The sequence below is a fragment of the Saimiri boliviensis genome, chromosome 8 (genome assembly GCF_048565385.1).
Source record: "Saimiri boliviensis isolate mSaiBol1 chromosome 8, mSaiBol1.pri, whole genome shotgun sequence".
Classification (NCBI taxonomy): Eukaryota; Metazoa; Chordata; class Mammalia; order Primates; family Cebidae; genus Saimiri; species Saimiri boliviensis.
The window spans coordinates 39,048,432-39,293,087 of record NC_133456.1 but is presented as its reverse complement, the minus strand read 5'-3'; the positions used below and the strand labels follow the sequence as shown (position 1 = coordinate 39,293,087).

At 39.7% G+C, this 244,656-nt stretch overlaps 1 protein-coding gene across 11 annotated transcripts; it reads left to right on the top strand.

Moving 5' to 3' along the window:
• The first annotated feature begins 5,253 nt into the window (after positions 1-5,253).
• PHLDB2 (pleckstrin homology like domain family B member 2) lies at positions 5,254-242,977 on the top strand. 11 transcript variants are annotated; one of them, XM_074404392.1, is made up of 20 exons: positions 5,254-5,476; positions 117,655-117,769; positions 152,462-153,792; positions 178,255-178,638; positions 184,410-184,553; positions 185,620-185,757; positions 197,587-197,715; positions 204,815-204,970; positions 205,876-205,986; positions 209,664-209,753; positions 213,033-213,176; positions 213,996-214,187; positions 216,794-216,934; positions 218,125-218,224; positions 226,888-227,092; positions 232,825-232,915; positions 233,863-234,009; positions 236,176-236,395; positions 240,435-240,520; positions 241,121-242,977. In XM_074404392.1, exons 2-20 carry the CDS (start codon positions 117,703-117,705, stop codon positions 241,259-241,261), a joined length of 4,017 nt encoding a protein of 1,338 aa, XP_074260493.1. In that variant the 5' UTR covers positions 5,254-5,476; positions 117,655-117,702; the 3' UTR covers positions 241,262-242,977. The 11 variants fall into 11 exon arrangements, with proteins under 11 accessions (XP_074260493.1, XP_074260497.1, XP_010344310.1 ...); XM_074404396.1 differs by lacking the exon at positions 197,587-197,715; XM_010346008.3 differs by lacking the exon at positions 213,996-214,187 and having other exon boundaries at positions 5,255-5,476.
• Positions 242,978-244,656: the final 1,679 nt, after the last annotated feature.

Here is a 244,656-nt window from a genome sequence, read left to right as displayed (position 1 = left end):
AAATAATGGGTTGAGGTAAGGTTTTTTGGTATGAATTTAGCAGAGATCAAATTAATTCTAACCATTAATTTCTTGTAGTCAAAGGTTAAAACAGGTAATTAAGAATAATTATAAGTCTGTGGAAGTTACTGTAGCAATTTAACAACATAATCATATTCAGAATTTTTAACTGTAGTCATTCCTGTTCAGTTTTTAATAATAAATTGCATGATGTAGATAGAGCTGGGTCCAAATATGAGCAAAGCAGATATAACCTGTATGGTGTAACTGCAAAGACACTACTGGTCTGCCTCAATTTCTGAACATATCCTTGGGTTGAGACATTGCCTCTCTAACAATGGAGCGCTCACATTATGTATGAACTCGTTATACTCATCATAGTAATGTATCATATTACAACAAGCTTGTAAACTTCTATTTAGCACAAAAGTGTAGGCATTTCAGAAGTGCACAGACCTGAGTTCCTCCCCCAACTCCACATCCTGGCTGAGTAACCTTAGGCAAATCAACATCTCTACTTACAAAGAAGATATGGCTAAAAATATCTACCATGAAGGATATTGAGAAGACAAAATAATAAAATGCATAGAAAGCATTTTAGCATATAACATGACACATAGGAAATACTCAATAATAGCTATTAGTCTTAGTAATAAGTGCAGGGATGCACCCTACTTCAAATGGCACCCAACACAATCCCTTCAGCGTGATTGCTAACCTTTGTGTTGATTGGTAGATGATTCAGCAGGAACTAACTAATGAAAAGTCAGTCAATATAAATTTGGACAGTGAAAGAAAATGTGAAAGCTCTTTGCATGGCAAATTCTTGGGGCTTTGCAGTGGAAGTTCAAGGCAGCTGGATGGTGCTGAGTGATTAGACTTGGTCATTCATTTCTCTGCCTGTGTGTGTGTGTGTCTGTGTAGGTTAGAAGGCGACGGTTGTTGGGGCAAAGAGAAGAACGGTGTGAAGAAGGCACTACAGACAAAGTCCTGGGCTTTGGCTGTTGGTGGTGTACACCTCTGGAAGCGTCCTAATCAGGAGGTACTCACATTAATATAGATTTCTGGACCTGATCCCTGAAGATTATGATTCTTTATATCTTAGGGCATATCCCAGGAGAAATACTTAGAAATATGTATTTTGGTGTATAACCAGTTGGAGAATTATTAAATCAGAAATGCATTACTCAGAGAGTGGCATTTATGCCACAGGTGGTATGCAAGATGATGTGAGCTGGAAGATGGCCATATCCTTAAGTAGCATTAATATCATTAATCACTTAATCAGTTCTGAATAGTCAAGAGGGAAGTCTCAGTTTAGTAATGAAACCTCTCTGTCCTTTGCTATCTACAAAAACCAAAAAGGCAATAGTATCTAGCTAACATTTCATCTCATCTTGTTTGTATTGTGTTTACGTTGTGGTTACCCTCTCTTTGTAGCAGGTAGTCATAGGTTTTCAATAGTGATATAAAGTCCCCTTTCAAAGTAAATTTATCTAAATTTTTCAAAGACCCCACCATGAAGAGCTATGAGAATGACCTAAGTTTATGATCCTTTCCAGGTTGAAAAAGAAATACAGTGATTCTACCACTCATTTTTGCCTAGAATTGGGTTTGACTTGCTCTTTCTAAATATTACTTACTAACTAACTACATAAAGAAACTGCTATTTGAAACAGAAAATTATCTCTGCTTTTCATAAGGGAACTTCCTTCAGGTTTCCTGCGAAAGTCTATGCTCAGATAATCTCTTTCTATGTTGTCCAGTACAGAGTTTAAACCAGGGAAAGAAGGGTCATGGAGTCACTGAGTCCTACCTATGGCTGAGCCTGGCAAACAAGAAACGCAGAGCCAACTCCATTTCTTCAACTTTGAAACTGATTCCTTCTCTGTTAATCCTCGAGGCCAGGTTGCTGAATGTCCTGGATTTTTGTTGTGTTTTTTTTTTTTTTCCAAAGGAATTCTTCCTGTTCAGCAAGAAGTGATTGTGTTTACCCCTCTGCAAATCTGCTCAGGACGACCAAAGGAGTGTTATTATTTTTAAGACTTGAAACCTTTCATTCTCAGAGAGGGTGGGAGGTTGCAAGGGAGGGACAGTGTGGCCAAAGCCAATGTGCCTCAAACCTCACCCAGGATGGCCTGGACAAGTGCCAGCGAAACAAAGCACTAGTCAGACCAGGGTGTTTTCACAGCTGGCCAGTGTTTTTGGACAGCGTGGGTGGGGAGGAGGCCACAGCAGTGTGAGCCTCTGTCCAGTAGCGTCAGGTGATTGAGAGAAGCCTTCGGCAGGCAGAGGACTTTAATCTGAGGATATAAGCATCTAAAGAATAGGATTTATACTGTAGAGAAAGGATGTAAGAAGCAGAGTTCTTGTTAAAGGCAGCTACTGAATGCTGTTTTTTTGTTTAACCTGAGAATTGAGTGCTTTTTAGCCTGCAGACTTTCCTAACTTGATCCTCACTGGGCATTTGCACAATCCAGTTCCAGGATGTGTTTCTAGGACCTCCATGAAGTATAAGGAGATCTGGAAGAAAACATTTGGCTGCCTTTTGCAAAAGCGTTCCCTACCGACAGCTTGTGAGTCTAGAACTCACACACTACACATCAGGGGGACCAGTGGACTACTTCAGCGGGGCTAGAACTCCTGAAAATGAGACATACAATCTTAGATGTGTGTGCACTCTTTTTCTGGTAAAGGACCCATAACTTGCATCAAATTCTCAAAGAATTTATGATCTTAAAATGTTATAAACCACTGCCTTTCAAGCACCTAGGAGAATGCATTATCATTTAAATGTTCTTAAGCAAGCAAGGCTGATTTAGGCTAGCACTAGAAAGTCTTGGTCCTTCCTATTAAAAAAAAAAATCTAAATTAAGATTCTTGTAGAATTGTTCACTATAGGTGCTCTGTTTCAAGAGGTAAAGTCAAATCCAACAACATGAAAAGAACAGACTAAGCCAAGTTCAAAGGATCCTAAGGTATAGTCAGATGGGACATAGCAAGAGAGCGTGGTCAGGGGAGCCAGCAGAACCAGGCACACTGGCAGACCAGAAATGGCAGGGGCACTGTGCAGACTTGGGCGCCACATTTCAGAGGCAAATGGGTAAATTGGAGCCTTCTTAGAGAAGAGTAACTTGGAGAGGGTAGGATCGAGAAGTCATGTCAGATGGAAAACTAGGGTAGTTGGAACAGGAAACATTGGGAGCAAGGTAACAGGGATATCTTCAAGCAGTTTTAAATTGTTACATGAGTTGAGCTTAGAATCTTATGGCTTTAGCTCTAGAACATTTGTGCGAGGCATTAACTTTATAGAAGAGAAAACTGAAAGCCAGAGAGAAGTGACTGGCTAAGGCAGACCTGGGACTAGAATCCAGATTCTGATTCCCTTCCCAGGGCTGTTTGCCACCATTTCCAGCTGCCTCCCTGAGTACCAATGAATGACCATTTCAAGAAGGTCGAGCTTAGCTTGATAAAGAGTATTCCTTTGCAGAATAGGAAGCTAAGTGAGATAGTGAGCTCACCATCATAAAGAGTATTTCCGAGGGAAAGTGTACTTATTCCCTACAGTTCCTATAAAAAATTACCACAAACTTGGTAGCTTACAACAGTACAAATGCATTACCTTGCAGGTCTAGAGTAAGAAGACTAAAATGGTCAGTGGGGCCATGCTCCTTCTTGGAGGCCCTAGAGGAGAATCTACTTCCTTGCCTTTTCAGCTTCTAGAAGCAGCCTGCATTCCTTGGCTGGTGGCCCCTTCCTCCACCTTTAAAGCAAGCAGCATAGCAATCACTGACTCTGCTTCTGTCATCACACCTCTTTCTCTGATTCTGATCTTTCATAAGGACCCCTGTAATTACATTGGGCCCACCTGGATAAGCTGGAATAATCTCCCCTCTGAAGATCCTTAACTTGACCATGTCTGCAAACTACGTTATGTTACCATGTAACATAACATATTCATAGGTTCTGGAGATAAGGATGTGGACATTTTGTGGGGTCTATAATTCAGTCTACCACAGAACATACCATGGAAAGGTTTACTCATGCTCGTGCAGGTCTTAGAGCAGATCTGGATTCAGATCTTGGCTTCAGCACCTACTAGTTGCATGTCCATTATCCCTTTGAGCCTGAGGGAATGTGTTCTCTTCTGGGACCACAAAGGAGTGTAGTTTTAAGAACTTCCTAGCACCATGCCTCCCTCCCATCTCTCTCCATCTGGGAGATTTAACGATTTATGTTTAAATTTCGCAGGCGTGGGAAGAAACTAAGAGTCAATCACACCAGCGGAAGTCCTAAGGAACTCCTTTCATTGGCCTGGGATCTTAGAGAAGGTGGGGGTTCCTTCTTCCACACCCCTTCAGACTCCATGTTTGGGTCCCCTTCCATGAACACTCCCTTCATGGCAGCCATCTTTCTCTCTCCTGGATTTCCCCTCTGGAGTCCCCTTCCACACTCTCTCGTGGAAGCCTGTCTTCCCCTCCTAAACTCCATCTCTCTCTCTTCCCTTCCACTCAGGGTGGAAGCTGCTTTCCTCTCCTGGATTCCATCTTTCTGGATTCTCTCACTCAGTGTGAGAGTTGGCTGCTTCTTTCTCTCTCCTTCTCCTTTCTTTCTCTCTCTCAATAAATCACTTTCTACAAACACTTTTGAGTCCGGTATTTACTGTGCACTGCGCCGTGGTCCCCTCTCTCATTTTTGAGAGGGCAGGAGACCAAGAACCTGGAGAAACATCCTCTCAGGGGAGCTGAGGGCCCCCTGAACCCCAATATTACAAGCCTTTGTTCCCTCATCCATAAAATAGGAAGAAAATCTCAACATTACCATGAGGATTTGTGGTAATAGTCATGAAATGCATAACACATAACACTCTTTCAATGAAGGGTAGCCATATTTATTCAAAAACCTGCCAGATGATTCTCACCATACAAGAATCTAGTAGAAGAAAGTTCATTATTAAATGGGAGATTTGATAAAGTGACCTCCAGATTTCCCTCTGAGATTGCTATAATCTAAAGGAATAAAAATTTTGTTTTCTCTGTAAACTATTCTCAGAGCCTCTTGTCCACTTCCCAGATGCAGTGACAAGGGATTTTATTTGATTTTATTTGTGGCCATCTGATTTTTGCCACGCAGCTCTGGTTGGATTTAAGCAGGACTTGGAGCCTGTCCTGGTGTGTAATGATTGGCCAGACCAGACGGCCGGGGCCAGGGCGGACTCCCTCCTTCACATCTGTCAACATACCTGGCTGCAAGCAAGTTGCTGCCTGTGACCACTGTCTGCAGAGGCCAGGGAGCGCAGGAAAGGAAGGAGAAAGGAACACCTCACCTTCAGGCTCGGGGAAAAGGAGAAGCCTGTCTTCGTGCATCTTCTCAACATCCCACCCGCTTCAGCAAGGGCTGGAACAGTCGTGGGACATCCCTGCTGAGTCAGTAAAGAAGCTGAGGGAAGAGTCGGGGTTGAAAAGCGGCAGACAAGGTAGGTGATCTCTGGGGTCATGGCCCTTCTCTCATGATCACAAGCGAGCACTGCACACAGCCTTGTCACCAGAGTGCCTCTGAGGATGGTCTGCTGAAGGAAATGCGGTAGACCTGGGTGTGTGTGTCGGAACTCGGTCATCTGCCCATCAGCCTCTTCTGGAAAGCAGGCTGTATTTTCCTTCTGTCTTCTATCTCTTCCGAAAATTGTTGTTGCTCCTGTACACATTTCGGAAACTTGGAAGGTTTTTAAAAAATCTTTCATTATAACAAACTATATGTGTGATTTATTCAAATTATTTCATTCGTAGCTCCATAAGCATGGTTCTGTTCCAGAATTTTGCTTGCATAATTTTTTTCCTTTTTCAAGACATAGCAGAGAGGACAGCGTATGTATATACTAGTATATGGTACAGAATAATATAGTCTGAGAAATACACTGTTCATTCACAGAGCTGTCAACCTCATTTGATGGGATCTCCCAGGAAGTCAACTATATTTTTCTGCTTTGGAACCTAGAGAGTTAAAAGGACTGAAATTACTGGAGCAGAATCAAGCCTATTTACCTAAGCTTATCACATCGGCAGCTAGGTCAATCATTTACTGAGGCTAGGCTGTTTCTTAGCCTGAATGGAGGACCACCAAAGCCTTTGCTGGCCTGAGTCCCTCTGTAGAAAAGACATGGGCAGCAGAGAAGAAAGGCTGCTCTGAAGCTATATTCCAGGTTCCTGTTTGACCAGAGTAATTTTTTTCCTTCCCAGAATAGTAAATATCCTAAGGTTCCCCCAAAACATGAGCAAAACTAAAACGCAAGCCTGATACCGATGCCACTTTAGGAACAGAGCTTGTGGCTTTGCAGGGAAATTCCCTCATCACTGGAGGTCTATATGGGGAAGAAGGAGATGGTAACTGTGAAACAAGTTACTAAGTGATTCTTGAGGAAGAATAATATTATAATCACCAAAGAAAACATGAAAATGTTCCCCTTCAAGTCTGCATTCTAGAAATATGTTATTTTTATTGAATGTGATTCGCTCTTCTTTAGGCCTGAACATAAATCCTCTAATTGCAGAAATGTTGTCACATTGTCACCGCATACAACTTCCAGGCCTGTGCAGTGGTTCCTGGCTCCTGTGGTCATTAGTTAGAAGCCTCGTGATACAGAAGCCCTATCTTTCTGAACTCCCTTTAGGGAAGGAGTTGAGTCATGTAGGACAAGGTGAAGTTTGACATTGCTTTTGTCAATCATTTGTGGAACTGGAGTGACTCCCCTCAGGTAAGGTTTGTGGCTGAATATTTAGTGTCTGAGGCAGTCACCTAGATCCAAGAGTTGAGGCCATTGTAGACACAGACCTGTGTGTGATTTTGGGTAAGTCTGTGGCTACCTCCCAAGAATGTTGTGGAGAATCATGGAAAACTGATGCATTTCTATGAAGACACTAAGCCCTGCAAAATGTTAAGTGTGAATCGGGCTGTTGTCCAGAGCGTGTCTGTAGATAATGCAAGTGATGGAGGTGGTTTTGAAGAGGAAAAACGATCTTGGGGTGATCAAATGCATTGGCTAGGTCAGGCATGGTGACTCATGCCTATAATCCCAACACTTTGGAAGGCCAAGGCAGAGGATTGCTTCAAGCCAGGAGTTCAAGACCAGCCTGAGCAACAAAGTGAGACTGTCCCTGCAAAAAGTTTTTTTAATTTTTAAATGCATTGGCCATATTTCCCCACATTACTGAAGGCTGCCTTAGGGGCAGACACACAGGTCTGACCTGTCCTTTTTTTTTTGTAGCTTCTGGCTCAGGGCCTAAAACATGCTAGAAGCCCCTAAGGGTATATCCAGCTTTTTCTTTTCATGTCCCGAATACTGTATAGTAAGTAGAGGGAGACGATTCTTCAGACTGACTAGATTAGAATAGGCATTGTCATTTTTTTTAAATGTTAGCTAGTTAGAATATAGAAGTCAATTAATTTGCCCAAAATTGTTCAAGTAGTCTGAGCCAGGATCCTACTCAGTTCTGCCTTGTTCCCAACCCAGTGCTTTTCCCAGGTCATGGAGTTGACCATATGGATAAGCATAAATTGGGGAGGGGGGTCACTGAGGTAAGCAAGGCTGACTAATACAGTCAGAGGTTCTCCTCTGGCTCTTGATGTGCCATGCCTGAGCCACTATAACCAAAAGGCCAATATTAGACTTCTGAAAAGGATGAAACAGACAGGAGCAAAAGGAAGTATTTTTAGTCGTGGCAGTAACTGGAGTCTTCTCTGTCCTGTATATTTTCTAAATAACCCAGCTAATCCTCGGGCTAGGACTTTGCCCCTTTTTATACGGTAGACTCAAATCCATGAGCCCCAACTAAAGCACAACCTCTGAACTATTTCCAGAGAAGAAATGACCCTGTCCCAATCTTTCTCGAGGAACTCAAGGATTTACTTACTATCTCATCTCAGCTAATATCCACTCATTTAAATCTAAGAGACTTGGGCACGAAGAGGCTTAAAGCCAGAGAAACCATCAACAGTTCCACCTATCAAGGATCTCACCATCAGCAACCCAAAGAGACCCATGTCAGGTAGGAGTCTAAATGGCTTGCTGGTGTCATTTGAGCAGTGAATGAGTAATGTACGAAGCCTTCATCCACCCCCACCCCTAGTTTCACTTCTGTTCATGTATGTCCTAAAGATTCCATTAGCTGTCTGTCATAAATTCCAAAGAAGCCACAATTCCTGAGCATTTACGAGATCAAGATAGAGAAATGCCATCGCGAAACACAGACAACTAAACGTCTTTGAACAAAGGGTTTATACTGACTTGCCTCACACGTATCTCGAGTGTGTGATAGCAAAGGCATTACAAATAGGCATCACCATGTCCACTAGCACCCTTTACTAATCAACTGACCCTGCATGAACTGTACTCACATGCCATCATTTTCATTAACTAAAACACTAAGAGAAAGAAAGTTGAAGCTAAAACACAAAGACTCATCACGACATTTCACCCGTATCAAATACTTATTATGACCAAAACATGAGCTGCTGCCTTTTTATCTGCACTTTTTTTCATTTAATTTTCATAAAAAACCTATGCAACTTGCCCAAGTCACAGAGCTAGTAAGATGAGGTGAAATTTGAGTTGGGATCTAACTCCAAATCCGAAGTTCTTCAGCGTTCTGTTCTGGGAAACGCACCCAACAGTGTCTACACTGTTCACGTTCTAAGTGTAAAAGGGTGAAAAGTTCTTTCTAAATTATTTGATCAGATCCTCAGAGTATATATTTATTCCCCCTTCCCACTCACACCAGATGTTGTTGATGTTCTTAAGTTTAAGCATAAACCTCAATATGACAGTGGTTTTCCTCTCCTCTAGAAAACGAACCACAAAACCCATGTACACGCATGCACACACACAACAGCAATTGCCCAAGAGTCAGTGCTTTGATTCCTTAAGCTGAGAGGGAAAACTGTTCTTATCTCCTAGTTTATAAACATTGTTTTGTTTGTTTGATTGATTAATGTGATGTACAAGACAAATTTGTCATTTATTATACCAAGATTTTTTTTCAAGTTCACTTCTGCTGTAAAATTTCAGTCTTCAAAATCAGCTAAATTTTTCAAAACTGTCCAGTATGTCAATAGTTTTATTTAATCTTCACCACAGCCCTGTAAGATGAGTACTCTGTTCAGATGATATCCTTTCAGATAAGAAACCTGAGACTCAATACAGGTGAATAACCTTCTCAATCTCATTCAACTTAAGTTCCTGAGGTCTTGGGACTCCAAATTCTTTTTTCTTTTTTCTATCAAATACTCATGCAGTTCTCTGGATTCCTAAGTCTTACAAGTGGTAGGAATGGGGCCTAAAAGCTTTTTATTTAAATTTTCAGAAATTAAAAATTCCAAATGACTACACAGCCTGTTCTCAGGCTACAGAGACCCACTCAAATATTGATTGCTTTGCTTTGGGCTAGAATTCTATCAGGTCAGTGTGGTAATGCTGTTATCCGAATTAGATTTTCATAGAGTAATGAAAATTAAGACACTAATTGTTACTTAATAAAATCTGCCTTAACGGCAAAAAAATCTTTGACGCCCATGTGCCCATGAGCAAAATGAGATATCAAAGGGGTTCATGCTAGGAGAAGGATAAGCCACCACTGTCCTCTAATCTGTTGTGTGCCTAGAGAACAGTATACATGAGTAGGGGCTAGAGAACCCACGGTGTCTTGAGATGCACACGCCCTCTCTAAACCTGTAGTCAGATGATGTCTCATGAGTCAAACAGTTGCCAAATGGTATGGAACCTAAGGAAGTCCTTCTACAAATCGAGAATCCATTATTGTAGTTTCAACCCTACAGAAACCAGCTAGAGTTACAGAAAGAAACGTTATGCCCTAGGAATTCCATTTCAGTCTTAAGATGTTCTGAAAGGTCAGGGAGCCCTGCATCAGCTATGCATCTGGAGGGGATCAAGTGTTTTATTATCCCTAATGCTTCACTGGGAATTGCCCCTGGCTGGCTGCCTGAGTCCCATCCCATGCAATGGCCTCGCTCTCCACACCTTTGCTTTGGTGTTAATGTGTATCCTCATCACACATTTCTGTGACCTCTGAGGTTTTAAGGATCTCGGTGCAGGAGAACCCATAGATTTAGGCAATGAGCAAGCAGAGTGAATGAAACTTCTGCCCCTGACCCACCCAAAACTTATTCCCCTCCTCTCTGCAGTTCCAAGGTCAAATTTCCCATGACAGCAGTAAAGGAACTGAAGATCACAAAATGCTGGCAGTTCACCATGCCTTGGAGGGGTTCCCAGAAAGTGAAATGAAAATGAGATTGTTTTCACATAAGACCTCTGTATTTGGAGGACAGGATTCAAACAGTTTGGATGTGCGATTTCACTGTGCACTGAAGTAACCCCCACGAAGTCTTGTTTGTTGTTTTTCAAAAGCCAAAATAATATCAAAAATATTTCCTGCAGAGAACTCTTAACTAGACAGAATTCTTTTTTGTCATCACTGGGCTGATGTTTTCAAGGATTCATTTCTCAAGATAAGCCATATATAGTGCATTTGGCTGGAGCTCATGTGTATTTCTGTGGAATGATGGCTTTCATCCATGGGGCCTACATTGTGGTGATCTCATTAGATTTCACAAGGTAAACAGCTGAAAATGTGTGGTTAGTATGTAAGCAGGCAAGAGAAAAGAAGACCCAGGAGAGGTCAGCCAGAAGATGTTGGAGTGAATTGGGAGACGGCATGCTTCTATGACCCAAAGAAAGCCAGTACCCCTACAAATTCCAAGGATATGTACCTTCAATTTCAAACATATGTACCCCACAAAATTTAGCTCTGCTTCCTAGAAAGGAATCCTAATCATAGGAAGAGCTAATGGTTAGACTTCCCAGACCATCACTGTCCTCTACCCAAATTCATCTCATTTTGCTTTTCTTTGCAAAATGAAAATTCTCCATTTTCAATAAGAAGAGTATTAGTATAGAATGCGGTTGTGTTGATAAATTGTAGTCCAACAAATTAAACATAAAACAGTCCAACAGAGACATCCTAGGCCTGACATCACTGTTGTCTTTCTCTGTGGCTTTATGCCAATTTTTAGACATCTTGGTGGTGGCTCAGTTTCACATCTTTACTCATCTGTGTCCTAATGATGAATAACCACAAACATTTATTGATGGGTTATCCACTCAGTTCAGCAACAGTCATCTACTCTACCAGGACTGTGTTAGACACACTCCTGGCATAGGAGTTTTTTATATAGGATTAAAAAATCTTGCCACTCATCAGAGATGAGGTCTTAAATTTATCCAGTAGGCCAAACCACAGCTTCTTTAGAGTCCTCTATATTTGTGTCTGTGCATGTGTGTGTCTGCCTGTGCGTATATAGCTGTACTTCTAATCATTATTCAGTACCAAAAAAATAATGGGTTCTCAGTAAATATTTGTTGGTCATATTAACTTGGTAATTAACTAGGAATTTAATCAAGAAACTGATTTATACAAAGAAAACTGGAATTGCTAGGGAAAACTAGGGAAAGAATCCCAAGTGTTAAACATTGTCGTAGAGGGAATAGGACATGGAGGGTCTAGTTGCTCTTCTGCCAACCTCCAGCAGAATGGAACCACACGTAGGAGACCGTGGTTGTGTTTGATTCTGCTACTACACACACTGACAAGGCAACTCTGGGCAAGTCACTTCAGCTCTCTTGGCCTCAGTTTTCTCATGTTCAGAATGGAGGCAGGGGGTTGAGAGTATAACATCTCTAATGTCTTCTCTAGTTTTGATATTCTGTGTTCTATGAAAAACTTCTATAGAAAAGTTTACTTCAAAAGTTCTTCAAGGAAAACACAGGAATAATTTTTATTTCCCTAGGGAGATCATTCCTATATCTTTGGTAAATAGGGGGAATGAAAAGACTGCTCAAGAGATCCCAGCTATGCCACTGTGAAGATTTTATAAACTGGTGAGTCTGGGCATTGATCTTTACTGGAGAAGAAGCCCACTTGGCTAGTAGAGTACAGGGAACCACATCTGAGTTCTCTCGTCCAGCGCTCAGCTTTGCCATGCCTGTGTGCTGCTAATGCAAGCTCCAGCAAGCAGGCAGTCATGACTATCATTCTCTCTTTATAAATGCACAGAAGGCCTCAAAGGTGACAGACTTGCCCAAGGTTACAGAAACATGGCAGTGAGTCAGATGGAACTGTGTGTGTTTGGAGGAGGAGGAGCAGATGACATTATAAACACAAGGCAGAGAGTGAGGGACGGATCCACACCTCTTCTGAAGTTAAGAAAACACAATGGTCACAGGCTGCAGAAGAGCTTTAACTCTGCTGTGGATCCTGAGGTCACCCCTGTCTGCCTGTCTCTCCCTGTGCCACCCCAGGCGCCCTGCCCAGGGTTACTCACCCAGGATGTTGCTAACTGTGTGCCTGTGCTCATGTCCCTTCTTGTGAGCTTCATGAAAGGCTATTTGTAATGAAGAGAGGGTATATCAAGGAAGGGAGACTGCATCCTTGAGGCCTTGAACTGAAAAGGCAGTTTTTTTAAAGAGGAAGTCTGGTTTCCCTATTAAAATCTGCAGAAATGAATGGTCCTCAAGATGACTAGCAGAAGTGTGACATTCCATTTCAAGCATTTAAAAAAATTTTTTTATTGAGGTTATTTTACTTCTCTTTGCTCTTCTTCTCCACATAAAAAGGAAAGAATATGCTTGCTTACTATGACACTGTATGAGAGAAGGCAGCCCGGCAGTAGAACTCAAAGGAACCTACTAATTGCACCAAACAGCAAGGAATAGCTAGACATTTCTGTAAGTAAAGTGTGGTATTGTCATGCCTCACGCTAACCCAGGCCTAGGGAGCACTAAGACCCTGAAGAACCACAATCACAAGTGATGGCAAAGAACCTCTGGTCCAATCAGAAAAACGCTGAAAGAAATTGGGTATCAATGGTTTTATGTCTCAGTAGCATTTAGAGGCTGTATCACTTTGTTGCAAATTATTGTCCTTGTTAAATATGAGAGAGAGAGAAAGAGAGAAAGAGAGAGAGAGAGAGAGAGAGAGAGAGAGAGAGAGAGAGAGAGATCACATTAATTATCATCCCCAAGGGATATCTGGTAATTTTCCAGAGGTATATGAAGAGGGCAGACGATGCCATAAATTCAGTAAGAACAGACTGGTTTCTTGGCAGAGTCTTCAGGTGACTTTTTGTTGTACTCAACAAAAATCTTACTGAGTATACCCACTTCTCTGTTTCTACTCTATTCCTAGTATCTAACTAACTTCTTCTTAGGTAGTCTCTTGGGAAGAGGGATAGATAAAAAGTAACACAATATATAATGCTTAGTTGACTGTTACAACCGTATTAACTACGCTTACTATTTTAGAAGCCGCAAAACTAACAATCACCAAAAGTCGCCCTTGGCTTGCCCCCCATATACATTCAATTCAGGTAGGATAGGAAGAGGACAGGCTTATGATTAGTATAGTATCTCTTAAAGAAGTCAGAGAATTGGAACAGCCCATGATTCAACAACCATCATCAATGTCTAACTTAACTCAAATACAGGCCTCAATTTGTGCCCATCAAGTTAAAAAGAAAAAAAAAACAGTGGGAACAGGAGAGGGGGGGAAAAACCTAAAAACAAAAGCAAAGAAATAACAACAACGATGAAAAAAAAAAAAAAAAGAATTTAGACAAGGTGCTGGAACATGGAGACCATCTCACACAGTCCTAATGCCGACGACCAAATATCAGCTGGCACCTTTACCAGTTCTCCAGTCAGTGAGCTCCATTGCTTCTTGAATCGAAATGAATTCCTATTATCGGACTGGATTCTCCAGCACTGCCAGCTTTCTAGCAGGAGAAAACGTTTCAGAGCATGAGGTAAAATAGAACTCTGTTTTCCTACTTTCAAAAAGTCATCTCATGCACCTACCCATAGCCCTCCCTCAGCCCACTGATAGTCAAGGAAGCCAGAGTCCATGGGTCTCCTATCTGTGCTCGAGCACCTGCCCTACAGTGAAAAAGAGAAGAGGGAGCTTATCCAGTAGAGGCTTTCCAGAAGATGCAGGACTGTTTTCTGATAATCCCATGTTTCACTGCTCACTAGGCCGAAAGGGAGGGAGGGAGCATTTTGAACAGAGGAAATTTTCATGCCATAAATCTTCAGGCATTTGTGGGCACAAAATGTCTGGCTGTGATTGAGATGAAACTAAAATAATTTACAAGTCGTGTGTGTGTGTGTGTGTGTGTGTGTGTGTGTGTGTGTGTGTGTTACATGGAAAGAATTTTAATATGAGAAGGGCATTAAATCAATTTTGCGACAAGAAAAATTCTTTGTCTGGACTATTTCTGGGTGTTGGTTACACAAAACCTAAATAGTTGTTTAATTTCTGGAATTAATTAGTACAAAATATGTCTATGGATAGCGTGTTATTTTCTTTAAAAATGCTACAACACATTTTAATCATTTTTAGAAAAAACACACTACAAGATCCTTTGGCATGTAAAAAATTATTTTGTGATGTCTAAACAAATCTCAGGGTTGGTTAATTATACTGAACTTCAGATGTCTTCAAGTAACTCTTAGCATGCTGAATTTTATATTCCACTACCAATGCATCTTATTTTAGATGATGTTATGAGTAAACTCATCACCGGATAGAGCAGCCTGCACATCCTTTGGTTAGATTGTATGCTTAGACTACTCCCCAAATGTATTTATTTTCCTATTCTGCAGACACATACTCTACTCATGTCTGGTTTGGCTTAATATTTGGCTGGTCCCCTAAAGGGACTGGTTGAGGGTCACCATGTTTCTCTTTTAACCAGTATCTGATAAAACGCTAACTGAGATACTACTATTCTTCACATGCATTTATATCAAAAGCTATTTATTCACACTTCCCCCAGGCCAAAGTCATAATAGCACGTTAGAATCAAATATTTCCCATTTTTCTAATTATATCCAATAAGAAAATATTTACAGAGTGCCTAGCACATTTGACACCTTGCTAAGGGATATAGATTCAGAGAAGAGTAGTTCACAGTTCTGCCCAAAGCAAGACCAACATCTCGTAGAGAAAATGAACCAATAAAGGGGCCAACACAGGATCATATGCAGTAATAACTGAACACAAAGCAGAAAAGTTTCAGATGGATGCTCCCAAATATCAGAGGAGTTGGGGTCCAAGTGGATTTTAAAGAAAAAAAAAAATTTGGATTCACATTCTTCCTTTCTAAAAATCCAGGTTATGAAGAAAAGGTTACTTCCTTGTAGGAATTTGTCTGAATATCCTAAGGAGGTGAACTTACAAGAGTAGAAACAGTTGTGGTGGCCATGGCTATGGAAGTTTTGATCCCTGGAGAAAGAGGATAAAAGGAGAGTCTGGAGAGATTCTTCTAACTAAAAGGTAGGAGAAAGAAGAATTCACACTTTTGAACTTTGCTCTGAGTCACAGTCTCTGGCTAATTCATATCCTTTGGACTGGAGACTTAATTGAGAAACATTCTGTGCAGCCCAAGGTTCACATGCTCTCCCAAACCCTAGAGATTTTTGCCTGGTGGACAAGCTCATTATAAATCTGATTTCTACTCAGTTATGAATTGAACTTCATTTATCCTGGGAGCAACTTTAAATAGGAATAGTGAACAAAATAAATATCTGGAGAAGTAGCAGTGAGGTCTTCTGATGTCAGCAACTGGCACCAGGTAGGAAGCTCAAGGTTAAAGAATAAACATAGCTGACCCAGCCCCCATCCCAACAACCTACATTAGCATCCAGATCCAACTCTGACTTTGTTACTATACATTATAAGCAGAATATAAGTCAGAAGGGTAAGCTTAGTAGCTCTCGACCTAGCCTGGCTATAAATCCTTCTTAAGTTACTTTAGGTAAACATTTAGCATATAAGCGAAAACTTTCATCATTTTAAACAATTTGCCTGTTTCCTGAGGTAGGGCTAACAGATTGTTGAATTTTCTGATTCTTTTAGAAACTCAGATCATGAATTACACTCTTAATGGACCAATTTTTATGTTGGTTTCACTTTTTCATCCACTGAAAGAAAAAATAGCTATAAAGTAATTAGGACAGATTTGGCTACCTAAATATTTAAAACTTATTTTACAAATGCTTACACACAGGTAAAAATAGAAACAATGAACTGAGAAACTACATTTGAAACATAAATAACAGACAAAAGCTTACCATTCCTAAAGAGTACTTATAAATCCTTACAGAGGCAATAGCCCAGTAAAAAGTTTGGCAGAAAATGAACTGGCAACTCCCACAAGAAGAAAGGTTTATGATCTATAATGATATGAAGAGATGTTCAGCCACACTAACAATGAAATAAAGGCAAATTGAAACAGTAAGATAGCATTTCATTTTTATGAGATTGGTAACAATTGAGTAATATTAGATGTTAGTGAGCATGTGTAGAGCAGACCCTTCCACCCATTGTTGCTTCCACAAGCAACAACGTGTCAATCGCTACAACTTCTTTTTTAAGGACAGTTTGTCAAAACGTATTTTAAAATGTTTTCACACAGATAACTTTTGATTGATCAGATCCACTTCCAGGACTTATTTTTAGAAAATAATAATAGCACGGTGCATAAAAAGTTTCCAACAGTACTTAAATATTTATGTAAAGTTTGTTTATAACAGCAAATTTTAAAACAGCTTAAGTGTTCATCAGAGAGGGCTTAGATATAAACACAAATATACACCACTACAATGCAGCCATTTAAAATGATGAGATCCACGTGGCTGTAGTAGCTCAGAGCTACCATTAGTAGTTCAGTGGCCAATAGATCTGTGTTTAAATTTTAGCTCTACTTATTACTAGCTGTGTGAACTTAGGCAAGTCATCTGACCTCCGTAAGCCTCACTAATCTCATCTTAAATAAATGAGGATAACACAACTACCTATGTCTTAACATCGAAGTGAACTAGATGAGAGGATGAATGAAAAGCTCTTGACACCCAGTAAGGACAGAATAACTGTGAACTACTCTTAGTGACAGCCTGTGGATTGAATCCTACTAAATGAGGAAAATTAAGATAAAAATAGCACTGTCAGTTTCTATGCAAGATGGTAAACTAGTCCCATGGCTTTTGATCCTCCCAAGACCTTATTAAAATAAATTTAAAACCAAAAGAGTAAGTTTACAACAGAGAAGAAAGAGGGGGCTGTCAATAAATTGCTGGAAGACAGAAAACAAATGTTGCAGGAGAACAAGACGCGAAGCCAAAATAATTGCATCTGTAAAGCACTGAAGATACTATTTTAAAATCTAAATAAGAAAGTTCTTTTGGTGATTACAAGTATTAGTCATAAAAATTAATAGACTGGAAGATTAGGTTAAGCTTTTTGAAATTTAGAGCAAAATGATATAGGTAGAAATGTGAAAAAGAACAGATATTAAATAATAACGGTTAAAATTAAGATCACAAACCTACTCCAAAAGCACTAGAATATTTTCCAGACACTGAATTATATTCACGCATGTGTTATTTCAGTCAGTCTTACCAGCAACCCTATAAGATAGCTAATGATATTATTGTCCCTTAATAGTTGGAGAGGTTGAAGCATTAAAAAATTTAAAAGGCCAGCTGTGGTGGCTCACACGTGTAATCCCAGCACTTTGGAAGGCCCAAGGTGGGAGGATTACTTGAGGCCAGAAGTTTGAGATCAACTTGAGAAAACTGGCATGACACCATCTCTAGAAGTTTTTTAAAAATTAGCTGGGCATAATGACACACACCACTAGTCCCAGCTACTCAAGAAGATAAGGCTGGATAAGGCTGGAGAGTTGTTTGAGCCCAGGAGTTTGAGGCTGCAGTGAGCTATGTTCATACCACTGCCCTCCAGCCTGGGCAACAGAGCAAGACCTTGTCTCAAAAAAAAAGAAAGAAAGAAAGAAAAGAGCAAAAGAAAAAGAAAAAAGAAATTTGCCCCAGGTCACATGGCTAGTACTCAGGGTATGCACATGGCCAGTGTACCCCTGTGCTGAATTGTCTCTGTCACCTGGGCACCTCCAAACCCCTGCTAAGAGCATCTCTACATCATGAAGAAGCAGGAACTACATTTTTCAGAGTGCTTGCCCAACATGGTTTCAGATTACAGCCTCCAGCCAGGATCAGTGACTGGGAAGGTATCAGATAGAAAATAAGAGACTGTTACTCTCTAAAGGCAGTTTCAGACAGATACACGAGCAAAAGTTGGATGTGAGGTTCGAAGCAGTTTAACATTGAGCATCTGGAATCAGGTACTTTGGGGCTGTGGACTGAGCAAGTCAGTGACAGTTCAAGAAACCTTTACTCCTCCAGCCCTTCCAATGCTTATTCTTTATGTTAAGACACTTCCTACTGAGAACACAGAAATGCTTTTATTTTCCTGATCAACTCTGATATAGGTTCCAAATGCTGAGACCTAATCCTGGAAGTCCAATATCTAACTGACAGGTGTTTCAGAAATAGAACAGAAAACTGAAGGGAAGAAATTATCAAAAAGTAGAATCTTAGTGCTTGAAAGATACAAATCTTACATGAATAGGGTTCATTTCCAGCACAATGAATCAAAAAGTGAAATAGGCCAGCTAGGTACAGTGGCTCACACCTGTAATCCCAGTACTTGGGGAGGCCAAGTCCAGAGGATCGCTTGAGGCCAAGGGTTTAAGACCAACCTGGGCAACATAGCAAGACCCCACCTCTACAAAACATTTTTAAAAATTAGCTGGGTGTGGTGGTCTACATATGTCATCCTAGCTACTTGGGAGGCTGAGGAGGGAAGATCACTTGAGTTCTTTCAAGAGTTCAAGTTTACAGTGAACTATGATCTTGCCACTACACTCTAGCCTGGGTGACGGAGTGAGATCCTGTCTCTAAAAAACTTTTTTTTTAATTGTAAAAAAGGAAAACCAATATGTAGGCAACTTTCTGGTGTTTTAGAATTTTGAAGACTAAAAGAACATATATTTTAGAGAGTAGAAAAAAGTAATCTACAAAAAAATGCAAATTAACTTGTTCTCACGTCTCATCATCATCATATGACGCTAGAAGATACTCGAGAAATGCCTTCAAAGTTAGGGAACATTTCCACCTAGAATTCTATACCCAGCCAACCTATAAATCAAGACTTAGAGAAGAATATAGACTTATCTGGTAGTAAAGACCAAAATTTAAACTTCTGTGCAAAATATTTTAAACAAGGATAAAATTCTAGTTCACTTGATAAACTTTCAGCAGAATGCAAGATAATATACAATCATTTTAATACTATAGATTTATTCACATGAGTATTAAAAATATGTAGCATAGCAAGCTTCTATAGCTATGTATATTATTTAGAAGGAAATATTAGATGTATTTCGGTATTAAAAATACATAGTGGAATAGGGAGTAGTTGACTATGGCAACATTGTGAAGACAGCACAAGAATGACTGAAATTTGGGAAACACCTTGCTAAAGTTAATGCCTTAAGGTATTATTTCTTCCAAATATGTTTACAAAAATATTTGTAGAAGAACGGACTTTCGTGTAAAAGAAGGGACTTAAAGGGCACTACAGAGCCAAAAGCAGAAAGTCATTAACTGCAGCAATACCAGGACAAAGGAGTCCAAAGACTGGGATTTAGAGGCTCACCCATGAAGTCGGCCCAGCTTCCTTGACTTAGACTCATATTCATTGTTTTTTCCCCAACTCCCAATCTCCAGTAGCCTCTGACTGTTTCCCAAGAAGCCTCTCCCGCAGGGAAGGGAACATGAGGATACACTGAGCTGTGATTGCCTACAAGTTCCACTTCTCATTATACAGCAGTGTTTTGCAATCTGACTCCTGCATTAATACCTTCATTTTTACTTCCTCCCATTTTCTCTCTTATTCTTTTATCCTGCTGGGTTGTGTCTTTCTTTATAAGTAATCTCAAATCTTATTTGGAGTGAGACAGAGTTTAACTAAATAACACTAATGATCCTAACTTCACTCTCCTGTGAGATATGGTAACGAGCCTGATTCCCTGTGGGCACATGGATGCACTGGAGTTTCTGGTCCTACAGAGCTGGGATTAACCAAGCTCTTTTGATACAGTACTCAGGGGTTCTTGGTTCCACTAACAGACTAACTTCAGCTGTAAGCAGAAAACAAAATTTATTGAAAGGAGGTCAAATAGTTTATAAGAGGGCTAAGAAGGCTGGTGAAGGAGGCCTGGTGTATGGAAACAAAACACAGGAAGCAAAACGGACCCAAGATGGCATGTGAAGTCTGTTTAAGAGGCTGCCATTGGCATTATCACCACAAACTCTAGCTATGGTTTCACCAGCACACCTGACTCTATCCTTCATCAGAGGCACCAACCTTAATCTCTAAGGATTCACTGGAAATTTGCATTGCGCAGTGAAGACTAAAATCCTTTCCAGACATACCTAGTGGCCTGAGCTTCCAGGGAACTGGGGAAGGAAACATCTAACCCTTTAGGCCTGGGCTTCTTTATTGGTATTTCCTGAAATACAAGGGCAGGGCAGGCAAAACTGTCAAAAGTCCATCTCACTTGGTGACCCTGTGAGGCCCTACCACAGTAGCCAACTCATGTCCCTCTTTATTGTCACCACTTTTTTCTTTGAGACACTTGTTGCCCAGGCTGGGGTCAGTGGCAAGATCTCAGCTCACTGCAACCTTCATCTCCTGGGTTCAAGTGATTTTCCTGCTTCAGCCTCCCTAATAGCTGGGATTACAGGCACACACTACCAAACCTGGCTAATTTTTGCATTTTTAGTAGAGACAGGGCTTCACCATGTTGGTCAGGCTGGTCACAAACTCCTGAACTCAGGTGATCTACCTGCCTCCACCTCCCAAAGTGCCAGGATTACAGGTGTGAGCCACCATGTCAGGCCGTCATCTCTTTTTTCTTGTTAAATTCTGCAGTTTCCAAGTCAGGATACTTTTGCTACATTCATTATATTTGTATAATGTATATTTTCTGCTTATTTCCAAGTCATACTGTAAACATGAGTTTCTCATTTACATTTTTAAAGTCTTCTTATGTGTACTTCTGAATAAACATAGATGAGGCGGAGAAGTCTTTCCTGTTAAATTCTACTGGGACATAAGTTTCACATTACCTATGAGCCTTTTTCATTGAAAAACAAAAATCCTTCCAGAACAAGAGAAGGCTGAAAAATAAGAAGAATAAAAATAAAAAATAAAACAAAAATCCATTTTGAGGATAAGTTCAAAGAGACTGAATGATCCAATGTAAGTAACCACCAACAATGTAAGATGCTTATTTCATGAATTCTTGAAAGAGTTCTTAAACTATGATAGTGCAAAAATCACTGAATTGCTTAACTCAAGAGCTAAATAAATGTCTCTGGTAAATTGGTACCCCAAAAAAAAAAAATTCTGTGAGGAAACAAAGACATCCATTTTAGTAGCATATGAAAGACGATGTAAGTATAAGCAAAAAATAACAGCTGTTGGTTGATACTCTTTGCACTAAATTATATTCATAAGCAAGATTTCTATGTTTTGTTGGATCTGACTTTTCACTGCCCTGTTACAATAATGTTTCTCCTGTTTGTTTTAGTCTTCTTTACATTTACAGTGTCCTGGAGGGTGGTGGTGGTAAATTTAATTTGCCAACCTATGTTTAATTTTACAAGAATCCAGATCAAACTGCTATATAAACAAGAATTGCCTTGCAGGAACTTCTTGGTGATTAGGCTGGAGAAATCACAGCTGAACTAAAAAATAAGCTGCCAGCATTACTTTTTCATTTTCCCCCTTGTAATTTTAATGGCACAAATGAAAGAGCTTTTTTTCTTTAACAATAGTATCCTTGTTAAAAGTCCTTTAAGGAACTGTTGTACTACACTGAAACAGTCTAATTAAACCATTAATATAACAATGATGCCAACAGTTGCTAAATTCATAGAACGCACTTCCATCTCATGGGAGATGTGGAAGGTAATTTTTTTTCTGGTATGTAGCATGAGTCCCAGTTTGGGAACTCCTGTCCATTAGACGTTTCCTTGCAGAGAAATATCATTAATCTGTGATACTTACTACAATAGCATATTATTTTCCTCAACAGAGGTAGTCATTGAAACTGCGTATTATCAAGGCAGCTGTCCCATTAAGTTTTTACAAAGGATTAAGGGGTTATATGAGTACCCAACAGCTGCACCAGCTAGGATAAAACAAGGGTTCCCAAATCTTATGCCTATTAGTATATGGAATGAAACGATACATTCTTTATCAATGCAGTAGGATATTCATATTTAAAAAGAAAATTAAGAATAAAACCTCATTCATTCATTCAAATGCAAAGCATTGTGTGAACACAAATGAAGAAATTTATAAAGAAATATACAACATTGCCCTTTCTCTTGAGAAGTCTACCAGAGTCTCAGTAGGCATGATTTAAAAGTTCAAAACATTAAATAAAATTAAAGATTTCAATAAAAGCCTGAGTCACCGAAGAAATTCTACAAGTTAGTTCATGAATAACTGCTGAACAATACACACGGCTACAATGGAAGTTCAGGAAGTGAGAATATTTCAGGGCTGGAGGTTCAAAGAGAAAGTTGTTACTTTCTCAATCAAGACCTTAAAGATTGGTCTGAAGTGTGTGTATGAAAGTTGGAAGTAATCTGAGAGATCGTCTTCTACTCAATATTTCCTAAACTTACCTGTTGAAAAGACTCATATGAGAAATCTAAAAATAAAATTTCCCAGGGGCCGGGTGCGATGGCTTATGCCTGTAATCAAAACCCTTTGGGAGCCAAGGTGGGCAGATCTCTTGAGGCCAGGAGTTTGAGATCAGCCTGGGCAACATGGTAAAACCTCATCTCTACTAAAAATACAGAAATCAGCTGGACATGGTGGTGCACGCCTGTAATCCCAGCTATTCAGGAGGCTGAGGTACAAGAATCACTTGAACCTGTGAGGTGTAGGTTGCAGTGGGCCGGGATTGCACCACTGCACTCCAGCCTCGGTGACAGAGTGTGAGACTCTGTCTCCAAAAAAAAAAAAAAAAAAAAAAAAATTCTCTGGTTCTTTTCTCTGCCCTGTTGAACTATATATGCCATAGAAAGAGGCCCCAAACTGGTTTTGTTTTTTTTTTTTTTTTGAGATGGAGTCTTGCTCTGTCACCAGGCTGGAATGCGGTGGCACAATCTCAGCTCACTGCAACCTCTGCCTCCTGGGTTCAAGCAATTCTTCTGCCTCAGCCTCCCGAGTAGCTGGGACCACAGGCGTGTGCCACCACACTCGGCTATTTTTTTTGTATTTTTAGTAGAGATGGAGTTTCACCGTGTTGGCCAGGATGGTCTCAATCTCTTGACCTCGTGATCCGCCCACCTCAGCCTCCCAAAGTGCTAGGATTGCAGGCATGAGCCACCATGCCTGGCCCAGGCTGTATTTTTTAACTGCTGCAGGTATCATTTTCATCTGGAAGTTTGGGGAAAATTGTTCTAAGCCAATCTGTGATCTCAGCAATAAAACATTAAACAAATACCAAATGTAAAAAAGCAAAAAGCAGATATGAGACAATGGTGTGTGTGTGTCTGTCTGTGTGTGTGTGTGTGTCTGTGTATGTGTGTATAGACAGATAGTAACCAACAGGGAGTCCAGCAGAGAGGAAGAATATTTGCACAGGAGCCAGGGCCAACAAGCTATGGCCCAATGCCTTTCACACAGTGAATACTCAAGAAATATCTTGTACTGACTCCATAAAAGTGATGCAAAGAACAAAACCAGCCATAACTTTCAAGCATTCGATGACCTATTTATTACTATTACCACCTATATTCTACTCATTTTGTAAAACCTCTACTTGGAAATACAGCCCATTAATCTTGGTCAATTGTGGATTGTGTAGCAAGACTGAGTCAAACCCCTCCATGCCCAGGAAAAATTTAAATCTTAAGGAGGTAAAGAGATTTTGCTGCAGTGAACTAGAAAGTTGAAATTCAAGAAAAGGAGACTGAGCTGCATCTCAGAGAACCTATTCAGGTGTTTATTAGATTGTGGTAGATTTTGCTAAGGCATGTGATAGAATGAATAGCTCACAAAATAATTTTAAACTGGCTTCAAACACCCTGAAGAAAATTGCTCAAAACCAACTCAAGCCCTGAGCATACCACAGAAACATAAATTAGCATATGGGGGATAATCTCACCGTGGCAGGGTGGAGCAAATGACTTCATGCATTTTTTTCACCATCCCCCATCATCAGAGCTCTGGTTCTTAATGCTTCTCTTCACATTTTTCTAGTCAGTGGGAGTTTCTAAATGTGTGTGCGTGCGTGTGTGTGTGTGTGTGTGTGTGTGCATTTTAGGACAGAAATGCCTGTACTCATAGCCTACTAAATTCTAAAATTCTATCATTCTCTTTTCTCATAGGCTCTTTACTTTTTAATGGAATTTGCAAAGCACCTTAATAACAAGTTGATTTATAAAACTTAAATAGAAATAATGTTTTGACATTAATATTTTATTACTTGACATGTTTAGTACACATAGTTTATATATCAGAATCAGAGTTTACTAGAAACATCAAATTTTCATTCAATTATTTTCTAACAAAAATATTTCGAGTGTGTCTATTCTGCTCTTAGTATAGCTTGAAGAATCCATGGCTTGATGTTTTTCATAGGATTGAAGCCATGGGAGGGGAGGGTCAACAACCATGGTAAATCCATGAAGATGGTTTTATAATCTACTAGGTGCTGCACAGACAGAGGCAGCAAGCTATATTTTGCTAATAAGTCCATCAATGTGGGGTCCAGGCCACCTTTAGCCTATAAGCATTATCCTGGAAACCAGGAGTCAGTCAGTAGGGTTTACAGCAGTATTTTGAGGAAGAAAGAAGAAAAACGACTGCTCTTCAGAGCTGATTAGATATGTACATAGATATCCTAGTGACATATCTTTTTTCAATGATTGTCTTAGTCCACTCAGTCTGCTGTAACAGAATACCATAAACTAGGTAGCTTATAAACAACAGAAATTCAGTTCTCACCATTCCGAAGGCTGGGAAGGCCATAATTAAGACACCAGCAGATTTGGCATCTAGTGGGGATCCACTTTCTGGTTCATAGATGGAGTCTTCTCACTGTGTTCCCACATGTAGAATGGCAAATTAGCTCTCTGAGGTCTCTTTTTGTAAGGTGCCAATCCTATTCGTGAGAATTTCATCCTTACCCAAAGGCTTATTCTCCTAATGCCATCATATTGGTGATTAGATTTCAACTTATGAATTTTGGGGAGACACCAACATTTAGACCACAACATTGAGATTTTATATATATTTACATGAATACATATACGCACACATATGTGTGTGTATGTATATCCCATGTGTGAGTGTGCATGCATGCACAGTGGAGAATATATGTTTAGCATGTAAAGTTACTCTTTGTACCAAATGGTTCTAAGATAGCAAAACAATATAACACCTACTAAATGCCAGGTAATTGGACATTATCAAAATCAGTCACCATGCAACCCTATGAGGTGGAAATTTTTATCCCCAATTTATAAGTGAGCAAACAAATCTCAGATTAAGTAATTTGAGGGAGCACAGCTTATAACAGATAAAGTGAGATTTTGTATTTCAGTTTCTCTCTTTCCCAATTTTTTATTCTTAATCAATAGGCTTTAACTGAGTGATTATCAAGAGTTTGTTAGAAATATTGTTGGTTCGTAATAGCAACAATATACGACTTGTAAGACGAGGGGCTTTAAGGGTAGAGCTCTAAGTGTATCTTTCGAATAGAGAAAGCCATATAAAATCTCTGTGTCTTCATGCTTCTGTATTGGATTCAGGCTGTAGCCACAACACTTGTGCAAAAGCATTTCAGGGGAGACTTGCCAGGCAATCTCCACTTCTAGCAGCTCAGGTTTAATGCACGTAATACAGCTTGCCTTCATGTGCATGTTACTAACCCATGTGTGTGACTGACATTCTTTCAGTATATCTGAAGTGAATTAAAATAAGACCACAGAGCAACACAAAGCAGTGAGCAAAACTCTCTTGAAATTCACAAACATCATCCATCAGCAGAAACCATGTTTACATTTTAAAAATTCCTATTTTACTTTACGTGGAGCTGTAAGATGGAATCCAAAGACCCCTCAAACCAGAACTTAATGTCATTTTTGTTGAGATAAAAGAAATTGTTGTACTCCACAGATGCTAAATACAGGTCTCATCAATAACCACAGCTTCCATTTTCTGCCAAAGTTGAATAAATTTTTTTACTATTTTTCAATTAGGAAAAGCAGCACTTCAGACAACAAACAAGGCTTTTGTAACAAACTAGCAAAGTTGGAGTACATTTTATTGAAAGTTATGTTTACATGGTTATTAAAATGCAGATTTGCATTGGATGGTGAGACTCATCTCACACTGGCCTCTGGGGAATGAACCAGAAGGCAGAAAACGTTTTCTGTTTTCTTCCTTCTGTTATGTGCATACAGTTTTTGTTTTCCCTACAGCCACATGGGAGTGGTGAGGCTGAGAAGCAAAATTTGAGTCAGAGCTTAGATTTAAAAACTGAAGCAATAATTTACTCCATTTTCAGTTTCAGTTGTTTCATCCTTTGTGATAAATTGTAGGTGAGAAGTTGGGGAGAGAGGCTGCCATGGGCTCATACATAGCACTGCTTGGAACCTTTAGAACTAAGCACATTTGGATACAAATCCCAGCTTCGTGATTCTCCCATTCCACCTAGAACTACAGTATTATTCCATTGTTTTTTCTTCTGGCATGCAGGTAATTTGAAGCTAATCATCTACACTGGGAAATGAGCAAATGGTTCTAAAAGCAGAAGTGGGTATGGCTACACACGGGAGTATATAAAGCTCAAAGTCTCCTTATACAGGGCATTGATTCAGAAAGGAGCTGACACTGTTGATGAAATTTATCACACAAGATGGGACGTGAACAAATCCTTCATCCTAAAAAGGAGAGAAACTCAGAAGGGAATATGAATGACTAGGGAGAATGAGTCACTGGCAGCTGTTAAGAATCATAGTTAGATCTCTATTCCTGATTTAACTCTCTCCTTTACCCCCCAGAGGCCAGTGGTTCTTAAACTTTAGCAGCATTCGAATCACCTCCAGGGCTTGTTAAAACAGGATCGCTGATCTGCACACCCACAATTTCTGATTCAGTACATGTGGGTGGGGCAAGAGAATTTTTTATCTCTAACAAGTTCCCAGGTGATGCTGGTCATGGATACCACAGCATAAGTTATTGCTTTAGGCAATACCAGTTTCAGAATTGAGTCAGAGAGGCCAAGACCAGTTTATTTACCTGGAAAACCAGCCCAACATTTTTTTAATAGGAGAAAAACATACAAATTTATTTAATATGTATACATGAGAAGAAATTACAGAGTAATTACCCTCGGCCCGACATTTCCTTAAAATAGGTGCTTCTGTGTTAACCTGAAAGGGACACTGATAAAAGAGAGGATGAGGGGTCAGAGGAACACATTTTATCCAACAAGGGATGCCCCCTAATCCCATCCGCCACATTCAGCGAGAACCAGACCAGCGGCTTAGCTGTTGGTTCGTTGAGTGGGTTTTGGTGCCAGATTAGACTTAGATTTGAGATCCAAGTCTACTAACTAAGGTGATAAATTTAAGTCAGTCACTTTTCTAAACTGCAGTATTGGAAGAAGATACAATGGATCTCACAGGGCTGCTGTGAAGTTAAATAAGATAATGTTTAGGAAGCTTTAACGCGATAGCTCACGTATAAATAAATGTTAACTATACATTATTTAATGATATAACTAGCATTACCATGTAATTATTATATAGCCAATATGTATAATGTTCTTACACTCTTAATACATTTTGAGGCGATTATCCCATTTTCAGATATTGGAAACTGAGGCACAGAGGGGTTAAGTACCTTGCCCAAGGGCCTCCTAGGGAGCTCTCTGAAGTTATGCCTTGTGATGCCTTGTGAATTACCATCATTCTAATCTAATCCCAGGCCTCTAAGTATGATCTGATCCAGATCTTCCACCCAGCCCTTCCAAGAACCTGGCCACCCTCCTCAAGATTAAAGGAGGAGGTATTAATTCTCCAAGCCCTCCTGGAGTCTCTCTTGGCCTTTTTTGGCCCACATACTGCTGTATGTAGTTTGTGTCTGAAATGGAAAATTTCTGTAACACAATACTCAGCTCTGATCCCCACAGACTCTCAAATAAGTTTTCTTTCTTTTTTCTTTTGGTTTGGGTTAAAATATGACTTCATGTGCAAAAAAGAAGCCTCATTTCCCAGTACTCTCAGCAGATTCATAAACATTGCAGACTCAAAGCTCTCTGGTTCCTAAGAATTCCAAAGAATTAATACTCCTGTTTTGAAAAGGAGAGCAACGACTAAGAAGTGAGAAGTGGAAAGATTAAAACTAGCTGCCTGTTTGGTGTGGGATACATAGCTGTGAGCCCACTCTCTTCTCCTGCACCTGCAAGAGGCCTGGCATGTATTCCAGCACTTCCACAGGCGGCTCCAAGGAAAGGCAGGGGGCTGTAGCTGCACTGAGCTTTATGATCCTGCCTAAAAGTGAGTGTGCTAGGCAACTGGGCCATGCTAATCAAGGATTTTAGGTATTAGATCCATTGACTCCCTAGCACTCTTTTCTCCTAGAGAGTTAACTCTTCACTCACTGTTTATGCTGTCTGAGCAAGACCGTGCGTTTCTCCTGAGTGAGTTATTTCTATGACAAGTTACTCTAACATAGTAGTGAACTATAACTGCACAGGGCTTTGGAGCTCAATTGTTTGATTTCCAGCTCCATCACTTTCTAGCTGGGTGACCTAGGGCAAGTTACTCAACCTCTTTCCTGTTTTAGTTCACTCATCTGTAAGTGGGACTTGTCATCAACCGTGCGTTGTGAGATTTCCTTAGGAATAAATTATTAATAACTTATCAAGTGCTTAGGGTCATTCCTGATACATAGTAAGCGTCATATATCTTGCTATTATTATTTATTTTTATTTTTATTTCTACTACTACCACCTACTGCAAGGAAAGGAGCAGTGCTATATTTGAATGTTTGTATCCCCCAGAAATTCATGTTTTAAGATCCTAGGTGATGGTTATTAGGTCGTGGTATTAGGAGGTGATTCGGTCATGAGGACAAAGCCCTCGTGATTAGGATTAGTACCCTCGTGAAAGAGACCCCAGAGCAGGCCAGCCCCTTCTACCACATGATGACAGAGAAGACACCATTCATGAACCAGGAAACAGGCCCTCACCAGACACTGAATCTGCGGTGCCTTGATCTTAGACTCCCCAGTCCCTAGAACTGTGAGAAATAAATTCTGTTGTTTCTAAGCTAGCCAGTCTATGATAAATTATTAAAGCAGTCCAAACAGATGAAGACAAGCAGTTATGGCTATATTTGCTCAAGAAAATATAATGCCTAGAAAGGAAGCAGTTTGGCCTTCTGGTAACGGCACAACTCTGGATCCCGACAGACCTGCACATGACCTTTGGCACTGCTACTTAAGTTGTATGACCTTTGACAAGTTATGAAACCTTTTGAAATCCACTTTTCTGTTTATAAAATGGAGATATAATAACATTGACCTCATAGGGCTACAGGGAGGATCTAATGAAGTAATGTTTGGGAAGTTCTCAACAGTTGGTCAGCAGCCCAGGAATGGCAGTTACTGTGTGGCAAACTGGTCACATGAACAAAGAAACCCATTAAGTGGCTTTCTCCTGAAAGCACTTACAACCTCACTTACAACCTGATACAACTAAAATAATTACAGCATCTGAGATTCTTACCAAATATACACAGACAGAATACATAGCAAAATAGCATGGTCCTTTGCGTATTTTTCTGTCTCTTGTGTTAAATACGGATTGTTGTTAGATTTATAAATTGCCTATCACCCCTATTCCCAACTATCCTTCTTTATCAGTCACACTTTTGTCCCAGCATATACATGTTGATATGGTGAGGTTTTGCCAGATTTCATAAAGGAAACTATGATGAAAACATCTCACTGGTCTTCACGTTTCAATTTTTAGATTATATGAAATTTGTGTCATGAAATAAAGGTTCTTGAGGAATCACAGACAGGGCACCAGCATTACTCAATTTTAGGAGGCACTTTTTCCATCACTGTATTAAAGCTAAGCTCCAAGGGGGGCCTTTAATGGACAACACAACAGGATGGGTGCCTCCTGGAGTTGTGTAACAGAATAGCTCAGATCTTAAAGTGCAGGAAAGTGCAGGAAACATGGTCCACTGACTCAGACTTGGACTTGAACCTCTCTGCTTTTTGATGCGTCAGACTCTGTCTTCCAAAAGTTAATTTATACTTGCTGAGTGAGAACTTGCTAATACCCCAGTGACGTGACCATGTAAAGGAACTGTAGAATCACAGATCTGAGAGTTGAAAGACCAGCACAGGTCATCAGGCCCACCCTCTCCAGTGTCCTAGGGAAACACGCCAGTACAGTTCCAGTTTGCCTTTTGTCAACAGGGAAAAAAAGTCTGAGGCTTGGCTTCCAAGGAGTATTAGAGTTCAACAACTTTTCATTCTCAACTGGCAGGCGTGAAGCACCCTTAACCCTTGGCTTACTCCACCAGCACATGTGTTTAAAGATCCTTATTTCTGACTAATGTACTTTCTGAAGAAGTAGAAGGAGGTAGTGATATCAGCACTGAAGGGTGGTGAGAGAAAAAGTAGATGAACCCAAACACCAGTGGAAGAAGATCATGGAAAGTACTGACTCTAGGAACACTACCAAGTGGTTATGCTTTTTGCTTTTATACTTTCCCTTTATGCCACCCCACAGGTTTCTTACACAATAGTATCATACAGCACTTTAAAGTGAAAAGCCATCCACAAACTTGTCTTGTCCTGAGGCACTCAGTTTTCAGATGAGAAAATGAGTCTCAGATGTCAGGCAGTATCAAAGCATCCAGGAAAAATAATCGATCCAAAAACCACTTACGTTTTTAGCTGCCTTAAAGGAGAGAGAAATGTATTCGGGTCAGAGCAAGTGGCATTTTTAACTCCATTTTCTAAATACAGAAGCTAAGGCTCAAAATAAAATGGTGGTGTAAACTTGGTTCCTAAACTTGGTTCTCTGCTGGGTTAGACAATCTATGGTGACATCAGGGCTTGAAGTGAAGACCGGAACCAGGGTATATCCAGAAGCTCTCTGAGAAGGGAGGCTGAGAGGTGAGTGAAAAAATGTGATCCCATTCTTTGAAACTTAAAGTGGAAAAGAAGCCAACCTCTGATCAATAATGTAGCATTGACTTTAACATTTCATTATTGCCATTTCTTTTTTCATTTTTTGATATGCACACACACACACACACACACGCATGCATGCATACACACACACATGCATACACACATACTGCAAATAAGCAGCACAGAAATCTGGAGTCAAAACACCAGGATTTGTAATTTACTACCTGTGTCATCTTTCTCAGTTTCACATTGTCTCTTCCATAAATTAAGAATTATTATAGTGTCTTTCTCATAGCTTTGTTGTATAGATCAAACAAGATAATAAAGTGTAACTGCTTTGCGAATCATGAACAGTAATTTTCAAATAATTTTTTTTTCAAGAAACTTTAAGAATCTGATAAAAGGCTAGGTGCAATAGCTCATACCTGTGATCTCAGCAGTCTGGGAGGCCAAGGCAGGTGGATCACTTGAGGCCAGGAGTTCAAGACCAGCCTGGGTAACATGGTAAAACTCTGTCTCTATAAAAAATACAAAAAAAATATATATATATATATATTAGCTTGGCATGGTGGTACATGCATGTAATCCCACCTTCTCAGGAGGCTGAGGCATAAGAATTGTTTGAACCCAGAAGACAGAGGTTGCAGTGAGCCCACTGCACTCCATTCTGTGCAACAGAGTGACACACTTTCTCAAAAAAAAAAAAAAAAAAAGAAAGAAAAAGAAAAGAAAAAAAGAATCTGATGTAAGCTAAAGAACTCCACCAAAATTCAAAAAAGGTTTGCATGTAATTTCATAGGGTTTTCAGACCTTCTGAAGACACCAAGTAACACCTGCTTGAAAAGTGCTTACCAAATGTGGAATATTCCAGCCTGGACAACACAATATTTTTCTGACATGGGATAAATTAAGATGAGTCACTTATTTATTTGATAAACCTTTACTGGACCCTTACTAGGTAGTGTGGGCTGCAGGGGCACTGATATCCTTGTCTTCAAGAGTTAGCAATCCAGGCTAGGCGCGGTGGTTCACACTTGTAATCCCAGCATATTAGGAGGCCAAGGCAGGCAAATCACCTGAGGTCAGGAGTTTGAGACCAGCCTGGACAACATAGTGAAACCCCGTCTCTACTAAAAATACAAAATTAGCCAGATGTGGTGGCACGTGCCTATAATCCCAGCTACTTGGGAGGCTAAGGCAAAAGAATCGCTTGAACCTGAGAAGCAGTGGTTGCAGTGAGCCAAGACCACACCATGGCACTCCAGCCTGGGCAGCAGAGCAAGGCTTCATCTTTAAAAAAAAGAAAAAAAAGTTAGCAATCCAAAAAGAGAATTAAAGCAAAGGAGTCTCTTTACATGCATTATATCAACCGAGAATGTCACCTTGCTTTGGCATCTGGCCCCAGAGCTCCTGTGTCTGGCTTTTCTGTTCAGATAGAGGGTAGTCTGGCTGTCTCTAATTTAAGACAGATAAGCTGCATACAGAAAAGTCAAGGGACTTTTCCATAGAACTTGGTACACAGAAGGATTTGGGTGCAAATGAGCAGAGAGAAACTGTATTCAACTTTGGCTCCTCATAACCTCCTGTCTTGAGCCCTTCATGTCAGTGAGGAGACATCTGTAAACATCTGTCGTTCTTCCACATTCCACTAAGTATGCTTCTTGTAGATTGTTGGCACCAAACTAGTGAATCAAACATCTGATGACATAACTCAGAATTGGAAACAGGCATTTTCACTATAAACAGAAGTTTCTCAAAAAACTCCTGCTATCTAGGGTTCAAATCATTTCACCACTTCTTGACTTTGGGAAGCACACACATAAAAAAATGTATTTTTATTATCTGAAAATAAGGATGATAATCATGACTTCCACATTTAGTTATGAAATTAAATGAAATAATTCATCTGAAGTACTTAAAACTGTGATTGGCATATAGTGAAAGCTCAATAAATGATAATTATTATAACTATCATTGTTCTCATCTTCAACAGTTATCTCCTTACCCTTGTAGGAAGCCCATTGGTTTTACTTGCAATGGAAGATATATTTTGTTGTAGATGCTATTTCCTAAAGTATTACGATTTTTTTAAATGTGGCTACTAAATTTGTCTATAGAGATGTTGATTTTTGTTTTGGTTTAGGCTTGATTGTCAAGCTCCTGCTTGGGTTGTCTATGAATTAGGTCATCTAGAGGAAGCAGGTAGAAATTCTTAAAGAGCTGGTGGGATGAGACAAAAGGTTGAGATTTGGAAGTTAAATTTGGAAAAAGAAAAAAAAAAAAACAGAATCAGAGAGACAGATGATTGGTCCTAATTAGGACTGTCCAGAAGAAAATGAAGAAAAGGCAAGAGTTGATAGCAACAAGTAGGGGAGTTTCTCCTATTAGAAAGCATCCAGGAAAGCTGTTTTTTTTTTTTTTGTTTTTTTTTTTTTTTTTTTTTTTTTGCTACTGGCCACTGATATTCAGGAAAACTACCCAATTTAGTTTTAGGTGACTTTGATAGAAAGTGAATTGCAGGAACAAGATGAAATATCTTCATGAACCAGAACTAGAAAGTGGTGGTGTACTCAGAGGAGAACTGAGGAATTCAAACACAAAATCCTGTTGAGTCCACCCGGATTCAATGGTGGGGTTACCTAACTATAGTTTGTAACAAACGCTTTTCTCATCGAAGCGAGAATATTATTCTCTGCAAACAGCAGACTACTATTATGACGGGCATGTAGAGGAAAAGCATGTAAGAGGACAACTGATGAGAGGTGTAGTGCTGTAACTATCACCTACAGAGGGCCCTTTTCTATTTGCAGACCTAGCCCCAACCCATGAATGAAAACAATAGAAGTGATCTGCTATATGATTCCAGGGAGTTTAGGGAAGCTCTGGAGAGCTGTATGTCCACCCATCAGCCAGCCAGCCAGTCCCTCACTCACACCCTCGATCCTGCCACAAATATTTGAATCACTGCCATGGCAATGTTAATGGACCCATGCCAAACAAAGATCCATACGACTGCCTGGGATTTAAAAGTCTTCCTGTGCAATCTCATCACCCAAGTCCACCAACGTACTTGGAGTTTGCTCCCACTGCCAGCTTTTTTTGCATTGTCTAGCTGGGCCTACACACAGAAGTCCTCAGAGACAATGCTTGGATTCATGTCTGGAATGCTTCAGCATACCATTGAACCCACTCATTCACCATTGCCTGTGGAAGAGATTCACAAGTACCCAAGGAGCCCTCTGGTAGCCAATGAGCAATTTCTAGAGTCTTTAATTATGGGCCAAGGAAAACAGTGCCTTTAGTGAACTGCTGCCTACCTTTCACCTCTGACCCGTGGTCAGACATGTGGCCATGAACGTTGCCAGATGGAAATTGCTAGTGAAGAACCACATTTAACAGAACTTCTATTTATCAACTGAGAGCAGCACTCATCAGTTATCCTGTGGGCTTGAGCTGTGTTTAATATATGAGTAACCTCAATCTTGTATGTGAAACACTGTTTGGATGAGGATTGGTCTATGAAAGAAAAGTTTGTCCCCTGCAAGTTCCCTTACCAAGCACTAGGACCATGAGGAGTGTGGAAAAACCAATCCAAATTATTAGGTAATAATGTTCTGGGAGGCAGCCCAAAGCCCAAGTAAACATCCTCACTTGGGTCCAAACCCTTGCTTGGCAGCTGTCAGACACTGTCTTTTCCCCATATTCTACCATCCTAGAGAGTAAAAGACAGACTCTTACCTCACAAACCCCTGCCAACCAAATATTCGTTATCTGTCTTTCCCTAATCTGAACATTCTGTAGTTCAGATCAGGTGTTTTTTGGAGTCTGGTTAATCTATTCTAAAATAATACAGCATAGGACAAAAGTGCTGATAGCAAGTCAAAGAAGTTTCAACCTAAGGGAAGAGTGATGTTAGGGAATTGGAGTTCCTCATTTCCAAGGTTTCTCAGATACAAAAGTGCGCTTTGTAGAAAAAAAAAAAAAAAAAGTACATACATTCTTAGCTGTCTGGATCTGCAGTATCATCAACCTGCAGCCTTAGAAAGTTTTCCTTTCAATTTGTTGTGTTTCGTTCCATCTCTAAACTGTATGATCTTTAACTGCTCTGGTCAGTAAGTATTTGGGCAGATGGATGCAAATTGATTAAACACATATGGTTAAGACAGAGATTAAGAACCGTGCTGGGTTAAATAGATCTGTGTAGTGATTGCCACTAGTATCTTTGCTGTTTAGACAATACAGATAAATTAACCCACAGAATCCATTGTTGAATTTTAGTTTCTTTACTTTTTAGCAGCTCAGATAATTTTACAACATTTATGTCACTTTCTAGTATTTCTGTAAAATATTTTAGAGAAAAAGCAGAATCTTCAACTCATTACTGGAAAACTAATGTAATGAGAAAAACAGGCCAGAGCCACACAGCTGAGAGTCGTTCTGCATCTAGAAGCCTATGTTTCCCTTGCAGAAGGTGCTTCCTCGGGGAAGGGTGCTTATTACATCATCAGTGTATTTTTCCAGATACCAGGCTCTTTTTGGGGATATGGGAACTCAGCCTGGGGAAACATTTACTATCCCTAAGCAAGTACTTAGATCTTTGTGAGAAAGCTCATTACTTTTTCTCCTAATTTTCTGGTGTGTGTGTATTTACCTTTCCTTAGAGACTACCAATTAGTAAGACTACAAATTTAATCTGGCATTAATTTATTTGCTACTCTTTTGAATATAAATGTTAAGTGGCTATCCTCTGAGAATCGTGATTTTTATGTTATTATTCCCCAGACACAACAATTCTCTTGTCTAAGTTAGTGCAACACAAACACAAACACAAACTATTCCAGGTTATAAGACTACAGACACACACTTAGGAAAATGCTGTGTATAAGTTACCATACCTTGTGTTATTACTGGAATACTATGAGAGAATTTATATCACTGTACCCTTTTCATAAACAGAAAAACTTAGAGACACAAAATGACTTCTCCAATGTTACATGGTTCCCACCTCACAGAGGTAGAACTGGTCACTGAAAGTAGAAATCTTACTTCTCAATTCAAGATTTTGCAAGGATATGCTGTAAGACTCCTCGGCCAGGCTCGATGGCTCATGCCTGTAATCCTAGAACATTGGGAGGCTGAGGCAGGTGGATCACAAGGTCAAGAGATCAAGACCACCCTGGCTAACACCATGAAACCCCATCTGTACTAAAAATACAAAAAAATACAATAAAAAGTTAGCTAGGCATGGTGGCACACACCTGTAGTCCCAGCTAATCTGGAGGCTGAGGCAGGAGAATGGCTTGAATTCGGGAGGTGGAGGTTGCAATGAGCCGAGAACATGCCACTGCACTCTAGCCTAGGTGACAAAGCAAGGCTCCATCTCAAAAACAAGAACAACAACAAAAAAAAACCCTCCTCTTGGAAGATAAGCATCCATCTCAAAAAAAAAAAAAAAATTATCTTGGAAGATGAGCAAAGGGAGACAAGAATAAAAATCCTAGTCCCAGAGGGCTGGTCAAGGATCTGACCATCTGCAGAGAAGAATGACCCCAGAACTAAACAGTGACTGGTATGAAGCCAATGAGATGTAGAAAAGCAGCCAGGGTGAGGCAGCTGAGCAGGGTGAGGAGAGACGGGGAGCCCTCTAGCCTCATGGCACGCAGGGGCTTCTTGTTCTGTCACCCAGGCTGGAGTGCAATGGCACAATCTGAGTTCACTGCAATCTTTGCCTCCTGGGTACAAGTGATTCCCATGCCTCAGCCTCCTGATAATAGGCATGTGCCACCACGTCTGGCTACTTTTTTCTATTTTTAGTAGAGATGGGGTTTCACCATGTAGGCCAGGCTGGTCTCAAACTTCTGACCTCAAGTAATCCATCTATGTCAGCCTCCCAAAGTGCTGGGATTACAGGCAAGAGCCACTACATCCAGCCACTGCCTTCGTCTTTATATGGCATTCTTCGATATGCATGTATGTGCATGTGTCCAGATTTCTCCTTTATATAAGGACACCAGTTATACTGGATTTGAGCCCACCCTCGTGACTTTAACTTGATCAACTACAAAGACCCTGTTCCCAAAAAAGATAACATTTACAGGTACTGGGGGTTAGGACTTCAACATCTTTTGGGAGGGACACAGTTCACCCAATACAAAAAAAATTGTTTCTTCTTAAAAGGAATCTTTTAATTCAAAAATAGTCATTCTTCACATGTGTATTTTAAGTGTTACCTCTAAACATAAGGAATAACTCTTTTTTTTTATAAAGTTCCATTTTTTCTTGTTAGGTTTTTAAAGTTTCTAATATTTTGACAAATAACCCTTTGAATATAAAATACTTTCCACTCCTCAAAAAAAGATAAATGCTGCACTAAAATGGAAGGCTGCGATCATTAGAATTTATTACTCCCACTTATTTGAACTGTGAACTTTCATTTATTCACATCACTGAGAACAAGTCATGTACTTAAAATGGCTCAAAACCTATGATCTTTTTCTTTCTGTTATTATTTTTTCAGAGGAGACCCTGTTCTGAGAAAGTTTATTTTCCAATGTGCCCTTGGAAAAGTTCTACAAGTAGTATTTTCAAAAGGACTTAATTTAATATTTCTAATTTATTTTTTAAATAAATTATATTTATACCTTTTAGAGGAGGAGAAAGACTTTTGAAGTTGGAGAGAAAGGAAGGGTGAAAAGAAGGGAACGACGAGGAAGAAGGGTAAACCTGTGAATGGGAGAAGCCATATAAATGATTAAGGCTACAGGTTTCCATTTGGGTTAATCCCGAACCTGGAGGGCTTTTAAAAGCTCTGTCCACTTTCTGGTCCCTGAACTCAGAAATGCCTAGATTAGCCCTGCCTAGCTAGACAACGGGAATATCATTTTTCTTGTAGAGCAAATTGTACCAGGGACTTATCCAAGTCTAAATTATCTTTTCCGGTTTGTGTTAGCATTTTTCTTGATTCAAATTCACAAGCAAAGGTTCCCACAGAGAATATCCAGGGCTGCTTTCTTTATCGAAGGGCTTACCTGTACCTAGACAGCTTATCTGTTTGCCTTGACCGTCCATGAACCTCAGGGCAAGACATGATTTCATAAACACCTCATAGAGCCCATCCCTGCGCACTTTTTTTTAAATCAACTCTGAAGGAGGGTTGGCGTGGATGAGGAGTGCAATTTGGATTTTCTTCACAGAGATGTGAGAATTCTTAAGTTGAGGCCAATAACTCCTTATCTATCCATTCCCACTCACGTGAAAATCATAATTTTGATTCTCAGCACTTCTTTCTTGGGTTTGAGTATAGAAGCAAACAACTTCAGAAAATAGATAGGTAACAAGTTTTATGCTCTAAGGATTGAAATTGTAAAGGTCTAAGACCAGTCCTTAGTGAATCAGACAAGCAAGAATTTCAGCTCTCCATTAGCATCACACAAAGTGCAGTCTGAGAACCACTTTTAGCAGAATTATCAGAAAAGCTTATTCATTAAAATTAACAAGGTTTCCCAGGCTCTGCTCCAAACCTGGAGCAGAAGTTCTTGGAGTGGGAACTCATGAATCTCATTTTTAACATTTCCCAGGTGCCTTTAATTCACATTAAAGTATGAGCACTATTGCATGACTCAACTGTAAGAGAAGAGAGCCAAGGGTTGTGAATATAGATCCCAACGTACACTTGAGGGGCTCCCTTAAAGACTGATAAAGTCAGCGATTTGTCACACAAGCTTTAGAAACAGTTGAATTTTAGATAAGGTTTTTTCTGACTTTAATATCTGTAGCAAAATGTGTTTCTACAATCTGATGCTCTCTCAAGCACTTCACATTCATCCTTGACTTTGAGTTATCTAAATCTATTTACCTGAATTTCTCTTGAGACAGAGACAACAACTTCATATCTTTCTGACTTTATATATCCCTTTCCGCACTTAATAAACTTTTGTTGATTAAATAAATAAACATAGCTGCTGTACTCACCAGGAACTTAGCAAGAAAATAGTTTATGGTTATTCTCAGTAAACTATTAAGATGCATTATAATACAGGTTTAAAATGAGGCCAGGTCTGATTGGATCTTTATTTCTAATATCTCAAAACATTAGTTTCTTCTCAAATACTACCACATCACATCCTGAATTGAAAACTTGTTTATGCACTGTCTTCCCACCACTTATTAGAAAAGCTACACTAACAACAGGTACCGGAAAAAAGCCAAACTGGCCTAAGTAGAGAGAATTTTTCAAATGACATGTAGTTCATATATCTGTTCAGTACTAACATGTCTTTCTCACTTAGCTGAGCTCTGCAAACACCTGTCAGTGGTACTATGAGATACAGCCCTTTGGAATATTGCTGCTTCATTCACACAGGGAACTGTAGGGAAGAAAAAGGCAGTGCCAGGGAGAGCTGCTAGGTGGTTGAGACCTCACTTTCCCACCTCTGTTGAGTGCTGTTGGGAGCTCTAGGTAGTGGTCTCACTCAAGTAAGGTTGTGAGAGGTATCTGGGTGATAGATGTGCTGCAGGAACGCATTTCGCAGCAGGTGTTTCTCCAGACTTGCTGTTAGGCTGCAGTTTCCTCCTTCAGGATTGTTTAGTGTCTCAGGAAATTAATAAAGTCAGAAAGAAAAAAATTGATCGTAAGTCCTGGTGCTAATGTATGTTCTATCTCCTGGCAGTTGATGGAGATCAGACAGCAGAATTCTGGGGATGCAAGCCCTGAGTGGCTTGGCACATCTGCCTTTCAAAGCACTGGCTGAAGAAGCATCACTGATAGAAATGTAAGATATGCAGAGTCCTGGGAAAGGGCGCCACTGGGACTTTGGGTGGTTTTCATGGTTTTTTTCTGTTTTCATCTTTCAAAGATGCTGAAATAAAGCTGACTTGAAATAATTTCAGCCATGTGTGTATCCTGACTCTGGCACATTCTTTGTCATGTTAACTTCTTTTGATTTCAAAGAACACTGTCAATTTACTAGGCCCCAAATTCGTGGTGTTTTTAATTTAAACAGTGGGTTGCCAAACCTAGGCCTAAGAGAAATATTTTCATGATCCAGCTCTTTTATCAACTCCACAGCTCGGGTGTGGTTTCATTTCCCAGTCAGCATCCCTCTGTGCTGTTGAGAAATCCAGTACAATGTCCAGGAAACATGAACATACTCTCAATGGGTTGGATTCTGCCTGAGTCTCATGGGAAGGATGTGCCATAAGGAATGAGTTAGAGAAACAGGGGAACCGAATTAAGATTTATATTTAATAGCGTAATGTGTGATATAAAGAAAATACAGGGGTCTTATCATAAGAATTCCTAATAATGAGATAATAAGCATAGCTATCAATCATTGAACACAGACTCAATTGCAGGACACTTCTCTTGTGGCTCTACAGATATCCCATGTCATCCTCCAAACAACCTTGAGTAGATACCATCACCATCATCATTACCATCATTTATACATGGAACCAAAGAGTAGAGAGATCAAAGACAGATGACTTGGACTATCATTTTGCTAGATAGAGGGTTGGTCCACACCCTTAGAAAACAAACCTCGAGAACCCCAGTGGAATCTATTCAGTTGAGATTATTTCCCCCACCAATTAAACAGATGAGTAATCATGGAAAAAATCATGCAGAAGAACACGTAGATGACACTTTAGAAAAACTGGTTAGTCAAGAAGTAAGAGTGGAAGGATGGAGACGTGCGCGCTGCAGGTGTGATGCTGAATTTGATAAAGCCCAAAGCATTCTTCTAGCAGAAGGGGTGTTCAGAAAGGGGTTTGGAAGTAATGAGATGATAATTAATTCAGATTTTTGGTGGCCTTTCCTTGACCTTTTCCTAATTGTTTCATTTTTGCTCTATAGGCTAAATATAAAGGAAACTAGAGTAGAATACTCAAGAAATGTAATTATAAAACTAGAGATAAAATTTTGGCTTAAAGTTTGACCCAGAGAATAATTATTTTAGATATGCGTTTCCCTAGTAAATAAAGTAGCAGAATTTTCTACAATTGAACACCTGGGAACCCATTTATATCTTACTACTAAATTAGTGAGAGCTCAGAATTTGCACTGCATTTATGGAAATAGGCATTTATTTCTAAAATAAGTTTTTAAAGTATGCTTCATTACTTTGCTATAAAACTGGCCCTGAAGTATTCTGACAGCTGCTTTGGAGCATATTTAGCTCTTTTTCAGAGATACTGACCTCCTCACAGCAATTCCAAAGGCAAGAGATTCTTAAGCTTAGTGGGACAATACAGAGCAAGCACCTGGGCTGATGCTTATGAATAATTAGAATGAGAATCCCTCATAACTGCTATTTAGGAAGGCAGTGGTGTCAGAATAGGTCTTATTTAAATGTAGACCTTTAGGGGAATTGCCTATAGGATTAGAGTATAAGCGGATCAGGGAAATAATCCCCTTTATTACATAAACTCTCCTTGAGTCCCATTCCACATCTATTTGCCAATCAAGTGGCACTAGGGGAAGGAAAGGGGACAGAAAGAGAAGATAGAAAAGCAAAATCTCTTTCCTTAGAACTGTGTATAGGGTGACATTTTAATATGAGAAATTTCCTTTCTATTCTTGTAACCTGTTTTCAAAGTATTTTTAATTTATGGGATTTGATATCTATTTTATCTCAAATATTAATTTACTATCTGAGTGCACATTCCTACAATTGCACCTCTCACTCTAAACTGATCCAGTTGGAATCTCCCTATGGCATCATGGAAAGCTTAGCTTCCTGAGGGCAAATCTTTTCCTGCCATGATATTCAATCAACTACATCCTATTCCAGAAAACTGGAAAATGGGAAGGAAGGGATTTGCAATGACTCACATGCCTAGATGTAAACTCAAAGAATGTAGGCCTGCGTAAAAGTGCCAAGGAATCATAGTACCCCCTTGTTTTTGTATATAACCTTCACCTTCCCTTAGCCCTCAGGTAGTTGAAAAACATGCATTTCCTTTAGATTTGGCAATCAGTCCTAAAACAAGTGGTATTTATTATGCTTGTTTCGTTCCAATCTTTCTCAGGTAGAGAAGATAGAAATACATTCTATCCAAAGCTCTGTAAGCTAAAGACACTTAAGTCTATTTCCAAGGAAATAGAAGATAGATTCTTACATTTAAGGAGCTTAGAGTCAAGCCAAGAAAATTTGGAAAGTGTGTATGGTTAAGGGGCCAAAGGAATAAAGGCCACCAAGCAGCGTAAAAACGAGAAGCCAGAAAGCTGAGAGTCAGTCACAGCAATGACACAGGAGGCCCAGACAGAAGGGCTTTGATGAGGAGGCAGCATCATTTGCTGCAGCAACTTCTAAGAAAATGGGTCCTCTAAAACAAAAGTGATTCTTACCAGAAAAAAAAAAGAGTAGGAATCGAGGCATCTTCTCAAGGATCAAAACATAGAGTACTAGTTTTTAATTAACGAAACAGGTATCTATCTCCATTCTACGACAGTAATAGGAGTTAATTATTAACAATGAATCAGTATGATTTTCTAAATAAAGATTATGCTTCTTTCTCTTATTTTCTTTATTTTTTTTCTTATAATCCAAAATACCACATAATATAATTTGAAGTTAATACTCGGCTCTAAAATTTAGGCTCAGAATTTATGGTATTTCTTTTATCTTATTTTCTAACAAAGGGGCATTTAGTACAGTCTCTTAAATCAAACCAGTCCACTCTCAAATATGAATATTTAGAAGAACAAAGAGACTAAAGGCAGTTTGGTTCCACATAACGAAACAGCTCTTTCATTCTCTGTTCATCTTTGTATGATTTCTTTCAATTACGTGCCACATTTTTTTCTTCCAAAAGATACTCACTTGTGGTAACCCGTATGCATCATATTTGCAACATATTGTTTGATGCCATCTGTTTAATACCATAAAAAAGAATTAGCAGTCCTACCACATGAGCTGAATTTCATCTGATTCCTCTTCAAAGAAACATGAGGCACTATTCTAATGGGCAAAAAACATGGGTACTAAATCCTTCAACTAGTTTTAGATGTAAAACACATGTTTCAGCCCAGTATAGATTTTTCATGTTCTTCTACATCATTGCCCTCCCTTTTTTAATTTTTTTATTTTTAAGCTAAATGGACTGGCTTCTGGCAAATCTAGACCATTTAACAAACTTCAGCAGATGTATTACAAGCATGGGCGCTCCAGATTAACATCTCATCATACAATCAACCTACTGCCTCTGGGGCACTCATATAACCCCTATGAAGGTCTTCATTTTGAAAACGGGGATACTGTTATGGGTTATATCCCCCAAAATTCATATGTAAAGTCCTAATTACCAAGACCTCAGGACGTGTGACCTTACTTGGAGGTAGGTTTTTACAAAGATAATCAAGTGAACATGAGGTCATTGGGTAGATCTACTTTACTATGACTTGTGTCCTTATGATGGAGAAATGTGGACACAAGCACACGGAGAGAACACCATGTGAACATAAAGATGGCCATCTATGAGCCAAGGAGAGGAGCATGGCATGGATGCTCCTTCAGAAGAAACCAACTCTGCCAACACCTTAATTTAGATCTAGACTCCAACACTATGAGACAATAAATTCCTGTTGTTTAAGTCACCCAGTTTGTAGGACTTTGTTACAGGAGCCCTAGCAAACTAACAAGACACTATTATGAATCCCCCTCATTAGGCTGCATTAAGGATTGCAAAAAAAAAAAAATACATAAAGTGTCCAACCCAATGTCAGGGCTATAACTGCCCTTTCTAGAAAAATGTACCTGACCATAGTTTTAGTGAGCTTCAAAGGCAATTCATGCTCTCATATAAAACGTGCTTCAACTCTCATTACAGAGTCCATAGCCTTAGAGTACCTTGCTCAGAACATCTCTAGTTTCTATCCAGCATTCAAGTCAGGACAATGTGGTCCCAAGAAACCACCATCAAATGTGAATCTCTAAAGAAAACATTGCAATTGTTGTGTGGACTCACCTCAACAGAAACGGAAACTGAGAGTCTATCACACTTTCTCCCCAGTTCTCTTCTGTCATCTAATCCACTCTCTTCCACCTAAAATTTTCCTTTGCTCACACAGAGTTCCTTACTGCCTTACTTTAGCTTCTATGTGGTCCATTAGGCCACTCATGCAGCCTTTCTTTGGCTCCTTTTTCAATAGTGGCTCTCAAAATTTTTGCAGCATCAGAATCACCTGGAGGATAGGTGAAACTCAGGTTTCTGGGCCCTACCCTCAGAGTTTCTGACTCAGTAGGTCTGGGGAAAAGCCAACAAGTTCCCGGGTGATGCTGCTGCTGCTGGTCCAGAGACAACACTTTAAGAATCATTGTTCTATCATATGACATTTCTGCCCCAGTTTTCATTGATTACTTATTATAATCTTTCAGGTTCCTAAAAATCTATATATATGTATTTCCAACTTTTATTATAGGATCGGGGGTTCATGTGCAGGTTTGTTGCAAGGATATATTGTGTGATGCTGAGGTTTGGGGTAGGATTACACCTGTCACCCAGGTACTAAGCATAGTACCCAATAGGTAGTTTTTCAGCCCTTACCTACCTCCTCCCTCTAGTAATCCGCAGTATCTATTGCTCCCATCTTTATGTTTATGTGTACCCAATGTTGAGCTCTCACTTGTGAGAATATCACTGCATTTGGATTTCTGTTTCTGTATTCTGTTTCTCCTGTTCTCTTAAGATAATGGCCTCCAGTTACCTCCATGTTGCTGCAAAAGGCATTTCATTCTTTTTCATGGCTGCATAGTGTATTCCATGGTGTATATGTACTACATTTTCTTTTTCCAATCCACTGTGGGTTCCTGGGAACCCACAGTGGATTGGGCACTAGGCCCTTGATGGACACCTGCATTCATTCCATGTTTTTGCTATTGTGTATAGCATTAAGATGAACATACAGGCACATATGTTCTTTTGGTAGCATACAAAAATCTATACTCTTAAGAGGACTCTGACCTACATCCTCTGTTTGCTTGTACTACACAGGTCTCTGGCCACCCTTCATAAATGGCCATCCATTTATGAAGGACTATATATTGAAATACTTAGAGTAAGTAGCCAATCAGTCATGGCCAATGAAGGGTTGGATCATATGCCCCAACACTTGGCTATTTATCACTCCACACATTCAGATTTTTAGGGAGAGGAGAGTCGAGACTCTGACATGTGTCTATTCACAAAATGTGAGCCAAACATTCATTTCCAAGTCAGTTATTTGTCACAGTAAGTTCTCAGATGTCGGCTTGATTCTGTACATTATTAGAAAGACTAAAGTATCACTATTCTGGGGTTTGGAATGCTCTAACCAAAACTCATGCTGGAATTTAATTACCATTGCAACTGTGTTGAGAGGTGACCTTAAAGAGAAGATTCAGCATTAAGAGTGGAATTGTTATTGCAGGAGGAGATTAGCTATCACAGGAGCGAGCTCCTGATTAAAAACAAAAAAAATGAGTGTGGCCCAACTTTCTCTGTCTCACACGCTAGCATTATTTTCCACTATGAAATAACATAGCAATAAGATCCTCACTGATGCCAGTGACATGCTCTTAGACTTCTCAGCCTCTAGAACCATGACCCAAAATAAATCTGCTTTCTTTATAAATGATGGAGCCTGTGGTATTGTTACAGTGGCAGAAACCTGCTAAGACTAAGACAGCATCTCAGAATCATACGAGTTTTATGCTAATAGAAAAGCACATTTAGAATTCTAACTCATGTTGTCTGGAACTCTCATATCGGAGATTATTCGGGCAAAATAATGAAGGGCTATGGCAGACTTGCAGCTTTGATGGCCTGATGGATGGACCCAAATGCATCAATACCAGCAGAAGGAAACACAGGATCTTCTAACAGATGTTCATAGGTGTTTTCCTGTGTGAGTGCATTAATTGAATATTTGTGAAGGACTATCTGTGTGTCTTCACAAGTAGATTGCCTGTTCCTCTACAGCACACTGAATCTTGGTTTTCCCCCAAAATCAAGCATAGCACTACATATATAGTAGATGATTAATAAATATTTAATCATTGAGTGAATTATTATCATCCATTATGTTTGTATATTTACTTAAATATTTCTTTTGCATTATCTTCCTGAACATTAAAATGTATGGAATTTTCTCTAAAGTCATTTTTTAGCTTCTATGTTTCAAATTGGCATCACTATGGGGCAGTCATGGAGTGATGTCATCATCAGGAATAACTAAATGCTTTAAAATTTTAACAACATAACTTCTTCACTTATGTCTAATGAACTCTATTGACCATAGTAACTCTTTCAAACCTCCTATTTCTCTCCACCTGCTTTCCTTATGCTCTGGAGCTACTCCCAAGCCTATTTTTAAACTCTCATCCTTATTTATCCCTCTCCCTTTTCCCCAAATTTTGTATCACATTCTGTATCCAGAGTCCTCCTAAGTCAAGATTGCCAGGAAAGCTTGGATTACTCATGTAATGCTCCAATACCAATACCAAACTTAATTTGAGGGCTTTTTATCAGCCTCTTCCCAGTAACAATGGCTTTATCACAAGATCCTTATTCCTCCAGGATTCTTTGTTCTACCTTCTAAATATTTGTGTCAACATACAATTAATTTCTCTTTTGTGGATATCCACAACAAGAACAGGCTCACATAGATAACAAAAATGATCATTCGTCTTTCAAATACGATTCCATTTAAGAGCAAGAATTTTCTTCCGCCTTCTGCTATGCAGATACATTCCTTTCTCCCCACGCTCTCAACTCTCAAATTCTTAAGCATAGTAAGTACAGTTTGGGTAAAAGAATCTAGAAAAGAATCCAGAGAACTTAGCAAGATTTTCTCAAGTGGTTCTAACACTCCCTTTAGTGCAGATTAAATACAGTCCTTTAAATGATGAGATGGCAGCTGTAAACAGAGGCGGTATTGCTATGGCACAGAACTACCTCAGTCATAGGGCCAGAATGCAACCTGCCTATTTTGAATTCAATTAAGCACGGAAAGAATGCATTAGTTCTGTTTCCCTCAGGCAAAACTCTGTTTACTCATGTACTATCTCAGGAATGAGACAGGATCAAGATATGGAGACAGAATGTAATAAAGACTAAGTGCGAAGCTAAACTTCATTATTTGCGTCCAAATGATAAAAAATAATAGAATCTAGAGATGGATAATGACTGCTCTTAAAATCAGTAGCAAGTGTTCAGGTTTCTACTGGGAACAAACTAAGTTATACACAGAACTTCCTATTTTGAGTCCAATGGTCAGTCTTGAAAAGGACACTAGTTTCCTAGCAATTATGCCAAACCTTAAGCTAGTCTTATGAGAGCTCAGTGCTCTCAGTTGCAAAATATAAAGCGAGGAGAGTAAAAAAGGAGAAATGCTCTGTGCCTACCATAAGCGCCTCAAAATGACCGCTCTTTGAGCTCAAGAGCTCACACTTGAGCCATGTACACTCAGTCCATTTATTGAGTTTTTGTTCTTACTATTCCCTTGGTCCAGAATGTTCTCCACCTCTCCCCATCAGCTTGGCAAATTCTTTCTTATCTGTTTTGGTTTCAGTTTAAACATCACTTATGCCAGAGAGCGTTCCCTGGTCCTTCCTATTCTCCTTTAAACTAGATGAGACTCCTGCCAGAGCTTCTTTCTGTAGTACCAAGTACTGACTCTGCTGGGTACTTATGAGGCACAGTGTAGGAACTGTCTTTCTTCTCAACAATAAACTCCATGAAGGCAACAACCCTCTCTACTTTTCTCATTATTTTGAACAAGTTCTTAGCACATATAGTGTGATTAATAGATATTTATTTTTGTTCTCAGGCTATTCAAAGAGAAAAAAGTTTTGAAATATTTTTAGACATAGTATCTTCTTTTTTAGGATTATCTATATATACATTTTTATATTCTTGCATAGCTTGAATTAGTCTTACATAGGAACTTTATGTCACATATAATTTTGTCTTCCTATCTGTTTTCCTATCTGTTTTATCTTAGTTCTTATCTGTTTTCCCCTCCTTGGTCCGCAGTTGCTTTTCCAGGACAGCATCTTCTAATATTCTAAACCTCTCCGTGCTTCAGAATTTTGAGAATTCTTGCTCAACATGACTATTTATAGAAACTGTGCTTGCAGGAGTTCCGAAGTCCACGGCTTCAGCATCAAGGTCATGGGAAAATCTTCACTATTCAGAGAGAGATTTTTAGAGCCCTCCAATGAATATGTACACATCTTCTCTTGGGCAATAGCAGAAGCACCACCACGTAATTACCTTTGCTTATAATATTCTTTCTGAAGTGGGTAGCCTCAACTGGCAGTTTACATCTCAAATATCCACTTTGTTTTAGAATTAACTGCTATTTACCTTCATAGTGACAAGTTATTTAAAATGAAAGAATTAATTTGCAACGTTGAGGCTTGGAGAAAAAAAATAATTGAATAAGCATTATAGGAAGAAAGGGAAACATCAGCAAGGTAAGGAGATAAAAACAAGACAAAACAAAATACTCATCTCCTTTAAATGTATTCAAGTCTCCAGGTCCAGATTATTCTGAACAAACTTGCAGATCAATAAGGGAGCATGCACCCAAGGAGAGAAACGGGTTTAAGATAAACATTAATAACTATAAAGGTACTCGTATTCCAGAGACAGAAGAATTACTTTCTGATTTAGAGACTGATCAGCTTGCTGTTGATCACTAGCAAAATTCTAGAATAGATATTAAATAGCCAATTTGTGAACATATGGGCCAGAAAATCTTACCTCAATCCTAAAGGAGTTTTTTAAGATCAAGTGATGCCAAACTTCAAACACTACATCAGATGAATACCAAAGAGAACTTCAGTTACAGTAAGGGTCTTGACAAAGTTTGTTATCTTTAAAAACCAGATGGTAAACTGAGGGCTATATAAAAATACAGTTGGGTGAATTCAGAGTCAACTGAACAAGTGAACTAAGGGCAATTGTTTAGAGCATCCATGTCCTTTGAGAGAAATAGTCTCTCCGGAATGATCACCCTTCCTGGTGTCACGTTGATGATGATTTAGAGGATATTTTCAGAACTGCCAAATAACCAGACTGGGAGGAAAATACGTTCGTTAATAGGATCAAGATCAAGATTGAGAAATATTATAACACACAATAAATATCAGTGCCAGAATTCCACAAACCCATGATTAAGGACATATGTTTGAACATATCTCTTAATCAAGTATTACATATGTTGTATTAGAAAAATCAGAAAACACAAACAAATAGGAGAAAAAACTGTAAATGTGACAGTCATTAGGACGGTCTGCAAAAAGTGTTCTTCTGAGCTCATTGGAAGCTTGCATTTCTTTGTTCCTTTGAAGTGAAACATGAGATTTTCCTTAAATAACAAAATACCAGAAGTGTCATGCAGCATGTGCAAGTTGTCTCATCCTTTTTTCCTGCCTCAGTGGTAACGGAAGCTTCTGGAGCCATCTGTCTGTGTCTCTGAGTGGATGTAATCGGTAGGCTCCTCTCTCATAAACCATGCTGGTAAATAGCATAAGCAAGAACTAATTTTGTGTTGGGTTAAGTCACTAAGATTTGGGGATTATTTCTTACTGCAGTGTAATCCAACATATTCTGAGTGATGAAACTAGTATTCCTGGGCATAAAGATAAGAAAAAGTGTGTTTGTGGTGTGTTAATTCCAAGATTTTTAGCACACATATGTAATATACACATAAATTATAAAAATGTCAACTATTTTGTAACATACTGGTTTACTTCATTATGTTGCGAAGTAAGTATATTTCTACATCAATTTTTTAAACTAAATAATAATAATGCTCCATTACTTGAACATGTCACACATGACCCAAACAATTCCCTATTGTGAAAACTTGTTTTTTCTATTTTTATAAGTAATGCTATGATAAGACTCTTTGCACACATCTTTAGTATTTCACTTAGAATTAGGAAAAGTGGTATTTTGAGAACAAAATTAATTGTTTTCTTAAGCTTTCATCATATATTTCCACATTATACTAAATAAGTAATACAAATATATAGTTCCATCAGCTGTGTGTGAGAAAGCCTGTTTTTTCCAAATACTTGTCTCCACAGAATATTGGCTATTAATTTCATTGTTAGCAGTTTAATTTTGCCGGCACCTTTGGCGTCTAGCTTGTTTGAATTCTTTATCACATATTTGTGGGCCATTTTATTTCTTCATTTCTGACTCACTTGTTCATGTTCTTTACTCGTTGCTCTACTGATATGAGTCTATTTTAGTTGATTCTCAAGGGATCTTGAGATATTAAGTCTGTTAACCCCTACCATATATTTTGCTACCATATTTCTGTGTTCAGTTTACTTTGATATTTTTATTATTCTTCTACATTAAAGCTTTAAATTTTAGTTGGCAAAATATAGCAGTCTGTCTTATGTGACTTATGTTTTTGAAGGATACACTTAGAATTCTCAAATATCCAAGTAAAATGAACATTTTCAAATATAATATCTTCCTCTAGTTCTTTAACTATTTTATCTTTACAAATATATTTTTAATCCATCTAGGATTTGTTTCTGAATATTAAATATAACAGGATTTTTCCCCTCCCCTAAAAAAAACTGGTGTTTTTAACTGATCTTAAACTCAACAAGAAGCATTAGTGAGGCAAACAAACACATGAATGCAATTTTAAACTTCTTTAACAAAAGTCTAAGACACACAAAGAAGGAAGTCATAATTCTACTACATTCTCCATCTGTTAGACCACTTCTAAAATTCAATTACGACATTGATAAATAGGAGGATAGTCAGAGAAGGGCAACCAGAATGGTGGTGGTTCAGAAAACCGTATCTTTTGAAGAACAATTCAAGAAATGTTTTGCGGCCAGGCGTGGTGGCACATGCCTATAATCCCAGAACTTTGGGAAGCCAAGGTGGACAGATCACAAGGTCAGGAGTTTGAGACCAGCCTGACCAACATGGCAAAACCCTGTCTTCACTAAAAATACAAAAATTAGCCGGGTGTGGTAGAATGTGCCTGTAATCCCAGCTACTCAGGACACTGAAGCAGGAGAATGGCTTGAACCCAGGAGGCAGAGGATGCAGTGAGCCGAGATCAGACCACTGCACTCCGGCCTAAGCAACAGAGTGAGACTCTGTCTTAAAAAAAAAAAAAAAACAAGACATGGTTTGCTTAGAGAAGATATTTATCTTGACAATGAAAATTGCATTCAGAATTAGGAAGAAATGGCATTAAAAAGTGGTAGATTCATTCTGTGTAGTTCTAGATATTAGCATTTGGCACATTAAAATTTATAGCAAATCTTATTTAAATAAAAGGAAGAATTGTATGTCAATTAGAGCTGTTCAAAAATAAGGTGGAGTTATTCCTCAGTATCTATAGAGGGTTAGATCTAGGACCTCCCATGGATAACAAAATCCACAGATGCTCAAGTCTCTCATATAAAATGGCATAGTATTTGCACTGCACCTATAGACATTCTCCTTTAAATCATCTCTGGATTACTTCTAAACCTAATACAATGTAAATGCAATGTAAATAGTTATTATGTGTCCGGGCAGGTGACTCACACCTGTAATCCCAGCACTTTGGGAGGCCTAGGCAGGTGGATCATGAGGTCAAAAGATCGAGACCATCTGGCCAAGATAGTGAAACCCTGTCTCTACTAAAAATACAAAAATTAGCTGGGCGTGGTAGCACACGTCTGTAGTCCCACCTACTCATGAGGTTGAGGCAGGCAAATCACTAGAGCCCAGGAGGCGGAGGTTGCAGTGAGCCGGGATGGTGCCACTGCACTCCAGCCTGGTGACAGAGCAAGACTCCATCTCAAAAAAAAAAAAAAAAAAAAAAAAAAAAAATAGTAGTTGTTATGCTGTATTGTTTAAGGATAATGACAAGAAAAAAAGTCTATACATGTTTAGTACATAGGCAGTTTTGTTCCTCATTTGTGGTTGGTTGACTCTATTGATGCAGAACCCACAGATACAGAGGGCTGACTGTACTGACACCCTCGTACTGGCAGAATTCAAACAATTACCAATACCATTCTATCAGGAAGTTTGTACAGGAGATCTTTGCTTGGGTTCAGATGTTAACTGATGACCCCTAAGGCCTCTTCCAAAATCTAAGATTTTATGATTCTGGATTGTTTGACTTAGCAGAAGAAAATAATCTAGTAAATAACTATGGTTACTTTCAAAAATTCAGGTGTGAGTTCTGAAAAACGCTGAAAGTCGGAGGATGAGACAGAGCATCAGTATAGGGGAAGGAACATTAACTCAGGGGCTTGGAATACCAGCCCAGGGCCTCCCACCCAGCGAGAAGCAGTAGAACCTTAGGCAGATCACTTATCTCACCTGGGCTACAGTTTGTCATTCTAAAATGAGAGAGTTGAACTAAAATATCATTACTAGATGACCTAAGTGTCCCCTCAAAGCCTAAAATCCTGTAATTCTATGTTTCATAAACAGGTGTAAAAAGTGATATGATCAGGTTTTCAAATAGAAATTCTTATGCCTATTTTAATAAACTCTGGCTGTCTCAGTGCCTTATCCTACTGGGAGCCTCAGATGCAAAAAAAAAAAGAGGTTAAATCCAAGGTTCACACATTCATCATTCATCTAAAAAAAGTTTAAGAACTTATTCTGCATGAGGCACAATGCTAGGTATCACTGACAGATTCAAGGGCAATTAAAGTAAAGCCTGTACTCTCAAAGATCTCACAGGTTAGCAGTGATGACAGCCCAGTAGACCAACAATCATATTACTACATAACAATTGTGTTGGACGTCTTTAACTGCCATAGTGTCAGAGACTGACAGCCTACTTGGCCTTTAGATACCTCAAATACACCCCCAAGAGACTCTAGTTTATAATTTCTATCCTATGCTTTCAAGTTACTGAAGGTGAATGTGGTCCCTGTTTAAAAAGTTTAATAATTCACCATTCAGGAATATTTTCTGTATGCTCTACAGCATGCTATTTGATCAGAATTTCTTTAGAGAGCAGTTAACTTTAAATCAAATAGAACTTTGATTCTCACTTCTCTTTGGATTTTTTTGCACTTGAGTTTCAAATGCTGAAAATGAATGCGCTCTCCATCATGACATTCACAGACGCTTTTCCTGACTTTTTACGGTATATGACTGTGGTCTTGCTATAGAAGAGAACTCTTTCAAGACAGAATTGAAGGACTCAGTTTGCCTGTAGCCATTTTCAAAGACATGGCTGGTAGCTTGGGCTACTCTAGGTTTTCTCTTCTGTGTTCTCTGAGGCTCTGCTTCTGACCTGACTTTTTCCTCCTTTTCTTTCTGGTCCACCTCACCTCAAACAGGACACATGGGAGATAGGGCAGGCATTCCACAGCCACAGCCAAGAAGAAAGGACCACCTCAGGGTCAAGTCTATGGCAGCCTGCCCAGTCTATTCTGGGGTGAATCCAACCCGATTGCATGTTTCCCTAAAATAGAACACCAAGTTGAAGATACACCATTTTTTTTCCTACAGTTTTTAGATAAACATAGACTTTGTAGTCCCACAAAAGAAACCTTTAATAATAAAGCAGTGAGTTTTTCAGTAAATGTATTAGAAAGAGATGGTAAGAAATCCTCCAATCTGGCAAAGACTGGAATGGGAGCATGAATTGGAAAAAGCCAAGACTCCTGGCCATAAATAGTCTCCTCACTTTAACCAAGATGGTTGCCTCATACATTCTGACCCAATAGGGTCACTAGTTTCCAGGAGGAGAATTGGTGGGAATTTTCAGCCCTAAATGTGCTTAAAGGACAAAGGAAAGAAACTCAGTCACAGAAACTAGTGGACGGAAAAAAAAAAAAACATTACGCTATTTGCTTTTTAATGTCATTTCAAAGCAGTAGTGTGGATAGCCATCATGTTGTTTCCTATGAATGCCATGGGTGTATACCTGCATGATTACCTTCCTATGACCAAAAACTAAGAGTCACGTAGTGATAGATTCACCCAAGTCAGAAGTAGAGTCTGGAACTTGTGTGTGTCACTCTGCTATTTAACACCAAGGCCTTTGTCCTCTAAAGCTGGAAAGGTCCAAGAAGAGAAAGCATGCATCATTATTATTTTAAATGACATTAATCTGATATTTCCTAAATGAAAAGAAGACCCTTATAAAGACCTGTTGATTCTTCTGTTTGCTTCTTCTGTCTATCTACCTTTTTTCTTTCTCTCTGAAAAGAGCCTAAGATGATGTAAGATTGGAATAGCTAAATCTACCACACCAGGATGCTTTAAAGCAAGCTTGTCCAACCTGTAGCCTGCAGGCCACATGAGGCCCAGGACAGCTTTGATTGCAGCCCAACACAATTCATAAACTTTCTTAAAACATTATGAGATTTTTTTTTTTTTTGCAATTTTTTAGTTCATCAGCTTTCATTAGTATGTTTTATGTGTGCCCCAAGACAATTCTTCTTCTTCCAATATGGCCTAGGGAAGACAAAAGATTGCACATTCTGCTTTAAAGAGTAAAAGAATAACTTATGGGAAAGTATCCATCCAACACATAGTGGGTGCTCAGTAAAGGAATAGCTCCACCTTTAGTCCTTGTTGGCAGAGGGAAAGCATTGCAAGATCACGGGTAGAGAAGTGAAATAATAAGTGCTATGTTGTGTTCTTCTTGTTGGAATCATATTGGTGAGAAAGGAATGCCAGGTTCACACAGCAAATCCCTGAGTTTTACCTTTGCCAATCATCACTGCAGGTTTTGTTTGTTTTGTTTTGTTTTTTATCAAGGCAATAGAAAAAACAGTGCTCCCCACTCCTGGTCAAAGAGGTCTCTGCTAAACAACAAATTATGCCTCTAGCTCAAGGTTCTATCAGATTCCTGGCATCAGATTAGGGGTCCCTTTGAAGAAAAGACTACAGACTCCAATAGAACACCTTATAGTCTGATTTCTGAGAAGGTGTAATAATATGCTCTCTATGGGAACTAGGTAGTCATTTGTTCAACCAACAATTAAGGAAGCCCCACTCATAGTTAGTTATGTAATTGGCAGATATCTTCCAGTCAGTTTTATTTTAGAGGCCATAAGAACAAAATGGTTTTGCTATAAGTACATTCTCCAATAAAAAAAAGAAGAAGAAGAAAGATTTAAATGTTTGAACATATATATATGGGAAGCCATATATATATATATATATAGTGAATGAGAGTGTAGTCTTTGGATTCAAATGGTCCTCAGTTCAAATTTCTTTACTAAGTTTGTGGACCTAGGAAAGTTATTTGACTTTTCTACGATGCCGTTTTCTCACCTGTAAAATAGTAATGGTAATAGCTTACCTTGCAGGGTTGTGCAGAATTACATGAGATAACAATACATATGATGTGCTTAGTTCATAAGGTGTCTAACCCTATAAAGAATGACCAATAAATAGCAGTTACTGCCATGTCAAAATTGGACAAACTATCGTCACTGAGGCTATGTGGGGCCCTAAGTATTTTCATTTGGCCTTATCTTTAACTGAGTAATAAAAAACTGAGTTCCTGAAAAATCTTGGAAACAATGATTGTTTGGTTCTCACCACCACCATATTGGGAAGTGTCTCATCTTCACATGTCAGATTCTATCCAACCAAAGACCCCTCAGAATTTTGGAATGGAATTTTTATAGTGACTCCATGGACCTGGGGAGCCTGACTGGAAGCAGGGGGTTCAAACTGTCCATGGATCTTATCGGCACCTCAGAAACATTACAGCTAGTGTCAGCTACCAGGAAGTGGAAGTCTGGCCTCTTAAATTTGTTCCTGCTTGGAAACAGGCAACCTCTGAGTTTTTATAATTCTGAAAATCTCATAGCATAGCCCTGATAACTCAGCTTCCCTGATCAGAAATAAAGACCACTCTCCATTTAGAGACTGGCCAAGAAAGAGACTCCTGCTGTGGTACTAATATGGTTGCCCTTTGACCCCAGGAAGTTCCCTGTGCCTCTTTTCTGACCACAAAAGATTGACTCCAACTCCTCAGGTAAATGTCTCTCTTCTGATAAGGAACCAAGCTCCAAAGATCTGAAAAGGTTTAATATTCACCTTCCAGAAGTTTGTATCCACACAAGTAGCAGTCTCTTCCTACTCTCTTCACAGAACTTGAGGCATTAGGAGTTGCTCAGTAGGTTGCAGAGCTATTGCAACTCGGGAGCCAGACTATGACAGCGAACTGACTTGTGCTTGTGGCCACCTCAACACTGTGTTTCGATGAAGGAAAGGAACCTTTCACAGATGCAGCAGGGACTTGTGATTGATGAGGTGAGCACAGTGCGAGGGAAGCTGCCTGTTCAGGATCCTCTGGACATAAAATGACATATAATGAGGGCAATCATGACAGAACAGCCTCCAATCTAAAGAGTGTTCTGGTGCAATGGAATTTATTTTTCACTTAAAAAAATTTTTTTTAAATAACATGGTTATTGAAGAAAAATATCGTGATATAGAGAAGTGAATTTAAAAAATTAAACATTTCCCAGAAAACCATCACTATCTAGTATTAATGCTATAAAATGTATCCTCCTAGTCTCTTTTTAATTCACATACTCACTTTATAAAAATGATGCCATGGTAAGCATTCTGATATGTAATCTACTTTTTACCTAGTATACTGTGAACATTTTCCATAAATATTTCTCATAATATTATCTTTACTAACTTTTGGTAATGTTTTATTACTGTGTCACAATGATTTCACCAAGGATGAATTGTCAATATTTCGATAGTGTCCAGATTATCAGAATTATAAAAATAGTTTGAATTACACTGTAGGTAAATGTTTGTTCTTAACCAATATCCTTTTGTTATAAGAGACTCCTAGATATGATACCTGCCGGGTGAAAGGCCTACGTGCAGGACTGTCTTCACATGCGCTGCTATAAACGTTCCTATACAGGATTCCTGTGAGCAGATGCAATGGTTTGCCTCCTGTGAGCAGACTTTCTGGGTCTTAGGTAAATGACCAGACGATTCAGTTTTCCCATTTCAGTCCCAGTTTACTGGGACTTTCTTTTCTAAGGACTCACCCTGGATAAAATAGTGACCCCGTTTTATTATCAAAAGTATGTTGGTTGAGGCAGCACTGTATAGGCATCTCCTCCCAGGTAGATGAATGCTTACCTTTAAGAGATAAAGAAAAACTGTTTTCCAGAGTCATTGTACCAACTCGAATCTCCCCAACAGTGTATAAGCAATGCCATGGATCTGTTGTCAGACTTTATACTTTTAATGAAACAGTTATAAAATGCCATTTTATAACCATATGTTAAATATACTTCATCTTGTTTTACATTCTAAATTTCATCAAAGATACATTATAATTGTACATATTTATGGGGTACACGTGATATTTTGATACATGCATACCATGGTAATGATCAAATCATGGTAATTAGGATATCCATCACCTCAAAGATTTGTCATTTCTTTGTGTTGGGAACATTTCAAGTATTCTTTTCTAGCTACTTTGAAATATACAATAAGTTATTGTTCACTATAGTCACCCCACTATCTTCTCAAACACTACAATTTATTCTTTCTCTCTAACTATATTTTTGTACCCATTAACCAACCCTCTTCATCCCTTCCACCCCGTAACCAGCCTTCCCAGCCTCTGGTAACCATCATTCCCCTCTCTAATTCCATGAGATCAGCTGGTTTAGCTTTCCCATATGAGTAAACATAAAATGTTTGTCTATATGCTCTACTAATGATTTTTATACTTTTACATGTTTTCATGATGATTATTATTGTCTTTTTGCTTCTAGATGCAGGACTCCCTTCAGTATGTCCTGTAAGACCAGTCTAGCAGTGACAAATATCTTCAGTTTTTGCTTGTCTTATGAATACTTTACTTCTCCCTCATTTCTGAAAGAATCATTTCATAATTCTGATATAAATATATATATCCTTTCTTATATAAAAGGGAAAGCATGTGATAATGAATATGAGATTCACATTAGCTCAGATAGGAGGGAGGCAGAGGGACGCAATGGGGAGAACTTAGTTAGATATCAGTTATCAACAAGAGCTGAGCAGCAGGCATGATGGCTCATGTCTATAATCCCAGCACTTTGGGAGGCCAAGGTGGGAGGATCGCTTGAGCCCAGGAGTTCAAGACCAGCCTGGGCAATATAAGGGGACCTCCATCCCTACAAAAAAAAAATTTTTTTTTTATTAGCTTAGTGTGGTGGCACGCATTTGTGTGGTCCAACTAATCGGGAGGCTTAGGTGGAAGGATCGCTTGAGCCTAGGAATTTGAGATTTCAGTGAGCCATGATTGCGCCACTACACTCCATCCTGGGTGACCAAACAAGACCCTGTCTCAAATTAAAAAAAAAAACAAAAAGAAAAAAGAAAAATCCAAATAAACAAAAAGATCTGAGCATTCACTTTGGTTGGTATTTTCTAAGGATTTATCAAAAACAAGTAAGCAAACAAATGTATGCCACGGGTATGTAGTGAACCAAGATTATGATTAATTTATTTCTGTGTACCAGAAATCCAATGAAAAGAAGGAAGGATGTGAATATTTGAAGGTTATTTATGGCTGAAGGTAGGGTGACACAAGCACCCCTGTGGCCACCAACACTGGGACTGCACTGAGTCAGACCCAAAGCCAGGACAGCGCTGGGCCTCATCCAAGACCCATGGCGACCACTACCTAGTATATTCCCTCAAAGCCCAAGGGCTGTATAATCTGCGGGTGCGGAATCCAGCTGGGCTTGTGGCCTTGCCTTCAGGGGGAAAGCTTCCCCTGCCTGACCCAGGGCAGGTCCAGAAATGCTGTCTTTGAGCAAGGGCCCAAGATCAGGAACCTTAGGAATCTACCTGGTGCTCTATTCTGCCACAGCTAAGCTGGCCCCAAAGCCACAAGACAAAGTCCTTCCTACTCTTCCCTCCCCTTTCCTCAAGCTGAGGAGACTCTCCCTATGGCCACCACTGCCCCAGGCTGCCAGCAAATACTGCCTGGCTACTACTGATGTCCACTCAAGGCCCAAGAGCTCTTTAGTCAGCTTATGGTGAACACTGTTAGACCTTGGTCCCTCCCTTCAGAGCAGTGGGCTCCCCTCTGGTCCAGGGAGTCAAGGCCTGGAATTAGTGACCCTAAAAGCCCACTTGGTGCTCTACCCACTGTGGCTGAGCTGATAACCAAGTGCAAGCAAAGTTCCATGTACACTCTCCTCTCCTTTTCTCAAGCAGAAAGCGTCCCTCGCCATAGGCCCCCCAGCTGGGAACGTGCTGGGTCTCACCTGAAGTCGGCACAGCACTAGGACCCATCCAAGGCCTGCAGTAAATACTCCCTGGCTACCACTGGTGTTTATTCAAGGCCTAAAGGCTCTTTAGGCAGCAGGTGATTAATGCTTCCAGAGCTGGATCCTTCCCTCAAGGCACTGGGTTCCCTTCTGTCCCAGGGTATGTCTAGACATGCCATCTGGGAGCTAGAACCTGGGATGGAGGCGCTGGACTCTGCCTGCTACTCTTATCCTGCAGTGGCTGGGCTGGTATCCAAGTTTCAAGATAAAGTCCTCTTTAGTCTCCCCTCTCCTTCCTCAAGCAGAAGAAAGGAATCTCTCTCAGAGCTGTGAGCTGTGCTGCCTGGAATTGGGGGAGGGATGACTCAGGCACTCCCTTTTCATTCCAGCTGGTGTCTCACTAGGTGCACCCCAAGTCTACTGGCAAGTACAGCCCTGGGACTTGCCCAGGAATTGAAGTCCTTGTGGCCTAGACTGCCTTTCAAGTTTATTATTCAAGTATTACCACTCCAGACCACTTTAGCCTGGAGTGGCAATGCTTTCCAGAACTCAGGCTCCAGTCACTGGGATGCGTGGCTCCCCTCTGACTCGGGCTGATCTAAATGCTCCCTCCATGGACACTTGCCGATTTCTCCCCTGCTTTACGTTCTGCTGTTAAAGGCAGCACTGAGTTCCAATGCAAAGTACCACAGTCACTGCACTCTCCTTCCCGCAACACACAGATTCCTTCTCTGGACGATGTGGCTGCTGCCGTGGCATGGTGGAGGGGTGGTGGTGGCAATTCAAGACTGTCTTTCCTATCTGCTTCAGGGCCTCTTTCAGTTGTATGAAGCTAAAACCACGTACTGTGATCACTCACCTGATTTGGGGGTCTTATAGATGCCTTCTTATGTGGATAGTTGTCCAAATTTGGTGTTCCTACAGCGTGGACAATTGCTAGAGGGTTCTATCTGGCCATCTTGCTTCCCGAAGGTTATTTATAGATACCACTAGATCTGCCCTCAAGAAGTGTTAAACAAGTCATATTCTCACAAAAATCTGTAAGAGTGAAATTTCACTGTGTCCTAAATTGCTTGATAAGGCTAAAGTGATTAGATTGGATCCACCTGGGCCATGATACACACCTGAACTGTGGAACTTCGGTCCCTGATTCATGAGTCGTAAGGCATTTGATCGACCTTTCGCATTCTCATCTTTGCCCGAGGGCTGCTCACTTTGGTCTGGTATTGGAGCTAGCATGCAAAGCTGGGGTTACTGCGTTTGGCTGAGGGGGTGGAACCATCTGAAATGCCTCTGCCACTGTTGTCTTTAATGAGTTTCAGATGTGAAGAGGATCATATGCTCTCTGTTTCTGTGTTCACTCCAGTAGCATTGTCTCAAAATTTCCAAAATATTCTAAAACCAGGGGTAGAGTTCAGTGGTAGAGCATCTGACTGCAAAATATTCTAACATCTGCCAGTTCTCCACCACTATCATCATGAATGTAACAACTAATGTCTAGTTTTTGTTTAAGGTGCCATAATTAAAAGGCATGTAAATAAAAGAAGTTCCTCAATCCTCAGTTATAGTTATATCTCTTTAAGAAATCAGATAGGTATGCTTAGGTCTCTACTCTTCAGTCACAGAAAACTGCATTTCAGTAATGTTTAAGAGCTGCTTTTCCTCCCAAAAATGCTATGAGAGTGGAGATGGCCAATGAGAGGATGTACCCTAACCAGAAATTTCAGTCATCACCAAAGTGCATTTTGTCCAAGCCCCGCAGTCCAAATGAATGCAGTTACTTATGTTCCCTCTGTGGTAAGCCTGAGCTGAGGATCTTTCATTAAGAGTCTTCACACCATCCTCCACAATGCTGCCTCCAACAACAATCTTGTCATCTGCAATGAGTCACATGAGAGCAGAACCAGGTCCCTACACTATTTATTTGAAAGGAAGTAGAATATGCATTTGATTTTTAAAAATCTCACTTCCATATATCTTCAAGTCATGGGAAATCCCACTCTCTCACCCACACTGCCTCCTCCAACCCTTGGAGCTCATTCTCCTTTTGGATAATCATTCAGCATGCCTCAGTTTACCTAGTTTTCATAAGTAAAGACCTGGGTGGGTTTGCTTGTTTTTTGTTTTTGAGACAGAATCTTTCTCTGTCACCCAGGCTGGAGTACAATGGCATAATCTCAGCTCACTGCAACCTCCGCCTCCTGGGTTCAAGTGAGTCTCCTGCCTCAGCCTCCCCAGCAGCTGGGATTATAGGTATGCACCACCCCACCCAGCTAATTTTTGTATTTTTAGTAGAGATGGGGTTTCATTCACCATGTTGGCCAGGCTGGTCTCAAACTCCTGACCTCAGGTGATCCGCCTGACTCAGCTTCTCAAAGTGCTGGGATTACAGGCATGAGCTACCACCCTCAGCCAAGACCTGTTTTCTTTAGAGGGAAAGAAAAATGCCTTTTCATTTTTTCTAGACGTAGTGAAGACAAAGTACATAAAACCTAAAAAGAGACAAGCAAACAAAATTCCAGAAGTGTTAAGACACTGTCTTGTTGATTCTGCCCTCAAAATATGTCCAAAATCTATCCACTTCTCTCCAGCTCCTTTGCTATTACCTAGTTCAAGCCACTATCATCCTGATATTATCCCTTTCCTAATTCTGGTAATTCTCTATATCTTTTTAAACCAATCTCTGAATCCACATTTGTCACTTCTCATGAATTCTCCACAGAATAGCCAGTGGAGATTTTATTGTATTATTTTATTTCATTTTATTTTTTTATTGTTCTTGAGACAGAGTCTTGCTCTGTTGTCCACACTGAAATGCAGTGGTGTGATCTCGGCTCACTGCAACCTCTGCCTCTGGGGTTCAAGTGATTCTTGTACCTCAGCCACCTGGGTAGCTGGGATTACAGGCATGCATCTGGTTAAATTTTTTTGTATTTTTAGCAGAGATACGGTCTCGCCATGTTAGCAAGACTGGTCTCAAACTCCTGACCTCAAGTAATCCACCCGCATCAACCCCTCAAAGTGCTGGGATTACAGGCATGAAGCATTGTGCCTGGCCCAAGCAGGAGACTTTAAAAACACAAATCAGATTGTGTAATATCCTCAATAGTAAGATATACAATAATAAAATATAAAATCCTTATCAAGATCTACAAGGACCATAAGCCTTCTAGCATTATTCCGTATTGCTCTTCTCTAGGTTATTGGCGCAACCGTTTCTGTTGGTTTTTAAAGTTCCCCTAACTCTTTTCTACCTCAGGCTTAGTCTGCTCCTTTATCTAAAATCTTCTTTTCCTGACTACATTCTGGTCATGCCTTATGTCAGCTAAAAGTGATTTCCTCAAAGAAGACTTTCGCTGATTCTATAATCTAAATAAGTGACCCTGCTTTCGTTTCTCATTATATTTATTGTCATTCTTAGCATTGCCACAGTATGTCATTATCTATGTGTTGACGTGATTATATTTACTCAGTATGTTTCCCCCACTGACCACATATCACCAGTGCCTAATGAATAGTAGATACTAAAGAAATTAACAAATGAAAAAGGACGGTGTAGAACTTTGAATTGTTTAAGTTCAATTTAGCCAGACACACACATATACACACACACACACACACACACACACACACACACACACACACGGTATTATGGGTTATAGAACTTCTCAGTTTCCTAATTCTCACCTCAGACACTTAGTAACTAGAGGCCCAGCCATTGTCACAGAATTTTTGCTTCATATTATTTTTGACTGCCATACTTGAAAGCAATTCAATCCATGTGTAAGGATTCCCTAAGACAGTCTGTCATGAGACAAAGGCAAAAAAATGCCTTGATTCTATTTTTGCTACTATCTGTGATTTTTTTAATTCTTTCTATATGTGGCACTTTTTCATTGCTTTATTTGACTTCTGTAAATCTGCTAAATATGTTTACAAGCAATTTCCACAACCCTTCTCCACCATCACTCCCACTTTGATGTCGTATCATTTTAGAACTGTATAGATATTTAAGATTCTCTTAACTTTGCAGACAACAGAACAACCAAGCCTCAGAGAAATGAAATGATTTACCGAAAACTGCTCAGTTGTGATTACTCAATTGCATAGGCAGGGTGCAGTGGTTTGCGACTGTAATCACGGCCCTTTGGAAAGCCGGTGTGGAAGGATCGCTTGAGCTCAAGAGTTTGAGACCAGCCTTGGCAATGTAATGAGACACCCATCTCTACAAAAACATGAAAACATTAGCTAAGTGTAATGGTGCACACTAGTAGTCCCAGCTACCTGGGAAGCTGAGGTGGGAGGATCCCTTAAGCCCGGGAGGTTGAGGCTGCAGTGAGCCAAGATCATGCCACTGTACTCCATCCTGATGACACAATGAGACCCTGTCTCAAAAAATTAAAATTTGAAAAACAACTGTAGAGGAATAGAAAACAAACTGAACTTCTAAAACTTTGGCCCTAATGATTTACTCCCAAATTTTCTATCTTAAAAAAAAGGAAGAAGAATAATCAGGGAACATTCTAAATCTGAGAGTGTTCTAATTTTTCAAAGGATGTTTAAAAAGCCATTTTTTTACCATCATTATAAAGAAAGCAAGGAAATAAGACCTTAAAATATTTAAAAATCAAATCATTCTATACAGGAAAATTTTGGTACATTCTAGGCTTCCTTGTGTTTACTTTTCATACTGCTTTTTGTAATTAAGTAAGATTAAGTGAAAATTACCTGGGCCACAAAACTGCAATGAAATTATTGAAGAATTTATGTAAAATATTTTCAGTCAGGTGCAGTGGCTCATACCTGTAATCCCAACACTTTGGAAGATCAAGGCAGGAGGATCACTTGGAGCCCCGGAGGTCAAGGCTGCAGTGAGCTATGATCATGCCACTGTGCTTTGGCCTGGGCGATAGAGCCAGAGCCTGTCTCTAATAAAAACAAAATAAAATGTTGTTTTCTCTTTAATCTGAACAATTCTAGGATCTGGCATCTTTGATGCTTCCGACACAATCAATTTCAAAACATGTGCTAAATTTCTACTAAGCAAAGGAGTGTTGTTTGGGCCTATATGAGAGCCAGGAATGTGAGCTCACATGGAGACAGGCTATCTGAGTCCACTCTCAAGACTGGGTAATTCATAAAATAAAGAGGTTTAATTGACTCAAAGTTCAGTATGGCTGTGGAGGCCCCGGGAAACTCACAATCATGGCAGAAGAGGAAGTAAACACATCCTTCTTCACATGGTGGCAGCAAGGAGAAAAATGAGAGCCAAGTGAAGCAGAAAGCCCCTTATAAAACCACCAGACCTTGTGAGAACTCACTATCACAAGAATAGCATGGGGGAAACCACTCCCATGATTCCATCACTATGCCCCTCCCGTGACACGTGGGGATGATGGGAACTGCAATTCAAGATGAGATTTGGGTGGAGACACAGCCAGACTGTGTCACAGGCATTAAGAAGCTGGTACTCTGTTATAATGGGAGAAGCTCACACAGCCAAAAATATTACCCTAAAATCTATCATCATACAGTTTGAACACAGACTGCTGTAAATAAAAGAGTAATAGTAGTCTTTGAATTTAATACTAGAAAAAAGTATTAGGAAAGAAAATTAAATTCTACTTCAATTCTTCACATTGGTGAGGTAGACAGCTTTAATTGGTCTTTAAAAATATAGACTGATTTTCTATAAATTATTTTGTGAAAGCTAGAAATACTCTAGAATTAGTCATACCAATCGGAAAAAAAATTCTAAAAGAAGGTGAGGGACAAAAATAAACAAGTAAATGTAAAATTGTCTCAAAGACATCAGGTTGAGTACTGAATTAAGCTTTTCTTAAAATCAAATTAAAAAGACTTCCAACATTTCACTGCTGGGAATTTATACTGTGAATATATTCCTATGTGAAGATATCTATTGTGCTTTTCTGTAATTTAGAGAAATTGAAAAGTATTCATCAGAAAGGACTGGTTTAATTAACTGTGTTCAACACATATCATAGAGTACTATGCCCTCCTGAAAATGAATGAGGGGGATCTATAGGTTCCAATATGGGAGGAGGCCTAAGAAATATCACTAAGCAAAAGACAAAGAAAATTCAAACTATATAGAAATAGAAATCAAATCCTATAATCCTATTTGTGTGATAACAAGATTATACAAATATATTCCTCATAAAGCATTTCTAGAAGGATACTCAAGAAACTTTTTTTTTTTTTTTGAGATAAGGTCTTACTCTGCCACCCAGGCTGGAGTACAATGGCACAATCACAGCTCACTGCAGCCTCTACCTCCCCAGGCACAGGTGATCCTCCCACTTCAACTCCTTGAGTAGCTGGGACTAAAGGGATGTACCACCATGCCCACTTAGTTTTTGCAATTTTTTATAGAGATGGGGTTTTGCCATGCTTCCCAGGCTAGTGTCAAATTCCTGGGCTCAAGTTTCTGCCTGCCTCAGCTTCCCAAAGTGCTGGGGTTACAGATGTGAGCCACCATGCCTGGCCAAGAAACTCTTATTGAGTATATCTTTGGAAAATGAGACTGGGAAATTAGGTGAAAAGAAATTTTTATTTTATATCCTCTGTGCCTTTTGATTATTTTAAAATCAAGGAGAGGTATTATTTTTTGTTTATTAAATTCCTATATTATTATGCATATATCATTTTAAAATTATAGTTTTTTTTAAGTTAAAGTTATTTAGGATAATGCCCTAATTTATTTTCTCATTGTATGTCTTCAGTTTCTATTTTCCAGTGACTGTTGTGGGCTATGTGTTTGCCTTAGCTTTTCCCATCTCTAATAAGTCATGAACTGGCATTTTTGAATTTTCATTTTTACTGTTGAACTCTTTAATTCTGCTTGTTTTAAGAAGCATTTTGCAAGTTATAAGTTAATTAAGACACAGGACCTGATTTAAAGAGGGCATAAAAAACAGTGGGAGAGACAGAAACTATTTTTACTCCATAAAATCCAGTGTTATAAAAAGCTCTGATAATAACACTGAAAGGGTATGGGAACACAAAAGAAAGCTTACTAAATTTGGCTGGGGAAAGAAATCAAGATTCCCAGGAAGTTATGACAATTAAGATAAATCTTGAAAAGATTAATCCGCTGGTACAAGTATAAGACATGCCTTTATAGACCATTTTGCATGACTTAGAATTAGGGAAATTTTGACATAGAGGAGACCTTAAATAATATTAAATGTAACATTCTCATTTTAACAATAGAGAAACATGACTTGTTAAACAACATGAGCTGTGGAATCAAATTAAATGGTCAATACAGAGTAGACACTTAATAAATATTTGTTCCCTTCAGAACTGGCTTCGTAAATTACAGGACCCAGTGGAAAATGAAATACAAGGCCCCTTGTTCAAAAGTTATTAAGAATTTCGGAAGATGGCCGCCTAAGAACAGCTCAGGACTTCAGCTCCCAGCGAAAGTGCAGAGGGCGAGTGGACGCCGCATTTCCAGACGAACTCTTATTGTCCACAGACCAGGAGATACCCAGGCAGAGGGGTCGCCAGCGTCGCAGTCCCAGCCGGTGCGGCTGTTTTGGCCCCCACGGGGCTGATTCCGCCAGAGCGGCTGCTGTGACCACACCCTGTTGCTGCGGTTCTCCATACAAAAGCCACTGGTCTGGGAGCCCTCTTAGCTGGCGAGCAGAGCCCTGAGACAGCAGAGTTGCCCATTCATCTGAAATAGCGAGTCAGGCCAGGAGATTCCTAGGCAAAAAATCCGCCAGGAGCCGGCGCCACAGTTCGAGCCGACTCCGTGAGTCGCAGCACGGGAGATCCCGGCGCCTTTTCAACAAGCGACCGGAACGCGGGGTCGTTCAACTTAAAAGAAAAGACTCTGAGTCAGGGAGCCAGGTGATCAGGCTCGGTTGGTCCCACCCCTCCACCCCCAACAACAACGAAAACAAAAACAGTAATTGGAAACCCTCTGGGTTGAGCCCTTCAAACCAAGCACAGCTGAACCGGGACGGTCCGGCTCGGTGGGGGAGGGGCTTCCGCCATTACTGAGACTCTCCACCGCTAAGGAGGCAGGCTGCCGTTGCCGAGGCAACCCGCCGTTGCCGAGGCAACCTGCCACAACAGAGAGAGTCCGCCATAACAGAGGCGGGGCCACCGTTGCCGAGACAGTTCTAACTACGCCCATATAAACAGGACTGCAGGGAAGAGCTCAGGGCAGCTGGGCGGAGCCCACAGCAGCTCAGCAAAGCCCCTGCGGGCAGGCAGTGGCTAGGCGTGCTGCTAGCTGGGCGGGTCAGACCTGAAAGAAAAATCAAAAAAGGCAGTAGTGCAACAGAAACTCATAAAGCTCCAACTCCCCGGGACAAGAGCACCTGGGAACAAAAAGTGCTTTATGAGTTCAGCTGCAGCAGACCTAAACATACCTGCCCAGCAGCTCTGAACGAACAACGGAGCTCACAACTCAGGACTTAAGCCCCAATAAAAGATAGACTGTCTCCTCAAGTAGCTCCCTGACCCCCATAGATCCAAAGACGCACCTCATAAAGGAGAGAACGGACTGACAGTAGGCGAGCATCCTTCTGGGACAAAGATAGCGGAAGAGGAAACTGGCAGCAACCCTTACTGTTCTGCAGCTGCTGCAGGTGATCCACAGGCAAGCAGGGCCTGGAGAGGACTTCAGCAGTCCTACAGCAGAGGGGCCAGACTGTTAGAAGGAAAGCTTAAAAAAAAAAAAAAAGAAGAAGAAGAAGTAACTTCAGCATCCACAAACTAGAAGCTCACTCAGAGACCCAATCTGAAAGACAGTAATTACAAAGACAACAGGTGGATAAACCCACAAAAATGGGAAGAAACCAGCGCAAAAAGGATGAAAACTCCCAAAACCAGAACACCTCTCCTCCTAAAAGGGATTACAACTCCTCACCAGCAAGGGAACCAGACCACATGGAGAAGGAGGGTGATGAAATGACAGAATCAGACTTCAGAAGGTGGGTAGTAAGAAACTACAGTGAGCTAAAAGAACATGTTCTAACCCAACGCAAAGAAAATAGGAACCTTGAAAAAAGATTGGACGAACTGCTGACGAGAATGGACAGCATAGAGAGGAATATAAGTGAATTGATGGAGCTGAAAAACACAACACGAGAACTTCGTGAAGCATGCACAAGCTTCAACAGCCGAATTGACCAAGCAGAAGAAAGGATATCAGAGGTTGAAGATCAACTCAATGAAATAAAAAGAGAAGGCAAGAACAGAGAAAAAAAGCTCAAAAAGGAATGAACAAAATCTTCAAGAAATGTGGGACTATGTGAAAAGACCTAATCTACGTCTGATAGGTGTACCTGAATGTGATGAAGAGAATGAATCCAAGCTGGAAAATACTCTTCAGGATATTATCCAGGAAAACTTCCCCAACCTAGCAAGGCAGGCCAATATTCAAATACAGGAAATACAGAGACCATCACAAAGATATTCCTCAAGAAGAGCAACCCCAAGGCACATAATCATCAGATCCACCAGGGTTGAAATGAAAGAGAAAATGCTAAGGGCAGCCAGAGAGAAAGGCCGGGTTACCCACAAAGGGAAGCCCATTAGACTCACAGCAGATCTCTCAGCAGAAACCCTACAAGCCAGAAGAGATTGGGGGCCAATATTCAACATCCTTAAAGAAAAGAACTTTCAACCCAGAATCTCCTATCCAGCCAAACTAAGCTTCGTAAGTGAAGGAAAAATAAAATCCTTTGTGAACAAGCAAGCACTCAGAGATTTCATCACCACCAAACCTGTTCTACAAGAACTCCTGAAAGAAGCTCTACACATATAAAGGAACAACCAGTACCAGCCACTCCAAAAACACACCAAATGGTAAAAGAGCATCAACACAATCAAGAAGCTGCATCAACTAACCAACAAAACAGCCAGGTAACATCAAAATGACAGTATCAAATTCACACATAACAATACTATCTCTAAATGTCAATGGACTAAATGCCCCAATCAAAAGACACAGACTGGCAAATTGGATAAAAAGCCAAAACCCATCAGTGTGCTGTATCCAGGAAACCCATCTTACATGCAAGGATACAAAAAGGCTCAAAATAAAGAGATGGAGGAAGATCTACCAAGCAAATGGAGAGCAAAAAAAAGCAGGAGTTGCAGTTCTCATCTCTGATAAAATATACTTTAAAGCAACAAAGATAAAAAGAGACAAAGAAGGACATTACATAATGGTAAAAGGATCACTGCAACAAGAAGAGCTAACGATCCTAAATATATACGCACCCAATACAGGAGCACCCAGATACATAAGGCAAGTTCTTAATGACTTACAAAGAGACTTAGACTCCCACACAATAATAGTGGGAGACTTTAACACCCCATTGTCAATATTAGACAGATCAACCAGACAGAAAATCAACAAGGATATCCAGGACCTGAACTCAGACCTGGAACAAGCAAACCTAATAGACATTTACAGAACTCTCCACCCCAAATCCACAGAATATACATTCTTCTCAGCACCACATCACACCTACTCTAAAATTGACCACATAATTGGCAATAAATCACTCCTCAGCAAATGCAAAAGAACAGAAATCATAACAAACAGTCTCTCAGACCACAGTGCAATCGAGTTAGAACTCAGAATGCAGAAACTAACTCAGAACTGCACAGCTTCATGGAAACTGAACAACTTGCTCTTGAATGTTGACTGGATAAACAATGAAATGAAGGCAGAAATAAAGATGTTCTTCAAAACCAATGAGAATGAAGACACAACATACCAGAATCTCTGGGACACATTTAAAGCAGTCTCTAGAGGAAAATATATAGCAATGAGTGCCCACATGTGAAGAAAGGAGAGATCTAAAATTGACACCCTATCATCAAAATTGAAAGAGCTAGAGGAGCAAGATCAAAAAAACTCAAAACCTAGCAGAAAACAGGAAATAACTAAGATCAGAAGAGAACTGAAGGAAATAGAGACAAAAAAACCTCTTCAAAAAATCAATAAATCCAGGAGCTGGTTTTTTGAAAAGATCAACAAAATAGACAGACCACTAGCCAGATTAATAAAAAAGAAAGGAGAGAATAACCAAATTGATGCAATAAAAAACGATAAAGGGGATATCACCACAGATTCCACAGAAATCCAAACCATCATCAGAGAATATTACAAACAACTCTATGCACATAAACTAGTAAACCTGGAAGAAATAGATAAATTCCTGGACACCTGCATCCTCCCAAGCCTAAACCTGAAAGAAGCCGAAACCCTGAATAGACCAATAACATGGTCTGAAGTCGAGGCAGCAATAAAGAGCCTACCACCCAAAAAAACCCCAGGTCCAGATGGGTTCACAGCTGAATTCTACCAGACATACAAAGAGGAGCTGATACCATTGCTTCTGAAACTATTCCAGACAATCCAAAAAGAGGGAATCCTTCCCAAATCATTTTACGAGACAAACATCATCCTGAAACCAAAATCCGGCAGAGACTCAACAAGAAAAGAAAATTTCAGGCTAATATCCATGATGAACATAGATGCAAAAATTTTCAATAAAATACTGGCAAACCGATTGCAACAGCATATCAAAAAGCTCATCCACCATGATCAAGTCGGGGGATGCAAAGCTGGTTCAACATACACAAGTCCATAAACGTAATTCAGCACGTAAACAGAACCCAAGACAAAAACCACATGATTATCTCAATTGATGCAGAGAAGGCTTTCGACAAAATTCAACAACACTTTATGCTAAAAACCCTCAATAAACTAGGTATTGACGGAACGTATCTCAAAACAATAAAAGCTATTTACGACAAACCAACAGCCAATATCATACTGAATGGGCAAAAACTGGAAGCATTCCCTTTGAAATCTGGCACTAGACAAGGATGCCCTCTCTCACCACTCCTATTCAATATAGTACTGGAAGTTCTAGCCAGAGCAATCAGGCAAGAAAAAGAAATAAAGGGTATCCAAATTGGAAAGGAAGAAATCAAATTGTCTCTATTTGCAGATGACATGATTGTATATCTGGAAGACCCCATCATCTCAGCCGAAAATCTCCTGAAACTGATAAAGAACTTCAGCAAAGTCTCAGGATACAAAATCAACATGCAAAAATCACAAGCATTCCTATACACCAGTAATAGACTTCAAGAGAGCCAAATCAAGAATGAACTGCCATTCACAATTGCTACAAAGAGAATAAAATACCTAGGAATACAACTAACAAGGAACGTAAAGGACCTCTTCAAGGAGAACTACAAGTCATTGCTCAACGAAATAAGAGAGGATACAAACAGATGGAGAAATATTCCATGTTCATGGTTAGGAAGAATCAACATCGTGAAAATGGCCATACTGCCCAAAGTAATTTACAGATTCAACGCTATTCCCATCAAGCTACCAATGACCTTCTTCACAGAACTGGAAAAAAACACCTTAAACTTCATATGGAACCAAAAGAGAGCCCGCATAGTCAAGTCAATTCTAAGCAAAAAGAACAAAGCAGGAGGCATCACACTACCGGACTTCAAACTATACTGCAAGGCTACAGTAATCAAAACAGCATGGTACTGGTACCAAAACAGAGATATAGACCAATGGAACAGAACAGAGGCCTCAGAGGAAATACAACATACCCACAACCATCTGATCTTCGACAAACCTGACAAAAACAAGCAATGGGGAAAGGACTCCCTGTTTAATAAATGGTGTTGGGAAAACTGGCTAGTCATGTGCAGAAAGCAGAAACAGGACCCCTTCCTGACACCTTACACCAAAATTAACTCCAGATGGATTAAAGACTTAAACATCAGACCTAACACCATAAAAACCCTAGAAGAAAATCTAGGCAAAACCATTCAGGACATAGGTGTAGGCAAGGACTTCATGACCAAAACGCCAAAAGCAATGGCAACAAAAGCCAAAATAGACAAATGGGACCTAATCAAACTCCACAGCTTCTGCACAGCAAAAGAAACAGTCAGTAGAGTGAATCGGCAACCAACAGAATGGGAAAAAATTTTTGCAGTCTACCCATCTGATAAGGGGCTGATATCCAGAATTTACAAAGAACTAAAGCAGATCTACAAGAAAAAAATGAACAAGCCCATTCAAAAATGGGCAAAGGATATGAACAGATACTTTACAAAAGAAGACATACAGGAGGCCAAGAAACATATGAAAAAATGCTCATCATCACTGGTCATCAGAGAAATGCAAATCAAAACCACGTTGAGATACCATCTCACACCAGTTAGAATGGCGATCATTAAAAAATCTGGAAACAACAGATGCTGGAGAGGATGTGGAGAAATAGGAACACTTTTACACTGTTGGTGGGAATGTAAATTAATTCAACCATTGTGGAAGACAGTGTGGCAATTCCTCAAGGACCTAAAAATAGAAATCCCATTTGACCCAGCAATCCCATAACTGGGTATATATCCAAAGGATTATAAATCATTCTACTACAAGGACACGTGCACATGAATGTTCATTGCTGCACTGTTTACAATAGCAAAGACCTGGAACCAACCCAAATGCCCAACGATGATAGACTGGATAGGGAAAACGTGGTACATATACACCATGGAATATTACGCAGCCATCAAAAACGATGAGTTCACATCCTTTGTAGGGACATGGATGAACCTGGAAACCATCATTCTCAGCAAACTGACACAAGAGCAGAAAATCAAACACCGTATATTCTCACTCATAGGCGGGTGTTGAACAATGAGAACACATGGACACAGGGAGGGGAGCACTACACACTGGGGTCCATTGGGGGTAAATGGGGGAGGGACGGGGAGGAGGGGAGGTGGGAAGAGATAGCATGGGGAGAAATGACAGATACAGGTGAGAGGACGGAAGGCAGCAAACCACACTGCCATGTGTGTACCTATGCAACAATCTTGCATGTTCTTCACATGTACCCCAAAACCTAAAATGCAATAAAAAATAAATAAATAAATAAATAAAACAAAACAAACAAAAAAAAAGAATTTCAAGACAGTCACAACTGAGTGTTAAAACAAGCATAGGTCCTTCTGAGCACAGGGCAGCATGTAAATGACCCACAGTTCTGGGGTCCGTGAAGCAGGCCTCCCTCCCTCCACTAACCTAACTTCCAAGGGGTAAGTAGAGGCAGAACCTAAATGAGAACTCAGGTCTCCTTATGCCCTGTATATCCTATTCAGATGCCATGTATGAAGGTGAATGCCTCTAATTTTTTCCACACACTATCATGTAATTATGCTTCCTTAAGAAACATGCAAAATTGCATTGTACCAGTTGCTCAAATGCTCAAATAGCTACATTAGCCAGGCCTTTAAGTAACGGACTAGGTCATAAAGCCTGCCTCTCTCTTTTTCATTTGTGCATATTAATTTTTAAAAGATCAACTTATAATTTCTTTATTTTAAAAAATTAATACAATAAGTAAAAACTCTAAAGAAAAGCATGATTTTTCCTTTTTGTGAGACAGGGTCTCACTCTGTTATCCAGGGTGGAGTGCAGTGGCACAATCACGGCTTATTGCAGCCTTGATTTCTCTGGCTCAAGTGATCCTCCCGCCTCAACCTCCTGAGTAGCTGGGACTACAGGCACACATTGCCACATCCAGGTACCTTTTTTTTTCTGGTCTTGGCGAACTCCTAGGCTCAAACTACTCATCCGCCTCTGCCTCCCAAAGTACTGGGATGACAGGTGTGAGCCACTGCACCTGGTCAAAGCATGCTTTTAACAAGGCTACTATGTAATCAGCTTTTCTTTACTTATGTGGACACAAAGACCTCAAAATTTAAAAAGCTTATAAACAATTTGTTCACCTAATATTTTTAACTGAGGGGATATGACGATCTCTTATTTCTCTTTATATCTTAATTAATAAATTTGTGCCTTCATTCATGTCACAAATATGAATAAATGTGTCCTAAGAGCCTAGTACAAGGCTGATTCACAAAAGGTATTCAGTGAAGAGTAGGTGAATGAGTGACTAAACAATAAGCCACCACTGAGTACTATTGCCCATAAAAAGAAATAAAATTTTGATACATGTAACACCATGAATGAACCTTGAAAACATCATGCTAAGTGAAAGGAGACAGACACAAGAGATCGCATATCATATAATTACATTTATATGAAATGTGAGGAATAGTCAAGTCTATAGAGACAGAACACACATTAGTGGTTGCTGAGGACTGGGAGGAGGGAAGGGTAAGGAGTGACTGCTCATGGATGAGTATTTTGTTTTGTTTCGTTGTTCTGAAATGATGACAATGTTCTGGAATGAGATAGTGGTGATGGTTGCACAACTTTGTGAATGTACTAAATATCATCAAATTTCGTACTTTATAAAGGGTGGATATTACAGTATATGAATTATATCTCATTTTTTAGAATGTAAAACAATAAACCATGATAGAAAGATTTAAGTAACGTGCTAGGAATTGATTTGCTGTTACTTGTGATGATTATGCATCTAACATCAAAACTTTTGGCTCCTAGTTGGGGCTTTCTCCAGTCTATCAAGCTACTGCCCAGAAAATTGCAAAGTGCCACCAGCTCTCTCTATGGCTCCATGGAGCACGTGCTTACAAACAAGAAAGCTCTCTTGTACCAAAGTGTAAACACAGTGGTGGCTGAAGCCTGCCTCCAGAGAATCAGGCCTAAGGAGTGAAGAATAAAAGGGAGACAGAGCAAGGGGGAGCACTTTCCAAGAGGTTCCTCATTTTCGCTCTGCTGTCCCGGACACCACCACCCACTGGCCTTGCACCTCAGGTCCTGGTTGAGAAACCAGAATAACTAGCGACACTCCTGTGATGCCTCAGCAGTATTCCCTGATAACTTAGAATATTTATTTCCTGTTTTTCCAACTCTCATTTATTTCCCTGCTAGCACAGAGCAAGATGACATGTAACCTCTTCTAAAATGCTCGATGTTTTTCCCTTAGGAAAGACATCAGGACTATGAATTTTGCTAATAATAAAATAACAACACTCCTAGCTTGTTCTTGAAATACGTGAAAGTTTTCTAAACTGTGTTTTAGTTTTAACATACATTCATTTGTTACAGCAGAGTGAGGCAAGCATCGTGCACTGCACTCTCTTTTAAAGAAAAAGAAATGACCATAGCACTAAAACCTCAATTTTCTTACTTCTAGTTTATGACCCTCTCTTATTCAATTAAGGTGGGTGGTATGAATACATGTTGTTGTTTTTTGTCCTGTCAGGAAAAGTTAAAGGTTAAGGCCCTGCTCCCAAATGATAATCATCATCATTAAAGTGGCAACCTGTCACTGGAAAAGGAAAAGCAGAAATATAAAATAAAGTGGATATATGATATCAGGTAGCAACAAGGACGTCACGAATTTAATGAATATAGGGGACGTCGTACAAAAAGTTGTATGCTAATCTCCAGAAACAAAAGAAAAAGCAGAAATGATCTATATGTTCATAGTCTATATGGCCATCTCTCTAATTTTGAAATCAGCAATCATTCCTCGGCTGACATGTGCTACTTGGGAGCAGAGGATGGTAGAGCACAGAAAGCAGAAGTTTCATCTTTAAGCTATGAAGCAGAGAGAACAGGATGCTAGCCAAAACTTATGCGGTTCTTCAAACTTCTGATGGGGATCAGAGTGTCTCTCCCTCACTGACAAATATGGAATGGAATGTAACATTGCTACTCTAACAGGGTTTTCTGCAAGCCTGAGATTGGTTCTGTTCTAGCCAAAGCTCTTGAATTCCTGTAAGTTCCAGTCCAACTGAGACTTCCGGGGAGATTGTGCCCTCCCCGCCCCATGCAGAACTCCTGGACATCTTTGTGACAGCCCCACCCCCACCACTAGCCTTTCCAGAACTGGAGCTGTGAGAACACATCAATTCCTGACTCAGGCATTTGAGTCCATTTTCAGTGAACTCAGGATAATTGAACGAAACAGCATCTCACCCACCAGCAATCCCTGGCTAGCGTATGAGGGGGAGGAAATCGTGGGCTTTTAAATCAAACAAACTCGGGTTCTTACATTTCACTAATGACACTCAGAAACTGGGTTTTCTTTGTAGAATTTGAAAGTGTTAACCTCATTGAGCCTTAGTTCCTTCAGCTATAAAACAATGGATATAACAATATTTTTTTTTCTCAAGCGCTGCTTTAAAACAAAGTGAGATAAAGAATGAAAATTTCCTATTTACAAACATTTCTTAACAAAGTTTAGATTTCCTCCTGTCTATTCCAAGACTAATGACTTTAAACCAAACAGCGTCTTGAGAGCGGTGAGATTCTGAGGGATCAGTCTCAGACCAAATTCATGTAATCAGTTGAAAACGTCCTGTTTGATAGTCCCCTTAAATTCTTCATGTGGCCTTTTCTGTCGTCTATTTCACTTTCTCAACTTGCACTCAGTATCACATCCCTAAAGAAGCTTTTTAAAACATTTTTTCTGATCGTCCTCTCTTCCATAAAATTTAATGCCACAGAGACACTATTATTTTTGTCTATGAACTGTATACAAGTATACCTGTGCTTTACACATTAACATAGTGAGAAAATATTAAACCTCTCAAGAACCAATTTTCACCCTTTGGGGGGCAATATTGCTCCTATTGAGAATACATAGTCTAAAAACAAAAAGTTAGAAGAATTTGTGAAGAGATTTTTTTTTTTTTTTTTTTTTTGGACGGAGTTTCGCTCTTGTTACCCAGGCTGGAGTGCAATGGCGCGATCTCGACTCACCGCAACCTCCGCCTCCTGGGTTCAGGCAATTCTCCTGCCTCAGCCTCCTGAGTAGCTGGGATTACAGGCATGTGCCACCACGCCCAGCTAGTGTTTTGTATTTTTAGTAGAGACGGGGTTTCACCATGTTGACCAGGATGATCTCGATCTCTTGACCTCGTGATCCACCCACCTCGGCCTCCCAGAGTGCTGGGATTACAGGCGTGAGCCACCGCGCCTGGCCGTGAAGAGATGTTTTAAAGCTTGTGAAAGAAGACGCTATTGAATTCTTTTTCAGAACAGTCTTCCATTCATCATCTCATAACTATTAGAGGTAGGAAACTCTGGCCAAGTTTTAACAATTTCTTGACTTTCTATGCTTAGCCAGTGATGTTCAAGTCAACCTATTAGAAATAAAGAAAGAAGCCTCGGATGCAAAAAAGTAAATGATGACACTAGGCCTCAACCTACTGATGTGCTGTTTCCTGCTCAAAATACATGATATACTATCTGCAGCAAAAGTACAGTAATAACGGAGCTAAACTCCAAAAATTAGTTCCACATCACTTGACTAATAGGTTTCTACTTTACTGTCTGTGGGTGTCCAGATTTTACCCAATTAAATTCTCATTTCTTATTTAAAATTACAACTAGTACTTATAATTGAAAATTTGGAGGAAAACCTTTGCTAAACTGCAGTGTTTATTTGAATTTTTAAATAACTGTGATGATGAACTTAAGATTTAATTTGCACACAGGGCTTCTAAAAAATGGGCCACTTATTTTGAGAAAAACTTCAAAATGATATCATAAATTTCTCTGAGAAATGAAATATTGAAATAAATAACAATAGAACAGTATCAGGTTTTTGGTGAAATGAAAAGTTAATTCATGTGAAAAACAAAATAATCGAACAATACTAGGTGCTGGGGAGGATGTGAAGCAACCAGAAACTTTACACACTGCTGGCAAGAATGTAGAATGATACAGTCACTTTGGAGAACAGTTTGGCAATTTCTTAACACATTAAATATGCGCATGCCTTATAACCCAACAAGTCTACTCCTAGGTGTAGGAATTGACCCAAGAGAAATGAAACATAAGTCTACAAAAGACTGGTACATAAATGTTTAAAGCAGCTTTATTCATTATAGCCAAGAACAAATTATGATACATCCATACCATCTAATACTACTCAGCAATAGAAAAAAAAATACTGGATAAATGCAACAACACAGATGAGTCTCACAAATGGCAAGTTTAGTGAAGGAAGCCAGACACAAAAGAGTATATACTGTCTGTTTCCATTTTTATGGAATGCTAGTAAAGATAAATCTAATCTATAGTGACAGAAAGCAGGTAGTGGTGCCTGGGGCCCAGGGTGGTGGGTGGGAGTGTTGACTGGGAAGGACACAGGGAAATTCTGGGGTGATGGAAATGTCTATATCTTGATCGTGAAGATAGTTGCATAAATATATATACTTTTCAAGAGTTATCAACTGTATACTTAAAATGGGTACATAAAAAAGGTTCAATATGTTATTAAAGATATAACAATTTATCTACTGTGAAAATGCCATAAATAGTATTTCTAGAATTATTAGAGCAGTCATCTTCTAGTGCAAGTACTAATATCATTTTTACCAGTCCTATTGAGGAATAGTTTGCATATTATAAAATTCTCCCATCGTAAGGGTACAGTTATAGAACTTTTGGTGACTATGTATGATTATGCAACTAGCACCACAGTCTAGTTTAAAACATACCCATCACTCCGCAAAGTTTCCTCAAACCTGTGGCAGACAATCCCCTCTCCCACCCCAGCCAACCACAGAACGAATTCTCTGTCTCTATGGTTTTGTCTTTTCTAGAAATTTCATATGAATGGAATTTTATATAATACAAAATTTAATCTTCAGTGACTGATTTCTTTCTTGCCTTCTTGAATCTTTTTTCTTCTTGGTTTTTCCTTTTTTTTTTTTTTTTTTTTTTTTTTGAGACAGAGTCTCACTCTGTCACCCAGGCTGGAGTGCAGTGGCTTGATCTTGGCTCACTGCAACCTCTGCCTTCCCTGTTCAAGGGATTCTAACGCCTCAGCCTCCCAGATAGCTGAGACTACAGGCGTGAGCCACCATGCCGAGCTAATTTTTGTATTTTTATTAGAGATAGGGTTTCACCATGTTGGCCATGCTGGTCTCGAACTCCTGACCTCAGGGATCTGCCTACCTCAGCCTCCCAGAGTGGAGAGATTACAGGCGTGAGCCACTGCCCCCAGGCCGCTGCCGCCTCCGCCTCCGCCTCCGCCTCCTCCTCCGCCTCCGCCTCCTCATCTTGAACTCCTTCTTAGGCTCAAGTAATCCTCCCGCCTCAGCCTCCCAAAGTACTGGTATTACAAGCATAAGCTACTATGCCCAGCCCTTTCTTGTTTTCTTAAGACAAAGAAGTTCAAGTTATGGGACTTGTAAGGGACATTAGTAGCAGATCCAGGCAAGAGCACACATTTGCAGATTCTCAGCCCGGGACTTAGCTGTGACACCATGCTATTGTCAGGATACAGTATACAGGTATTGATCGACTTACGACCTATGCAACTTACGATCATTCGACTTTACGACCTCAATCGCTAGCCATGACTGCTTCGCATCTGGCAGCGCAAACGTTGCCCAGCTGGGCGTATGATAGTGTGGACCAGCTTCTGGCGGCACTACCATCTCCACGTGCACCATTTCAACTGTACATATGGCCTACTCAACCTACGACCAAATCGTGTTACGACCATTCCGCGGTCCTGACAGTGGTCGTAAGTCGAGCACTGCCTGTACTAGAATAGGGGAAAAAAAACTGGTTGAGGGGATCAGAATGGCTATTTCTGCCATCCAACTCAGCTTCTCTGAGATTCCATTTTCCTTTATACAAAATGAGGATAATAATGTCTAACGCATAGCTCTGTTGTGAGGAATAAACTAAGTGTACAAAGTACCTAACACAGACACAGGCAAACATTAGGAATTTAATATATGATCATTGTTAACTAGAAAATTGGTTAAAGTACAAATGTTCATCTTGAGATGAAGAACGTAAGGAGGGAAAGTGATAAATGTCAGAAATTGAAGATTAGGGTTTAAACATTGACTTTTTTTTATTGTACTTTAGATTCTGGGGTACATGTGCAGATCATGCAGGGTTGTTGCATAGGTATATACATGGCAATGTAGTTTGCTGCCTCCATCCCCCCATCATCTATATCTTTAAATCTCAAAAAAAGGATGAGTCCCTGCCAAGCATAATGGTGCATACCTGAAATCCCAGCATCTCTGGGAAGCTGAGTGGGAGGATTGCTTGGGGCCAGTTTGCCCAGGAGGCTTGGGCCACATAGGAAGACCCCATCTCTGCCAAAAAAAAAAAAAAAAAAAATAGCCAGGACTGTGATTTTTTAATTTACATGCCCGTAGTTCTGTAGTCCCACTTGTAGTCCTGACTACTCAGGTGGCTGAGGCTGAAAAACTGCTCAAGTCCAGGAATTCAAGGCTGCAGTTAGCTATGATGGAGCCACTGCACTCCAGCCTGGACAACAGAGTGAGACACTGTCTCAAAAAAGAAGAAGAAAGAAGGAAGAGGAAGAAGGAGGAAGAGGAGGAGGAGGAGGAAGAGGAGGAGGAAGAGGAGGAGGAGGAGAGGAGGGGAGGAGGAGGAGGAAGAGAATCTCACAGATTAAAGACAGTGCCAGCTAAATTGGGAATTGTTTGCTAAATGTAGTTAACTGAACATTGCTTTATTTCCTCGATAAGAAGCACGTTTTATAAATAATCTGGGTGTTGTGTTTTCTGTTTTGTTTTGTTTTATTTTTTTTGCCAGATTTTATGAGTAACTCAATAGGTCTCAGGCCTGGCTGCACATTAGAGTCACCTGGGGAGTGTTAAAAATTACCAATGCTTGGGTCGCAGCCCAGAAATTCTGATTTCATTGGTCTGGGAAGCGGCCTGGTGCATTGGTGATTTTAAAGTTTCTCCTGGCAATATTAATGTAAAACCATTGTAAAGAACTCACGGCGGCATTAACAATTTGATTCTCTGGGTTTCAGGGAACGTGTTCAAAATCGTAGACTGAACTACCTTTAGAGTATGCCACTTCTGACATCTTAGAAAGAGGCAAACTACAGAGACTGGCTGTACCCATCCAGATGTTCCAGCCACAGATGACCTTTTATTTTTCTACATGGCGTTGGATGTTTATGCAATCGAGCATAAGGGCTTTGCATGAATGACATTAGCTTCTTACATCGGCTCAGAAAAAGGAGGTTGTCCTTCACCCCCACATCCTGTGCTGCCACTTCTCTTTTGAATACTCAGTCAGAGCTGGGTGTTTAAACACATATCCTTTTTTTTTTTTTAATCTTTCATTTTTGATTCAGGGGATGCACATGGAAGTTTGTTACATGGGTAATACTGCGTGGTGCTTGGGTCTGGGATATGGATGAGCCTGTCACTCAGGTAGTTAAGAAACAGTAAATGTGCATTTTTAAGCAATGCATGCATATCCTGTGAGTCACAGCTTTAAGAGGACAAATACAATCTGCATGGACTAGTGCTCTCATTAAAAACGCTAAAGACTCAGGAGGCCTGGACAAGTCTCCTACCCTCCTTGGTCTTCAAATATTTAATTTGTAGAATTAATGGATTTCCTTTTATAAACCCTAAGGTATTTTCCAGTTACTGGGATTCACTAGTTGTAATTCTCAAGACTAATATAATAAAGAGCAAATTCTTTACATAGCATCAATTTAGAACTCTACTACTAGTACTAAACAATTCCTAAAATAAGGGTTTATATCTCTGTTAAAGTCATTAGTATATACACATACATAATATCTTGGTCTTCGACTAGTATATTTATTTATCAAGAAATACAATGGCTTAATATATACTTTCCAGAAGGAACTGACTGCTGTCATCAAGGAATAGTCACATAAGTAAATTATTGTTCTCCACACATAAGATACTCACAAAACCTTAGTTAACTGATTAGTTATTCAACTACAATATTGTGAAATTATAACATGACGTTAATCATTACCTGGTGAAATGATCATGGGCCTTTGTGTGATGCTGTGGCTCTCTGGGAAAGTCACTAATATGTTCACATAAACCAGATGTGCCAGAAGAAAGCTCTTGCTGTGGAATTGATGGAGAGTTTGTTTAAAGAAAGGAAAACAACTCTAAATAGCAAAATAAATATTTTCTTCTGCCTTTGGGTGACCTTATGCTCAACCCCATCCCTTAGGAGAATGCTGTCTCCAAGCTTGTGGTTTTGTGGCATGTCAGTCATCTGAAAAGCCTGTCCGAAGTCCAGTAATGGGCCACTGCCCAGCCTCACAAACCTGATTTCCTCTTCTTTTCTCCACAAACATCCACATACTTATTAGCTCCCTCATTTCTTAACATGGATTCTCTTTCTTTAATGCTAACGTACCACTATATATAGGTCTTTGACCCTGAAATACCTTTAATAATATTGCTTTTCTTCATTTCTGAGGCAAGGCCTGGCAGATCTACCCACCATCAAGAAGCTCTGATTCCTGCTGGTGCTAAGGTTAGAAGCAATATGAATCAATGAAATAACTTATCTGAAGTAAGACTCACTTTAAATTAAGTTTATCAGCCCAGTCACTTGTAAAGGTTTGAAGACAATCATCCTGGTGTAATAGAAGAGTATACAAACTCAAGAGTTTAGATACATCTCAAAAAAATAATATAGTAACAAATTCCAGTTACACAAGATGAAGACGTTCTAGAGTTCTGTTGTACCACCTATAGTTAGCAATCCTCCTGCCTTAGCCTCCCAAGTAGCTGGGACTACAGGCACACATCATGGCACCCAGATAATTGTTTAAACTTTTTTGTAGAGACGGGCTCTCATTATGCTATCCAGGCTGGTTAAAGAGGGTTGGTGCATCATGTTATGGTTAACAATCCCAAGGAAACACCAGTAGGACATCACTCTAACACCGCCATGGAGCTATCTGAAAGAAGCTGGAGGCTAAAAAGCCAAGTAAGGTTACTCAAACAGAGGCCACACACATGAACCAAAACCTCAGAGCATCTGAGATAGGAAATACGTGTTCCAGGAAGGGGCCTATCTGGGACCATACTACTGTGTTTTCACATGCACTTCTGAAACCAGGCCTACGCTTCATGACTATCTTAATCTGCTCAGGCTGCCATAACAAATTGTATAAATTGGGTGGCTTAAACAACAGAAGTTTATTTCTCACAGTTCTGGAAGCCGGAAAGTTCAAGCACAGGGTGCCAGCAAGCTCAGTTTCTGGTGGGGGCCCTCTTCCTGGCTTTCAGACAGCCCCAACTTTGTTGTGTGCTCACATGATTTTTCCTTGGTGCATGTATGTGAAGAGAGGGCTTTCTCTGTCTTCTTATTCTAAGACCACCAATCCTATTTGATTAGGGCCCCACTCTTATGACCTCATTTAACCTTAATTACCTCCTAAAAGCTCTCTTTAAATACAGTTGTATTGAGGGTTAGGGCTTCAACATATAAATTTAGCAAGGACACTATTCAGTCCATAGCAATGATGTAGCAACCCACAAAGACTATCCCTAAATGCAGAAATCAGTGTTACTCCTCAAAGCAATACATTTTTTTAACTATATCTTACAGCCAGACGTGGTGGCCCACACCTGTAATCCCAGCACTTTGGGAGTCTGAGGAGGGAGTCAGGGGGTCAGGAGTTTGAGACCAGCCTGACCAACATGGTGAAACCCTGTCTCTACTAAAAATACAAAAATTAGCCAGGTGTGGAAGTGCATATCTGTAATCCCAGCTACTCAGGAGGCTGAGGCAGGAGAATTGCTTGAACGCAGGAGGTTGAGGTTGCAGTGAGTGAAAATCGCCACTCCTACCTGGGTGACAGAGTGAGACTCCATCTAAAAAAAACAAAAAAAACTATATATATATATATATGTATATATATATATATATATATATATATATATACATATATGCCTTATTTTTGACAACAGAATCCTTTGTCCAAAATAAATTTTACAAAGACACTCAGTATGCAATATAATAAATAAATACACTGGACAGTAAGGTTGGGAAATGTGTTTGACCTATGTAGGGATGCACAGTTGTATCTGCCCCAAACTAGCTCTGCAAGAGGATACATAGGAGATTTCAAAGAGCTGTCATCTTAGGTAAATGACCCAGATACATGCTCCATGAAACCCCTAGGGGATACATCTTTGCTATCAAACAGGGTAATCTGTAAATGGAGCCAAACATGACTTTGGATGCAAGTAGAGACCAGGGGATGTCTCATCCTGAGTCATCAGGCTATTTCTCTGAGGATTTAAGTAACTGGTTAAAGCCTCTTGTAAAAATGTACTCCGTTTAGCATTTAACTGATAAAACTAAGTACCTACAAAACTAGAAGCTTTATCCCATTAAGGGACTTTTCAAGACTTGGTGTTTGCTGGAAACAGAAAGTAATCGTTGCTATAGGAGAGTACAAGTCTCTTCATGAAATCATTTTTTAAAATATATTCAACTGGGGTCAGGACAACTCTTGCATCATGCGTATTTTGCTACCAATTAGTCTTGGTGAAGAAATGGCCCAGTTTTCTCATTAGCAAATGAAAGGGTAGATTAGGCCAGTGAGTCTCAAGCTTTAATGTACGGAATAAATTGCTAGGCAGTTTATTTATTAATAATACGCAGGTTTTTTAACCTGTCGCTCCCACAAAAATTGGATTTACTTGTTCTGTGACAAGATCCAGGAACCTTCAATATTTACTGGCACTGTATTGATTGTGATACAGGTAATAGATTCCTCACTACACACACACACACACACACACACACACACACACACACACACACAAACATTGAAACAGATGATCCTTAAACTCCTACTTTTCAGATTTCATAATTCTATGTTTTTAAGGTTCCTACAAGCAAAGCAGGATATTTATTAGACCTACATTCTGATCTATCTGCAGCAGACTTATTAAAAACAAACATCTTTTGCTAACTCTAAGCACACTGGACGATGCCATTGTGATAAAGTCAAGGAGAGAGAGATGAAATCATGATGTCTAAGCTATATTCACTTTTGTGACCTTCATCCTATATAAGCTGCTTTTCACCTTAACTGCGTATGTTCAAAACAATCCCCCAAGGCAAGAGAAAATTGCTTGGAATGTTCCTTCATCACTTTCTGCTCTTTTTCTTCTAGCCCTGCTACCAATTCTGTCTCTGTGAAATTTCAGAACCTGAATTCCAGTATTCAGATTAAAGAAAAGGGGCTTCTCTACTTATCTGATTCATTTCCAAGGTCACTGATACATTTCAGACAGACAGAATTTTTTACACACTACTTCTTTTTCTAGGATGTTCCCAGTCACTTAGAACATCATCCATATGTCCAGGCCGTCTTTCTGTGACCACACAGAAAGTTGTTTTCAGTTGATATGAATGGAGCTTAAGACAGTTTCCTCGATGGCAGGAATGCTGTGCATGAAATGTGCCTCTATGAAAAGTTACAGTGAACGCGGAAGCTAACACTTTGTAAGAACAGTACTCGGCAAGGCGAAACGGAGAGGGCGGCATAAACATACGATGTCTGAATTGGCAAATGAAACATAAGTTTATGCGATGATACAATGGAAGGACCAGGTAACTGAATATTTTCATGGCGTTTCTCAACTTTGCAAGGAATCAGTGAAGGAGGAGGAATTAATGACCTCATTAGGACATTTTCAGTTGGCTTCTTCTACTCTGTGAGATCACCTCCAGGCTTAGGATGAGTTCACTTAATAATGATCAACTTAGGACAGTTCCCTCGTTGCCTTGTTTTTTCCCCACTGTTCAAATCAGCTTCATGAAGGTTTTTTTCCCTGAGAGAACAACTCAGATTGAAGCTTCATCAAACACCTCTAGCCTTTGACTTTCTATAGAGAAAGTCAATGAATATAACTTGGAGCCAGACAAATTAATTTTTTACCTTTTCTGTTTATTTTTGACTCTTGTTCCAAAAGCGTAGTGAGATTGGAGACAGAACAATCAGGCTTTCACAGTTGAAATCCAAGGTTAAGGTAAGGTGGACCCAGAAAGGAAGTGTGGAGAAAGCATTACAGACTCTGGCAGGATGCTTCTCCCATAGTCTTATCACATTGCTTTGTGTCTGGTATTTAATAGCTATCCTTTCTCAGACTAGGAGCTTCCCTAAAGAAGAGACCAAGGCTTCAATAATCTAAATCTAGCCGAATGCTTTAGCACATAATGGTAGTTTGTAGCATGTTTGACTTAAAAGACTCCTGCTGAATGGACACTTTCCATTCAAGTATAAAAAAGTGTAGGCAGAGTTGGGCAGATGTAAAAGGATACACAATTTCAGCTTGGAGAAACACGTTCAAGAGATCTGTTGTACAGTGTGATTACTACGGTTAATAACAATGTATTGTGTTCTTGTATAATACATATGCAATTTTTATTTGTCCATTAAAATAAATAAGTCAATCAATCCATGTACAATATATTTTGGCATGGTTTGGAGGCTTAGAAATTTTCAAAAAAGGGAAAGGAAAGGATATTTTTAGCACCTTAAATTTTGTGTCCCCCTCTTTTGGTCTTTAGTTAATCCTTAACATGTGAAATAATTGAGAGTTGAAAATTTCATGGCTTAAGGCTAAAGCAAACCTACTTTTTTGGGGGGCTTTTATGACAAATTTTCCCTTCTATCAGAATGTAAATGTTATGACTGAAAGTCTAAAACATAGCATGGCACACAAAATTCAAAATTATATAAATCTTTGGAAATCTTAGTGGAAACAATAACTAAAAGAAAAGGAAAATGGAATAGTGCCAAAAATTGCTAATAATAATAAACCAATTGGAAAAACTACAAAGTATATTTAAGGCCACAATCTGATTCAGACTGTCTCTTCTTTGCCACCTGTTCTTGAGCTGAGCGAAGAAGTAATGTATTCTGATGCATACGATTCACTGTGTGATATTTAAGCCACTTAATTAGAGCAAACACATCGTTTTATTTAAAAAAAAAAAAAAAAAAAAAAAACTGGAGATGGTTTTGTGAGTGAAAGGGACACTAAACCAGGCCTGTTTCAAACAATCCAAGATATGTGGTTGCTGTGCTCTTCATCCACTTAAGGGGCTTCTATGTTATTTGTTCAAAATGCTCATTATTTGCTCAAAGGTAGATCTTAATTCAAGTCTCACAGTGTGCCAGGCTGAGATAAATATAAGTGTTTCAAATAACCAATTGTAGCTGAGCTGCAAGGTCTTGGTCCAAAATGTGGAATACACCACTGTGATGGTTAATACTGAGTAGATTGAAGGATACAAAGTATTGATCCTGGGTGTGTCTGTGAGGGTGTTGCCAAAAGAGATTAACATTTGAGTCAGTGGGCTAGGAAGGCAGACCCACCCTTAATTTGGGTGGACACAATCTAATCAGCTGCCAGAGCAGCTAGAATATAAGCAGGCAGAAAAATGTGAAAAAAAGAGACTGACTTAGCCTCCCAGATTGCATTTTTCTCCCATGCTGTTTGCTTCCTGCCCTCAAACATCAGACTCAAAGTTCTTCAGTTTTGGGCCTCAGACTGGCTCTCCTTACTCCTGAGCTTGCAGACAGCCTATTGTGAGACCTTTTGATCATATAAGTTAATATTTAATAAACTCTCCTTTATATATGAGCAGTTCTTAAAATATGATTGGAAAACAGATTTTATTGTACCCCATGATGTTAAGTTTTGTACATAGATATCCGTGTGATTCATTTAATGTTATAACTAAATGAGTTATTTATAAAAATAAAAATAAAGTCGTGAGGGTTGCCTCATGATTCTGGTGGCTGGAAAGTTCAAGACTGGGCATTTGTAACTGGTGAGAGATTCAGGCTGCCCTCATGGCAGAAAGCAAAAGGGGCGGCTTACAAACACAAAGAGGGAGCAACCTGAGGAGCATCCTGGCTTTATAATAACCCACTATCCCAGAAACAAAACCATTTTTGAGAGAACTAGTCTAGTCTCACAAAAGCAATGATACTGTTTGGCTGTGTCCTCACTCAAATCTCATCTTGAATTGTAACTCCCACAATTCCCATGTGTTGTGGGAGGAACCTGATGGGAGGTGATTGAATTATGGAGGCAGATCTTTCCTGTGCTGTTCTTGTGATAGTGAATGAGTCTCATGAGAGCTGATGGTTTTAAAAATGAGTGTTTCCCTGCACATGCTCTCTCTGCCTGCTGCCATCCATGTAAAATGTGACTTGGTCCTCTTTGCCTTTCACCTTCCACCATGATTATGAGGCCTTTCCAGCCACGTGAAACTCTAAGTCCAATAAACCTCTTTCTTTTTAAAATTGCCCAGTCTCAGGTACGTCTTTATCAGCAGCATTAAAATGAACTAATACAGTATATTGGTACCAGTACAGTGGAGTGCTGCTGCTAAGATACCTGGAAATATGGAAGTGACTTTGAATTGGGCAACAAGTAGAAGTGGAACAGTTTGGAGGGCTCAGAAGAAGACAGGAAAATGTGGGAAAATCTGGAACTCCCTAGAGACTTGAATTGCTTTGACAAAATGCTGATGATGATATGGACAATGAAGTCCAGGCTGAGACTGTCTCAGAAGGAGGTGAGGAACTTGTAGGAAACTGGAGCAAAAGTGACTCTTGTTATGTTTTAGCAAAGAGACTGGTGGCATTTTGCCCCTTCCTAGAGATTTGTGTAACTTTCAACTTGAGAGAGATGATTTAGCGTATCTGATGGAAGAAATTTCTAAGCAGCAAAGCATTCAAGATGTGACTTGGGTGCTATTTAAGGCATTCAGTTTCATAAGAGAAGCAGAGCATAAAAGTTCAGAAAATTTGCAGCTTGACAACGCTATGGAAAAGAAAATCTCATTTTCTGAGAAGAAATTCAGGCCAGTTGAAGAAATGTGCATAGATAATGAGGAGTCCAATGTTAATCCCCAAGACAATGGGTACAATGTCTCCAGGGCATGTCGAAGGTCTTTACAACAGCCTCACAAAGACCTAGGAGAAAAAAGTGGTTTTGTGGGTTGAGCCCAGGGTCCTCATGCTGTGTGCAGCCTAGGAACTTGCTGCCCTGCAACTGAGCTGCTCCAGCTATGCCTGCAAGGGGCCAAAATAGAGCTCAGGCCATGACTTCAGAGGGTGTAAGCCCTAAGGCTTGGCACCTTCCACATGGTGTTGAGCCTACAAGTGCACAGAAGTCAAGAGTTAGGATTTGGGAACCGCTGCTTAGATTTCAGATGTATGGAAACACCTGGATGCCAGACAGAAGTTTGCTGCAAGGGTGGGGCTCTCATGGAGAACCTCCACTAGGGCAGTGCAGAAGGGAAAATTTGGGATCGGAGCCCCACCACCCCCAGGATCCCTACTAAGGCACAGCCTAGTGGATCTGTGAGGAGTGCCACCATCTTCCAGACCCCAGAATGGTAGATCCACTGGCAGCTTGAATCATTCACCTGGAAAAGCCACAGACACTCAACACAAGTCTGTGAAGGTAGCTGGGAGGGAGACTGTACCCTGCAGAGCCATAGGGGTGGAGCTTCCCAAGACTATGGGAACCCACTTCTGACATCAACATGATGTGAACGTGAGACACAAAGTCAAAGGAGATTATTTTGGAGCTTTAAGATTCAACTGCCCCACTGGATTTCAGACTTCCATGGACCCTATAACCCCTTGGTTTTGGCCAATTTTTCCCATTTGGAATGGTTGCATTTACCCAATGCCTTTACCCACATTATATCTAGGAATTAATTAACTTGCTTTCGGTTTCACAGCCTCATAGGCAGAAGGGCCTTGCCTTGTCTCAGATGAGATGTCAGACTGTGGACTTTAAGTTAATGCTGAAATGAGTTAAGACTGGAGGACTGTTGGGAATGCAGGATTCATTTTGAAATGTGAGGACATGAGATTTGGGAGGGGACAGGGGTGGAATGATATGATTTGGCTGTGTCCCCACCCAAATCTCATCTTGAATTGTAATTCCCAAAATTCCCATGTGTTGTGGGACGTGATTGAATTATGGGGGTGGGTCTTTCCTGTGCTGTTCTTGTGATAGTGAATGAGTCTCATGAGAGCTGATTGTTTTAAAAAGCAGTGTTTCACTGCACAAGCTCTCTCTTTGCCTGCTGCCATCCATGTAAGACCTGACGTGCTCCTCCTTGTCTTTCACCTTCCACCATGATTGTGAGGCTGAGGCATCCCCAGCCCTGTGGAATTGTAAGTCCAATAAACCTCTTTTTTTTTATAAATTGCCCAGTCAGGTATGTCTTTATCAGCAGCATGTGAACAGACTAATACAAGCAACTACCAGGAAAACAGCACCAAGCTATTCATGAGACATCCATTCAAACACCTCTCACTAGGCCTCACCTCCCAATACCACCACTCTGGGATCAAATTTCAACATGCACTTTGGTGAGAATAAACAGAGTATCTAAACCCATAGCAACAACATGTATTGCTTTGTGCACAAGCAAAGAAGTTTATCTAATATTTTATGGATGTAAGATGTGAATGAGGATCCATACCAGTTGACTTAAAAGTATAAAGGGGAAAGAATAGGATTAGCACAGTACTGGTCTTTATCATTTCTTGGTAATAGAAGAAAATCATTACAAAGGTCATTTTCTGAGGATGTCACATTTAAATCCTTTACACTGCCATCTTTTTATTCTTTACTCTTCAGATTAAGGCACAAGGACAACTTGTATCCCTTAACCAAAATTATTTTCCCATATTTTCTAGCATTTCTATTATACCTTTCCAGACTCTTATCTCATAGCCAATTGTACTTAGGACCATGGTTCCCCAGGAAGACATAGCCCAGTATATGAAAATAGGCTCAGAATATCTAGAGTGCTGGGGACCACAGCTCCTCTGATTCTGTAAACACACTAATAATACCACAGTTTAGCTGACTGTGTTATAAGCATTGATTCAGACTGAATAGAAATGAAAGTGAGTTTTGTTCACTTTACTGGCAATATGTCTCTTGTGGGAAAAGATAGGCTGGTAATATTAATACATTATTTAAGTTAATAAGTACAAGATATGCTAACATTTAGAGCTCATTTGGTCTTTATTTGTTCTTTGATGAGCTATGGTGCTTTATTTTGTTTATGCTTTTCTCATTTTTATACAGTAATGTTCATCTCTGAGACTGATCTATTTTGAAAAAAAGCCTTTTATATAAGGTTATGGTTTCTATTATATATAAGCTGACTCATAGGGATAGGTTTTGAGAAGGCAGTCTTGCTTAAAAATAAATTTTTAAAAAACTGTGTGTGTGTGTGTGTGTGTGTGTGTGTATGTGTGTGTGTGTGTGTTTGCATGTTTTTCATTTAGCAAATTATCAAAAAGAAATGTAGTAGCCTTGGAAATGGAGAGATGATGGCCCTTGTTTGAAGTGAAGGGGTTGGAATCCTCTTAGAAGCCATGTATTTATTAAATGGTACAACCTATTTAAACTCAGCACAAATATGTTCACAAAATTGGTCACATTTTTGTTACTTGCTTGACTTTCTCCCCCAGCAGGCTGTTAGTACCAAGTCCAGCTTCTGCCTTTGGTATAAAGTCTCAAATCTTTACTTAACTCTGTTGTTTAAGAAAGCTAGATACTGACTTTATCCCCAGTAGGCTAGTCCTGCTTCCACTCTCTAAGAATCTGACTGGACCACTAGTGCCATATTTTCACAATGCCATACATTGTCACTTTGCAAGATGGGTCTTGCAAAGTCTCACAGCTCTTTGCAGTCATGGTTTCACTAGCTAGAGCCTTGCTAGCACTAGAGTGAAAGTCAGTAACGGGGCTTTAAAATTTCAGCTCTTTTTTTTTTTTTTTTTTTTTTTTGAGGCGGAGTTTCACTCTTATTACCCAGGCTGGAGTGCAATGACACGATCTCGGCTCACCGCAACCTCCGCCTCCTGGGTTCAGGCAATTCTCCTGCCTCAGCCTCCTGAGTAGCTGGGATTACAGGCATGAGCCACCATGCCCAGCTAATTTTTGTATTTTTTTTTTTTTTAGTAGAGACGGGGTTTCACCATGTTGACCAGGATGGTCTCAATCTCTTGACCTCGTGATCCACCCGCCTCGGCCTCCCAAAGTGCTGGGATTACAGGCTCGAGCCACCGCACCCAGCAATTTCAGCTCTCTTATGCCATTTTCCACAAGGCTGACACCAATCCAGATGTACTGAATTCTAAAACACATTCAGCCACTGGCTCCATGTTGGGCCATAATAATCACTAAACCCCTTGAATCTTGTGTGTTTAGATGCCTCCTTTTCTTAAGGTTGGTTTCACTTCATGGATTTTGTTGCTTTTCCCTTCCAATGCACCTTCCAAAGTTCATGTCCATCTGTCCTAGTCAATTAGGCTGCCAAAACAAAATGTCATCAACTGGGTGGCTTCAACACCAGAAATGTATTTTCTCACAGTTTTGGAGCCTAGAAATCTGAGATTAGAATGTGCATGGTCAGGATCTCGTAAGGACTCTCTTACTGACTAGTGGACAGCTGCCTTCTCACTGTGTTCTCACATGCAGAGAGAGTGTGTGTGCGAGCTCTCAGGCGTCTATTCTTATGAAGGCATTCTTTTCATCATGAGGTCCACCCTCGTGGCTTCATTTAAACCTACTTATCTCCCAAAGACCCCATCTGTGACTAGGGGTTAGGGCTTCCACATATAAATGGGATGGGGGGGGGCGAGGCTGTGGTGCAAAATTCAGTCCATAGCACCATCCTAGTATATGATGACAAATCTCCAGACTTCAGACATGCAGAATTATAACAAATATTTTGGGAAGGGAATCCATAAAAACCCGAGGTAGATAACCCATCTGAATTCAATGCCATTTAGTCTTTTTCAAGTGTAACCACGAGAAACAGAAGACTTTTCCATATCTTTCATGCATGGCAGAGCCAGAGATATCTGACTACACTGATTGGTTCCCACATGGGGGACAATGAGTACAGGAGAGCTTCATTTCAAGTTCTAGGCATTTTTTTCTTTTTGAGAGAATTTGTACAACAGACAATTTTGAGATGCTGGATAAAATGTCCAAAAACCAAAGTGGGTGTCCTAGAAATATCATGAGTACATTCTCTATGGAAATACTATGCTTCCTCTCAGAAAAAAAACCCACTATTATCTCAACCCCAATGTTGTTTCTCCTTCAGAAGATACCTCACTTATTTGTCCTTTAGAATATGCAATAGCTTATTCTAATTTTCTTTTATCTGTTTACCCCAAAGACAAACAAATACCAATGGAATCTGAGAGTTTAATTGTCAAGATGCATCCACATTTATCAAATAAAATATTCAGTTGGAAACCAAGAAAAGTTGGCAAGTCCTCATTTAGTAACCACATCTGGCATGGTATGAAATGTCTTGCAGGCTTTCGTGGTCATGAAGCTTTGAAGAAAAGTAGTGTTCACATAGAAAGTCTAACCAAAAGGAAACTTGGACTAAGGTCAAACCATCCTTGCCCTAGTGGCTTGAGGTTGTTCCTCTTTGTTTTTCTTGAGCTCTCTAGAGAGGGTCTGACCATATTCTTCTGCCTCTAACTACCACATGTAGAATCACAGCATTGGCACGGGACTTGGTGGTCAGCTAATCTAAACCTTTATTCGAGTCAAAAATTCTTCCACTGTTGTAATGATTGACAGAAATGATCTAGAGTACAAATGAATGTCCACATACTCTGAGTCTAAAGAGTTCAAAGTAAAAAACAAAGTGGTTCAAGAAATATTTTTTCTTCCAACCTTGATTTTTAAAAATACCTTGATAACCTCTTGGAAAACAAAATTAAAGTTTATTTTTGTTTTTGTTTTTTTATTTTTTATTTTATTTTTTTAATTTTTTTTATTTTTAAAGTTTAGAATTCACAGAACCCTTGGCATTCTACTCTAATGGAACTATGTACTGTTGTGGAAACACTATACTGATGCAAGGAAAGCTAGTCCTGGCTCTGTCTGAGAGTCTTCTGTTTTCAATCCCTTTTGTGATCCATTTCACACTGTATTTATTTCATCTCACATGTCTCATATTTGTTGTGTCTCACACTAGCCCACACCTATAAGTTCAACCCACATTATTACAACCAGTAGCCCCGCGGTCACCTCTCAGATCTAAATATATGTACCTTTGGGAAAACAGATCTTCACAGGCCCTAAAGAGGGGAGTTGGCCATGGAATTTCCAGACCTGGATTCTCAAGTTTGTAGAGTCAAGGAGGAGAGGGAAGAAGAGGAGTAAAGCAAAGAAGATAGGGCCAGAGGGCCACGGCCAGAATGAGGCCTCTAAACTGTAAGACCTAGGGCAGAGGTCCCTTAGCCCAAGTATAAGGACAGTACTATAGTTTATCAACACCAGGAGTTGTCAGGATATTAACACACTTGAGAATAAAAATAGCAGCATATCACTAGAACAAATTTGCCTTCAGATTTCAACAACCAAAATGTGCTAGTTGGGAGAGTACAATTCCAGAATCAAGGTTTAGTTCCAAGAGCCCCTGAAGTTCTCCTCTCCTGAAGACTTCAGGAAGTCTCCTTTTAGGTCTTACATGGGTTCCATGTCAGGGTCCCCAGTGATTCTGAGTGCCCGGTGTGAGTCTGAGCTGAATCAGGCTTGCTTTCAGCAATTCTCCCAAGATGAAACCCAAAGAAATATATGTCTCACCACCATGACAGATTTTGAATGCCTTTTCTGGTCAGACTAGGCTCACTGTTCTTTTAAGACCCAAGACATTGTGCCAGGGAGTCTGAATCCATGCTGTGGAGAGTATGTGATGGGTCTGTATTAGTCAGGGTTCTCCAGAGAAACACAACCAATGGACGAGAGACAGAACTGGGAGAGACAGACAGAGAGAGATTTATTTTAAGAAACTGGCTCACATGATTACGGAAGCTAGCAAACAAAATCTGCAGGGTAGGCCAGCAGGGTGGATACCAGGAAAGATTTGATGCTGCAGCTTGAGACCAAAGGTAGTATGCTGATAAAAATTTTTTCTTCTTGAGGAGAAATTAGTCTTTTTTCTCTTAAGGCCCCCAACTGATTGGATGAGACCCAGCCACAATATGGAGGTAATATGCTTTATTTAAAGGCACTCATTTAAATGTTAATCTTATCTTCAAAAAAAAAAAAAATACCTTCACAGCCACATCTAGACTAGCATTTGACCAAATATCTGGGTACCATGGTGTAGCCAAGTTGACACACAAAATTAACCATCACCAGCTCCATGACAGTTCATCTGTTCTTGAACACAATAGCAGGTAATGCTACTAAAAATAAGACGTTGCTTGCCAAGTGCTGCTACATTTTGTAACGTTCTATTTAAACATGTTCCTCTTAACTACTCTACCTAGGAAAATATCAGTAACCTAGGGGAGGCCCAGCAGGCTGTCTAGTGGTCAGAAACTTCAGGTTTTATTTTCATTCCAGGCTGCTGGCAGGCAAGAATGTTTAGTATTGGAAAGATATAAAACCTCTGTGGGGTAGCAGCTTTACTAGGCATGACCACATTTTTATAGGAAGAGTTTGAATTTCAGTTTTCAGGAAATCCTATATTTGGCAAATTTGGGTGATATGTCAAGCCCCATAAATAAAAGCAGGCCAGGTTACATATAATTACACTGATTACCTTTCCAGTTCATTTGTTGATGCCAGAACCTTAGGTAGTATATTTAGGTATTAGTTTCTCACATGGTGCCCTCCTCTATTTCCTTCGTACTTTGCATCAGAAAAAAAAAGTTTCCTTCTCTCTCTATGTCTATCTATCTGTATGTATATATAAAAAATGGTATACTGAAAACTTTTTCTGCCAACATTCACAAAGCTGTTTTCCTTGTGAAAAATGAAAGGCAGATGTAGAAGAGATACCTCTTAGACGCCTCTCAATTCCAAAAACGTCAAGGAAACTCAGGAACTTTCAGTGAACATACAAAGTAACCTCAACTGTCAGAACTGAAAATCTCCTTGAGCAGTCTTTAGACCACCATAAATTTCTAGAATTTGCTTGCTCTATGTTAAAGGGTGGGAATTTTCTCTATTACAGTGAAAATTCAATGTCTAAAAACAAAGCCAGAGTACAGAGCCTTTCCTACAAGCTCCAGGAAACACGGGCAAGTTGCAGAAGACAAAGCCTGACTTCAAAGGAAATTAAGCTGACGATATGATCTCTTCTCTTATTCCTACCTTCCCTCCTTGGCCCAAATTCCCTCCTTGGGACCAATACCAAAAACCACCAGAACTTTCCTTTATTTACTGATCACATACTGTATAATTAATATGGCACTATAAATCCTGAAAATCTCTGCCTTGGAAGAGATTTAGCCCTGGGGGAAAACGAGCAAACAAACATGCACATAATTATAACATATCTGATTAAGTAACAGATTTATGCAGCAATAGCATGGGGACAAAGAAGGCATTGGAGGCACTAGGCAATGTGCTCTCCTGGAAGGGACTTCAGAGATGATGTCTGCATCACATGGTCAAAGGAGCAGCAGCAGTGCTATTAACAGCACATGGTACCACCAGGCGATGCTGGAGTACTCAACCAGGGCAGCTTTCCCGTAGCTGCAAGCCTGGAGGCCTAGGGGACCAGGAAGAAGTGGGAGTTGGGAAATACCTTGAACATGTCCTCCAGTTTGAACCAAAGTTCTTGACTTAATGGAGCTGTAATTTCACCAGTTCCCCCTAGTGAGAGCTGGGATAGGACTAGGTGTTAAACAATTTACATATACCCCAGACTAGCATGCCTGAGAAAATGCTTATTCTGTCATATTCGGAGACTTCCAGATAATATCCCATTTCAATGAACTCACCTTAGAAGTTTCAAACAAAGTTGCACCATACCATGGTGCTTGTAGAAAGGTACTTATCACTGAATGATGGATTCATATCTGTAGATGACAAGTGTTTAAGGAAAATAATGCCCCTAATCACTGATCTCAAGAGTCCTCTTAGAATGGCCAGTGGCTCTGTGGAGGAGAGACTGCATAAAGTTCCTCTCGCGAGTCTGTAGGTTTCTACACTGACCCAATAGTTTACCAGATTTTCACAAACCTCGCAAAGTCTTATCTATTCACATCTACATACAGGTAAATTCACAGCAAACTTAAATTACAGACAATTGTACAGTCACAATCAGTATGTGTTCACACTTTTTGATCATTCAAATAACTTGGTCATTACATAACGAAGAAATATATGCTAGGTTCACACACCACCGAGAGGTATGGAGAAAATGTGTCTTGCTTTCCCTGTGACTGGCCTGTTGCTCCTCACCAGCCTCCCTGCCTGCATAGCACTGCATATGTGTTCCTGTGTGGGGAGATGGTGGAGCGGGCGGCGATTTAGTTTCAGCAATTCTCCCAAGACGAAACCCAAAGAAATATATGTCCCACCACTATAATAGATTTTGTCCTATCTGTCTCATTAGGTAATTCAGTTCATCTTGGATTACTCACGAAAATGCTGTCTTTCAGAGCCTCATTTCCCCTAGTAACAGTGAGCAAGAAGGTCTGACACAAAGTATGCTTAAGAGCAGAGCAGTAAGTCATAGGATCATTGCTCTATTACTTCCCTGTCTGCAGATAACTTGAAACCATCCTCTCTCCTTGCCTTGAAAAGCACTAAACTTCTTAGCCATAGCCTCTGATCTTCCAACCCACTTGCTGGTCAGTTCTTTGTTCTCTGTCTTCTCCCTCTAAACAGGATTTTTATCTGCCTCATTTGGTAGCTTCGACTGCCAGATCTTACTCTGTATTAATGTTCACAGTGGCTTTTATCCTTACTGTATAGGCTTACTCCTCCCAGGAACTCTGGAGTGGCTGTTACTCATGGCCTAAAGCATCCATTGCCCTTTCTGCCTTTTCAGCAGGATGGAAGATTTCCACTCCTTTTTGGCCAGGTATCCACTTCTTTCTGACTCGGCCCATATCCTCAACAGCCTGTCTGGCCAAAGAGTTATGTCATAACCCTTCCCACTTTTGGTTCTGGAGTGGACATGTGACCCAAATCCAGTAGAGGTCTCCAGGGGAAAAGTTTTCTTACATTTGAGGGACCTTTCAGGAAGCAAGTTTTTCCTACACCAGGAGTGGGAGCAAAGGCATGTATCCCTGATCGCAGCTGGCAGCTGTGGAACACTGTCCTTAGAATAAATAAAGCCTGTGTTCAGCAGAGTCTGGAGAGGAAAAGCATCTGTGTCCATGAACCTGAAGCCCCGTGAATCTGTGATGTAGAGTTACACGAGCCAGTGGTTTTCGACATGGCTTAAGTTAATTTAACAGACCGTGGCTGAAAGTATTCTAACAGATGCAAACTTTGCTGGACATTTTAAAGTAGGTACTATGTGGAAAGGTAACTGATAATTACCTTTTTTAGTTATAGGCGTGAATGATTCACTCTGCCTGAGTGTTCTTGAAAATGTGGGAAAACTATTTCTTATATTTCCACTTGTAGACCCTTTACCTTTCTATACTATCTCTTAACTGCCTTATCTGCTCACATAAAGAACTTAAAATTTAATCTCTACATTTAAAGGATGACTATTTCATGGTTAGCTCCTAGGAAGAAGTTTTTATAGCTTTTAGCATTCTCACTATTGATAGGTAAGAAGACAGAAATACTGAGAAGAAAAAGACTTGCTCAAACCTACAAATTTCCATAATCTAGGTAACTGCCACAGTACAAATCACTGTAGGACAAATGAATAAACATACGAAAGGCTGTGACTTAGACAAGCTAGATCCAGACTCTTAAACTTTGCCAGTACAATTCTACTTTGGTGATCTATGAAGATTATTACACTATCAAAAAGAGGTCCTTGAGAAGACTGTAAGCTATTACAGTTTCAAAAGACTCTCATCTTCTTGAAGACAGATGTAGTAGCAAAATCATATTGACAATGCTTTCAGTAGAGTTAAAAAAGCCATTCTATATTGAAAGAACATACAAACCAGACTTCCTCTTTTTTTTGTGACACAATCTCCCTCTGTCACCCAGATTACAGTGCAGTGTGCCATCTTGGCTCATGGGAGCCTCTGCCTCCCAGGGTCATGTGATTTTCATGCCTCAGCCTCCTGAGTAGCTGGGATTACAGGCGTGCACCACCAGGCCTAGCTAATTTTTTTATTTTTAGTAGTGACAAGATTATGCCATGTTGGCCAGGCTGGTCTGGAACTCATGGTCTCAAGCGATCTGCCCACGTTGGCCTCCCAAAGTACTGAGATTGCAGGTGTGAGCCACCCCATAGTGACTGGCCCACACTTCCTCTTTTAAATAACCCGTTAAGTGCTGCATTTCTATGAAGGTTTTTTTCATTTGAATCTTCTTAATTTTTGGCTCACAGATCTTTATAAGAGAGTTAGAAAATAACAGATCGAAATAAAATCTATTGGTTGTTCTGTGGCTATTTTTAAAAGTTTAATTTAAGAAAAAGTTTTCTGTAATAAAATTTGTATTATTTTTATTTTTGTCATTTTTTTCTTAGATCATTAATAATCATATTATTAGTCTGGGCATGGTGGCTCACACCTGTAATGCCAGTACTTTGAGAGGCTGAGGTGGGAGGATCACCTGAGATGAGGAGTTCAAGACTCTCCTGGCCATCATGGTGAAACCTCATCTCTACTAAAAATAACAATAAAAATAAATTAGCTGGGCATGGTGGTGGCTGCTTGTAGTCCCAGCTACTAGGGAGGCTGAGGCAGGACAATTTCTTGAACCTGGGAGGTGGAGGTTGCAAAGAGCTAAGAAAGAGCATGCCACTGTACTCCAGCCTGGGCAACACAGCAAGACTTTGTCTCAAAAAAATTTTTTTTAATCAAATATAATTTTAAATAAAACCTCAAAAATACATAAGTCAAGTAAAATTCCTTCCATAGGGTACTTGCTGGGATTTCCAATAATTCAAAGGGATAAAGCTGGCACATTGGGGAGAAGACCACCTACACACTCTTTCCATCTAGAAAGTGTAGTTTTCTTTTTTTTTGAGATGGAGTTTCGCTCTTGTTACCCAGGCTGGAGTGCAATGGCACGATCTCGGCTCACCGCAACCTCCGCCTCCTGGGTTCAGGCAATTCTCCTGCCTCAGCCTCCCGAGTAACTGGGACTACAGGCACGCGCCACCATGCGCAGCTAATTTTTTGTGTTTTTAGTAGAGACGGGGTTTCACTATGTTGACGGGGATGGTCTCGATCTCTTGACCTCGTGATCCACCTGCCTTGGCCTCCCAAAGTGTTGGGATTACAGGCGTGAGCCACCGCGCCCGGCCAAAAGTGTAGTTTTCTAAGGTAAGTGGGCGATCCTAAAGACTCGTGCCAGATTTCCTTTCTTTGCCAAGGCACCGAAGAATCTTGGCAGCTAAACAAAGAATTGAACCCTATATTTTCTATCAGATAAGTAGAGTCCTGGCCAGAAGAAAGCATGATAACAGTAAAACAAAGAGGAAATTTTTAACACCCAAGAGTAATGCCACAGTTTTGCTCCATGGCAAGGGTAGGAATGCATCATCTTTGCCATCCCACGTTCCTTGGCAATTCTGCCAGGGGAGGTGTAGTCATGTGGTGGGGGTGTGGGAGTAGGGGCAGGGAGTGGTTTTATCAGCTGAGCCAGAGCCCTCTGAGAGAAGGTACTACTGCTCTCTTCATCTGGGAGCAGCCTGCCTCTGGGCTGCTTTTTTAGGATGAGCAGTAAGAAAGAAATTACCATTTCTGGTGATGATGATGATGGAAATAACATGATGATTTAGAAAAAGAAAATTATGATGGCTAATATTTATTGAGATCTTGCTACGAACTGCAGTTAAATGCTTCCGTGCATTAGCTCATTTCACAATGCCCAAGAGAAAAAAGGAAAAAAAAAAAAAAAAGAGTTGCTACTAAATCACATTCTTAAAATTTCTCACCTAGAACAATCTGCAAACTAGTCTATTTAGGCTTGTCCTGTTCAAATTGATCCTCCAAACTATCCAAGTGACTTATTTAAGACAGAAATCCGACCATATCCTTCCTCTAACCTTTTAACCAGCTGTTTGGGTTGCCTACCAGGCAAAATCCAGGGCCCTTTGTATGGCTTTTAAGGAGAGCCTTTCAGAACGGAGCCACTACTTCCTCTGCAGCCTAAGCTTTTATCACACTGGACTACCTTCTGGCCAATCCCCACTCTGTTATGACTCAGTTATGGCAAGACCAAAAACTGAGCAACTTGGTTCAGACTGTTTCTTCCTGAGAAGCTTGATGCCCACCCACTTGTTCAATTGCGTTGTAAATACTCTATACATGAGCTTCTGTGTGTAGTCTCAGGACTTACCAGAGTACTTAGCACAGTCTAAGAGCCCAATCCCTATTTCCAAATGAATAGCTAAATGAATGAATACTCTTATCTCACATAACTAGATGCAAAGTACATAGATACATAGAGCTGATGGAGCTGAGTACCTTTTATGAGGCTTGAGGACAGGGGCAAAAAATAGCATTCATTTCTCAACCAAGTTTGAAAACCATGAAAAGATAGACATGGAAGACTGGCAGAAGGAGATAAAAATGTCACATTTATAACTATAAAGCTGACAACGGAGGGCAGAGTTTAGGTGCAGTGCAACAGAGGACTTCCTAAAGCTGCATTCCAAAATTACGTAGACTTAACCACCATTCACAACACACCTCCCCATAGGGGCCTGCCTCTGCAAACCAGACCGCAGAGGAGCTCAGCCACTGTAGCTTCTGAGGTCAGCTAGCTCCCAACTACTCAGAACCAGTGTATTTCGCAAATGCTCCCAGTGGCCCCTTCTCTTTTGGAGGAGTAAAGCTAACTGGGAGTAAAAGGCCAAGAAAGTTACAGCAACTTGCCGGGCGCGGTGGCTCAAGCCTGTAATCCCAGCACTTTGGGAGGCTGAGGCGGGTGGATCACGAGGTCGAGAGATCGAGACCATCCTGGTCAACATGGTGAAACCCCGTCTCTACTAAAAATACAAAAAACTAGCTGGGCATGGTGGCGCGTGCCTGTAATCCCAGCTACTCAGGAGGCTGAGGCAGGAGAATTGCCTGAGCCCAGGAGGCGGAGGTTGTGATGAGCCGAGATCGTGCCATTGCACTCCAGCCTGGGTAACAAGAGCGAAACTCCGTCTCAAAAAAAAAAAAAAAAAAGAAAGTTACAGCAACTTAACTCCAACTGCTTTACAAACACAGAGGCAGCTGAAGCTGCCCTGCCCCAGTCCCAGTATCCTCCTGTGCACTGATTGATTTAGATGCTGGTGATGCTTCCCACCAGGGACAGGGAAACTGAATCACAGTTACTCCCAGTCTGTCTGTCAATGGATCATCTTTCGATTTCCCCTCTCTAATTTCCCCTGCTCAGGTAATCTATGGACACATATTGAATGACATACTTAATAAATATCTCATCAAGATTTTAAAATAGTTTTGGCTTCTAAAAGACTGTGGCTAGGCACAGTGGTTCACGCCTGTAACCCCAGCACTTTGGGAAGTTGAGGCTGGCGGATCGCTTGAGCCCAGGAGTTCGAGACCAGACCGGGCAACACAGGGAGAACCTGTCTCTACAATAGTTAGCTGGGTGTGGTGGCGTGTGCCAGTAGTTACAGTTGCTCAGGAAGCGAATGTGGAAGAAACACTTGAGCCCTGGAGGCAGAGGTTGCAGTGAGCCAAGATTGCGCCACAGCACTCCAGCCTGGGGGACAGAGTGAGATCTGTCCCAAAAACAAAACAAAACAAACAAACAAAGAAAAAGAAGCATTATACCTTCCACTTGACTCAATCAATATAATGAAACCTAGAAAATATCTACTGAGCCCCTGCCAAATGCCGCATACTTTATAGCATAAACATGAAGACCTTACAGTGGTTGACTGGTATTAGCCAACCAGCCAAACGAACTGGATCTTTTCTGTTAGATAAAAGGGAATATAGTCACTTGTGAGATCAAAAGGAACAAATACAAATGTTTACAATGTTTTTCCTAATTTCCAAATGTTTTTCTGAGTAGCTAAGTGACTGTTCACCCAGAGTTTTAAACATTTCCGTTCTATCAGCGGCATTCATTAGAGCCAACACACCAATTCTAAAAAATCATGGAAACCTCTGAAGGGCCATTTATCTTCCCACATCTCTCCCATATTGCCCCATCTCGCAAAGGCATGCAGGTAGTAAGAGAGGCACTGGGGGAAAGGGTTGAATGGACTGTTCAAATCCACCACTATGAATGCAAAACAACTCAAACTATCCTATGGATTCTTTCTCCTCCCTAAAGGAAGGTAGCGTGCTCATTCAATTCTCCCATCCTGGATTCCTGGTTCGTCCATTATTCTTTAAAAAAAAAAAAAAAAAAATCCTAACACCTGATATTTCTAAGAATTCTATTTTGTATGTTATTTAACTAGGTTCTAGAGGACTACCCACAGATTTTCACTCAATTTTAAACTCATTATACTTTTTTTTTGTTTTTTTAAATTTTATATCACCTTACATTTTCTTATCGCCAAACTGACAGAACTATTCAAACCTCCCCGCCGACACACACACACACACACACACACACACACACACACGAAGAAAAACTAGGAATTCGATATGTATCTAACTCCTAAAAGATTTAGATTCAGAGTCTACTCTCAACTTCAACTTCTTAGCCAAGCCACTAAAGAGAAATTTGTAATTTTGTTTCACCCATCCACTCACCAACCATATTAAATGATGCATATAAAGCTACTAAAATTTGGAGCAGGCCTCCACGTTCTCTGCATTGTTCCTCACTGCCAGAAAATCAGCTTCTCTTATTCCTCCTGCTTCCAGATCTCTATCGGATTAGCGGCAGGAGTATAAAGCAATTTCTAAAGGTACTTCCATTTTTACTTTTCAATTGCTTGGAAGCATATATTGCTTGATAAAAGAGACTGAAAAAATTAAAGCAGTCTAAAATTCTTTATCTTAAATGCAATATTTTTCTATTAAGTTATGAGATATCATATGGCTTGATAACAGTATTTTTTTTTTAAAAAAAAAAAGGATATATGTAACTTCATGGGTATGTATAAATCCTTTGTTCTGAAATATCATGTATAAGGAACATGGCAGAAACAGGCAACACATCCCAGAGTCTGAACATATCATTGTCAGCATGAGAGGCAGTGGGATCTTAGGCAACTCACTATATTTCCACACCTTATCTTCTAGGTTTGGAAAGAAAGAGAGAAAGAGAGAGAGAAGGAAGGGAGAAAGGAAGAAAGGGAAGGAGGGGGGCAGGAAAGAAAGAAAAGAAAGAAAAAGAAGTGAGGGAGGGAGAGAAAGAAAGAAAGAACAAAAGAAAAGAGAGAGAAAAAAAGAGAGAGAAAGAAAGCAAGAGAGAAAGGCATGACACTTTAAAAAAATCCCTACCTATATCTAATCAGAATCTACAGGAGATAGGATAAATAAAAGAAAATTGTAGGCAGTAAAATCATAAATATTTTAGGGACTTTTGCAAATCACTTTGCATATGCATGTTTTAAAATTTTCAAATATATTATTTATACTTATCTAATACAATGTGTATTAAATATTGAAGAGGATTTAAAAAGAGACTTTCATGTATTAAAAAAATTCATTATTGGGCTTTGGAGAGAATGTTTATTTCATAAAACATCCAAGTGTTTCTTTGCTGGAAGCATTTTAAAGCCATGAAGAGAAAGTGGGTCTTCCCATGAGCACATCTGTAGAGACAGTAAGCTAGAAGAAGGGAGTTTGCAAAAATGTCCTTAGAGTCATCAATTTAAACCCACCTGGAGAAGCAATCAGTAATTCTATAATAAAAGACTGGCTCTACAGCATACCACTATAATCCCCGATGTGGGATCCGTTTTTATAATGTGCTTACCTTATATTTAATATGTCTCAATACATAGTATTGTTCAAGACCAAATTTGAATAAATGCTAATTGTTTCGTATGAGAAGAGGTAAACAGGGATATCTATCTGTATCTATCCATCTAGACAGATAGATGATATAGATATTAGCTATAGATATGGATGTAGATATAGATACATACCAACTTAAAAATGTAAGTAAGTTTAATGTGGGGTAGGCAAATTAATGAAGATTTGTTTCATAACTAGGATGTTGTACTACCTTCTGACCCTCCTGTTATGTTGGATCCAGAGTTAATTATTGGTCAGTGAGATAGTTTTCCTCAGCTAGCCTTTAGGTGAACAAGGCTGTGTCACAGAGAGTTATTCCCTCCGATCCGAGGACCCAGCTGCAGTGAAAATGATCCATAGTGCTGCTTCCCCTGACACGAGACCATGAATTTTGCCTTTGACCCTCTAGTCTTAGCAGTAAGCTCTATTCAACTCGACCACATCTTGTCTGAACCCTACAAGAACCACAACTTGGAAAGCCTGCCCAGACACACCCTTGACTGCTGCCAACAACTACCACAGCTCTCACCACAATCCAGCCCTTTGGTACAGCACCCCTTCATACCCAATACAAGTTAATCTGCATCTTTTTTTTTCTTTTTACAAGTTAATCTATATCTACTCAGGTACTTTCTCCTGAATCCAACAATCTTTCAACTTTACTGCTTCTGGTAATGGCACTGTTTGCTTGTAATGGTAAGAAATTTGCAAATATAGTATGTTCTTATATTTTTATTTAAAAAAAAAAACACTGAAAGACAAAATTGTACCAATTAATCAAAGTAAATCTTGTAAGGCCACTCCACTCTCACATCCTTTAGTGCTGTTCTTTTCTGACACTTAGGCTTTTTCCCGCTGTTAACAAAAATCAGATGGCATTATATAGAGAGCCATCTGATTTCTGTGTGTGTGTGTGTGTGTGTGCGTGTGTGTGTGTGTGTGTGTATACACATATAGCTTTACAACTTGCTCTTTTTGCTTACAACTTGTTCAGGTCAGTTTATATAGATTTATCTCATTCTCATGTTATTTCATTGCATGAACATATAGTAGTCTACCTCAACATGACCTGACTGATATTACAGTTTTTCAACACTGTGTTATCACAAACAATGCTGCAGTAAATGTCTCTGATATATGATTTCAAGTAGTCTTGCCCTCATTTCTTTATAAGATAGACTTTTAGAAGTGAAATTGTTGAATCATAGGGCATCCTAGATGAACAATTTTTAATAAATGCCACCAAATTATTGAGACCAATTTTGGACTTTGCTTTTCTTATTTTAACTTTTTCCGAGGTAGACTCAAACCCAGTCAATCAAAATATATGGAAATTTCCCTTGTAATATTATCTTGCCATTTGCTGCTGACCTGATATCCCCCTGGCTGTATTTTTAAGTCTTTTTTAAACCCTTACATTCTTAGACACTGACTTTATCTTCAGCACTGGTTTTTATATATCCTTTCTACACATTATTGCCATAGTAATCTCAAACTCTGCCTTATACATATCACACCTCTGTAATTTTCCGTGAGTCCATAATGCCTAAAAAATGAACCTTAACTATGCATTCAAGATCCCTCATAATCAGGCTACAATCCTTCTCATTTTGTCCTAAAATTTAAGAGAGAATGAGGGAGACAGATTTAGCATGAGTCTCGCATTCTTAGGCACTTGCACATGCCTTAAACATTTAATTCTTACATCAATTTCAGAGTGTAATAGTTTTATTACCGTAAAAATATAGACACTGATGGATTGGGGAAGACATCTGCTTCCTATCACACAGCTGTACCATTTAGAGCTGTGGTTTGTATAGTATATCTGACTGCTAAGGTCACGTACTTAACTATCACGCCATATTTCAACTCAATTTAGCAAATATTTATTCAATAGATACTACACGCAAAGGACTTTATTAAGTGCTACAGAGGATTAAAAATGTGAAAAGGATGGCACACAATTGACATTTAATAACGGTGCCTGCTTCCCTAGCAGCAGCTCCTTCGAGGTAGCGATACTATATGACTCTGCCCCTGTGAATAGCTGGTGCAGAAGTAGGCACTGGTTCTCATCGTCGACTGCAGTGTAACAGACACCCCAAAGTTCAGTGGCTTAAAGCAATGACAGTATTTATGCTGCTCCGACTCTGCAATTTAGGTAAGGCTCAGAGAGAACATCTTGTCTCTACTGCACTCAGCATCAGCTGAGGACACGCAAAGGCTAGGACTGGGAATCGCCTGAAATCTTACTCGCTTCTCTGGAGGTTGGTGCTGGCTGTCAGCTGGGTCATCAGCAGGGGCTGTCACCAAGAACACCTTATATAGTGACTCCATATAGTCTTTCCTCTTCCTCATGACTCAGGGTCTAGGTTCCAGGGCAAGCTTCACTCAAGAGCAAGGAAGAAACTCTTTGCCTTTTAGAGCTTAGCCTTAAAAAGCGCATAGCACAGTATCACTTCCACTAGTATTGATAGGCCCATCCAGATCCAAGGGGAGAAATGTAGACCCCATCACATGCTGGAGGGCTGCCAGTGTCACAGGGTAGGAGGAGCATGTGAGTCAGTGGGGCCATTTTTTGGAATACAATCGGCCACTGCACCTACAGACATGCCAGTGACCTTTCAAAGAAGGACATTCCAACAACCACATTCTTTTTCAAGTGATATGACTTAAGAACAACTTAGAGAATAAAACAGCTGCCGGAGACTAACCTGGAAGGACAAAACGCAGAAAGAGAAGAAAGCGGCCATAACGAAGCATGTGTTCACTGAAGTTATGAGGCAAACAGAAGTCATTAACAAGAAGTCCTGTTCACCTTTAAGTTCCCAACAGAGCACAGTGCCAAATGCATAGTAAGTGCTCACAGTTGTCATATGAAGAAATGCGTGAATGCTGGAAAGAGAGAAAACAAAAGGAAGGGTAAGATTGGAAAGGGAAGATGAGATTCTACGGAGATATGTTAAGTTTGAGAATCCAGTTATACCTCCTCACTTATGTCTAACAAGCAGCTAGGGATGCTGGTCTTAGCTCAGAAGAAAGAGCAAGTGTTAGGAACAGGGCTTAGGAAGCCATGGACGAGGGAAGCTTTGGCTTTGACTGAGATTGCCAAAGAATCCTGTATTAGTCCATTTTCACACACTATAAAGAACAACTGGAGACTGAGCAATTTATAAAGGAGAAAGATTTAATTGACTCCCAGTTCCATATGGCTGAGGAGGTCTCGGGGACCTTACAATCATGGCAGAAAGTGAAGGAGAAGCAAGGCATGTCTTACATGGTGACAGGAGGTAAGGAGGACTGCCAAACACTTTCAAACCATCAGACCTTGTGAAAACTCACTCACTATCAGGAGAACAGCATGCGGGAAACCACTCCCATGATACAATCACCTTCCACCAGGTCCCTCCCTTGACATGCGGGGATGACAATTTAAGATGAGATTTAGGCGGGACACAGCCAAACCATATCAAATCTACATTATTCAAGCAGAGTAATGAAGTGGTTAAAATTATTGGCTTTGAACCTGAGAACCTGGATTTAATGTCTATACCTGCTTCACCGCTTACTGAGTTTTCTTAGGTCTAGTTGTCTAATATCCCTGTACCTCAGTATCCTGTTATAGTATTGTTATAGTAATGAAACTACCTCAGAGGGCTGTGTACTAAGTGATATAATGCCTGCAAAGTGCTTAGAAAACAGTCTATACAGAGTAGGAAATCATTACACATCAGTTACCACAATTGTTAAAAGTTTTTACAAAATATCTAAAGTTTAGGAATGAAGAGAGGAAGAGCTGGAGAATAATGCTAGGCACAAAGTTCTTATGCAACCTGTACAATATTCCTTATGAAAGTTTGAAGTCACATTCATTGCTGAGTTGACTAACATCAAACAGTTGCTGATCTGTTAATAAAGAAGGAGTGGCATGGAGAGGATTATGTTCTCTATCAATCTCTCTTAAAGTCATGCTCTTTGGGGTGCACAGTAATATGTGTTGAGTCAACAAAAGTGTGTGGTATACTCAAATCAATTTGAGAAATGCTGGATGAAACAAAATTAAGTAGATATTTCCTTAGAGCCTATACTAAATGCATATACTAACACGTCCCATGGCTTGCTAAGGAGGGGCTACAGAGTGCATCATTTCCAAAACGCCTCTTAGTTTCTTATGGGATCATTCTGTTAAACTGACATTCTATGGGACACAATTTCTCAAAGCTAGTCAAAGTATGTGTTAAGCTTACTGCAGAAGACTTTCCTGGGAATCTTCTTAAAAACACTTATTACTGAACCTGGCCAGGTGCAGTAGCCCATACCTGTAATTTCAGGACTTCAGAAGGCCAAGGCAGTCACAACACTTGAAGCCAGGAGTTCAAGACCAGCCTAGTCAACATGGCAAAATCTCATCTCTACTACAAATACAAAAGTTAGCCCGGCGTGATGATGTACTCCTGTAATCTCAGCTACTCAGGAAGCTGTGGCAAAAGAATCTCTTGAACCCAGGAGGTGGAGCTTGCAGTAAGCTGAGATCGTCCCACTGTACTCCTGATGACAAAGGGAGACTCTGTCTCAAAAATAACAGCAACAACAACAAAAAAAACACATATTACTGAACCTACCAATACAGATTCTGATTCAGAAAGTCTGGAGTGAGGTTAAGGTACCTGTATTTTTATTTTTATATATTTGTTTGTTTGCATGTTTGTTTTAGAGACAGGGTCTAACAGGTCTATGTTGCCCAGGCTGGTGTCAAATTCATGGGCACAAGTGATCTTCCCACCCTTACCTCCTGAGCAGCTGGGACTGCAGGCACATGCTACCACTCCTAGCCAGGAATCTGTATGTTTAAAAAGTTCCTCAGTATGCTCTTGCCTCTGGCAACCTAGAACAGGAATTTGACCCTACCCACAATTCCCTCTCTTTCTCTTTCCAGTCTGTTCTCAGAAAAGCAGCTCCACAAGAATGATAGCAAATCCAGTAATACATCTGTGTTGATTTTTTAGAAATTCATCAAATAAGCACAGTATGGAAGTTACCTATATACCTATTATACTTTCAGAAACCTTCAGACAGTCAATATGGATGAAAGCTAGTGATTTGATTACCATAAAAATATAACTAGGAAAAAATAGTTGTAGACTTTACATATAAAGAAATTTGAACTACAGCCCCAAATAATTCATGATAATCTGGACAGAATTTTGAGGCATAGTCAGATTAGAATATCTTTTAAAACTTGTTTAGAAGTAATACCTGACAAAATGAGAATAGTTACATTCTCAGTGAATCTGTTTAAAATTTAATCTAAGAATAGATTCTGAGATTTTCTTGAAGACCAGTTAGAGCTGAGCATATATGGATCTAAGACTAGATAGACTGCTAAATCTAATTTAGGAGACCATTTTGGAAGTAAGATAATTTTTTTTTTCTTGTGAACATTCTGTCTAGGAAGAATTCAGAATGAATATTCATCATTTAACATATTCCTATTTTGTAGTGTGCTTCAAAACTTTTTGAGTAAAAATGAGATAAAAGTAGAACATCACTTCCAGATTTCTCTACATACTCAAGCAATTATTCATTTTATATGTCTGGCAGGATGGATTTTGATTGTGGTCACTCTGTTTGTCTGTTCCATTACCCCTCGTTCTGAGGATAAATTAGCCTGTGAGAGGCCACCCACACTGAGCTCTTCCAGACTGAAAAAAAAAAAGAAGAAAACAGCTAAAGAGTCAGAAAAACTAGATATAACACACGTCCTTAGATTGGATCCTCTAAAGAATATTACTGGGATAATTAACTAGCTAGAATGGAGTTTGTGAATTTTATGGTAGAGTCAGCGACAATTTCCTGATTTTGATTCTTGTGTATTGGTTATCTGAAATATGCCCTTCTTTGAAGGGTTACACATTATTCAAGAGTGATGGCTCTTTGTTCACAATTTACTCTCAAGTAGTTCCAGAAAAAAAAAATGTTATTTGTGCTATTTTTACAGCTTTTCTGACATTTGAAGTTATTTTAAAATTAACATTATCTTTAGCATTTTTAAAAGATTAAGTTTATTTTGTGGTCTGTGAGCTTATCATTGATTTTCTCAGGTTCTCTGCATAAACTATATCATCTGTAAATAGTTTTATTTCTTCTTTTCCCTTCTCTATGAATTGATTTTTTTTCTTTTTTAATTGTGTTGGTTAAAAACAACATTCAATAGATGCAGAGAGCAAACATCCTTACCTTTTTCTAATCTTAGTGGAAATAACTCTAGCATTTTCTGACTAAGCATAACAGTGGTTTTAGGATCAAGGTATAGGAATATATGCATCATCATTTCTTGGCCCTATGGCTAAGATCAAGCATAGAAAATATACATCCATTTCTATTTTCTTCATGTTTTTATTGGGAATAGGAATTGAATTTTGTTAAAAGCTTCTTTTGGTGGGGGGGTGGGGAGGCCAAGTGTGGTGGCTCATGCCTGTAATCCCAGCACTTTGGGAGGCTGAGGCAGGAGAATCGCTTGAGACTAGGACTGTAAGACCAACCTGGGCAACATTTTTCTAAAAAATAAAAATATTAGCAAATAGAGTGATACACGCCTGTAGTCCTAGCTGCTTAGAAGGCTGAGGCAGAAGAATCACTTGAGCCCAGGAGGTTGAGGCTGTGATGTGGTGACGGCACCACTCCAGCCTGGGCGGCAGTGAGACCCTGTCTCCAAAAAAAATTTGTTTAATAAAATAAAATTTAAAGAATTTTAAAAAGCTTTTCCCCTAACTGGGGATAATATATGATTATTCTTCTTACATCTACTAATATGGTATTTATATCAATAGATTTCCTCATATTGAATCATCCTTGCATTGCAGAAACAAATCCTACTTGGTCATGGTATATTTTCTTAATGCGGTATTAGATTCTGTTTTCTAATATTTAGCATTTTTCCATTGATATTCTAATATTTACTCTAGCAATTTTCCATTGGATAATTGCTTATAATCTTATTTACACATTAGAATCATGTTCCACCATACCACTTTTAGGAGAACAGTTCCCCTGAAAGGGAGCTTGGTAATAACAGAAGGGATAAGGAGACAATCTAATGCAGAAATGGAGAGAGCTGACTTAGGGCCACACAGATTAAGAGGAGGTTGCTGACCCTCACTTACAGACTAGGTGACTTTAGAGAAGTTATTCCTCTTCTTCTGCCTTCAATTTTCTTGCCTATCAGTTAGAAGAACCTACCTCAAAAGATTGTGTGAGAACAAAATGGCGAGATGTCTGTACAGACTTTAGTACGATGTCTAACACAATGTAAGCTCACGTAAACATTGGAATACTGCACTTTATTAGAAAGCACTATTTTTCTTCTACTGCTTTTCACATTATAATAATGTGGCATTAAGACATATGTGGACAGGTGTCATAGTTTCATCAGAAGGCACTTAGTCTCCAATACTATTTTGTTGTAATTACCAGGCCGCAGAGGAGTTTAGGCAGCTGATCTGGCGAGCTAGGTTTGTCTTTTGTCTCTTCCTTTACAGTTACTCCGCTCCAGACTAGAGGTCTGAATTTATAATTTTATTTAATTGTTTTATTTATTTATTTTTGAGATGGAGTCGCACTCTTTCGTCCAGGCTGGAGTGCAATGGTGTGATCTTGGCTCATTGTAACCTCTGCCTCCCAGGTTAAAGTGATTCTCCTGCTTCAGCCTCCCGAGTAGCTAGGACTACAGGTGCCCACCACGATGCCCGGCTAATTTTCATATTTTCAGTAGAGATGGGGCTTTGCCAAGTTGGCCAGGCTGGTCTCAAACTCCTGACCTCAGGTGATCCACATGCCTCAGTCTTCCGAAGTGCTGGGATTACAGGTATGAGTCACTGCACCCAGCAGAGGTTTGAATTGCAACAGTGAGCTTTTCATGGTTATCAAGTAGGAGTAGGAGCGGGGAACTGCAAAGGAATGAAAAAGGAAGAAAAAACTTCTTGAAGCCCTCCTGCATGCCAGGAACTAATTTAGGTATATCTGCAGTTATTACATGAGGAAAGCTGGAAGGTTGCATCAGGATTGTAGAACTCAAGAACCACCTTGACAGTGAATGAGTATGGGCATTGTCTCTCTAACAGTTGAGATCAACGCTTGTTCTCTTCTTCTCATTCATAACCCCTTCAAATAGAATAGAGAGATACATTTTCTTTGGGTTGGGCTCTTAGTTCCTCTAGCTCTAAGCGCTCTGAACATCAGGAAATCACTCTGCACAGGGTGTCAGCTGGGCTTCTAGTACTCCAGCGTGTGGAGGAGTTAAGGAGAGTGATCATTTATCAATACATTTATTCCGCAACATTTTTGTTATGAATGTGTTTATTCTGCAACTCTTCATTAAGACTGTAGAGGTGGAAATGCTATCTACCACTCTAAGGCCGACAGACCTAGAACAGTGTAGGAATGCCCTGGAAAAAGAAGCTGGCCTAAAAATGTTGGCATTTCTGTGGAACCTAGAAAGCTGGAGTTAGAGAGCAAAGCTTGAGGGAGACAGCACAGTACATGTATTAAGGAGCAGACTCAGACAGACGTAGGTCTGCATTTTGTCTTCCTATCTTTCTCACTGCTGACTTTTGACAAGCTCTTTGTTTTTCTGAGCTTTAATTGTATTGTCTGTAAATTGAGGGAAAGGTATCGAATATAAATGGGGTTATGGTAAAGGTTAAAGGAGATAATGCAGGTAAAACACTTAGCACAGGGCCTGGCTTATAAGTCCTCAAATATAATGGCCATTATTATTATCTGGTCTTTAGCAGTGTTCCCTTCTTGCCTCCGTAAACAATCTTTTCCTTAGACATTAAGCTTCTGCGTTTTTTTAAGAGACTTTTTTTTTTTTTTTTTTTAGTTCACAGCAAAATTTTTTAGTTTAAGACTATATTTTTATTTAAAGACTACTTTTTGGTTCACAGTAAAATTGAGAGGAAGGTACAGAGATTTCTCATAGACTCCCATCCTCACACAAACATGGCCTCTCCCTTTATTAACATCCCCACTAGGGTGGTATGTGTGTTACAACTGGTGAACTGATGAACCTACATTGATGCGTTGCCATCACGCAAAGACCGTAATTTACATTAGGGTTCACTCTTGGTATTGTACGTTCTATGGGTTTAGACACATATATAATAATATGTATCCACTATTACAGTATCTTAGAGTATTTTCACTGCCCTAAAAATCTTCTGTGAAGCTTTAAAAAAAATAGCTTGTATTGAGATGTAATTCATATACTATATAATTCACCTATTTAAAGTTTACAATTCAATGGTTATTGATACATTCAAAGACTCATTGATAATCTAACTTTAGAATATTTTTCTCACTCTCAAAAGAAAATCCAGAGCCATTAGCGGTCACTCCCTATTCGTCTTTCATCTCTTCCCCACATTCACTTCTGAGTAACCACAAATCTATTTTCTGTCTCTGTAGATTTGCCTATTCTGGATAGTTTATATAAAAGTAATCATGTAATATGTGATTTTTTTGTGACTAGCTTCTTTCATGTAGCATGTTTTCAAAGTTCATTCATGTTGAAGCATTGTCTCAGTACTTCATTCCTTTGTGTTGCTGAATAATATTCCGTTGTATAGATACATCACACTTTATCCATATTCACCTTTTGAAAGATATCTGAGTTGTTTCCATTTTTCTGCTATTACAAATAATGACACCATGAACATTTACAAACAAGTTTTTGTGAGAATGTATGTTTTCAATTCTTTGGGGTATATATGTAGCAGTGGAATTTCTGGGTTATATGGCAGCCCTGTTAACCTTTAGAGGAACTGGCAAATTGTGATCCAAAGAGGCATTATATATTTCCACAAACACCCTATGAGTGTTCCAATTTCTCCATTCTCCTCAATACTTGTTACAATCTGTCATTTTTGTCATGCTAGTGGGTATGAAATGGTGTCATATTATGGTATTGATGTGCCTTTCCCAAATGGTTGAAGATGTTCAGTATTTATTAGCCACTTGTATATCTTCTTTGGAGCAGTATTTACTCAAGGCCTTTGAGTATTTTGATTTCTTTTTTATTAGACAGTGTCTTGCTCTGTTACCCAGGCTGGACTGTAGTAGCATGATGATGGCTCACTGAAGCTCCTAACTCCAGGGCTCAAGCCATCCTCCTGTCTCAGCCTCCAACTAGCTGGAAACACAGATACATGGCACCATGCCTGGCTGATTTTTTAAAATTTTTGGTGGAGTCAGGATCTCTCGCTGCTTCCCAGGCTGGTCTCAAAATTCTGGGCTCAAGAGATTCTCCTCCTTTGGCCTCCCAAAGTGCTGGGATTATAGGAGTGAGCTACTACGCTTTGCCAAGTATTTTGAATTTTAAGAGTTTCACACATACTCTAGCTGAGAGTCCCTTACTAGATATATAATTTGCAAACATTTTCCCCTGCTTTATAGGCTGCCATTTCACCTTTTTGATGTTATTGCTTATAGCACAAAAGTTTTTAAAGCTTCTTTTAAATATAACTTATAGAAGTTTATATTTCAGCAGTTATTTCCTACAATAATATTCACTCTGGTAGACTTTTAATGGAAGACTCTGCCTTGTTCTTCATGGGCAAAAATGAGGCCCTCAGTATGTAAAAATCCTCTAATTTTAACCTTCCCATCAATAGCTGTTGACCTATATTGACATCTACTCTTACCTGCTTTCACTACCCATTCTTTTGAGATAAAGAGAGGTTATTCCAGTCAAGACCAACACTCCAGCTGGGTTCTTGACCTCACCCTCTCTCTCTTCTCTCAGGACATTGCTCTGTCACTTAATCTGTTTCTTAGATCTTTAACATCTCTCTCAGCCTAGGAGATAACATCTCTCTCAGCCTAGGAGATAGTTCGCCTTGCTCCCTCCCATTTTGAGGAAAAACAAAACTTGCCATGATTTGCATCTTCTGAATATATATCTCTAGTCTTGCTCTCTACCCTGCACTTCACTTAGATGCCCTACAGATATATTTCACTTCAACATGTCCAGAATTAAATTCTTCTCCTCGCCCACATCTGCTCCACTTCCAGTATTGCCATTTGTAGATAATGGCACCCTATCATCCGTCACTTTCCCACATCAAATCCTCTCTCCCTTGTACACACCTTTCAGAATCAATAAATCATGTTGGCCTGATGAATTTTACCTCCCATATATATCATAGAGTCTGCATCTCACTGTCTTATACAAATGCCTTTAGTTTAGTTTCTTAGCATCTCTTCCCTGAATTATTGGATTGACTTCTAACTTGTCTTTCTGCCTCCAGTTCTGCCACCATTAAAGTTCATTCTCTTTAATACACCAAGAGCAATATAAACAAAACCTGGTATGTTTTAGCATTTAAATAGGAGATATTGATTGTTACTTTATTAGAAAATGTACATCACTGGTTATGTGACTTTTGATAACTCCCTTATTCTTCGTCACTCTCTGGCTCCTCATTTGTTAAATAAAAAATGACAGCACTTAGTCTCAGAGACGTAGTGAGAATCAAGCAGGACAATATTTGGCATACTAGGTTTGTAACAAATGGGAGCCCTCACTTACATGATAATGGAATGAGGTCATCTCCTGGGGCTCCCCTGTGTCTACAGAGAATATTAGATATGACAGCTGCAGAAAGCCAAACTTAAAGTCAGGAACTCTTTGGGAAGCTCTTGAGAACAAGGACACTAGTTTCTTTCCATATAACATGGGATTTCTAAAAATTAGAAGAAATAATAAAGACAAAATACCTAACAGGGTGGCTGGTAAATAATAAGCATGGGATGAAAAATAGAAAATAAGCAGCAACATGCCCAAGAAGAAATAACTATGCTAAGAAACTGGTTCCTCCTTTGGTCTAAGCACTGTCTATTACTTGTTTGCCAGAATCTGTTTATTCTAGATAAAAGTGTGCTTTTGTTATTAATGGTGCTGGTAGTGGTGAAGTTTTGTTGTTTTAAAGGGTAGATAGCAGTGGAATAACAGGGTGATCCAAGACATCCGGTTTTCTTTTTTTTGAAACAGTCTCTCGTTCTGTTGCTAGGCTGGAGTGCAGTGGTGCAATCTTGGCTCACTGCACCTCTGCCTCCCAGGTACAAGTGATTCTCCTGCCTCAGCCTCCTGCATAGCTGGGACTACAGGTGCATGCCACCACACTCAGCTAATTTTTGTATTTTTAGTAGAAACAGGGTTTCACTGTGTTGGCCAGGATGGTCTCAATCTCCTGACCTTGTGATCTGCACGCCTCAGTCTCCCAAAGTGCTGGGATTACAGGCGTGAGCCACCACGTGGGCTGGACGTCTGTTTTTCAACTTCCGAAGCAGTTTCCCCAGATGTTAAACATCTGTGTTCAACACAGAGGTTATGTTGACCTTGAGTTTTCAGAGGTCAGTTCAGATTTCCAATCATGATACCTCTCTTTTCTTGCTGTGTGCAGGCTGGCACTGATCCCAGTTTCTCCTTTGAGATTCAGCAGAAGATCTTGATGGAGCAGCATGATGCCCAGAGAGACGTGCCCAAGGAAGATGGAGCTGGTGATTTGCAACATTTTGGTGAGAACTTTATTGTCAGAGGTTTTCAGTACATATTTACAAGTTCTTACTCCATCATACTTATTGAGAATGAGGTGTCATTTTCAAGTATAAGCCCAGGAATCCAGCAATCACTGGGGAAGAGAGCCTGAGGCTGGCAGTCCTTGGCCAGAACTTTGGTCACCTGCTTGTTCACAGGTCACTGATTCTTACCTCACTGAAGACATATGCTGAGGTTTTATTTAGTCCAGATGTTGAATGATGGGAAGACCCAAGCAGCTGGTGTGGAGGTCTTTCTCAGTGACTCATCAGTCATTCAGAAATCAAAGCCTACACAAGAAAGGGTGGGATGGTATGCATAAAGACATCAAGCCGTTAGGCTCTAGCAGAGTAGCTGATATTGACGTCTCTGAGGAAGGAGGCGGCTCCACCATCACTACTCCCAATTCACAGGGTTTGTGGTGCTGGTTGAAATCTTTGCAAAGGGTTCCCCTGGCACTCAAACAGAATAAATAGGTTTATAAAGTGTACATATTCTTCATTACTTTTTATTATGTCTCAGGTGATCAAGTAACCAGAGGAATGAGGGATAAGCCTGGGTACCTAGTTTAAGCCAATCTCATAAGTATTTCCTTCTGAACAGCTCAACAGCTCTGGACTGCAGGGTCCCCTTGTATTAAGGGAGGGCAATTCCAAACCAGATTTAATTTTTCATTTACTCATTATTCTAAGTTCTAGACACAGAGTTAAAATAGAAAAACCTGTTAGGGCTCTCCAGAGAAACAGAACCAATAGAACACACACATACAAACGCACGCACGTGCACACACACGCACACACACACACACACACACACACACACAGAGAGATTTTAGGGAATTGTCTTACTCAGTTGCTCTAATGTGGGGGCTGGCTGGCAATTCTACCATCTGTAGGGAGTATATATCTTGAGCAGACATGGAAAATAAAACTGAAACATTGCAATATGATGATGTGAAATATTTTGACATCTAACTAAAACCAGTCATGGAGTTGGAGAACGTTTTCTGGAGAGGGTGATTTCTGAAGCGATTATTGCTAGGTGAACTGTGGTTATGAGGAAAGAGATAAATGAATGTGACACATGTGAATACCTGTAAGCAGTTTGCTGTGACTGGAATGCTCCCTCCTTGCAGGAAGAGGAAGAAGGAAATGGCAAACTGTTAGGTGGAAAAATAACCTGCAGAAACCAGATGACTCTTTTTTATTTGATTTTGTGCTAATCTGAGGATTCCAGATTTATTTTATCCTAAAGGCTTTAAGAAGTTACTTGAAGAATCCTAAGCACTGGAGTGATGAGATTAGAGTCTCAGCATTCAAGAGAGTTTGTGTCATTATTTAACAAATATTTAATAGTGTCCTGTCATATATGAAGTTCTGTGAGAGGCACTGGAGATATGACAATGAACAAGATAGAAAGATCTCGGTCCTCATACAGCTTAGAATTGTGTGCGGCAGTTTGGTGGAAAAAAGACTAATAAAAGAATTTAAATTTTAAGTACTGTTATTGAGGCTTGATTTAGGAGATTATTACAATTCCAATATCCCTCCTGTCCCATCTCACCTGGCCATTATGTCCTGCCGTAAGTGGGAGCTTTAAATACTGAGTATTACTCAGCGACTGCCCTGTACCCCATTCTCTTCTCATGGCCAAATGCAGTCTTGGATTTGATACTTCCAGACCCTCTTTCCAAAATGTGGATCCTAGCTTTTTCTTTAGGCTCTGCATCTTCGGTTTCCCTGGCAGAGCCTTACTTACTGCACACCCAGTGTCCCTTCAACCCTGGGCCTGATGAGGTTCCATCTCCCCTTGACTTGTTCCTGGCCCTCTCTGAAAGTGGGAAAATACCAGGTAATAAATGATTGCAAGGGGATGAAGAATTCTACTGACAGATGTTTTAGAGGTAGAAGTTATATGATTTGGCGATGGATTGGTAATGGGGGTTGAGGAAGAATTGAGGGACTGAAGAAGTTTTCTATATAGGGGAGCTGGATGACTGGATCTAGGAGGGTGTCCTTTACTTAATTGTAGACTACAATTAAGAAGGGGGGCTCAAGCCGGGCGCGGTGGCTCAAGCCTGTAATCCCAGCACTTTGGGAGGCCGAGGCGGGTGGATCACGAGGTCAAGAGATCGAGACCATCCTGGTCAACATGGTGAAACCCCGTCTCTACTAAAAATACAAAAATTAGCTGGGCATGGTGGCGTGTGCCTGTAATCCCAGCTACTCAGGAGGCTGAGGCAGGAGAATTGCCTGAACCCAGGAGGCGGAGGTTGCAGTGAGCCAAGATCGCACCATTGCACTCCAGCCTGGGTAACAAGAGTGAAACTCCTCCTCAAAAAAAAAAAATCAAAAAAAACAAGGGACTGATATTTATAGTAGGATCAAAGCATTCAACAAAGTAATTGAGAATCTATCATGAAATGCTAACAGCCCAAGAGAGATAAAAACTTTCTTTTGAGAACTAATTACCAGTGAATTATTCATCAAGGGTAATGTTGCCCCTTGCCACTAGGGATCCTTCAAATTGCCTGGGTAAGGCATTTTCCACCTGGATAGTCACTTTGATAACTTCTGCAGGACAAAAGTAGCTTTTCCAACAGGAAAACAATGAACCACATCACAGCTTGTCTTGATTACATTGCTCATCAATGCTCAGCAGACTAGAGGAGCAAAAAACTAAGTGCTTTGGTGCTCTTATCCCGCAACCAACACTCCAATTGTTGAGAGGTCTCAGACCTTATCTGGGATTTTTGTAGAAAAAAAAACAGAGGAAGAGCCCCAGAAAGCTCTGCCAACAGGCTTGGGATGTGGGGAGAAAAATATACCCCTTAGACATATTTATATTTGTTTAATGACTACTAAACTTATTTCAACACAGTCATGCACTACATAATGTTTCAATCAGTGATGGACCACATGTACAACAGTGGCCCTGTAAGATCATAACGGAGCTGAAAAATGTCTTATGATCTGGTGACATCAGTACAGCAGCACAACACCTTACCTTTTCTGTGTTGAGAAGTTTAGATACGCAAATATTTATCATTATGTTACAGATGCTTACAGTCCTCAGTACAGTAACATGCTATTTAGGCTTGTAGTCCAGGAATAGGCTATGCCATTCCTATGGCTATGCCATGTAGCCTGGGTGTAGAGTAGACTATGCCACCTAGGTTTGTGTAAGTGGACTCTATGATGTTTGCACAATGACAAAATTACGTAACAACGCGTTTCCCAGAACACAGCCCTAGCCTCAAGCAATACACGACTGTGTATAAAATTTTCCTCTTGTGAGCTGATGGGTTGCTAAGCCCTTTATAAAGCTAACTAATATTAACATTAAGATACAGTGAATCCATATGCCCATGTTAAAATTCTGGAGTTTTTTTTTTTTTTTTTTTTTTTTTTTTTTTAGATAGGGTCTCACTCTTTTGCCTAGGCTGGAATGCAGTGATGCAGTCATAGCTCACTGCAGCCTTGAATTCCTGGGCTCAAGTGATCCTCCTGCCTCAGTCTCCAGAGTAGGTAGGACTACAGGCCAATGACACCATACCTGGCTAACTGAAAAAATATTTTTTAGAGAAGGGGTTTTGCTATATTGCCTATTCTGGTCTCAAACTCCTGGGCTCAAATGATCCTTTCATCTTGACCTCCCCAAGTGCTGGGATTCCAGGCATGAGCCACTGTGCAAGGCCAAAGTTCTGAAAATTTTTCTTATGTCAATCTTTTAAACATAATACTAATACGTTAGGAATTAACCCCCGCTCTGGAAATCATCAAAAAGAGAATGGCCTTTTAAATAGAGCTTCTTTTGTTTTCCATTTGAACAGCAAAATGAATGAATTTTGATTATCTTCTTTAGAAATATTCGTAACTCAGAAATTCTTGGTTCTTATTATACAAAATAGACACACATGTATTATATTGCAGAGCAAGGCCGGGCTCGGTGGCTCAAGCCTGTAATCCCAGCACTTTGGGAGGCCGAGGCGGGTGGATCACGAGGTCGAGAGATCGAGAACATCCCGGTCAACATGGTGAAACCCCATCTCTACTAAAAATACAAAAAATTAGCTGGGCTTGGTGGCGCGTGACTGTAATCCCAGCTACTCAGGAGGCGGAGGCAGGAGAATTGCCTGAACCCAGGAGGCGGAGGTTGCTGTGAGCCGAGATCGTGCCATTGCACTCCAGCCTGGGTAACAAGAGTGAAACTCTGTCTCAAAAAAAAAAAAAAAAAAAAATTATATTGCAGAGCAATTCACAATTGCAAAGACTGGAAACCAACCTAAGTGCCTATCAACTAATGAGTGGATAAAGAAAATATGGTATATATACACCATGGAATACTATTCAGCCATTAAAAGGCATGAAATAATGTCTTTTGCAGCAACTTAGGGGGAGCTGGAGGCCACTATTCTAAGTGAAATAACCGGAGTGGAAAACCAAAAACCGTATGTTCTCACTTACAAGTGGGAGCTAAGCTATGGGTACACAGAGGCATACAGAGTGACATAATACACTTTAGAGACTGGAAGGGAGAAGGTGGGAGTGAGGCTAGAGATTTTAAAAAGTACACATTAGGTAAAATGTACACCGCTCAGATGATGGGTGCATATCAGAATTCATCACTATACAATTAATTCATGTAAAAAAAAACTACTTGTACCTAAAAAGTTATTAAAATTTTTAAAACTTTAAAAATAAATTCTTGGTTGAGGGTAGTCATAAATTCAAATGAGACTAAAATAACCTTACTAAGATGAAGCAGGAGGGTCACTTGAGCCCAAGAGCTTAAGACCAGCCTGGGCAATGTAGCCAAATCCCATTTCTACAAGAAATTGTAAACTCTGGGTGTGGTGGCATGGACTTGCCGTCCTAGTTACTTGGGAAGCTGAGGCATGAGGATGGCTTGAGGCCAGGTTTCAAATTACAATGATCTATGGTTACATCACCGTACTCCAGCCTGGACAACAGTACAGATCTCATCTTTAAATACATAAAGAAAGAAACTATACTAGTCATAACATCACCATCTGTATCTCAGAAATAAATGCTGCCAACAACCGTTTAGAATTCATTGAGCACTAACACTAACTAACTCTCCAGTCAGAGTTGAGTGCTGTATCATCATGTTTTTACTAGTGTTCTTTGCAATTCTCCTGAGAGAAACAATGAAATTGTCCCCATCAAGTGGAACATTAAAAATGGTCTGGTAACTAGCTCTGAGCCCCTGCAGACACAGCCAGTTAATCAGAATATTGTCACTGAATTTCTAGTCCATCAGTGATCCAACAGCCGAAAAGGGCCTGTTCATGTATATTTCTGTGAGCATTTTAGGATCTATGACTACAGATTTAGCGTAACTCTGAAAAAGAAAAAGCATAGTCAGGAGTGGAGGGAGAGATTTAATATCTTAACTGCGGCCCTAATAAGTACTCAGTTGAGCAGCCCTGACTTGGGACTGACACCTTTTTTAATACAGGAAGTAGAGGAGGGCTTTATTGGAGTTAAATGTCGTGGCTGGAGCTCATATTTCTTTTTTACCCTATCCCTATACAATCATGTTACTCCACTTCCTGCACAGCCGCTGGCTCTTCCTGTATTTGTCCGGCAACAAGGAGCCAGTGGAGTTTGGAGCAAGGAAATGACATAATTAAAATGGTATTCGATGTGAGGCCTGAAAGTCAAAGCCTCATCTTTCCCCTTTCTTCAGATCTGGCCCCAGCGCCCTGGGTCTTATCTCCTACTCCTCCCTCCGCAGCCCAGGCGGCTGTAATACTCGCTCCTTCCCAAACCTTCCTTGGCTTTACCGTCCTCCTGCATTGCTCATGCTCTTTCCTTTGCCTAGAAGGCTCCCCAGCCTATTTTTTTTCAATATGAAACTCACATGTACTGTCTTCCCCGGTGGACTCGTTGAGCACAGATACCCCTTCACCTGAACCCTTCTGTATCATTGTTTTTTTAAGTATATATTACATTATTACATTAGAGTTTTATACTAGGCAATATAGAACAGAGTAAATGCTTAGTAAATTTGCCTTTGTTTTAACATTCCTCATGTTCTGAAGCCTGGCCCCTGCTCTGAGTTGTCAGAATTCTCTCTTGTGCTGAAGTCTGTGTATATCTGACACATCAATTTGGACATCTATCCCTGCCCAAGATGGCATTCTCTCTCTCTCTCTCTCTCTCTCTCTCTCTCTCTCTCTCTCTGTCTCTCCATATATATATATAATGTTAAATGTAAAGATTATAATTATAATAATCTTTATATATAATTATCATTATACATAATATAATTATCTTTATGTATAATATTAAGGACAAATTTGAAATCAAGGTATGAGATAACTGGAGGGATGATGAAAGTCAGATCAAAGGATAAACAAAACCAATAGAAGAGAAGCTGAGTTCTCTTCAATATCCAGGAGTACTGCTGATAAGGTATTTTTTTTTCCATGATAAGCAGATAAGATACAGAGAAACTCATTGTTTTAAGCTCACTATGCAGGCAAAGTAGAACAATTCAGGGTCTTCAAGTGATAAGAAAAGTGAGCCAGATGAACACACAGTGGGGATAGGGTAATCTGAAAGAAAGACACACAAAGACACACATACGATGCATCCTTTTCCTGCCTGATTACAATACAAACTCACAGAAAAGTCTGCGGGGGGAGAAGCACAGAAAGAGAACATTTGATGCAGAAATTAATCAGATGTTCCAAACAGCTTTAGATTTTTCTCATAATTAGACAACCTACCTTGTCATTGTTTAAAGATAAAGCAGCACATAGGGATAATCATTAAACTTACTGAGGAGAGAAAAATGAGGCATTTGCCATGTTATGCCCCTAGGAGGTTAAAATGATTTCCACTTTAGTTTTGTTTAATTTTCTGGTGTTAACTTGAATAATGTATTATTCATACTTTATATATTTAAATATATATTAGAGAATGTATAGTAAAAACTAAATATTCAATAAGGTTATTGGAATAAAAATACATCAACAACATTTTAAAAGGGAGAGGAAAGCAAAGCCTTTAGTACCATTATACAAAAATTTAATGGTAAGCTTGATGCTGGCCGCGAGGATACAAAGAGAAACACCGGATTACATAGTTCTTCTCAACAACAGTTGCAAATCCAAAGTGAAAATAGTTGAAGATGGCCTTTCTAAGAAATGAAAGTACATTCTTTTTTTTTTTTTTTAGAGAAAAAATTTATTCAAGTACTAAATTCTAAAGAGTATGTAATGTGGTACTGAACTTATAAAGAACAATCAGTGTGCAATCCAATGGTCAACATCATCAATATTTGAAGGGCAAATGTGGTTGGAAACTACTCTGCTAAGCCTTTTCTTTGTGCTATCTATCCCGTACGAGGAATGGTACCTACATTAACACACTTGTTCATAAAATATGAGTTTTTTACTTTTCAGAATAGAAGTTTGTTTCTCAGTGAAGGTAAATAATGCACTCAAATTATTTGGCTAGTGTATTAGTCTGTTCTCACACTGCTATAAATAAATACCTGCGACTGGGTAATTTACAAAGGAAAAAAATTTAATTGACTCACAGTTCCACATTGCTGGGGAGGCCTCAGGAAACAAAATCGTGGCAAAAGGTAAAGGAGAGGCGGACACCTTTGCAAGGCAGCAGGACGGAAGGAAAGCAAGCAGGGGAAATGCTAGATGCTTATAAAACCATCAAATCTCGTGAGAACTTACTGTCCCGAGAACACCCAGAAGGAAACTGCCCCCAATATCCAATGACCTCCACCTGGTCCCACCCTGCTTGTAAAACCATCAGATCTCGTGAGAACTCACTACCCCGAGAACACCATGAAGGAAACTGCCCCCAAAATCCAATGACCTCCACCTGGTCCCACCCTTAACACTTGGGTATTATGAGAATTACAATCCCAGGTGAGATCTGGGTCAGGACACAGAGCCAAACTATATCAACTAATAAAGGGGCTCAGTCAGGGCTTAAAACCCAGTTCTGCCTGACTTCACAGTCAATGATTTTTCCACTGCATTCTGCAAGTAGAAACTTCATGATTCATTAAAGCATCATAATATTAAAGAGAACTTCAATACAAACAATTGTTCCACGAGTTAAACTGAAATGAGTTAATAGCTATAAAGATTTGTGAGGCTATCATGGCAGAGAAAGGAACAAACATCCAGATTCAGGACATAAAAAGTTAATCAAATCCAACCAATCTTTTCCAATAAAAGGGAACAATAGCAAAAATAATTCCAAATGGAATAACATAAATAATTCATGATATCACTGCATGTGTTTCAAGGTGAGCAGGTATGTACAAACCTACTCCCAAAGATCACAGAAGCCAAAAGGCCAAAGAAAGAGGCTCACAAATCTAGTTTCTCAGAAGGAAACATTCAATGGAGACTTATGAACAGAAGCCATGTCCCCGGTGGCTGCAAGAAAAGATTGTGCATCTCCATGCTGTCACCCTCAGAGTGAAGACACATAAACTGAAGGAAAAGAACGTGTAGGAGAATTGAAGTTGATCCCTCAGGTAGAGGCAAGAATGCTATGTGAATCTCCCTATGGGCAGGATTTATGCTCAAGGTTGTTTTGACCCAAGGGCAGGATTTAAGGTAACAGCAGATAAAAGTACAAATCTTTTTTTTTTTTTTTTTTGAGACGGAGTTTCGCTCTTGTTACCCAGGCTGGAGTGCAATGGCGCGATCTCGGCTCACCACAACCTCCGCCTCCTGGGTTCAGGCAATTCTCCTGCCTCAGCCTCCTGAGTAGCTGGGATTATAGGCACGCACCACCATGCCCAGCTAATTTTTTGTGTTTTTAGTAGAGATGGGGTTTCACCATGTTGACCAGGATGGTCTCGATCTCTCGACCTCGTGATCCACCCGCCTCGGCCTCCCAAAGTGCTGGGATTACAGGCTTGAGCCACCGCGCCCGGCCAAAAGCACAAATCTTAAAGTAATTCCCAGAATTCGGGTTAATCAGAAGTCAACATGTAATCGTCCATGAAATTAGAGTAAACAGAAAAAAGAAAAAACTCAGCATGGCAGATTAGCATCCAAGACAGAGTTGCTTTAGCCTCCATACCGAGCAACACTTTACAGTTCCCCACCTGAGAGGGTAACAGATATAGAAAAGTTATATCAGGGACTGTGACTGCTATAAATACCGGAGAGGCAAAAAAGAAAGGTCTGCTGTTTAGTTTACCACAATATCCCTAGTGATGAGGGAACGCAGAGAGGCAGGCAGGACTCCGGTCTGTGATTAAATAGAAAACTTTATTGTAAATAACCCAGGAAATAGAAAAAGTAGAAAGACTTATTTCTATTTTTTAAAAACATCACCATAACTAAACGAAAGTCTGGTAATAATAATAACGATAACAGTTGTACTTTTTTTTATTTTTCTTTTTATTCTATTTTTTAACAGTAGTACTGTTTTAACAGTAGTACTGTACTTTATTAAGTGCCTTAGATATATAAATATACATTTTTTTTTTTTGAAGCGCAGTTTCGCTCTAGTTGCCCAGGCTGGAGTGCAATGGTGCATTCTCGGCTCACCACATCCTCTGCTGCCTGGGTTCAAGCGATTCTCCTGTCTCAGCCTCCCAAATAGCTGGGACTACAGGTGTATGCCACCAAGCCCGGCTACTTCTGTATTTTTAGTAGACACGGGGTTACACCATGTTTGTCAGACTTGTCTTGAACTCCCCACCTCAGGTGATCCGCCCGCCTCTGCCTCCCAAAGTGCTGGGATTACAGGCATGAGCCACTACGCCCAGCCGGCCTTCTATATATTTTTAGATGTTGGGGTCTGCATTTATCCTTCTTTTCTTTTCTTTTCTTTTTTTTTTTTTTGAGACATGGTCTCTGACACCCAGACTGGAGTGCAGTGATCATGGCTCACTGCAGCCTCGAATTCTCAGGTGATTCTCCCACCTCAGCCTCTCGAGTAGCTGGGACTACAGACGGTGCACCACCACACCAGGCTAATATTTTTGCATTTTTAGTAGAGACAGGGTTTTGCCGTGTTTGCCAGGCTGGTTTGGAACTTCTGGTATCAAGCCATCCTGCCACCTTGGCCTCCCAAGGTGCTGGGATTACAAGTGTGAGCCACTGAGCCTGGACTGCATTGATCTAATTTAGCACTTGAACCTTCAGGGTGGTCTCGTCTAGCTTCAGGCTGCTATGGCATTACGAGAGCTATTGAAAACCACTCTAACTCATCAGGAATGGGAAGCTTTGCTGGGTTTAGTCACTTGAAAAATCACATTCAATGAATACTTTGAGTTCCTTCCATGTGTTAAGTCTTGGAGTATGATTCATACAAATATAAATAAAATGACCCCCTTTGTCTTCTAGGAGCTTGGCTATAGTAAGAGACAGAGATGCCAGCAGATAAAACCAGGCAGTGAAGGATTACTTTTTGTCTAGTAATTAGGAATTATTCATTATACAGAAATGTCGCTAGTAACATTCACACTTAGAAAAGAGGTAGAATGTAGCATTAAAGACAATGAACTCAAGAACAAGTGCTCAAATTCTGCCTCTACCAACTTATTACCTGACAATTGACATCTCTGTACTTCTTTCTTTTCACTTATAAAATGGGAGAGGTAACAGTATTTATCTCACAGGGCTGTTGCATCAACTAATACTGTCCTATATTTGGAAGAATGCCAGATATGTATATAATAGTAATTGTTGCTCTCAATAAAATGAGCTAATTTTTTCTCAGACATAAATATTAGCAATCTAATTATGGCCATTCTAAATGTGCTGTGTTAGTGCACATTCTCCTTAGACCTTCTAAAGGGAGAAAAGTTGTCTCTAAGATGTCAATATACTCAAGTGTATTTCTGGCATTGCTCTAGGCAAGGAAATGTTTGCAGCCACAGTGCTTTGGGCCAAAGCCATCGTTTATTCTTGAGTACCATCTACATGCCAGGCATCCTTCTAGGCACACTAGGGATACAGCACTGGAGAGAACAGGCAAAATTCTCTGCCTGCCTGCCTGGCACTTACATTCTAGTGAGGAGAGACAGACAATAAACAATTTTAAAAGTACATTTTTCAATATGATAGAATGTAGTGACTTTGTCAAAAAATAAATTTTAGTTGTATGGAAAACACATTTTATAAGTAGAGTGGTCAGAGCAGGCCTGAGCATCACGGTGGCATTGAGCAGTGTCTTGAAGGAAGTGAGTGAGTGAGCCATGCAGATACTTGGGAGGAGGGAATTCTAGGCAGAGAGGGCAATTAGGACAAAGGCCCTGAGATAGAACATATTTATCCAGGAATCTAGTCTAGGAATATCGAGGAGGCCACGGTGACAGGAGCTAAGTGAGTGATAAAAGGGAAGTAGGAGGTCAGGCACAGTGGCTCATACCTGTCACTCAGACACTTAGGGAGGCTGAGGTGGGCAGATGGCTTGAGCCCAGGAGTTCAAGAACAGTCTGGGCAATGTGGTGAAACCCTACCTCTGCAAAAAGAAAAAAAAAAAATCAAAATTAGCTGGGCATGGGTCTGCATCTATAGTCCCAGCTATTCAGAAGGCTGAAATGGGAGGATTGCTTGAGCCCAGGAGGTCAAGGCTGCAGTGAGCTGTGATTGTACCACTGCACCCCAGCCTGGGTGACAAAGCAAGAACCTGTCGCAAAAAAAAAAAAAAAAATTCCAAGGTGGAGGAAATACATGGGGATGATCCAAAAAAAAAAAAAAAAAAAAAAAAAGGAAGAAATGGATGTGGGTGAGAAAAGAAAATTGCTGGAGCACCTAACTGTTTAACTGTTGGACTAATCAGTGTAGACTTCTGTAGGGCAAACAGGACAGGGGAAAAAAATTCCTCTAAAAAACCAGGCATTCCTAACCTATGAAAAAAAGCTCATCATCACCGGTCATTTAGAGAAACGCAAGTCAAAACCATAATGAGATACCATCTCATGCCAGTTAGAATGGTGATCATCAAAAGTCAGGAAACAACAGATGCTGGAGAAATAGGAATGCTTTTACACTGTTGGTGGGAATGTAACCATTGTGGAAGACAGTGTGGCGATTCCTCAAGGATCTAGAACCAGAAACACCATTTGACCCAACAATCCCATTACTGGGAATATACCCAAAGGATTATAAATCATTCTACTATAAAGACACATGCACATGTATGTTTATTGCAGCACTATTTACAATAGCAAAGACTTGGAACCAACCCAAATGCCCATCAATGATGGACTGGGTAAAGAAAATGTGGCACATATACACCGTGGAATACTATGCAGCTGTAAAAAAGAATGAGTTCATGTCTTTTGCAGGGACATGGATGAAGCTGTAAACCATCATTCTCAGCAAACTAAACAGGAACAGAAAACCAAACACTGCATGTTCTCTCTCGTAAGTGGGAGCTGAACAATGAGAACACATGGACACAGGAAGGGGAACATCACACACAGGGGCCTGTCAGGGGACGGGGGACAAGGGGAGGGAATAGCATTAGGACAAATGCCTAATGCATGCGGGGCTTAAAACCTAGATGACAGGTTGATGGGCACAGCAAACCACCATGGCACATGTATACGTATGCAGCAAACCTGCATGTTCTGCACATGTATCCCAGAACTTAAAGTATAATTAAAAAACGGCATTCCATAGGCGAGACTCTCCCTCCCTAAAATTAGAAGTCAAACTTTTACTTGCACATATGAAAAGTGCATTAACTAAGCTATTTCTTCAGTGACTACTGAGTTCTGCTCATGATGCCAGGTACTTTGCATATATTATTCAGAAGCTCATTAGCTGCCATGAAGCATCAGTATCATTTATTGCTGCACTCTAGGTGAAGAAATTGTTGCTGGGAGCTACAACAACTTGCCCGAAGCCACAACGATTATAAGTAGTTTCCACTTCGTGGTGCTCTTCTTTGCTCGTGTGAGATCCTCAAGGGCCAATGTCCTTTAACTCTAGAGACTCACCCAGACCTTGGAAGAGGTTCACATTCCCGCGTGCCGAGATCGATTAATGAATGAGACCCTCGGTCTCATTCGTTGACTTTCAATAAAGCATTGGCTGATGGAGGTCTACATCAGCATTGTTTCCATTGGTTATAGCAACTCTGAAAAATATGTGGAAAAATATTAAAACTTTCAAGAGTATGATTGCAAGGAAATCAGAATAGACGAGTTTAAAACGCCTCTGATCCCAGTCCTTAGCTGAAGCCGTTCTCCAAGGGTTTTGTAAACCTGCTTTCTGACGCATCTGGTAAACTCGCCCGGGGCGAACTGTCAGAAGAAGGTGCGGTCACCTGGAGTTTCCCAGTAGATACTTTGCTGTCCGGGGAGGAAATCATCACCCGAGGACGTAAACCCTCCCGCCCTTCCTTCGGCTTATAAAAAAAGCCTGGCACTAAAGTCCCTACTGCGCTGCTGTGAACGCAGCTTTGAGAAGCAGGCGCCCAGCGATGGGGCAAACAGCCAGGCCCTTCCAGCAGCCGTGAAAGCTCCAACAGCAAACTGCCTGGGAGCGGGGTAGGTCACCAACTTCGTTGCTCTAACTCCCTGGGTGTCCGCCGCGGTGGTTACAAAGGGGTTCGGGGGTGCAGGACCCAGCCGCGCGGAGCCCACCACTGCAGCCCGAGGGGGGCCCGACGGTGTGGCGTGGCGCAAGAGGGCGCCTTCCTTCTCTCGCTGCCGACAGCGGGCCGCACCGATGGCCAGGTGAGGAGGCGGCGGCGGTCGCCCAGGAGGAGAGGGTGGCGCCCACTCCGTGTGCCAGGAGGGCGCCCCAAGGACGCTGCCTCCCCTGCGGCCGAGTTGGTTGCCGCCGGTTGCGCGGCGCAGGGTTGGGGGCGGAGAGGAGGCAGTAGCCTGCACGGGCCGAGGAGGGGCGCGCTGACTGCGCACCGCGAGCCTGGAGTGGCCCGCGGGCGCACGGAGGAGAAAGGGTGGGCGGGGGCAGGGCCAGGCGCTGGGGCGGCGGCGCCAGCGGAGCGCGGCGGCTTGGAGGAAAGATGAGACGGTGAGTGGGCTCCGGGGGCGCAGAGTTTCTTTGCTTCTTTACCCGCTGTAGGGACAAAAGCCCCGGCTGGGGTCGGCGGTGCCCAGGCTGCGGAGCTGTGTGGGGGCCTGAACCCCATTGTGCATGACTCTCGCGGGGCTGGTTGAGGGGATCCCGGGGAGGGAGTGTCTGGGTAGGGGAGATGCTTCCAGAGTGATTGTAGGAAACAGGCAGGATGTGGGGGAACTGGGGACAACTTTATCCAGCGACTCTGGAATGCACATGGAGAGAGGGATGGGGATCCTTGGGATAGCTCCCCAAGAAAGAGAAGGTCCGTTGCTGGATGGTGTGGGGTGCGGGATTCAGAGAAGACCCCTCCCTGCAAATCTCTGCCTAGCTGCGCGTCTAGTTCACTTTCTTTTAAGAGTGAACCTCACGAGCTTTAACCGCCTAGAGCCTGATTCCGATTCGGCCTTTGACCCGCCACCCCCCCCCCCCGAAAGTTTATAATGTGGCCGTCTCTGCACCCCTAGAGATAGCAGCTGGAAGGCTTGGGGAGTATTTTAACCCTCTGTTTCGCAAGCGCCCTGCGCGGCGGAGGCGCGGCTGAATTGTTTGCTGGTTCATTTAATAACTTAGCCCTAGCAGTCATCACTTATTAAAGTGCCGAGGACCTGGCTGACTCCCGCCACCACCAGGAAATTAAAAGGCTGACAGGCTGTCCCTCCCAGGGTTGGGGTTTCCTGTCTGAAAGAGCTTGGGAAGTCAAACTGCTTCGCAGTTCCTCGTGTACCTTTCTTATGTAAAAGAGGGAGCGACGCCCGCAGCTTTTTCTGATGGTAAACTATCCCTTGTCTGGAAATCCTCTGGGCGCCTGGCCCTGCCCTCTTCCCTAGAAATCTTTATCCTGGAGCTCTGAAGTAACTCTCAAGAGCTCTAGAATGCACAGCTGGGAGTGGAACTAGACGAGGCATAAAAATGTGGAGTCTTTAGTGTAAATATTTGTCAGCCACATTTTCCTTCATAATGTGAACGTGTAAGTTACAGATGTAGATTTTCAAGTATTGGCCGTGTAATTTTAAGCTTCCTTGTTTGATTTAATTTGGGCGTCCGAGATGTATCTCTGCGATTCTGACGTCTGCATTCGGCGGGGAGAGGTCTAAATGAAGTCCACGGTTTCAGAAGGTTAAACTTTTGCCCTGTGAACACGTGAATTCTTGGTTCCTGGTAGGATAGCAACAGGACAGTCGGATTTGGGATAAATAAACCTTTAGAGTTGCCCGCTATTTTAATAGAATGTCTATATCCCTCTTGCTGTGGCCTTCAATTGTGTAAATATTTGTTTGAATAAAGAGCTAAGGTTCTTTGAAAAGTAACAGTTGTGTCTATTCTTGGCCTTTCATATCCTCTGCTTAGTTATTTAAAAGGATTTTTTTTTTTGTTTGCCTATTACATTTGATGGGGAAATTTAAACATTACATATACTTAAGAAACTCTGTAAAGTCTCCGAACCAGTTATAACCGGCAAATCCTTTAATAGCAAGGAAGAGTTGAGTTTTTGCTCTTAGTTGGCTAATGTATTGGCTAATGTAGCCTTCTTTCACCTCTTGAGACCCAGAGGTTTGCACATCTCAGCCTCTCTCACAAATGGAAAAATGAGATGTCTGGTTAAGAGTAGTCATCATTTCAGTCAATTTGCAGGCCTCAATCTGTTTCATGCAGCTGGCAGCTGCTGCTGTTCTGGTGTTGAGATCGACTGTCACGGATGTCGCCCGGATCCCTGTTTGAAATGGGGAGGAAAAGACACTTAGGAAATTAGGCTAAGACCTTGCTCACTCCTGTCTTCAAGAACTGTGACCAAGCTGAAATTTGTTAGCTCCTTTTCCAGAAACATTTTATTTGCCATGTGTGTTTGTATGTGTGTGCCAGAGAGGGAAAAATAAGCCAATGTGATTAATCAACCTCTAGTTTTCACTGTTTTCTTCAAAGCTCCATTTTGAGGTGTATAAGGAAGGGTTGACCGTGGAGTGTATTGGAGAGGTACCTCAGCTCACTGCAACTTCTGCTTCCTGGGTTCAAGCCATTCTCCTGCCTCAGCCTCCCGAGTAGCTGGGATGACAGGCGCCTGCCACCACGCCTGGCTCGTTTTTGTATTTTTAGTAGTGGTGTGGTTTCGCCATGTTGGCCAGGCTGGTCTCAAACTCTTAACTGCAGGGGATACACCTGCCTTGGCCTCCCAAAGTGCTGGAATTAACAGGCATGAGCCACCACGCTAGGCCTCCTTTTAAATATTTTTAAAAGAGTAATTAAGATTATGGCTTTATAAGCTAAATTTTCAACCCGCAGCCTGGAGGCAGTGCTATGGGGCTGTGGATGGCGTAGAGTGACAGTGGCTCTGTACATCTTCTAGGTGGAGCACCTGGACCACATAAATCTGTTAAGTCTTGGTGTACTTAATTGTTAGTTGTGTAAATGTCACTCTTTTGAAACAAAAACACCTAAGGGATGTGTTTTATCTTAAAAGTCCTTACATACATTAGAGCTCTGGTTCTCAGTGGGAGTGGGGATTTTGGCCCCTGGGAGCTATTGGTAATGTGTTTTTTGTTGTAACAACCGGCAGGAGGAGATTGCTACTGGCACAGAGCGGGTAGAGGCCTGGGATGTGGTTAAGTATCCTGCCACACACAGGACACAAAGACAGGGACGCTGTAAGCCCTGCACTGGAGTATTGCCTGGGGGAGTATGTTAACAAGATCAGGGATCTTAATCTAATTTGGATCCTCAAGAAGCTTGTTTGACTGTGTTAAACAAGAGGCCTTTATCACAGAAGCAGTTTTGCATGCAGCAGATTCTTTTGCCCTTCCCATTAAGAGCCTTAATACACCAGAGAGGTCTAGGAACTTGTGTTCATTGACAACTTTGAGTTGGATTAAAGTCATGGGATTTTGGAGCATTAGAGCACAAGGGAGCCTCAGAGATCACTGATTTCTACCCCTTTATTTTGTAAATGTAAAAATGGAGACACTCAGAGCTTTATGACTCACAAGGTGTCAAGTGAGCTAAGGGTGGGCAGAGTTCTAGGTACAACCCAGAAGTTAAAATTGTTAAAATAGAGATTCAGGAGAATGGGAACCAAAAACAAAAAATGCTGGACCTGACCCTTTGTGAGGGTTTAAAAGCACCATTCCCTGTGAGGAAATAAATAAATGCTTCAATGGGGGAGAGACGGCATTAGCCATGGAGACTGCAGAGCCCACGCCTGGGTGCCCCACTCCCAGAAAGGGGTAATTCCATTGTATGACTGTGACACTCCGCTTGTGATGCCTACACCATCCTTTCCATGGCAAAGTGGGCAACAGATGGTTCTACAGACATAGCAGATGTTGCTTTTGAATCCAGGTACAAAACAGAATGTTTGAGATTTTCTGCCCCTCCCTGCCTTATCTGTTAAGAGTAGAGTACATGAATGGATATGGCTGGCCTGGACAGAAGGGAGAATGAGAGAGGCCTCCTGAGTATGGAAGAAAAAAAGACACCTGACATATGTGGAAATGAGCAAGTGTTGGGGAAATTGTGGGAGAAATTAATAAGCTGATGAGGGGATATCTAATATAAATTCAATTGCATAGAACAAGGATTAAGAATCAGAAGACAATTCAGATTTAACTATTCTTTGAGCAGGTAGGACAAAATAATTTTAGAAGTAAAAGGAACCTTAGAAATTGTCTTATATGAATCTTTTTTCCTCCAGCCAACTCACTGGGTTAGATAGTGGCAGAATCTGCAAACCACTTGTTCTGTTGCACTTCTGCACCCACAGTCTCCACCGTTCCATCTGTTTACCTAATAGGAAAGAAAATGATGGTAAAGAAAGTTGTTGTTGATTGCTTGGGAGAGTTTAAAAAGCATGGTATTTGTGAATGGATCTGTTTATAGAAAGGAGTATCTCAGTGAGTTTTTGATGATCAAAAAAGCTGTACACCATATCCTGCTTAATTACAAACATGTGTACTCTCTTGTTTACATTGATATGGTTAGCCATTACTCTCATCATTATGGATTCTGGTTCTGTGTGCCGAGTGGTCCTGGTAGTCATTTTATCTAATAGTCAAATCTGACAGGTTCTGGCTGTATAGGAAAGTTTTTAGTATGCCTTTGCTGGGAGACGTAAAACCTCTGAAAAGTGTTAAGATAGTTTCTTATCATTTTGACAGCTAGCCAGAAAAGTGCAGCTCAAAGCCAAGTACATAGTAATATATTTAGAAATGTCTCAGGAGTGATGGCCCTTTTAAGGGATCTGCCCTCCTGCAGGTACTATGTGAAAGGGTTGTAGCAGTCTTTTCCTTATCACCTCTCATCTGGCCATTCTTGTTACTGTTTTTCAGATGATGGGAGAGGAAACATGAATAACTTAAAAAAAAAAAAATTGTTGGCTAGAAATATTTATTGGGACTTGATTAATGTAACTTGTCTTTTGAAAATAAATAAAACCGAAATTGTAGCTCAGGTTTTAAAATAAGTAAACATTTAGTAAAGGCAGAACTTATCTCCATGTTCATCCAGGAATTTGAACCTTCCAGGAGTTAATTTGCATGCAGTTGTTTTTGTAATGTTTAAGGAGGTTTCTTAGACATTGCAGAAAAGAAGCTTTGTGCTATAGCTGCTTTAAAGGCAAGATTGTTGTCTGCAGCAGCTAGTGGTCAATAAGAGAAACCCAAGTGTAAAAATCATTTTATTGATGTGTGGGAAAGCTAGAGGTTACAGATACTTGCTATACAAAGAAACAGATTAATAAGATATAGAGTAACAGGAAAATAAAAAGGTTTTGAGAGGATTTTTACAGGAGATACTTTTTCAGTGTGTTAGGTTGATTTTATTAGATGAAGTACTTTTCCTTGCTTTACAAATTAAAAGGAATCAAAATATTGTGTATGCCAGTATTTATTGTTGGCTGTAAGCCTCAGCTTTTTCTGAGTCTTGCTGCTAATTCAGTGGGAATTGGTGTTGATCATCTTAGAATGTTTTGTTTGCACTTTGCATGTGACTGCCCTAGATGGCAGTATGCTCATGGAATTAGCCTGTGAAATAGCAAAAAAGTTAAAGATTACAAGAGTTTTCCAAGACTTCTTTCTTGACCACCCTACTGCTAAAAGAAAGAAAGATGAAAGCAGAGGAAACCCAGTTCCTACATTGTTTTGACCAGTGCAGACCCAGTGTGAATAGTGCTTCACAGCCAAGAGATATTCAGAGGGGACTGAGAAGTAGTGATGTCTGGCTGCCTCACTGCTTACGTCATTGCAGAAGTAGCTTTTCAAAAACAGTTTAAGATTTATTAAGGAAACTGCAAGCCATGGGAAAGCAGACAAAAACCTTTCTTACACATCATGCTGAATCAAATGCCCGTATTATATTGCATTAACATAACTCTGACCAGGCTTTTTCCCACTATGTTATGCTGAAACAATTTACCGTGCCTTTGCAATGTCATGGGCAACAGTGCCGGTGAAATCTTTTCCCAATTAGGTAGCTGCCACCTTATCACTAAATCTGTTTCTGTTCTGTGGCCATTTCCGTTTCCTGCCTCATATAATGAGCACTCCTGTGTTATTTAACCAGTATCTGTGGGAGTCAAGAAAGTTGGAACAGAAAGAACACGTAGTGCACCCTCACCGTTTTAAATATGGGCAAACATCTGCGAAAACAAAATGAAGATAGGCGACTTGATGTCCTCCAGATCTTAGTTCTGTTAGCAGAACTGGAACTAGGATGGATCTTCTGACTCACTTCCCTGGCAGTCTATCCAGTGTTCTTTCTACTAGATTGGCCATTATAATAAAAATAACATCCGAATGTAACCATTTCCTTTATTAGATCTTTTGACCAAAGGTATTAAAAAAACCAGCAGATTAAAATTAAATTAAACTTAGTTGATTGTTTATTTGTCTCTACTTCTTCAAGTTCGTTCCCTTCTTCTAAGCACTAAGTGGTCAAAAGGTAGATAGCATGGAAAGGAAAAATGGTGTCATGTAATACTCATTCTGTATAATCAACTGCTAAGTAATGATGATATGATATTATCATCATTATTATTTTTACTTTACAACATTTAAGAAATGCACCCACTCAATTTTTTTGGTGGGGGGAACAGAGTCTTGCTCTGTCACCCAGACTGGAGTGCAGTGGCACAATCCTGACTCACTGCAACCTCTGCCTTGCAGGTTCAAGTGATTCCCCTGCCTCAGCCTCCTGAGTAGCTGGGATTACAGGTGTGTGTCACCACACCCGGCTAATTTTTGTACTTTTAGTAGCAATGGAGGTCTGCCATATTGGCCAGGCTGGTCTCAAATTCCTGACCTTAGATGATCCGCCCACCTCAGCCTCCTAGAGTATTGGAATTATAGGCATGGACCACCGTGCCCAGCCATACCCACTCAATTTTTAATTTAAAGAGGAAAGTATTACAAACATGGAAGACATGATTGACCTGTGTTTGTTCCACCTCTTGTGAGCCTGCTTGTACTCTGACTATTCCCAGTTCATAAAACTTGGATTGGAGAATGGGAATTCCAGCAAGTATTTAGGTCTGGGGAATGCTACTTTGGAAAAATAAACTGTTACTCTCAAGGGAGTGTATTTTGATCAGTAGTGTGGGACACGGCAGGATGGTGGGAAGATTGGAGAGTTTCCCTCCCATGCACCCGATTCAAGTCCATGGAGGTGATTTCAGGGTCCATAGAGAGCATCTTTATCCACATGTGATCCCAGGTTGATAATTATCTTGCTTGAAATTAGCTTTGAGATCAAAAGATCAGAAGATGCTTTTTCCTGTAGCATTCCTATGCTTCAAGACAAGTATCTGAAGTACAGTACACACAGATATTCAGGGCCTCCAAGTTAGTGATCTTATGATTCTCCACTTCACTGGATGATCACATGATAAAGGAAGACCCTTTCAGCTTTATGGGCGACTTGGTCAGGATCCTTGGTTAGGATTTTCTGAAGAACTCTAAAATACGGGTTTATAACTTCGAACCTAAGGAGCTCCTTCACTTGCCAAGAAGCAGTAACAGAACTGTAAAATCTACAAAGTATGTCTGTCTCTTCCTTAGCATAAATTTCTAAGGGGTTTGGGTGTTTGTGTGTCCATGTGTATGTGTATGTGTGTATGTTAACTTTTTAATTAAGGCTGAAATTCTTGATGTGGAGAGTTTGACAGTTTTTGCGAATGCTTTTACATGTCCACTTTATAAAGAAATCATTATTTGGGCACACAGTGGTAAAACTTAGCTACCTCATCTAATGTTATCTTGCAAATATCCTAAATGTGATGGCTGCTTACTTGTTATCTTGAAAATATATTTGCTTTCAAACTTCTTCCAGGTACTTAAAAATATATATATATCAGCTTTTAGGAACTTAATTCAGTATGATAAAGGGTTAGTATTTTATACTTAAAAAAAAAAATCGCTAGGAGCCAGTGATATGACTCCAACCTTCTTTGTAAAATCAGCTACTATAATGTTTAAGGCAGTATATAGATTTTTGTTGATGTTGACTTGCAGAATGCATGTAGTTTTTAAAAAAGATATTATAAAAAAATATTAAACTGGCCGGGCGCGGTGGCTCAAGCCTGTAATCCCAGCACTTTGGGAGGCCGAGGCGGGTGGATCACGAGGTCGAGAGATCGAGACCATCCTGGTCAACGTGGTGAAACCCCGTCTCTACTAAAAATACAAAAAACTAGCTGGGCGTGGTGGCGCGTGCCTGTAATCCCAGCTACTCAGGAGGCTGAGGCAGGAGAATTGCCTGAACCCAGGAGTCGGAGGTTGCGGTGAGCCGGGTGAGCCGAGATTGTGCCATTGCACTCCAGCCTGGGTAACAAGAGTGAAACTCTGTCTCAAAAAAAAAAAAAAAAAAAAAAAAAAAAAAATTAAACTACACAAAAATTTAAACATACACTAAAATAATAATAAAATAATAAAGATTCATGTACCTATCACTCAGCTTCGACAATTATTTACATGTGCTAATCTTGTTTCATTTGTAAACATGAAACAAGACATGGATTGTTAAAAAGTAAATTCCAAACATCATCGTATTTCATTCATAAATAATTTACAGTATAACTCTAAGAGTATTTTTACGATATATCATTATCACACTTTTAAAAAACCACAGCATTATCATCTATTTTCCACTCTCAAATTCTCTGATTGTCTTATATGTCTTTTTTTAATTTAAATTTTTATTTTTTTGACACAGGGTTTCACTGTGTTACCCAGGCTAGAGTAGAGTGGCACAATCTTGGCTTACTGCAGCCTTGGCCTCCTGGGCTCAAGCAATCCTCCCACCTCAGCCTCCCCAGTAGCTGGGCTGCAGGGTTATGCCACCATGCCTGGCTAATTTTTATATATTTTGTAGAGATGGGGTCTTGCCATATCGCCCAATCTGGTCACGAAGTCCTGGGCTCAAGTGATCTGCCCACCTCGGCCTCCAAAAGTTCTGGAATTACAGGCTGGAGCTACTGCTCCGAGCTCATACTTTTTTTAAAAAAAATGACAGGGTCTTGGTGTGTCACCCAGGTGGGGTGCAGTGGCGTGATCATGGCTCACTGCAGCCTTGACCTCCTGGGCACAACTGATCCCTCTGCCCCTGCTTCTGTCTCCTGAGTAGCTGGGACTACAGGTGTGCACCACCATACCTGGCTAATTTTTAAAATTTCTGTAGAGATGGGGTCTCGCTTTGTTGGTGAGGCTGGTCTCAAACTCCTGTGTTCAAACAGTCCTCATGCCTTGGCCTCCTGAAGTGCTGGGATTACAAGCCTGAGTCAGCTGGCCTAGCTTCATACATTTTAAAAAATAGATGGATTGTTCAAAACAAGATCCAAAACCATGTTCATACATTACATGTTTTTTTTCCTGTTCCATTTGCTTATTGAAAACATGGGTCTTCCCTGCCTCCCCAGGGACTTTCCCATATTTGAGAATTAGGTAATTACATCTGTTTTTTTTTAAACATTATTTTCTGCCTTGTATTTTTTGTAATCAGAGATAGCATACTTTTAAGTTGTGTTGAGCTGAATTTATAAATGTGTGTGTGTGTGTGTGTGTATACACATATATTTCTTTTTTTTTTTTGAGACGGAGTTTCACTCTTGTTACCCAGGCTGGAGTGCAATGGCGCGATCTCGGCTCACCGCATCCTCCGCCTCCTGGGTTCAGGCAATTCTCCTGCCTCAGCCTCCTGAGTAGCTGGGATTACAGGCACGCGCCACCATGCCCAGCTAATTTTTTGTATTTTTAGTAGAGACGGGGTTTCACCATGTTGATCGGGCTGGTCTCGATCTCTTGACCTTGTGATCCACCCGCCTCGGCCTCCCAAAGTGCTGGGATTACAGGCTTGAGCCACCGCGCCCGGCCCTACACATACATTTCAATACATATTGACATTGTCTCTTTTTAAAATATTGCTAAAGCTGCTTTAACACAAATGTGAGTCTAATTGATACAAAGCACATCTTGATGATTTATGTAAAAGTAAGGAATTTTGCAAGTGCAAGGAAACTAATGATGCCAAAGTTGATTGAGGTTGCTTCTGCTTTCTGGCCTCCCCCAAACTGTCCTCCTCGCTGGCTGAAGAGAGTTATCACAGGGAACATGCAGCCAGATTACTTGCAGAGTCTAAAGAATATTTTAAAGTTCCTACAGATTAGTCTTACTCAGGGGACTAGCACAAAACTTTTCAAAAAATCCCTATGATTAGGCCGGGCGCGGTGGCTCAAGCCTGTAATCCCAGCACTTTGGGAGGCCAAGGCGGGTGGATCACGAGGTCAAGAGATCGAGACCAGCCCGATCAACATGGTGAAACCCCGTCTCTACTAAAAATACAAAAAATTAGCTGGGCATGGTGGCCGTGTTTGTAATCCCAGCTACTCGGGAGGCTGAGGCAGGAGAATTGCCTGAACCCAGGAGGCGGAGGTTGCGGTGAGCTGAGATCGCGCCATTGCACTCCAGCCTGGGTAACAAGAGCGAAAAACTCCGTCTCAAAAAAAAAAAAAAAAAAAAAGAAAAGAAAAGAAAATCCCTATGATTGATGGTTTACCCTCTTTACTAAGAGACCGGTAAGATTTCTAATTCCTAATATAAAACAATGTAGATGGATTTAAAAATAGCCTCTGCTCACAGGAGATAAAGATCCTCATTTGAAATATGGTTATTGCTGTTGATTGTGATTACTTTTAGGAACCTTTGAATACCATCTGGAATTGTTTTTGTTTTTTTTTTTTGGACAGAGCTCAGACTTCAGTACAGCTAGGGATAACAGAAGGGAATGGTAGCCTGGGGTTACACTGTTTTATGATGACAGGAAGAAGTTGGAACTTTTATTTTGTGCCCCCACTTCTTCCATCTGCACTTAATGTTCTCATTATTCCCCGTCACTCTCCACTTCCTTCTGGGCCCCCTTTCCCTCCTGTAGCATAATTTGAATCTTTTGTTCTTTCCTTAATGGTCTTCTTTACTTCTTTTAGATATCTTTAGAATATAAGGCAGTAAAAATTCAAGAGAAAAAAAAGAAAAGAAAACCAAGAAAGCATCTGTGTAGTTGGTGTCCTGAGACGTCACATCCACATTCTGGTCCAGTGGCTCTTGCAGGGCATGGGTGTAGACTCAAACTTTATTATAAAGTGGAAATTTTGACTCACACCCTAATTTTTTTTTTTTTGAAACACGTTTTCCTGAATTTGCTTCTGTAATCTAAATCCCTCTGCATTTCCCCAGCAGTATGAAATGACTTGCAGTGTTCTGTCACTTGCTCTTGCAGTCAGTCCTTCTTCGATTAATTCTTGCTGTATTGATTGGATGAGCCTAAGCAGGATCTGTGTATGCGAAATGATAAGTAATGTGTTGTGTAATTTGGGAATTCTCCATACTCACTTGGGATCAATTACCTGGATAATTGCAATTATATAGGCTGGATTTTAAGTTCCTCTTCTCCAACACAACACAGCACAATAAAACACAACACAACCTTTCTCTCCAGCCTTGCCACATATCACGGCGAACACCTGGTGAATTCTGAGGATGTGCCTTGTTGTCTGAATTCTGAGGAGTCCCCATTGGCAGTCACAAAAAGCCTTTGTGTGTTTTAGGCCACTGTAGGCATGTGGACAGCATGTGTGTCTGTCTCTGTGAGTGTGCGTGTGTGCATGTGCGTGTCTACACACATTAGGATTTACAGCTGCCTGCTGTAATAGGCTCAATCTAAAGAATAAACAAGCCTCCTTATTTTGCTATTAAAATACATGTCTTCCCATGGAACTGCTTTCTTGGATCTTTTTGAGAACTGTGAACATCCTCCTTGGAGATTATCCACCTACCTACATGTATCTAGTGGGTAATAATTATTTTGTTCAAACAGACAGGGCTTTGAGTGACAAAGAACATGGCGCAAAGGAAGAGGAGTAGGAATCCATTTGCTGCTGTGTTTATTTGCAAAATAGAACAATAAGGGGACTATGTCTGCTAACAAACAGGCTTTTCTCTCTCTCTGCCATGGGATATAAAATCCTGTGTGTGGAGGAAGAGTTTAAAGGAACAGAGGTTAGAAAGCCAGGATGAGTGAGTGGGAGAAGAGGAAGTTCTAAGGAGACAGATATTGAGACAATGGGAAGGTCCAGGGTTACAGATAGTTGCAGAAATGATAGGGAGGTAGGGAGAGGTATTGGAAGAAGAGAGATCTGGGGCTGTTTGCTTAGAGGGGGTGTTTGCAGTTGGGTTTGGGGATATGTCGACAGGTGAGGCTTGTTTGCAGAGATAAAGGAGGTTGAGGAGGATTTAAGAATGAAAGGAGGCCGGGCGTGGTGGCTCAAGCCTGTAGTTCCAGCACTTTGGGAGGCCGAGGCGGGTGGATCACGAGGTCGAGAGATCGAGACCATCCTGGTCAACATGGTGAAACCCCGTCTCTACTAAAAATACAAAAAACTGGCTGGGCGTGGTGGCGCGTGCCTGTAATCCCAGCTACTCAGGAGGCTGAGGCAGGAGAATTACCTGAGCCCAGGAGGCGGAGGTTGCGGTGAGCCGAGATCGCGCCATTGCACTTCAGCCTGGGTAACAAGAGCGAAACTCCGTCTCAAAAAAAAAAAAAAAAAAAAAAAGAATGAAAGGAGCCAGGTGCAGTGGCTCAAGCCTGAGATGGAGACCATCCTGGTCAACATGGTGAAACCCCGTCTCTACTAAAAATACAAAAATTAGCTGGGCATGGTGGCACGTGCCTGTCATCCCAGCTACTCAGGAGGCTGAGGCAGGAGAATTGCCTGAACCCAGGAGGCGGAGGCTGCGGTGAGCCGAGATCACACCAGTGCACTCCAGCCTGGGTAACAAGAGTGAAACTCTGTCTCAAAAAAAAAGGAATGAAAGGAAATATTTGTGAAGTAGGAAGGTCTATTTGCGGAGGGGGATTTGAGGGGACTAAGGGTTTAACTGAGGATGGTGTTTGGAGAACACAGGATAAGGAAAATAGGCAGCTTTTGGATTTTTAAAGTGAGAATATTGCTAGGAAGTGGTTATGCCTGAAGCTTCTAATAATTAGCTCCCTCTTCCTTGTGTTTTGATGTTGGGATTAGTGGAAAAAGAGAGAAGTTTTTGTGTCCATTGTTGTCCATTGTAAAGCTTGGAGTTTCAGGTTGAAATAGATTTGTTTTTCTTTTCAATCCTCTAAAGCTTCCCCTCAGGCCCCATCTGCTGCCATTGGTCACCACAGAAATACCCCCACAGAATTCATGTAAAGAATGGCACTGCTTCTGAAGGACTGCTCTAAGTTGATGCCTGAATTCAATTACATGTCCTCAGTGCATGCTTTATTCATAACATCATCTTATTGTAAACAACAGTGCTGAAAGAGACCAGCCTGTGGACCACCAGTGTGCGGGAAGAGCTTTGAACCCCAGGCATCAACCACTGTCTGCCACAGAATGTACACTCCGAGTCAGCATCTTGGCTCCATGGCTCTTGCAGGGCATGGCTACAGACTCAAACTTTATTATAAAGTGGAAATTTTGACCTACACCCTAATTTTTTTTGAAACAGGTTTTCCTGAATTTGCTTCTATAATCTAAATCCCTCTGCATTTCCCAGCAATATGGAATGATTTACAGTGTTGTATCACTTGTTCTTGCAGGCAGTTCCTCTTTGATTAATTCCTGCAATATTGATTGGATGATCCTAAGCAGTGTCTGTATATGACAGTGTGAAATGACAAATAACATGTTATGTAATGGGAATTCTCCATACTCACTTGGTATAAATTACCTGGATAATTGCATTTATATAGGCCAAATTTTAAGTACCTCTTCTCTAACACAACACAGCATAATACAACACAACCAACATTTAAATTGATTTCTTTGCTTTTAAAACTTTGTTCTTGGCTGGGTGCAATTGCTTACTCCTGTAATCCTAGCACTTTTGGGGAGCCAAGGCAGGTGGATTACGGAGTTTTAAGACCAACCTGGGCAACATGGTGAAAACCTGTTTCTACAAAAAGTACAAAAAAAAAAAAAAAAAAAAAATTAGCCAGGTGTGGTGGCTTATGCATGTATTCCCAGCTACTGGGGATGCTGAAGTGGGAGGACAGCTTGAATCTGGGAGGCAGATGTTGCAGTGAGGCAAGATTGTGTCACTGTACTCCAGCCTGGGAGACAGACCCTGTCTCAAAAACAAACAAAACCCTTTGTTCCTTTGGTGCGTTTTCATTATCTTTAAACTGAGATCCCTACAGTTCACAGTATCCTCAATTCACTGTTGATGATTCATAGTTTGGAGGGGATCGGCTTCATTATGGTGCTATCTGATATAAATGGAGCTGGAGAATTCGCTTTCTAATGAGGTGATATAGTAGGTTTCAAGTGATAAATAACAAGATCACTGGGGGGATTAAATTGATGGATTGGAAAGTAAACACAAACGTTTCAACACACATTAACTTCTTTCCTGTTTAGACTTCTGGGTGTTGCCTTTTCTCTCCGATGGGCACCAGATGCATTCGCTTCTCCCAGCCCATTCTGTGGATATGCATGTAATAAGGCATATAGCCATTAAGGCTTTGGGGATTGTTTTCCTTCCACAGTAACATAATGCAGGAATCGTATAGTTTCACTGAGACCTCTTTTTGTTTACGTAAAATATACAGGAAACCCAAAATAAACGCATCAGCATAGATCAAGAAGACAGGCTATAAACTTTGGCATCTTCTTTGCCTCCTCTCTTACACATGTTTATACAGACCTCCCTTCCCCACTTCCCTCCCTCCTCTTGTCACCTTGGCAATGCCTCTGGTGTGCTCTCCTGCACCTCCCACTATCCTAACTCTGACTTTGCTTTCTTCCTCTAAACTCAGCTGCGGTTTCTGATGTCTGCAGTCACCTCCCTCCCGTTCTCATTGCCTGGGGAATTAAACCCAAACTCTTTCACTGTGTTCTTCATCCTGCTGCCTCTACTCTCCTTGCTCACACTCTAATCCTCATTCAAAGTACACGACCGATGACTGGTTCACATTTCCTAGAAATGAAAAGGGCACTCTGGAAGTAGAGAAGGCAAGAGCTGTCAGTAGGCACTGGTGTCACTCATGGGGTCAGAAAAGTCAACCATCTGAATGATTCTGTAGCTTTTGAGTTGAATTGATTTGTAAGGTTAAGAGATACCAAGTTGAAACAAATATACATATGCCTTCAGCTGTGGCAGGTAAACTAAGTTTCAGGAAAATGAGTGGATTCCACATTTGTGCTTGATGGTAAATCTTTAAATGCACAACCCTTTACACTTCCTAAACAGGACCGATAAGCTTGAACTGAAAAAAAAAAAAAAATGGGGTATCAGGCACAAATAGCCCTTTTTCTCTGGAACGTCCTGCCATCCCAGTCATCTGTAACTTTCCTCTACAGATATGCGTGGCCAAGAAATGGTGTATGGCTGTTTCTCAGATGTGGTTTATTATTTGCAAAAATCCTGCTTGTTTTTTCCCTAGAGTTTGTAAAGCTGATCTTTCAGCCGACTCTACTTTGGAAAATTCTGCTGTTATATTTTGTTTGGCCAACCAATCTGCTTTGGTAATCATAGTTTTTGATTTTTAGAAAAAGTGTATGTTGGAGAGGGGGAAAAGTAGTGGCACTTTCTGGGGTAGCAGGGAATCTGTACTGTAGTTTAATACTCTTTATTTTCTTTAGCCCAAAGAAATAGGTGACACAGCTTGGTAATATTTTAGTCACGTGATTAAGTAGCTTTTCCAACTACAGACAGGTTGGAGTATATTGATATATTATATCATCTAAAAAATAACATCAGTATCTTATGCTGCAGATAAGATGTTTGTTGGATGTGTCAGTGGTCAAAAGCCAAACCTTTGAGTATTCATTTTGACATTAGGTATTAAATTCTTCAGTTCTTTACTGTTGGAGTAAATATTTAAACTGCAGTTTGGCTTTTTATTCCACTTAGTGACATCTGCTGTGGCTTGGTTTCTGGGTTGCTGTGTCTGCATACTACGGGAATACTCTTAGTTCTGTTTCCCATTTTGTATATATTACTTTCAAAGCAAAGTCCTCCTTACTAACTGGCACTAATTGTCTATTCTAACAGCTCAGAGATTTTTCTTTTTTGGTAGCCATTCCTAGAAGATCCTAAACACTTGAAGCACTACTGAGCAAGTTAAATCACTTTTAGGGAAGGCATGCTACTTGGACCCAGGAGGGCATATCTTACTTACATGGTGGTGGTAGAAATAGAAAAAGATTTAGGTAACTGTGAGGGAGAGATACATGATTATTAAATATAGTTCATCCCAGGAGACTTATAGTCCTAGATTTTAAAAAACAGTGTTATAGAAAATAATTTTTCTTACATGGATTTTGTTTTTAATTCTATTACAGACAGGATGTTTGTTGGAGGTACCAGTGGTCTGACCGAATACGGGCTTGGAAGTTTGTTTACATCCTTAAACTCACAGAATTTTAGGTGTGCAAATGGCGTTATGCTACTATGGGATGATACCTATCAGATTCCCTTCCCTTTGGTGGGCTTCTTCATCATTTCTTTATACTATAACCTCCTCAAAACTACCATTCTCACTGGATTCACCCCACTCCATGTTCTATTTCCTGCCAACCAATTGTTTCCATTAAGGCATGCATAGCGATTATTTGTTTATAAGCACCTTTTTCCCTTTACACTCTAAGCTACGGAAAGGCAGGAAACGGTATCTCTTACTGTATGTCTCCCAATGCCTAGCTCAGAGCCTGATTTACACTAGGCACTTAATGAAGATTAGCAAAGAAGTCCCAAATCTCGGTGGCCGCAGACAATCTTGGGTTGACAAGGAACTTGTTTCGACAAGGACCTTGTTCCATGTTGTCCTCATTCAGGAGTGTGGGCTAACAAAGCCTCCGCTAGCCTGGATGGAGGCTAGTTGTCTTAGCAAGGGAGTGGGAAATGCTGAATCATGCTCTGACTCATGATGCTTCAGCTTGGAACTGGCAAGTTACTTTCTCTCATACTTCATTGATCAAAGCAAGGTACCTAGCCACACCTAACCTCACAGAGATGAGGAAGAGCAACCTCACTATGTTCCTGAAAGGAGAACTGGAATATTAGTTAACACTAATGCCTGCTAAATAAATGTCTGATGAACAGTAGGCATGGATTTAATGAATGAAGTACCTAAACCCATTGAGATTTTTTATTTTTTTCCCTATTCAATAAGCAGAACTACTCAAATATGGAAGTAATATAGCTACATTCTAAAAAACACAAATATTAATATTATCTAAGCTATTATTCAGCAAACATCTAGAGACTTTTTTTTAAATAACAATTCTGTTGGCTTTCTTTGTATCAGGGAAGTGTTATGTTTGATTTTTTTTAGTGTTTCAGATACATAAAGGATGGAACAGATACATTCATGATTAATGTTTTTGCCAGTCATTTAGAAGAGTTGGAAAAAATGTTACAGTCTTCGATATTTATATATTAAATTAGTCTGATCAAGAAGTTCTTTAAAATAATCTTTTTTGGAAAAGTTAATATCTGGCTTGAAAATTGACAAGCAGTAAGGAAAAATTAACTTAAAATATCTAATTGTTCAGGCATAGCGGCTCAAACCTGTAATCCCAGCACTTTGGGAGGCCGCGGCAGGCAGATCACTTGAGGTCAGGAGTTATAGAGACCAGCCTGGCCAACATGGTGAAACACTGCCTCTACTAAAAATACAAAAATTAGCCAGGTATGGTGGTGCACGCCGGTAATCCTAACTACTTGGGAGGCTAAGGCAGGAGAATCGCTTGAACCCAGGAGGCGGAGGTTGCAGTGAGTTGAGATTGTGCCACTGCACTCCAGCCTGGGCAACACAGCAAGACTCGGTCTCAAAAAAAAAAAAAAAAGTCTAATCAACTTTAAAATGAAGTGTTGCTACATATTCTAGTATTTTATGCTAAGTGAGTTTTTTTTTCTGGTTGTCAAAACAGTCCAAACATATTACATAAAATGTAGAAAATATAAACTAGCACGAGAGACCTGTTAAAAGTCACTGGTAAAACTACCATCCAAATAAAACCACTACTGATTTTTTTTTGGTGTAATTTCTTCCAGTCCATTGTAATTGCTATTATTGTTATGGAAGAATAGGCATATTGGGGAGCCAAGAGAAGATTCTGTCTTATACTAGAGAGGCTGCCGTGGAAATGCTAAGAAGTGATCAAATTCAGAAGATGTTTTAAGGACAGTGTTGATAGAATTTAGAGATGGATAAAATGAGCAAGGGGGTGCTAGCGATAGAGGTGGCCAATGCTGATTCCCAGGATTTTGGCTTGATCCCTACCTGTGTGTATGGTTGTGTGTATGTACAACTGACTCTTGAGCAACTTGGCTAAATTGAAAATCTGCATATAACTTTTTACTCCCCCAGAACTTAACTACTGTTAGCCTACCATTGACCAGAGGCCTTACTAATAACAAAGCCAATTAACACGTTTTAATATAAAATAACACATATTTTATATGTATGATATACTGTACTATGATAATAAAGTAATTTAGAGAAAAGAGGTTATTAAGATGTTCATAAGGAAGAGAAAGTATGTTTATTAAGTGGAAGCGGATCATTTTGAAGGTCTTCATCCTCTTTGTCTTCATGTGGAGGAGGAAGAGGAGGAGCTGGTTTTGATGCCTCTGGGGTAGCAGAGGGGAAGCAGAAGAGGCAGGCACAATCAGTGTGACTTTATGCTTTTTTGTAAAGTATAATTTTACAAAAAGTAAACTTTTTACTTTCTTAATTTCTCTGAAAATAATATTTTATTTTTATTTTTTTTTAATTTTTAAAATTTATTTATTTGACTTTAGGTATATACTATATCTGGCATTTCTCCACATGTTATCCCTCCCCACTTCTCCTCCCTCCCCACCCCCGCTGTCTCTCCCCTACCCACCCTAAAAATGTTTTTTATGGTACCAATCCTCCTTCAACTATTTGCTATAGTTCAGTACCTATGTCATAGAAGGGTCCGTGTTGTAAAAGAAGTCAAAAGCGGTCTTGAATACTCAGAACCCTTCTGCCAGAGTGTGTAACGTCAGTGTGTTTTCTTGTACTGCTTCTTCTACGTCTTCTTCATCATCTGACAGTGGTTTAGAACAACTTTTCTCTATTAGTTGTCCCTAATGTCCTCAGGATCCATCTCTTTCCTTGTTTTTTCAATTCCAAAATGTTTAACTTGAGACGATTGTCCAAGGCTTGCTGGAATTTCAATCTGGCAAACCAACGAGAGGTGATGCTAGTTCAGAATAGAAGAGTCTCAGTTTCAGTCCTCTAAGCTGTTAAGATATGCCTCGTACCAGGCTGGTGTTGCCTTTAAAACCAGAACTGACAGCAGTAGACACATGCTGAGAGGAGCATTTGTCTTGGGGGCAGAAAGGACCCTCTTCCTCAGGAATGAAAGACTTACCGAGAGCGACATGGCAGGACTAGACCCCAGCTGGGAGCCAAATATAATGAAAAAATTTGATTTTTTTTTTTGGAGGTACATTTAAAAGGATAAATTGCGTTTGTAACTATCTGGACAGGGCTTTGGGTTAGAGGATAAGGAGCCCAAGGCAGCGTTTGTTGGGCAAGGCTGCACCTTTATGGGCAGTTGGGTTAGTGGCCCATCACCAGGATTTAGGCAGCCAGACTGTTTCTTGGCCTTGTGGATAAAGAAGCAGCTCTTTACGAGGCTGCCTGAATTTGCTCAGAAAGTATGTGAAGCTTAGCAACAGGGTGAAGTCCATTAATCCATGGTGGGAGGGAGTGAGGAAGGCTTTGATTAAAATGGAAAGCTTGAGTTCATTGAGTTTCTCATCTAGGGGGCAACAAAGCTAGAGGGGTGGCAGTAAGGTAAAAATACTAGACAGAACCTCTTCCTTAAACTTGTGGCTTAGTTACAGAGACAACCAGATTGTGAAACCGTATGGTATGTGATACTATCACAAACCATAACCGTAGGTGATACTGTTCCTATATGTATCAGAGATGTCATGATTAGCGTCTGATGTGCCCAGGGGCTGGAGGACAATTTTAGTGGTTCATGGGTTCCATGACAATGTTTAAATTGTATTTTCCCATTGCTGATAATCTAAGAAATTTCTTTTTTATCAGTTAGAATTATAAACCTTCCCATTTGCAGTAATAGTTTGTATCTCAAAGACGTTTTCATAGGCTAAAACTTTAGTTTCCTAAGTTAACATTGTTCAAACTAGGGTTCAAAACACATTTTCTTAAAAATTTTAATCATAGAAAATAGAATCCTGATCTGTCCCTGGAAGAGCAAGTGGGTCCTGATAGGTGTTTCTGCTGGAAGAGAGGATTTGCAAGGAAGAGCATAGTGCATTTGGGGTACTAGAAAATTTGAAGGCTGTAACAGTTTCAGGTTTTTAAATATACCATCCTGACCATGTGTCAGTAATTCGTGGAATACCTTTTTCTTTGTTATTACCTGCCTCTGATGACTAAAGGAGTTTTAACTCTTCTTGTTGAGAAGGTAACTCCCAGAGCCCTCATTTAAAGAACCATCTTCTAACCCTCATGTTATTGAACAGTGTCTAACAGAAACTTTTCTTTCTCCTCCCAAATGTGAATTTTGTTTCCTTGGGACTTTATTTCTGAACAGTTAATGTTTCTAGCAGAGACATCTATAGGAAGGTTCATTCCATTATGCCTTTGAGCATTAGCTAGTCACTAGGGAAGCAGGTGTTTTGCTACGAGCCAGAACATTAAGGAGAAATTGTCTGTTTTATGGACCAGCCTAATCCTGCACCTTTACTTGGTTAGGGATTTGTTTCCCTCAAATGTCACTGCTGTCCTTTTAAGTTGTTTTTCTTTTGTACATAGGATATCCCAGAAGGTATCTTCTGGATATCCCAACCTTCTGGAATATCTTATGTACAAAAGAAAAATAACTTAAAAGAACAGCAATAAAAAGATGTTCATTCTTCTTCAATTTGCTGTGCAGTTTTAACAGGTTTACAAGTAAAACAGAGTTTGTGCTTGTTAGTTGCATTAGGGCAGACTGAAAGATTATTTGTTGAGATGTAGGCCTAACAAGGAGCTGTTCTTTTAAAATCTTTTTTAAGGCAAAATGTTCTCTTTTATTTCTTTACAGATTCCAGCAAGATTATGGAAGAGCATAGCCAAAAGGAGCTAGATTTACAAAATGGGAGCTTAAAGGAAGACTCTGTGGTGCATTCGACTGAGAACATGATGGAGAGCCTTAGCCCAAAGAAATACTCTTCCAGTCTGAGATTTAAGGCCAATGGAGACTATTCTGGCTCCTATTTAACCCTCTCGCAACCTGTGCCTGCAAAGAGAAGCCCTTCTCCTTTGGGAACCAGTGTCAGAAGCAGCTCCTCCTTAGCCAAAATCCAGGGAAGCAAGCAGTTATCTTATGATGGAACTGACAAACATATTTCCATGAAACCTCCAACTCCTTTACTCAGCACGACATCCTCCCTCAGTGGATATCCACTTGGAAGAGCAGACTTTGATCACTATACTGGCCGGGACAGTGAAAGGACTTTGAGGCTCTCAGAGAAGCCCCCTTATTCCAAATACAGCTCAAAGAATAAATCGCATGACAATGTCTACTTTCTCGGAGGCCTGGAAGGTCGGAAGGCATCTGGCTCGCTCCTAGCCATGTGGAATGGAAGTTCCCTGAGTGATGCTGGTCCCCCTCCTATCAGCAGATCAGGCGCTGCAAGCATGCCTTCAAGCCCGAAGCAAGCCAGGAAAATGAGCATTCAGGACAGCCTGACGCTTCAACCCAAGTTAACTAGACACAAGGAGCTTGCATCTGAAAACATCAGTTTGAGAACTAGGAAGTACTCCAGCAGCAGCCTGAGTCACATGGGAGCCTGCAGCCGATCACTTCCCAGGCTGTACAAAGCCACAGAGAACCAACTGACACCCCTCAGCTTGCCTCCAAGAAACTCTCTGGGCAATTCCAAACGAACAAAACTTGGGGAAAAGGATCTACCTCATAGCATAATAGACAACGACAATTACCTTAATTTTTCTTCTTTGAGCTCAGGGGCTTTACCCTATAAAACCTCTCCTTCTGAAGGCAATCCTTATGTAAGTTCTACCCTCAGCGTCCCTGCCAGTCCTCGAGTGGCTCGGAAGATGCTTCTGGCCTCCACCTCCTCCTGCGTCTCTGATGACTTTGATCGGGCTTCATACGTGGGGACAAACTCGAGTCATTCGCTTTTTGCCGGAGAATCAGACAGAGTATTTGCAACCAGGCGGAACTTCTCTTGTGGATCTGTGGAGTCTGATGAGGCTGACTTGGAAAGCCTCAGACAGACCTTAGGAACCCCCCAGCCTGTCCTTCGGGAACGGAAAAGCAGCATCAGCTCTATTTCAGGACGTGAGGACCTGATGGATTATCACCGACGGCAGAGGGAGGAAAGACTCAGGGAGCAGGAGATGGAGCGACTGGTAATGTTCACCTCAACAGTGATTGACCTCACTGTTTCATTAACCAGTATCTACAGGGCAGCCTTGTAGACCGACTCCAGGAAATGTGGGAACATGGATTTTCATGTTCACTAGTCGTGAACATAGCTGCTATGTTTCTCTTCTCTCCTGCTATCCTTCTTTTTCCCGAATCACTATTCATAGGCATGACTGGCTATCTTTAAGGCCTACAGAAGTTAATTTAGTTGATCTGTGGACTTCTCAAAAGTATAAATTCTTGAAAAACGTAACAAAGGAGTTGAGAATTTTATGAAATTTCTGAATCTTACAAAGTTCTCTTTAAGACTGTGAGGAAATGCTGACTTTTATTATAGCATTAAATTTGCCTGTTTATGGTTATGAGAGAAGTGGTTAGTGAAATCATGACTCACCGAGAATTAGGTAGTAACTTTGTCTTTATAGCAAGTTGTCTAGAAAGTTGGAGTTGCCTCAGTGGTGCTCAGGTTTTTCCACACTGCTCGTACACCCCCTTACTGTCTTCAGCTCTGACTCTTAGCATGTACAGTGACTCCAAACTACGCATACTCACAAGATCTATTGAGTTGTCTTTTTCATTACTATAAGTAACGAATTTTTACTTATTGTCGAAATGCTGAAAATAAGAAGACAGGAGGAAACATCCCTTGAGAGTCTCCCTAATGAATGAGAACGAACAATTGCATTTTCCCATTCTCTTTTAAGCACAACTATTTCTCTTTTGGAATGACTCCCTGTCAGAGATTACTTTGATTCATTTTCGTTTCACGATTTCCTTTATGAGAGAAGCTGTATGGTAGTAAAGCTGACAACATCACTATAGGATTATCAGAAGTATTTTGGTTACTAAAATATACTAGAATATGATTTTTGAATCACATCCAAAACTAGTTAATACCCTGTAGGACAAGAAAATTGTAACCCAGGCTTGTCTAACTTGGGGCCTGTGGGCCATGTATGGCCTATGACAGCTTCGAATGCCACCCAATACAAACTTAAGCTTTCTTAAAACATTATGAAATATTTTTTTTGCCTTTGTTTTTGCTTATTAGCTATCTCAGTGTTTTTTATGTGTGGCCCAAGATTGGACACCCCTGTTGTAATCTTTGGATTACAGTGGACAGAAACCATTTGTATCCATCCAGAAGGAAGTATGTTTGACATTTTAGAGCAGGAATCTTTTGCATCGCTCATAGTTTTTGATAAGTTGATGTCTGTTCTTATACAGTTTTCAAATATCCTAACTGACAATAGCGAATGAAAATAAGTGTGCATACTCTTAGAGAATTTAGATGGTCCTTGGGTGGGTCAGTTATACAGTATTCAGTATGACATTTCTCTTTATTATCGTAAATAATCTCTATGTGTGGACTAAAATGGGATTGTGCTTGGGCTTGCTTCATTGACAGAAATTCAGAAGACTTAATTAGCATATAAAACCATGCCAAGCAACTATTATTTATAAAGCCAGATAATTAACTTCTATCTGATAACTTATCAAGGAATCTGGGAGAGCATTTTTAATGGCTTCCATGACTCCAGACATCTATTTCCTCTTATGTTCCAAGGATAGACAACCAAACTCAAGAAATTCTTCTCGGCTAGGTTTCATCTTCAACATCTGTTAAATATTGGAGAATTTCTCTTTCTTCCAGATTTTCCAAATCTGGTATGGATCTTGGCAATCCAGGAAGTGACCTTCTGTACTGCCTGTAAGGTTGGGCCTGTTAAGTCATAAAGAGTTTTCACTTCTTGAAAGAGCTTTGTGGATATCACTCTAAATATGAAGTTATGTATTTTTCTTTAATAGCGGTCTTGTCATATCTGTTGAAATGAGGCTTATTTTTAAATTTGGCACTCTAGACTTGATCTTGGTCGCATAGTCTATTTGTTTGACTACATTGCAGTAAAAGGGATGACGGATCCAGCCTGTGCAAATGATGATATTGCCGTTAAAAAGTAAAGTGGCTCAAAAAAGTTACCTCCTGAATTCTGAGAGATCCGTGAGAACAAGTTACCATGAAAATAATATTTCATTTCATTTGCAAAATCAGCGTTAGCTGAATGGAGGATTAGAGATAGAGTGGTATGAATGCCGAAGGATTTTCGCCCTGAAAAAATAGATCATTAAAAATAATACTGGTAATATTCCAAAACAGATATCTACATTTAGAAATTCAATTTTTATTATCAATTCAGTCAGTTCTATGTAATTAATTCTTATTCCTCTGCATCCTGGGCTGTTAATTTGGTATGATGAAGTCATCTATTTCTGTACTAAAAAGAGTCCTGAAAATCTGATTTAGCTGCCTAGTACTGTCTCATTTTTGTCTGTGCAGTTCTTTGAAATATCTGGAGTTAGGAATACCTAGGCCGGGCGCGGTGGCTCAAGCCTGTAATCCCAGCACTTTGGGAGGCTGAGGCGGGTGGATCACGAGGTCGAGAGATCGAGACCATCCTGGTCAACATGGTGAAACCCCGTCTCTACTAAAAATACAAAAAATTAGCTGGGCATGGTGGCGCGTGCCTGTAATCCCAGCTACTCAGGAGGCTGAGGCAGGAGAATTGCCTGAGCCCAGGAGGCGGAGGTTGCGGTGAGCCGAGATTGCGCCATTGCACTCCAGCCTGGGTAACAAGAGCGAAACTCCGTCTCAAAAAAAAAAAAAAAAAAGAATACCTAGTAACGTCTTATCCACAAGGTTCTAAAACTGTCTTTTTCTTCGTTAACAAGATACTGTATTTTGTAGGCAAGCTCACAGGGAAAGTAGAGAACACTTGGTGAATGTAAGAGTTAAGTGGCTATAGTTAGTTTATGGTTAATTTAACAAACAATATCAGCGTGAAGGAGAGTTAAAATCCTTTAAATCAGTTTTGTAAGAACATATGACAGAGAACAAGGGCACTGACATATAATCAAGGCCTTTCTGTAAAGTACCAATCTTTGAACCTTATGTATAATATTAAAAAAAAATATTTTACCTGTACAAAATTATCTTAAGGAAGGGTGACTTTCTCATTTGATTTGAGAAATTTTTAGGGGCACAGTGAACAAACCTAATTATTTCTAGCCTCTTGCTTTTTGTAAAATTAAGGAACAAATCTTGGTGATTGCCCACAGGTTCTCTGGGAAAACCTAAAAGTAGTTCAGGAATAGGTATCTTAGAAATTTTATTTTTTTTCTTTAGGGTCTGTCTGATTTGAAGGCAAAATCAGAGGAGATTTTGTCATTTGAGTAATACAGAATTGTGTATACCTGAGAGTAGTGAATGTTTGTGGTTTGGCTATTTAATAAAATGGCAATAGATTATTTTATGATGAGCACGTAGCCTTAAATCATTCAAAAATGAAGAAAACTCTTTGTTATTTTAAATGTGCAAGACTATATTCCAGTTAGTGCAAAGCTCAGAAAGTTACTCCTGTAAGATACTAATCTCTGCTTTTTTGGGCAGATTATGTAGAAGAATTACCTTTTACTGCCTTTTGCAAACATAGGCTGATTTCTCCAAGATGAGTCTGTCATTTCAATAGAGATAACTGCATTTTAGTTTTACATTAACAGGGTGCTTGTCATATATTACATTTTTTAATGCATTACATTAAACATACTTAATGAGTAATTGCATCAAAATCATGCAAACTTTGCCAAATTTTTGACATGCTATTATTTCTTTATAGCTGTTTTATTTGCAAGTATTATAAACCAAATTAAATCAAACTCCCTTTGCGCAAATCTTCAATTTTCTGTTTCCATCAACTTCTGTCCTTCATACATTCTGGAACAACGAGACACTAAGACAAAAATACTTAAAGGTGTTGGAGATTATGTTCACACTAACACATCACAGAACATAATTACTGATAATGTGAAAAGGTTTGCCACAGTTATAATTCAGTTTAGGTGAGTACAATGTTTATATCTTTTTTAATATTATGGAAATAATGTTAGCTTATGTTTTTAGCAAACTAATATAAGACAATTTAAAAGTTCAGGTAAACTAATCACTTTATCATAAAACAAATTCAAATATTTTTAAAAAATGAAATTATGGTTGTATTATACTATACACTGATAAAACAAGGAAAAGATATGTAGCTGTTTTGTTGTTGAATTTAAAATGTATTTGTTTTCTTAAAAATTATATTTACCCATGACACAGCCCCAGGAGATCCTGAGAACATGTGTCTCTAAAGCTGTTTTTATAACCAAATTATCAAATCAGGTCTTTCTTTTTTTTAAAGAGAGCAGAGTCAGGCTGGGTGAGGTGACTTACACTTATAATCCCCACACTTTGGGAGGCCAAGGTAGGAGGATCACTTGAGCCCAGGAATTTGAGACCATCCCGGGCAACATGGCAAAACTCTGTCTCTACCAAAAAATGTAAAAATTAGCCAGGTGTGGTGGTGCATGCCTGTACTACCAGCTACCTGGGAGGCTGAAGTGGGAGTATTGATTGAGCCCAAGAGACTGAGGCTGCAGTAAGCTGTGATCACACCACTGAACTTCAGGCCAGGTGGCAGAGTGAGACCCTGTCATTAAAAAAAAGGGCACATTTAAAGCATTAGAATTTCACAAAATTTATTTCAAGAAAATAAATTCTTGAAATTCTGGGAATGTTATATTTATCTATTTGTTAGTCTATAAACCAATCAGAATAGCAGGCCTCCTCTATTTATTTATTATTATCCTCAGGAGGTAGAAAAATATTTCACCTACACACAGTGTTTTCCCTACTCCTCCTTAGGTAGAGACACAGATGAAAGGTTTATGGCATAAGTCCTGCAGCTCCAATTACTGATCAAAAGTGAGCACTGGACCACAAAATCTCACTTTTCCAGATCTCAAAAGACTGGTTGCTTTTCCATCAGGCACAAAATATATTCCTGATCTGAGTACATAAATAGAAAAACAAACAAATTGTAAACAACAACAAGCAAATAGTCTGTCACCTCTCCCCTGACCGAGGCTGGATTCTAGTTCTATCTGTCAAATCACCACGTGGTCAGATTGTGAAACCAGATTCCTAGTCATGGCTGCCACCAAGGGAGGTAACTATCAGTTATATGCAAACCAAAACCCCAGTGAAACTTGGCCAAGGATTAGAAACAAAAACTACAGAGAATAGCTAGTCAGTGCAGGTAATATTCTGTTGCCATTTGGGATTTACCTCCAAAGCCAAGAAAAGATGTGCCTGGGCATCCAGCCCATGAGATACAGTTCATGGGCAGTACAATTTAATTGACTGTGTAAAGTGAGTCACTTGCACGTTTTATTAAGGACCTCCAAATCGTCGAAGCCTAGTTTTCAAAAAGTGAATGCAACTCTTTATGTAAATGAAGAACGAATAGATGCCAAAGATTTCTTTCCCTCATTAATGAAGAAACCAGGTGGGGCAAAGCTGGTTCACCAAGCATAGTATCTACGGTATTTTTAGCTCACCTGTGATTATACTAGTGTTCCACCTGGATTTCTTTTAATGTGTTGAATCTTTATTTGAAAACTCAAGGTAATTTTATTGAGTATTAAAGATTAAACTGTAATTATGCACCTCCAAGGACCTACTAATGAGGTAAACAATCCACTTTGAGTCTATATTAAACAACCTCCAGCTGCTGTGCTATTTGAGAGGTTTAGTTTGTTCAGTTTTCCTAAAAATAAATTTTCTTTCTTTTTGGTTTTTGCTCTCAGCTGCCAATTCATGCTTTGGTCATTTTGCCAGCCTTTTCATTTTTCATGATCTTCGAAACCAGTTATCAAGTCTTAATTTGAAATGTTCTGAACTAAGGGTTACTAAGGACAAGTGAGGTCTCGAGGGGGCCCTGAGCATATGAAATGTGTGCACTTCAGTTTATAGACCTGTGACATCTGTTTGGACTGGTTGGTGGTCATTTTAACTTCCTCACTCTGAGCTATGTTTCAAGTAGGGGATATTAATGAATAAGATGTTGCTAGAGGGCTGGGATGCTCATTCTTTGACAGATTAGATATTCTAGAGCAGGGGTCCCCAACCCCTGGGCCAGTAGCGGTTTCTGTCCTGTTACAGGACAGGAGGAGGTGAGCAGTGAGCCAGCAAAGGTTCATCTGTATTTCCAGCCACTCGCCATCACTCACATTACTGCCTGAGCTCCAACTCTTGTCAGATCAGTGGTGGCATTAGATTTTCAAAAGAGTGAACACTATAGTGAATTGCACATGTGAAGGCTCTAGGTTGCATGCTTCTTATGAGTCTATTGCCTGATGATCTCTCACTGTCTCCCATCACCCCCAGATAGGACTGTCTAGTAGCAGAAAAACAAGTTCAGGGCTCCCACTGGTTCTGCATTATGATGAGTTATATAATTATTTCATTATACATTACAGTGTAATCATAATAGAAATAAAGTGCACAATAACTGTAACGTGCTTGAATCATCCTGAAACCATCCCTCCTCCATGTCCATGGAAAAATTGTCTTCCATGAAACCAATCCCTGTTGCCAAAAAGTTTGGAGAGTGCTGTTCTAGAGGTTAGGAAAATCATTATAAAGTAGGATATTCTTGTAATTGTCCTATTTGACACCTGCCTTCCTCTAAGTAGTCCAGAGGTAGTAATGGCCTTCTAGAGCTTTTTTTTTTTTTTTTTTTTTTTTTTGAGACGGAGTTTCGCTCTTGTTACCCAGGCTGGAGTGCAATGGCGCCATCTCGGCTCACCGCAACCTCCGCCTCCTGGGTTCAGGCAATTCTCCTGCCTCAGCCTCCTGAGTAGCTGGGATTACAGGCATGAGCCACCATGCCCAGCTAATTTTTTGTATTTTTAGTAGAGACAGGGTTTCACCATGTTGACCAGGATGGTCTCGATCTCTCAACCTCGTGATCCACCCGCCTCGGCCTCCCAAAGTGCTGGGATTACAGGCTTGAGCCACCGCGCCCGGCCCCATCTAGAGCTTTTTATGATCCAAGACAGTGAAAGTCGTTTTAAGAAGAAAAGGGGAAAATAAATGAAAGCAAACCCTGCTGCTCTTGAGAGTATTCATTTGGTTACGTTGACAAAAGCATCTGTGTTCTTTTGTGGAGAACCAGTGGATTTACCTGAATTGCATTGTAGCCATCCAGTATTTTCTTTCTGGCTGATGATGGTCATCTAGCATTGTTGCCTTTTAGAACAATGCAGGGCCACACTGATACTTATTTCTCAAACTTGTTGTAATGTGATGCCAGGACTCATGAAGCATCACGGAATAAGGTTTTCTGGTTTTTTACATACATATGAATTTTTTACATTACATATGGATTCCTTGAAAATAAGATTGGCTTTCTTTTAAGGTACATATTAATATTTCTGTGATAGTTATGTGAATAGGTGAAATGTCTGGGTCAGCAGTTCTCTCCCACTGAAGGTGTTTTGTCCTTATAACTCCTTTGAAAGCACTTTCTAACTAAATAATTTTAATTTGCAAGAGGCTGGGACCATACCTACCTTGCTCACCACTATAGATGCACCTCCAAGCCAGATTCTTTGCATGTTTTGGAAAAGAGTTCTTGAATATTTTTGCTACCCATTCATGACATTCATTCTGGGTTTCCTTCATCTGTGACTGTAGGTTGCATCCCTGGTTCCCAGATGATATGCATTTAGTTCTAGGTAACATTGAAGCTCTCTACAAAAAAAAAAAAAATGAAGATATCTCAGTATAAATGCTTTTTTTTTTTTACTTCCAGAAAGGGGAAATTATTTTCCAACTTTCAATTAAAAACAAAAACATGAAAGAGTTATTTTTCCTTACTTTGAAAAATTTCTAGCATTCTTTATAAGAATTGTTACTCTCCAATGTCATACAAAAACCAGGGTTATAGATCCAAGAGTCTTGCTTGTGTACTTTTGAGGAGATCCTAGATCTGATGTTTCTAAAATTAAATAAAAAAGTAATCGAGCATATTTGTTTTAGGACTTTTGGTATTTTATAAAATAAATGTATGTATTCTCTACTCTCTGAAAGGTGGTCAGATGCAGACCCTATTTTAAAGACCAGAAAGTAAACAGGTTGGTATTATGTAATGTTGTAATTAGGAAAAATTATTGAGGAACCCAATACTAGTGAGCATCGTCTGATGAAAGTGACTGCTCGTAGATTTTTGCTTCTCTGTTTGCTTCTTGATGTCTCTATTTCCTGGTGATTCCTGATCCCCCAAAATAAGTTGGGCATTCAGACCCTTTTGGCTGTGTTGAGCCATATTATAAGTTTGGTAATATTTTTTGTTTGGATTGCAGAATGAACAGTGTTGAGAGAAAGCTTATTGTTGCTTAGTCATAGTATTAATCTTTTTTTTTTTTTTTTTAACAATGTCTTTGAAATGTGAAGGCAAGCTTAAGTATTTGAAAATGATTTTGTCCTCCAGTTCGACTTGAATCTCCTTCCTGATGTGGCCCTTCCGTTTGCTACATCCTGAGTATAATTTTAATTTATTTTAAAAAGTGGCTGCACTAGTTGGAAGAAGCCAGTTAAACTGCAAATAGGGTAAGAGGTTTATTTACTGACCCAGTAAACTTAGTGACTCAAGACTTCTGAAAGGATCTTGAGAAACAATGGCTCTCTTCCTATATTCTGCTAGAATGGCCATTTGGTGGGTACACAGGCTTAATCTTCAGATTCAGCCTAAGGCTTAAACTGAATTGTTGCTGTGGAGCCTTTTAATTTCTCTCATGTTTAAAATAGCCATCAATTCTCTGCCCCCGCCTTTTTTTTTTTTTTTTTTTTTACTTTCCTAACTTGTTTGGAGGATTTATGGGATTTAGCTCAGAAATAAAATGTGAGCCACAAATGTGAACCGTGAATGTCATTTAAAATTTTTTTATGTTAAGCCAAAAAAAAAAAAAAACCACCCAGGTGAAATTAGGCATAATATATTTGACAGCACAGGATTAGATTAACAATGCTAACCGCTCCCCAAATAAGCAATCCATTCTTTAAGTAAACAGCATTATTTCTAAATAAAGTAAGTACATTTTTAGTCACTGGGTCATATAAAGAATAATTAGCTGTCATCAGATCACCTTGAGTTATTAGAGAATAAAGTAAAGACTTTCTACAAATTGCTAGGGTGTATGTGTGTGTGCAAGTGTGTGTGTGCCTACCTGTGTGTATATGTTGATTAAATATTGAAAGAATTAATCATTAATCATTAGCAAATTTGGGCTGTCAATCATACTCCATTAACTGAGAGTTAAAAAAAAAACAGTTGTCATATCTTCTTTCTTTCTTCTTTACTTGGAGAAACAGATGGGTAGAAAAGGAGTGGAAAAGAAAAATTAGCATTTGGCACAAATCTAATGACTTCACATTGGATGTGAAGGTTTGCTCTCAAGAATAGACTGCTGCAACACAGAATTTCATGAAGATTTTAGCTTCATGAAATTCTATGTTGCAGCAGTCTATTCTTGAGAGCAGACCTTCTCTGTTCTTATAGTGGCAATACAAACTATTGCCTCTTGATGGTGCCATCCATTAAAAAATTATTCTTAGAATTTGAGAGATTTATGTTCTGACTCTTCACGTAGTTCAGCTTTCTCAGACTAAATGCTGAAATACAGAGATCAACTTGGACTAAAAAGAGACCCTATATGCCACTATGTCAGTTACGGAAGAAGTCTCATTCGTTTTTAAAATGACAAATATATGAACACTTGTTTGTAAATAAGAAATAAAGCTCATAAATAAAATTTGTAGAAAAATACAAACTAAACAAAAACCGAAAATATATTAAGACCAAAAAATATATAGGAGTGGAGGCCGGGTATGATGGCTCACACCTGTAATCCTGGCACTTTGGGAGGCTGAGGTGGGTGGATCACCTGAGGTCAGGAGTTTGAGACCAACCTGGCCAACATGGTGAAAGCTTGTCTTTACTAAAAAATTACAAAATTAGCCTGGCATGGTGGCGCATGCCTGTAATCCCAGCTACTTCAGAGACTGAGCAGGAGAATTGCTTGAATCCGGGAGGTGAAGGTTGCAGTGAGCTGAGATCAAGCCATTGCCCTCCAACATGAGCAAAAGAGTGAAACTCTTGTCAAAAAAAAAAAATATATATATATATATGTATATGTATGTATATGTATATATATGTGTGTATATATATGTATCTATATATTTATGAGTGGAGATATATGAAGTGAAGGAGGACTATTCTTTCTTTTTGAGCAGAGTCTTGGCACCGTGCCCGGCTAATTTTTGTAATTGTAGTAGACACAGGGTCTTGCCATGTTGGCCAGACTGTTCTTGAACTCTGGCTTCAAGTGATCTGTTCGCTTTGGCCTCTGAAAGTATTGGGATTACAGGCATGAGCCAACATGCCTGGCCTAGTATATCTAAATTTAAAAGCTGACTATTTATAGAGCTACAATTTTTAAAAATTTGTCATCAACTAATAGGTTTACTGACTGTACTGGTGAATTCTTTTTTTTTTTTTTTTTTTCCTGAGACCGAGTCCCTCTCTGTTGCTCAGGCTGGAGTGCAGTGACGCGATCTCAGTTCAATGCAACCTCTGCCTCCTGGGTTCAAGTGATTCTCCTGCCTCAGCTTCCTGAGTAGCTGGGATTACAGGCGCACGCCACCATGCCCATCTAATTTTTGTATTTTTAGCAGAGATGGGGTTTCGCCATGTTGACCAGGCTGGTCTGAACGTCCTGACCTCATGATCTGCCTGCCTTGTCCTCCCAAAGTGCTAGGATTACAAGCGTAAGTCACCATGCCTGGCCTGTGCTGGCTAATTCTTATAATGTGAATTTCTCTTCCCCAGCTTGAGAAAAGATTATGGGAATATTTGCTGTAGAGAATATTTTTAAAGTTGGAGATTGATTTAAAAAAAAAAAATCCGAAACAAATATTATAAGAGTAACACATCCAGCACTTTCTCTTTTGTTTCAGCCATCTCAATGTGCCAGTTAAGAAGGTGCGTGTTAGAAGTTACTTAAATTATCTCTTTGTGTTGAATAATTGGAGATTTACATGCAGTCATAGGACATAATTCAGAGGGATCCTGTGTATCCTTTACTTAGTTTCTTCCAATGGTAACATGTTGCCAAACTGTAGGACCAAATCAGAGCTACGATATTGACGTTGATACAGTGAAGATACAGAACTCTCCTAACACCACAAGGGTCTCTCATGTTGACCTTTTATAGCCACACCAGCTTGCCTTCTCCTTAACCCTGGATAACTACTGATTTCTTCTCCATTTCTATAATTTTGTCGTTTCAAAATATAACCATATAGCATGTAACCTGTGGGTTTGGTTTTTTCCCCTCAGATTGGAAGGTTGTTGCGGTCACTGCTCCATCAGGTCTAAGACTCAGGATACGTGAGGCAAAGGGAAATCGCAGAGACACTCACTTCTATGTGTTTCCTTGGGTCCCCATTAGGCCTTCCGTCCACCTTTCAGAATCTTCTTCTGTTTTTCCTCCGTATAATATACAGGGTTCTGAGTTATACTTGGTGGGAGAAATAGGGGAAAGTCTGTCTAATTCTTTCCCTGAAGCTGAAGTCAGTGAGATTAGTTTTCTAAAGTTGAAAATAGCCAGAAACTTGGCTCTGGTGAAGTCTAATGACTGCAGGTTGAAAAATTTTGGTTTGGATAAATTGATGTTTCTTATTCAAAATTGCTAAGACCATGTCCCAGCTCTGGGAATGTAATTTGGATTTTGAGAAAAGACAGAATTTTAAGAAAATGCTGAGCAGAATTAAAAGGAAGAAATTTCTCGTATGGTGATTATTCTTTCATTCTGATTATAGAATAACAAAGCTCTAGTTTTGAAAGGTCATCTTTTCCATCAGATCATGAAGACCAAGGCCTAAATCATCTCTTAGGCAGAGATTACAATTTACAAGTTGTCTTTGGAGAAAGGAAAATATTCAGGCATACTTCTGAGATGTTGTGGGTTTGGTTCCAGACCACCGCAATAAGGCAAACATCATAATAAAGCAAGTGACGCAAAGCTTTTGGTTTCCCAGTGCCTATTAAAGTTATGTTTACACTATACTGTAAGCTATTAAGTGCAACAGCATCACGTATAAAAATATACCTACCGTAATTTAAAAATACTTTATGGCTTAAAAAATGCAAACGATTATCTGAGCCTTCAGTGAGTTGTAATCTTTTTGCTGGTGGAGGGTTTTACCTTGATGTTGATGGCTGCTGACTGAACAAGCTGTTGGTTATTGAAGGTTGGGGTGGCTGTGGCAATTTCTTTCTTTCTTTCTTTCTTTCTTTTTTTTTTTTTTTTGTGTGTGTGTGTGTGTGTGAGTCTTGCTGGAGTACAGTGGCACAATCTTGGCTCACTGCTGCACCTCTGCCTCCAGCTTCAAGCAAATCTCCTGCCTAAGCCTCGTGAGTAGCTGGGATTACAGGTGCATGTCACCACACCCAGCTAATTTTTTATATTTTTGGTAGAGACAGAGTTTCACCATGTTGGCCAGGCTGGTCTCCAACTCCTGACCTTAAGTGATCTGCCCATCTCAGCCTCCCAAAGTTCTGGGGTGACAGGTGTGAGCCACTGCATCCAGCCAGCGATTTCTTAACAATGAAGTTTGCCACATCAATTCAACTCTTCCTTTCACAAAAGATATCTCTATAGCATGCAATGTTGTTTCATTGCGTTTTACACACAGTAGAACTTTTTTCAGAATTGGAGTCAGCCCTCTCAAACCTGCCACTGCTTTATCAATTAAGTTGATAAAATATTCTAAATGCTTTGTTGTCATTTCAAAAATGTTAACAGCACCTTTACCAGGAGTAGATTCCATCTCAAGAAACCACTTTCTTTGCTTATCCAGAAGAGGCAATTCCTCATCAGTTCAAGTTTTATCATGAGAGTTCAGCAATTCATTCACATCTTCAGGTTCTACTTTTAATTATAGTTCTCTTGCTGTTTCTATCACATCTGCAGTTACTTCTTCCACTGAAATCTTAAACCCCTCAAAGTCTCCATAAGGACTGGAATCAACTTCTTCCATACTCTTGTTCATGTTGATAAAAATATCAGTACCTCCTCCTCTGAACCAGATGTTCTTAATGGCATCTAAAATGGTGAATTCTTTCCAGATGGTTTTTTGATTGACTTTGCCCAAATCTATCAGAGGAATCCTTACCTATGACAACTATAGCGTTACAGAGTATATGTTTAAGATAAAGACTTGAAAGCCAAAATTACCCCATGGGATGTAGAATGGATATTGTGTTTTTAGGCATGAAAACATTTATTTCCCTGTACATCTTTATTAGGGCTCTTGGATGACTAGGTGTATTGTCAGGGAGCAGTAATATTTATTTATGTATTTTTAAATTTATTTTAAGTTCTGGGATACATGTGTATGATATGCAGGATTATTACATAAAGATATGCCATGGTGGTTTGCTGCACCTATCAACCCATCACCTAGGTATTAAGCCTGGCACACATTAGCTGTTTTTCCTGATGTCCTCCCCCACTTCTCCCGAGTAGTAACATTTTTAAAGGATTTTTGTTTTTTTTTCCTGAGCAGTGGATCTCAACAGTGGGCTTAAAATATTCAGTAACCGTGGTATAAGCCAGGCGTCCCCAAACTTTTTACACAGGGGGCCAGTTCACTGTCCCTCAGACCGTTGGAGGGCCGCCACATACTGTGCTCCTCTCACTGACCACCAATGAAAGAGGTGCCCCTTCCTGAAGTGCGGCGAGGGGGCCGGATAAATGGCCTCAGGGGGCCACATGTGGCCCCCGGGCCATAGTTTGGGGACGCCTGGTATAAACAGGCGTGATGTCCTCTAGGCTTTGTTGTTCCACTTACAGAGCACGGGCAAAGTAGATTTAGCATAATTCGTAAAAGCATTGGTATTTTTGAAATGGTCAGTGGGCACTGGTTTTAACTTGAAGTTGGCAGAGCTGCATTAGCCCCTAAAAACAGTTAACCTATCCTTTGAAGCTTTGAAGCCAGTATTGCCTTCTCCCTAGCTATGAAAGTCCTGGATGGCATCTTCTTCCAATATAAGGCTGTTTTGTCTACATTGTTTGTTTGTTGTTTGTTTGTTGATTGATTAATTGTGGGGCAGGCTGGTCTTGAGCTCCTGGCCTCAAATGATCCTTCTGCCTCAAAGTCCCAAAGTGCTAGGAATACAGGAGTGAGCTACTGGTCCAGCTGAAAACTTGTTGTTTCGTGTAGCCACCTTTATCAACTATCTTAGATCCTCTGAATTGATTTGCTGCACCTTCTACATCAGCATACTCTGTTTCTTTTACCTTGCACTTTTATGTCATGGACACAATGTCTTTCTTTAACCTCATGACCCAACCTCTGCTTGTTACAGACTTTTCTTCTGCAGCTTCTTCACTTCATTTAGCCTGCATAGAATTGAAGAGTTAGGGCCTTGCTCTGGATTATGTTGTGGCTTAAGGAAATGTTTGGTCGATTTTGACCATTAAAACTTTCTTGACATCAGTGATAAGGTTTTTTCACTTGTCATCTGTGTGTTCACTGAAAAATCACCTTTAATTTCCTTCAAGAACTTCTCCTTTGCATTTACAACTTGGCTAATTGGTGTAAGAGACATCTTTTGGCCTCTCTCATTTTTGCCATGCCTTTCTCTGAAAGCTTAATCATTTCTAGCTTTTGCTTTAAAGTGTGAGATGTGTAACTCTTTCAGTTGAACGCTTAGAGGCTATCATAAGGTTATTAATTGGCCTAATTTCAATATTGTGTCTTGGGAAATAGGAGGCCTGAAGAGAAGGAGAGACACAGGGAAATGGCTGTTGGTGGAGCAGTGAGAACATGTACAACATTTATTAATGAATTGTCGTCTTATATGGGCATGGTTTGTGGTGTCCAAAAAGTTAACAATAGTAACAACAAAAATCACTGATCAGGTCACCATAACAGATATGGTAATAATGAAAAAGTTTGAAATGTTGTAAGAATTACCAGAATGTTGGATGTGTTGTGGTGGCTCTCTCCTGTAATCCCAGCACTTTGGGAGCCTGAGGCGAGAGGATCACCTCAGGTCAGGAGTTCGGGACCAGCCTGGCCAACATGGTGAAAGCTCGCCTCTACTAAAAATACAAAAATTAGCCAGGCATGGTGGTATGTGCCTATAATCCCAGCTACCCAGGAGGCAGAGGCAGGAGAATCGCTTGAACCTGGGAGGCAGAGGCTGCAGTGAGCTGAGATCAGGCCACTGCACTCCAGCCTGGGCGACAGAGCAAGAATCCATCTCAAAAAAAAAAAAACAAGAATTACCAGAATGTGACACAGAGACATGAAGTGAGCACATATTGTTGGGAAAATGTGCTAATAGACTTGCTTGCTGCAGGATTTCCACAAATCAATTTGTAAAAAAGGCACTATCTGCAGAGTGCAATAAAGCAAAATGCAGTAAAATGAGATATGCCTGTAGTTACTTTCTTAACATTATTCTCAAATTTAGAAAGAAGACATGCCGTCATTTGTTTTGCATTTTTTTTTCTTTTTTATAGAGATGGGTTCTCACTATGTTGATGAGGCTGACTTCAAGCAATCCTGCCTCAGCCTCTCGATGTGTTAGGATCACAGGCGTGAGCCACTGTGCCCAGCCCTCTTTTGCATTTCTATGGATAAAACTTTGTGGCATGCTTTTAACATTTTAACACATAACATTTTTATGTGATATGTCTCAAAAATAGTTGTATTACAGTACTCTCAGTTGATATGTTACAGACTACCCTCCTTTTTTTACATGTAGACTTTCCTAGTTTTTTACCCCACTGGCTTCTTTATGCATTAAAAAAAAAAATCCTATTTTTTAAAGTATAGGATATGTTTTCAAACATGAAGATTTAAAGGTCTTTATACCTCTCATACACTTATTTTGATTGAACAACAGTTTAATGGATTGTGTTTTACAGACTGTAGTCTTTCAGAAGAAGCAAACAAGATCTTCTGGAACTTGATCAAGCTAAACTGAAAATGTAAACAGATGACAGTTAGATTAGATTTTGTTGTGTTGTCTTTAATGGTGTGGAGAAATAACATAATTTCCTTAACAGAATGGACTCAGACACTGTTCAGACTTCCTTCTGGAATACTGTCTATGTAAGAAAAAACATCTGGCCTGTTTTCATAGATGCTGTGTGGAAATTATGATAATACCGATCACATGAATTTCTTTTCCTTACAGCCAGTTTTTTTCAGTCAATAAGGAGAAATACATTTTTTTTCTCCTTTGAATGTTTTAGAGTCATTCATAATGGGCATTTTCTTTCAAATGATATATTTTTGTCTTTCTTTCTTTTTTTTTTTTTTTTAGACGGAGTTTCGCCCAGGCTGGAGTGCAATGGCACGATCTCGGCTCACCGCAACCTCCGCCTCCTGGGCTCAGGCAATTCTCCTGCCTCAGCCTCCTGAGTAGCTGGGATTACAGGCACGTGCCACCATGCCCAGCTAATTTTTTGCACTTTTTTAAATAGAGACGGGGTTTCACCATGTTGACCAGGATGGTCTCGATCTCTCGACCTCGTGATCCACCCGCCTCGGCCTCCCAAAGTGCTGGGATTACAGGCTTGAGCCACCGCGCCCGGCATATTTTTGTCTTTCAAGAAGAGTTAACCTTCAACCTTAATATTTTTTAAAGGTAAAATATTTCATAACCAACACATCTGCTGGTTGATTTTAAGTAGAAAAATGGTGCAAAAAATCACTGGGAAAAGGACTAAACTATAGAGGATCTTAGCTAAATGGTAATTGTGGTCAGAGATTGATTTGTATCTGCCTAACAAAATGTAGAGGTGGAAAAAGCAAGTCAAGAAAACATCATTGCACAAAAAGTTAACAGGATTACACTTGATCTTAGCCAAAAGGCCGAGAAGCGATAGGTTAACAGGATTAACTAAATCAAGTTATATTACTTCAGAACGTGTTTCATGTCAATGAAAATCAAAATAGGCTGGCTACGGTAGCTCATGTCTGTAAATGCCAGCACTTTGGGAGGCCAAGGTGGGAGGATCACTTGAGCCCGGGAGATTGAGGCTGCAGTGAGCCACGATCACATCATTGCATTCTAGCCTGGGTGGCACTGCAAGATCCTGTTTCAAAAAAGAAAAAAAAAATACTTTAACATATATTGATAATTAAATAGAGACTTACTTTAGATCTATTTTTAAAGTACAAATAAAATAGGTACATAGCCAGAAATAGCAGTAGAGGCAAGTGGGTTTGAGGGAAGTGTTGACACGGGTACGTAAGAGTAAATATTTATTCAAATTTTTTTCTTTTTCTTTTTTCTTTCTTTTTTTCTTTTTTTTTTTTTTTTTTTTTCCCTAAGGCAGGATCTCCCTCTGTCACCAAGGCTGGAGTGCAGTGGTGTGGTCACAGTTCAGTGCAAACTTTGCCTCCACAGCCTAAGTGGTCTTCCTGCCTCGGCCTCCTGAGTAGCAGGGACTACAGGCATGAGCCACCATGCCCAGCTAATTTTTTTTTCATTTTCTGTAGAGGTAGCATTTCACCACATTACCCGGGCTAGCCTCCAACTCCTGGCCTCCCAAAGTGCTGGGATTATAGGTGTGAGTCACCAGGCCTGGCCATTTATTCAATTTTTTTAAATTTAATTTTTAATTGGAAAGCTGCCAAACCACATTAGGTTTAGAAAGACTTCTAAGTAATCATAATTTTTATTTGTATTTATTTTTTGTGATAGTAATTTTTTAAAGTGCATGTGATGAATTGGTTTATAAGATTAGAAGAACTAAATTTCTTTTTCTAAGTATGAGTAAGGCAGGATATGAGAAGTTCCTCAGGTATTTGAATGATATGTGCCCTCAGTAAGGTAGGGACACTCATGTCTCTGAAGTTTAAGGTGGGGCCAGGGGCAATGTGAATAGAAGCCTGGGTTTTATGTCAATGGTGAAGTACTTGTACTGAATAAGACAATGGATTTTTTGGAGGGTAGTTCTTTCTGGAAGCTACTCCACTGGACTTAATGTGCTGGAGGGAATCTGTGTTGCTCTGTAGTGGTGAGTGTGGGAGGACCAAATGACAAGATGCCTTTCTGCCCAGGTTACGATGGCAACTGGGCAGTTCTCTGTTGCCAGGGGCAGAGGCAGGCGGATCACTGGGCAGGGTGTTGGTAGCCTTGAGGAAATTCTCTCTCCTTCTAGATAGCCAAAGAAACCCCACAGATTTTTCAGGGAGACATTTGGCTGCATAACAGCGTACTTTTTCTGCATTTCCTTTCCCTGAAAATAATTGGGTTTAGTTTTTAGGTGTGCTTGTTAATCAGTACTAGAGATGGTTCCTCAAGATCTGCAAGGTAATTACCGATTTCACTTCACACTTTGGACAGAAACCATCCTAACCGTGAATGACAAACACTGAGCACCTGCTATAAGACTGGCACTACCTTTAGACTTGATAGCATGTCGTACATAACATGTTCTCACACATAATTCTTTATTGAATTCTTCCAGGATCCCAGGGGAAGAGATACCCATTTTCTCATCTCTGTTTTACTGACCATGTAATTGAGGCTTGAAAGGTTGAACCTGATTTAAAATAATAATAATAATACTGTATTATAGGCCTCGGATAAGTACCGGAACTACAAATCCAACTTTATGTTTTTTCTACTTAAGCTGAAATACAGATTCTGCTCTTAAAGGCCAGCTGGACATAGTGGCCCACACCAGTAATCCCAGCACTTTGGGAGGCCAAGGCAGGCAGACCACTTGTGGTCAGGAGTTCAAGACCAGCCTGGACAACATGGCAAAGCACCATTTCTACTAAAAATACAAAAATTAGTCAGGTGTGGTGGTGAGCACCAGTAATCCCAGCTACTCAGGAGGCTGAGATGGGAGAATCGCTTGAACTCAGGAGGCAGAGAGGTTGCAGTGAGCCGAGATTGCAACACTGTACTACAGCCTGGGCAACAAGAGTGAAACTCCATCTCAAAAACAAAAAACAAACACGTAAGCACAGTTACGATTCATTATAGGGAGAGGATACAGATAAAGATTAGCCAAAGAAACACACAGGGCAGAGTCCAAAGAGTTTCAAAGGCAACACATCCATGTCCTTTTCCTCTAGGTCAGAATGTGTTACTCTACCAGCATTAGGCATTGGTAGCTGATAGTGTGCACATGACAGGGAGGCTTGCCCAAGCTGTAGTGCCTGCACATTTTTTGTTTGTTAGTTTTTTGAGACTGAGTCTTGCTCTGTTGCCCAAGCTGGAATGCAGTAGCATGATCTTGGCTCACTGTAACTGCCACCTTCCAGGTTCAAGCAGTTCTCCTATCTCAGCCTCCCAAGTAGCTGGGACTACAGGTGCCTGCCACCATGCCTAACTAATTTTTGTATTTTTAGTAGAGACAGGGTTTAACCATATTGGTCAGGCTAATCTCGAACCCCTGACCTCAGGTGATCCACCTGTCTCAACCTTCCAAAGTTCTGTGATTACAGGCATGAGCCACTGTGGTCAGGCATTTTTTTTCCCTGTTTTGTTTTGTTTTGTTTTGTTTTGTTGTGACAGGGTCTCCCTCTGTCTCTAAGGCTGGAGTACAGTGGTGCTATCTTGGCTCACTGCAACCTTCACCTCCTGGGCTCAAGTGACCTTCCTGCCTCAGCCTCTCAGGTAGCTGGAGAAAAAGAAAAATATCTCCAAGGCTTAAACACAGGTCTATTTCTTTCTTACGCTCAAGGACTAGCGTGGGTTAAAAGAGGCTTCTGCTCCACGTTCCTCACTTGGGGCCCAGCCTGATGGAGCCAACAGCATCTGGAGAGCCACTCTGCCATGCCAGCTCAAGGCATGTGATGAATCATGCCCTGGCTGTTCATGCAGAAGTGATACACGTTGCTTTCCACACTTCACTGGCTGGTACAAGTCTGAGGGCCATACCTAGTTTGAGGGTGAGGAAGAGAGGAGCCATCTTACCGTGTCCAGAAAGAGGTGAACTGATTGTCATAGCCTAGTTACTACCCTTCAAGGATTTATCTCTAAAACAAACGGACCCATATAACCGACTTTGAGACATTGCTTCTGTTCCCCACCTTTTTTTTCTGTCTTTACCTAATTGAGACATTAGGATTTGTACATGGAATCCTGGAAATTCTGCATACTTGCTGCAGCTCCATCTTTTCTCATTCTGCCACTCAGTTTTAGACCAGGGTTCCTGACTCTTGTTGGTGCACTTACGAACTTTTTCCAAAGTTTCTTTAGGGCTGTTGTAATCCATAAGAGGAAGAAATGTGGCCCATTTCCTCACAGGTACCTTATCCCTCTTCCCCCAAAAGACCCCATCTCTCTAGCCATGTACTACTTGCTGATCTCTGAGCATACCATGATATGCCACAGCTCTATGCCTTTGTTTCTGTGGTGCTTTTTTGAAAAATGCCTTGCCCACCCCACTGTCCCAATAGACCAGACAAAGTCATATTTATCCTTGAGGACCCAAATTTGTTTTTCTGTAATCTTTGTGTACTGTTTCCCCGTTTATGAACTCATAGGTTGTTTATAAACTTCTGTTATCACTGCTTTTATAACTGATCACCTGTTTGTGCCTCCTGTTAAAGATTTGAGGGTAGAAATGCTGTGTTTTGCTATGTGCAGTGTCTCACGCTAGAGGCCAAGGTGAGAGGACGATGCTTGAGTCCAGGAGCTTGAGACCAGCCTGTGCAACATAGCAAGACCCTGTCTTTCTTCCAAAAAATTAAAAAATTAGCTGGGCAAGGTTGTGTGCCTGTAGTCCCAGCTACTCTGGAGACCGAGGTGGGAGGATCCCTTGAGCCCAGGAGGTTGAGGCTTGCAGTGAGCTATGAGTACACTACTGTGTTCCAGCCTGGGTGACATTGACAGACTGTCTCAAAAAAAAAAAAAAAAAGAAAGAAAAGAAAAAAAAAATTTCATCTTGCCCTCTTTTCTCATTTATGGAAATTACTAGACAATGAGTTCACATTTATCAGTTATAATAGGTCCTCCTAAAAAAAAAATTCATTTCAACTAAATTATGTCTAGCAATTAAAGGTCAACCTTTTAAATAATAAGTGACCCAACATACTTAATTATAACCAAAGGATTTTAGCAAAGATTTCACCTGTGCCTAAGAGTCCACAGTTGGTTTCTGCATAATGTATGTATGTATTTATGCAGTATGTGTAGCATTCTGTGGCCTAGACTGGTTGGTGTTTGTTACAAAGCACCTGGATGGGTTTAGGAGATGGATGGTACCTTCTCCTGAGGGCTGTGAATCTGCAGTGGGAACAATGTCAGACACATTCCTCTGAGATGGAAAAAAGCTCAGAGATGGAAAAATATACCCCTAGCCCACAACCATTTCTTTGCCTTTAAACTCTAAGTGAAAAGTTACACATATTTTCCTTCAGCTATGCTTTCTAAGGTCTCGTGCCTCCTTCAACACTTCCTTCGATATATGTGGGAGACAGAGATGAAGAAAAGGAGAAATGGGACGGGCAAAAAATAAAAATGCATGTAAAGTAATTTGATTCCAGATGACCTAGTTTCTAAATTCTTAGCACTGATATTTTGGACCATTAAGGTATGTAACCTCTGTACATGTGACTTTTCAAGAGAATGAACAGTAGATTGCTGGTTTGGAAAGGTGGGTAGGACTTAGAAATCTCAGAGAGCAGCCAGCCTCTTGACTTACTAAATAGCAGGTTGTTAGGTGAAGCTTCAAAGAAAATTGAGTTTTAAGTAGGGGGGGCCAAACATCACAGTTTGCCAGGACCAATCCCAGTTTGCATTTGAGGTCCCAGCGTAATTATTAACAGTGCCCTTGTTGATTCTTGAAAGGTTCTGGTCTGAAATGGTCATTCTGGCTTTTGGTCATGCAGTTGGTTGGCATGATGAATGGGAAGGAAGAAGACTCCAGAGTGCAGAGAGCTGAAGAGAAAATTATCTTATGAGAGTAATTTCTGTTCAGAGTTTTCCTTAAAAGGCTTCTTGTAGTGCTTTCTGAAATGCCTTGCAGACTTTCTTCTGACGCACTTTCGACATCAGTTTATTTTTCTTTGGTGCAGCTTTTATATGGCCAATGTGTCTCAGCGCAGCCTGGATTTCTTTTAAACTCGTGGGCAGCAGTGCTGCGTGTGTCTGTGATTCAAACTTGGACAGATTGGCTGTGAATGGGGTGATAAGAATAGAGAGAAACACATACCAGTAGACCAAACTTCCTGTGCACAAGCTTTTGAATACTGCATTTCGCTGTCTGAAATAGCATTCATCTCAAGGCTGGGATCATTTATTCCCTTTGGAATTAAGCAATACCACTGGCAGCAAAAGAAACTATTTTGGGAAGGCCATGTGGGAGGAATTTTTCTGTGTATTCCAGGCTAGATGGAAGTATCTTTTATGCTTTTGCAGACTGCACCTTAAAGCCCAGGTAATTGGAAATTGACAACTTTCAGATAATCCCAAATATTTATGCCAAAGCTGATGTTTACGTGTTATACTACAAAGATTAGGAAAGACTGAGTTTAGATGCTTCAACTTAATGACCTAAGTAGCAGAAGAACTTTTCTTTAGAGATTAGCCTCTAATATAGATGCTGTTGAGAAGTAAAATGAAACATCTTATCCATCTCCTTACCATATGTTCTTGCAGGTTGTTTTTGCATATACCCAGATTGTTGGAGAAGTTTAAAATAAGGTAATGAAGGCTATGTCCCCCCTGCTTCCTCCTCATAAAGCTGAGGTGGGCAGGGCTTGGCAGCTGGTGGAAACTGCAGAGATAAATAAGGGCCAGGGCTCCTGGATGGACAGGATGCAGAAGAGCCCAAGATGAGGGTGTGTAGCTATGAGTGCCGGCCATGGGAAGAGGCCACGAGGATGGAGCTGCAGCTGGAGTCCAGAAGTTCAGGCAGTGAAAGGGAGGTGCGAGCTTGTAGGAACTAGTTTAGTAGTCCTTTTGATCACGCTATTGCTGTTTTATTTCTTTTTGTTGGGGGTTACTTTGGAGGGCAAATGTAAGTCAGGTATGCCTTAAATATCTGTCTTGTCATGTAAGTAATGTGTTTAATGGAACGTCATGAGTTATGTTGGTCTGTTCCTGTTTGACTTTCTACTTGTTAAGAGCGTCACCTGATAAAGAGCCAATTGTCTTCTAAAGTTTGTCTTTACAAATTAGTTGCAATTGAAATGAAAACAGCAGTCCAGTGATGCTTAATATTTTTCTGCTTTTTTGCTCATAAACAGTTTGGAAAATGTTTTTCTATGGAGAGCGTTTGAAGTCTGTTCTCTATGTGGTCAATGTGATCACAACAGATGGTTTTTGTGTTTAGTTCTTTTCTCACTTGGGCCCTCGAATTAATGTGAAAGGTAAAGATGTGGAGATTTCCTACAAATTGTTGAGATTGCCTTAAAGAATGCTGTCTAGGCTTGTGAGAAGCAGAGACGCATTTTGTAAATTATATCCTATTGCTCACAAACTATACAGTTAACTTACTTAAAGTTCAAAATCATAACTATCTACCTATTGCATGGGGAGTCTGGTAAGATTTCAGTACTGTTGTAAACATCATTGGCCTGTATATTGATTTTTTTAAAAACAAATTTTATTTTCTAGCTAAATTATTCAAATATTTAATGACCTACGAATTTGAGTTACACTGGTGTCTATCTGGACTTGATGTGAAATGTTCTCCCTTTTAGTGCAACAGTCTATCTTTTTTATAGTTTTAATTCTTTAGTAGGAAAAGACCTTTATATGGTGACCAGGCATGAAAAAGTTTTGAAAATTTTGAAGCCTTTCAAGCAAAAAAGAAAATTGAAGACATAGCTAGGTCTTTTAAATTAAGATTCTGTAAGTAGCTGTTTTTCTCTTTGTGTGTCTAACACACAGTCTAACAGTAGGATAATATTTAGGAAGTTACAGAATCAATTTTAAGCACAAGTCAGTAGTGATGAAAAAGCTGTATATTGTTAAAGGTATATAAGTAGAGGGTGGGAAGGAGGTGAGATAGGAAATGGAGGTTTAAGAAAAAATAACTGTTTGGTGCAATGGCATGGCCTATAATCTCAGTGACTTTTGGGAGGCTGAGGTAGGAGGATCACTTGAGCCCAGGAGTTCAAGTGAGCTATGATTGTACCACTGCACTCCGGCCTTTAAACAGAGCCAGACCTTGTCTCTCTCCCTAACCCAGCCCTTCAGGAACCTTGGAGCATTGATAAGTCATGAAAAGGCTTACTGAGTGCTGATAGGTGCTAGGGCCAGCCCTGTGATATAATAAAGGGGAGAGAGTAAAAGCCAGAACTGTTTGGGAGGAAGTTCGGTGTTGTTAAACCCCGTTTCACCTGGATCCTTAAATGTATCACTGAAAGATTATCAAAATCATCACCAGCCAAGTGTTTGTGGGTTTATGTGTGGAATGCAAGGACCAGTCATCCCAGCCTCTTCAGTCTTTTTATTTGGAGCTGTGTTCATTCTCACAAACCCACTGACCTTCCCCTCCTCTCTGTGTTGTAGGAGAGACAGCGTCTGGAGACCATCCTCAATCTCTGTGCTGAATACACAAAGCCTGACAGTTGCTTATCTACTGGGACCACCGTGGCAGATGTGCAGAAAATCAACAAGGAGCTTGAGAAGCTGCAGCTCTCTGATGAGGAGTCTGTGTTTGAAGAAGCCCTCATGAGCCCTGACCCAAGATACAGGTGCCACCGGCAAGATTCTCTCCACGATGCAGACTTGGCAAGCTGTGGGATTCTCAGTCAGAGCAGTGCCGACTTCCTTACCCCCAGGAGCACGAGGAATGATGAAGTACTCAGCCACCTCACCCGGACTCCCCCACCACCATCCTCCACCTTTCCGAAAGCTTCCAGCGAGTCCTCTTATCTAAGTATCCTACCAAAGGTAATGCTGGCCGAGCAAAGGTACTAGGATTTAGGGTCTCAGGCTGTGCATATGCTTTGGCCTGGAAACTAGTGACGTTATTATGCTACTTTTTATTAAAAGGTTATTAGCTGAGCAAGGTGCAGCAAATTCGAGTGTTTACTGTAAAGTAACAAAGTTGCACTGTAAAAAATGTAGCAGCACAGAAGGGTAGAAAGAAAGAACATTTCTCTTCTCCCTGCCCCCTTTCAGTTATATACCTGAGTGATAAGCAGGTGTAAAACTGGTGCTCAAATTGTCTTACCTGCCTTTCTAATATTTTTTGTGTATATATGGCTATCTGTTACAGGCATCGACAGGCAGATACACACCCCCAGTATTCTGGACTTTTTTCCCCTCACTAAATGCCTTGAACATCTTTACATATTAGTATACACAGCTCTACCTCATTCTTTTTAATGAACAATTGGTTTTCTTTTGTTTGCAACTACCATTTGTTTTCAGGTTTTCTCGGCTAATAAAATCCACAGGCAGCAAATATTGTAGCATATGTGTATTTGCACAATTCTGCAAATGCGCCTGTGGTATCACTTACTACAAGTGGAATTGCTGGGTCAAAGAGTTTGTGTATTTTTCATTTTACTCAATATTTCCAAATTGTACTTTCAAAAGACCATATTAAAAAAAAGTCTCTATTTCCAGGTGACACTTTCACTAAGTTTATGTGCACACCTTGTTCTCCATACACTTGCATATTGGAGGCTGAGGCAGGAGAATTGCCTGAACCCAGGAGGCGGAGGTTGCAGTGAGCCGAGATCGCACCATTGCACTCCAGCCTGGGTAACAAGAGCGAAACTCTGTCTCAAAAAAAAAAAAAAGATTTATTTGTATTCATAAGTACTATTTAGTCTTCTGGATATATGTTGGTTTAAAAATGTCTTCCTTTTGAGGATTTGTTAAATGGAGTTTAAGGAAAAATCTTTTTTTAAATTTTTTTTCTTTTTGTACAAGATGCAGAACCCCCAAATCTTTTGTTATTACATTTTTCACACAGGTTAATAATTTTTTTCTACCACAATTTAGTTTTTAAGTTTCTCTACTCTTCTTCTAAAAATGATTTGAAGGAGCTTACAAGAAAAGATAAAAATTGTATTGGACTAAAATTAGAACAAAAATAGTAAAAAGAGGAAAAAGCAGATACCATGTTCACAAGGTGGATTTACTTTTTTAGGAATAAGTAGGATTAATGTATTGATTTGCTTAGTTAATGCTTACTATTTAGTTCAACTGTGAGATTCTTTAATCTTTTGTTATAAGAGACGGACACATTGATTGTTTAAGAGAAAGATGTTGTAAGGTACTAAATTCCGGCAGTAATTTATCACATTATTCAGGGGAGTTTGTGCATTTGTTTAACTACAGCAAGACTTTTACACTGAATGTTTTCCAGTCAGAAATCCTTATCTACCTACTGAGACTTTTCCATCATATACATCACAACTTTAGACTGTTGAATACATGTCGGACATCAATCTCTTCTTTTTCTTTTCTTTCTTTCTTTCTTTTTTTTTTTTTTTTTTGACAGAGCCTTGCTCTGTCACCCAGGCTGGAGTGCAGGGTGCAATCTCAGCTCACTGCAACCTCTGCCTCCCGGGTTCAAGTGATTCTCTTGCCTCAGCCTCCTGAGTAGCTGGGACTACAGGTGCACGCCATCACACCCGGCTAACTTTTGTATTTTTAGTAGAGACAAGGTTTCACCATGTTAGCCAGGCCAGTCTGGAACTCCTGACCTCAAGTGATCTGCCTGCCTTTGCCTCCCATAGTGCTGAGATTACAAAAGTGAGCCACTGCGCCTGACTCATCCCTTCTTTTTGCTAGTGACCATGTTTACCTTACTAATTCTCAATGGAGAGTAATTCTGAACAGGACATCTGTTTCTGTGGGCAGAGAGTTGCAGTGATTAGAAACCAGGATAGGGGAAGAAAGTTGGGGCAGGGAGGAATCAAAAGTTGTTTGTGTTCAGGCACAGTAAATGATCCATCAGTTGAAAAGTTGAGCTCTTGTCGTCAGCCATTGGCTTCCTTTTGATTTTAAATCTTTTCACATTTCTTCCTTCATGGAGATCTGCCATTTTTTTGTTAAAAACATTAAGCTGTGTGCTCTCTCTAAAGACTATCTTTTGGAGACAGGTTTCCTCCTGGAGAGGGCTATGACAAGAATGTTGTTGGTATGTACATGAGCAGATCCTGGCTGATGTTTTTAATTGCTCAAGCGTGTAACTGTGGAATAGGAGGCCTCTGAAGCTTAGTGCATCATCTGTTATAGCAAGAGAGGTAAGACTGTGCACCCTGTAGAGGCAGGAAAGATCAGGGACACCCAGGGTACCACACAGCAGTGTGGAAAGAGTGCAAGTGAGGGAAGCTGATGGGTTTCAGGAAACACATTTTTTTTACTTGTTACTTTCTGAAGATAGAAATATATTACCTTGAGATAGGAGATAGAAAATTAAAAAAAAAAAAAAAAACTCATAACCATTTGTTTTGGATGTTCTTCCTCTTCAGTTAATTTGCACACTGGATTATTTGCCTAACGAAGTTTAGTGTTAATACTCGATTTAGGGATAAATGGAGAAGAGATGAACGTGAAAAACACTGCCAGTTGACTTAACTGTACAAAACAACGATCTTAATGATATTTAGGAAACCTGAGAGTTACCAGTCAATAACTTGCTTTTTATAATACTTACAGATGCAAATGACCTTGGAAATATGCTAATTTTAGTTGGCCTTCCTGAACCACCTCCTGAGGTAAAAGTCTGGAAAGGTGGCTCATCTTTCTCCTTTCAAGTCCCTTGCACCCCTGTCTCCTTTGGCTGCAGAAGGGTTTTAAGAAGAAATCTGTGAAAAAGGGTCAGGTAGAAAGTGTCTTTTCCTCTATCATCTCTTTCCTTTCCTGCATGGATCAAGTTTCCCCAAAGATAACATATTAGAGGGTGCACATACATGTGTGATGTGCTTATTAAAACATGTCACTGTTAATAGATTCTTGTCCATTACTGTAAAAAAACAATCCCAGAGAAATTAAAATGAAGGGCATATGTTTAGAATTACAATATCTCTATCACTATAAAACTTAAAGCTACTCAGTGGCTGCCACACCTTGGCTTTCTGTTGGTTTTCTTTATTTGGTTAATAAATGACATTACATTGACCTCACCCCATTCTATCATAAAGCGTTCAGTTTTAGAATGCTTCCTGGAGATACTGTTTGTTATAAATAACTTAGGAAAAAACCCATTAACATTTCCTAGATGGCATTTGTGGCTTTATTGCCACAAACAGTATCTTAAATTGTCTGTTATCAGACATATCTATTGTGATAAACTTTCTAAAAACTTTGAATTATGCAGATGATTCCCACTCTTAACCATCTTTAAAGTTTAGAGTTTTGCAGATTGTTCTGTTATTTTGTATTTTTCTTAATGCCTTGCATCCACCTGTGAGAGAGATATTTTTAAGCCATGTTGGAAGTAGAAACCTAATATGTAATCTTGACCCAACAGGATACTGGCCTTGGTGAGGCTTTCCTGCTAGGATTATTCACAGTGATTCTGGAATGCCATTTCACTGTTACAGGCATTCCTCATGGCTTAAAACAGGCACCTTAGTGTTAGGACAATGAGCTTTATTGTCTGTGATAAAAAGGTCAACAGTTGTTTTATTAGTTGGTAAGTTATTTGATGTAAGATGACAAAGAGCTAAATGTCAAAGCTTAGAAGAGCTGCTTACCTTCATCCTAACAAACCTGAGGTACTAAATTCTGAATAATTAAATCACTTTAAGAAGCTACAAGGTAGCCAGGCATGGTGACTCAGGCCTGTAATCCCAGCACTTTGGGAGGCTGAAGCCAGGAGGATCACCTGAAGTCTGGAGTTCGAGACCAGCCTTACCAACATGCTGAAAGCTTGCCTCTACTAAAAATACAAAAATTAGCTGGGCGTGATGGTGGGCGCCTGTAATCCCAGCTACTCAGGAGGGGAGGCTGAGGCAGGAAAATCACTAGAACCCAGGAGGCAGAGGTTACAGTGAGCCAAGATTGGACCATTTTACTGCAGCCTGGGGGACAGAGCAAGAGTCTGTCTCAAAATTTAAAAAAACAAAGAGCTACAAAGTAGAGTAAAGAATAAAGAATAGGTCCGGGTGCAGCGGCTCAGCCTGTAATCCCAGCACTTTGGGAGGCCGAGGCGGGTGGATCACGAGGTCGAGAGCTCGAGACCATCCTGGTCAACATGGTGAAACCCCGTCTCTACTAAAAATACAAAAAATTAGCTGGGCATGGTGGCGCGTGCCTGTAATCCCAGCTACTCAGGAGGCTGAGGCAGGAGAATTGCCTGAACCCAGGAGGCGGAGGTTGCGGTAAGCCGAGATCACACCATTGCACTCCAGCCTGGGCAACAAGAGCGAAACTCCATCTCAAAAAAAAAAGAGTAAAGAATATAAATATGAACAAAGAGTACAAAATATGATATGATGGATGGCTTCTTAAAGGTATTATCAAGATTGTCAAATTAAGTGAACCTAGTGAAGTATGCTAAAGGGATTTTTTCGGTGTTTAATTTCAAGCTGTTTTTTTTTTTAACAATTAGTGACAAATATTCAATAATTTACTCAACTGGGCTGCTGTTTTCAATTTTCATTTGTGAAACAGTATAATTATTGACTTCCTGATTCAAAAAATTACTTCTTTTTCAAAAAGGGATAATTTGAATAAATAATATATTTATTCTGACATTTATTATCTATAGAAAGATTGGTCTCTATCCGGTGATATCCAAGACAACTAACCTGAAATTCTAGAAGGAGGAGGCTATTTGTATTCACTCCATTCTCTTCTTGAACAATAAACAGTCACATTTTGACTGCGTGTGTGATCTACAATACTGCTTTCTTCCCTGGGCATCTGTCATTAGCTCCGTTCAGGAGTGGATCTCAGTACTCTGTCGCTTAATTTGTTTCTCGACTTTCCTATCTCTTGTCAATGAACCAGTTTTTCCATGAAGTAATTTTACAAATGGTGGCCAGTGTCCTGTTTTAGGGCTTGTCTTAGATGCTGTATAGCAAGAAGGTCTATAGGACAAAGACAGGAAATAGTATACTAACGCAAAAGTGAAGCTTCCATTAACTTAATACCGAGGGTGTAGTTTTAAGTCATTTTCTGCCTCCCCAAAGTGATGTGCCCTTGCTTTTCTAATGTATGTTGAGAAGGAAATGCATAAGCTCCTTCGCAGATAACTCTAGCAGTGACATCCAACAATATGCCTAAGAGATTCAAGAGGCTTTTATAGGAGATGTCCTCACCTTGAAGATGGCAGAGAATATTGTGCTTGTAATGACTGTAGCAGCATGCTCAAGAGATCCCTGAGGAAGATGTCACAAGTCTTCTGTCAATTCTCGTTCTCTGTTATGCTGAACTTTCTCTATAACCTTGGAGAAGTCAACCCAGTCTCTGTGTTCCACATCTTTCTTATCTGTATAATCTCTTAGTTCTTTTAGCTTCAAAAGGATATGAATTGGTGAACTGGAGTTGTTTTGTCTGAAGTCTCTTGAGAGCCTAATTGGTGAGGATTGCATAATGTGGAAAAAACACACCAGAGCTCTAAACGTGCAATTGCAGGGATGCTTTTAAAATCTACACAGGCATGGAGATGAGGAAATGCTAGACCTAGACAAGCCAAGGTGGGAAATTCTAGAACGGAAGTATGAATAATCCATGTCTATATTGATTAATCACAGACCCCAGAGGATATAAGTGAAGAACAGAGATCTCAGGAGTTGGCTGCAATGGAAGAAACCCGGATAGTCATTCTTAACAACCTTGAGGAACTTAAACAAAAAATCAAAGACATAAATGATCAGATGGATGAATCTTCCAGAGAGGTAAACTTTTTACCCTCTCCTCTCTTTTCTTGCTTTCCTTTAGCTTAAAAATATTGCCGCTCATTCAGGTACAGCCTTTGGAGGCCTGATACATAGAAGTCAACATAAGCAAACATTTATTCAGTGGGTTCTGTGTGTAGGGTAAAAATAGCCTTTTTCTACATTCTTTTTTTCTGTTTTTTTTTTTTTTTTTAACCAGATGACATAAATGTACTACACTCTCTGTAATGTACTTTATGAATCTTCAACCAACTTTGTCTTAACTAGTATGTGCTTTCTGACCTAACATAGGATCTATCAGCTGAGGTGCCCTGTATTTAGATTTCAAGGTTAGATCCAGCAAATGTTTTCTGAGCATGCTTTATTGTGAGTTGGATATCACATTGGCACCGTGATGAAATTCACACACGGCTCAGAAATAGATCCAGCCTTCTAGAGGTTTGCAAACTAGGGAGCAGACAGACACATATTGCATAACTATAATAGAAGACAGTGGCAATTTTTATGTTACCTCCATCGCATGAGAAGGGGCACTTAATTCTGTCTAGGGAAGATCTGTGTGTCTGTCCTTACAGATGATGCCAGTAGGCCCTAAAGTGGTTAGGGGACTGCTCACCTGTTGTCTTATATAGAGACGCTGGAAGCCCCTCCTGCTGGTATTGCTAGGAATGCAGAGTTCACATGCTGGGCTCGGGTAACTTTCTCTTCCCATGCTCTAGGGACAGAGAAAGAAAGACGTGGCTGCTCCCATGGTGGTCTGTGCTTGAGTTTGAACCTAAGCAAATAGGCAAAATATCCTCGAGAAGTGAGCAGAAGAGGGGTTATAGTAGAAAAGTTAGGTGATGAGATAACTAGTTTTTTTAGTGAATATATTCTAAGCTCTTTAGCTTTCTTATATGGGAATCCTGATTTCACACGGGCTCCCTGGAGTGTTCTCAGGCCCCCAATCTGGCTGATACAGTATGACTTTTGGAAGTCTGTAGCTGTTGCAAATGTATCTCTAGGGTGGGCAGTTGAGACTGTCCCTGAAGGTGAAACACGTCTGAGCTTTGATCTGTGTCCTTAGCTGGATATGGAATGTGCTCTCTTGGATGGAGAACAGCAATCTGAAACAACTGAACTTATGAAGGAGAAGGAGATTTTGGATCATCTAAACCGGAAAATCGCTGAACTGGAAAAGAACATTGTTGGTGAAAAGACCAAGGTAAAAGAAAATTATATTTCGATGCAATTTTTATGGACAAAGTGGTGGTCCCAACTGATCGAATTTAAATGTTGAATGGATTACTGTGGTTTTGCATTTGTGTGTCATGTTCCTGGAGACAGCGGCACTAGAGAAAAATCCTAAGATCATACATTGCCAGAAACTAAGAACTACCAGGTACCGGGCAGCTGAGTTGAGAAAGCAGATCTCATGTAATTTGTGAGCCGATATTCCTGTCGGCTTTATTCTACTTGACATGAGTGAGTTGTTTGTTTGCTTTTTTTCATTGGCCTTTTCTGCTTTTCTGATTCCATTGTGTTTTTTAAGTAATTTTTTTAGTATACTGAAGTTCTTTACCACTGCTGCCCTATAGGGATGGCTTAATCATATTCAAATAGAGTTGCCTCATTTCTTTTTATTTTTCTGTTTATTAAACAGATGAATGAGAACCATTCATCTCACCTGCTTCGCCTTGCTATTGTTTACAATGCAAGTGCACTGCTTTTTGACAAATGAATTGCAGTTTCTATATTTTCTTCTGGGGGGAGTCCTCCCACACTGCCAGAGGAAAGTTATCTGTGAAACACAGTTGATATTTATCTTGGAAAAGGTCCTGCATATACATTTTGGATCACAATCTGAATGTTGGCTGATATCTATTAGGGAAAGTATGAAAAATCACTTGCAGATTTTAGAATTCAGATTGGTAGTTGGGTTTTTGATTTGTCTGCGCATATGTTTTTTTCCTCTGGGAAATATACATTACTCTCCTCTCCCGTTCTGAATTAGTTAGAGCTAAACTAAAAACATTCCAATAAAACTGAAAATAAAATTTCAATTTGAGAAAGAAAAAAGCAAATCAGCTTTAACACATTCGTCCTTACTCACCATGTTCTCCACTAAGCTGAGAAAAAGAAAAATTTTTTAGTTTGAGTAAGTTCTAGTGGTAATGTGTGGAAGGAATTTCTGCTGAATGTGACTTCCTTTTTAGGCTCTTATTTGTTTAAGACCTATAAATAAGGACATTTGATCTTGATGCCAGAGAATAAGCTCAAAATGACAGTCAGAAATAAAAGTCAAATTAAATGCTGCACATCAATTTTTGGTGGCCAGCATGTCAGAATTAAACTGCAGAGACTTTTCATATTAAATTGTATGTGTATTCATTCTGCCCCCCAAACATTTAAGTAGTATTTGGGTAGTGGGTATATTTTTCTCAAAAGGCCAAAAGCAAGTCAAAGAATTGACTGTCTAAGTCTGCAGTCCAGAAGGATTCAGCTAATGGTTATGCTTCTCAAAGATTCTGCAAGAAGCCTTCACTAGGGGAATCAGATGTCTTGTGTTGATATTTATCAATATTTTACTATCAAGTAAATACTAATTAAGTAGTAGTAGAGTAGTTTTATTGCTATTTATGTCATACTGGAAAACTCATTCAACATAGGAATTGGGTATCATGTTCCCTGTGAACCCTCCCGCCATCCTAATCTGCGTAGTTATTTATTTTGTGTATCTCACATATAGCATGGCCTACAAACTCTATTTGTGTATGTCTCCTTAGCATCAGATTCTACACTAAAGTGAAGCAAATTGAGCCAATGTTAGATCTCACTTCCCAGGAAAAGTTATCTTATATTCTCAAGAGGTACAGGTAGAATTCTAGGAACATGGGCAGAAACAAGCAAGGAAACCACCTCCATCCTTCCTAATATTGTTTTGATGGCTTGACAGAGGCTATGCACCGGAGAGGGGACTCCAGGGACTTGACGCATAGGACCAGCTCAAACAGCTGTGAGGGGATTAGTTGGTCTTAGAAGGTAGGATTATTGTCTGTCATCACATCATGTGAAAAATGGCAGAAACTGGCTTTGGGTGAGGAACTCCAGAAGAGGATGAGGGAAGTGGAAACAAAGACTGGTCTAGATGATGTTACTATGTATTTTTGACAACTAAACTCAAACAGAGACTCAATATAGCTTGGCAAAAACATTATTATGTTTCTCAAATCAATGTATTCCACCATTTAATGCCACAGCTATTTCATACACTCTGTTCGTACCCCCGGCCCACTTTCATTCCTCTGGCTCAGAGATCATCTTACCACCTGCTCTGCAGAGAAATTAAAAGCATCCCATCTTCTCACAATGAAGTGGGGGATTCCCTCCTTCCATCCGAGACTAGTCCCATTCGATGTGCTCTGTGTGTCATCCCATCCCACCCTCTTTAGGTCTTTAGTCTTTCTGTACCCTCACCCCCTGGGATCAGTTTCTCCCTCTTTGCTGTCAGTATACCAACATTATTATTTTTAAAATAAATGACTACTTTATTCATTAACAATAAGCTACTACCTTATCTTTCTTATCTTCATTGTAGCTAAACTTATCAAACAATTTTCTGAGTCTACTGTGTCTTTTTCTTCATTTTCCAGTTAAACATTCTTCCCCCTCCAGTTGGCTTAGATCTCTACTCCTCCATCAGATTCTCTCCTGTTAAGACTACTAAAGAACTCAGTGCCGCCCAGCCTGCTGGGTGCTTTCCTGTCCCTCATGATCAGAGTCCAGAGCAGCATCCGGCACAGGGGACAGCTCTTTTTCTTGGTCTTTCTTCACTGTCTCCCTCTTCTTGCCTCTGTATACCACAGTCTTCTGGTTTTCTGACCATTTCTCTGACCTCTTTCTCACTCTTTATCTCTGATCTGAACTCCTTTCTCTTGTACCTTCACGTCCTTCTGTTGCTATGGCTTCAACTAACTTGTATATGCTGGTGACTATCATAGGGATTTCACTAGTCCATACCGTTTTTGGAACACTGACTCATATCCTGTAGCCTACCTGACATCTCCACTCAGATATTTCATGAGTATTTCCAACTGAACACACCCATAACTGAACTCTTGATCTTATCTCTTCCCTGGCCTTCCACCCTCCACCCTCAATCCTCCAGTTTTACCAACCAGGAAATTGTGTCTCTATTCACCTCTATGTTCAGCAGAAACCTGGAAGTTGATCTTGACACATCTTTCCTATTGCCTTACATCCAGTTGATTACCAAGTTATTTCTCAATTACTTCAACATCTCTGCCTCTCCACTAACAGCATTCTCTTCTCTATTATGAAAATCTCTTATTTAGTCTACTTCCACTTGCTTTCCTTCAATTCATTCCCTTCACAACAGCCAATGTGATTAAAAAGAAGAAACTAGTTTGTATTGCTGTGGTTTGTGTCACACTGTACTTGATTATACATCCAAATTCCTTAGTGTGATCGTCACCAGCCTGTCACCACCCTCCCATTCTTCACATCACTCTCGCAGTCACTTTCCTTTCTATCTTTCTATTTGTTAAAAGATTCATCCTCCCCCAACCCCAGTCCTTTGCAGATACTGTTTTCCCCTCCCTGGCATTCTCTTCCCCATATTGCATGCCTCATTGGTCCGTCTTTCAGGGCTCAAGATCAGTGTTAGTTTTTCCGAAAAGCCCTCCTTGACCTTTCCAGTTCAGATTAGATTTTCCATGTTGTTCTTTTTACAGATAAACATTTTCTAATTTATGTTTGTTTGGGGGTTAGTAGCCGTTTATTTCCCACTCTAGCCTGTGAAATAGAGGAGAGCACTAGGGCACTGTGATACACTGTTTATCCAGCCCATAGCGTGTGCCAAGTTACTGCCCAGTGTGCTTGGGAATACTGTTGTTGGATTTTCCTGCTAATGGCTAGTCCAAGCTGGGCCTTAGCAAAACACCGAGCCAAACACCAGCCAAAGAGCTACGTGCAGCCAAGTTTCAGGACAGCTGGGCTGGGCTACCCGCTTGCACATGCCAGGAGGCCTGTAGTCACACGGCCCATCATGCCAGAGCGTAAGACAGAAGGAGGAAGTGGCCTTTGCCCTTAGGGATCGCATTTCCTCTTCCAGACACCTGTTGCTGTGGTCAGATATAAGCCCTGGAATGAGAAAAGCAAAACCTGAAAAGATATCTCTGTTGGGCAAGCTCCGATTCAGATGTGGATAGTACATCCTGTAAGCCTGGCTCTAGCATTTTGGAGACAAGGCCGGAGCCATAGGAAAAATGTGTAATAATACCTCAGAATACCTCAACCTTCAAATCTTTTATTTTTCCTTTTTTTGGGGGATGGAATCTCTTTCTGATGCCCAGGCTGGAGTGCAGTGGCACAATCTTGGCTCATTGCAGCCTCCTCCTCCCAGGTTTAAGTGATTCTCTTGCCTCAGCCTCCTGAGTAGTTGGGATTTCAGGCACCCACCAGCAGGCCCAGCAAATTTTTATAGTTTTATTAGAGACAGGGATTTGTCATGTTGTCCAGGCTGGTCTCCAATGCATCATATCAGGGGTTATCTGCCTGTCTTGGCCTCCCAAAGTGCTGGGATTACAAGTGTGAGCCACCACGCCCACCCATCAGCATTCAAATTTTGTGGTGTTATTTTCTTGCCTCTGAAGATTGATCTGTAATAGTACTTTCAGCTGATTTAGAAATGCATTTTGGTTTTGCATATTTAGTATAATATGTATTATACATGATTGGTATTTATTTATATGTCACCATATAAAATATAAACTGTAGGCATCCTTATACAGAAAACATAAAATATAGACAGTTTATTCTAGGATGTATTTATTGAACATTTTTGCAGCAGTTTCCTGCACTGGCCTTTTATTACCCCTAGAGGTACCACTGTTAAGAGCATCAATAAGCCTGTTTCCATCTGACCTTGAGATACATGTCACCTGCCCATTGTGTTCTCAGATAGTAGCCACATCAGGGATGGAGCCACTGTGAACATTGATAAACCTTAAACCAGGGTCTAACTCGAACATAAACCCGGAGGGTATATTTATTTGGTGAAGCAGTAAGCAAAGAGACCATCACATTTTCTTAATGCAAGTGAAAGAAGAAGATTGGGTCCTCTGGTCTGGTAAACTGTTTTCGTTTAATGGGCCTGGTGACAGTAGGGAAATCACTAGCACCATGAAGCCCAGCTTGGGCAGAGACCTGAAACTGGCTTCCTTCCCTTTCACTCCTCATCCCCATTCCAAGACAAAGCCTGATCTTAGGCAATGGCTAAGAAAATATGGACGTGTGCATCTGTTCGTGTAGGTTTTCTGTCTTCGTCTATTTCTGGCAACATTAAAAACTTGAAACCAAAAATAGTTTTTCAGTTTCCTCTATTTCTGGATTATCTGTTTTTATCTGTGCTTCTTTTTAGCCTACAGAAATCAAGTCACTTGTACCAAAATTAAATAAAATGGTTAAAAACAGCCTCCGATTCAGTAGACTTGCTGAAGGGTCTTTCCGTGATCCAGATGGTAATCATAAATCTCAAACCATCCTTTTGTTTAAGGACAAATACCGTGTGTCTTCACACAGATGCATTGTTACATTTTGTAGTCATCCTAGCCTGCTGCACTTAAACACATCAAACACACCTGAAAGTTTGAAGCTCAAAGCACTCTGTGCCGTACAACCCGTTCCTGAGTGAAATCTTAAATTCTTTGACTTCCTAATGTTTCTACCGTAAGCATAAGCCATTGCATGTTAAATGGTTAAGTCTTTTTTCCCATGATTTTCTTGCCAAAGTACCTGTTACTTCCTCTCCATCCTTCCTTTGGAGCCAGGGAAAGACAGTGAGCCTAGCCCAGAATTCTTCAGCCAAGTGTTAATGCCTCTTGAGTGCAAAACAGGTGACAAGTCACAGTCAGTGTGCAGAAGGGGCCCAGCCCTTCCCGTGCCTCTTTCTTACATTTCAAAGTTAGCTCCCTGGTCAGAGGAAGTGGAGCTGTATAATGGGATTTGGGGATTAAGTCAATAGGATTCCAGATTGAGGCTATTTTTTTCTGGTAGTTGTTTGATTACCTAAGTGCTGAGTTTCTGATTTTCTCGTTTTTTTCTTTACTAAATATCCATCAGTTGTATAATCAAAATGTCAAAGCCAAAGGGAAGAAAATCTAAGAAAGAAAGAAATACAGGATGTGCCTCTTTAGAGGCAGAGAACAAGTACTCAACCATCATTATTCGTTGATACAGGACTAGAATCTTTCCTCTGCAATTCCAAAATCTGAAAAGTTTTATGGGGGGAAAAAAGTCATTTTGTAAGGTTGAATATTCATAAATGTAGCTACAGAAGTAACAACATGTTTGATTAGAGGGTACTGCTCCAAACCTTACTGGAAATGTCATATAATATATGCTATATAATCTGTGTTACCTCTGTCAAGTTTAGAATATTCCATTCCTGAAATACTTTCCGCCTTACATAGTATCATTGATGTATGTATATGTCCGCACTTATCAAAAGGAATACTTAAACACAGGCCATGTTTTTGCATGTGAATTCTACATCAATAAAGCTGTTAAAAGAAAGATGAATTTCACATAAATGATTATGGGCCTAAAATAGTTGCGTAATCTATGAACCTATAAGGATGCCTGCCTCCCAAACAAAACCACAGAGTTTCGGAACTGGAAGGAAAGGGATTTCAGGATATACAGATCAGACTTTGAATGGACCTCCCTTAAAAGTGGTGGCTGGCCAGGCATGGAGACTCACACCTGTAATCCCAACACTTTGGGAGGCTGAGGCAAGAGGGTCACTTGAGCTCAGGAGTTCAAGACCAGTGTAGGCAACACAGTGAGACCTCATCTCTGTCAAATAAACAAATAAATAAATACATGAAGGCTTAGAGACTTTAAATTTTAACATATCACTGCATCAATTCCAAACCTGACCCCATGTCTAACGAAATGTGGCCTGAGTGCCTAGAGTGTGCTGGGTTCTGTGCTAAACAGTTTGGAAATTACAAAAGCAGATTTTAATTTTTAGGAAAATCTTTATCATGCTAACGGGGTTGCCAGAATTAGCAAATAAAAATACAAGAACCTCAGGTACCTTTGAATTTCAGACAGTTATTTTGTAGTGTAATTATGTCCCATGCAGTAATTGGGACATACTTAACATTAAAGTCATTTGCTGTTTGCCTGAAATTCCAATTTAGGCGAATGTCTTCTGTTTTACCTGGCAGCCTTACAAATCAATACATTTGTAACCTTGAGCCATCTGTTTATCAAGTATTACACACTGGTTAAATGATTTTTTAATTGGTATATTCTGTGTAGTATTGAAACTCCAAAGGGTTAGCAAATTAAATTTATTTATTCCTACAATAATACAACTTAGAAGAGAGACAATTTATGTTATTGTCTTCTAACTTTGCGATATAGCAGAATAAGTAGTCTTTTGATGAGCCTTAAATTTTTTTTTTTTTTTTTTTTTTTTTTGAGACAGAGTTTTGCGCTTGTTGCCCAGGCTAGAGTGCAATGGCGTGATCTTGGCTCAATGCAACCTCCGCCTCTCGGGTTCAAGTGATTGTCTTGCATCAGCCTCCCTAGTAGCTGGAACTACAGGCCCGTGCCACCATGCCCAGCTAATTTTTGTATTTTTAGTAGAGATGGAATTTCACCATGTTGGCCAGGATGGTCTTGATCTCTTGACCTCTCGTGATCCACCCGCCTTGCCTCCCAAAGTGCTGGGATTACAAGTGTGAGAGCCTTGCATTTTTAAGATCATTCAAGATTATTGGTAACTCGTGTGTAAGTTCCAATTCTTTAGTGTAAACTTTGAAACACTCCTGATCATTTGTATGGTTAGATGATAAAGATTTTGCCTCCGAATTTGAAATGATCATCCCTGTCTATGTGTATATTACATATTGGGATCTGTCACAGTTTTTGTTTGGTTTACTTGAGGCATTTAATTTAAATGTAAAAAACTTAACAATTGGGATATTATTTGTAAGAGAGGCCTTTTTTACTATGAAGTAAAGGCACTAGGACCAAATATTTTAGTATTTAGTTTTGGTGGATCCTGTATTAGTGTTCTATGTATTCATTAGAAAAATCAAATTGTAGTTGATTGCTTTTGCCTCTCCGGTAACCCTGGGTGGCTAAGTCAGTGGGTCTCAACCTGGCTGCATATCAGAAAACCTGGAGAGATTTTAAAACGCTTGTTACTAAGCCTTATGTCCCTGGATTTGTAACTAAATTGGGTCCTAGGATATAGTATATTTAAAAGCTCCTCCACATTGTTCTAATGGACTAACTGGACTGTGCTACATGAGGACAGGATCTATTTCCCTCTTTCTTCTCCTCTGGTCCTCTTTCAATTGTTACTGGGCAAGTGAACAAACAACTCACTATGGAAGCAAATATAGGCCCAATTTTATAAACTGATTTCTACCTTAATTTACCCACGAATAATTTACGTTTGTCTATATATGAATGTGGAGCTCTAGGAACGTCAGTCTTGATATACAAAATAGGCCAAAACTGGCATGAATTTGTGACTCAGCTGGATTTTGCTGGTACATCGAGAGAGGACAAGTCAAAGTGAGAACAGTGCTGTCTCTTAGAAAGTCCTATTCTGTTTGTGGTTTTATAAATGCCCTCTTGTACCTCTGGATTTTCTTGGAGTGTTTTAATTCCTACTAATCTTTTTTTTTTATTTCCAATAAAGTGAAATTGTGTTAAATTTCTTAAAAATGCATTTTAGGCTGGGTGCAGTGGCTCATGCCTATAATCCCAGCACTTTAGGAGGTTGAGGTGGGAGAATCACTTGAGTCCAGGAGTTCAAGACCACCCTGGGAAACATAATGAGACCCCCATCTCTACAAATAAAGAATAAAAAATTAGTCTGGTATGGTTGTGCACACCTGTCGTCCCAGCTGCTTGGGAGGCTGAGAGGAGAGAATCACTGGAGCTCAGGAGTTAAAGGCTGCAGTGAGCTGTGATCACACCACTGCCCTCCCGCCTGCAGGACAGAGGGAGTCACTGTTTAAAAAAATTTTTTTAATTCACTTTCTTCCTGAAAGTACATTTATGAATCTTTTTTAAAAAAGTTACATTATCCCCCAATTTGGTGTTTGGAAAATATTATTGTACCCATTGTAGCTAGAATAGGTGAGTTTGCCAATTTAAATATGGAGGAAGGGAATAACTTCGGTTGTAATGTTTTACATTTAAAAAGCAAGATTCCCTAAGCCCTCAAATGCCATCTATTTTACATTCACTGTAGAAGGTGAAACTTTCAGCTCTAATTCACTGCTTGCCTAGAGCTAATTTTCCTTTAAAAACTTCCTGGGCAATAAATAGAGTAGAAGAATATTAATTTCTTCCTGGCTGAAAGTTGGTGTATTCTGGCTCTCACAGGAGGGATATCACCTCTGTGGTCCTCTGTGATTTACGGCCGGGCCCACCTGCCACTGGTCTTCTTTCATCCTTTCCCTTCACTTCCTTTGCCCTAGCTTTGGCCCCACTGAGCTTTTGCTCTGGGACCCGGGTAGTGGTCACAGCGTTAACTGACAGACAGAAGCTGCAAAAAGTTCTAATGGTGCCTGCTTCCATAATTCTTCTAAATGCCCTCTTGTATGAATTATGAAATATTTTCAGCACCTCAGAAGTAAGGCACTATGTAAACATAGGTTTTTAAAAAATTATTATTAGTTGTTGATTTGAGTTTACGACTATGCTTGAGGCCAGTGGCTTTCTGTGTTCTCAAAGATTGTATCAGTGTTTTCTATCAAAGATAACTTTAAATTTTAGGGCTTTGTACATGTGCTATTAAATTATAATAAGTAGTCTTCTTCTTTTTCGATTACTTTTTAGCTTTCCATTTGGAGGCACAGTTGCTGCAGAGTCTGGTGATGCAGGACCTAGAAATAGCACTCTTTTGGGATAAAATTATTTTGCTGTGTAAATAGGGCAATCTTTGATGCACACACAAAGGAAAGAACACATTTTCTTAGCCAAAGGACAACAGGTATCCTCTATTGCTGGTTTTATTAAAGCAAAAAAGAATTCTGAATCGAAAGACTAACCAGTAGTAGTGTATTCAGTCTTACTGTGGATTAGCACAGGTGAGGATCCTTTCTTCTGTTAGCAATGCCATTGCTTTCTCCAGCTCTGGCACAGTTGGTGTGTACAGTGAGTAAGCTGACTGCTGAAGATGGAAGAAACTTTCTTTGTAGTCTGTTAAAGTTTTAAGTTGTTACGGAACCATTTTAGATTGATAGATGAAGCAGAGGTCTCAGGTTTATGACTTCCAAACTTTTATGAAAATTACATTTCTAAAGCCAACTACACATTTCTAAATTTAAGTCAAAATTGGAAACTCAGGTGAACTGGTATTGAAGTCCTGTAGTTTTAGATGGGAACCATAACATCTTTTATACAATCTATGTGCTTACGTAGGATATCATGGCCATTTTGATTTTTTTTTAAAGTAGTAAGGATAATTTCATAGGACTATTTCAGAGAAAAATCCTTAAAAAGAGTCCTTCTGTGATATGTTTAGAGGCTAGTTTTTCTACCAGTTTATATAGAGGGCATATAAGGAGGCGAAGGTGGTGGTCATTTTGCTTACTGAAGGTCACATTGTCAAATCCATTCATAAAGTGCATTTGTTTAGGCTGAGCGTGTTAAACGAGGAGAAAACATGTCTAAAATTTGTTTCAAGAGTTCAGAGCATCATAAAAAGAAGAACACATGTTGGGAAGACTGGCACAAAACAAACTGAAGTTTTGTTTCTTAATTTTGTTTTTTGTGTTTTTGTTCTTGAGAAGGAGTCTCACTCTGTCGCCCAAGCTGGAGTGCACGATCTTGGCTGACTTCAACCTCTACCTCCCGGGTTTAAGTGATTTTTCTGTCTCAGCCTCCTGATTAGCTAGGACTACAGATGTGTGTCACCACACCTGGCGAATTTTTGTATTTTAGGTAGAGACGGGGTTTCACCACATTGGCCAGGCTGGTCTTGAACTCCTGACCTCGTGATCTGCCTACCTCGGGCCTCCCAAAGTGCTGGGATTACAGGCATGAGCCACCATGCCTGGCCTGTTTCTTAATTTAAGAGGTAGCATTGTAAGGCCATGTAATCACTATATTAGAGTGTTTGCCTATTACATGCTAGAGAACGTCCAGGGTCTCATTGGCACGTGTGACTTGGAAGGGATTTAGGATTATCTTCTTTCTCCTTTCTTCTCTGACTCTTTTTTTTTTTTTTTTTTTTTTTTTTTCACAATTTGTGTTTGTTTTTCATGTCAGTCATTGTGGGATAGTCTTTGTGGGAAAATTTCCGCAGTCCCTGTCACATTTTTGGTGTTTCTGAGCTGCCTGATACGCACCCCCGCTTGCTGCTTTGTCTCTGTTGCATTTTTCCTAGCTCTCTCAGTCCTTGAATAATCTTTCTGGATTAAGATTTTGCTAACTATGTAAGTTCTGAGGTTTTCCAAATAGCTAGAACTGTTTCAGGTGTTGGGGATGTCAATTAATACACCTAGAATTCCTCTAACCTGAGAACAAAACCAGTAAATTCCAAAACTTGCTGTGCAAATGCCTTGGGCGAGTTAGGCTATGTCAGTAATTGGGATAAATGCCGCCTTCCCTTTGTCTGGGTCTCTGACGGGTGACTCTTGGTAAGGCTTGCTTATGCACTTGATTGGAATTTCTTTGTTGTCAGCCAATGACCCACACTCAATGTGACCGTTGCTTTCCCTGCTTTTGTAACATGGTGACAGGAAGGAGGGAGGGAAGGCAGGAGTCATTGCCATGAAGTGGACTGTGTTTGGAGAATGCAGAAAGTCCCCAGTCCCCTTGTCTTAACTTCCACTTACATCCTTTTATCCTAGCCACTCACAAGATATGTTTCTATGTTCATAGAATGTCCAGGGTTTGTGTATGTTTGTTCGTGTTATCCTTGAGAAATGTTCGCTGGCACCTGCTTGGGGTGTGAAGGTAATTTCTATTCTATTTTCTGGTTTCTGAACTTCAGGAGAAGGTAAAGCTTGATGCTGAAAGGGAAAAACTAGAGAGGCTTCAGGAGCTTTACTCCGAGCAGAAGACCCAGCTGGACAATTGTCCTGAGTCCATGAGGGAACAGTTACAACAACAACTGAAGAGGGTCAGTAGCAAACAGGAATGCACAAGTTATGTTGCTTTTCGTTTTTGTTTTTCACTTAAGTGCCGCTTGCCTGTGACTTACTACTTCATATAGCATAAGTTTGCATAAGTTCTAGTTATTAGATACTTTTAAATGGAAAAATGCATGCTAACAGTATATATTATTCTATGCTAATCAGTTTTTTAAATTCCTTGTTAGAGTCCTTCACCTCATTGATAATGCAAAACCATTCTGGAGTCATTTTTTTGTGACAGAAGAAGCTATTTCTGATAGGTAATCAACATCAACATCATAGCATTTATATCAACTGACATCTTCCCCTGCGTTCTCTGCTGCATCATGAGTCCTATTTACCCTTGAACATTTTTTTTCTTTAGCTTGATTTTATACTCTTGTCCCAAAATTATTCTATTTTCTGATTTGCTCCCCACCAGCAAGTGTTTTGTTTTTCCTTTTCTTTCTGCTGCTTAGTGACATTTAACTAATTAGTCCAATCACAACAATTAAACACCAAGACCCAAGTTGCAAGGTATTACTAATACCCGCAACATCTCATGTGAACTTCATAATTTTAAAGAACTTAATGCAGCATAGACTTTCTAGTTAAGCTTTGTCAAGTTATTCCCTGATCCTTAATGTTGGCAGTGTTTAACACAAGCCCACTGGTTATCTTCTGAAAGCAAGACTTCCTAGGTGGATAGTTTCACAGACACTGGCACAGCCACTTAATATTTCATAGCCTCTTGCCAGCTGGGTCATATCCTTTAAACAGCAGCCCCAGTAAACTGCTTCCCTCTGGGGAAGCAGTCATGAACAGTCTTGGACATCTGAAAGAGTCACGTAATAGTAATTTGTCCTAAGTGAGAAACAATTTATGATTCTACCTGAATATAACAAGCTAGTTTCATCCATGTTATGATGTCTGTACCTCCTTGGGAATGGGCAGATTGAAAAACTTATTGACATAGCACATCCTTGAAAATTCTTAAGATGACCTTTAATACAAAAATATTTGCTACTTCTGAGAACATCACTAGGTGAAGAAAAATCACAGTTAAAACTTTTCAATATATTACAGAAATTGAGAGCATCTTAATAATGAGTATCCAATGCAGCCATTTAAACTGCAGCGTAACAGTTTTAGTATTTATTTCTTGCAGTGTTGGAGCAAAGAAAATTTTAAAGGTGTTTCTTCCCTTTACTCCTTTTATTGTGTAAAGCTGAATTTGTTCTAAGAAGATAAAACTTCCTGCTTCTCAGTCACAATTCTCTGAAAATTTTGTGATAAAAATGATTGGAAGAAAACTAGTATTTGTAAAGTAATTTTGGTTTATAATTTGTTTGTGTTTATGCTAGTTAACGAAAGAGATGGGAAAACTGATTTGTTTTTCATATTTGCTTACAGTTGTGTAACTCTCCGTTGTCACTAAGGATTTTACACAGTTGTAATTCTTTATTTGCAGTCAGCAGCATCGTCGGATATTTTGTCCTTCCCTTCCACTGGTTATCCATTGACTGTTTGTATTCTTTATAAACATTGCTTCACATAAAAATCGATAGATTATATTCAAAGTTTGGCTGATGATTAATATACTGTTTAGCTTAATCTAGATTTTTTAGGATAACTCATAAATTTGTATGTGTTCTAAAGATTTTGACTACAGAAGAAGAAAGGAAATGATGCAGACGGTGTCTTCCATTAATTTAAGGCAGAGACTTCTTCTCTTTCCTCTCCAAACAGAGTGTAACATTATCATAAAACCTCTTTCCTTAAGAGAGATAACTGGCTTGTGATGGCTACTGTTCACTTGATATTAAGAGGTCTACTAATTGTGTCTTTCAGGGCTGACGAACAGTATAACTCTTCACCAATGCCTCGGCTTAATCAGTAACAAGTTCACTTAGTTCATGAGAAGTCCATTCATTTTAGGAACTTTCTGTGTTATCACAACTTATCTCCCTTTAGACTTCAAACACTTCAGAATATGACTTCACTACAAAGCTTTCCCTTGGATGTTTCAACTAGATTTGATAAAGTTTATTTTATTGTAACTAGCTTCATTAGGTGGCAAGTCACACGAAGTAAAAAATAAATGAAAAAGAAGAAAGTCATTGTATTAAACTGCATATTGCCTTGAATACTTAAGCTGAAATTGACGATTTCGTGCATGCAGCATAATGACTTATGGCTGGTCTTCTTAGCTTTAAGTCATTGTGTTAGAGTCCAAGTATAATTTTCATCTGATATTGGTTTTCTGGCCTCTGGTTGGTATATTGTTAGCATGGCCTTACCAATCTAGAAATTGATATGGGCTCAGCAATCCCTGGGTTACTAATAGTGTGACAAAGAAAGCTGACATTAAATGAGAACTGGTCATTTAACTCATCTCATGTGGAAAAAGATAATAGAAATAATCTCATCCTACCTTCTCATTTCACATAGGAGGATATTCAGGCCCATAGAGTTTGAATGACCTGTCCAAGACTAATGGATAAAATGATTTTAGAGCCAGTGATAGAAAAAAGATCTACTAATTGTAGGTATCATGGATAATTTTTTTAAATCGAGATCAAAATCAAACATTTATTTGAGTAAAGATCAAAAGCGCAAGAAAACTGTCCCAACCAGGTAACTGTCTTCTTGTGCTTTTGATACTCAAATGAATGGTTGATTTTGCTATCCTGGTATTTTTAAAAAAATTTTATCCAATGGTCTACAGTTTGAAGACCTTTTACTATCACTGGCTATAAAATCAGTTTATCCATTAGTTTGGACAAGTCATTCAAGTTCTATGGGCCACAGTATCCTCGTATATGAAATGAGGAGGGTATTAGTCAGGGTTCTCTAGAGGGACAGAACTGATTAGATAGATAGATAGATATGTAAAGGGGAGTTTATTAAGTATTAACTCCCACAATCACAGGATCCCACGGCAGGTTGTCTGCAAGCTGAGGAACAAGGAGAGCCAGTCCAAGTCCCAAAACGGAAGAACTTGGAGTCTGATGTTTAAGGGTAGGAGGCATCCAGCACAGGGGAAGGATATAGGCTGGGAGACTAGGCCAGTCTACTCTTCCATGATTTTTTTTTTTTTTTTTTTTTGAGACGGAGTTTCGCTGTTGTTACCCAGGCTGGAGTGCAATGGCGCGATCTCGGCTCACCGCAACCTCCGCCTCCTGGGTTCAGGCAATTCTCCTGCCTCAGCCTCCCGAGTAGCTGGGACTACAGGCAAGCGCCACCATGCCCGGCTATTTTTTTGCTTTATATTCTAACTGCTCTGGCAGCTGATTAGATGGTGTCCACCCAGATTAAGGGTGGGCCTGCTTTTTCTAGCCCACGGATTCAAATGTGACTCTTTGGCAACATCCTCACAGACACGCCCAGGATCAGTACTTTGCATCCTTCAGTCCAGTCAGGTTGACACTATTAACTACCTCAAGGAGGTTGGACTAGATTATTTCCACTGTCTTTTTCCATATCCCAAAAGTATATAGAAAGTGTGAAAGTTAAGAAAACCCTGAGACCCATTTAAAGTTGCTTCCAGAGTTGGCCTTGAGCTCTTATTACTGCACTTTCTCCTGGTCATACCATATTCTCTTCTTCCTGTCCTTCCAGCAGGCAAAGAAAACATAAAGAACTACATGTAAACTTCTGCCATATGCATTATTTTTAAAGTTCCTGGAAAGAAAAAAGAAATTGCCCAGAATTTCCTTTAGTGCAACTGTTTTAGGTTCTTTCAGGCTGGCCTTTGAGCTTGCTAGCCAGTAGAGCAGGCGTCCCCAAACTTTTTACACAGGGGGCCAGTTCACTGTCCCTCAGACCGTTGGAGGGCCGCCACATACTGTGCTCCTCTCACTGACCACCTATGAAAGAGGTGCCCCTTCCTAAAGTGTGGCAGGGGGCCGGATAAATGGCCTCAGGGGGCCACATGCAGCCTGCGGGCCGTAGTTTCAGGACGCCTGCAGTAGAGATTTGTAATGCTCTTTTAGTGAGTGAAGTATAATTAGAATTTTCATTCAATCAGTTATATACATTCTTCACTTTGGACTTCCTATATATATTATTCTGTGCTCAGTTTAACTATTCCCACCGCCAAATTCCATTCCCTGACTTCTTGTTCAAACAGAAATCTTGTACAAGTTTTTATTCCCCTCCCAAATAGTTTTTCATTTAAGATGTACGTTTATATACACACGTTTTGATGGTTTAGATAACTTGATCAGATGATTACATCAGCAGAGTCTGAGTACTGAGCTTAGCTTAATTTTCAACTTTCTTATGTAGTGTGCCATTATTTTCATGCAGTGGTTTAAGTATTTACTACAAATGAATGATTCTTTGACTTTCATGCAGGATTAAAATAACACATATTGCATAATTAACCAGTTGTGGAGTAAGCAATTGACTAGCAAAGTGTATACGTTGTGAGACATGTGCCCACTTTGAAGATTATTTATAAGCCAGAAAAAGGGCTTGCTTATTCCTTTTTTTAAAATCTCAGTAATTTTTGGCCACAAATCAAGCTTAATTGGAAGACCTTATAAACTTGAGTGTATGTACCTGTATGTCAGCCAGAGTAGTATTTCAAAACTGTGAATATTGTTTTAAGATATAACACTTGAGTTATTTCTTAATTCATTAATTCTTTTAGAAGTTATAAATTTGAAATGTCTGATAAACTTGAAATGTTAACCACAAACTTGAAATTGAGCACATATTTTTCTTGGGCCAAGTAAAATGTAAAGAAGTGTTAAGAAATGTTGAATATGTTTTTCAAATTGTGTTTTTCCTGCTCTTATGCTTTGAGAATTCAGTCTGTGTTGACATGATAGTCTTGTTGCTACACTATTGGTTGTAATTACACAGTAGCTACTAGCTCTTCTATGGATCATCCTTAGAGTAAAAGTCACTGGACAAGTTAGAAATACATTTCATTTTATCAAAAGGTTTGCTTTATCATTAATATAATAACCAGAGTGGGGGTGAGGTTGAATATTGATATAGAGATAACTTAGCATATAATTAATTATTTATTCAACTCTCTGATGATTTGATTGAAAAACAACCAAAAAATGTTCTGGCTGTGTTAGCTATGTAGAGCTGTGAGCCACAGAACCCAGCTGCCTCTTCTTTTGGACATAGGTTATTTATAAATTTATATTGATAAAAAATCTGGCTGGGTGTGGTGGCTTATACCTGTAATCCCAGGTGAGTGTATCCCAGGTGAGTAGAGGCTGAGGTGAATGGATCACTTAAGTTTGAGACCAGGCTGAGCAATATGACCAAACCACCCCCTCTGCAAAAAAAAAAAAAAAAAAAAAAAAAAAAAAGAAAAATTAGCCAGACGTGGTGGTTTGCACCTGTAGTCCCAGCTACTTGGGAGATTGAGGCAGGAAGATTGAGGCGTGAGTTTAGGAGTTCAAGGCTGCAGTTGAGCTGTGTTATGCTACTGCATCCAGCCTGAGTGACAAAAAAAAAAAAAAGAAAAAAGAAAAAAGAAAAAGCAACCTCCTGAACATACCCCATTTATAAATAATATGAAAGGCTCCAAACATAAGAGGGTTTCAAAAAAAAAAAAACTAGAATGGAGAAGAATCTGTATAACATGCGTCAATCCTTGCATTAATGTAGATGCATAAATCTCTTCCTGTCTTTAAGTATTTCATAGGTTGGAGAATGCCTTTTCTAGACCGTCTGATTTTCATGATGTCTGATCTTCCTTAAATGTCTTCTAGTTTATTCTGAGAGTGGTAGTGTTTAACCTTTTGCGTCTCCTTTTGTGCCTCATAAAAGCTTTGTTTACACTTCCCAGTAAAAAGGTGTGTAGATCATTATAATGGGTTCTTAGATAGCTGGCTTTAAAACCTTAACTACTAATTTTAAAAAATATATACTTTATTTTATTACAGCCGTTTTAGATTTTTAGCAAAACCAAGTAGAAGTTACAGAGATTTCCCATATTCCTGCCCCACGCATGCATATCGTTATCAACGTGCTCCACCAGAGCAATACAATTGTTACATTCGCTAAATCTTCACCGACACATTATCCTCACCTAGAGCCCATGCCCAAAAGTTTTTGATTGCTTATCCCTTTAATAAAATTATAATCCATATTGTTATAAATATATATATATAGTGCATGCCTAAAGGATGTATGTATTTAAAATCATGTATTCATACTATGCTACTTGTGTTTACATTAGAAAACATTTGTTGAGAAACTGAAAAATAATTAAAAACAAGTTTGAAGGAGGTTTAATTTTTTTCTGCACAGTCCAGCAGATTGTGTGTGTGCCATCTGAAATACATGTATCCCCCTTCGGTTCCTCTGGTCTGTATGTGTGCCACTTTTGACCCTCAAATCTCCACATTAGTCTTATTTTCTATGAAAAATTGTGGAAAAGAAAAATTTTCTTTTTATTTTTTATTTTTATTTTTTTGAGACGGAATTTCGCTCTTGTTGCCCAGCCTGAAGTGCAGTGGCCCGATCTCAGCTCACTGCCACCTCTGCCTCCCAGGTTCAAGCGATTCTCCTGCCTCAGCCTCCTGAGTAGCTGAGATTACAGGTGCCCACCACCACACCTGGCTAATTTTTGTATTTTCAGTAGAGATGGGATTTCACCATGTTGGCCAGGCTGGTCTCAAACCCCAGACCTCGGGTGATCCACCTGCCTCAGCCTCCCAGAGTGCTCGGATTACATGTTTTGAGCCACTGCGCCTGGACAAGAAGAATTTTCTTAAGGCACTGTGTTCCACCTTTGGACTGCAGATTATGTTTAGGGTTATTTACTGAGTCATTTTTATACTTCTCTCTCCATTTTAAAACCACCCAGTGGGTTTAAAGCAAGAATTCTCTCCTCCACAGAGAAGTCTCAAACCGAGGGTGAAATAAATGCTGCCCACCCCACCACACCCCTTTCAGTTCCCTCTAACAGTCACACTCTGGGACTTAACTTCAAAAGAGTATTATGTTCTAACCCTGGTCAGTATTGTAATTGGAAAGATATCTCGTACCAACTGCTTTTAATAACTGTTTCTTCACATTAAGAAGGCGGTAGTTATCTCGGTGTGTCTTGTTTTCATCTCCTTTTCTCCAAAGGATGCTGACCTGTTGGATGTTGAAAGCAAACACTTTGAAGACCTGGAGTTCCAGCAGCTTGAACATGAGAGCCGTCTAGATGAAGAAAAGGAGAACTTGACTCAACAGCTCCTGCGTGAAGTTGCTGAATATCAACGGAACATCGTTTCTAGAAAGGTACTTCTGCCAGGTGTCATTCAATGTGAAAAATCAAAAAATACTTCTGTTTAACGTAGCTATGGCATAATGTCTGTCTGAATATCACATTTGGCAGATGACGGAGCCTGCCATATATGTGGCAAATGGTGTTCCAAAACAGACAAGTTAAGACACATTACAGTCATTGTTTCATAATGCTGTAGATGCATTTATGAATAATACCTAATTTTTTCATTCATGTGAAAACTAAGGCATAGAAAATCGGGAATTTAGGTATTTGTTTTCAATTATGTTCTTTTGCAATTATAATAACTGGGTTCAGAATAATTCTATGAACAAAGTCTATTTTGGAGTTTTCTCTGTTTTCATTGCTCAATAGTTCTCAAAACTGGCTGACAGCTTATTACCATTAGGAGAATGCCATGCAGATTACTGCTGACTCCACCCAACCCCCTAGCACTTAGATATCCTGCCCAGAATTCAACTCTGTTCCAGAATTTAGAATCACACCCAGGGCTCTGTACTAGACCAAAACATTGAGGAAAGGAAAGACAAGAGAAAGTATTTTCTTAAACTCTCAGCTTAAATGAGAAATTCCATTGTTTTTTTCTCAAAAGGCGTACCCAAGATGTAAAAAATTCATTGATAGTCTAAAACAAGATTTCCTGTTGACTTCTGGGTTCTTCAAGATAGGTTTTAAATCACTTGAACTATATTAGCCTTAAGTAAAGAAAGTATTGAGGCTGACAGGTCAAAGAAATGCCTCACAGTCTCTTGGTAATTAATAATCACTGCCCACCATCAAATAAAGGTAGTCACTGTTATTCCAGTTGTGAAAATATTTTTCTCCCTTTTCTAGGGTAGACTGGCAAACCGTTGAATGTTTAACGTTCGTCTTCCTATGATCATCTCTTTTTCTCCAGGAAAAAATTTCTGCATTGAAAAAGCAAGCCAATCACATTGTTCAGCAGGCTCAGAGAGAACAAGATCATTTTGTGAAAGAAAAGAATAATTTAATAATGATGTTGCAAAGAGTAAGTATTTCCTTTTCAGCACTGACCACAGTGAAACATAGCTTCCAACTTTAGGGAAGTTGCCTCCTTTAAAGTAAATACCTTTTAATAGTGAATGCTGTACAATTTAAGTAAGATTTTTATATACTTTTTTGTTTAATCCTCCACATTAATCATCTGATACCTGAACTATTAACTACCATTTAGAAATAAGCAAGGATGTTTTCTTCATGCTTTTTTCACATTGTAAAAATCTAAACTATGGAAAATCTGTATTTTTAAATAATTATTTTCCCCTTTTAAAAAAACTATTCATCAAACAGTTAAAATGCATTCTAACATCAATTTAATGTGGGCTTAAGGAAAAATGTCCTTTTTACTACTGTCAAATATTTTGGCACAGCTGATGCTGGTGTTTTGAAATCCAGTTATTTGTGTGTGGGTCTTTCCAGCAAATGTCACGTTGCACTTAGTTTGAATTAATTGGGTAGGTAGATACTCCATGTGGTATGATCAGAGGGATGGTAAGATTATCCTCACCAAAGAGACTATGTCATCTTCTGGCCCAGCACCTAAAGTGACTGCCTGTAAAGGGATTTCTTTGCCCAAAGACAGTGAAAAACAAGCTGTAGCCTAACTTTCTGACATGGTCTCTAGTTTCATTTCAGCAATAAGACACCAAACGTTAAAGTTGATGGGGCTAGTCTCAGGTCCGATCCCTGCATTCAAGCCACTACATTAGGAATATGACACTTGGGATCAGGAAAAGGTGCGATAGAATGGGATGCAGAGAAAGACCAAATCTGGAAGAAAGTATTAAAGGATGAAGCTGTACCATAGTCCCACCTAAAATAAATGACTATTCATTCCCTTTTTAGCTATTTTAGGTTAAGAAGGAGGAAGCCCTGACACTGTGACTCACGCCTGTAATCCCAGCATTTTGGGAGGTTGAGGCGGGCAGATCACTTGAGGCCAGGAGTTCAAGACCAGCCTGGCCAATGTGTTGAAACCCCATCTCTATTAAAAATACAAAAAATTAGTTGGGCCTGGTGGCACATACCTGTGATCCCATCTGCTCAGAAGGCTGAGGCAGGAGAATCGCTTGAACATGGGAGGCAGAGGTTGCAGTAAGCCAAGATCACACCACTGCACTCCAGCCTGGGCAACAGAGCAAGACCTTGTCCCCCACCAAAAGAGAAAGAGAGAGAGAGAGAGAGAGAAAGAGAGAGAGAGAGAGAGAGGACATAGGTCTTTTGCATAGAATTATGAGCCCACTTGAGGTGCCTCTGCACTCTGCACATATTTCTGACGGCTTCGATCTTCCTCCTTTTCCTACCTAGAAAGCTTTAAATGGAGTTTTATTTTCCCTCTCGATCCCCTGTTCCAGGGGTGAACTCTGTTTCCATTAGCGTCCTCACTGCTGTTTTACCTTTTGAACACCATATTCAAAGGCACAGCTTAAATTAGATAGTGTAATATGTCGTATTTAATATTTAAAATTTTAACCAAAAAAAGAGAAAAACAGTGATAGATTTTATAAAATGGGTAAGCACATCACAGATATATTTTCCTGTTAAAAATATATAAAATACAATTTGATTATAAAAATTGTGGTCTATAAGTATTAAGATATTTATTTTTCTAAACTGATCTATAGATACATTTTAATCCCAATCAAAATCCCAATCGACTTTTTTCTAGAAATTGACAAGTTGATGCTAAAATTTACAGTTGATCTTCATTATTCAGGGATTCTGTATTTGTGATTTTGTCTACTTGCTAAAATGTATTTGGAACCCCTAAATCAATATTTGTGGCCCTTTTGTAGACATTCACAGAAATACACAGAGTGGTTAAAGTTTTGAGTTGGCCAATATGCACATTCCCAGCTGAGGATGAACAAAGGCGGCATCCCGCCTTCTTGTTTTATCGCTCATACTGTAAACTGGTGTCATTTTTGTGGATTATTCAATGCCATGTTTTTACATTTTGGGTTTTTGTTGGTGATTTGCCATGTAAAGTGCCTCCTAAGCATGGTGATTACATGTGAATACATGCTCCTAAATGCAAGAAGGTTGTGATGTGCCTAATGGAGAAAATACGTGTGTTAGATGAATTTCATTCATGCTGTTATAGTGTTGCTGACTGTCAGTTCAATGTTAACGAATCAGCAATATCCCTCTTAATGTATAGTATAATATGTTACATAATGGTATGTAATATTGAGTAAGGTGTCTTCAAACAGAAGCACACATTAAAGAAAGTTTAATTTTGATTAGTTGATGAAAATATCGTGACTAGAAGCTTGCAGGAACCCAACCCTGTATTTTTTTTAGGAGCAGTGGTTCAGCATTCACTAATTCAGTGTTTGTGGCAACATTATAGAATGTAGCTACTACAAATAATAGGAATCAACTGCATATGAAAACGCAAAGGGCCTAGAATAGCCAAAACGACTTTGAACAAGGAAGAAGTAGGAAGATTTGTATTTTTATTTCAAGGTTTACTCTGGAGCCATTTAAGACAGGTTGGTGCTGCCATACTAATAGTAATAGGCATATATTAAATAGATCAATGAAACCGAACTGAGAGTCCAAAAAGGAGCCCATACATTTACACTGTCTTTTGATTTTCGACAGAGGCACCAAAACAAGTCTTTCAAAGAAATTGGGCTAGGTCAGCTTGGTCAACATGAAAAAAAAATAAGCCTCAATATCATCATATGATATATATAAATTCATTAAGATATATCAGAGACCTCAACATAGAAATTAAAATGATAAAGCTTCCAGAAGAAAAAATAAGAGTGAAAGTACACCTTTATGGCCTTGAGTAAGCAAACATTTCTTAAAAGAAATGACAAAAGACTTGTATCCAGAACATATTAAAAACTCCTACACATCAATAATAGGTATGCATCAATAAATTAAAAAAAAAAAGCAGGCAAAAGTCTTGAATAGACATTTTGTAAAAGAACATATATAAAGAACCAAAAAGTTATATGGGAAAATATTCATCATTAGTCATCAAGGAAATATGAATTAAAACAACAATGTAATTCTACCTAATAAACTAAAATGACTACACAAGGAAAATCTCAAATATTGACAAGAATATGAAGGAACTAGAACTTTCATACGTTGCTTACTTGAGTACAAAGTGTACGGTCCTTTTCGAGAACTTTGTAGAAGTTTTTTAACATACATTCATCTATGACCTAGCAACTTCATTTCTAGATATTTATACAATATAAATGAAAAGGTGTCTTTATAAAAAACTTGTTCAAGACTGTTTAACGTAGCTTTTTCCATAATAGCAATAAAACAAAACAAAACTAGAAGCAACCTCAAAAGAAAGGAAGAGAAAATAAGTGAAAGACAGTGGTGAGAGGGACTCTAAGGGCTCCTTCTTCCATCCTTGCCTCAAATAGAGCAGCCCACTCTTTTTTACAAAACAAGCTATGACCCAAATTTATTAGGTTACAGAGCTAATTATGTTTGAAAGCAACGCATGCATCATATCAGTGAGCAGACGATGACCTCCAGTGTACAGATTTGAAGTGCTGACTGAGTGTGAGGAGAGGAAACAGAAATGGGGCAACTATGTCAGCTTCTGATGTTGGTCTCTGGTGCAAAGTCACTGTGCTTCTCAGTTGTATCCAAGGTCGACTAAGTTTAACAGATTTTGTATTCCTTCAGGAAAAGGAGAATCTTTGTAATTTGGAAAAGAAATACTCCAGCCTCTCTGGGGGGAAAGGGTTTCCCGTTAACCCCAATACTTTAAAAGAGGTAAGCTATGATTTTACATGTCACTTTATGTTGCCTTAGAAATCAGGAGATGTATCTCAGCTTTATGTGATTAGCCGAATAATAAAAATACTAACTCATGGAACCTACGAAAGCACCCAATGCTTTTATAGTTTTCTTGTCTTTCATTATGTTGCTTTTAGGATTTCAGAGATTATCTTGTCTCTAATGCAGATGCACATTGTGTGTGTGTGTGTGTGTGTGTGTGTACTTTGCTGGGTGGCGACATCGTAGCTTAATTTGGCGTTTCAAAAAGTTTAAGATCCAGACCAAGATGAGTCTTAAATTCTCCTTTTTCCTTCCTGAGTCTCCTTTCTCCCTCCCCTCTCTTATTTTACTTCTCCTTCTCCCATATCTTATAGAACATGAAAATTCCTGTAAACACTTGAGAATGTGGTCAGGTTTCTTTCTTTTCTCTGTCTTCCCACCCCCGGCCCCACTGTTGTTTTTGCTATTTTCACCTCTAAACTGGAAAGTCCTATTTACAGTAAACTGGACACACTCTTTATGCCCAATATCTACCTTTCCCCAATTCCCATCACTACTTCCCCCATACCCAAGTCTCTTCAGCAGCTTCATTGCTACATTCGGAGAATATTTTAACTCTAATTTGGAAAATTATAACTGAGAAAAAATAGTTTATATTCTTTATATTTACTGTTTTCCTAAAAAGCTAAAGAAAATCTTGCTTCTGCATAAGTGTTTGCATAATCAAAAAACCCATTTAGACAGTGGAGTTAAGACTCTTAACATAGAAAATATTTTTGTGTGTATAAGTATATGAAGTAAAATGCTCCTCACAATAATAAGCGTGACTACATGTGTACCTCAGAAGCATTTTGTGAAGTATTTCTTCCAAAGCTTTATTAGATCGTTCCGTTTCATAGCTTCTTTTCGTTATTCAGAACGTGGACCTTTCAGGTTGAATGAACAAAGCTGTTTGTGAATGGAATGTTGTGGCTTAAGTTAATGTGAACACGGTGGGTAAGGGCAGGTCTCATGAGTCTTGTTAAAGAAATGTGATCTACTTCATGTGAGATGGGAGGCCTTTAAGTGATTTTAAGCAGGGAGGTGACATTTGCTATCCACTTGTTAAAGATCACTCTGGGCTGCTCTGTGACTACTCATTCATAAAGACTAAGAGAAGGAGATGCAGGGAAATTAGTGTGGAGATGATTGCCGTAGAGATACCGGGGGCTTGAACTGGAGGATGGCAGAGAGATGGAGGGATTAGCTGGACCAGGAGGTATTTTGGAGGTAGAGTTGACGGTTCTTGCTGATAGACTGGATGTTGGGATGAAATAAAGGAAATAAAGGAAAATGTCTGGAATCATGCCATTATTCCAGTTTGAATAATGAAGTAGATGGTAAGTACCTTTTACTGAGATAGGGAAGACTGGGGAAGGAATCATTTAAGAGGGAAGATTTGGAGTTGACTCTGGACTAAAGAGTCTGAAGAGCTTGTGGTATCCAGATGAATTAGATGGGCCCTGAAGTTTCTTCCTCTCTTAATAGAAGAACGAAGTCTTTCCTTTTCAGTTAATGAGCTGGTACTTTATTTCCTGCAGGCATCCTGATGTCAAAAGCACATTTGGTTTTTTTACTATTGCTGTATATCTGCAACTCTTCTGCTTGTTAAGTACAACAATGAGTTTCTATGAGAACACTTCTCGTGCTATATGTTCACTTTCATGTACCAAGCAGACTTGGCTCACAAGATGTTTTTCTTTTTTTTTTTCTTCTGTTCTCTCTTTCATTCTCTCTTCTCTTTCTTTTTTAAAGGGGTGATTAATTTATAACCTGTTTTAACGAGCTCCCAGGTTTTACTAACAGTTTACATTTTTGAAGAAATTAATTAAATTGTATGGTTTATGACTGTTATAAATAATTAAAACTTGGCTTCGAAATAGTCTACTATTAATGAATGAAAGAAAAACCCAAAATTGTTCATTTTCTTTCTGATTCAGTATTACATACTCAGTGAACTTGACCTAGTTAACTACTTCTTTTCTTCAGTTTAGCCTTGTAAAACTTTACGTGATATCTGTCCTACTTTTCTGAAGTGCAAATGTCTGATACACCCAATTTATAAACAATCAACTCTAGCATTCTCCACTGTTATCAATCCTTTCAAGGTTTTTACCAAAACCAAGCTTTTTTTTACTTAGAAAATGTTTACTAAAAAACACCTTGATTTCGGCCTGAAATTTGTAAAAGGATTGATGGACTTACAGAAGAATCTATGTGTCCAGTTTAACTCAGTTTCACCTTTAACAGAGATATGTTATTTTACATATTTTTTCACACTGTCTTTTTGGTGTGGTGAAAATCATGAATATATATGTATATTTACTTTCCATGAAAATTGTATAATTTTCTGTATAATTACTTTCCATGAAAATTGACAAGTGCCTTTTCCACAGATATATATTCAGGAGTTCTGCTTCTCAGATGTTTTGATCCGTGGGTATTTTCTCTAAGCTGAAGCCAGAACTGAATTATTGAGTTCAAAAATAACTGGAAATTCTCTGTCCTATGGATAAAGATGGGGGTTAGGAGGCTGCCTTATTTGAGACATACCATGGTTGCACCTTAGGACTCAGTGTGTGTCTGTGTGTGTCTCTGCATGCACACATTTGTTTTGCTAGGGAAGCCTCACTTGCATGAGAGGACAGTGTTCTTTTTATTCTCATTTGGTTGAGATGCCCAAAAGCTAGAACCCATAACAAATAAATTACTCTTTTATAAATGTTTTTTTCGTGTAAAACCCAGTAGCTCTCAGTCCAATTTTCCTCACACTCTAATTCATCAGGAAACAAAAAAGGTGTAAACCTAAGAATGAAGATTTGTGGAAAAGGCTCTTGAATTAGGGAGTAAGTGATTGCCTTGTCAATTTTACATCTTGGATTTTTTTGATGTGCTATTACTTTAAATATATATGTCGTGACAACCTTAATCCATCAACAGAATGAATGCTGATACTTCTGGATATTTTAAAATAGAAGGTGTTGAGTTATTTATAATACAGTTATCTGATTTCATCAGAAAAATTATGTTTAATATTTAGAATGCCAATTTTCAAGATCAAGCAATGTAAATCCATTTTAATTGCTGATTATTCTCTTAATGAAACATTTGATAATACCACAGATATCTGGCTGTGCCGCTCTAAGCTAACTTCATTGTACTGGGAACATTAATACTCTCGCATGCCTCAGCTTTTGCTTTCTTTGTGTTTAACTTCTGAATTCCTCCTTTTAGGGCTATATCAGTGTAAATGAGATTAATGAGCCATGTGGCAATTCCACGAATCTATCCCCTTCCACTCAGTTTCCTGCTGATGCTGATGCTGTTGCCACTGAGCCTGCCACAGCTGTGCTGGCGAGCCAGCCACAGAGTAAAGAGGTGTGTAGGCATGACGTTTCATTCGTTCACTGCTTTTCTTCATGTCAGAAATTAACCCACGGCCAACTGAAAATGAGGTCCATGAGAGTGTGCATGACACATGTTTCTGTTTGGCCAGGGGAGCAGGGTAAGGCTGAGTTTATAAAGCATACCAATGTGGGGGTACAGCTCTACCAATAAAAATCCTAGAAACCATGAAATTTATGCTACAGAGTGGAGTACTAGGAAAAGGAAGTTCAAAGAAATAAGTTCTGTGTCTTAGCACTCTAACTCAGTTTTCTTATAAATTAAAAAGCCTTTCTAAAATTGTTGATTTGAATTGACTTTTCAGTTTGACTTTGTTGTCTATTTTGTTTTGTAACATGGATGCTTTTAAATACAAGGCCTTTTAAAAACCTTCTTGAGGAGGGGCCAATAATAGTATATTAAAATACCTTCAGTGATCCAAATTGCTTACAGCAGGCATCCCCAAACTTTTTACACAGGGGGCCAGTTCACTGTCCCTCAGACCATTGGAGGGCCGCCACATACTGTGCTCCTCTCACTGACCACCAATGAAAGAGGTGCTCCTTCCTGAAGTGCGGCGGGGAGGCCGGATAAATGGCCTCAGGGGGCCGCATGCGGCCCGCGGGCCGTAGTTTGGGGACGCCTGGCGTACAGTGTGGGATTTGAATAAGAGACTAAGTTGAAAGATACTGCTCATCACGTGTAACTTCTTAAGTAAAATAAAACAAAGCAATCCAACTGTCAATTTCATTTCTATGTCTTACTCTTTCATTTCGTGTGGACACATATATACCTTTTCTTTCTCCTATAAAGCAAAGATCATCTGTCTATTCTGGATTTGTGTTTTCTTCCACCCTTTCTCCTCATCCTATCACTCAACATACATCAGCCCCATGGCCTGAATTCATGGCTACATCTGTCGATCCTTTACCTTTAAATGACACACCTCCTCCTCTACCAGCTAAGAAACACAGAAGGCAGCAGCCGCAGCAGCAGGAGCAACAGGTAATCAGGAACTGGTGTTTAGAATTTGGGAATGTTATCGTCACACCAGAGTTACTTATGTGGAATCTTTGCTTCTACTTTTCCAAAGGCATTTTTAAAAAGGCAAGTTGCATACTTCTCTGATTTTCTTTTCTCTTAAGAACATTTAGTGTGTTCTAAGGGTGTTAAAATTGTTGTAAAATTTTGATAGCTTGAGTATCCCCTACTGGCTTTGATATATATATCTGAACACTTTTTATACCCTCATGCTTCGGTTACCATTCAACCAAAATATTGCAGCTTCTCTCAGATATCTCTCAAAATGCTAATGAGCACTTCCATAAAATCTATATTATAAAGAGTTATGACATCAACAAAAAATAGTTTTATTATACGTAGTTGAAACCATATTAGGCATCATTCCTTGGTACTGTGTCAGAATTTGCTAAACATTTTACAAGTATCTCTTTATATTCTTCTAACAATCCTATGAAGTAAAAATTATCTCTATATTGAAGTTTTGGGAACTGAGGTTCAGTGAGGTTAAGTAGCTTGTCCAAGGTCACACCACAAGTACTGCATTTGGTCCAGAAATCCAGTTTTTATTCACCAGATTTTTAAATAAATGTGGTTTTTGTTTTTTTTTTTTTACTCTAAATGTTGCCTTCCTTTTAGAACACTCAGTATATATTAATGCTTGGGTATTCAAAAATAAAATCTGTTTTGAGACTTCCTTTCAACTATAATCAAATACCTACAGGAATTTGGTGCCAAAAGATCCTAAAGAGTCATTGCCCCCATGTAGGTGAGCTCTGATTGGTCATGCTTAGCCCTATGTTTCTTGAAGGTACCTTTACCATCGATTACCATTTGTTAAAGGACTCTATCTCTTGCTGCCTTAAGGTTCCTGCCATCTGGGCTGATAGGAAAGAAGGGTGAATTAAGTTATGTATGCAAGGAAGGAACAAGGAGAATGGAAGACCTAAAAGTCTTCCATTTTAATGTTAGCTTTATCTCCGTAACAGTTTCATTCAGGACATCTCTAGTAGCAAAAGAATCACAGTTTACAAACCTGTTTTCTGCCAAATTTCCGTTAGATTGTGTTTTCATTGGGGTTCTTTTCTATTTTATTAAGCTGCCATTTTGGAGTGTTGGAAAGTTAATGCATTTCAGAATTTGTAATATTTGGTCATAGTGGGAGCTAGATTGAAGTGTTCTGATGTCATTTTTCTATCTATAAGGAGCATTCATCAGCCAGACTGTTAAATATTATTATCATTTTAGTATGGACTACCTGGCCATGAATTCCAGCTCTGCCACTTTCCAGCTGCATCATCCTGGCTACCCCTGATTCCTCATCTGTATAGAGATAGCAATAGTTCCTGCCTCACTGGATTATTATAAAAATTTAATGAGATAATATATATAAAGCATCATGCCTGGCACATAGCTCTTAATAAATTTATTAGCTAGTATAAACAATTAATTACAAAGTTAAAATGCAGATTTTTTTATGATTGGCATATTTGAAGACTGTTTATAAATTTGGTAAATCAAATTTGCATTAATTTTTGTGAATTTCAAAAGCATGAGCTTTTAAAATGATATTAAAAGGATCAGACCTGAAGAACCTTTAATTTAGAAATCACTTTGATATATAAGTATGTATAGATGTTGTATTTCTTTAAAAAAAGTAAAGCTATGTTAAGATTTAATGAAGCTGAGTGGTGGGAATATGAATATCTTTTGAATTATCCTCTATTCTTATCTTTATGTTTCAAATATATTTCAGCAATTTTTTTAGCTCATTTTTGTGTTTTTTTCTTTCTTTTTTTAAATTTTCATAGTTCTAGGGAGAACAGGTAGTGTTTGGTTACATGGATAAGTTCTTTAGTAATGTTTTCTGGGATTTGGGTGCACCAATCACTCAAACAGGAAATCATCTCACTATTAGAGACTTTTCTAGGTGGAGGCCAAGAAAAATTTGAGTAACTTTCAAGTGGACAAAAATCTTGCCTTAAAAATCTGAAAAAAAATAAATAGTCCATTAGATTACTGTAGGGGCTCCTTAGCCAAGGTCTTTTTACATCAAAAGTAACCTAGAAAGATGCCTTTTGTGGAAACTTTATGTGGATCTTGAGTGTGTTTATGTGACTGAAATATTATTACAACTTTCAAACAACCTCCCTATTTACTCGCTTTTTCTCTTCATCTTTTCCTTCCTCCCCTTTCTTGTCCTCCTCACACTGGTATCTGTGCCATCACACAGAACTGCCCAGACAGAGAAGGGGAGAAGGTGCTTATGTGTTTTGTCCACGGGCTGTTCTGCCATCCACATGGCGACCATCATAGTTAAGTTGTAAGTTGTCCTGAGGCCCCAAGTCGGCAGGCTCTACAGACGTGAAAGGTGGAATTTCAAAGATTTCTAGGTCCAGTCTAAATTTTTACAGTGTTTAGTATCTAATCACATACTAGCTCAAGTCTAACAGCAAACACAATGTATGTTGAATAAGAAAAATTCTGTTAAAATTCCAAATTTTTTTTGTAAATGCATAATTCTTCATTTCTTTAGTCACCTATTACAGCTAGTCAAGTTTTGCTATTTTGCCTTACGTTTGCATTTAAAGCACTTTAGAAGTCTGGAAGAAAGGAAAAAACAGCATAAAGAAGGCCTCTATCTGAGTGATACTTTGCCTCGAAAGAAAACCACATCTTCCATCTCCCCACATTTCAGCAGTGCTACTATGGGGAGAAGCATCACCCCAAAGGTAGGACACGGGAGAAACCACGGGCTTCCCATTCCATGAGTCTTCTTGTCATTATATTCACTGACGTGCAAAGGCCTTTTAAGAAAAGTGCGAAATCATAACTCCTAAAATTTACTTGTTAGACATCAGGACTAAATTGCATTTTCAACCTGTTCAGAGGACACCTGAAATTGTATGCTCTGGGGCCAAAGAGCAGGACCCAGATGATGAATGGAATTCACTTACATGACAGACTCCTCCTGGCTGCATCCCACATCTGGAGATAAGATAGAATGTAGCCTCTGTGTTCCCGGAATAACAGTAACGAGTATTTGTTCAGACATTTTCATGTGGCTGACTCTGGGTTGAGCCTTTTATGTGGATTGTCCCATTTGAAAACCTAGCAGCATTATGCAGTAGAGTATTGATTATTATCCCATTTGAATGTATGGATAAACTGAGGTGTCATAAGGCTAAATGAGTAACCGAGGAACCCTCAGCTGGTATGTAGTGGAGTGGAATGTGAACCGATGTGATCTGACGCTTAGCCGGAGCTCTCCCTCCTGGTCTGCTGACATGCCTGAGGGGATGATTGTGGAAAGAGAAGAGGCAGGTGTGAAGGAGGTTCTGAATGAGACAGGCTTTTGAGCCCTTCCCCAGCACTTAATCAGAGTAACTTTGTTTTCATCTGTTATATAAATTTGTGTTTCAAATGTATTTTATCTACATGAAGAATTTTGCTATTTTTTGAAAATGCTAAAACCATTAGGGTGTTAATAGGTTTCTTCAGTTTCAGCCTCTACAAAACTGAGGGTAGATAAAAATGGGTGCATTTATAACAAGAGTAGCTGTTCCCTGTTCTTTTGCATGGTGCGCATGCATTCTTGGCCCTGCATCTGCCCTCTGCTCCTTATGCATGAAGGACTTTCAGCCATTCTTTCAGGTGGTTTTGCACAGTGTGTTCCCCAACTGTCTTCACTGTTGGAATTGCTGCTGTTGGAGGAAGGGCTGTGATATTGCGACTACCCTGGAGCTTCTTGGGAGGGCCAGTGACTGGCCTTTACAACTTAGCATCAACAAATGAAACGCAAAGAACTACTTTCTCTACCCTGTACACTTTGATAAGAGCTTTGGAAACAGGGATGTGGCCATTTCCTAAAGGTCCATTCAGCCTGTAGCTTGCCTGAAGTACTCCCTCCTGCTTCCCACAGGCTCACCTGCCCCTAGGACAGAGTAACAGCTGTGGAAGTGTGCTCCCTCCCTCACTGGCAGCCATGGCCAAAGACTCAGAATCTCGGAGGATGCTCAGAGGTACGTACCTTTTACATCAAATATCATGGTCTTTCGTTAAGCAGTAGTATTCTTCGGGAGAGGGAAGTGAGAGCAAGGGTGGGAATAGTTAGAGGAGAGATCAACCAAAGGCCTAATTTTACTCTTAATGTGTTCTCTTTTGGGAGGGATATATAACTTTTCCTGTTTATGCATATAGCTGGTACATTTTAAACATTCCCATGGTACTTTAGAGATTTGATAGAACTCTCAAACCAGAAAAAAACCCTAGAGAATTACTAACCTTCCCATTTGATTAGTAGAAAGAAAAGCGAGACCAGCGAGATCCAAGGAGATTACCAGGGCACTTAACCAAGATCACACTCAACCTGGGTTGTGGCTGAGCCACTGTGTTGAATGAATCTTGTGCTAAAGAGTCATTCAGCTGGCACGGTAAATACATAGCACTAGCGGCTCTGAAAGGAATTCTCGTAGGCCTTTTAATGTAGATTTGAGCTTTTCTACTTCATAGTAGTTATGTTTCATGTAGACTTTGACTCTCAGCATTTTTTTTGGTAATAATGCATTGCATTTATAATGGGGTTCTCAGATAGTCTTCTTAGGGCTAGAAGAAATTACTGTAATGTAGTTCCAGGGCTGAGCTTCTCACGTAGAGGATTAGATTTCTCGTGTTTACGCAATAGTTTTAAGTCAGCAAATTACATTGCCCTAACTTTTGAGCAGTCATGATGCTAGGTACCAGGAATGCAAATGAATGACAGGAAGCTTGCCTTTGAAATACTTATAATCTAGTGAGGAAGAAAGACACAGAACAGATGATTTCAATAAAATGTGGTAAATGAAATAATGGTGGTATGTCCAGGATATAAATGGAAATGCTTTGGGGATGGCAGGCATTTGGCCTCCAAATATATTTATGCATTGATGGGATTGAAACCCTTCCCTCTAAGCAGGCTGGAATTTAAATCTAGCTGTCTGGCCTCTCTGCCAGTTGTGCTGAGAGATAACACTGGTTTTCCCTCAGGGGGAAAAAATATATGCATATACATATATATATACACACACACATATACACACATAATATGTACTACAGATACATATATAAGTTTATCTATGTGTACATAAATGTGTATGCATATGTATATATTCTATTTCAACTGGAGTGAGGTTTTCAAATCATTGCTAAAAGTAGAGGGTGTAGTATTCATAATAGGTTTATAGTGTGTAAAAGACCTTTGCAATGGTGATATTTGAATCAAATACACCAAACTTTATTTTACCATAATTTCTTAAGCTCAAAATATTCTTTTAATATTTATAAATAATAAACATAAATTGGTCTATTTTGGCTCTCATTTATCACTATTAAGTTGTGGGTCAAGTCTATTTGCTGTTTAAATGTTTTTCTGTAATAGTTACATATAAATACATATATATACACACACACACATATTATATTTGAGAGCAGGTCTCACTCTGTTGTCCAGGCTGGAATGCAGTGGTATGTGATCATAGCTCACTGCAACCTCTGCATCCTGAGTTCAAGTGATCCTCCCACCTCAGCCTCCTGAGTAAGCTGGGACTATAAGCATGTGCTGCCACACCTGGCTAATTTTTGTATTTTTTTTTTTTTTGGCAGAGATGGGGCTTTGTCATGTTACCCAAGCTGGTCTCGACCTCCTGGGCTCCAGTGATCTCCCACCTTGGCCTCCCAAAAGTGCTGGGATTAAAAGCGTGTATTAGACTTCTTTTTAAATATGTTTTTCCCACAGGTGGAAAACATCAAAGTTTAGATTGGCCACAATATCAACAAGGACCGTTAAGCATTTTCATGTACTTCAGGTGTTTAAGAGAAAGAGCAAGCATTGGGGAAAGAGGGTGGGATCACAAGTTATTATGCTCCATGTTGAAAGTATTTTCTTGCCAGGTTTGGTGGCTCACACCTGTAATCTCAGCACTTTGGGAGGCTGAGGAGGGAGGATTGTTTGAGTTAAGAATTTGAGCAGCCTGGGCAACATTGCGAGATCCCATCTCTACAAGTAATTTAAAAATTAGCCAGGCAAGATGGCATGCACGTGTCGTCCCAACCACTCACGAGGCTGAGGTGGGAGGGTCGCTTGAACCTGGGAATCAAGGCTGCAATGAGCTGTGATCATGCCACTACACTATAACCTAGGCAACAGAGCAAGACCCTGTCTCAAAAAATAAATTAATAAATAAAAGTATTTTCTCAAAGAGTCAGAAGGCCGGGCGTGGTGGCTCAATGCCTGTAATCCCAGCACTTTGGGAGGCTGAGGCACGTGGATCACAAAGTCAAGAGTTTGAGACCAGCCTGGCCAACATAGTGAAATCCTGTCTCTACTAAATACACAAAAATTAGCCAGGCATGGTGGCACGGGCCTGATCCCAGCTACTTAGGAAGCTGAGGCAGGAGAATCGCTTGAACCCAGTAGGTGGAGCTCGTAGTGAGCGGAGATCCAGCCTGGGCGACAGAGTGACTCCATCTCAAAAAAACCAAAGAAACAAACAAAAAAGGCTAAGAAAAATTAGACCTTTATAATAAACGAATAGATTTACAAAAATCAAGAACCATTATCGTTTTAGAGGATTCTTGTAAGAATATGGTGAAGCCGAGGGAAGGTTTGATCTCAGTTATTCTAATCTACTTTCTTCTCAAGTAATGGGAGTTCCATGCCAGTTTCATACAGGGAAACTGAGCTAATTCCCTTAGGCCACATCACTAATGTTCTGCTGCAAAATCAAATCTGTCTTCGATTTTTCTTTTTTTTTTTTTTTTTTGAGACGGAGTTTCGCTCTTGTTACCCAGGCTGGAGTGCAATGGCGCGATCTCGGCTCACCGCAACCTCCGCCTCCTGGGTTCAGGCAATTCTCCTGCCTCAGCCTCCTGAGTAGCTGGGATTACAGGCACGCACCACCATGCCCAGCTATTTTTTTTGTATTTTTAGTAGAGACGGGGTTTCACCATGTTGACCAAGATGGTCTCGATCTCGATTTTTCTTTTGTGCTCTTGTTCTTCATTGACATGTCCTTTATGCAGCTGAGAAGACTGCAGCTTCAGTCTTTCTCTGCTTTAACTATTAAGTGCTGTTCCTCTGGAAAAGTTTCATGTAATGCTGATGGGGCAGCTTCTGAGGGAGGAAATAGAGAACCTTTATGTGCATGTCGGTCTAAGGAGACGTGTTGTGTAGGGGAAGCCTCCTGCCTTTGGCTCCCCTACCCAGAGGAGGAGAAGTTAGGGACTATAGTTCTTAGAGCCCCAGCCGACTGTAAAACTGGCAGGATTTTCTACACAGCTAAGACTGGTGGCTTACAGAAACCAGGAGGGATGGATCATAATTTCATTTAGAATCATTTGAGTAGTGCTTGTTAACTTCATTAAAATAGCAAGTACAAGTAAAATTCCATGGTTTTGAAAAAATTATACCTGGCATATGCTCATTAACTCACATTTAGTAGACTTAATCATCTTTTAAACTTACACAATTAACTTAAATACGCCTTTTTTTTTGCTGCTATTCGTAATGGATACATCAAGGATGATGGTGTAAGTATAAGCCTTACTCAATCAGCACTGTTCATAGAACTGACAGCGTGAGTCGGGCAAACAAAGAACTTTGAGAGGAGAGTTTAAAACTGAGAGCTGAGAAACTCAGCTTCTGAAGTTGGAATGGTTATTGGCTTTTGAACAACTTGTGAACTGTTCTTTTGTCAGCTTTAGAATGAATGAAATCTTTGTCCTTTTGTTTTCATTAAATGCAGGAAAGTCCAAGAAAGGTATGACAACCTCCTTGTGTGGTGTTTTTGTTTCCAGCAAATATTAAAAGGTCATTGTCAAGTCATGTTTAAGAAATGATCAGATTTAACACTGTACTATGGTGGATTTTTAGTCTAGTGATTACTTCTTTTACACAATAGAGAAAAATTGTTGTACATTTGCAAGAATCACAATGCTGGGTGCAGCTGCTGTTCATTCACAGGCAGCTGCGTGACCCTCTTTGTTTCGGATTTTAATCACAAGGTCAGGCCCTGCAGGAAACATGAGTGCTGTGGAAGCATTGTTTTGTAAGATTCAGGATCTATATAAAGAGAATAGTGGGCATTGTGATGTATATGAGCTAAGTATGAACCATGATTCTCCTTGATCAAGGACAGGTATGCTAAGTAAGGCAGGCTACAGTGAAAGGATGAAAGGATTTAGGAAGCTCCTACTTATTCATTCCGTTGGAGCCTGTGTTCTAAGACTTCGTGGAGAGTGAAGTAGAGTTTAAATGATTGGCTTGAATAAGTAAGAGGGCTATTTCCTATGGTGAGATGGTGGAGATGTCGGATGTTAGACGATGTGTTATAAAATTGAATGGACTGTGCTTCAAATAATTGAATGGCCTTTTACAAACCTGAGCTCCTAAAAACTATTTGCTACTGTCTGTTTGGAAAAAGACTTGTTTGATAGTTGTAATCTGTTTTGTTCTTCCTGTTTTCTGGTTGATGAATTTGTGTGAAAGGTTTGTTTTTTTTTTTTTTTTTTCTTGTAACATTTGGCTATGCATGTAACAAGTTTTTTTTTTTTTTTTTAAGTTTCTTGAGTTTTTCTTTGTCAACTTAGATTTAGTCTGAAACTGTGAAAATCATACCTCGTTAATTTCGTATTGTAACTAACATCAGTGAGTGCATGTCGGAAGTGCTGTGTATTTTTTTCTGCCTCCTTCCTTTTTGATCTTGTATCTTTTTCCCTTTCTCCATCATTCTCCTTCTTCACTCCTGACTTGTCTTGTGCCCTCTTCTTCTGGCTGTGGACTGTCGTTAGGAAGAATGAATTCCTCAGCAGGTGAGCTATGACAGGCCGCATCGACAGAAATACTGGTTAATTGTATCCTCTTAACCTCAGGTTGTACTTTTAGTCCTCTTACTTTCTATATTACAGCCCAGAGAGCCATATAAAGGTATATTCCACATATTGGGAGTGTATTGGCAGGACTCTACACATTCTGTAATCATTAACTCACAGAAGATGTTTTAGGTCCAGTTAGCCAGAATTCAGCTTAAAAATAATAATAATAAATGGACCTTGCACGTTTGGTCGCTTGGCTCTCCCAGGAAATAAGAGCTGAGCTGGTTTGGGCTCCTTGTATGGCTGTGATTAGCAACAAGCCTCAATTAGGTCTTGCTTTATACACCTTATAAACTACCCCTTCAAACTGCCATTTCTCTCTGGATAAGAAGGATTTAGAGCATTTTCCAGGACCCTTTTGCTGTTTTAGTTGCTTTCCTACTGCTGAATGTTATTCTTGTTACGTAATTAAAAAACAGAAACCAAATAGTCTCAGGGGTTGGGAAAGTCTCATTTTTCCCAATCTAGTTTCTTTGCTTCTTCTCAAAAAGTAGATGCAGTCCACTTTTTTATTTGACCATTAATATAGTTGGAATCTATAGATGAAAAGATAAATTTATTCAGTGACTGTTTATTTTATGAAATCCACATGCTAAATAAATGGGGGTAAACTGTGGTGCACAGGATATGTGTCCCCCTTCCTCATAAAGCTTCCATGGGAGTGGAGGCCTGGGCCAGTGTACCACGGTTTTGCTGTTCCTTCACTGAGACAGCATCTCCTCTTGGGCCTCCTGCCAGGTTACCCAGCCCCATTCCCTGATCTTCTATCATGCTTTGTGTGTTGAAAATATCTATGCCTTTGGATGGCCAGGTTAGAGCCCGAATCATAAAATGAGCTATTTGGAATCACACTGGTTCAATTACAGGATCACAGGAGAGGGGCCCATGCCCTTATTAATAATTGCAGGAGTAACCTGTTTTGGGGGATTTGTTCAGCAGGGAGGAAGCTAGGTCAGGTCACAGTGGTGTTCACTGTGATCAATAAAGTGTTGCCAGTAGGCAGAAATGAGTAGCTCCATGAGGTGAACTTTTCCACTCACATTAGATTCACGGGAAATAAAAATCCTGGGTTGGGAAAGAGATGCTTATTATTGACCTCATGCTTTTTCATTTAAGTTGCCATGAAAATGTAAAATGCTTATCCTACCACCAGAATGACTGGGAGATTCAGTCCTAGAGTCAAACCTCAACAACTTGTGAGTTGGTCTGGGGAATTAATGTTCACAACCCTTAGCACAGTACAGATGGTAATGCCGCTGCCCCTTCTACATTCACCTGAAACATTGGAGTCATTTTGGTTTACCATCTCCTTCACTCATAAGTTCTATTTTGTTATCCTGTGATGCTTTTGGAAAAGTAACCTAAAAACAAAGAGAAAAAACACAACCCTGGAAGATCTGAGGAGCAAGACACAGTTGCTATGAGGGGAGGGCTCACCTTCTTTCCTGCTTTTCCAGGAGGGTGGTAGTTGCTTCATATGGGTTGCTTTCACCTTAATACGGAAAATTCAAGGAGAGGAGGAGTTTGTGCCAATGTTATTCATTGCCAGAGAGATAATTCTTGTATGTTTTAAATTACATGGCTGTCGTATAGGGATTTGTTTTTCCTACTACAAGGAAATATCTTCCATGTAGCTGGTGCCAGTGTGAAAGTTTCCTATGCCACAAGCCTTTTTTTGAAATCATAAGAAAATATACATGTGTGACCTTTCAAATAATTTCTGTTTTTTTGTCATTTGCATAATAAATAATTGGAAACAACTTAAAAGGAGCAATTAGTAATTCCAAAAGTTCAAGTATCAAAGGTAAATATTTGAGTAATGAATTATTTTGCTTTCCTTAAAAAAAAGTGCAGCTTCACGCATATGACTATAGCAGCTTCATTTAATGCTGTGTGCATTGATCATTATAATTCATGGTATTCTATTCAGTCTTGTGGTGTGCTTTTACGTTTTGCGTCTTCCCTTAGCAAAATGCTATGTGGCTTTAAAAAACAGGTATGTATTTATAATTTATAATGGCAGATTATATTAAGGTAACTTATTTTCCCAAAAATGTCTTAACAGAAAATAATCTATTTTCACTTCAATATCTAAAACCACTCCAAATACTAATGGCACGAACACTCTGCATGAAACTAAAACTATTTTGCAGAAATTCTGACATGTAAGGCTTTGTTAAGGCATCGTGGATGTGGCTTCTATTTTTAAATGGAAATGTGTAATCAATCACTGAGAAAGCCATTGAGAATTACTTCCCTTCTTTCATCCTCTTGTCTGCTATTGACCATTTCATTACTACTAAAGCTTTTATTGAAAGGTAGATAGAGCACGAAAAAAAAAAAGAAAGGAAATTCAAAGGGTCCGGTTGTGAACTCTTAGTAGCTCTGGTAATAACTCCCTGGGTAATGGAAACTATTCAAGTAGACATTTCTCTTATCAGAGATAAAGAGATTACAAACACTAGTTCTGGCTAAAGAAAAGTTTTTTAATGTATTGAGGAATTTGTAATCAATATGACGCCTGCTCCTGAGTGTATAATAAATAGAGAATTGGGAAGAAGAAAATTTGACTTGTAATTCCCTAAGTCACTAATCAGAGAGCAAGCCATAGCAGTAACACCAGGTAAAGCCAATAACCTAATGTGCGAGCTGACCGAGCACTAAGGTAGAGAAAAGACTTCTTATTTATAGTGCTTTTTGTCCTACTGATGCCCACATTTTCAAATGGTTGTTAGCCACAGCTTGTGGAAGGCTGATTGTTATGGTGGGAAAAGAAGAGAGCTAAGGTAATTAGGAGGAACACAATCATTGGAAGGATTGTTGACCCTGAATTAAATAAGTAATTGACAGACAAGAACAATTGAGAAAGAGAGAAAAAGATGAGAGAAAATAAGAAAAATGTGTAGTTTGAATCCTTTTTTTTTTTTTTTTTTTTTTTTTTTTTATTGAGACGGAGTTTCGCTCTTGTTCCCCAGGCTGGAGTGCAATGGCGCGATCTCGGCTCATCGCAACCTCCGCCTCCTGGGTTCAGGCAATTCTCCTGCCTCAGCCTCCTGAGTAGCTGGGATTACAGGCACGCGCCACCATGCCCAGCTAATTTTTTGTATTTTTAGTAGAGACGGGGTTTCACCATGTTGACCAGGATGGTCTCGATCTCTCGACCTCGTGATCCACCCGCCTCGGCCTCCCAAAGTGCTGGGATTACAGGCTTGAGCCACCGCGCCCGGCCTAGTTTGAATCTTAACCAGACTAAAAGCATCAGTGATTATATGAGACATGCGTGTCTCAAATCCTGCACGTGAAAGATTCTGCCTGCTGTTTTATGACCAGACTGAGTGCTCCTTAAATCGAATATTGTTGAAGAAGCACCTGTCCTAAACCCTGGTGTTGCTTGTCATTAGAAGGCATCTTACTTTCATTTGAACACGCTATTTCTAGAGGACTCAGGGCCATCAATTGTGTTTCTGTTTGGTTTCTTTGGTGTTTCTGTGTGTCACTGTATTATCCTGAGTTGTGCTGAGATGGAGGAATGCCATAGGAAAGTGTCAAGTGATCCTACTGGGGAGGAAGAGTGCTCAGCAGACCACTTCTTTGAAACTGTTGCTTGCACTGAGCATGGTGCTCTTTTTTTGATCTTCATGGCTTCAAAACAAATTAGACCAAGGCCCAAGCTTCATAGGCAGATGTTTCTGGTTGCTGGCTTGTGTCTGTAGACGTTTAAGATTCAAAGACGGAAAAATGAGGCCCGCTAACGTATTTATGGCTCTTTCCTTAGGTTATAATCACCAACAGATGAGTGAAGGACACAGGCAGAAATCTGAATTTTACAACCGCACAGCATCTGAATCAAATGTCTACTTGAATAGTTTCCATTACCCAGATCACAGCTACAAGGACCAGGCCTTTGATACTTTGAGCCTCGATAGCTCTGATAGTATGGAGACCAGCATCTCTGCTTGCTCACCTGACAACATCTCTAGGTAAGATTCAGTTTTGGGTAAGGGTTCTGGTTTGGAAAAGAGCCTACTGGTTACAAAAAGTAAAGCCATCAATTTGGGACACTGTATATGCACAAGCCCAAATTTTTGAGACATAAAGGGTCTGTAATGCAGAAGAGGCTGCTATCATGATGGCCTTTGAAAGTGGTTTCTCTTATCTTGTGTGACTTAGCTAGTCAGCCATCATATAGTCTGTTTCTGCCCTTACCCTGTTTTTCTCCACTTGAGCTCAAATTTACACTGTGCTTTAAAATGGATTTGCCTCTGCTGGTTAGCTCTAAGCTTCACTTATACTGCTTTTGATTAAAAAAATAAATAATTTCCAACAATAGTCAAAATTTTGAAGGATTTCTTACTCTTATATTTGTTAAAAGGAAGCTTTTTGCTATTCTGTGTGTTAAAATTTTTGTAAGGATTTAAGTGTTCACATTTGTATTTATACTTTGAGGCAAGCAAAGGTGGTCTTAACATAGAAATCTGGCCATGGTACTCCTCCTTTTCCAAAGCTTTGATGTCCCACTGCCTACTGTCAGATCCCAAAACCTGGACTCTGGGTCCAGCCTAGCTCCCATTCATTCTCCCAATACACCTCACAGAGCTTAACGAGTGAGAGGATGAAGGCCTTTCAGATCTCTGTGCCTTTGACTGTATTGGTTCTTAACATTTTCTCAAAGGATAAGCACAGAATCGGGGCTTAGTAAGTTAATAAGTATCAGTGTAGGCAGTATTCAGAATACTCTTCGACAGGCCAGTTTAATAATTTTAGCAGAATGGAGATTTTATGCAGCATTGACTCTGAATTGTCTCTTCTCTACGGCCCAAGGCCTATTTTCTGAGCAGTGTGTTTGTTTACGCTGTAAATAATGATACTGAAAAAGCAAAAACATCTTCTGGCCGGGCACGGTGGCTCAAGCCTGTAATCCCAGCATTTTGGGAGGCCGAGGCAGGTGGATCACGAGGTCAAGAGATCAAGACCATCCCGGTCAACATGGTGAAACCCTGTCTCTACTAAAAATACAAAACATTAGCTGGGCGTAGTGGCGTGTGCCTGTAATCCCAGCTACTCAGGAGGCTGAGGCAGGAGAATTGCCTGAACCCAGGAGGCGGAGGTTGCAGTGAGCCAAGATCGCGCCATTGCACTCCAGCCTGGGTAACAACAGCGAAACTCCGTCTCAAAAAAAAAAAAAAAAAAAAAATCTTCTGACTCATGTAACTTTCTGGTAGTTACAAAGTGATGTCTCAACAAAAAGTGAAGGGCAAACGTGCCCATATCTCTGAGTAATGCTGTCGTCCTACAAAGGTTTCTTGTGACATCATAAACCACGAGACCAAGTTTATCCAACCAGAATTTCAGCATGGAATTACCTCTTTAATAGGCTTATAATTTGGGATATTTTAGTACGTAAGTTAAAAAAAAATCTTAAGCAGAGAAGATTTTTTAGTTTTTTACTCTTCTACCAATCTTCAAAAAATTTCCAATTAAGGCTGCTTTATCAGAAATCACATTCCAAACATTAGTTTCTCATTACCTGCTTCCCTGATGTTTATCACTTATTTTCCATCATAATAATGGGTAAGAGCTTATCTTACAGTATCACGATTTTTTTTTTTTTAAGTTGATGGTGGTAAAGAAGAGAAATGCCTGTTTTTATCTCCCCTTTGCACTTGACCTTTTACAGGCATCTTCTATTTTGGCTTCAATTTTTTGACATTCAGAAAATCTCATAAGACAATGACATTAAATACTATTAGTAGTTTCTGACCATGGGGATTAGTTATCTGCAGTTGCCAGCACCACTGAGTCAGTCTTATGTAAAGCAACTATGGAAAAGGATCATGGCCACACGTAACTGTTTGCCAGGAATTACCAGTCTGTAGTAGTACTATCATGGAAAGAATTAAGGGACAGATTTGGCTCACCACACACAAACACACACATACACCAAAGATAACCAAGTGAGGTGATAAATGTATTGTTATTATTTTTTTTGAGACAGAGTCTTGCTCTGTTTCCCAGGCTGGAGTGCAGTAACACAGTCTTGGCTCACTGCAACCTCTGGCTCATGGGTTGAAGCAATTCTTCATCTCAGCCTCTCAAATAGCTAAGATTACATGCGCCCACCACAACACATGGGTTAATTTTTGTTTTGTTTTGTTTTGTTTTGTTTTGTTTTGTTTTGTTTTGTTTTAGTAGAGACAGGGTTACACCATGTTGGCCAGGCTGGTCTTGAACTCCTGACTTCAGGTGATCCGCCTGCCTCGGCCTCCCAAAGTGCTGGGATTACAGGCATCAGCCACGTTAATTAGCTTGATTGTAGTAATCGTTTCACAATGTATACATATGTCAAAACATCATGTTATATACTGTGAATATATACAGTTTTTATTTGTCCATTATATGTATGCTCAATGAAGCTCGTGGTGGGGGGAGGAGGAAAGACATTTAAGCAAAGAAAATGGTAAACAGTGAAATCTAAATAAACGTTGACTATATGAACAAAGGGATAAATGGGGATTAGGCTATTGGTGAGTTTGTTTTTACTAACTGGAGAGTTTTCAAGATCTGAAACGGTGAAATTCAAATTATTTTCAAATTAATGGGAGATATGAAACATACATATTTGATGTCACAAACAACACTATATTTATATTTATATAGAATATAAATATAATTTTGTGCCCTTATATGTCCTACATTTGCGTCTTTGGCTTTCTCAGTTGGGCCAATGAAATTTATCCCTTTCCATCCATGAAGTCAGATATTCACAATGAAGGAGAATAAGAATTCCTGTACAAAAATGAAAGATTTTGTTCCCTTGGATTCTTGCTAGCTGAAGTGTCGGGGACTCAGAAAATTGAGGGTTTGAGTCCCTTCATGGTCGCCAGATGTCGGGGACGGTTGGGACGGCACGTCTGCCGGGGATCTCTCGACCTGCAAGAGGGTCCCAAAACCTGGAAGAGAGCGTGCGCTAATAGAAATAAAGGGAGACAGGAAGCGGGGGTCTGGAGGGCTGAGAAGGCAGTGCCTAAACAGCGACTTTATTCTTGTCCAGGGTCTCATTATATATTTTAAGATCAAAGTAAATGACGTCATCCTCACAGTATGCGAAGAACAATAAAAGGGAACAGAAAGTTACAAAATCAAAAAGTCACAAGTACATTTTGTTGTGCAGGGGGTTTATGATCGCAGCTCATAAAAATGACCAGGCGGTGTACTTTATCTATTTTTCCAGAAGGGGTCTCTGTTCAGATAACGATATCAGAAAGTCACAAGCTAAGTCATTAAACCATTATCTAGGGTACAAGGCAGTCATGAAAGTAAAGAAAAGGTTAAAGCTATTCTTAAAGAAAAAGTCATAAAAGTTAAAAGCAGAAACTAGTCGCTGGTATGGAGTCACTCAGTCTAGCAGAACCACATAGTTAAGGCCCAAACAATATCATGGTTGATAATAGAAACTGATCAGTCATCTTTCAGTTCCTTCTTTCCAATAGCTCAACTGCCTCCAGCAGGAAACTGTGTTTGGGATCAAGCTCACCATATAGTGAGACCCACGCCTTTTGGGGGTCTCACACGGGAACGTTCCCCACACTGAATTAAACAGAACTTACTCTTTTGTATCTCCCAACTGGCCGATAGAAATAATGAGAAGATACTGTTATGTTCTTCTCTTTCATAGGAGAAAACACCTAGCTAAAAGGTGGTTCAGGGTTACTCTGCAAAGTGCAACCTAATTGTTAAGCTTGTAAGGATCCAGTGTTCCTTTTTTTTTTGGAGACATAGTCTCAAGTGCAGTGGCGCAATCATGGCTCACTGCAACCTGCACCTCCTGGGTTCAAGCGATCCTCCAGCCTCAGCCTCCAGAGTAGCTAGGACTACGGGTGCGTGCCGCCACGCCCGGCTAATTTTTTATACTGTATTTTTAGTGAAAAGGGGTTTCACTGAGTTAGCCGGGATGGTCTCCATCTCCTGACCTCGTGATCTGCCCGCCTCAGCCTCCCAAAGTGCTGGGATTACAGGCGTGAGCCACCACGTCCGGCCAAGGATCCGATATTCCTAAGACAGTTCTCTCCTCAATGGATATGTTTTGTAATGGGGCTGTCAGTATTGATTTTAGGATAAACTGTACACCCTGTGTTCTCTTCAGCAGAACTCTTAGCCCTAGGTTTAAACCATCCTGGGTTTGATTTGCAAAAATGTAATTTGAGAATACTATATTAACAATTATCTATAACCAAGAGGGCTCTGGTTCTTCATTTTTATATGAATTTTTAATGAATTTATTTTTATATGAATGTGTTTAACGAACATGTATCTCTACTCTGTGCCAAGTTTTATGCTATAGAGACACAGGCACAAAAGTCTGTCTGTCCTCAAGAGAGTCTCATAAAGAAGACAGGTACTTAAATGAGTATTCAAAGACACATATATTAGAAACAGCATGTGGTCCCCAGAGCTGAAACAGCAAAGTAAATACATTTTGATCTGAGTTAGTCTCTCTTTTCCAGAACAGTCAAATAGAATGTAAGCAAGTGAAAAATAAAATTTCCTGGCCGGGCGCGGTGGCTCATGCCTGTAATCCCAGCACTTTGGGAGGCCGAGGCGGGTGGATCATGAGGTCAACAGATCGATACCATCCTGGTCAACATGGTGAAACCCCGTCTCTACTAAAAAGACAAAAAAATTAGCTGGGCATGGTGGCGCGTGCCTGTAATCCCAGCTACTCGGGAGGCTGAGGCAGGAGAATTGCCTGAACCCAGGAGGTGGAGGTTGCGGTGAGCCGAGATCGCGCCATTGCACTCCAGCCTGGGTAACAAGAGCGAAACTCTGTCTCAAATAAATAAATAAATAAATAAATAAAATTTCCTGTTTCATGTTAAACATTTTCAAGTTTTCCCTTTGTCTTTTACTTGCCCTGACTCTTCTTGCACCTTTCACACCCTTTGGTTTCATCCTTTTATCACTTGAGTGATAGTCTTTCCCATCATTTCTTTTGAAGCTCTTAAATCTTACACAGTTTTCTCATTGGTATCATGAAGGGGTACTCTTTACAAAACTGGCTGCTATCCATGCACCCCACCTATAGGAGAAGTCATGTTTTAATTGGCGTCATGATTTAAGAAATAAAGTGTCCACTCATATAAAGGGACAACAAAAAGCAGCAGAGGAGCTCGTGATACTTATTCCCCAACTGAATAAAATGACTCCAAACATTAGGTGTCATTTATATAGAACGTTGGTGATAGTCTTGTTGGTCTGATATCTTTAAGTCATTAATCTAATGGCAAGGATTCTCATGGGGCCATTATTTTTAGACTTTGGAGGAGGTGTTTGGAAGTCACACTTTGTAAGATTTGGTTTTGGTTCATATACCTATGAGTAAAGCATTGGCATTATTTTGCTTGCCTATATTTTGTCTCCTAAACTGAGGTAAGTCAGTGTCACCTACAGTTTTCAGAGTTGAGTTGATTTGCCTCTCCAGTCCAATGACTCGTAAGTAACATTCTTTAAATTATAAATGCTTGGATTTTGTCATGCACCTCCCTTGACCCTGTGTGTGTGTGTGTGTGTGCGCATGTGTGTGTGCGTGTGCGTGTATGTGCGTGTGCGTGTGTGTGCGTGTGTGCATGTGTGCGCGTGTGCGTGTGTGTGTATGTATTAGAGAGACTTCTTAGTCTAAACCAATATTCTTAAAAGGCTTTGGTGTTTGATTCAGTGCCAGCACTTCAAATATTGCTAGAATAGAAGAAATGGAGAGACTCTTGAAGCAGGCTCATGCAGAAAAGACACGGCTGCTTGAATCCAGGGTAAGCTTCATATTTTCATGCCGGAGGTCTATGAAATCGTGGTGCAGGAGCCCTGCACTTGGCATCAGGCAATACTCCTTAAGGAGCTGTGTGATCCTGGAATAATCATTCAGCCTTTCTCAATCTCATTTTCTTATCTGAAAAATAAAAATGTTAGAGAGATGATTTCTAAGGCTCTCTACTGAAGTGGGTTTTCCATAACTTGAAATATATGTATATATAGTATTGACATAGACCAAAATGAACACTTTATGTTGTATTTTTTTTTCTTTTTGATGGCTGCTTTGTGTTCCTGCCAAGGAGCAGGGAGGAATGCTGTGTCTTTATGCATTATTTCTTCCTTCCCAGCTTGTGCTAACTGCACTATTGTAATATTTAAAATTCCATGTTATTATGACTGTATTTCAAGCCAGAGTCTCACTTCCTTAGGAATCCCCCAAAATGCCTTTGCATCCTGCCCTAAAGGGCACCTCCTTTCCTCTTCTCACTTCCCCACGTGCTTCCTCTGTGACCTTCAGCCAGGAAGCTGCAGAGCAACAACAGGAATTAGAGGGACCACGGCCTTCAGTTAGAAGACAGCAGTTGAAAGACAGGCTAAATCACGTGCTAAATGCCAGAGGACAGTTTGTGAGGCTTTTTATTTAAAATGGGAGAGTTGCTGGTTAATATGAAATGATGAAATGACTGAATATATTCACCAGCTGGATTTTCACTGAAGACCAAAATCTAATTGTTAATTAAAGTTAGTGGTTGCATTTCTGCAGATGATGATTTTGGAAGCTATACCAGGCATGATGATGAGTTGTTTTCTTGTAAGTTAGATATTGTAAGAGACTAGTCTACAAACCAAGAATTGTCTAGTAAGAATTTTCTTTTTTATATTGGTTAGAACCATTCACGTATAACCAGTATATGTTAAAATAATCATTGTTATGCATAATGTTTAGGAACGGGAAATGGAAGCCAAAAAACGAGCCCTGGAAGAAGAAAAACGACGCCGAGAAATCCTGGAAAAACGATTACAGGAAGAAACTAGCCAGAGGCAGAAGTTAATAGAAAAGGAAGTAAAAATAAGGGAGAAACAAAGGGCACAGGTTGGTCGGTCAATCTGAATGGATAAGGGCAGGTTGCCCCCTGGTGGCAATTTCTAGGAGACAGCTATTCTGTGTCAGGATGCTTTCCTGGGCACTGAGCATTAGCACTTGACACTTAAGGTTTAAGAGAAGAGTGTGCGGCGGGGTGCAGTAGCTCACGCCTGTGATCCTAGCACTTTGGGAGGCCGAGGCGTGCAGATTACGAGGTCAGGAGTTCAAGATCAGCCTAGCCAACACAGTGAAACCCCATCTCTACTAAAAATACAAAACTTAGCCTGATACGGTGGCACACACCTGTAGTCCCAGCTACTCAGGAGACTGAGGCAGGAGAATCACTTGAAACCGGGAGGCGGAGGTTGCAGTGAGCTGAGACCGTGCCATTGCACTCCAGCCTGGGTGACAGAGCATGATTCTGTCTCAAAAAAAGAGAGAAGAGCATGCATTCCTGTGCAAAAAAAATGTGAGTTCATTTCAAAACTCTTAGGGAACCACCCACCAAATGACACTTTTCTTTAGTCATGCATGGAACATTTTGCCAGGAGCAGCACCTTTTCTTCCACCCGTCCTTTGGAGCACATTTTAAAAAGAGAATCTTTTTTGAGCAGCTTTTAAAAATGCAGCTGGATTTGCTGGGGGAAACAAATACAGTATCTGAACTGAAACCTTTGCTTGGGGAATGGAAGAGGTTCTATTATGCCATCTTTTACAAGCAAATAATCTGGAGCGGGGTAGCTTTTCACTAAGCCCAGTGTCTTGGTGGTGGTGGTGGTGGTGGTAGCGTTTTGTTTTGTTTCTAAACACTGTATCGTCACATGTGTTCCCTTTGCTACACTAGTCCTCAACACCTGTGCACAAGCTTGTTGTACTCAAGCAAAATTTGGAGAAACCACACATTTTGTTTAATGTCTTATCTTGGTCATCACAGGATTTGAATCTCTGTTCTTGTCACTGTAGCTGCTTACATAATATATTTTCTGAGGAACTAACAAAGTTTTGTTAAGTACTATGTAATTTAAAGCTCAACTCCATTTTATCAAGGCTCACTGGACTCAAAGGCAAAAAATATCATTACTCTTACTCTTTGTGGTTGCTGGCATTTTGAGAGCATAGCAGTTAGAGACTGTCTTTAAGACTTGGTGTGCTTTGAGGAATCAGTAAGCCTGTAGCATCTGTTACAACCGAAGTACCACACAATCAAAGGTTAAGTATTGAAGGAAAAGTAGAAAGTAAAATTTGTCTCTTTTATTTCATTATGCCTAACACTCTACCAAATTTTGACTTGCAGTAAAAGTCATCCATGCTTGTTTACTACCTGAAGCCAAACGAGAAAACATAGTTCTTTTTTAATCCTGATTATAAGTTTTGCCTCCACGTTTATGATTAGGTCATTTCCCAAGGCAAAGAGGTGGGATTATTTAGCAGCATAAAATAAGACACCATTTTAGAATTATCACCCATGGTGATATATGCTTCCTAGATCGAACAAACTTTTATATCAGCCATCACTAACATAAAAGACATCTAAATACTTCTCTTTGGCATCTGGGCCCAGACAGTTCATTACATTAGGTCCAGTTTTAATTCTCCTTCTTTCTTTATTTTAGCTTGACTTTTCAAAACATAAATCTCTGCCTTCAATTTCTATTAGAATATATGTAAACTGACAAGTACAGCTTTGGGGGATCCTGTGGGGGCTGTACTTACTAAATAGTGTTCAGTCAATCATGTCGTGCTTGAGATTACTTAAGGAGAATCATTGTTAAGTTGTGGCAGGGACAACTTCTGGAAACTTTACAGTGGAGGATTCCTCATCTGCAGGGAGCAGCCCAGAAAACTTTATGCTCCCTTACTCTGTGTTTGTTAAGATTGAAGTACATCTTTTAAGCTAAGATAAATGACCATTTTTCATTTTCTCAACTGCCCATCTTAAGGAATAGAATCGATTGTCCTGGGTTTATCTATCTCTCCCCTACATATTACAGCATCTTTCTGAAAATACCATCCACTTTTTAGACTCCAAATGATAAGTGCTTTATCTTAAGCTCTTTTAATCATATGGGTATTTTAAAGCTTAGGTTTTACAGTTAATTACTGCTTCTCCACATCTGTGACCTAAAACAAAACAAATAATTGACTGTAGATGCAATGGGTTTTGCAATTTTCCAGGCTCGTCCTTTGACACGATACCTGCCTGTCCGGAAGGAAGACTTTGATTTGCGGAGCCATGTGGAGACTGCTGGTCACAATATTGACACCTGTTACCACATATCAATCACAGAGAAGACTTGCCGAGGATTCCTCATCAAAATGGGAGGGAAAATTAAAACGTGGAAAAAACGTTGGTTTGTTTTTGATCGGAACAAGCGAACATTTTCTTATTATGCAGGTGGGTGATAGAAAAAATTTAAGCCACATACTCAAATCAGGAACCCTCTGTTAAAGAGCAGAGGCAATTGAAATGCATTGTAAATAAGTAGGTTGATACGTAGCAGAACTAATGGCAATATCAGATTTGTATATATTATTTTATATTTAGATTATGTAGTTCATATATGAATTTCCTTTCTAGAAATAATAAACATTATATGTTACTTTAAAAAGCATGAAGTGATCTATGTTACTTCTAAAGTAAACTTAGCTCTCAAAAAATATTAAGTAAAATTTATTCTTTGAATCAAAATACTACCTTTTATTGGTTATTTTCTGTTTTAATCAATTCTTTAGGTAGCAAGTTGCTTATGTTCCCTGCATTTTATGAAACGTCACAATATTATACTGGAAGTACTATCACTATAGGGCTGGATCAGAAAAAATGTAGCCGTAGTTGAACATCATTCAACTATAGTTCATAAACTAGAATGATCTTTTAAGCACAGAGAGTAAAGCTCATTAGTAAACTAGTGATCAGTAGTATTTATTAAGTGCCTGAAATATTTTTGGATTCTTAAATATTGGCTGACAAGAAACATACCCTACTGGATCTTATATAAAGGCAGGAATATTAATGTAACTGGCATACTTATTAAGAACCTCTTATTTCCTCTTGGATCACATGAAACATGTCCATTTTTAGTGCAAATATAGCTCTGCTTTCTTTTCAGCTGCTAAAAAAGAGTGGTGCTATACAAGATGTTATGAACAAAAACCTGCCTTGGGGTGACTATCAGTATTTATGAGCATCACCAGGAGTTATAAAATGTATCACTGCGGTAACTATAAATAATAGTCTAATCGTTTAATCGATCCAGTGAGGTCAGTTTATATTTATAAGGAGAAGTGTGAGAAACCAAGCAGCCTGTGGAGGAAAGGAAAGCGTGGCTCAGGAGCCACAGGATTTGGGTGAGGAGCCAGTAGGGAGTGCCTGCCTTTCACTGAGGAGCTCTTTGGGTGAGGTTCCAGTTACTGCAGAAGTTCGTGGCCTGCAGCTCATGGCCTGCCCTCCCAGGTCCCGTGCTTTACCTCTCTAGGGCTTTTTGACCTTGGGTTTTATAAATATCTAGAGCAACTTTCTTCAGTTAATATAATTTGGTGTCTGCACCCTGAATAAACAAAACTGTATGATGTGGTATTCCCTTCAGAAAACTTCACCCAGAATTTTCCAAAAACACAACTTTTTTTTTTTTTTTTTTTGAGATGGAGTTTCGCTCTTGTTACCCAGGCTGGAGTGCAATGGCGCGATCTCGGCTCACCGCAACCTCTGCCTCCTGGGCTCAGGCAATTCTCCTGCCTCAGCCTCCTGAGTAGCTGGGATTACAGGCATGTGCCACCATGCCCAGCTAATTTTTTTTGTATTTTTAGTAGAGACGGGGTTTCACCATGTTGACCGGGATGGTCTCGATCTCTTGACCTCGTGATCCACCCGCCTCAGCCTCCCAAAGTGCTGGAATTACAGGCTTGAGCCACCGCACCCGGCCCCAAAAATGCAACTTTAAAAGAACCTCAGACAAAACTGTTTCACTCTTCTGTGCTCCTGTTCTCTGTGAGCCTTATTTCATTCTCTTATCTGTCAGCCAGGTGAGTGGTTTAATGTCCTGGCCAACTGCTTCAAACCTAAGCTCCAAGCTTCAGACACATGTAAATGTGCCCTTCCAAATAGAAACTTCTGGTGACTTTCAATTTAAAAAAAATACCAAAACCTTCTTGGTATATGAAAAATTACCCAGAACCTTAATTTTTTAAAAAAGACAAAAATTATATTTCATTCAGCTTTTTAATATGTATGTATGATATAACTGGCTAGTGATACCTAGTTGGGCAAATGCTGCCATATTCGGCTCTGTTTACAGCCATCACCCATCAGCTTTATCCATTCCCACCGCACCCCCTCTTTTCCCTTACACAACAGGCACAGGAATAGATCAGTCCCAAGGAGTCATCCAGACTGTAGTTCAGGCTGGACTTGACCCTACAGGAGCCACATCCCTTCTACTTGTCAGTGAGGGAAAAGGCCATGTGCTTGTGCAGGAGCTGCAAATGTGAACACTGAGTGGTAAAGTCCCAGGACTCTGTGTTATTCATGGCCCTGGCCCTCTGTCCTTGGCCTCCTGCCTATTAACTAGGATCTTTAGGAGAATCTCTAAAGAAAACTGAGTCCAAGAAAATAAGTCTGCAAACTGATAGGCTAACATTGAGAGAGGCAGAATGGGTAGCGTTAGCTCATTGATTTATAATAGCATTATTGCTTCTCTTAGCTCATAAAGTGGCTGTGAGGCTTATATTTTTCAGAGTTCTTTCTCCTATGAAGTGCCCTACAAACTAAAGTTTCCTTCTGCTTGCTTGAAACACTGACGAGATTTACTTTTATCTCCATATTTTATTTTGTATTTGCTTTCAGAAAACAAAGTATTATTGTATTCTCATGAATTACTGCAATATCATTTCCAGCAAATGTTTGAGAGATACATTGACCTTGTTCTTTCACAGAAACTGACTGACACTTACTGAACATGGTATTAGTTAAAACAGTGTTTCCCAAGGAAGAGGAAAAACAAAAAATATGGTCCATTGGCAAATAGGTTAGGATATTCTGGAAGAAATGCAATTAAATAGTTTCCCTCCCTGCTGAATTTTTCAGGACCATTATTTTTTAGACTAGCTTTTTGTAGTTGTTATTAGAAAAAGGGACATTAAACTAGTAAAAAATATAAAATATAACAAAACTTTCTTATGATGAAATTAAGTCTCTTTACCATCATAAAAGTTCTGATCTCTCACTGTTAAGCCTGAAATATTGTTTCAGTTTTCTCTATTCATTTTTATCTATGTTTAAAATGTATATATATATATATATATATATATATTTTCTTTTATACACTTGGGATGGAATTATTCATTCTACTCATATCCTATTTCGTATAATAGTATTTCAAGGGTTTTTTTTTCCTAGGAGCAGATACCTATCTATCTCCATCATTTCAGTAGCTTTGTAGATTTTACTGTACGGCTGCTCTGTAATTGAGTCAGTCTTCTATTAAAGCCCAAGCAGATCTTCTGCAACCTTGTGTCACAACAAACACAAATCCATGTACATTTATTTGCACATGCATGAGATCTTATATACAGTAATGTTTTAGAAGTGCAATTGCTTAGTAAGAGGATTTTTGCATTTTTAAATTGCGTTTGCTTTACCAACTGTCTTCCAAAAGCGGCTGTCTTATGTGCACTTCCACTACTAGCGTATAATAGAGTCTCTTTCCCTGCCTCCTCATTTATGCTGTTAAAATTCTTTACTATGCTGACATGCACTGTGATCCTTGCAGTTTAAATTACAAAACATTTCAAGAACTATCACAGAGTGGTGCTATATGTTTGATTCATGTTTTCGTTGTTTTTGGTTTTCTTTGTTTTTATGGTAAATCTGATGAAGTCTTTGAAAACAGTTTGGAAATTGTTACATCGAAAGGACATAAATTATTTGCCTAAAGCTTTGTTGAAAATGGGGAAAAATCAAGCACCCTGAATAAGCAATTTGATAGGAAATAAATATAGGTAGAAAATTATTTTGAATAACAAGTCAAAAAGCACTTTGTAACAAGTTTATTACAACAGATCTGCTTATTAATATTTTCATGACCAAGATCGTCTTGGAAAATGTGGAGAAATCATTTGTATTGGTGCCATTAGTGTTTATACTTTCCGTGCTAACTTGAAAGTCAGTATGTTAGGTTATCTTTTGACTGCTAATCTGCTGGACAGCCTTGGGCAAAGTCATCTAGTCTCTTTGGTTTGCAGCTAGTAATTTTATTGCTTTTTAAATTTTTCCAATATAGATAGAAGAGGCCTAAGGCACTAGCCCAAGTTCTCTGAGTTAATCTTAGGTGATTAAATACTGTGTAAATATTTTAATGATTGTAATTGTAATGAAATTATTATTTTTTCTGTTCCTCAGTGGCGATAAAGTATTTAACACTCATCTGTCTTTGCAGACAAGCATGAAACGAAATTGAAAGGAGTAATATACTTTCAAGCCATTGAAGAAGTGTATTATGATCACCTCAAGAATGCTAATAAGGTAAATACCAATTTTCTACATTCCTGCAATTTGAATCCATAATTAAGAAGGGAAAAATATTTTTGGAGTCTAAGCAGTTTGAAGTTGATGTTCTGATATAACAGATAGATATGATCAAGATGGTGCTGGAAAAGTAAACATGAAGTAAGTGGGATGGCTGATCTTTTTGAGGGAAAAAAATGTCATAGCAAATTGAGGAAATATTCTGGATGTAATGGTTTGGGAAATCCTAAAGAGTTACTCTGCCAGGATTCTAAAAAGAAGCTACCATATAGTTAAGAGGGGGCTTAGTAGGGCTAAGAATAACAGCTACTATTTATTAAGCTCCTATTCTCAGCTAGGTACCCTGCTAGAGCTTTACAAACTAGCTGCTGAAATAATTCATGAGCTCTGTCTGAGATTTCTTGTGGAGAAAGGTCAGAAAAACGGTCAGTCCTGAAAAAGGCTCTGGGGTGGGGGTGCAAGTTATATTAGAGCATAAGTAATGCCTTTGTAAATTTAATAAATTGGAAATTTTGAAGAAGTCTTCACATGTCTGTGTTATTTAAGATGTATTTTAAGATGTGTGTTTTATATTCTTTTTTCTTTTTTGAATTTTAGAGTCCTAATCCGTTACTCACCTTTAGCGTCAAGACTCATGACAGAATCTATTACATGGTAGCCCCATCACCAGAAGCCATGCGGATCTGGATGGATGTTATAGTTACGGGGGCAGAAGGTTACACTCACTTCTTGTTGTAGTGAACTGAGACAACGGTCCACTTCAGGGCAGACTGCAATAATCTCTTACAAGAATGAAGCCATATTCAATCCCAGATGAGAAAACCCAACAGATCCAGCGCTTGAGTTGTATATCCTCAGAACTCCTTTCATATCAAGAGAAGTTATTTGTAAAAAAGAAAGAAAGGGTTTTAATACAAACCTTGACAATAAATAGCAAAAGAATTGAAGCTCCCATGAGAAAGAAAACACTATTTTGATAAACGAACATTTCATATAAACTGTTCTTAATCAACTTTTGGTTTTAGTTAAATAAACTAAACAGGTTAGAAAATATCTATATGTACTTGGAAATACAGAATAACTTTAGCACCCAAATCATTGGCATTGACATGATTGGTAATCGACTGGCGTTTCAAAAAAGGTAGCATTTTGCTGACAGTTATTTTGTAAACAAGCAAATAAGGGCTTGGAGGGAAATACATTTTAGGAGGAGTTTTGCCTTAATTTTTAAGTACTGCACCAAAACCAAAGACCTGGGCTGACTTCTGTTTAACAGTAGTAACTGCAAGTGATGAACTGCATTTTGTATTGCTCTAAATATCTCAAAATGGTATTTCAGTGCCATCAAATGCCCAGGAAATTGACTTTGCAGTGTCGCCACTGGTATAAGCTACTGTATATATAGAGAGTAAACCACTTTTTGTAGAAGAAGAAAGCAAAAAGCTGTTTGTTGTAGAAAAAAAAGCCATGTTATGCAACAGGCATTCTGTCATATTAAACAATTTTAAATAAAGAGAATATCTGATGTTAGGAGCTTGTTTTGCTGAAGATTTCTCCATTCCTGGTGCTGAGAATAAGGGCAACCAGTAGCCAGTGTCCTTTAGATTGTCTGATTTCTTTTTGTTGTGGGGCACACCTGCTAACTGCACCCTTGACATAGGTATGAAATTACAGCTCTGTTTTCACCAAAGAACAGACCAATTAAAATACTTATTTGCAGAAGTGGTGTAGTTCTACAAAATGGCAAATGAAGTTCAACTTAACATTCTCTATAATGCATTATTATATTATGTATTTTTTTTACAATTAGCCTTTGTTTTTTGTTTTTTTTTTTTTTTTTTGAGTCAATTTTTGTCAGATGAAATGACTTCAGGCAAGTCTCTTTCATAATGGTTTTTCAAGTGCCATTTATTCTCGTTTATCATGTTTTGCATGTTTGCAAGTATGAATGTGCTCTTTCCTAAAACACCGCAAATGAATAGATGTAGAGAATAATGATATTACTTACAAGATTAAATGATTAGATTAGAAGTATCTCTTCATTAAACTTTGTCAGGCCTGACTGGGTACAATTCTTTTGTTAATTTGCAGTGTGGTTCGTATACACATATACATGTTGTCAATAGTATTTTGCAACTGGATGACACAACGTTTTACTTGAACAGTGAAGGACAAAAGTCATAATTGTGGAAGACATTTCTAAAATCTGATTTTGCAGAGATCACTTTGAAATCCTGTAGTGATATAAGACTATAATTGTTAAGATTTCGTTGGTTAATGTAAAGTTACGACTTTTCTGCACTGTAATCTCTTCATAGGATTGTGAAGGTGTTCTAATCGAATTGCATGATGTAGTAAGCCTCTTAAATATGTGTGTTAAATATAATGAGTTTAGATTAAAATGTTGACCTGATTTCACATTTGAAAATAAACTCATCTCTTATTTTGAAGTTACCTATCTGTAGTATGATGGAGTATGAATTAATTGCAGACGACAGTTGTAGGAACTATGTAAAGATTGTTGTGTGCTAACGTTATGATTTGTAGTCTATAAATTGAAGAATTTCAATAGAATTATCTCTGGTTACATCCTATTGCTTACAAAATGAAATGAACCCTGAAAAAATCTGACATCTTACTGTCTGTTTACACAGATAACATTTATTGCTGAGGATTGCTAGGACTGTGTTTATTTATCCTTTTATCTTAAAGGGATGGGCCAGGCATGGTGGCTCACATCTGTAATTCCAGTGCAGGGGAGGTCAAGGTGGGTGGATCACCTGAGGTCACAATTTCAAGAACAGCCTGGCTATCATGGTGAACCCCCCCGTCTATACTAAAAATGCAAACTTAGCCTGGCATGGTGAAGGATGCCTGAAATCCCAGCTATTCATGAGGCTGAGGCAGGAGAATTACTTGAACCCAAAAGGTGGAGGTTGCAGTGAGCTGAGATCACACCATTGCACTCCAGTCTGGGCAACAAGAATGAGACTCCACCTCGGGGGAGGGGGGGGAAGATAGAAGGCTTGATAAAATGACATGCATCAGGCATCACCTTAGTGATTTAGTCCCTTAGAGTCTACAACAGGTCTAATGGAGAATGGGCAACATAGCTCAGCATCTTTTGGAGTATGTCCTGAATTCAAGTTGCTGTCCTTACTAATGTCATTAGTAGATGAGAGGCATCCCACCTCTCAAAGAGAGAGATCTATTCAGTCTTTATTTCTCTAGCTATTCCCGACTGTTCCAACAGTCCAGGTTCTTCAGACTGCAAACATATGCTGGATTCACTATATCCAAACTTTGCCTTTAACTCTGGTACCAATTACTGTCCCCCAGATTTATAACCAAGATAGTAAAAGTTACTTAGCTGTCTTCAGGATAGTAAAAGTTACTTTACTATCTTACATTTACTCAAAGTATTACACAAGCCACCGTAACTTTTATATAGGAAACTACTAGATAAAACCTTACTGGTTAATGCTTGAGGCCCCCGGGAATTAGTGTGAAAGGTATTCAGAGCTGGAATCTGGAAACCCTGTTACTACAAATTTATTCAACTATTTTTCTATTGTTAGCCATTCCCTTTTTTTTTTCCTTCTCTTTGCCTCTAAAAATGGTGTTATAGTAGATAATATGCAGTCTTAAGAACTAGTGTTGTTTTCTACAGGATAGTCACAAACACGTGTCACTGTGTTAAAAGGCATTGGAAATGATGCATATTTTAAAATTGTGATAGATGTGGCCATATTACTTGACAACAAATTTTAGCAATTCGCTTTCTTAGCAATCATACCTAAGTGTCATGACTCATTGCCAATTATTTCTTTTTCCTTTTTGCCAGCTGAATGGGGGGAAATGGTTTTCTTTTTTAAATTCTAGGTTTTCACTTAGTAAGGTTGAGCATCATGTTTCCTATGAGGAGCCTATTCATAGTTGTTGGCCAGTTTTATTGGAATTATATTTTTTATTTCTAGGAGCAGGCTGAACTAGAAATATTAATGTAGCTATGCTACAAAATCTATTTTTCTAGGCTCTTAAGGTGTTTTTTGCCATTCAAAAAGTAAATTCGTATACAAATATATTTTTTATTTATGATCTTGGGGTTTGAAATTTTGGTTAAGAAGGTCCCT

What these genes read in the sequence shown, in the direction of transcription:
- PHLDB2 (XM_074404392.1), top strand. Translation starts at nt 117,703, where the DNA reads ATGGAGCAGCATGATGCCCAGAGAGACGTGCCCAAGGAAGATGGAGCT. An exon ending in GCCAGCCACAGAGTAAAGAG is followed by an intron (nt 213,177 to 213,995) that starts GTGTGTAGGCAT and finishes TCTCCTATAAAG; the next exon opens with CAAAGATCATCTGTCTATTC. An exon ending in ATCTCGGAGGATGCTCAGAG is followed by an intron (nt 218,225 to 226,887) that starts GTACGTACCTTT and finishes CTCTTTCCTTAG; the next exon opens with GTTATAATCACCAACAGATG.